The following is a 247,160-nucleotide window of genomic DNA, read 5'->3' on the forward strand; positions in this document are numbered from 1 at the left end:
GTCTCTCAGGCTGTTCTAGGCTCCTTGGACAGAAACAGTGCTGATCACATTTCCTTGAGGACTTTCTCTTGTGCTGCATAACAGGACAGCTCTGCACCGAGCCCTCCCAGCACCGCTGCTCCTCATAGCTGATGCCTAACTAGCCTCAGTTCTGAGCAAAGCTATGACTACCAGTCCACACAGCCCCTCACACTCTCCTTGCCCTCCCCATTGCCGAGAGGGACAGCCCCAGCCCCTGGGGACAACCCTGCCTGGTCACACCAGAGATAGAAAACATTTCCTGACCTGTACGAGGGAAAAACTGGGAAATTCCACTGTCCCTGATGACCTATGGGGACTCTCACGTGAGTGGCACACGTCCAGTAAGGACCAGACACAGCAGGCCACTGCTGCAGGGCGGAAAAGGCACAGGCACCTGGAACTACAGCTGCTGGCCTGCCACAGAGCACAACGCGGAGGGCTGCTGGGAATCCTGCTGACAGAGACCTGCACCTCCTGTCACCTCGAGAGGCGCAACGTGGTCTCCCAGAAGGCCAATATAGGAAGACTACACCTCCCGGCATGCCCTACAGAGTAAAATGGCCACCGGGAAAACCATTGTTAAAAGACTATGCCTCCCAGCATGCCGTGCAGGCTAAAATGGCCTCCCGGAAGCCCCGTGCCGGAAGACTATTGCTCCCGGCATGCCGCGCAAAGCAACATGGCCGCCCGGAAGTCCAGTGCCGGAGGACTACTGCTCCCGGCATGCCGCGCAAAACAACATGGCCTCCCGGAAGCCCCGTGACGGAAGACTACACCTCCCGGCATGCCGCGCAAACCAACATGGCCGCCCGGAAGCCCCGTGCCGGAAGACTACTGCTCCCGGCATGCCGCGCAAACCAACATGGCCGCCCGGAAGCACCGTGCCGGAAGACTACTGCTCCCGGCATGCCGCGCAAACCAACATGGCCGCCCGGAAGCACCGTGCCGGAAGACTACTGCTCCCGGCATGCCACGCAAACCAACATGGCCGCCCGGAAGCCCCGTGCCGGAAGACTACTGCTCCCGGCATGCCGCACAAAACAACATGGCCGCCCGGAAGCCCCGTGACGGAAGACTACTGCTCCCGGCATGCTGTGGGGGGGGGGTGTTTATGCAGCGCTTCGTGAGGTTTGACCGTCTGGCGATTCCGTTCCGATCCGCCCCTATTCCCCCCCCCCCCCCCCCCGGGACCCGGATACCACCGCAAAGCCGGGACCGCGGCCCCGCGATCCCCTGCACCGGCCCCGGACTCCCACGACACCGCCGCGACCGGCCCCGGTTCAGCTCCGACACTGCCTCTCCCCCCCCTCCCCGACACGCTCCCGGTCTGACCCAGAACCCCCCCCCCCCCCGCTCCTCCGACCGCGCAATAAACCTCACCACAGCCCCGGCGCACCCCCTTCCTCTCTCCCTCCCCCCCCCGGCACCAGCACAGCCCCGGCGCTCCCCCTTCCTTCCCCCCCACCCCACCACAGCCCCAGCGCACCCCCTTCCTACCCCCCGCACTACCAAAGCCCTGGTGTACATCCTCCCTCCCCACTCTCCATGGCCCCAGTGCACTGCTCTTCCCCACCACGTCCTCGGCCGGCCCCCAGTGCCCCGGTGCACCGCCATCCCCAGCCCCGGTGCGCCCTGGTTGTGCCACATTGCCCGGGACGCTCCCATCCGTCGGGACCCTCAGCACGTGGGGGACCCGCAGCCCCGAGTGTGGACACCCTCACCCTGCTCACCTCCTCCATGGCGCAGCCGCCGTGCTGGTCCCAGCGGGCGGTGCTCAGCAGCAGCTCCATTGTCCCAGACTGGCCCCAGCACAGGCTTCCCCCAACTGCAGCCCCAACCCTGGTGCATACCCACTGTTGCCATCAGCCCCACCTGGGGCTCATCCTGCCCCCCAGCCCCACCTGGGGCTCATCCCAGCCCTAGGGCCCACAGCTGCACCCATCAGGAACTGGAGAGGGGGAATGGCTATCAGCCCCATCACGGACAGCTGGGGCTCCCAGGGTAGCAGAGGCACCCCCACTCCTGAGAGCAGCTTGCTGAAAGCTGAAGGGAGACCCCTGGGGTGTACAGAGAGGAAAAGGGAGTATTCAGGGGACAAGAGAACAAATCCAGAGCTGTGGGTGCAACAAAAGTTAAAAAAGGCAATGATCGAGCAAACAGTGACTCTGGGCGCACCAAAAAACAAAGGGAGGGCCCTGGGGCACACCAAGAAGCACTGCAGAAAACTCTGGGACAGGGGAGAAAGCTAAATGAAGAACTTTGGGGTGTGCTGCAAAGCAAACACAGGGCCCTGGGGCACACCAAAAGACACACAGGGGGCTTGAGGGCAACCCAAAATGTGAATTGAGGGCTCCTGAGGGCATCAGAGGGCAAACACAGGGCTCTGGGGCAAACCAAAATACAAACGAAGGGCCTTGGTGCATACAAAAGGGGCCATAAGGCACATCACACGGCTCGAAGTGGCTGACGGGACAGTGCCTGCAGGCTCCCCCCTTCCCCACAGAAACTATCTCCCAGCTCCAGGCACACAGGCCTCATCCCAGACACACGAGGGACATGGTAAAGTGCTGAAAGCAAATCCGGAAGCAGCCTGGGGACCTCACACAGCCCTGGAGGGGCCCTGGCTGCCCCCAGGATGATGAGAAACGCCACCGACACCGCCCCAAGGTCCAGGCAATGCAAGGGAAATTCCCCACAGCCCTGCGAACAGCACTGGGTTCCCTGGGAACCGCAGGGACACCAAAGTACGAGGGACTTGGGGACCAGCTCCCAGCACCACACGCAATGTGTAACCTCCTCCCCTGGGCATCATCTTCAGGCAAAGCGATGGCAGGAACCACAGACATGAGTGCAAAGAATAAAGCAACTGTTTATTGTTTTACTGAACAGAAACAACACCTGGGCGCGAGTCTGCCATGCTTCCCCTTATCCTGTGACACCTGCAGAGTCATGACCACACCAGTGTTCATCCATCCGTCGGGGAAGGGTCAGCTCCTGCTGCTGCCCCTGACGTGGCAGGTTTCTGAGTAGTCAACAACCTACCCCCTCTGCTTTTTCCTTCAGGGATAGGATCCAGCTCTGAGAGTTGAGAGGAAAATGCCTGATGTCGCCTGCCTGTGCTTCTGCCCTACCCCAGACTAGAGCCCTGCAGGACACTTTCACAGCGCTCAGCTCGCCCGTCACATCGCCAGTCTCGGTGTGATGGGCCTGCGCCGCATGAAACCCGGACCTCAGGTCAGCGCACAGAGCTGAACGCTGGGTACAGGGGAAGGTTACAAACCTCAGAGGAGGGTTTGCAGCCTGCTGCTTAGGCTTCAGGGCTTACAGTTTATTATCCGAGGATTTAGCCCTTTTTGTTTATCAGTAAGCTGTAAACCCTGCACCCTAAGTGACAAACTGAAAATCTTGGAATGCAAATGGTTGCCAAAGCTTTAAAATTTATGAATGAGGTTGGATTTTAAATTCTGCGCCCTGATCGCTAAATGAACAAACTGTAAACTCTGACTGATAAAGACGGAGCCCCACAAAATAAAGTAATACACCATAACCCCTGAGTGACAAACCCTCAACAACAAACTAAGCAATAAACCTTAAGTGAAAAACTTCAAACCCTCCACTTTAAGCAAGAAACACCAAAGCACCCATGAGCATGAGAACAGTACAGAGAAGCCATGGGGTTTTGCCCACAGCTTAAGAAGTTTCCCCTTCATTTAGAAGGAAGACACGCACCAGAATCATATTACAGTTGCTGTTTATAGGCTTGGTTTTAGCCATCATTCAAACGCGAGCACTTGCAAGAATCACGCCACAGGACTGCACTAAGCTGCACTTCCACTGAACCTACCTGAAACACCGCAAGCACTAATTCATCTCTGTTACAGACAATTAATATTTTTGGTCCTCTCAGCTCCATGGGCAAACATCCACAGCCAATGACACCAGTAACCACCGAGGGCAAAACCACCTTCCACCTCCCAGCCCTGCTCACATACAATGCAGCCCCAGGACTTAGCTGTGTCCATGCTGCAAGTCAGAGCTCGTCCTCCATGGATGACCGCAGATCTCCACAGAGCTCCCAGCTGTGACAATGCTCATTTGACTGCTGGACTATGCTTCAGCCACCTGCAAAGCGGCCAGAACGGTTACTGAGCAGCCAGGCAACTGCACAGCCCTCCTAGAACTACTCCCTAGTCCAAGGCCCGGAATTGTTTCCGCAATTATGACTGACCCTCTGTGTTGCTTCAGTCACCCTCTCTGGCTCCATTTCATTGCAAGGATGTCACAGCAACCCTCGCGTACAGTCAGGCTCGCTCAGGCACCTGGCCACCTCCAGCCTTTGGTAGATGACCCTCTTCAGGGAAACTCCACAGCCAATCTGTCACTGACAGACACTCTCAGAAAGCACTGTCCAGCCAAGGCAGGATAAAAACTAAGGCCTCCAAAACCTCCAAACTCTGGAGAGACTGAGCTAATGGGAAACTGACTCTGGCCAGGACAGTGACAGGAGGAGGATTTTGCTTCACTCGCTCAGGCTGCCTAGTGGACAACAAAAGTGGCCCAAGTCAGACAGATACTGCTGGAAAGCCCTATGACATAACAGTGTGCCAGAAAGCAGAGTCGAGCACAGGCTCCTGGAAGAGGAGCAGAGCAAGGCTGATGTAGGGAAGATACCAGCTTGCATAAAGGCAGACCTGACAGAAAAGTGGGCCTGATGCCAGCACCACAACCACAACTTGAGCTGCACTGCGCGGCAGCCCTGTCTGCGCACAGGCAGACAAGATGCAGTAACTGCAGGCTGCGCTGATGAGTAGGACAGACGACAACAGCAGCTCCAAACAGCCCTACCATGAGCACCTGCCTTACCACCCGAGTACTCGGAGCCTCTGCTGCTCTCTGCCTCCGTGACACCTTCCTTCCCCAGGAGCCTCTTCACTGCCTACTACATCCCCCACCGCATCTCTGGCCCGTTAGCGCCCCCCCACTGCACATCCACAGCCCTCTGCACACAGAGTCCCTGCAGAGGTGTCTCACGTGACCCGAGCCAGGCAGATCGATGGGACCCACTGGTCGCTGCTGGCACTGGCCCGAGTGACAGGGAAAGAAAGAGAAGGGTGGCGAGCTGGACAGAGGGACAGGGACCGGAACTGGATGGATCCCGTCAGCCCGGAACAGCTCTCGCCACGCTCCAACCCCACTCGCCTGCCGAGCACGCAGAGCTCTCTGCACACCACTGTGCCCAAAGTCCACTTGTGGGCCTGCTTGCCTGTCTGCCTACGGCTCCAGGGTGCCTGCATCTGCCAGAGCGAGGGTGCGTGCACAGGTCTGGACTGGGGAGAAACCTTGTGTTCAGTGACAGTATTTTACTGCTCCTTGTGCCTTAGCCCCTTTCAGATGCTTAACCCCAATTTCTCTCAGCCCTTAACAACTTCAGTACGTTCATGGCACCTAGTTTTTCCACATGCTCCAATCTTCCTTGCTCTTTCCTGTCCTGCTCAAAAACCCTCCCAGACCCTGTCTGTACTTACGTGCTTCCTTAAAACAGTACCACCGAAATCAACAAAATGGGCTGAGCTGCTCCTCTTCAACTTGCCGGCCCTCAGAACGTTAGTCTGCAAATAAATCAAACCACCAAGGTCACTGCGAGAGTCTCGTTTTGGAGCTCCCCCCCCCCCCCCCAAAGCTTTCACAATGGTCCCCTAACCCAGGCAAACGCAGATCCTCCCTTAAGCACTGTAACAGTTTTTATTCTGGGGTCCTGAGTTGCTGTTACAGCATTAAGCAGCAAAGCAAGGCAAAGACAGCTGGGGTCACAGCTTACCCATCTAGCCACAAAAATTCTTATTTGAGGCCTCACTGCTTTTTCCAGGTAAACAGACCAAAACAAAGCTCCAAAGAGGCAGGCGAGGCTTCACACGGGCCTTGTGGCCCTGCTAGCAACAGCAATGCCGTAGCAACCGGGCTACCGGTCGCTGTTCCCCCCCTCCTTTGCCGGTCCGTGAATTGCGGCTTATTACTCACAAGTCCGGTAAGGACGTGGCCGACCCTCCTACGGCTGAAGGCTCCTTGTCAGGACCAGGTGGAGAACCTTTCTGCTGGCGTTTCGATTCTCCTGGCTGCTCTTGACATGTGATAACTTACAAAGGGCTGAGGGCGGTAGCCTGTAGTTCTTCACGGCAGCATACAGTTGTTCCCCAATGTTCTAAACGCCTAGGATTAACACAGTTTATAAATACAAAAATACTACTGCTATAGGGTGTAAAGCCAAGCTGAAATTTCCGCAACCAAAGAAAACCTCTTCGTGTCTGACAGAACGAGCCGTGTGCATCAGCGCCTATAGCTCAAGGCTAGCAACCCCTCCCAGGCGACATTCTTCTGGCAGGCTGCGTAGCTGAACTCCTCTGTCTTGCCTAAGAGTCTCTGCTGGGACATAACAACTTTGTCAGCCAGTGCTTGTTGACGGAGGCATAGTAAAATCCATCGCCCTACAAAAGTATAAAGCAAAGCAAAAAAACAAACAAAAAAAACATTCAAAGCTCTGCAGAGAATCATAAGAATCCAAAGCTGTTTATAAGCACAAAAGCGGATCTAATACACACACAAGCAAGGTAAACGAGAATACGCAAGCCACAAATACCGCTTCCCCCAGTCTCTGTTTTGGAAGCTATGACAACAGTCGGGCTTGCTGTGAAAGGGAAGTTAGACTAAGTAGCCGCTAGAGATTAATCTTTCAGAAGCCTCCTGTGTCCACATTTTTGGCACAACCGTGCTCTGTCAATTCAGACACGCACAAGAAGAGCCACTTCTTGTAACACTTGCACAGTAAACCCCCTCACCCCACCGCGCCCCGCTCGTTAAGATTAGTGCCCGCTGTGCCACTTGGATAGATGATACTCTGCTGTCTATTCGCTTCCCTGACATTAGCTACTTCAGAGGGAATTGAGCAGATTGGATTGCCTCTGTCCTCTCAAAGGTGAAAGTCTCAAAGACAGTTACAGCCCAGACTGCCGCTAAACAGTCTTTCTCGCAGCGGGAGAATTTTTGTTCTGGCCCCAAAGGGGATGTAAGGATGATGCTACTGGCACCCACTTTCCCTTACCGCTGTTTTCTAACGGTGCTGCTCCCATGGACTCAGCAGATGTGGAAAGCATTACTGAAAAAGGCTGGCCTTGTCCTGGGAATTCGAGGGCAGCAGATTTTACAGCCACTTCTTCCAGTTCAGTGAAAGCAGCCTCACGTTCCTTGTTCCGTTCCTGACTCCTTTCCAGTCATTTCCACCACAGTCTGCTGATACCAGCAAAGCTATGTTAACACTACAGGAGGAAATTAAATCCTCCTAAAACTGCTCTAAGTTGGAACTGATGAGAAGGAGCCTTAACTCCGCAAGGCTTTAACCTTTCCTCTATCTACTCTCTTCCCATTTCTCCAAGTACCATTGCCAGGCAATTAACCTGGGGGTGCGCTAACCGAGCTTTCCTGAAAGCGATCTCTTAATTTTACTGTTCGGACACTTCTGTCTCTCTGTCTCTTCAGAGACTCTGGCCACTTGACCACCATTCCCCCAAGATAATAGTTTGCTGTCTTGTAGCTCTTAAAGCATGATGCCTCGCAGACACATAAAGTCACACACGGAGAAATATATGTACGTAGAATACTTTTTGTAATGCGTACAGACCTTCAGACCTTATATGTTGGTGATCTATTATTCCGATCGCTATTAGTGGTGATCCTTCCTTGCCAGGAGGAACGGGCTTTCCCTTTTTGGGCGATGCAGACAGCTCTCAGTTGGTTCCGTTTGATTTCATTACTTCAGCTTGCTTACGTTTTTCCGGTCTCTTCAACTTCAGCCATGGCAATTAATCTAAAAATTAAATATGACATCTTTCCCTTTCTACATATGCATGCATGATAACAAAACAAAACAGAAACAACCAAAGCAAAACTAAGGCAGATACAGTGAACGATATCCACAAGGTAGGAATGGCTTACTTAGTCCTCAGTGCTGCCTCTGGGAGGCCGAAATAACTAACAGTCATTATCAAGAGTTACCTTAGTTACCCATGCCAGAACACCTTCTGCTGCAGCAGTTTCTGGTGATATCATGGGTCTGCTGAACTGCATTTTTGCTTCCTTGTTTCATCCCGTCCTTTCGGTATTAATCACCAAAAAACTGCTTGTCCAGCTTTTCTCTTCATCAGCATTTGCAACTGTTGGTTCCATCTCTGTAACAAAGAGAGAACCTTGCATTTTATGTGCCGTGAAACACTTAGATTTATACATGTTCTTTTTCTCTTCACTGTGTTCTTTTATTTTCTTTTCTCTTTCTTTTTCCTTAAAGGAAAGGTCTTAATACAGCACCTTGCGTCATACTTTACAGGGTAAACAGTTTGGAAACATGACGTACAGCAATTCGGGCTAGGTTATTAGACAGGCAGGCACATCACCTAATACTTACCTACGCCATCTTCCATGAAACCTGATTTTTATTCTGCTTCAGTATTATTGTTCCTGTTCAGTATCCTTTCTCAAGCCCTCGTATACACACGCTTAACCGACAAGCCTCTCAGTCCTCAGCTATGCAGAAGAACGATAGCACTTGATTTGATTGTCGCTGCTTCAAACCTATTACCTTTTTGATATAGCTCCTAAATTCCTCTTCCGCTTGGATGCTGGCCTCACAGGTGATGACCAAAATCAACAACTGGATCACTAGGTCTAGCTGCTTCTCTTCAAGATGTCCCCCTTTGGTGGACTACCCTGCCAAACAGGGGTACAAAAACCCTGTATTTTTTTAAGGTTACTCCTTAGCCTGCAATTTTATGTTAACGTTCTCCTTAAGCATTGTGCACAGCACAGTTATCCCAGACCAGCCACATTAACAGAGTCCTCTTGCACGCACAGAGACTTCTAAGAGGTGTCTCAGAAAAAAAGAGAGAGAAGTCCGTTTGTCATCTGTGCACCCACCCGTCAACATTCTTCACCGAGAAGTGCTGTAAATTCCCTTTTCTCTAAAGCAGGACCGAGTCAAAGGGGAGACACAGATTTCCCTCCCCCCCATGTTTATTAGAACACATCACTGCTGTGGGCACTGGGTCTGGGAGTGGTTTTAGGATTGTTTGGGGCTAGGGAACATCAGGCTGCTGTGCCACTGCTGGAGACATCCAGACCCCTGTGCAGCATACGTGCAGCTCCCCTGTGCCTGGGGAGCCGTCAGAGGCAACGGAGGTCCCATCACCACGTACCACACTGGGGAAGCCCGTGGCTTTAGGGCAGCTGTACAGGAGGGAGCAGGGCTTAGCGGGGCTTTCAGTCAGTCGGTGCCCGCGTTGTCTGGCACCCACAGTCTGTGCCTGGGGGTGGGGGAGGCCTCCGGGTGCCTGGGAGTGTCGTTCTCCTATCCATCTTCTTGCTTGCCTAGCCACAAGTCTCAAGGAAATAACCTGGGGCTGCACTAATTGTACCTGACTCAAAGTGGCCTTCAACCTGCTGGGTCCAGAGGTTTTAAACCTCCTCGGGACTCACCAGCACTCTCAGGAGTGCCTGCCGCAATAGGAGCCGTCCTCCCGCGGACGCCGCGCCACAAGCCCGCTCCAGGGCCCGCCTGCCCCCCTCCCCCCCCACTCCTCCGGGCCGCGTCCGCAGGGGCGAGCGCACGCCCCGGCCCGCGATGGGGAGGAGCCGGCGCCCTAAAGGCGACACACGGAACAGGGAAAGTCCGACCCGCGTTCCAGCACACCCTGCCCCGCGCTCGCGGCGCGGCGCCGGGCCCCAGCCCCCCCCTCGCCCCGCACCGCCGCCGCCCCGTACCGACGGCCGCAGCGGGCAGGACACAGCCCGCCGCCACCCGCTCGCCTCACCGGGGCCCCCAGATCCTCGACTCCGGGCGGCCTCGGCCCTCACCCGCCGCCGCCGAGCGAAAACGCCCACCCTGCTCGCCGCCATGCTGCTCCCCGCTGCCGCGCATGTGCCGGCCGCCAACGGACCGCCGCCGCAGCGGCCGCCCGGCGCTCAAGCACCGCGCATGCGCCGACTACGGACCGGCTCGAGCGGGAGGGGCGGGGGGAGCGGTAGGGAGGCGAGACCCGCAATGGCGCCCTCGCGTGCTCGCGGCGCGGCGCTGCAGCCGGCCGGCTCACGCGTGCGAACCGCAGCCCGCCGCGGCCCCGCGGGGCTCCCACCGAGCAGCGAGCGCCCCGAGGCTGCCCGTGCCCGTGCCCGTGCCCGTGCCCGTGCCCGTGCCCGTGCCCGTGCCCGTGCCCGTGCCCGAGAGAGCGGCGGGGATCAGCGAGCAGGCTCTGGTGCTGCCCCGGTGAGAGGGCACCGTGGAGCGGCTCCGAGATGGCACTGCCCGTCCCCGCGACACCAGGAAGCACCGATAAGGAACAGCGTTCTGCGCTACCGGGCTACGAGCACCGGGGAGGGGCGACGAGCACGGCCCATTCGCGTACCCGTTGCCGGAGCACCGGAGAGTAGCGGCGAACACGGCGACCGGCAGCGCGCGTGCGTGCGCCGGCTGGCTGCGGTATTCTTTGTACGCGGGGGAGGGCAGTGGTGGCTGCAGTACTGGCGCGTCGACACCCGAGGGCAGCAGTGAGCCGGGAAAAACCAGTGCGCATGCGCTCGCCTTACGGGTGCAGAGCTGCGTATTCGACACTCGAGGGCAGCAGTGAGCGCGGCGGAAGCAGTGCGCATGCGCGCGCGTTTCGGGTGCAGTATTGTAATGGATTGTCATGACTCGAGGGCAGCAGTGAGCAGCTCGGCGTCAATGCGCATGCGCAATCCCGCTAGGTGCAGTACTGGCCCGTCACCTCCCGAGGGCCGCAGCGAGGACGGCGCCCTTTGTGCGCATGCGCAAGCCCGCTAGCGGTGGTGGCGGGGCCTCGTGTGCCTCCCTGTCTGCCCGACCCTTCCGTTTGTGCCTCCCCGGCCCTTTGGTACCTCCCCGCTGGGCTCTTCTGTCCTGCAGACGGAGACGATGGTGGGGACTTTACACACACCCCGTGTCCCAGAGGTGGTGGCAGCACCAGGCACAGCCACATCGAGGGGTGCTGGTGGGGTGCTGGCAGTGCCCAGACCCAGTGCTCTGGGTGAGCAGGTCGCAGGGATGGCGCAGCTGACCATTGCCTGCAGTCAGTGCCCAGGGGAAGATCCCCAGCCAGGGCTTGCCTGGTCCTCATTGTTTTATGGCAAGCATGCTTGCAGCTGCTTCCATCTGGTTAGAGAAAAGAGCATCATCATGTCCCTTGTTCCAGCTCTGCTCCTGACTCCTTTCCAGTAACTCCCATTGCAGTCTGCTGCTACCAGAAAAGTCATGGATAGGCTGCTATAAGAAATATAACCCTCTTACTCAGGACTGATGGGAAGGACCTTTATTTCACACAAAGCTTTAACCTTTCCTCTGCCAGCTTTCTGTTTCCCCAGATACAGTACCCATATAATCATCTTGGGGTTGCACTACTCCTCCCATCAGGATTCTCTTCCTCTTTCTCCACTCTCTAAGGAATCTCAGTAGCTAGTCCTCCTCTTCCTGTCTTGGCATGACTGGAACACTGGGCTATTGACTGCTCTCAGCTGCTTCCTGCAACACTACCTTAGCCTTAGAAGCACATCCACCATGCTCTTCAATATTGGGTCAGAAAGGTGTTTCTTTTCTTTTCTTTTTTTTTTTTTTTTTAAACAAAGTAGAGAGAGAGAGAGAGAGAAAAGAAAAAGGAGAAAAAAAAAAAGGTCATTCCTGGGAAGAGCATATGTATACTAACAAGCACCACACAAGGTAGGTCACGCACAATGAAAACACAATCTTTGTTTTACACTCGGTTATAAGACAGTTAAGACAAATGCCACAAACAAATGAAAAGTTTTTTTTCAAAGAGCACAAATGACAACTGGAAAATAGCAGCCTCTGAGACAGACAGAACCTGTAACCAGCCAGTACTTACATTTGGTTCACAAACCTGAACGATGCACAGCAGCACATCCAATAGGCTGAAACAGTACAAGGGGATTCCCCTCTCTTCTCCCTAGGCAAGGAAGCTAAATTAATATTAGTCTCATTCAAAAACCAGAAGAAGAATTTTGTAAAGTCCAGCTGTCTCCACCTTTCCACTTGGAGGCAAAATGGCCCTCAACTGTTTAATGATGTTGCCATGGAAGCAACTGCCCCAGCAGATTTTAGGATCTCTGTTACTGAACATTTTCAATAACCGACAACACCGATGGAGGGAATGGTTTTACTCCCCCACTTCAAGATGGGAAAATTTTTCAAGAAGACACCTACCCCATTTCCTTTTCCTCAGTGCTCCAGTTCTCTCAAACATCTAGTCCAACATCCTTGTTAGAAACTCATTAGCTATGCACAGCTTTTGTGGTATATTCACTTTATATTTGCACAAAAAGATAGTATTTCAATAACAGCTGTGATAATAATGACTTTGCATTCTATAACTGTGTGCCAAGGTACAACTTCAGCCCTGGAAATTGGAGACATTACTGCTCTTTACTTCTCTCAGGGAACTCTTTGGTGTCCCAATTATATGTTTTTAAGCATGGGAAAAAAGGAAAGGTGTGCTTGGCTGTGAAACTCAGCACACAAGCACTCTTTTTTGCTGCATTAAAATGTTTTGAAAAGCACTACTGGATACAGTTGGCAGCTAGTGGGGAGTCATAATACATTGTTTTGTGTAATCAGTACTACAAGCAGCCAATGCTTCCATCTTGTTTGTGGGGATCAGTGGGGACTAGTTTTAGGTGCTTCCTTCTCCCTTCTTTCCATCCTCCTCCCCCATTTTTCAAACACATATTTGCAAAGAAAAGAAACATACTAAGAAAGATACTATGAGACATACTATGAAACATAGAAAAGAAAACATACTAAGACTGGGCTCTAAGTGCTATAAGAATCATCATTCTAATCTATCATTCTAATAAAAAGAATCTATCAATCTATCACTCTCTCGGCACCGCCGGTGGCTCCTGCAGCCGTGGCAGTATGTGGCGCTGCACGCTCCCAAGTTGGGGCTCACTAGAGTGTCAGCCCAGCCAGGTCAACAGCGAGTGCGATTGGAGCTCTTTGGGTTATCTTTAAAGGCTCAGATCAGCTATCTAAACTACTTGTTGTGAAAGGGGGGTGTTAACACTTTCAGACAAAACTAACTTTTCAGAAGATGGACTGGATATAAGGGTACTGGAAAAATATAAAGATGAGCGCTCCAATTTTAGTTAATGCTAATATGAGTATTTTCTGACTTTTTTTTTTTTTAACTTCCCACTTACATCATCTTAATATACCAAATATAGTAAATATACTGAAAATTCAATTGGGGAAGTAAAAAAAAAAAAAGTGGGACAATACAAAGAGCATAAAATAGTTTTATTTAACCTAATATTCTGGGTAAACTTCACAGCAATACGTGACTCAAGTATTACTAAAGCAGTGAAGTTACAGAAGGAACTCAAGAGTAACACAAGATTAACACAAAAGTTAAAAAGCAGATACAAACTCAAATGCTAAGATGAGATATCCAAGTAATGTTAAAGGTAGAAAAAGACATTCCAGTATGTAGTGAGAACACCTGCAGAAGATCTGGCGAGGAGTCAGCAACTGGCAGAGTACATGATAGCAGCCCCAGCATGTGAAACTACACACTGACCAAATTCCTGTCAGGGCCAGGCATGCATGTTCTGTTTTGTCTACAATGTCTAGCTGCTTCCTGGGCAGCAGCTACCCAAGGTTAGCACAGCTCAGATAAGGAAATAGTTCTAGTAGATTGAAGGGGCCCTTAGGATAGAATGAGTCAAGTCCCACCTGGGCATCTCACCCATTTGTCTGACCCGTGCCTCCAGCAGCCTCCCATTGGCAACTCCTCCTCACAGTTCCCAGGGCTCCCCATACAGTCTGTAGTGTAAGCCCTTCATTAAATCTATCCTGTTTAACCCCTTATGAACCTTGAGTGTCTCTCTCCGCCAGTATCCAACCCTCTCTTGCCCGCCTTGCAGTCACACAGTAAAATGGCAAGATCAAGTTTTTAAAGATGTGGCCTTCCAAAAGTCACAGGGGAAGGAAGGAGAAAGCCCCCCCCTGCACACACTGAATACCTATGTTGTTCCATCCTAGCACCAAAAGAAAAAAACTAAAGCTCCATCAGTTCCCCTGCTTAGCTGTTTCCCAACCTTATATCCCACTAAGAATTTGATTTACTGAAATAAATGAGGACTGAAGGCAAAATAACTAAAACAGGATTCTAGTGCAGACTTCTAATAAAAGTTGATAGCTTGCTGTTTTGTCATGTGTTCACATTCATCGTGTGCTCTTTTGTGTTGCCTCAGGGAACTAAATGCGCTACCTCATTGAGCCAATCAAGTCAAACAGGTCATAGGAGCAATCGGCCGTTTCTCTCTCTCCAGAGGTTTCCAGAGCTCATAATCAGTGCTACTCATAGCCTTCCAAACCTGGAACTGACACTGCAGAAAAACACCTGTAGCTTCTTGCTAAAGCACCATGGATAATAAAGACAAGGGAAAAAGCCGTTCTCCTGGATCCATACAAGACTCAGGTACCACATAGTACTATATTCTTACTGACAAACCTGCCTGACAGATGGAAAGTGTGCCAGCCCTCCCTTATCCACCCTGCCCCATTTGCCTTTCACAGGACTTCAGTGCTATTCTAAAGCAGAGCTCTAAAAGTCAGGGCAAATTCATAATAGCATCTGAATTAAAGTTGCATCATTCCCAACTCTCCCTTTAGAACTCTAAGTCAGTCACCAAAGGATCTTAAAAAGAAATCCTTGGTACTGTTGCCTACATTAGCTCATACCTGTAAAGTAGTGCCTGGAGATCTGAACTAAACCCCAGGTTAGATGTAGCCACTAATCCTGCTTTTATCTTTTCATCAGTAGAGGAAAAGCCTTTTGGTGCTCTTCTCACTGCACTCTTCCCTCCTCATCCACCTATCTAAAGCATTCTTAAAATTGCTGTAACACCAAGTGATAGCCTAATCACCAACTAAATCATGCCACACTATCATGCAGATTCTGCAGAGCCCAGTCACTTCCTCCCCCCACTACTGAACTAATTCTACATGAACAAAGATGCTCACTTTCTACTGAATCCTATAACAGATCAGACTTTCACTTGACCTTCCACTTCAGAGGAAGAACATTTTTTAAATCATTTTTGAAACTAACACGGTGACATGTGATTTATATAAACACTACCCATCGCAACAGGCTGCAAGCTCACTACTATTTGAGATGAAGATTCAAGGGGCTATAATCAATTCTTTTGTACAAATGACAGCTACACAGGAATCAACAATCTGTCATTGAATACTAGGAATTACAATGGACAGAAGGGAGGAAAAAGCAGAAATAAAAATCAGAGTGCAGTTATGTTGCTCTCTTTAAATCTATAGACATCTGCATCTTGAATCCTGTCTGCAGTTCCAGAGTCTCCATGATAATAAGGCGGTATTAACAGAAACAGCTAGATGCCTTGCTGCAGGAAGGACCAGAGGCTAGGAATTTGCATGGTTTTAGCAGTGCTACACACCTGAATCAATGCTAGGCTTAGCCCCTGCAACTAGCCTGAGACAGACCTGTGGCACCAGCCAGGTGTTTTGTGGAATAGGAAAAGAGAGGGACTGACTTCAAAGTAGGATCTTAATGGAACTGAAGGAAAGGCAGGAGGAACCAGTTTTGACATTTTTAACACTAAAGCTGCTTTTCCATGTTTTCACCCCACATGGACCTATTCCATCCAAAGTCCCCTTAAGGCAATGGACAAAGAAAAGGGGAGCTGGAGAGGATGTGCATCAGAGCTGAATCCCAGCATTTCTTACTCATCTCCTCTCATATAGTTACCTCCTGAGGAAACCTCCCCCCCTTTACAACCTATGTAGAATAAAGCAACAAGGAGACAGCATGGACTAGTAAAAGGACTGAGTCAAGTACCAGATTAGCATGGGAACCGTAGGCTCATTGTGAACTGCGCAGGCTAACAAGCCCAGATGTAGGAATAAGTCATGAGCTCAGGGCATTTCTTTGTAATGCGTCTATTGCTGTAATGGATCGACTAGTCATACACCCTTATTGTTGGGTATATCGGTATTGAGGGTTTCTCTTCAAGTTTTCCATATCATCTGATATTCCCAGGGAAAGCTGTAGCCCACCCTTTTGCACAGCAGGCACAGGAAAGTTTTAGTGAACTAAATCATTATGCTATTTTCTATACTCACAGGAAGGTAGTGTCAAGCACCACAGGGGCTCCCGTATTCACCCGTAACTCCATAGAGGGAGGTGATGGAAGTCCCATGTGTGACATCTCCTGCTTGTGAGCAGGCCAATACATGTATCCTGGAGACTCAGTCAGCCATTTCAAGCCTACTTCCTAAGTTTTGTGGCCTGTTTTTTATTGCTCCCATGCTGCAGGCATGAAAGCTGTACCCCTTCCCTCACTTCTGCCTATGGTCAGCACAGCTCAGAGATACTGACAGTCTGAATGCAGTTTAAAAGCCTGCACATACTTCAGCTGTGCCCTAGGTTCCTGATGGAGTCACAGCATTCCCTGGCAAGTCTCACTTCCATATCTGAACAGCTGCTGATTTGTCTGAAGTCAGTGTCCCTCCTTCCCAAATGCCTGCAATTTGTAGGCTTTATGTCTTCATTGATGGCCTGGCCCACTCCTTCAGCGGCAAGCATACAGGGTTTAAAGACATTTTTGTAAAACTTTTTCACCCTGAAATTCAAGTATCTGAGATTAGGGAGTAGTGCTGCTGTGTTACTGCTCCAGAACATTCTCTGCAAGTTTTGTGTATGTTTCTGGGCAAAGGCTGGAGGAAGCTGTCAGAAGGGGAGTTGTTCTACAGCATGCCACATAACTAATCTCAGTTCCTGGAGAAGGAACACAAAGCTCTTCGGTGGGAGATAGTTCTGGGAGACTAGCTGTCCCAGGAAGGGGGCTCAGATCTTCCTTGTCCTCCCTTTCCTAGGGAGCTCAGATCATTCCCTTGGTGCTGTTCCCATGTTACTCTCTCTCATCCCCTCCTCTCCCAGCCTGCAAGAACTGTGCGTGGTAGGTATGCCATTCCTTTAATTCCCTGAAGGGCAGCTGTGAGTATTCACCACTGCCACACCTTCTCTGCCTGTGCAGGAGGGCAGCAGGATGTCCCCAGGGAGCATGTGGACAGTTAGAAGTTCTTGAGTACTATATGAAAAGTGTAAGTGGACCAAAAAGCCAAGGTCTCAAACTATAAGGAAAGGAAAGATTTGCTCCTGAACAACTGCTCATAGGGCCTCAAGGAAATGCACCCAGTTCTAAACACCCTGGGAGCTCTGTATGGGCTGCAGATTAGAGATATGGAAAGCATCACTCTTCCCCCCACCCCCAGCCCCAAAGAGAAAGATCATCTTCTCAGCCTGGCTCAGTAGCAGGGAATTTTAGTATCTATCCCAGATTGTGGAACTCATCAAGAATTAGTGAAAATTAAACTAACAAAATGGAGTATTTGCTGTATTACTACTCAGTAGAACCCCATGAACATCTCCCTTTGATGGCAAACTTGAACAGTTTTGACAAACTTTCCCATAAAAAGTCTGCTTTGATACTTCTGTCATTCAAAATCTAGCTCCACATATGGCCATCACTTCCCTCCAAATCTAGATTGTAGAATTAAAATATCCTTTGTCTGCCAGCACAGAAACACTGTAGCTTCAAAGTAGAAAATGTCATTTCAGAATTCATTATAACAGAGACAGTGACAATTCCTGATCTTGCAAACATGTTTGCCATGAGAACTGGCTGTACTAGTTTAGGGTTGTTCGAATCAGCCCTCCTCCCCCCCCAACCCCCCAAAAATTTTTGAACTACATGAAGTGCTAATCCCCCTTCAGCTGCTATCCCACCCTATTCCAATTTTCTCTCTGGATCAAGATCACAGCCTAGAACAGAGCATTAGTAGCCACAGTAAACTCTCAGCGTGCTCCAGACAGCTGTTCTACTTCTGGCTTCCCTTCTAGAGCCACATCCTGGTCCAAAGAAGAAACACTAAAATTAAGAGGAAGCTGTAAGGTATGGTTGCCTATATTAGTTCATACCTGTAATGTGCTGCTTGGGGACTAGGAAGCTATCACCTAAAGCACTTTCTATAACTGACAGCAGACCAAACAGTCAAGTGTTATCAGATGACACCAATAACATCTTTACAACACACATCACCAAAAATTCTTCAGATTCTAAAAAACAGGAAGTGTTTTTGTCTTTCCCCCAGCTTTTTTTTGTTTGTTTGTAAATGATGCATCCATGCTACATATTGTACAGTGGGGTTATGCATACCATAGTACTACCAAACCTTCTCAGCAAAGCTCAGGACTCTACACAGAGCTGTTATCACTTCAAGAGTTGCCCCCTTCACAGGCTACTATCTGCAAAACATGCAGTAAAACAGCTTCCTGAAATCCATTTATTTTTTCTTTAATCTTGCTGTGCTGCTACTACAGGAAGACCTGTTGTAACACCACAGGCAGAAATATTAGCTCCTTGGTTTGGACATCTTGTGACACAGCTCTAAAGCACCATGGCTGGCTTGCAGAAGATAAACTGTTATACAGAATTTTGTTTTGCAAGAGTAATTTACTTTAAATTGCTGAAAACTCAAACTTTAAAACACACAAATATCTTCTATGAATATGAAAGTAATGTATAACTTCAAATTAAAATTTGATTTAATGCAAAAAGATCTGTTTTTTTTTAACTAATTTCCACCTGGTAACAAAACTCTATCATTATATCCAAAACTATGGTTAATGTATATGTACAGTACAACATGGAAAAAAGTTTCTGTGAATGCCCTCATGTTTTCTCTATTGCGTGACAAACACCACACTTAAAGCAGTGGCTACTAGAGCTCCGTGCAGGACAAAGAAAAAGAAGCTGAAGGTTACCTAATTGCCTTCTTTTTCCATCTACTCGGCTAAAAAAAACCCCAAAAACATAGCTTTCAGATAAACATAAAGACTCTGAACACAATTTTTCTTCAAAACAACTCGACTTAAAATTATTTAGAATTGTCTGTGTTTAGTGAGCACAGGCATATATAGTTCACCATCCAGATATTCTGCCTGACACAGACCTGGTTATTAATTTATCCACTGCAAGTGTTTAAATCATCTAGCAGAAGGAATCCAGAGAAACCCAAGGTAAATTCTTAAGTGCTATGGATGAAATTCATATCCTATGACAAGAGCAGTGCTATTTTCACTTCATAACAATTTAAGTGATGTATAAGCTTCATGTCTTGTCCTCATCTTCCCCAGAAGAGATTCCATCATTAAAGATAAGCTCTCACTACCGGACAGCTAAACCATCTAGCAAAATTACTGGCACAACACAGAAAATTGTAGCAGAGGTGGTATGGTTATACAGTTTTCTGAAGTTTGGAGCAAATTAAAAACAGGGGTTTTTTTCCTAATGCAGAAATGCCTTCTGCAATCATAAAGTGTTATCTAATTCATATACTGTATTTTTTCCAGTTGTGTCCTTTAAACTGCATTTAGAAACCTAGCTAGCGCTCAGATTCTCACCTTTCTGGTATTGTATGGGAATTTGGCAGTCAAATAGTTTTCCATTATGCTCCCAAATACATAGATACAGCCAGGTCTGTTCACAAGTACTCACTGATGACAGAACACAGCCTCCTTTAAAGACAGCCTTTCTGATCCCAGTTTCTTCCCACTGGACTTCCTTCAGGTGTTGAAAAGACCTGTAAAAGGCCAGGTATTCCCAGAGGTATGGAGCAATCTTGACTCTCACAGATGCATGCAGGTGGTGCACACAAACATGCAGGCAAAGAAGCATTAAGAGCACTTTTTGTCCTACCTACTCCAGTGCACAGAGAAGGTTTAGTGTTTTTTTGTGCCTTCGCCAAATATTGGAGGCAGCTTGACTAGTACTCCTTAAAACCAGACTACAGAAGTGTGAAGTTTACACAGTGCCTTACAGTGCACTCTTCATTCTTCCCTTCTGGCTGTTGCCAACTGCCAGCAGGAATGAACCATGAAAAGCCATGTCAAAAATAGAAGTTATAAACTTCATATTTAAGTCATGTTCTTTATGTTATGCTTCAAAGATCTGCATTCCAGCATTTGTCTCCATGCACCCTGATCACCTATCCTGTGTAACAGCAGCTGTTTGTTAGTGCGATGATTAGCTAGACAGAACTCAAACCGATGCAAAGAAAGATGCATCCACACTTAAGAATGAGGTACTCTTAATTTCAGTGAAGAAGCCGTAGTGCAACAAAAGAGAACATCCTGGCAAAGGTGCTGTCAACAGCCTGGTGGCACACATGCTTAAGATGACACAGGTGAAGGAAAGTACTGACAGAGGTGCTGCAGCATCTCTGAACAGCTGAGGTCTCCCTCCATCTAGATGCCAAGGCTGGCATACACAGCACACATAACAGCATGTATTTTTTCCAAAGAGGTAGCATTTTGACAGATTCCTACTTAGCTGTCATGGATTAAGCACTGCCCACAGCTACAGGTATCAGAAGGGAGACAATCTAGAAACCACTGCTTATAGTGTTGAAGCCTTTGGCTCTTCTCTCAACTAACTGGTAATTTGCATTCACGTCAATTAACACTTGATGGAAGTTATGCCGTCTTCTCAGGCTCCCAAAAGGCTTTTATTGCAAGACTTGTTTTAACCCAAATGCAAGTAGCAGTAATGGGGAGGGGGGAGGGTAGAACTGTCCACATGACTCCCTCACTGTGTTGCTTGGTCACAGCCATCACAAACATCACTACCCATCACAAAAGTCACATTAGTTTAAATCTCAATTCCTGAATCCATGGAATTATGAAAGCATACCCACATTAACTAGAAAGTAAAACAAAAAAAAAAACAACAAAAAACCTTTCTAATCCTTGCGATTTCAGGGAGGAATTGGGAAGGAGAAAAAAAAACAAAAAAAACCAAAAAAAACACACACACCACACACACAAGAGCCTTAGCCTCAGATTCCAAAAGGAAAGTGAAGAAACCCGAACTGGGCAACTTTGAATGTCTTCTTTGAGCTTGACATGATTATTTTTATGCTCAAGAGTAGACATATTGTTACAAGGAAATTTAAGGACGAATAACATAGGCATTTCCAAACAAGAATAGCCAAGTTGTTTTTGTTTCTAAACATAAGGTGGCAGCATAGGGATACTAGTGTCTGAAGCCTATTAGCAGCATCTTTGAAAAAGCTGAACAGCTCTGTTGCAGGAACAAGAGGGTGACCCAACCAGCTCTCTCTGAAGTTTAGAAATTATTGGAAGTCTAAGGCCTACACAGAAGAATAGCTTTGAGCATAATTCTTTCATCTGTACCGCTCAACTATGACTGCTCTCAAAAGCCATCATAAGCTACCACCTTCCTAGAGGAAGGGCACACAATCCCTGTCATTTTCTGTCCTGCCACAGCAAAATGGGAAAGCGTGCAGCATCAGCTTTCCAGGCATTGCAATCAGATAGCTGCCTTTCGAGTCCAGATGAACAGATGGCATGGATTAGAGTGACTTTACCTCTCCTCTGCTTAGAGTTACAATAGTCCATGCTAGAAAAGACATAAAAGCAACCCTCCACCAAAAACAAACACACACACACAAACAAACAGGAAGACATTTCTTTACACCTAGCATTCCCACTTCAAAAAATGAAGCATGTTCCCTGCTTCTGAATGCTTGGCTCTTTCAGACAGAAAAGCTTATAAACCTCAACTTGCAAGAATATCGTGAGTTTTGATATTTCTAACGGAATTTATATGCATTTACACCTTGCCAAATTGTATTTAAGCAAGAGAACATTCTGTATTAGATCAAGAAAGATAATAGCAAAATCTGTAGCTAAGAGGAGGAGACATTTGGTTCTGAATATCTCTAACTTTACTCATTTTGGGAAGAACTAATTTTGTGACCAGCCCTCTCTCCTCTAAAGCTGATTTCTGCTTTAGAACTATTTTATAAACCTGTTCACCTTCTCTGATGATTAAGGCCAAAACCTTCACTGTGCTGAAGAACTTCAGTTATCACAGTTTGATTATCTAAATGACTTTGATGCAGGACTGACACGTGTGCAATGGGGAAATAAATGACGATGACAACTCTCTGAATCATCCCCATCACCAGTACCTGGCAGAGGGGTTCCCAACTATTGCACCAAGGGCAATTCAGTTACCAGCCCCAGGGGCACAGGTCACAGGCAGAGCAGGGTTCCCAGGAAAAAAAGTATCTCGGGGCCAAGAAACTCAGCGAGACCATTCGAACAACGATACCTTCAATGATAACAACTGGAGCTGGCAACCCCAGCGCTGTGAAAGAGAGGAAAGCCTCTGGTAAGAAAGCATTAGCCTGATGACAGAGAATGATTCTGGGGCAGATCCTCCCTGGGAAGCAAAAGCTTTGTCACAGAGGATACCACAGGAGGACAGGGATGCTGTCACAAGGGAGAGAGGTAAACTACAGTGATGTGCAATCTGATTTCAGCAATATGACTACCTAGGATTATGACTTGTCAGCCAAGTGCAGAAGAGAGGAACAGGAGGAGTTTGGGGAGATTTTTTTGGAAGTGCTAGGGAAGAAATATTAGTCTTCACTTGTGTGGATATCAAGGACACAGGGGAAAAAAGGTAGGGGAGAGTTTTTGGTGACAAAGCTTAGACTAAAATACAAAATTGAAGGCAAAGGTCTCCCTGACAGTTTTATTTTAAGTGTTCTCACTACCACACAAAGGACCAGACACACTGAGTGACCATGCACGCTTAAAAAAAAAAAAAAAAAGTGCAAGGAAGAGGGATTCCAAATCACTAGGAACTACAGAGACATTTAAAATAGAAGGAACCTATAGAGGAGGCATGGCCTTCATCATAAGCCACATGCAATCAGTCTGCTGACATTTACAAAACAAACAAAAAAACACCACACACAAGAGTTTAACCTAAGAATTACAGAAAAGCCAACAAGTGTGAAAAAGGGCATAGTCTGGGGTGACGCATACTGTAGAAGTAAAGATATAAAATCTTTGTATTCCTAAGTAAAGCCTAGGGTAGCAGTCATCAAAATGCAAGAACAGCTCAACATTCTTGCAAGAGCAGCAAAACCCCAATATCTACTACAATGGCTCCCAGCTTCAAAAAGGGATTTAAACTTTATTTTATGTAAAGAGAAACTAATGGGGCAGCTAGAAAAATAAAATTATTTTCAAGTTGCAGGGAGAACATTTAAAGACATTGTATCAGAGACCATATATTATCACCTATTAGGACAGGTTAAGAAGAGATCCAAAATAATTATTCTGATGGGAGGAATTAAGATATCCCTCAAAAAATGGAAGTTATGCTCAGAGGCAGAAAACAGAAGTGGCCACAAACTTTCACTTTAAAGCACAATACCACAGGCCAGAAAAATAGTTTGAGGAAAACAATTTGCAGACAGCATGAAAACTGATGAGTATTTTCTCAGCCATGTGAGGAACTGGAAGACTATTAAAGAGTTTGTAAGGCCAACTGATGGTCAAAACGTAAGGAGGCTACTGAAAGTGGATTTTTGCACCCATTTTACTTCAGGCAAATTTGGGAAAGTTCCTGTGCCAAAAAGCTTACTTCACAGGAGCTGCATCACAGAATATTTCAAACTGAAGTGTCTGTGGGAAAGATTACAGAAGGGATTAAGCCAGCAAAATGAATAGCAACCGGTCATGAGACCATATGGTAACCGCAAGTGTAATAGCTGTGGTGTTCCACCTCAGTACAGGGGACTGGAAGGTAGCATACATAACACTAGTTTTAAAAAGGTTTCAGAAAGCTTCAAGCTTATAAATCCTTAACTCATTCCAGGCCCACTGACAGAAGCTATTCCGAAGGTTAAAATTAGTGAGTACATGAATAAATAGTAAGTGCAGAGAAAGAGCTAGCACAGTTTTTGTAAAGGGAATTCATGCCTGAAAAATCTTTTAGAATTATTTGGAAGAATCAGTGAGCATACCGACACAAGAGATTCAGTTGATATACTGTATTTGGATTTCCAGAAGTTGTTCAGTACAGATGCTCAGCAAAGTCTCTTAATCTATGCTGCATGGGACAAGAGGAAAGGTTGTGCCACAGAAAAGCAATTAGTTAACAGATGGAAAGAACTGGGATAAATGGTTAGCTTTCACAATCAGGAGAAATCACCCACAGACTCATGCAGGGATCTCTGCTGAGCCCTGAGAAACTTACTGTATTTACAGTGGATTTGGAAAAGTCAGGCGAATAGCAAGGTGACAAAGAATTCTGACAAAATTATGTTCTGAGTGGTTAAAAAAAAAAAAACACTGTAAAGTTGCTGCAGGGGCTAACAATATTATGGGAACAGATAATAAAGCTGCAGATTAAATTCAGTGTGGATAATGTATGTAACAAACACGCAGGCACAGGGATGGGGGGATAACGATCCAAATTACACATTGCATGATGGTCCCTGAGAAGCCTGTTACCACCCAAAATAGATCTTGACATAATAATGGGTTTAAAAGGTAAGTTCCTTGATCAAAAGCCAAATAGAATGTTTGGAAGTACTTGGAAAAGAATAGAGAACATAGAAGGAAAAAAAAAAAAGCACACAATTACACGACTATTAATCCAAATTGTTGCTTCTTCATCCTGAATATAGTATGTAGTGCAGGCCTCTACCTCTCAGAAACCAGAGCAGAACTACACAAGGTAGAGAAAAGGATGATACGAGGTACAGAACACCCGCTGTACAAAACAGACTCTGCTTCTTCAGTCAGAAAGAGAGGAAGCAGGGGAAGGAGTGATGGAGGTCTGTAGGGGTTATAGAGATGGCATTGTTTGCTGTCTTCCAACAAAAGACTTAAGAGGCATCAAACGAAATTAGGAGGTAAAACTGGTTAATCTAGCAATTGTGTTCAACTGGTTAAGCCAAAATTTACTTTTCTGCTGAATGCTGTGGATGCTAAAACTTTCTAGAGGTTCAGAAATCACCCAGACAAAGTCACAGATGAAATCTGCAAAGACGCCGGCTCTGGCTAATTATAATTGTTAGTCACAGATCACAGTCACTGGAAACTGGGAGAATATTCCAGGACTACATAATCATCCTGGTCATATATTCTTCCCTAAGCATCCACTACTACCTCTGACAGTGTTCCAGAGACTGGACTTCTTTTGCTCTAGTATGGTAATTTTCCTAACAAGCATCAACAATATTTGCCTACTTAATAACTACTGTATTTTAATGTAGACAAACAAACAAACACCCCACGCACCACACCACACACATTGTATGTTCATTTCATGGCCCTAGAGAGCCCTGGCATACTACAACCAAAGTTACAACTCCTCAGGCAGCCTGGTTTTGCCCACAAAAGGTACTTCTCTTCCAGGCAATTGATCAGGAAATGAGAGATGTGTAGACTGTTTCTGCCATTAAATTCAATGCCTATAATAGTTGCTTCCCAGTGCATTTAAATATATCTTATAATCTTCAAATTTATTTATGTAAACAGGAGTTAAGAAGCACCGCTGAGACCCTTAATCACTAGAACCTTCCGTTCAAAATGCTGCTGCAGTAGATTTTCCTCAACTTTATGTCAGATTGCCAACTACATACAAAGATCTTTCCAGCCCAGTTCTCAGATTAATTAAGTAAAAACCTCTTAGATTGTTGTCTAAGAACCACTGTTAATGTTCTGTTCTAGGAAAGTTTTTAAACAAGACTTACTCATTGAGGGTCTGTTCCTTCATTTCTGTATGCTCCAGTGTATTTTCAGGTATTCCAAAGACTAACGTAGTCAGAACTGTTAAAAGCGGAAATAATCAAAATTAAACTCATTCAGTCCAGTGCCTTTGCTTTCCAGGATTTAGTCACGCCTTTTTCACTGCCATTTAGGCTTTACAAGTATTTTGAGGTATTCCCTGAGGCTGCCAGGACTAGAATTGCTAAACATGCGGCCAGGAAACACGGGAGCGCAATTCCAGTTCACTCTCTCGGCCCATAGGATACCACGTGCCTGAATACACCAGGCAGGTCGGTGACTCAGTACACAACCAGGCACGGTCACCTGAGGGCTATCCAGAGCTGTGTGCGCAAGGCAGTGCAGCAATTCAGATAGACTCAGTTTCATCGCTGATGATGTAACATGTTTTCAAGGGATTCTGAAGCCATCCCCTGAACTTACCAGACTGAAGAATAGCCACTGTCAGATAACGAATAATGCTCTGTCTGGTTAAGTTTTAAATTTTCCAGTTGCATCTTCACAAGAGGCTTAAAGTCTCCACTACCCTTTAAAGATCAGACCAAGCTTTTCTCTCCCTATGTCTCTAACTCTGATGTTGGCAACTCCATTTTTAATAATCAGCAGTTTGTTACAGGGGAATCCAGCTATCACAGTAGCCAGAGCAGAACAGAAATCAGGTCAAACTACTCAGGTCTGTCCTAGGGAGAGCACTGGATACAGAACTTAACCATTGATTGGCAGTGTTATTGTGTATCAATCATTTGTGGGCAGAGATTAAAAAAGTAGTATGAAAAGCCTACAAGTCAAGAAGATAAACCTATATATTCCAGGAGGGAGAGAGGGGGGGAAGTCTGAGAAGCACGTTTTAATAATGCATTTTATAATTAAGGAAGTTAAATGTGCATATTCAGACTATTACTCTGTAACCATCCTTCATTTTCATTACAGCCATGCCAATGAATGATCAGAAATTGGAGCCCACAATGTATACACATCAGCCTCTGTTATTAAAAAAAAAAAAAAGAGAGCGAGCGAGCTTCATTGATCAAGTCAAGACCATAAATCATTAAAGTCTATGAGTGAGGCTTGGATTTTTAAACATAAAGCCATTATTTTCACTATAACAGAACAGATAACCATTGAAAAAGTTGTTCTTCAGCTACAGATCAGATTTCATTCGAGTGCCTCAGAGCACTTTAAAGGATATAGCCTTTCTTCTAGGTGTCATTAGCACTTACTAAGGCTACCTTCAAAAAATGCATGCATTTAAATACATGGGAGGTTTAGTTCAAGGACCACACATCTAAACCCTCTCCATACATATATTACCTCCACTCTAATTCTCAAGAGTTCTAAGAGTGTACTAGACCACAAATAGAAAAATATTGAAAGAAACAGCCACTCATACCAAAAAAAAAAAAAAAACAACAGCCGACAAATACAGCCCTACTGCCCTTGTAAACAGCTTGCTTTACCAGGGGCCAAAAGCATTCCTCACGAGCCAACCACTCCAGCCCAGCCTCAGCCAAACTCAGCAGTGGTGAAGGTGTGCCAGGAGGCAGCTGAGACCCCTCCATCTTCTGAGGGTCCCTGGCGACCAGCTCAGGCTGCAAAGTTATGCTTCTCAGGGTTACTGGAGGTCTTCTTCAGGCCCACAGAACCAACCTCCCATAGTCCAAACATCAGTGAAAACCCCAGAAGAAAGGCAGGCCCACGATCACATACCTCTTTGCTCCAAAGCCTCTGTTTACATAGGGATGTCTGTTCTTCTTGGTAAGTGTGGTCTCTTCAGCCAGCCAGAGCCCGTGGCCTATTTAGCAAGAGCAATTCACAGTAACAACAGAAGTAGTATTAACACTTGCGTTCCACCAGTTTTATATGGATTCTTTAGTAGCATTTCCAGAATATTGCAGCAGAGCACAATGCGACAGGCCACACGGTATATGACAGGAGAGCCCGAGTTCTTTAGTTTGCCAGAGTTTTTATCCCCTTACATCTACAGCGAAAATGAAGAATCAGTTTTCCTCCTAGAAATGTTCTGAGGCAGGCAGTGTAATTAAAGCACACCACAGCCACCCAGCAAGCACTGCCCACGTCCCAGGCGAAGAGCAGCTCGCGGAAAGCTCTGCAGACAAGGCGCTGGCCGCCTCGGCGCTCCCCAGGCCAGGCGGCACCCACCACTTCCGAGGCGCGCAGATAAAGCCGCTCAGCCCCCGCCGAAGGGGCCGCGCCAGCCCCGGCAACGAGGACTGCCGCGACACGAGCGCTCCGGCAGCCTTTGGGCGCCCGGCGCTCAGGGGTGGAGCGGCGGCGGAACGACCCGGGCCCGGGCCTGCCGCGGCGCCGGCGGAGCAGGTGCGGCGCCGGCGTGGAGCCACCAGCCGAGCCCGAGCCCGAGCCCGAGCCCGAGCCCGGCCCCGGCCCCGGCGCGGGAGCAGGGGGCGGGGGGCGCGGGAGCTCCGCCCAGCGTGCCCGCCCCCCCGCGGCGGTGGCGGCTCCCGGGGGCGGCTCCGCGGCGCGGCCCCGGGCGGGCGCGGACAGGAAGCTCCTTTTTTGGGATCTCGGAAGCTCCGTAAAAGGAGCGAAGGAAACTCCATATATGGTCAGCGCGGTTCCGGCCGCCGCGGGAGCGGCGCTTCCGCTCGGCCTTGGCCGCCCCGCGGCCACGTGACGCGACCCCGCCCGCCGGCGCGCTCCCGCCGCGGGCGGGGGGGCTGTGGGGCAGCGCGGAGCGGCGGGGCCGGACCCGGCGGCGCGGCGCGGCGCGAGGAGGTGCGGGGCAGTGCGGGCCGGACCCGGCGGGGCGGCGCGGGGAGCTGCAGGACGGGCGGCCCCGGCGGCGGCCCGGCAGCGCGGGCGCCGCTCCGCCAGCGGCCGCAGCCGTCCCCGCGGTGCCTGCCCCTGGGAGCAGCTGGGCCGTCGCCAGCGGTGACGCACGGCTTTTCCTGTCGCTAATGGTCAGATCTGAAGTTTGGCTTTGAATCACAAACAGCTGCGGTTTAATTCAGCCAAACGGATCTTGGGCCACTGACTGGAAAGGCAAAAGGCCTCCGCTCCTCCCTGCTGTGCTCGCGTGTGCTCTGGCAAACCTGAGCCAGTACCAGCCAGCGGCAGCACCTGCCGCTTCCCCGGGAACAGCCTCCTTGCAGCTCTGCTCTAGCAGCAGTTGCCTCCTCAAAGGAAGTTTCTCCTTCTCAGCCTAGGGAGCAAACATTTTAAGAATCAAAAATTCTGTGCTCTTCAGACCAGCAACAAACAAAAAGCCTTAACCAAAAACGTACAGTCAGTGCACTTCTCAACGCTGAAATCTGTTTTCACATTAGAGGACAAAGGCCAGGGAACAAGCAGAAGTGAAAGACTGCACATTTTCTATGCTTTACTTTATAAACAGGGACAGCCAATGCAAAGCAAAAGTTGCAGCAGTGTTGACCAAATGCCAAAGTATGAAGTATGAGCACCTTCTAGGAAATTACACCAAAGGGCATTCCCAGGAAAGTGCCCCTCGTTGGCACATGTCAACACTTTTTACAAAATAAGTTTGTGTGTTTGTTCTCCCCAAAACAGGGGAAAACAGGGTTTTCCCATGGTATCAGGGAGCTTCCTGCAATGAGACTCGGCTCAGACCAGTCACCCCCAACTAGAAGGGAAGTGTCGTTTGCCAGCTTGCAGGCCTTACAGAGCAGCTGCAGTGCACTGGTGCCGAGCCCTCCATTTGCAACTTTTGCTGCCTTGCACTGATCAGCTCCACTGCCTTTCGGTCGGGGTTGCCGCAGGGCCAGCCTGGTTCAGTGCCTCGAGCCCCCGCAGTCGGACACTGCTCCGTGGGGGTGCCTGTGGCTGGTGCCCAGAGCTGTGGGAGGCCAGGTTTCTTCCAGCTGGGGGTGGGGGGTGGGGGTGGGGGGGCAGAGCATCCTTGAGAGGAGGCCTAAGGAGGTGACATGCTGGGAGGGAAGTGGGGCAGATTTCTGGAGGCCTCTGCAACTTGAAAGGATGTACCATCACAAACTGGAGAAACTATGGGGCAAAGGGGTCCAGCTTGGCTTTTAGCCAGAGAGAAGCCTTGCAGACCTCCCCCCATGCCCTGTCACTGCTGCCTTGGCACCCACAGGCCGTTCGTGTGTGCGAATGTCAGCCATATATGAGGAATGCGGGCTGCTGCTAGAAGGGTTGCTCTGACCTTCACTCCTGCATAGGCCCATGGTGCTGCCTGACTCAGTCCCCATTGCACATACCCCCAAGAGCAGCTACCCTCTTTTGCTGCCTCTCTAGACTCAGCAATTACAATCTCTGTTCATTTCTCTGTGATGTGCTCTGGCAAATCTGAGGCAGTCCAAGGCTCATTGGGTGCTGCACGAGAGCCTGCCTGGTCAGTCTTTAGTGCAATTGCAGTTCCAGTAGGCTAGACCAGGAGTCAGCCTCGACTAGATTAAACAACACAGCAACATCTGAGGCAGGCTGTGCCCACGGATCAGAAGAGGTTTGGGCTGGCTCCAACTGTTTGCTTTGCTGTTGACTTTGAGAACTGGAGTTAGGAGAAAGTTTTGTGGTTAGATTAACATAACATTGTTTGCTTCCTTCTTCAAGGCATTGCACTTGAAGGCCTTTATTCATAGTCTTCTCTCCCATAAGTGGATTTCTGTGGCATCTGACACAAGTTACATGGTCAGACAGTTACATGTTCAGCTTGCCCAGCCAATCTTCCTTGGCAGCAGCCTCTTGGTTTGAGAAGGACTAGCGCTTTCCTCTGGAAAGGCCCCGCAGCTCTTGTAACCTACAGAGCCAGCCAGCTGCAGAGTGGTGCTCAGCAGCTCCCAGCCCACACCCTGCGCTGTGGGCACAAGCCAGCACAGACAGAGCAGCACCAGCCCTTCCCCGTGCCTTGTCCCAACCCCCTGAGGATAGTCCTACCTGTCAGAAAAGGGACTGGGATTTACCAACCACTCCACTCTTACATAACCTCCAAATTGCTGCCATTTGCCAGGGGTGGGCAGCATTCCCAAGAAAAAGGACTAGCCCAGGTGCTCCAAAAGGTTGCAGTTTTTAGCCAGTGGCTCGCTGCCTCCTACAGAGACTGCTTGCCGGCTTACACTGTACCAGATGCATTCATCAAGGCTTATATTTGCATCCCAGCTCCTCACAACTCTGAACATCAGTGGTCTGTAGAGAGCCCTCCTGAAAGAACCAACACCAGGACCCCCCCCCCCCCCCGTACCTGCAGTGCCAGTTCTCTAGGCTGCAGTCTCCTCTGAATTTGCGCCATACAAATGGCATCAGCAAGGCTTCACAAAAAGGCACCAAGACTTGTAACTTTAAAAACAAAAACTTTTGCCACATGGGAGTGTCTCATCAGCCTATAAAGGCTGAAACAGCTGTTCTAAAGACTGTCAGTCACATGGGCTTCTATGCCCTGTGCTGTGTCAAGGAGGATCCTATCAAAGCCCTCAGCTGAGTGGGGCTATCTTCCATCCACCAGCCATTCAGATCAAGCGCATTGTATTTCCAAGCTCAAAACCACTCTATTATCTTGCCATCTCTCTCCTGGCACCCAGTTAGATTTCTGACTGCCTGTGAACACTCGATTGAGAGTCTAGTTTTCAAACCTTATTTTCAGCACTGAAACAGTTGTTTTTCTTTGGTTTTGCCCACATGCTTATGGAGAAGCTGGGGGGCTAGAAGAGAGGAATCATGGCTACTTCGCAAATAGCAGTTGATGCACCTAATGCAAGTGTGTGTCATCCATCCATACCTTTGCCAGCAACCGGACTCAGGAGTGCTTGGTCTCCTCTTTTTTTTTTTTTTTTTTTTTTAAGCAGGTATTTCTCCAAGAGGCAAGCAGTACCTGTTACTTCCCAGCCACTGAAGCCATCAGGGTTGCTGCAGCACAGTCTTTTTATGCAGCAGCTTAAAGAAAAATGTGAAAGTCTGCATGATTTGATATTTTATTTATTTTTTCTGAAGGGTATTGTACACCAAATAACCCATTGGCAGGAAAGCGCATTCAATGTGTTTAGAAGCCAAACAGTCACTTTCATTTAAACAAACACAATTACAAAGTAAAAATAAACCACAAAATAATGAACTGCATGTTCATAACATACAAAATTGCTGCCTACTCAGTAGGTAACTACAACATTCCAACTCCTGAATATATATATATATATATAAATTTACATTTTTTTGTAACAAAAATAGACTTTGAGAGTTTTTTTTTTTTTTTTTTTTTTTTGCTTACATTCTGTCCCCCAGGGCTTCCTCGTGCTCCCCTCCCCACCCATCCCATGTTCTCCCATACATTCTTTGAGTAACATCCCTTTCACTTTAAGGCAAGATGCAAAGCATCCATTCACATAAATGCATGATGTCAGCAAGGCTTCACAAAAAGGCACCAAGACTTGTAACTTTAAAAACAAAAACTTCTGCCACATGTGAGTGTCTTATCAGGTGATATTTACATAGCATCACTCTAACATGCTCAAATACAGTAAGTGCTGTTCCCAAAGAAGTTTGAAACTCATTACAGCATTGTCACTAAAATAGAATTAACATTTACAAAATATGGCCCTGCAAACTCCAAATAATACAATATGGATATGCAAAGATTTTTCACATCAATAGTACCTAAAGGAAAGCAAAACCATGGCACATGTACAATTTACATCAGCTATGTACTTAATCAAAGGTCCTTTCTCCCTAATAAAAGATCATTGTTTACGGGGAAAATTATACTGAACTTATATCCACAGTCCATGCAAGTCATTTGACAGAGATGGAAAACTTAAACGGTAGCTGTTTCAGGCAGCTGAAGTTTAAAAAAAAGTTAGGCAGCCTTGCTACGAATGGTGTTGGGGAGTAACCAGAGACTCCATGTCTGATAGTACCGACAGAAGAGGTGAACACTCCTGTTCCAGAAGGAGGGCTCAGCAAATCTCAATTGTCCTTGGAGAAAAGGTTGATGTCATTTCTGAAAGCGCTGAGGTCACTTGTGAGCTGAAACTGTTGGTGACCCCTGGCGATGGGAAGGAGGTGGCCACTTGGGTCTGAAAAGTGGCAGTGCCCGAGGGGTAGGTTGTTGCTATAGAGGGAGATGGGAAGGTAGTGTGTGCAGGGGAGGGATAGGAAGAGGGGGCAGGGGAAGAATACACTGCGCGTACCGATGAGGGGTAAGTGGTGGCAATGGAGGAAGGGTAGGATGTGGCCACAGAGGATGAGTAGGCAGGAATTGGGGAAGCGGTTGAGACCGGCGGTGTCTTTTCCACTTTCTTGTCCTTTTGCCTAAGGTGGATTTTAGTGTGTCTCTTCCTCTCATCACTCCTGGCAAACTTTCTGCCACAAATGTCACAGGCAAATGGCTTCTCCCCTGTGTGTGTGCGGATGTGTGTGGTCAAGTGGTCGCTCCTGCTGAAGTTCCGCATGCAAATGCGGCACTGGAAAGGTTTCTGTCCTGTGTGGATGCGGATGTGCCGAGTCAGCTCATCAGACCGTGAAAACCTCCGGTCACAGGACTCCACTGGGCAGGCATAGGGCCGCTCATGAGGAGGTGTCTTGCTGGGGCGGTTGGGGTATTTCCTCATCCTGCTGGGCTTGATCAGCTGGGACTGATAGTTAGTGTTGAGGGTCTTCAGCTCTTGGGAGCCAGTCTGGGTGGCAAATGCCTTGATAGTGGACAGTGGTGTGAGGGAAGGCTGCTGCGCTCTGGTCTCAAGGGTTGGGAAGGGCTTCTGATCAGCCGGGACAATGCTGAGCTCACTCTGTTGCTGAGGGAACAGGTAATCCGGGATCATTGGCACCTGAAAGTTGGTTTTAGCAGCTGGATAAGCTGGAGGCGGATACTGGATGGGGGCTCCAGAGGGGTTGGGAAAGGACTGGGTCTGCGGTTCAGGGAAAATGTCAGAACTGGAGTTGGGAAAAGTTGGTGCAGCTGAATAAATTGGACTGCTTTCGCTGGCTTGGGCAGAACAGCTCAGAGGAGGGCTCTGCGAGGAGGAGGATGGTGATGATGAAGAAGGCGCAGAGGTGGGAGGTGGGTTCGCCATGCCCACCAGCCCACTGACCAGGCTGAAGAGGGGCTCCGGCCACAGGGTGTTGCCACTGTTGGGGGCTGGCTCCAGGGAGAAGCGCCCTGTGTAGGTTATTGGCGGCAGCCGCGTTGTCTGGTTGGGATAGCTAGTTTCTGGCAGGGTTTTCTCATTATTCAAGGAGATGTCAGGAAAAGTGTCTGAAAAGAGAAGAGTAGTGATTACTTCCAAGAGCCGCTGCAGCTCCAGAGCTGCTGCCAGTGCTTCGCGAGCCTTCCCCATGCAGCGTAGCCCCAGATCCTCGCTTCTGGTTAATTAATAATTGAGTGTAACATATTGCAGCGCCGCTGGCAGGTCTCCAGCAGCAGCGAGCCCGGAGCCGCTGACGCAGGCAGGAGAATCCCCCCGCGCAGCCGCCGGGACGGAGCGCCGCTGCAGCGCCGAGCCCCGCGGGCGCCGCCGCCGCCGCGGCGCTCCCCGCCCGCCGCGGGGCCCGCGCTTACCTGCCGCGAGGTGCTCGAAGTGCTGCTCCCCGGGCTCCCCGGCGGCGCCGAAGCCGCCGCTCTCGGGCGCCCCGGGGGGGGCGAGGAACTGCGGGCCGCCGCCGCTGAGCAGCATCATCTCCTCCAGCTTGGGGTAGTGACTGTCCATAGCGGGGGGGGAGTGCGGGAAGGCGCTGAAGGGGTCGGAGATCTGCAGCGGGGGCAGAAGCTGCATCTCTGCCTTGGCCGCGGCCATGAGGGCGCCGGCCTGGGGCTCTGCCGGGTCGCGCCGCCGCCGCGGGCCCGGCGGACGGGCCGGCTGCGGCGAGGCGGCCGTCGCCTGCTGCCTGCCCCGCGCCGCGGTCGCCCCGGCGCTGCCCGCTGGAAGCGCTCGGCTCCCCGCCCGCCCGCCCGCCCGCCGGCCCGGGCTCCCCCGCCGCTGCCCGCTGGAAGCGCTCGGCTCCCCGCCCGCCCCGCGCCGCCCCTATATATCGGGTCCCACCGGCCGCGGCCCGCCCCGGCCCTGACGTACATGGCCATATATGGGAAGCAGGAAGCCCTAATATGGATGCGGGCTGGAGGACCCCGCCTGGCGTCAGCGCCTGGCACCGGGGGAAGCCGGGCGGTGGGGCCCCCGCCCGCCCCGCACCAGGGGCCCGGCGCCCGCCCCGAGCCTGGCCGCCGACGCGGACAGCGCGCCGCAGCAGCGCCCCCGGCCCCGGGGCGCGGGGTCCCCGGCCCCCGCCGCCGCCCGGCCCGCCGGAAGCCCCCGCCGCACTGTCCATATTAGGAAAGAGCCTTATAAGTCTCGGTTCCGGCGGAGCCCTCCCGCGCCTTATATGGCGATTCCGGCCCCGGGTGGGGGGGGCGGGGAGCCCGCGAGCCGGAGCCAGGAGCAGCCGGGCCGCGCCCGCCCCCGCGCCCGCCCCCGGCCGCGGGAGCGCGCGGCGGCTGCCGGCGCGGGGATCGCCGGGGAGGCCCCGCGCCGCTGCGGCGGGAGAGCCCCGCGCCCCCCGCCCCGCCCCGCCGGCGGCTCGCGTTCGCGGCCCCGCTGCGGAGGAGGCTCCCGCGTGCTGGCAGCACGCCGCCGGCGGGGCTGCCCGCTCCCGGCAGCGGGAATCCCTGGGAGCCCGCGGCTCTGCGGCGAGCCGCTGCGGCACCGCCGCTGCCCGAGCGGGAGGGCTCCGCCCGCGGCCCCACCGCGGCGGGCCGAGACTCTGCGCGCTTCCCGGGCACGGAGGGCGCAGTGCCGCACACAGGGGCCGGGCCGGGCCAGGCGGCGCAGCGCCGCGCCGCGGCAGCCGCTCAGAGCCCCGCGCTCGCGCCCCGGGGCCGCGGCTCCTTTCCGCCCCGTCCCCCGCGGGCGGGGGCTGCCTGCGCGGCCGCGCTCCGCGGCAGCCCGCGCTGTAAGTGGCGCTGGGCGCGCCCCGCCCGGGCCGCTCCGCGGCGCGAGGCTCCCCTGGCGCCGGGCCAGGCGGCACCGACGACGCAGTGCGGCCGCAGTGCGCCTGCGCGGCGGCGCCGGGGCTTCCCCGCAGTGCGCGGGGCTCCGCGGGCGGCGCCGGCGCAGCGGCCGTGGGGGCCGCAGCCGGGTCGGGCCGGGCCTGGAGCCCCCGCCCCGCGTGGCGCTGCGGGAGCCTCCGCGGGCCGCTCCCCCCCCCCGCCCCGAGGCCTTGGCCCTCACCGGCGGCGCAGGCCCCGGCGGGCCTCGACCCGGCCACGGGCCGGGCCGGGCCGGGCCGAGCCTCGGCGCCCCCCCCCCCCCCCCCCCCCCCCCCCCGCAGCTGCCGCCGGCCCTGCCGCGGGCGCCCGGCGAAGCCCGGCCCGGCGCTCGGGGCCCGGCCGCCCTCTGGCTTCCCAGGGGAGGGCAGGCGGTTGTGTGAACCACAGCGCCGGGTCCTGTTGATTTACGTCCAAGCTGCAAGCAGTGACAGGGCTCTGTCTGCTCACTTGTATAGCAGCTTCACACCTCCCCTGTGTACTGCGTTAGCTGCCTTGCTATCTTTAGGGCCATGTCATTTCAGTAACGTTGTGCAGTGCCTTTCGCGCTAACACATTTCCACCCTAAAACCAGGTGCGGGTCGTGGCTGCACAATGCCTGTAGGAAAGATGCAGAAAGCTCCTTCTCATCTGCAGCCTATATTACTCAATGTCAGTTTACATGCATTTGGTCTTCTGTTAGCTGGAGGGAAATCGTACCAGTTTTCACATATCAGTGTACTAGGCCAAAACGCTTCTATGAAAATGTGATTCGATACTTTTCCTTTTTAAACATTTTTCAAATATCTAGCACAGTTTTTGAGAAGTCCTGTAAAAATGATTACAGCTCTTCTCTGGTTTCCACTAGCCTATTGCAATCTGGAGCCCTCTTAGAGTAGATCACTCTAATGCAAAGGCCTGCTATAGAATCACAGGCTGGCTGAGGTTGGAAGATACCTCTGGAGATCATCTGGTCCAACCCCCTGCTCAAAACAGGGTCAACTAGAGCAGGCTGTCCAGGACCATGTCCAGCTGGGCTTTGAATAGCCCCAAGGATGGAGACTCCACAACCTCTCTGGGCAACCTGTTCCAGTGTTTAATCACCCTCACAATAAAAAAGTTATTTCTTATGTTTTGAAGGAATTTCTTGTATTTCAATCTGTGCCTATTGCCTCTTGTCCTTTCACTAGATACCACTGAGAAGAGTCTGGCTCCATTTCTTTATGCCCTCCCACTAGGTATTTATACACACTGATGAGCTCCCCACCTGAGCCTTCTCTTCTCCAGGCTGAACTGTCCAAGCTCTCTCAGCCTCTCCTCATATGAAAGATGTTACAGGCCCTTAATCAGCTTTGTCACCATTTGCTGGACTCAGTCCAGTATGTCCATGTCTTGTATGGGAGGAAGAGATCGGCTTGAGGGTTGCAGACAGACTGGTGTAACTAGCTTGAGCTCCACATAAATTGCAGTAGTAAAGACTATTTTGTGACACATCCTTCACCAGTCTGCTGAGGGTTCCTGGCTTTGGTGAAGTACTAGCGAGGCAGCTGCTTTTGGGGCAGTTATTGGGATGCACACATATGACCTATAAACTGGACACTAAGCTACTGAATCGCCTGTTGTCATTCACACACTGGAATAGATGACATTTGCTAGTTTTGTGAACTCATGTTCTGTATTCCTTTTTTTTTTTTTCCTGAATACAATGGCAGATCTGTAGGAACTGCATTACGAGAGAGATTTTTCAATACTGAAAAACAAAATCTGTTTAGTTCGGCCAGACAGACAGTTGTTAGATTGAGTGAGGTTGTGGTGAGATTGACTGGAGGTAGTGAATGAAAGCTTTTGTAATAAGTGGAACAGTTAACTATTAGAATAAGCTAATGTTTGTGCTTTGTTTCCTAGGTAGCATAATTTAAATGACCAAATGATTTGCTCCTATAGACCAGTATTTTAAAATGAGTATGTTTCCAAAATGGGAATATTTTAATAAATTTTTAACACTTCATGTTGCTCCTAGTAGAAACACAGAAGAGAATGAGTTTATCAATGAATCAGTCACAATTATATTTGAAATATTAATAATTTGGTTGTGATTTTCTAATGAACAAACACATTGATGCTCTGAGTCTCCTTGAAAAAATCCATCATCGTCAAATGTACATGTTGTCTTTCAAAAAATTTCAATGAGAGAAATGCTATTCTAAGGACACAGAGAGGAATGCTGTGGGGTCAGGGCAAGAGGAGAAGGAATGGGGTATTAAGCTCCATGAATAAGCCACCCATCTCCATTCACTGGCATATGCCAGTCTGCTTCAAGTGTACAGAACAGTACAAAAACCCTACACCAGTAGATTTCTCCATGTTTTCTTTTTATCTGATGTTCTAATATTAGAGTTCCTTTCTGTTTTCTGATTCATAGATAATTTATTTTAGCAGTGTTTCTTTTCTGTACTTAGACAAGACATTACTGTCTGTTTAATACAGGCATAAGAATACTGCTCTGGCAGTAGCAACAGCCAGTTTGACAGACTAAAATTCCACAGTTAATTAAAAAAAAAAAAAAAATTAAAGGCTCAGGTTATTTCCACATATTTGTTGAAACACTTTTTCTGTCTTCTGTCCATTTCCATTGCATTGAGTAGTAGAACTTAACCTTTTCTTCAAACACCGCTGTTTGTGCTGGCTCCTGAGCGTCTTACTGACGTTCCAGAATACTCTCTCCTTCTTCCCCACCTTTTCTTTTTTCCTTTCCTTTTCAAGACCAGAAAGAACTTTATTTCAGCTCGTATCTGGTTCCCAGTTACAGAATATCACTCATACACCCTGCATATGTCATGCCCAACACTCTGTTTAACTGAAGTACATCTTTCAGAAAAGCATGGGATTTTTTTCAAAATCTGACATCATGCAGAGATAGCAAATTCATTGCTTTCTTTTGTAGCTTATTTCAAAAGTCAGTCACCTTCATTTTTATCAATTTAATTCTAATTTAACAATTCCAATAAGTGGAAGCAACATCAAAAGAGAAATTCATTATTTCTAATTTACATAGTCCATCTTTAGATATCTTTTTTTTTTTTAATCTGCCCTTTTCTGCTAGAAAAGAGCCTATCAATCAGAACTATTCAGTATTTTCTCTAAAGCTGCTTTTACATTGTAATCAAGTTCTCTCAATTTTTTTTCCCTCTGTCCTTGATAAGGTAAACAGTCTGGGCTCATGAAGTCTTTTGCTGCAAGGCATTTTTCTCCAGATTTTTCTCCAGTTTATAAACAGTTTTTATGCCTTCACTGAAAACCTTTTTCAATTAGTCAACATTCTTCTGAAAGTGTGGAAACCACAAACACACACATTATTCCAGAACTGGTCTTACTACTATTAAGTAAGGAGGTAAAAACACCTCTCCGTTACAGTGACTACATTCCAGCACCTCGTTTGCTCCTGCTGCGCATAATTTCTTCCCCAGTATATTTGCTACATGCTTCAGGGCATCACTGTTGTGCAGGTTACAGTTCCTCATTTTGTAGCTGGATTCTTTATTCTTAGGTTTAGGCCTTTGCATTGTGTCATCCACAAACCCTATAAGCTGTGACTTTTAAAGTTTATTTCTGAAGAACTTTTTTATGACACTAAATAGTGTCATGCTTACTATTGATTTCTACAGAACCTTACTACAGTATAGTTATTATCACCTATACTTGTAAGTCCCTTCAAAAAAAGAAATCAGGTTGGTTTGACAAGACCCAATTTCTACTAAATCATGCTGATGGCATTCATTATAGTCCCATTATTTGATTCTTTACTGACTGAAACAGTGTTTTTCATTATCTTGCTGAGGATTTATGATGTGTTAGCTGGGTCATCTTACTTGCTCTTTGCTAATATTGAGTAACATTGGTATACTTCCTGACTGGAATTTCTCTTGAATTCTAAAATGTATTAAAATATAATACCAGTGGGAAAGATATCAACAGCCCGTTGTTTTAGGATTCTTGCATACAAGTTACATGTGACAGTTTGCTTAAAAATAGTTATTCATAACAGAGGTTTCCTATCATTTTCTGTACTTCCTAATAGCCTGGAAAGCACTACACGCTGCTCTGAAAAACACAAGTACTTCATCCTGCTTCTTTGAAAATTCACAGCAAACACATTTATTAAGTTTTTATGTCTTTTCTGCATTGTATTAATAATTTATTAACCTCAGGTAGTGATGGACCTATACCATGATTAGGATGTCTTTTCCATTGGTATGTTTAAAGTTGCTGTCCTAATCCACTCCTGCAGCCATAGTTTCCCAATATACTTTGTTTCCTTAGCTGTACTTTATACTTACATCTTTTAACATGAATGTGTTGCTTTGCTTTTAAATAATCTCTCTATTTCTTTTCACTGCTATTTTTAATTGTGACTTCATTTCACTTCTTAAGTGGGATGAGCATTTTTGCTATAGTGGTTCTTTTATGTCATTGACTAATTTTTGCCACCTGGTAACCATTTTTGAAATAACTTTTCATTTTCTTTCCCCCCCTTTTTTTTGTTTACACTTCACCTTATAAATTTTACAAACCGTTTCCTCTGGTTTCTCTAGGAAATCATTCCTTTTTTGAGGGTCCAGTCATACTGCTGAGTACATCTGATCTCTCCCAACTGTAGTCAGGTCTGATACCTAGGTAACCATGGAAGTCCAGATCCTGCAGGTAAATTACTTGTTTTCCTTATGGCAACAAGGTCATTTACTTATTGAGTACATTATCTTCTATGTTAAAAAAAAAAAAAGTTACACCTTTAAAATTTAAGAGTTTTAGGTACTGGCAGCATGAGACATCCAGAGCACCTCCTGAACTGTGTCTTAGTGATAATACCAGATGTGGATTTAGCAGAGAGACCAAATGAGCTGTGACCCTCCCAGCTGCAAACACTACCCCAAGCAAAATGTCCATTGCAATATCACACACAGCACCTGCATAACTGCACAGTACCCATGTCCAGATCAGAGCTATACTTGTCCATGATTAAACAATTTTCTATTTTTTATAAATATGAGATTAAGAGACAATTTTTTTTTTAACTTTGTTGCCTGTGATAGACCTTACATACTGCTCTTACCTTGTCCTAGCCTTTACTATGTAACATACTAATTCATAGGCAGTCAAGAGCATGCACCACAGTTACTAGTCATGCTACAGAGAGTAACCAGTATCACTTTCTTTGATAGGTTGAACATTTTAGGATCCAGCTCTTTTATCTACATTGCCATTCCTGAATAAGTGGTACCTGTGTGTTTTAAATCCTTAAGATACAGGAAGGATGTTTCCATTGAGAGTACTATGCAGAACTGAAGTTAGGAAGAAAATTACACTCCAGTTGATAACTGTCCTTAGTCAGTTCAATTATTATGGGATTTCAACATTGTTTCATCTTGTGCCTGATAGGAAGGAAAAAAAAAAAAAGCTTTTTAAAATTCCACTAGTAAGCGAATATGAGGGGTGGGGTGGGGGTGTCAGATCATCTGCATTTTCCTGACTGAAGGTTAGACATCTTGGCTAAGGTCATATCTGAGGTTCTCACTATTGTCAGTGGAGCAGGGCAGCACCTGCAGAAGCCAGTTCCTCCCCCCTTGTTTATATACCTGGCCCCTGAACAGGCTGGATCCCCCTCTGCAGACACGTCTCATGGGTGACTACAGAAAGAGTCCAGATAATTTTCTCTGATACATATATGAACTTTTTTGGAGGTTAAAAGTTGGCTGAGATGAATCCTGGGTTTTGTTTTGTTTTCTTTCTTAATAGAAGCTGACACAGATTACTTTGTATCCAGTTCCAGTGTAATTACCAATGTTTAATTTTTTTTACTGATTTTTTCATTCATACTGCTTTGTTGTGTTATTTTGCTTGTAAAAACATCACGGTGCCTTAAAAATGTGTTTCCACATGATGAAAGCTCTGTCATTCAGCTGTTTTTCGTAACTCCAGTTTAACTGCAGGTCTTACCAACCCATGCTGGATATAACTGAGTTTTACTTTTGTTGCAGAAAGATGTTAATAAACTTGCCTTTGTAATCTGTCTAGTGTTCCTAATAGGAATTTTACTTTAATTAGATACACTTTTCACTTTTACCCACAAACATAACTTTCATGTGTTTGAAATGACTATTGACTTTTGGCAAAGTTCAGTCATTTTTTTCAGAGACATTGGCTGCTTATGTAATTATAATAATAGTAACAATCATAATGTCTCTAGGTTTCTCACTAGTCATTCAAATACACGTCTGTGATTTTATCCATCTCAAACCTCTGATTACCTTATTCTGTCCCTTTTTCTATTTCTCTGGGTACTGTTTTTAATACTCCAGACTGCAAAACAAGTTTACACAGATTTAAAAAATTATGCTCTATTATTCTGTAAGCCTGAAGAGTTAGAAACAAGAGGGGAAACACCATTGTTTTAAAGAAATGATGTAGTGTTGTCTTCCCCCCTCCCAGGACCAAGCTATCTGACTTAAAAGTTATGACATTCTTATGTATTGGAAGTATTGACATTTTATTTGTTTATTATTTCATTATTAGTTTATTATTTATAAACATATCTGCATATTATTTACAGTATTACAAATATTTTAAAAATATTTTACAGATTTTTAAATGTATTTATCATAAATTTTGCTGTCTGTGCCGTTAAGTTAATTACAACAGAAGTCTGTGGCTTTTAGATGAGTTCTGGAGGGAAGGGTGCAAAAGCACTCATAATTTAAAAATACTTAAATTTAAGTAGCCTTTTCAGTCGCATAAACAGTGAGAAACAGACTTCACTGGCATTTTTTGAATGCATGGTTTTGCTCTAGCGACTGAGATGGACGTCCCTGTACACGCTGCAAAAGTCTTACCCCATTCCGGTATGTGACCTCCCTTACTTCTGTAAACGTCTGAAATGCAGAACACACCTTTTGTAGTGGTATTATTTAACCACAAGAGGGAACTCTACCCTGCGATGGCTGTAGGAGCAGGGAGTGGTCTACACGAATTAAATAAAACGCGAGTTGTATAAGCAGCAGTCAGTTTGCTTGATTTTTTTTTCTTGATCTCGGACATAATGTATCAGGAGAATGTTGACTTCACAGATTTTCTTCAAAAATCTAAGAAGGCTGAGAGTTTTTCCTCCAAGCTTTCATACTCCAATTTATACAAATCCTGAAAAATAATTCATTTGGGATGCATGACTTAATAGATTTTAAAAGACTGTAAAGGTTGTGTCATTGCAAAAAAAGAAAAAAAAAGAAAAAGAAGAGTTGCTAAACACTACTTTAAATATTCAAATGTTTCCCTTAGTGTCTAAGAGTACCTCTGTTCTGATAGATTCTCATCTGCAGCTTAGATAATTTGGCTGGGGTTGCTAAGAGACATGCTTTCCCTTGTTCACCGATAGCCCTGTGACAAATGGTATTAGGTCTTCTATAGTATCGGGATGAGTAAGACAATTGCCCACATATAAGGCCGTCCTCTATTGTCCCTGCAGAATTATTATAATCAGAAATATTACCAAAGTTAAAGGCAGAGAAAGGCAAAGCAGAGAGCAATTGTGAGCATTATAAGGTTCAACAGGTGTCACTAATGAACAAGGAAACCAGATGCCTCTGCCAGCCCTGGCACAAGCGCTCATTTTCCTGCTTCAGTAATGATTTCAAACTGATGCCATCCACGGTATGTGCATATGTCTTTAGAGGTGAAAGGCTGTTGAAGATGCCAAGCAGAATCTCTGTACTAAAGCTAAGAAGGTGCTTCTGGAAGCAGATAAATATTTCTTTTTTTTCAAAATGAAATGTAAATTATGAGTCAAAGAAGACTGAGGCCTAACGAGACTGTCAACACCTGTACAAAAACATCCTGAATGAATGTATGTGTGGAATTGCTATTCGCATGAAAGAAAAGACTATGAGGGGTTTTATTAGGCAGTAGAACTATAAACAACTTGCTTTCCAAGATGTTACAGTTACTTTATCAACTAATCCTGGCTCTGTAGTTTGACTTGGGAGAAAACAGTAAATCAAAAGGAAAAAAAATGTAGACTTCAAAGCCATATTTGACCGACTATTATGATTCTATAATTAGACCATCTTCATACCAGTAGCCAGAGATCCTTATGCAGTACATAAATAAGAAGTCTAAACTTCGTACATGAACATGAGCTGCACTATTAACTGAAAGAAATTTAAGGGATCAAAAAGAATACTGGATGTATTCTTTGGAAGCAAGGGAATGAGAAAATAAGCAAGACCACTGGTGCCTTTTCTTGAGATTTGTTGTCTTCATCAGGAAAATCAGCTAGGATAGCTAATATCAAGGTATGCGATACTGAAATCGGCTTCAATGGCAGAGGAAACTGATTTTCAGGGAGACCAATAGAAAGGAAGTCTCACTTGAATCTGAGCCATTCCAGACTAGCCCGGATACACAGATGATTTGTGTAGGTCAGTGTACACCAGCATTTTGTTACTAGCAAATAGCGCCCAGATGAAATTATGGTCTCTGATACAGGTCTCATATTCTGGGTGGGGAAAGCTGGGCTGGTTCTAGTGACAGAAAGACCCAATGCAGACTCGTGAAAGAGCAATTTCATTATACGTTCATAGCATAATGCTAGCAAAAATGATGAAATTACATAGACTGACCTTTTTGTATTGCACACAGCAGAAAATTTTATCTGCTAGGCCCAGCAACTTGTTTCACAGAAACATACATATTCAGCAAACGGAGCAGCCACATATCCCCGCAAAGACCCTATTCCTGTGACCGAGAAGCTATCCTGAAGATATGAAGGCAGCAGATATCTGCACAGCCATGCTCCCCGTTCTCTGCTCCCAGGTGCTTAACATCACACAGACCATTTCACTGGCAACGAATCTTTCATATGACACCTGTGTACTCAGGACTCCGTCCTGATGCACGTGGAAAAGCTCACACTTATTACTCTGGCTGACTCAAAACCAACACAGTATCTCTGTCCATACACATCTCATGTGTCTGTATGCGCCCAACGCACCCCTTTGACTTCAGCAATGCAACTCTACCTTACTGATCTGGCTCAGGCATGTTTGGTGGGAGATATTGGGAGTCTTCAGAGCCGCTCCCACACTCTTGAAAGATACGCCTATGCTGGTACATACCTGTAGGCAGGGCTCCAATCTGTGGGCCCTGTAAGTCCATGGTGTTGAAAAAGAAAATGGTAATTCTCCAGGTCCAAAATAACTTGTCCACACTTGTGCTGGACTCCTGTGTTTACTTAGGAGGTCCTCTTGTCTCTTTCCAAATTTCATTGCTCAGAGCATCGTCAGCTTGCTGAAGGCTGGCAGTCGGCAGTCGTGATCAAGGCCCAAGGGTCAGAAACGGCCAGGATATAGGGCTGTCCCTCAGATGGTTCTGTAGAATCCAAAGATTAAAATATCCCAAGCAATTTAAGTTCTGCCAGTGTCTCGAGATATGTAACAGAATAAAGTATTGGCCAGACTCAGCCTGCTGAGACACCTGGACCCTAATAACAGATTTCACAGGTTTTGTATGTAGATACAGGATCTGGAATCATTACTTTTCAGAGCATTTCCTGCAAATCACCTGTCCACAGACCATAAAAGAACAAAACATGACCAGTGCTTTGAGCGCACACTTCCAAGGAACAGAGGAGTGAGGGACATGAGTGGGATGGCAATATCCCTGTGACTCAACAAGTCTGTGACTAGCAAAAAAGGACAGGAGGACAAGAGACGCAACACAGGGGAAAACCAGGTGCAGGTTGGGGCAGTGAGAGGAGGGAAAGGTTCCTTCTCTCCACACAAGAAAAAGCGAAAGCAATCATGCCTAGCGTTTCCAGGACTCTACAACCAGTTTGTACTCAAAACATAAACACTGTACTGTTTTGAAAATGCTGCCATGGCAGATGGTCTGTCTAGTGGGGCAGGAGGTGTGGACTCTGTACATGAGCCATCTGTGAATGCCCAGGAAAGTGGCAATTCCTAGGAAATCCATGCACATGCTCCTGTGCTATGATCAGGGGGATGCCATTGGCCCAGACTGCCTGACCTCATTTCCCATGGAGCTGAGTGGAGACAGACAGCTTGTAAATATGTCAAGACAGAAACTGAGCCTGGGAGAAAGCCCCCTCCCCCCCCAGCACTCCCCAGGACCCTTCCCTGCCTCCCAGACAAAGGAGACCTATCTTACCAGCTCTGTAGCTAAGATACCAGGAGCAGACATATGCCACTTTAACATGCTTTAGCTCAAAACCAGTATTGTTCCCTGCTCTATGCATAAGCCCACTCATGGCAGCTCCTGCTCCTCTTGGCAAACCTTCCTGTTAGGGATGCTCAGAGCCCTCTCTCATTCCTTATATATTTTGACAATGAGCTGGGAGGCCTCTGCTTCTCTGCTGCTGCTTTTGGTGGCTTCTCACTGCTGCTGGCATCAGGTATGCACAAAGGAAAAAGGGGAGGATGCTCAGCAACCTTCCAGAGGCATTTTCGGTAAGGCGAAGGTGAGCCTTAAGGCACGAGAGACCGGTCAGGACACGTCCGGAGGACAAGCAGAGAGCCAGGGGTTACTGGCAGCAGCGTAACTGCATTCACGTTAATGTCAGACATAATCACTGACACATGGAGTCTCTCTTACAGGCTTTTTTAAACCAGTCTTTGTTTATTGAAAGCTAATCTGAGTAAGAGACTATTCACTCTGAGCTATGGACAAACATCAGCTATCCTTACAGCTAAACTCACCACACAGGCAGAAGGTCCAACGCTCACGTGATTAAAATGGAGCCTGTGCTCAGCGATACTGGTTCCAAATGTGCTGAACAGGTTGCTCAGAGAGGTTGTGGAGTCTCCTTCTCTGGAGATATTCAAAACCCACCTGGACGCAATCCTGTGCAATGTGCTCTAGGCGACCCTGCTTGAGCAGGGGGGTTGGACTAGATGATCTCCAAGAGACCCCTTCCAACCTCAACCGCTCTGTGATTCTGTGATTCCACTTGTCCACAGAAGTGCTGGTGTAGGTGGCAACAAGTACAGTGCTTCTCAGCCTCTCTACAGGCCCCAAATAGCTACATAATCTCCCTAAAATTACATCTGAACAGGAAAATTGTAAGCATCCATTTCTTGCTATACACACATCACTAGGACTGACAATATATGTTAGGAAAGTAAGGCGTTCAAAACAATATATATACAAAATAAAAAACACTCAGCTGTATGTGTAAATGCTTCCACTGAAATTATTGCAAATTTCTCCTTAAACCTTCTACAACAAATTTGTTTCCATATTGTTGCATCACTGCCAAAAATAAGCATTGTGGTTTCTCATTGCGTCTCAGCCAGTGTGGCACAGGAAATGTTTCTGTCACACTTTCCGTAAGTTAGAAGGACATAAAAGTTCAACACGATCAGCCCAACAGAGCATAAGATGAAAAGCATCACAAAAGATTATTGTTAAAAAAAAAGAAAGAAAGAAAAAAAAAGGGGGGGCTTTTGTTAGCCATTTTTCTTATCTGTCATCTTGTTTGGGCCTCTTACAGGTCATTTCAAGCCTTGCTTCCAACAGGAGTCTTTCTTCCTGGGGCTGCAGTGTACGGAGGCAGGAGCAGAGGTATGGAAGGGCCGCGAGAAATAGCTTTCTTGGAAAGCTGCGGCCCCAGAGTCCCCAGACGCTGCAGCCTCTGCCCCGACAGCTCTGCGGTGGCATCTGTGCCTCAAACACTGCCTGGAAATCGACAGTTACTGAGCTGCGGAAACGCCTTGCGGGATGGTGGCCAGGGAGGCAGTGCGGGGCACACAGCAGCAGGGAAAGCTCCCTGCAGGGAGGAGGGATGCAGGGCACGTGCCTGTGGCCAAAGCAGGTAGACAAGATGCCTGCTGGGACTCCCAGCGATGGCTGGCCGGAGCGGGATGAGGCCCTGAGGGGAAGGCTGTGTGCACCTCGAACCGCGGCGGAGCTGGTGGTGGCGTCCCAGCCTGCTGCAGCCGCACACCGTGCATCAGTGCACTCTGCCCGGCCTGCGTACGGGACACAGCCGAGGGCACGCTGGCAGCTTATCCTGTCCACGCCACCACGACAGACTCTGCATCACAACGACAGCAGGGAAAGCCTGCAAAGTTTCTCTGTATTTACTTACTAATCAGTGGGCTTGTGCCAACTGCTGCTCACAACAATCCTTAAAAACCTGTGACCAAACAGATATGGTTTTGCAAAGTTAGTGCCATAGACAAAGAGAACGAGACATGCTATCCGCTTGTCGGTGAACACGCTCAGCTTCAGTGTGCCCGCAGGCTACACACTGGTGCTGCGAGCTGCCGAAGCACCTGCTGCTGGGGCAGCGCTGGCTGATCCTGCTGCTCTGCAGCCTGGACGCTTCCCAGGGTACAGATTATAGCCAGTGTAGGTGCAGTTGCTTCTGCTGTTGATTTACCTATTTTAGGATCTCTTTCCTCGTGTTTCTTTTTTCTTAAGCAAGTGGGATTCACACAAAATCCCCCTCATAGTAGGCAATTTTAAACAAACACGCATATTTCGGGAGCTATTTTACTAAACTCCAAGGCTGAGTCAGTTTGTGGCCCACAGTAGATGTGAACTTGTTTTTCTGGATAAGAGCAGGGACCAAAAAAAAAGAAAAAAATCTCTTGATACTCATAGCTACTTATAGTTGCTTTAAAAATGTTTAGAAAAAAGAAGAGGAGGCCCCAGAGAAAACATTTGCATTGCTCTTATTTAACTGAGCCAGAGCATCTTCAATGTTAAAGAAGAAATCTCAATCACAAAGTTAAACTGTTGGTCTCACCACTGAGCTAAAGGTCGGAAGAGATCACTTTATGGTCACCTGTTCTGAAACTCCACACACAGCAAGGTCAGTGATTCTACATGCAGAACTAATTTCACCTCCTCCTTTCTTTTTTTCTAGTCTCCTACTTAAACAACCAAGAAATAAATTTGCTTCCATAATGACGGCATTGGCTAGTCAACCGTTTTTTCACTTTAATACTGATGCCTCTTTTAAACACCTCTTCCCCTAATGGTGCAGCTCTATCAAACAGAGTACCACCTTTCCTAAGCAAGTTATTTAAAAAGTGCCATTAGGCATGTCATTCACCTGGTGATTTGTTCAGCCTTACAATTTGCTGCTTTGACAGGTCAGCACTGTTATTGAGTTTACTTGCACTTTTTTTTTTAAATTATTTGTAAACTAAAAGATTTTTAAACCTGCAAAAGTCACTCATTACTTAAAGTTTATTTACTTAAATCATAAGAAGTGCCAAAGCCATAACAAGTTAGAAGTTTATGAAAAACCCTATTTTTCAGTAAGCATAGTACAGGAACTTCAAACTTATAACTGTTTACAGTTACACAAGTAAGGCTTATATTATGATTTGGATAACTAAAGCCAACTGTATTAGGTTTTATGAAACTGAAGACACAAAGAATTTATTTTCTTTCAAGGTGTTTTATGTTTCTGCAAATAAGATCTACGAGATTTTCTCTGCAGACCTATTAGTGCTATCATTAATACGACACCAGAGCGGCCCCTAGAGACTGCTGATAATTTCTTAGTTGTACGTTTCTCAGAGTAGAGACCGTCTTTCAGTGACTGGAAAACACTTGTGGTTACATAGTGGCTGTTACTGTAAACAACCAAACAACAAAATAAACAGTGTTGGGTGATAGCAGCTTATGGTAAATGTGAATGGTAAGCATCTGGTCAGCCTAAGAATCACCTTTATCATTTCCCTCTCTACCCACAATTCCTTCACATTAATTGTTATATCCAATAATTAAATCTTGTTTTAAGGTAAGTGGTGCAGAAACTCTTTTGTGCTCAATGGCTTCTAGATACTACTCTAGTAGAAATAAATGAAACAACAATGGGGATGATTGTTACAATTCTTTTCGACTAGTCAGTTTGTGGAACAAGTGTGGTAGATCGCAGCAGAATGTTTGAATGACCGAATGTGACACCTTTTGCTAAGCAGTTACCAAAAATCTGCAGCACGTGACTTGTCTTCTCTCTGTTCTCAGGTCTACCAAGAGAAATTGTTTAGCAGACTATTTAACAATGACTAATGTGCCTGGCCAACTACACCTGTAGTAAAGGGAAAGACTAATTTCTTCACTGTTAACTTCTTGGAAGTTAATACCCTCAGGACCCTATTACTTAAGACTGCAGGTAATACTACTTGCATGAGAACCTGTGCACCTTCCACTGCTTCCTTTGATCCTGTGAAACGGTCTCTCTCAACACCACATTCTTCTTTCCTTCTACTCCAGAATGCCCCTTCTAAACTCTGGAGGCTGCTCCATCATCAGCTTTAGCTTCTTTAGTAGAATAGCAGGATTTTTTTTTTTTTTCCCCTCAAAATTAAGCTTCTTCAGTTCATAATAAAACACCAAGAAAATTAGATTGCATAACAGAATACACATATTATCAGTGAATAACAAAGGTTTTACATTTGCTCATTGATGCCTGCAATGTCTCTCTCTCTTCCTCTCCCTCTCCGCCCCCGTCTCTGTGATACTTGGGCAATGCAACTTAAAGGTCCTTTTCAGGAGTTATTTGAACATGTGTTTCTTTCATTTGACTTAATATGAAGGGAATAAGTTCAATAAAGACCTGAAATGGCTAAAAGCAAGCACTTTAAGAAGGCCACTCTCTAAAAAGAGCAGCAAGCAAACAGCTTTACAGATGTCTTTGCTAGGCCTTGAAAGATAGACTGGAAATATGATGGTCCTTCATGCTAAGACTGTAATCAAAACATTAATACATTACAACCAAGTGTTAAAAATGTGTTGGTATGGAAAACATAGGCACGAATATTTCACACAAGAATTAGATAAACAAGAAAACATGGTATTAATTATTCATAAACTCAGCTGTTATCAGCAAAGGTGAAGATGTAATTATTTTGCAAGCTGATTATGTCTGAACTTTTAGCTAGGTGAGGGCTTCCCCTATTGCCAAGGGATTAGGTCCCCGTCACTGACTGTGAGAAGACCCCGATGAACAGTTGCATGGCTAAATTGCATATGTCCAAAGGTATATGAACTTAATCCTACCCTATCTATACTGTTTCATGGACAAGCACTGGTATAAGCCGACTTAATTAAATATCCTTTTCAAAAATCCTGTCTCATGTTGCCACATTTGGAAAGCATGATCCCAATATAAAAGAATCCTTAAACATTGTGTGCGATTTTAGGTACAAGATTAATGCTATTTTTTTTTTCCTTCATTTGGACATCATCTAGGCATGGGGTGATAACATATCAATTCACAAGCTCAAACTAAAGTATGTACTTGAGTGCTTTTCTAAATAACAGCCTGCATGAGACAGGTTTTGCAACATTTTTTTTTTTTAAATAACATAACAAAAAGGCGAACAGGAGCTGCAGTGAGAACAATTACTATCAGTCATGCAAACATCAAAGTGCTGCAATTCAACCAAAGATACAAAGCTGTACAAAAGGAGACCTCACTAGTTCTATTGCTTATAGGAGGACTTAATTAACCTAAAAAACCTTACTTTACAGAGTAGTTTTAACCAAGTACTGTCTGTGGACCATTTCTCTTTTGCACCAAGTCAGGTGTCTCTGGGAAATAGCAGCACATGAGCAGTAAAAATTTGTAGCTTGAAACTTATGGGATAAAAATGAATCGCACGCCTAATCCTGTTCTTCCCTAGGCTTCAGTATACCACTTGACAAATTCCGTGATTTGACAATGCAGTTTTAAATGACATAGCACAAACAGTGCTACAAGCTGTGTTTATTTGTAAGGCATCACTAGAACCCCAAAGCAAATCAGTCCAATAGCAAAAATTTTGAGATTTAGACAGCTAACCACTAGGATTTAATCATGGAAATGCCTAGGAACTCTCAGCTACAAAGCTTTTCTGCTTATCCTGGAGAATCTACGCAGAACACTCTCCCTCTCATCACAATGGTCACCAGCAGAACAAAAACAATCCACTGGTGTCCACCCAGGACGTCACAGCAAGGACGGCAGCTTATTGTGCTGATGCTTTGTCTCACAATGCTCAGCCCCAGCCCCCCAGTACAGCGCTGGCTAGGAAGTGTCTTGAGAAAAAATCACTGCACTCTATCTCATGTTGTCTCCAGTCTCAAACAGGAATTCAGGTGTTGGCAGTTTCTGCTTGGGTGACATTGGTTGATAATTAAATCACGGTACTGAAGGGAGATTCTGGCTCCTTCTGTGAGAGAAATTAATTGGCATTGCACTGTTCTTTGCAACACCCACACATGCATATTCCCCCCCCTCCCCGCACACACACTTGTGTTTGAAAATCCTCTTACTTGCACCTGTCTACAGGTATGTTCTCTTTTCCATTAGTCATCTTCCAGCCTCATGCTAGCACATGCTCACAAAGGCTGTAGATGTAGTCACACATGCAGGTACGTATTCCAGTATTTATTTAATTGACTAAACATGGCCAAAGATCACGAGCAGTCCAGAGGCAGACCTCTAAGCTACCTGGTCAGTCTGTGGTGGCAAAGAGCAGCAGAAAACCACAGGACGCCAGGCAGCGGCCAAGGCCCCTTTCCCAGCCCCCGTGCGAGGGGCATGACGCAGGCTGCAGCCGCGCGTACGTACGCCTCTCACCTCCGCCCTCCGTTCTCCCTCGAGGGGAGAGCCGGGTGGGCTTGTCCACGTGGTGGAGACCAGCCCCTGGGCTGCCCAGCTCATCTGCGCCACCTCTGGAAGGAGGCTCATAGGCAGAGCCCGTGGGCACCACAGCACCGTGCCGGCATGCGGCCTGGCCCAGGCGGTTTCCAGCAGGACCCCAGGTGCTCACCCAGGCGCACAGCCTGCAGCCTGCTGCTGCTTGCTTCAGGGCTCCCTTGCGCTGTTGGAGAAGCGCTGCAGATTAATGAACAGTCGTACCCAGAGCTATCCGCCTCTTATGACAGGTCCGAAATCCCCGAGGTGCGAGGCACTGTGGCATTTGGCGCATGGCCCCTTGCTAGCGGCAGCTTCCCGGCACAGGGCTGGCTCTGCCAAGGCCGCTTTTGCTCCCCGATCTCCAGCAAGATTCCTGGCAGCGGTCAGCTGAGATACCAGCTATACGATCTAGTCCCTTCTGTGTTATAGAAACAAGTGTGAAGATCATGGTAGCCTGAGGGGGGCACTTACAACCCAGTAGCTTAAGCATTTTATTAAGTTCTGCATGGGATTACTTGCTTCCACGGGAAGGGCAGTAAGAGCTGTATGCCTCTGCACCGTCCTTTGCTTTTTTTTTTTTTTTTTTTTTTTTTTTTTAAGTGGTAGTTTTTGTACTCCAGTGTTTCGTCCATGCTCACAATCACACTTGTGTCATGATAAGGAAGCATCAGAGACAGATTAGTCTGCGATTTTTTAAATTACTCTGGTTAGCAGATGAACTAGTCCGGTTCTGGGAGGCTGTTCTTAGTGCTGCAATTTATACTCATGGAGGCAGCTTGCAGAACTCCATTTGCTGGGTTTCTCCTAAGCTTTCACACTTGTCACTGTAATCAGCTCTTACCTTTGGCTCCAGACTTTACTTCTGTGTAGCAGTACGATTTGGATTATACTTTCAGCTAATAATTGTTATAACCATACTGGAGTACTATGTCTCTTTTGTAGTATCTTTAAGATGTGAAAAGTATAATTTTTTTAAGACTATCTAAAGCTCCTAGTTGCATTTCCTAAGAGTTGAAGTCTCTGTTATTTAGAGTATATTCATTTTCAATTCCTACAATAGCATTTTTACTTCATTTTGGAGTCTTTCTAAAACAAATATGATTTTTATTTTGCTGTGTTCACCTATGGAGCTGACCAGGAAGTACAAATATGATTTTTGAACAAGTCAGCATGATTAGGGTAACCCCTAGTATGAGAGGTTAATGAGATTTTAAATTAAAATCAGTAGGAACATAGGTTTTTGAAATTGGTTAACTAGGATGAGTAGATAACAGATGCAAGTATTGAAAAGGATCCTGTTAAGAAAGTATTTAAGTTCTACTGCCTTCATGGATGTTGTCAGTGTTTATCCTGTATTTGACAGAATGGTGCATGTACTTAATAAGGTCATGAGCTTTCCCAAATTTCTATTCTACAGCAATTCAAGATTCAGTGCTGGACGCCAATTTGAGTCAGAAGGTTTTTAAAATTGCACAAAATAGTCAAATATCTTTCTTCCTCTTACTAATCTTACATATTTTTAAAATGACAGTCCACCACCTGTCAGTATGTCTTGCAGTTAATTTCTGAGGAAAAAAAAACAACTATAATTGTTTTTTTTCTGTATTATATTTTTAATGGGTAGGGGTTTTTTTTAATTATTATTAAAGTTTGCTGTCATCCATGCTAATATATGCATTGCTGCAGTCTCCTGGGTGAACAACAGCTATGCTGAAGCTATCTACAGCCCTGCACTAGAATAGATGCTCTGCTTTTACTATGTCCTTGGTTATAAATTTGTCCTTCCAGAGGCCTCACTGTCATCCTTGGTGATGGTCAGAAGGCTAGGCTTAGAGCTCAACAGGCTATAGGTTTTTTTTCCTCTCTCCTCTCTGAGGACTATAGGAAATACAGATGACAACAACAAGAAAAAAAGGAAAAATAGGTTTTACATATTCTCTGTGTAATTAGTTTCAATATATTTTCTTTTATTCCTAATTGTAACTTAATATGTGCAAGTCACTTGCACTTCTCACAACATTTTCTAGGAAAGGAGGTTTTTTTTAATTATTATTTATTTATTCTCCACCCATTTCTCAGATGTCTTTCTGCCTCTTTCTTTAAAAAGACAGAATAGAGAATGCTGTGAGTACTCAGGGAGAGAGAGCAAGAAAGAAACCTACCCTTAGGAAGGAAGCTGTAGCAAAACTCAGCTTACATTTCCTAAGACCGTCAATACTGCTTCTGGCTCAGTATCCATGGAAACCTGCTCTCCCATCCTGCTGCAGGAATTAATTGAAGATCCCAACCCACTTGCTCAGGGAATCACTGTGGTATTAATTCACGTCAGGCTGGCTTTATCATCTCAGGTACTCTCTTCCTTATTTCATATCAGAACAAAAGGTTGAATTTGTTTTCACCAAGTTAAACACACACACACACGCGTGCACACAAAAGGCAATCTAACTCTTCCCTTCTCAAAATCAGGGCATAACAGAGAGAGGCTACATCTTGGCAAGCAGTGATTTCAAAAGCAGCTTGGCCTAAGTGTCGGCAACAGGAGACAGCTCACAGTGAGGAGTGCTCTGCGCAAAACTCCTTCCCCATCTGCATACGCAGCGCTGCTTTTCACTGATGCCACGAGCTGGTACTGGCTCTGGGCAAGGTGCTGACCGCCCCTCAGCACCAGGGCATATCCCCCTCTTGTTCTGCCCTAGCATGCAATGTGCAAAGCTTCAAAGAAAAGAAGCCAGAGAGGACTTTGGCAAGAGAACATCACTTCCAGACTTCTCTTTGAGGGCTTTTCACTAATTACAAACATTAGCATGTCATAATCCCAAGGCCTCTGCTCCTGGGTCACCCATCTCTAGGCATCTACCCTTGAACTTACTTTCTTCCTGCCTTTATTTCCTGCTTAAATTCCCAATTGCTCTCTCCTTCACCTCCTTCATTTCTCCCTGGCCTCCAAATCATCTTTTCCTCTCTACCTTTTGTTCTGCTTGGACATTGATTTTCCATTTTCATCTTTTGGATACTTTGTATTTAGCAGCTGTTCCTTTTGTAACCATGACAACTATATCATGATGTCAGCAAAGGGTCTCACTATGACCTGAAGAACTGGATCTCATTAAACACCAGTGATACCTCTTGAGCTGAAGTTTAGTGTCCTGTACACAAGGGTGGAGTTTTGTTTGGAGTCTCCTGGCTCACAGAAGAATCATAAGAAAAAGGTAGTTTGTCACATTAACTGGGATCCTTCAGAAAACTGCCTTTCTCCATCTCCAGTTCATGCTATTGAGATATGATCCCTCACCCAGCTGTGGACTGTTCGAGGAGCATTATTGCAAGAAGGAAGGCAAGACTGCTATCACAAACTAATTGTACGCTCCATGAGTTAGACCTAGGAAGTTATGCCTGCTCTGTTACAACATCTGAACCACTGACAGCTTATGAGAATAAACTGACTGGCCTCAAGCCATAGTCCTATGTGTTGCAAAAGCTGCACATATTTGTTACAAAATAGTTTTGAATTCATGGGCATTTTGAGAGCTAAGCAGCATTGTTTTCTCTGTAAATGCAGGCAGGAGAAAAGTGAAAATAACTTTTTGAACTGACTTAGTGACAATCAAAGCCATGTTAGACAAGTGCTTGAGAGGAAGAAGAAATACCATAGCCCAGTGAAAGACTGTACTGGGCACGTTCACTCATAGCATCTCTCTCTTTGTAGCTAACCCATGTGCCTACCTAACCAGAACACAGCTGATACTTATGCCCCGTTCAAAAAACGGACTCTGCTTCAGCAAACACTCCCACTGATGCTGTATCATGTTCATATACCAGGCTAACAGTAGTTTCTCTACAGGGGAAGAAAAAAAAAAGGGCGAGAAAGGGGACAGAACCTGCAGATACATACCAGTCAGTATGCAAGGAGAAGCTACAGGAACGTGCACATGCAAGGTATGTGTGAGAGAGAAACCGCAACCATTAAACATGGGATTAGTCCACTGATGGATATGCAAATAAATAATTGCAGATATCGGGGGGGGGGGTAGGAGAGGAGAGAGGGGAGAAGTTGCAGGTACTGTAACTATGTGATGACACTGCCCACCTGTGAAAGCGTGAGAAGTATATAACCTCTCCAAGAAGGCTACATGTGAAACGTCTCACAAGAGTGTGTGTGTGACAGGGACAGAACATTTACAGCCAGTTTATCCTATGCTGTAGTAGCAACTGGATTGAATAATACCAACCCCAACTTTCATTAACATTGGAGCTGGTTCTGTCACCTCTAGATCAGATAGGGCACAGAGTCAAATATTCAGATGACTCTGGGTGCACTAATTCAGTCAAAGATGCATAAATTTCTTTACAAACTCACCATGAGGTATGTCACAGATTGGAGCATCTAATCCTCATTCTAGGGACACCTTCCATTTGCCAAAGCTGACCTGTGTCCAGCTATCCCTGCTGGATAAAGTACAGTCCAAAATCTGCTACAATTTGATCAAAAGTAGTTCCAGCAATAGAAGAATTACATCCCAGCTTAGGGCAAGGTGCTGGTATCCTGTCTCCGAGAGCATGCAGTCCCAGCTTCTTTAATATGTTTGACTCATGCAACTTCTGCTGTCTCAAATCCCGTGACATACATCTATATCAAGAAACGTAAATCACTGTACATTTTCAGATCCAGAGGTTGCATATTACAAGGTTGGTACAGGGCAGCAGAGGACAATGATCACATGATCCAAGATAAAGACAGACTTTCTGGTAAGAAGAACAATTTCTTTGTGCATTTGGTCTAGACTTCTCTGCCTGTAGCTGCTGCAGGCATTTTCCTTGTACTTAGGGAATAAACTTAGTAAAAATTGTACCTACTTTCTATACAACAAATTCACCATAAGGGGGTCTGTCTTCACCAGTCCTGACTTCACCACCCACGCAATTAACTGCAAAAACAGGAAAAGCCTATAATTCCTTTTACTCCTTTGAGTAGTCAATTTAACATTAATTACAAGTACATGGTTTTCAGAGACTTTTAGAATCAATTATGCTCAGTTGCATATCAAATTGAAGCATGAAAGCAGCATATATTCTATATAGCTCCCCTCACTAATAATATATACAACACTTCACTCCTATATTTGAAGAACTTTATGGCTGACAGAGGTGTTATAGCTGAATTCAGTTCAGCTTTTCATCATCATGGATAAAAACCACATGAATTTCCTCACTGCCATTCAGAAAGGAACCTTCTGAGCTTGAGAGCCTCCGCAGCACTGTTCCTCCCAGTGGAGGAGTCTCTTCTCCCTTCTGGGAAGAAGAAGAAGAAAAAAAAAAAAAAAAAAAAAGAAAAGTCTAGGCCAAATCTGGAATCTGAAGGATACTACAGTCTCACAGCTGTACAGTTCCTTCAGATGGCAGTCATGGAGAGAAAGGTCATCACCAATCAGATGGAGCAGGTTTGGTTTTGGAGATAGGAGAGGGAGAAAACCTGAATGATTCACTATGAAGTTACAGGAGACAGAGGGACCCAGAACCAATGGGATTTTTCTTCAGCTTTCACTCAAATCCTTTAGATGCCCTATAGGGCAGAGAGAGTAGAAGATTTGACTCCAGTCTCATGAAAACCTCTCCAGTAATTTGAGGTAGGCCTAGAATTTACAGGGCATAATGGCAGGTTCAGAAAGAACTGCTAAATGGTTTAAAGTACACTGTGCTTGAACAGTTGTTTCCGGTTTCCTCTAATGGAAAAGGCAACAGGACCAACAAAAATATCCCCCAAATACTCAGAACAGTTAAAGTTTCCCTTGACTACCTTTTTAATGAGTTTAAATATTTCTGGATTTGATTTTTCAGCATAATTGCCTTGAAAGAGACACCTGATGGCTTAACTTGTCCTTGAGTCTGGATTATTTACATTGATTTTTTTTTTTTCCATCTGTGCATTTTATTTTATATGCTTATTATTTTGGTGTGATATTCACCTATAGATGGAAGGCTAAGACCCTAGCAGAACAGTGTGCATCTTCTATCCAGCTGCATTTCAACTATAGCAGAGTATACTTTATCTTAATGCTCATTTTATAACTAATAGAGAAATAATCTATCAACTTTCTATAGCAATATTTCTATTTTTCCTGAGGCATTTCATGAGAACCAGTGGTTGGAGTCTTAGGCTATGTCTTCTGTATGACAGAGCATGACTAGTTTCATTTTATTTATTGCTGCATTTTGCTTTAAATTTGCTGTTTTGTTGCTGGCAAAAAGCAAGTTGCTGGTGATTTAGATTGATCTTTTTAGATTCAAGCTAAAAAGCCTTTTATGCTGTTGCATGTTACAGGTCCAGCAAGTGCTCAAGAAGGTACAACATCATCTTTCACATCCTCAGAATTTGGAACAAGAGACTCTAGCAGGTAAATCTCTAGGCTTCACTAGGCTAAAGAAACACACGGAGGCACACAACTTTCCACCCAGATGAAAGAAGTTACAGTTCGGTTTGTTCCCTAAAATCCTGCTGCTGCTGGGGTTCTTCGGGGCTCTTCCTCTTATACAGTCTCTCTTTTGCTAGTCTGACAAAATCTTATCTGCGTTTTTCCCCTTAAGAACATAGGTCTTTAGCTGCAGTGTCACCAAGAGACAAATATATGGAGCACACGGGCAGGCACACACAAACAGCAAGAGCTTCATTCTTTTACACACATATGTGCTGGTTCAGAAGGGGCAAATCCGAACAAAAATGCAGATGCTACTACTAAAAACAGTTGAACTAGCAGGAGCAGTGAACATTTTTGGGTTCTCACTGATGTTAAAGTCCACAGACCTACTGTAAACAGGCTTGTTGCCTACGCTGGTTCCTCTCAGAGGATGAATGGCAAGCAACCTTGCTTGTCTCAAGACAGCAGCTTTGTTCTACAAACATTGTGATTGTAATCATTATCTTACTAGCTCACAAGGTCCACTGTTTTTGAGGGAAAATAACTTTTCCCTTCTAGCTGAAGTTAGGGATTACATGTTGTGTTACATCGTTACTCACCACCAAGTTTGGGACATCTGTGCCTCACTGCTCTTCAGTGCCAGAGACACTCAGGCTGCAATTTCCCAGCAGCAGGCTCTTCAGACATCCAGGGATTCAAATGTTGTCGGAGATGGGAGTTAGCCAAGCATATACTCCAAAGGAGAAGTGAAATTAGTAGGTAAGCACCTACACCCTCCAGCAAAGTTGGACCTTTTCTGCGTTCCTCTTCTCCCACTATAAAAACACCAGCCCTGTCATATTTCCTCTTTATCCTCATGTCATTAAAAAGCATCAGGTGCTGTGAATCTAAAGTCCTTGGATTAAGTAACAGCTCAATGAAAACACCTGCTTTATGTTCAGCTGCAGTAAAAACCCCAGACTTTTTACTCTAAGAAAGTGCTGTCAGGAACTATAACAAAAAATATACAAAAATCAGCATACAACCTCTCATGTATTCCTCTACTCAGTTCAGGCTACTTAGAATTCAAAAAGGACATAAAAAAGGGTGGGGCTAGAGAACATGATTTGATGTAAGCTTGGAATGTAAGGGAACAGGATGAAGCAATAGGGCAACAAGTCTAAAACAAATAAGAGAAAGTTATTTTCTGTAGTAATATTTATGCAATGGAACTCACTGCCAGATGATGCTGCATAGGCCAGAAATATAAATGTTTTAAAAACGGATTACACAAACTAATACAGATCCATCGGTGCCTATTAAACATAATGTCGAGATGCAGCCTCTGGCTCAGGAATCATCTAATGATATACTGTATAGTGGTGGGCAAGAGAAAGAAAAATCACTGTGTACTTAACTCTGTTACATATTATCATCACCACTACTGGAAAGTCAGAGCCAAGAATTAGATGGATTAAAGAGACCTGATCTGGCAGTTCTTCTCACGGCAAAGTTCACTATAAGCACAGAAATATTCTCATGAGATTAAAAAAAAAAAGTTTTGCATTTACAAAAGGGACAATTAAGATACAACACAGCAATTAAAAAAAAAAAAAAGAGTGTTACGAGAGGCAAATAAGAGGTCTAAATATACCATCTCTGAGAATATAAGAGTAGGAACACTGTGAAACTAAAAGGAAATACATTTTTGCACAGTACCTAATCTGTGGAACTCTCATAAAACACCACACGGACATACATTCAGCAGACGCAGAAAACACTGGTACTATATGTGATTAACAACACCTTTCAACTTGGATTTTATTTTGAAGAGAGATTCTTCCCCCTCCCCCTCATCACTTCGCAGCATAACCCAAATCACTAGTTACCTAGATTTAAACAGAAGCACCATGACCCAGGTCAACACCACTCCCTTGCAATCGCCTGCCCCTGAATCACTGAGTCCCACCAGTAATATGAACCTGGATTGGCTAGGGCAAAGATCTGAGCTAGTTCAGTAGTTCTGTGTCCTGGGCTTTGTGGGGAGGGTTTAAAGTTTGCCATGTGAATTACCGGAAATAGAAATTCTGTGTATTTACAGATCAAAGTGTAAGTTTAATCAGTTTTATTTGAGGGGCCTTAGGAAGAAGCAAAAAAGACAATCCTGCTCTATTATCATAGAAATTTCAAACCAGTATCTTCAGATCCGAAATGCCAATGCGAAATTCTTGTTGCTACTACATACTACACGTAGTATTCTGCCTTGCTCCCCCTGAGCAGTTACACGTGTACATGGACCAAGTATTGCCATACTCCCTTCTTCTTCTGCATTCATTTGCCTTTCTTTGCTGTCCTTAAGAAAACAAAATTGAGTGTTTCTCTACAAGCTATAAGCTAGTTCAAATTCAAGTGCTGTATTTACCTGTATTTATCTAATAGATCAGATAACATTATCAGTGAGGTCCCTTCTGGCCTTCAAACATTTCATAAACAATCTTTATCCTTTAGACTGCATCCTCCTTTTTTGCCCCATGGACTTGCTTTCTTTGCTTCTTTGCAACCTTTTAGCAGCTTCCACTGCTAATCAGATCAGTAACAACTTCCGCTACTAGCCAGACACACCATTTAATAATTTACTTTTGCTTGGAAATGTTTTGGTACAGCAAGGTATAATGTAACAGCTCTACAAAAGCTAAATAAATTTCCTCTATATCACTGCTGAGAGCTTTTTCCCCTCTTAAGCTTACTTCTCTCTACATTTGCAATGTTGCAAGTGAAAATTTCCTATACAAAGGGGAGCAATAGCTGAAAAGGGACAGGAGAAGTGATAATTCCTGGGCCACTAATCTAGTGACCAAAAACTAAATCTCAATGTTATTAAATCTTCTTTCTTCCTTGCTTTGGCAAATGAAATGCTAGTCTGAAGGGCATTTCTTAGCCTTATACTTTCAACTTCCTTTTTCTGAAGAATCAAACATTGAGTATTTTCAGTATTTTTCACAGGTTTTAATAAGAAACACTGGGACCTACAGTAGAGAAGGACCCAAGCTGCTGGAGAATCCCCGAAGAGCATCAGCAAGAGTGCTGCTGATTTTCTTCTGCTTGTAAACATGTTTTCTCCACAACAGAACTTTGGCAAAAGTCACTGAAGTGAGAAAAATCACATTTTCCAGTCTATGAAGCACAACATCTCTGTTTTTGTTTATGAGGCTTTTCTGAAGGGCATCTTAATTAGAGTTTAATGTACTGGAGTGGGGGGGGAGGGGAGGTCTTTTGGATGGGAAATCGGTTCTTGGGAATAGAAGTTTCCACTAATGAAGGGAATGGCACAACCCTTAAAAAAAGAAAATCCAGAGCAGCTCAGCTCTGGTTTCTTATAATGGTTTTATTTGGGATAATACCACACAATCCAATGAAGCTTGTTAAATTTCAGGTAATTCCTTAGATTTCCTCACAAAATAAGACTAGGATACAAGGAGTGTTTCAGAATATATGTGCTAGTATTTTCCTGCTTGCTTCAAACTGAAAAGTTTGCTCTCATCCATCCTTTAACAGGGTGAACTGTGATCATAAAACAATTGGCTGAAAATCAGCAGCTTCCATTTCAGCTTTCTTGTTGAGAAACTACCCGGTTTAGAGGATATGAAAATGCATCAATACTCAGCACTTCAAACTGTGGAAATGCAACACCTTTTTCCTCCCCTACTAAAGGGAAACAGTCAGGCCTAGGCCCTGCCATTTCAGTTCTTTCTATGCCACTGTTAGTTTTAATTTGGCAAAGTTCTGTCTAGCAAAGATTCAGTCAACCTGTATAAAAGAGAATAATACAGTGCAAGAATACGATCAACAGAAACAATGCCACAAATACACAGGAAACAGAAATATTTTCCTATCTTCTTAAAGCATTCATAAATGCCTTCAGCAATAGTTTCATATCTTTAATTAAATGTGACATTTAACTGATATTTATTTTCCAGTTGTTTTTCTTGCAAATCTTCAAAATACACCCCTCTTTGTATTTGCACTTGGCAATGTAAATACTTGTTCAGTTATCTCCAGCTCATTTCTCAGAACCAAACAACAGTTAGCTATGCTACAAAGCTACAGCTATGCTACTTTCAAGCATAGCTGCTCTGAGTTAGACTCGAACTTGTAATAGTCCCAAACGCTACTGTTAGTCTCCTGAGGCAGTTAGTACCTTCTGGTTTTAGCATGTTCTAAATTCTCTAGATATTTTACTTTGAAAAAAAATTAACTTACTAAATATTTCCAAAAGCTATTTCTCACTAATCAGATATGTTTCACTTCACATTCAGTATGGTTGAATTAAATTAATTCTAAGTGACTGACAGACAAGGTTTCATGTAAGCTTTCCAGCCTCCTCAGATACCAATATACTATTTTCGGACAGCACATGACTTCCAAATTCATCTGTTACCAGCTTTGGGTAATCTACAGAGAAGACCAGATGCAACATCTGTCTCCAACATATAATGATGTCGATATCGTTGCCCAGCGCTAAGTTTTTAAGGTGTACAGAAAGAGTCCATGTCCATACCTCTTAGTAGTGGAGATAATACTACTCAGTGCTTTATTAGATTAAAATAAGCCTTAAAGTTTAAAAAATGACATTTTCCCCATTTTATATGCAAGTCACAATATGGACTGAACACATGAAAGACACAGCATGGACAAACAGACTGCTTACATTTGCCCTGAAAGTTTTAAATTAATTTTGCCATTTTTCTCAGTAGGTAGGAAAACAGATGGGGAAAAAGAAATTCTTCTTTCTCATTAACATTGGCTCTTGTTCAAGCTTACCTTTGACACCAGAGTCTGTCTGTGTCATACATAAATAAAACAGAGAAGTTTTGCACTTTCTTCTTTAAGATCTACATGGCAAAGAGTTGGTTAAAAAAAATAACTAGAAGGTCTCTTCTATTAATGTATGTTCTTCCTTTGACTTAGCTTCAGTTTCTTCCAAAACTAAAGGTTCCTGGCTTTTTGATTCTGGAAGAGTAGCAAGGTGATGAGGCATTTTCCACATGGTAAACAGAAGGGTCTTTTGTGAACACCATTTCATGGGGAGGTTTTTTGTAGTTGTTGTCTTGTTCTCTTTCAAAAGTCAAAGTCGAGGAAAAATATTATTTTCAGTTACTTTAGCATATGAGGATGAGCCCACAGTCCTACTTTTTTTTATTTTCCCCCCAACTGCAATAAAAGTAGCATAGTTTAATACTATTGTAAGAACCAAGTGAAAGCCAGAAGATCCTGGCTGTCTCATTGTGGCACAAAGAGCTCCAGGTATCAAAGCAACAATGAAATTGTGGCTACGTAAGCAGTAGGAAGTAAAGAGTTTAATATTTGACTAAAATAGGTTTGGGCATTTTTTTGCCATGGTAAATGAGGTCCGGATAATCCTGCCCTGTCCACAGCAATTACAAAACTGGTGAAAGGAAAGTTCAAGACACTGCGATTGTGGAATAATCTGTTACAGAGTAAGTCTTTCTCATGCTTGTGATTATCAAATTATTGTCTGAGGCAAGAACAGTTCATAGCATAACATGTTGTAGTTGTATCTACACTGTATCAAAACTATCCTGAATATTTTTCCTCAATTTCCCACTCACCTTAGTTAGTACTGTACTATTTTTGGTTCCCAGGTGGCTGTGGGATAGAAAACGTTTTGCCCTCTGCAAGAGCCATCAGAAAATGGTCAGTCTGATGCCACTGGTGGTGATATCACTTTTTCTTCCCGGACTTGCTCTTGTTTTACACCATAAATGTGTTGGGGCAAATGCTAGGTTACGTATTTGTAGAGTACTAAAGGCACATTGGGCCTGGTCTATGGCCTACCGTGGGATTGTGGCAGCAATATAATGTTACTTCTGCAGGGGCTGGCAGGGGCAGGAGGAAGAGTTCTTGTTTCTGGGATTTTTTTTGCTGTATTACTTACTGTAATATTTTATCTTTGAATAACCATGTATGCCATATAACAAATCAAAAATTAATTGAAATCTGATAAACTTCTCACAATTGTAGATGTTTTGCAGCAATGAATTCCATGAGCTAGCAGTTATAATGTTAAAAACTCCTGTATATTAGAGGAAACCTTAGGTTGTTGCAATGAAAGCAGCGAAAATAATTTTTTTCTTGTTTCCACAGCAAGCCCAAGGAATTCATTTTCATATTATATAAGAGTTTAACAATATCTCCCTTTGTACTTTTAAGTAGTAGCACAGGATGTAATGCAATGTGGCTGTATCACACTCACTCTGGTAACCTTCACATTTGCATTTCCTGACTATTATTTTTAGCTGTGCAACTTTAATAGTACATTAACATGATTTTTTTCCATTACATTCAATAACATCTTAAGTACTTTGAAAAATAAATGTTACAAACATTTTAGTTAGTTGATCTCCTGTCCTGCTTCTCAGCAGCTTATTGTCCCTGAATGTATATTTCCCTTTCATTAGTTTCTTAAGATTAATCTGCTTACTGTGCCAAAAAATTCCAAAATAAAGCACAGATCTTCAAAAGAAAATCGGGAGGCAAAAATGATTTAAGAATACTAAAAGGAAAAACAATCTTTAAATCTACGGGAAGTTAAAAATCACCATCTCCTCAGAGAAAAACTCCTATAGTTGTTAGAAGAATGGTGGGTTTTGGGGTTTTACTGACTCCATCTTTTACAAACTGACGGAAGGAGTTTGTAACATAACTAAAACGCAGTACAGACAAGTCACTGGCAGCATGATTTGCCCTCCCCCCCAGCCAACACTGAAATAGCCCAAATCTGGATTGTATCCTTATCTCAATCTTGGGTTTGCTTAAACTGTTCCATTGCTGAATGGCAAGAGCTTTTATTCCAAGCAAAGCAAGAATTCTAGAAGAAACCTGACCGAAAGTGAGAGCTCATTGCTGCTTCCTGATTAATATGCCAGAAGGTCTGTGTGACATTTCTATGGAATGTCTCTGTGCTCTTGGGACTTGATGATTCAGTGCAGAGCTGCTTGGAATTTCTACAAAACTTCAGCCCTCCACACTTCTCAAATGGCTTCCTTTTACCAGCCTGTCAAGCTAAACTAAAAATAATTACTTTGGGTGCAATAACAAGGGGAAGGATGGAAATTTCACAGCACAATGTGTTAGGCAGCTCACTAGAAAGAGGAAATTCTGCATTTTCAAAATCAGTGTGAAGTGTATCTCCCATGTTTAATTCCTTCTTTTTTCTGCAGTCAGAAAAAAATAATGCCAAACTTTAAGTTGCAACCTTTACACATTTTAGAGAGTAATAATCAAGTTAAAGGAGTATGCGATTAGGAGCTCTGTAAGGTCAGTTTGATTAAATTTGTTCCTTGCTTGTCACAGCCCCATGAAAGAGCAGAGCCCAGTGCAAGAGCTGTATTTAGAACAGGCGAGTAACTGGCAAAGCAGATGTACAAAAGAACTGGAAGTCTCATTATTCAGTAGAGTAACACACAATAATTTTGTTTTTCAGACACTGCAGGGTTTGAAGACCAGCTTTAGACAATTGCCACAGACAAAGTAAACACGGTTCAATGGAAAAGATCCCTTTCAAGAAAACTTAATGCCTCATCTTCTCTCTCAAAGGCAGAAACTGTCCCCACACACCCACAGACAAAGTAGGTACTAATCTCTGTGTCCTCTACATGAATAAGTGATGCTGCTACAAGCCATCCTTCAAACCACAGCAAAATAGACCGGGGCAAAGATAAAAGAAATCAGGGGATCTACTGGTAAGCTGCAGGAAAGGACCTTAGAAGAGTTTTCCCCAAATGAGCTATTTCTTTTTAAAAAGGAGTTATAAACATATTTATGAAAGTAACTAGAGTGGGGGGGGGCAAAGGAAATGAGAACAGAAAGTGACAGAGCTCACTGCAGGAGAGAGGCCAGCAGCACCCTCACAGACACTGAGGAAGACATGGTATTGACTTCAAAGCTTTAGTCACAAAATAGGCACCTACTGCATAAAAGAAAATGATTTCTGGGAATACCAGGGTAAGTGGGTTGTATATATCTTAGATATGACATAAAATTACATACTTTAAGATCCCTCACGCACAATTTCAGAAGGAAAGGAACACATCAGTGCTTAATTTTATTAAGGACTACCACATTTAATTATATCTCAGAAAATTAAAAATCTGGATATAACACTTACATTGAGAAAGACCTACAAAGACAACAGAAATGTTATTGAAAAGAAGCTGAATATAATACTTGAAAACCTGATATGCTTCAGAGAGTCATTAGTGAGTCATATATTAAATCCACAAATAATGTAAGTTAAGATTCATTGTAAATGCTGTTGAATTGAGAGAGGAAAGCCAAAGGGATCTACTGCATTTGTCTAACAGCTAAATTCCCTTTGATTTCAAGGGTACAGGATCATACCATTAGAAGGTTAAAGTAAAATCAGTGTAAGAAATTAATTTAAAAAAAGGGGGGGAAAAAAATCAACCTGAAAGGACTATTCTTCCAAGAAGAAATAATGTCTTTATTCATCTGGAGAAAGAAACTAGAAAACAAGATACATGGAGCAGTAAGAAACTGTTAGATCAATATTTGATATGTATAATGGCAGCAAGAAAATGTCACTGTATGTGATTTTCATTCGCATAATCTCACATGCGGGAGAAGGTCCTTCTTCTTTTAAGGAGTCTATGTTCATTACTGTACATTTCTGCACAAAAAAAAGAATTCAGAAAACCAAAGGAAATTCAAACTCAGAGTGTATTTTATGCAAAAAGATTTAAGGAACTAGGTGTGCTAAGTTTATTAAAATAGCATCTTCTATATTCACAAATCCATTTGAGGTGCACAGCTGCCCAGCAAAAAAATATTTATAGGATAGGAAGGCTCTATAGGAATGGTGGTGTCAAACTAAGGCTAAATGAATAATTTAAATTAAACAATGTATTCATACTATTTTGAGTAGTTCTAAACAGACGAGGGTTTTCCAGACTTCACCATTTCTAACAGTTTGTGCTTAACATCTTCCTTTGAGTTGCTCCTTCAGGGTGGGTATTTTCTTCTACCACAGAAGTGTGCAGCGCTGTGTACAGTGACCTCATTCGACTGATATTTGTTCCTCTTAGTCACTTGCTTGGTTGCACCTACATGACGATTGGTCATGTTTTCTTTCCCTGCTTCTGGCTTTTGCCCTCTTGCTGCATGAGGAGCCAAAAATTTACCGTAAATCCTAGCTCAGGAGCTAGCTCACCTTCTGAAAAAGAACCTGAACTAGTTTGGTGGGACTGTTTCCCCTACCTTACTGCTAAAACATATATTTAATAAATTCTGTATAAATCAATTAAGGTTATGATTGTTTTTTTTCTGAAAGCTGAGTATGGGTAGCATTTGCAGTGTCTTTCATGATGATGATGGCAGAAGCTCCATAGCAACAGCATGTTTGCATTCCTACAAGAACTGCATTGCTCCTGTACTGTCATCTATCAGGAAAACGGATTGGAAATGGATTTGATACATATGATCACAGTCATTTAGCATGCCTGCTAAAGATTTTATTTTCATTAACAGAATAAAGTTTTACTGAAAAACAGTGTCATTCATCTGCAGTCAGCACAGGTTTCACTGTTCGAGCTTCCTTAGAGTTTAGAGTAACAGTATTTTTTTGGTGTGAAGGAACTGGAAGTTTTGGCCTCTTTCACCTATAATCCACTAATATACAAACACCTGCAAGAACTGCTTGGATGGTTTTAATGGACATTCCCTGAATGGTTTCTTCATTTCTTTTGCAGAGTCCTTGATCTCCCCACCCCCCTTTCCTTTTTTAACATGTACCCATTTCAAAAGGGTCTTTGCCCACTTAACACCTTTTAAGTAAAGCTCTTCACAAAATGCACAGAAGTGAACCAAAACAAATCGGAAAAAGCAGTCAAATGCCTGGGCTATATTATATGAAATAGAACAATTCATACACATTTTAAGGCTAAAAATGGAACATTGGAAATACCATTAGATCCCTGATATTACCACTTATAGCCAGTGGACTAAGAGTCTCTAAAATGAAACTGAATTAGTATTTCATTGATCTTCGCCTGTGGCATGGTCCAGCAGAAAGAATAGGAGGCCCGGTTTCACATGTCAGATCAAAGGCAGAACCAAAAAACAGATTGTTTAGTCACTTTACTGCTTTGTATCCCCATTTTCCCTTTGATCCCTGTCTTACTTAACCAATGATTTTATGATTTAGAAGCAATTCTAATGGTTTCTAGATGCTATGAAGAACACAGATTGTCCCCCTTCCAAAAGGTAGGAAAGAGTGTGCCAGCTCTGGAGAGGTATTTGTATCCTCATTACACAGGAAGTCAGGCTGGTAAGAATGCAGACACCTTCTCCAGAATGTGCAAAAAGGTCCCAAAGCCTCATAATTAGCCACATGATTAAAAAAGAGATAGCTGCATTGGGTCCACATCATAAATCAGAATCAATGCTCCTGACCAGATGATAATCTCTGGGATCCAAAAGGATTATCTCCACTGCTGTGCTAGCAGACTGAGCTGTTTGCTCATCATCTCTAGCCCAGTACCTTCAAACTCCCAAGTTCAGTAGTGCTTTACACTTGAGCCTGCTAGCCCAGGAGGAAAAGAGGTTGAAATTCAAGTGCTGCCAGTGTTCTAACAAATACAGTAGGAGGGACGCAACTCCAAGTCCAAATCCACGCAACTCCAATTGCTACTCTAATCACTCAGCATAAGACAAGTGTTGTTGTGCCATATTTGAGTCTACAATAAATACCTGAATATAGACTTGTTCCCTGGGAAAAGTGGGGACATAAAATGTAACAGACATATGCAGAGAGCAAAATAACCACATAATAATTTTGCATATGCCCAGAAACACAGACAAACATCTTCTATTTACTATGTACATGTCTCAGCCTCTCACTGCTGGGCGTGGGAATGTCATCTATGAGCTGGCTGAAACAGAAGCACCAGCAAACCTGCCTCCTTCATGAGGACATCCATGGAGGCGGAAGGCTGGCAGGTCTGACATTCATAGCATTGTCAGTGAAAACCAACAGCAAGGAGGAGGAGAGAAAGACTCCACCTACACAAGAGTCCCAGAGGAAAGCTACAGTCAAAAAGAACAAGCCAGACTGAATTTCGAAGCCAGAAAGGATTACAACTCAATCAAAAACAGAGACAGTCCATTACTGCTGTTATTAAGTTCAATCTGCAGAACATAGTCCATCAGCTTGAGACCCTGTACTTTCCAAAACACCAAGTACAGAGATGCCAGAACACAGCTAACCGAATTCCTCTCTTATCCCCATCACTACCCCTGCGAGCCCTGACTACACACTTTACTGACTAGCAAGGCCTGTGGAGGACCAGCTATTGAGGATAATCACAAGAAAACTCTTCTGACTACTTTGTTTTCTCTGTTAATTTCACATTCTCTCTGTGCCTGTTGTCTCTGCACCACAAGTATTTTAGCAGATTATCTGAGTTCTTGCTACCTGTCCTGCAGGACTGCAGTTATTTCCTCACCAGTCTAATATTTCATGCTTAGGCATTCTAGCAGTCTAATGTTGACTAACATGCACCCAGAACCACTGCTCTCCAACACTGTGCATATAGATTCTTTATACCCTCCCGCCTCCCAGAAGTTATTTGCAGTTACAATTTAGGTCTCTTAGATAAGTAATACTAATGGTACTTCAGTCGACAGTGATCTGTACCTGCAGGAGCAAAAGGGCAACCTAAGGATACACTAAAAATCTTATCCAGATTGCTTATTTGCACACCTCTGTGCATTCCATTCTGAGACGTGCCAAATACCCTTCTACGTGTTTTGAATCCCGGTTCTAGGTTAACAGCTGGGAAGTGGACACAACCTAATTACTGAGAGGCAACAACTAAATGAGGAAACAAAGCCAGGTCAAAGCAGATTCTTAAAAGTTGCCTTGATTTTCAAATGGCAGAAAAAGTAGGACTTTGCATCAATTTTTATCTCTTTAGTCAACAATGGAGAGGGAGAAAGGCGGAAGACTGTAAACACAAAAGAAAAACATAAATTAAAATAGATAAAATAATGTAGGATCACAGTTTGAAAAGATGATAAAACAGTAGCCTTTTCAAGAAAAATAGTCACAAGCATCAATAAGAAACTAGAGAACAGAGAGAAAAAAAAAAGTATGTAAACTCAACAGCAAAGAACAAAAAGCCATACCTACAACTCATAAGCCTATTCTAACAACACACGGAGATTTCAGTTTGAATAATCTGGGGAATTTATCTGTTAAAATACACTGGAAGTAAAAGCAGAATAAATAACTTCTATAAGCCAACAACAACAAAAAGAAAGCATCGATAGCTGAGCCTCTGTCACAGCAACATTTGCCTAGAGATGCCACTATATCCTATTGCTCAGTTATGCTTGGAGCACCCCTTTCAAAAGGGACCCACATAAAAACAGTAGGTAATAATATGCAATATTCTAAATTCAATCCTTGAATGATGTGTTCCTGTCTCATCATGACTACGACAATCTTTAGCAAATTGATACAGCCTGAATTGACACAATAAAATAAAAAGCTGTTCTCAATACTCTTTCAACCCAGCAAAAGGGCAGTATTTACAAGCTCATGCCCCTTATGAGTATGTCAGGGAGGGGAACTTGGCTGGGAAGGTGCTTCTGCCAGAAATGTCAAAAGAAAAGAGAGAGAAAGAGCGCGCAAAAGAGAGAGAGACGGAATTGAGGATTAGCTGCCACCCTGTGGATTGAAGGCACATCTGCACTGTAGAAACCTTTTGTATCATACTCCAAGGAGAAATAGGAGGGAAACAAGAGGTCCTTTGAAATAGGAAAAAATAAATATGGAAGCAAAAGAGCAAGATCTCAAAGAATTGATATATGACTTCCTTTAATGGGTCTACACAAAAGAGAATGGAAAAAAGGATACCTTGAAAGTGTCTGAGTAACAGAGCAAGCACAACATGAGATCAGGATGCCTTGAGGCTCCTATCTTTAAGTCATTAAACTGCAGCATGTGACCAAACCTTTATGACTCTACCAAAAAGTAACAAAAGAATTCAACCCCTCTCTCCCCCAAGCACTGAACACCACCAGGCTTCAGAGCATGGGTAAAAAGCTGACAGTGTCAGGAAGAGACTTCTCCAATACGTGTGTTAATTCCACATTGCCCACTGTTGATCATTATGAACTGAGTAGTATCAAAGGCAGGAGACTGGACTAGCTGGACCAGTTCAGTCTGGGCTGGCAGTTTCTCTGTTTTTTCCTTTTCTGAAGTAACGGCACCACAATTGCTCCACTGATCGGTATTACAGTATTACAGTATTCCTGTGGCAAATACAGAATGGTAACAAGAGTTGGCTTTTAAGTGAAGTTTAGATTCTATGTAATTCAAGATATTCACTGCCCTGAATTAGCAAATTATAGCAGCAATGAGACAGCCTTCTGCAATTTCTATTCTGTTCCTCAGAGTCCCAACAGGGCCAGGAAAAATAGAAAGCTTAGAAATTTCTGTGATTTAGCTTTGGCTCAATTCATATCCAGCACATATCCCCTGTAAAAGGAACATTGAGTGCAGCTAGTATAGAGACTTTTAATTTGCTCTATGCCAGTTTAGTCTTGAGGCTCACCTCCTTCTAGGATCTTCTTTAGATTTTAGGCCTCTGGATTTCTTACTAATATCACTCTTTAAATCATTACTAAGAAGTTTTTCCTGTAATGCAATACATGCTCCTGGGGTCTCAACTGCTTCAGGGCAAAGCACGGTATACAGTTAAGATTTAGCACCTGCATGTAAGCTCAATGTTGTTTATTTAACTGTTTGATCATATGGTGAAAAACAACAGAACAGAAACACATCAGATTTTTCTTAAAGTCCGACAGTAAAGAGTGTCTGACCCTCTTCTAAACTCTCTTGCTCTTTCCTACAGGAACCTCTTTGTACATCTTGGACCTATTTTTTGTCCATAAATTTCATCTATGATGCCCCAGATAAGAGGCCTCCTCTTTCTCAAAAATCACAAAGAATCTCAGACTGTCTCTCTGTGTGCCTACTAGGATTCCCATATTTTATGAGATGCAAGGTCAAACATTCATGTGCCTCCTGCTGCTTCCTGAAAAATGCAGCTAGAGGAAAGAATGTGTCCTAATGACAAGGGGGGAGAAAAAAAAAACAGTCAAGACTGACATTATCATCCAGAATTGTACAACTTCATGATCAGATTATTTGGTGTAATTGTAACAACAAAACCCAAATTTTGGTGACACTGAAGTCAGGATCTGGTATACTGCATGAAGTTCTCTGGAAAGCATGTGTCTCTCTGACCCTAAAAAAACTGAACTGTTAATGCAAGTACCTCAGTTTTCACCACAATAATAAATTCACTGGCCAGCTGAGCAATCAGAAGGCATCTAAGTCCCACCCCATGATCAGGTCGTAAGGCCACATTCCTCCAGTGGCCTGATAGGTGATAGTGTGAAGCTCCTCCAATGGCCAGATAGGTGATAGTGTGAAGCTCCTCAGCCAAAGAAATTTTCCCTTTGGAAAAGTGTGTCCAGAGGAAACCAGCTGCAGCCCTCTGACTCCACAGCAGTCACAGTTCCCTTCTGAGGATGTACTGAAACTTCCTGGGGAATTCCTATTTAAAAGTCAGCAATCATACCATGCCTCAAATCATCGCTTTCATTCTAGGCTATGAGTTTATGCCACTGGTACATTCCCAATGCGCTACCACTTCATTCAGGCTATTGCTATCCACTCTGCAACAAAGATCATCATTAAATAATTGAACTCAGATTCAAAGCTTTATTTTCTCAGCCCTTAATGAAGCCAATGAGAATTAAACACAAAACCCAGTAACAGGAATGTCTGGCATATTCCCTTTTCCTTCCAAAAATAGCTTCAAATTGCTTCAATGAAGCAATGAACTCTTGTTTTGCTTCTCAAAAAGCATGATGCACCTCCCTTGCTCTCGCTGGGAATTTAATAAGCCTAGGTACTGTCTGCCTTATTTTCCTCATTTGGAGATTCTGCTGCCTCTTGGGGGCCTGAGTCTCTCCACAGATAAACTCAAGAAAAGCCTGCATACTTCCTGCCCCTCTGATCCATCCTAAGAATTGTTTTCTCTACATCTTTCTCTCTCCCATTCCCCTAAAAGTTATTTCAGTAAGTGACTGGTATAATAAATGTGCACTAAGTATTTTTTGTTCAGGACAGTACAGAGTTTTCCTCAGCACAATACTGGATTTTTGGAAACACTCCCTCAGCCCATGACTTGAATCAAGAATTTTCATATTCCTTTAACAGAAAGTGGTTTAGGAAGGAAATTGGGTTTGCAGAATACCACATCTTGTATATGAGCTGTAAAGGCAATTTAAAATGACAGTACCAACAACACAAGGTTTGCATCTCCCACCTCTGTAATAAACTATCTACTCACAGTGCAGTGCTGAGATTAAGCCATTTGAGTCATTACAGACCACTTCAAGAAATCTTTGCAAGTAAACACCGAGTCATTAATTAACTTCCAGCTGACAACAAGGTGTCACTAAGTCAGTGTTGCCTAAACTACACAAACAGAAATAGTTTTCTGAGTCTGAGTTCCTGAACTTTACTTTTCAATGTGACTGTGTGCAGAATAAGCAGATAGAGGGAGGAAACTCATCTGAACAAGACACATTATTCCAGTTGCATCATTTGGAAATCAACTGCGGTCTATAATTTGGGGGGGGGGGGGGGGCGTTAGAAGGCAAACAGAGTAAGCAATGTTACTAAGATATGGGGCAGTAGAGAGTCAATACCTTAGTCTGGTGACTGTTCAAAACTCCTATATGAAATCAAGGATTTGGAATTTGATTTGAAACATCCTTCCATTAATAAAGGGCTAACAAATTACATATCTGAACCATGAACAGAAGTGTTCTTTCAGGAGCTACTCCACATCAGTGGATCAGCTCACACCAGCAAATAATTTAAAGCAGAGATAATCTCACTCTTTAAGTATCAAAGTACTCTTTATAGAAAAATCTCTTGTACCCATGTGATCCTGCATGGTTTAAAAAAAAATAATAAAAAAAAAAGTCAATGTTTCTCCTGAAATACTTGCACACCGTAAATTAGGCTGGTGACTTAACAACAACAAAAACACACACACACACACACACACACACACACACACACACACACCAACAATCCTCCATCAGTTCTTTATAAAGATAACTCTCTGCTGCTATGGTCACAAATTACCATAGTAACCATTAGATACATCTGTATTTTTAGATTAAAATTGCTTCTATTTTCACATAATACAGATCCAATTGAAAGAAACTACTCATTCTTACCAGGAAATTCTACTGGAAATAATAAAATTCCCAGGATAAATTAGAGTAACACTACTGAAGCACACATACACACAGAAACTGTTTAATTGCAAAAGGCAAATCACAAACATAGCCATTTACACAGCTGCCTCCAAGACCGTGATCTCAGCAAACCTCACTGGAAAGTAGTTCAACTAAGAAGCCTAGTAAGCTCAAAGGGCCTTTTCAGACAAGGGTAAACTGCAGTAGTACTTCATGTTTCTCCATTAAAATCCCATTTTTTTCACTCTCTCTTTCTAAGCAGGACCTAACTTCACCCTCAAACATAGAAGATACTGATGTTCAACCACTCATAATTCAGCTAACACTAGACAGGTCTCTGCTCTCCAATTTTCCATGATTGCATGTTGTGCTTATACCCTCTGGTGGACAAAAAGCAATTCACAACTCAGGAGCTTACTGACTTTAAATTAGCACTGTGCTAACAGAAACTTTGTCACAAAACTATGGAATCAAAGCTATGCATTGCTATGCAGTCTCTAAATTAGGCACTTCAAGGAAGGTCTTTCAGTCATCTTCAACTGGCTAAATCTGTCTCAGCCTCTCCACATTTTCACTGGGCTCTAATTCAACCGACCCTGTCTTCTCAGCATGCCTGAATTTAGACATGAATTCATGGCCACATGTCAAAATCAAAATTTCATTTATCTCTATGTGACATTCATAATATTTGAGAAATAAGACAAAGGAGTCCAAATTGAGGAATCCATCATCTCAGCGCCTTCCCCAAAAGGCAGCAGCATGAATACAAAATTAGGTTTGAAACCTGGATAATTTACCTCCAGATTTTACAAAGTCACCAAAAAAATTCAGCTTGCTCTCTTTTTGGTAAGTCACTACGCATTACTTGAGATAAAAGTGTAGTTTCCTTGTATGTAATTTTTTTTTAATCTAACCTCTAAAACAAAGAACTATGTGAAGCAAGTGATTGTATAGGTTATCCAACTGAGAGAATACACCAGTACCAAATTTGCCAGTTATCTTTTTCACTGAATCCCGCTATTTTTTGCTGTTGTTTTATTGATTGTGAACAGAAGCAGACTTAATTTCCTTTAAGTCCTTAATGGGGATTTTTGCCATCCTTCTTCAAGGTTAGCTGTTGCAGTTCTCTCAGTTGCATCTTCACACATCCACCTTCCCAGACTGTCATCAGAAGACATAATCTTCTATGACTACACTCTCTTACTGAGATAGAGTGACCAGTATTAACTCAATATTCCAATTAAGGCTCAGCATTAGAGCACTGTGGGTGCTGATCTGCACACTGAACAGAGGTTTTCCTTAAAGCACTGTGTGCACTGTTGCCTACACCCTGCTCCTGAAAGCTCTTAGAGTCAGTTGGGATTAACTAGTAAGTGTAAATAGTTATAAACATTCTTTCAAATGAGTCCTCTCTGATCTCCTTTGGTTGGGTTCCTCTGACATTCCATACTATTTTACCCATTTTTGACATATCTGCTCTGCTTTCACTGGGAATTTCTGAAAACTTACAGCCAGAAATTCATACTTGCACTCTAATGGAAACTACTCCAGTCTATTCAGGCTCTTAAGAAGCAAGTGCATATGCAGGAATATTACTCTAGGAAGAAAGGAGAAATTTGGTAAAAACAGTGACTTCAGATGGAAGGCACTGTTGAATAACTAACACCTTCTAGTGGGAATTTCAGTCTTTGTTACAGAGGCTGCTGTACTACCTTTCATTTGCTCCTGTTTCCTTTTTTAAGTCACTAATTTGTTAGGGAGTATTCATTCAGTTCTTACAGTCCTGACACACTTTCCTCACTAGAAAATTTTAATACTAGATTAAGATGTTCGTATTTTAATCTCACTCCCCTCTCCTGAAATGTGCCACCTGGGCAGCAGAAATCCTTTAGTGCTCATATATGCATTTCTGTTGCTTACTGCCACAAACACTGACACCACACACCAGTTACCCTCATCAATTCTGCTACACAGTGAAGCAAAAAAAAAACTCACGTCCTTGTAGAAATTATCACTAAACAAGATAAAATACTACACATCAGCAAAAGCACTTTTTACTCTCTTCTTGGGAACAGTTTTCAATACATTCTAACATACACCTACTGCATGCCACAGAGGCATTACCAACCAAGCTCCAAGAAAAAGGTAGTCAACACCTCCCACTTCCTGACAGTGCAGGGATGCTCTATACCCATCTCCTGTGTGGCAGTACAACATTTTGTCCAAAAGCTGAATAACAGGCAGAAAACTTTAATTTTACCCACTGTTGCCAAAAAAAATACAGGTTATAGGAAGTTTCTATTTTCCATTTGGCCAAATGGCTAGGAAAAAGGTGTCTGTACAGATGCTGAAATTGCCTGTCACAGCTGAATCAATGTAATGTAGATATCTATAGCCGGCATTTGCAGAAAACTGTCAGGCTGATCTGCCTTGCCAAGAAACAAGGTTAATTAGCAGGTTGAAGCTTGCTGTAGGTAGACTGCTTTGTACCAGTACTAATTCACATGAACCTAACCTGCTATTCCTACAATATGCAATGAAGACATCCTCTGACAGTACTGTTTATGGTTAAATGCTTGTCACTGAGCCTCTCCTCCCTGACCTGCTACAAAGAACACAACTCAGTTCCCTATCTTTGATGACTCAGTATGGCAATGCATTTTTACTGTTGCTGCAAACCCTTCAGGTACAGTCTGAAACAATTACATATTACAGAAGGCTCAGACTCTTGCTGCTTAAGAGTTCATTCAATTTGCAGCCCTCCCACAGACATTACTTCTAACAATATTTGGTTAAACATAGAATACTCCTGTCCAAAGGGTCAGCAGTAGGCAGACTGCAGCCAGAACCCACTTCAGGGAAAGGGATATAGCAAACTACGCTAATAGTAACATGCTCAGGTTCCACCTGGGTCCCAGCCTGAGGCCTTGTTATACAAGTCACTGTATGATGCTAGGTCATAAGATTGGATAATGAGATAATGGAAAAAGGCTAAATTTTGGCTTTTAAAGCAGGCATTTTTGTATCTCTACAGTCAGCAAAATGTAATCCGTTATCTAATGTAAGGAAACATGAGAACTGTGACTAGGTTGTGAGAGGATAGGAGCCGAGAAACAGAGCAGAGAAATAATGGTTTACTTGCAAGGGGTTTATGGAAATGTTTTGGGGAAAGCAGCAGCAAAGACCTAAATTTACCTGCAACACTGAAGAGAAACAGAAGCAGATGCACATTTTCTCTGCATTCTGTATTATTTTGATTCCAGCTCTTCACTGTAAATAGAAAAATGGCAGTTCTGGCATTGAGCTTCGAGATTCTGCAGATGCCTATGTATATGAGCACAGCAAAGTTCAGAGTTTAGTTCATCATTCTGGTCCAAAAATACAGCTGGGGGGACACACAAGTAATTTCCCAGATGAATGCTTCCTTTGGAGCTCCCTGCTGGTGCTTCCCCAGCATAATATATGTACAACAAAATGACGTAAGATACTCGATACTCATCCAGTCCTCCCTGCAGTCTATATGACTGCTGAGAAAGAATTCAAACTTTATTGTTCTGACACGATGAAAGGTTCAAGAGTTTAAATGCATGCTGTTCAAGTCCAGCTTAGAAAGGTAAGACACAGAGTCAGAGGTGCTGTGAGTGAGAAACCAGGCTCTAATCTGTATGGTGCCTGAGGCACAGAAAGAGTCAGCGATATTTCCTGGACAAATCTTTACTGTACATAGCCCCATTTTCTGTCCTAAACTGTAGCACAGGTTCTTAGTTGCTATGCAAGTTTACTGTTTTCAGTTACCATTCAAACCAATTGTTCTCACCAACTAGTTACTTTGGACACCTCTTAAGATCTCTCTTGAGGCCTCTAGGCTTGACTTAGCATGTTCATAACAATACCTAGAAATAACATAAGACTGAGTCATGTTTACAGCTTCTTGTAATAGTGCCAAATTCCAGAGGAAGGGTGATCAGACATCCTTTCTCCTCAGTAACACTAAAGCATATCCCCACATGGCATATGCATATACGCACATACAGCCTCTCAAACATTAAATTCAGTAGGTTTCAGAGCACATATAGAGCACACAAACTCATACAACTTCTGAATACTTTGCTGGTTTTCCATATATCTGACTTCAGAGGGCAACTCAGAGAGCAGCACCGCAAGATGCCTCAGCTAAGTGGCAGATTACAGATTCCTAGTGGGCTAAGCAAGAAAAACTAGAGTATTGACTAGTTACATACATCAGTGTGGTTCAGCATCTCCCCAGCGAGTTGCAGAGTAACATGATAATACAGTGTCCCCATCAGAAAGAAGGGTAAGAATATTCTTATTCAGATTTCTCTCTTCAGCAACAAGTTGCACTTTCCAGCATTATATGCAAGTTTGGAAAACAGTTAGGAAAACCCAGCTCAATTTAACAGCAGCTCTCAAACATACAGTGACATTTCACATTTAACATGCAAGCCTCCTTGGTACAATGCTCTGTGCAGATCTGAGAACCAGTAGTGTGTTCCATAATTATCTCACTTTCCTTCTAAGGCACTGTATGTCCTGCTGATTAAGATGGCAAATTAAATAAAACTCAAAAGCATCAGTTTCTGGAAAGTCAGGGTTCTCTGGAAATCTTGCTTTTCAAGGCAGAAATGGTACGGCCATATATTGTGAAGGAGTCATACTTCCAAGAGGGATGTATAATAAAGAAAGCCCACCACTGTGAAAGGACAATGAATGGAACACACTGCACTAAACTGGAGGAAGGTGTGATTTTCTGAGAACAAGCTTTCCAATTTTAAGAACTCTAGCATCTCCTTCTCTAATACTCCCTCTACTTATAATCTAGTCTAAAAGAAATTTCCCCCCTAGACCCTGGGAAACGTAAGGCTGGAGAATCAAAAACTCCCTGAAGAACAGTAAGAAATCAAGATATTTAGCTGGAATGGTGGGTTCAAGACCTTACCGTAGTCTCCTCTCTCTTTTCCTATTTCTTACCTACCCAGGAGGGCACTGCCAAGGGAGAAAACATTCTTCCCTTTTATGTAGCAAGTCATTATGTTTCTCAGAAGGGAAACCATGTTTCATGGTTTTCTTTTCCAACTGCAGAACACTGACTCATAGTATTATAAAGTGTGGAGGTATGACACTTCCTTCTGAAAGGAAGTCATGGCTTTACTTTGTATCTCGTGGTGCAGGTACTTTTGGATAATTTTTAGGCACACAACCCTAAAAACCTCAGGTATCATTTTCTCTTATTGTGTTTATCTCTGTGCCTAGGCATATTAGCAAAGGGGTATAAACACTGAACACCATGGGTTCTACTGTGAGGTGAAGATTTAACCATTTGCTTAACTGCACAATGAAGCCCACAGAAGATACTGAATAGGAACTACATTTTAGCATTTTCTGCTGAAAACACTGAACAACAGCTGCTAAAAGCATTTTATCAAAACAGCACATTCAGCATTCTCATTAACAAGAGAACTTCTATGCATGACCATGCCATCCAGTGCAGAATTATATCTAGAAACTCCCTAAACTATCACATAGGTGGTGGCAGATCTGCAGAGGCTTTGATCAAGCAGAGCGAAATCTAGCAGTCACTTACATTTATACTGGAAGAAGAACACAGTGGCCATGCTAAGACACTGTTCTTGCTCTGGGTAAGTTCTGCTGCCTGACATCATCAGCTTCATATCTCATACTAGATGTAGTCCCTGATTCCACTCCAGACTTATGACAAGAATTCATTTAATTTTTCCACACAACAAGTCAGAGTAAAACTGACCCATTCTCACCCACAGGCTAATGGCATTAAACATCAACGCTAAGTAAAAGATATTTAGTACACAATCTAGTTCAGGAAGACAGAGGTAAATCCAAACACCCAAATCAAGTCTTTAGAAATCCTTCCTGCATTTCAGAACAGGGAGAATTACTATAAATGAACTGATTCTAGAAAGTATTCTCGAAAGTCACTGTATGAAAACTGAGTAATCTGAGACTAGTGCAACACACGTACAAGGAATAGGCAGGAAAATCAGCACAAGGGCAGACTATCTAATCCCTTGCTTCCAAATCAAGTTCCTCACAATCATTTAGATAAAGAATTTGCTATGGACACTTTTATGTTAAAGAAAGTCAAGTAATGTGGTCATAGAGGTACTTGGTGGGTAGAGAATAATGGTTCTATCTTGCTCAATATAGTATAGTCTAGGACAGCAGTTCTTCACAACTGAATCTTCCATACATTCAATAAAGACTTCCTCTCCTACATTTTATCCCTCATATGGAAAGAGGGATTTCCACTGGAAATGGAAAGAATTTCTGCTTCAATACAAGCAATTGCATGTACAATACTAGTGATACATGGATACACTGTTTGGTAACAAACTAAAAAGAGCAAACGACAATTTTTTTTTAAACTCAAACCTAAAAGCCAAATCAAACAGATTTTCTACTGGGCCCTCAAAAGGCTTACGGATAATTTAGGACAAGCATTTCCTGACAAGATGCAGGTTTCTGACACAGCCTGTAAAGCTACAAATAAAAGCAAAAATAACTTTTTCCCTATTTTTCTTCCCCAAAATAGCTAGGCAATTCATAAAAATTTTCCACCAAGACAATGGAAAATGAGCAAAATTTCAGTCCCAATCTTAAAAGTTGCAAACTTTTGAAGGGATGTCCTTTAGGACAGAAATACATGTGCAGCCTTATCTGCAGAAGTGCTTCTATGCATTGTCAGCAGCAAAACACCAGGGTTCAGCAAAGAGTCCAGTTTCAGAAATATGACAGCAAGAGACATAGGCAAACAAGAATGCCTGCACCTAGAGTCAAGAGTGGTCTTCAGTTGGGAAGGAGGAGCCAGATTCCTTTGGTTGCTAGTTTCAATAATGATTAAGATCATGGAGTACTTGTTCAGCCAGTCACATTTATAACGGTGGTCCCCTATTATGTATCTCAACAACAGGAGCTCTACCCATCTCATAAATCCTCACTGAACCTGCTGGTATGTGTACAGGGGATCCCCCCTTAACAACTCTCAACAGATTAGAATCTAGAATGGCTTGGCATGACTCCAATTTTCTCTGCAGTACTGCAGTCTCACTCCCACAGAATATACCCTACTTTCAATGTAGTTCTGTCCCAAGTGTTGCATATTGCTCATGCCTCAAGACATTGATAAATGTGGCACATGGTCAGACAGAAAAAAATTGTCCAAGGGCTGGAGTAGGATGAAGTAAGAGGACTGATTAATCCCAACACTGTGCCCCACTCCCTTTTTTTTCCCCCCATAAATGGAACCCCGGGATTAGTGAACTTCATACTTCAACTGTTTTTTCACTTTTCATGCTCTGAAGACTAGCTCTCCTAAAGCTGAAAGACAAGGGCTTCTTGAATTTCTCTGGTATGTCTGAAGACTGTATTGAGCTAGGTTTTCCCCAGTCATCATCATAATGAAAGAATCTGTGGTAACAACCATCAGGATGATGCAGAGTTCAACCACTCCCTGCCCACATTCTCCCTGCCCATTTTTCCTTCTCTCCCTGATGTTCTTACAGGTATCAAAGTGAACAACAGAACTTGAAATAAAATTCAAGCAGCTTCAAGGAGCAAGCCAAAAACCTTATGGATGCCCCACTCTCCTTCTCAATAGTTAACTCTTACAAATACCTGTATCTGCTCCATCACATGTGCATATACTAGCACTTTTTCTTCATAACTCAGTTTTTCAATTCCCTCACTCAACCTTCTGGAAAAATAAAATAAAATAAAAATCAAACTCTTATCTTCCAGTACCAGGAACCGGAATCTGCCACATTCCTCCCAGGAGCCTGTCCTTTTTATGTTCAAAAGTACTCAGCACACATCATTTCAGTCCCCTTCTGAAAGGGGCTGGACATGACCGGTACTGGTCATTCTAAAGGAGAATCAATTATATTGGGCACTTCTTAACAACACACAGTTGCAGAAGGATACCCAGAGCAAGATAAGACATTTTGGGGAGCCACCCACCCTTGTGGAACTCCAGCGTCTACTATTTTTTCCAGCTTCTGTGCAATGGATGTCTCTAACCCTAGTCAGTTCTTCCAGCAAAGATTTTCCCCAACTAGGGTTATACAGAGGGAATCCCAAAGCAACAGGCTATGTACAGACATATTGGCATTCCCTCCAACAGAGGGATGAAAAGGAGAAAGTTCCAGAGGATGCGTATCCTCTACTTCATGTTCTAAATCTCAGCCTCCCCCTTGCCTTGGAATGAGCTCTACAAAGCAGTAGCTGTTATGTACATGAATCTCAGCTCCCTTCCTTTGGAGTTTCCCTTCGAAGGTGACAGGCAAATCCTGGGACAGAGACAGGTGCTGGGGAGGGGGAGGTCTCCTTAGGATGACTCGACAGAAGCAACAGGACCTGCAGCTTTCTTCTTGGGGCGAGCTTTCACACTTCTTACTGGAAGCTGAGGAGAAAGAAAAAGAGCCATCTTACATTAGTTTACTTTATACCTAAATGTTTAGCAGAACAAAGAAAGGATGCAGACATATATGACATATATGTTACACAGAGTGCCTAATTACATGTAATGGTGTCTTGTACACCGTAAATTCAGGGTCAACAGTACAACTTAACACGATGCTTTGCTGACTACTTGTCTCCAGATTATTTAATTATTACACTTAGCCTGAAAAGCTCTACAATGTGATCTAGTCATATACCACTCTTCAGCTTAAAAAAAAAAAAAAAAAAAAAAGCCTGAGTTAAGCCAAGCAAATAACATAAGATGACCCCAACTTAAAAGGGAGAAGTACTTTATCATGTATAAATCAAACCACAAAAAAAAATCCTCCAAGTAAGAGCAAAAACCTGGAAAGCATCAGCTTGAAGAGCATATTCCACAAATCACACCAGCTTCTGAATGAAAAGATAATTAAACTAAAATTGCTCCGAGACACAACTGCATTCATTTTTATGTATGGTGTGTTTCAATTATATGAATATAGGTAGCTCGTGCCCATCTGAATATGGCTGCAAATACCCAGGGAGCATCACATGGCCATAGGAAGCAACAGCTCAACAATGACTAGTTACCAAACTTCAAGAGGACAAAACCTATCTATACGGGCCCCAAATGATACTTCTGCCAAATCAGACATGCAGAAGTCCAGGAAGGCTTAAGAGGGTACAGAGTATTTGCATTTTATATGAGGAGAAAGTAGCTGTCCCAAGAATAAAGGAATAAAGGTCACAGCAGTACTATGCATTCAGACTGTCTGCAACAGACAGGAGAGAGTATAGTCAACAAAACATGCCAACAAAAAAATACCTAATGTCCTACCCTTAAACAGAACACATGAATGAAATAAAAGTTTGGGTCCTGGGTTATGACAGAGGTTTCCAGGCACCATAAGAATACAGAAGCTAGACACCTGTACAGTAAGTGCACCTGCAGACAGCAAGTGCTTTCATGTAGGACTCTACTAGCAAAGACTTAGTCCAGCAAAGTTTACATATAAACAGCTTTTAAACTCAGTGAGACTGTGAAGCCAGAGCCTCCCAACAGAGCTCACAAATCAATGTCTGTACTGGAAATAACTTACACAGTAGCTCACCTCAGCTTTTGTCATCTTCTTAGAAGCTTTGAGGCTCTGGGTACGTTTAGGCAGTTTGTCTCCTGCATCTTCATCTGATGGGTCTGTTCTAGTCTCAGATGGGGTTCCATTAGATCTCTGTGCCACACTGCTCTCCTCTCCTGAGGAATAACAGGAAGCTAAGGAAAAACAGAGAGAGTTTTATCAAAGACTTTCAAAAAACCACATGAAATCTCAAGTGGCAAGTCATTAGGACCACGTGGAGGAGAGATGTCAACAATCCTTATGAAAAATAACCCAAAAAGTAAAGAGATGTGTTAGAAGATGGGAAGGAACTAGGGAGGACAACACAACTTCCTCTAGATAATCTGCAATCCCGTAGTCCTTCCAGGACTCAAAGCATGAAGTCCAGGGATCCCCTCCCAGCTCACCATATGAGGCCTCACAGAACGGAACAGCGGTTGTGTTCTGTACCTGAATCCTCAATGGTTTCAAGGAGACTCCCACCAGAGGGGTGCAACTGTGGCTCGTGGCTTCGCAAATGCACAGTATCCTCATCCCGGATCAGAGTGAGGTCCTGCATGCTGAAACTTCGCAGCTTCTCAGACAAAACTCCCTGGCCCTAAGAGGACATGAAAATTAGTGTCAAGGACACTTTGCCTTCACCAAGATCATCTCACATGGGATCATTCAGAAGTGGGAAGGTGCCCCATTCCCCACTAGGGTACTCTGAAAAGAACAGAGAAGGGAAAAAGAGAGGTATGCTCCCATGACCAACAAGAAGGCGGCTACAGCAAACTCCATTCCTCCCCTCCCTTCGCTCCTTTTGTAAGTCAAGGGACAGAATTAACTGCAAGAAAAACTGGAGGAAAGGAAAAGTTGACTGGTCTGAACAAGTACCAGCATCATTAACAGACCCACAGCACTAGCTGCTGGGACACAAAGCTAAACTGCTGGGGGATTCGTGCATGTCACAGAAGCTTACATTGTGTTTGTAGTACACAGGGGTGGCATTACCTTTGCAGCTGCAGTAACTGCTGCATTGGCAGCCAGGTTTAACCCTCTCTTGCCAACTCGCATCATGGTTTCATAGCTCTTGTCACGAGCCTGAGTGATATATTCATCAATTTCCTAGGAAGGCAATGGGGAACACAGCATTTAGGTCCTGGTTATAAATATGAGCAAAGTCTCCCCCACCATCACCTTTAAAAACACAGAGCTCATTGGGATCCTTTTATCAAGGCTACCAGCATCAGCTGTCATTGATCAAGTACCTGTCTTTCCTTTTTATAGAAAGCTTGCAAATGCAACTCTGATTTACAGAAAGCTATCTCAAATTATAGCAACTGAAACAATGCACTTGCTTATACTGAGAACATGAAAGAACAGCCTGGCTACAGAACACGCTGCTTCTGTCATGATTCAGTGAGCTTAACTACTGATAGTGACTAGATGGGCTCATGGCATTGGATTAGTCAAACATGCTTTCTAAGCATTAGGGAAACAACTGGCTATATTGTCATCTTCAGTAAGCTGCAGCATGACATCTTTATGTCAGAGACAGGATCATTCTACATCCGCTAATGTCAGCACAACCACGACTCACGCGTTTCAATTTTTATTGTGGCATAACTGAATCAGAAGTCAGTCAACTTCCAGACAGGTCAAGATCTTCTGACAACAAGCAAGTACCTTCTCCTTATTGGAGAGCGTTGGGTGCACAAACTTCCTGTAGAGGACACTGGAGCCCTTGGTGTAAGGGGACAGCAGCCAAATCACAAATGCGATTTTCAACTCGAAATAAAAGGGAAACCTGAGAGAAAGAAAGGGAAGAGAAAAAAAAAAAGAGAGAAAGATGGAGAACTGGAATCAAGATCAGTACAGAGTCAGAGGGAGACAACTGGTAGAGAGCAGCATAGGCAGAAAGAACAAAGGAAAGAGTAAAGACTCAGAAAAAAAGAATCAGTATGTCATGTCAGAAGAGCAAAACCCTCTTTGAAACCTTAGGACATACCTTCTTCAAGTGTCATTTAGTCTTTCATCCATAGCCATGAAAACTTCATAAACAGGGCATCCCTCAGCCCTGCAAACACACCAAGTTACAATCTGATAGCCATTCTCACCATTATGAAGTTTGTTTAGAGACCGTTCACTGGAAGTTAATATTACAGTAGTTTCCCTCTCTTTTTCCAAGGTTTACAACTAGGTTTTCAAGAACTCTCAAGCTCTTGCTAAGGCTGATGGCTCAGTTTCTAAAACTTCCAGCAGGTGCTTCTCAGACGAGACACAAAAGGAGGATCAGTGTAAATGAAAAAGAGCTGGCAGCACGCAAGTCTTTCATCTTTAGCCTTCATTCAATAAAGTCTCTGGGAAAGACAGCAGAGATTCAAGTATTTGAATGCAAACTTTCTACTGCACATATTAGTAGTAAGAGACTTTTGTTTTTAGTGGGTCATTTTTAGCACGTGAACAAGACCAAGCTCTTGTATGGTTCAGATCTTCGTCTGCTTTTCAAAGTTCATGCAGGAAGAGGCAAAACTGCTGAGCACTTCTGTAAGACAGACGGAGCCATATCATGTTTCTTTAAAAGATGCAACTCAGACTAGGGTGGGTTGTTTCAGAGATATGTGCAAAGCACAAAATACTAAAGCAATGAAGAAATTGAAGACTTCCTGTTCCAAAGGTCGGTCCAGTTGAAGATGTGAAACAATGACTTGTCAGTTTTGGAAGCCTCCATACAGATATTGCCAAGCATGACACACACCACTGAAAAGCTTAAGAACCTGCTCTCTCCCCCACCCCTGAGAGTGGAAGAAATTCTCATATAAAACACCACTCAGAGCAGAGACATGCATCTGATCTGCTCCTCCATACAACAGACTTGCAAAGCAATACAGATCCCTTCCCTGTATTATTTTTTTTAATGTGTCTTTTATATCATCATTTCCTAAATTCTATTAGTTCACATAACAGCTTCTCAAAAGTATTTTGTGCAATGAATGGATGAAGACCATCTTATGGACCAATTTTAGCTGTTTGCAGCTGCAGGAGACAAAACAGCTAAGACAACAGCTGCTACCCACAATGTACTACAAACCTTCAAAATCTTCATGTGGGTTGAGAATGCCTAGAGGAGAGACAGAGTTTATTCTTAGCATCCTATCACTACTCCTCTCTTCTATAAAAAAAAAAAAAGATAAGCCACCAAGATACTCACCAAGAAAGAACAATGTCTGTAAGTGTTTCTGCTGTGGTGAAAAAGGCAAACACAATCCAGTACATCATCCACTTCACCTACAAAAGAGCAGTCACTCACTAGACATCCACCAGAACCCAGAGAGAAAGCAAAATGTCTTCTCAGTAAAAATGACTCATCACTTCCACAAATTAAGAGGAAGTCAACAGCAAGAAGGCATATATAATTGGTAACGGAGGGTCACATACCAGATGTTACATTATAGTCTGGGAAAACATGTAGGGTTAATGTGCTGTAAATAGATAAATCAGTACTGATATATTGAAAAATGCCTGTCCTGTAGCAATATCATGATGTAACAATAGTGCTGTGATCCCAAATAAAAAAATTTAAAAACACTTAGCAGTTCACATTAAAAAGTTATATTCTTTAATACATAATGACTACATTAATAAAAATATATGTGCAAATGTTTTAGTTCAGCTGTAGCCCTATGTTTTCTTGATTTTAAGTGTTTCCATGGGGAGAAACAAGACAGATGTAGTATTTTACTTTTACTTATTATTAAAAGTATTCTTAGCCATAACTATTGCTCCCAGAAATTACATGAGGGACTTTTTTCGTTTTCCTAAATAAAGTCTCAGCAAGAGGGGCAAGAAAACAAAGATCACACCACACCAGCGTTATCTTCTTGTTTAAGCTCCAGTCTAGTTTACCGGGTGTATTTAGTGCTATTATGACACACTTGTAGCAGAACATCCACCTCCCTACTTCCTCACACCTTTCTCTGGAGTAGAAGATATTTCTTTCAAAGTAAACACAAAATAACCCCTCCCCTTCCCCCCCCCCCCCCCGATCTACTGGTTTTGTAACAAATTTCTCAGTTACAGGCCAAATAACAATATTCCCTAAGAAGAACAAGCTAAATTATAAAACCTGCTACCCAAAAGTTTCCAGTAGCAGAGTCAGGATCTTATAAGGGAAGTGGACAGTCTTCTGTGCTGTCAAGAATTAAAAACAAATGTGAGTAGAGGATAAATGGAGACAGGAGGGCACCTTTGCTAAAAGCAAACTTGACTCTCATCGTCAAGAACGGGAGAAACAATCTGAATTAGGGAAATTCTGTATTGAATTTTCTTGGGGACTAAAAAAGAAACAAAACAAAACAGACTCTGTATCATTTTGCTTTTTTTCTCCTATCAGATGTTTAAAAGTATCTTGCATCTCATACAGTTAGAAAATTCTAGCATCAAGATCTTTTGGACAACAGTATTGCTAGAGTAGATTTTTAGCAATAATCCACATATTAAAATGACATTAACAGTTTAGTAACATTCTCAGTTACAGCAAATGAAGTTATAAAAGCCAATATTTCCCCAAACTTACATGTGTTGGTAAATTTGGTGATCTGTAATAGAAAGATGCTCAGGAACTTTCTTAAAAAAACAAAAAACAAAACCAAAAGAACTTACGCTGCCTCCAACCCTCTAACACAGTAGACTGTTTTATACATAGTCATTAGTAACCTAACTGATTTCCACTTTATCGTGCAACTTTTCAAAACACAATGTAGCAAAACTCTTATTCTATGGCTCTCCCGCTGCTTTTTTCCCCCTTGTATCATCAGTTTGGGCAGGACCAGGTATTATTCACTGGAGTTCTAAAGCAACCCTAAGAAACAAACCGTTAACTCTTGGATACAGCAACTTAAATCAGCCCCTGTACAGAAAAGGGTGTGAATAATGACAAATGAAAGGCAAACAGGATGCCAGTGGGTGAGAGATTTCTGGGAAGCTATGCACCAGCAAATCTAACTTTAGTATTAGGCAAAATGAAGGAAATCATAATAAAAGCAATTAGTAGATAAATAGATATATACAATATAATGAGGAGTATGTTTTTTGCTGAAAGAAATTAACTTTACAAATGTAGTAGAATTTTTTGAAGGAATCAATAAGCTCTTGCTACAGTGCTCCCTCTATATGGTATACAGAGTTCCCACAAAGTTTCCAACAGGCTGAAACACTCAAAGAACTAAACTGTCAAGGATAAAAGGGAAGGGACTCCTGAGGATTAACAACTGGTTAAAAGATAGAAACATGGGATAAAAAAAATGGTCACTTTTCACAATGAGGAAAGTAACCAGTGGAATCCCACAGGAATCGGTGTTGAGATCTGCACTGCTCATCTTCATGAAAGATCTGGAAAAGGCTGTGAGTAACAAGATGACAAAATTTGCAGAAGGTACTTTTCTACCCAGGGAATTAGGTGAGAGCTGGTGAAAGAGTTCAGAAAGGGGCATCTATACTGATTGCTCTTCAGCTGACCATTTTATCGCTCAATGTCATTAAATACAAAGTAATGACCGTGCAGTTTCTGCTTTTTCTTAGTGAGCACTATTGTGGTTACATAAATTAGCTCCTACCACTCAGGAGGGGTCACTGTAGCCAGCCTGATGAAACCACAAGCTCAGTGCTCATTAGACTTTTTAAGTGCTAACAGAATGTTCAGGAAAGAAGAACAGAAAACATCATTATGTTACTGTTTAAACACACAGCGTGTTCACGATTTCAATACTGGACACAGGTCTGGTTCTTGCCTTCTGTTGCCTCCTACCACATTTCATCCTATCCTCTATAGCCAAAGAAAAAAGAAATATAGCTGAACTAAAAAATGCACAGAAGCACAAACAGTATGGAACTATGTCTCCATAGAGAGACATTAAATAGACTAAGACTCTTCAGACTGCAAAAGAGAAAATGAAGAAAGAAGAGGATACAAAAGGAAAAATCAAAATACAAAAAAAAAAAATCAAAAGTTTCCTAGAGAAGTTCAGTAGGTGCTGAATATTCATTACTTTTTACAATAAGAGTTCAGGGGAGCCAAATTAAAAGTGCAGACATTTAAAAACATCTCCCCCCACCCACACGCACACTTGATCAAATCAGGATACCAGATGGCAAGAGTGAAGAAGGTTTGGGGCACGGTCATGGAAGATTAGTACAGGGAAAGCTGTTGAATAAACTAGAGGAATCCATCTAGCTCTGGAAGTCTCTGAACTGCAGATTATCAGAGCCGGAAGAATAGAAAGTGGGGGAAGAATCACTGTTTTCTTTCCTACAAAGTTTGTAATGCACAGATTATAAACATTGTCAAAAACTGAATCAATCCAAGTTGTATTTTTTTGCTATCCATTAAAAAGGAGTGAGATCTTTGCCACTCAGGTGATGACTGTCAGCTTCAGCTCATGGTCCATAGGGAGTCTCCCCAACTCGCACCAAGAACCTACATAATTTAGTGAATACAAAAGCATAGTTGGAATATAGATTTGACCAAAACTGCGGACCACATGCGAAGAGAAACAAGGTGCTTCTTTTAAAAGAGCCTGAAATACCAGAAGCAGTTTGTCACAGCTGCCCAAGAACTTACCATAAATGGATTTACATCATGGGGGGGGGGGGTAAGTTTGCACTGTGCTCTGTGGTGGTATAGCTGGACTATTTTTGATATCTTGATCTGCGACAATGTGGTCTTCAATACAACACAGTCTCTAGCACAGCTATTCCCCTGTAAGTCCTTTCTCCCCCACCTATGCTGGTTCTTAAGCACTATGAGGAAGCAACAATACATGGACAGAGCTGGCTTTGAAAATATGCAGCACAGCATTCCAATTTTCCACTGACTTTTCACATGAAGAACGGTTTGAACAGATATTACCCCCCTTCCTTGTATTTAACAAAACTGATCTTCTCTGTCTTTCCACTTTTGTTGAGAAATACAAATCTCTCCAAAGATTAATGAATTGGGCAGATGGAGTCCAACATCGAAATGTTTATTTCTAATGTAGCCCTCTAAAGCAGAAAGAATTTCTATATAAGATCAGTTTTAGCAGTTCAAATACAGTATCTTGAACCAACTCCAGTATTTTTACTTAAACCAAGAACAAGAGCAAATTCTTTGCTGCAGCAATCCAGAACTATCCATTTCAAGAAAACTCTATCAATAAAGCATGAATCCCACACTTCTCCACAAGGGCCCTAGAGGGGCTTACAGCCAGATGACTAGTCGACATTACCGTTAGGATAACTTTACAACACCCAAGTACTCTATCTCATTTCCTTTTTTACATCAAATTAGGGAAGTTTTTTGGCAATTTAGATACCAGCTACCAAAAGAAAATCATATCAATACAACATTTGCATTCTGCAAGATGCATAGCACTACGTGCCTCAAAAACTATCCTGCCCACAGAAAAAAAGCAAGTTTCCTGTAAAGAGTGCCTACAAACTCAAGGGCTCCATATTTACTAGGTCTCTAAACTCCAAAACAAGCATGCCAGAAGACATTTAAAAAACATATCTATATTTTTTTCCAAGTTCTCAACAGTGCAATTTCAAACTGTGAAATCCGAATCTGTCATAAAGTTAACACAGATCCTGTAACTGGAACACAATCATTCCATGACAGACACTCATGAGCCAGACTAAAATTCTGGGTAAAATCTGCATTTGATTAAACAAATGAAGGTCATAAACAACTGGGAGGAAAGAGAAGAAGAAGACCAAAGAAGGCGGTAATAGGATTACAGAGAGAATTATAAAACCATAGGATCATATAATTATTATGATAGTTTCTTCCATCCAGTTACCATGAATAAACTTAATAGTTTAGGAAGGATCATGGTATTTCTGACTGAGAGTAGCAAAACAAACAAACAAACCAAAAAAATCAGCTGAGTCAGATGTTATGCTTTGTAAATTTGTCCACTATGAGCTAGACTGTCGTCCTGGCCAGCGACAAAATTTAGCGGGCTAAATTTTAAGTTGATGTGCAGGACAAGTCTATGCAGTTCTAGCAGATGGAAGCAGTATGAGACATAATAAGACTAAACCCTGTAATATTTATTGTTAACATGTCATTCTGTATGTGGCAAACAGAGCCAGGTGGATGAAGAGTCATAGACTGCACCACAAACAGCAACAGTGACACAGCTGAGCAATACTGACCTGGGTGAATATCCTATTCACCCATGTTACCTCTTTGCTCCATCTGGCTACTCCTCCCACTAAACAGAAATACATCCCACTCATAAGCCAAATAGCTCTCGTCTCCACCGGCCACCTCAGAACACACTTCTGTAAGAACAAGGCGCATCGCATCACTGAAAAGCATGTGGTGCTGTATGTACTGCCATCATAGCAATGATGCAGACAGAGAGAGAAAACGATTTCAGGAAGGCAGAGGACGGAGTCCTGACCAACAGGAACCACCGATCACGAGCAAGGTTTATAGAAAGGCATAAGCCAAGGGAAATTACTCAGCTTTCTAAAAGAAAACAGGGGCAGCATTGAAAAGGCAGTAAAAGGAGTCAGGGCAAGGGCAGAGGTAGAGAAAAGAACTTGTCGCTGGACTTTGAAATGCTTCCAGACTGCACTGTTTTCTCCTACTTCCCCTCCCTCACCCAGTGTCGCTTGGAAAAACCGCATTTATGGTTTGAAACCTCCCGTTTCAGGAGGTGCCCCCCCTCCCGAGCCGCCTCTCGGGCGGCCGCAGCGACCGGCCCCGGGCCGGGCCGGGGCTGGCGGCGCGGCGCGCCCCTACTCACATATTCCTTCACGTTTTTCGTCTTCACGGCCTTGTAGGAGGAGTACGCGGGGTAGAGGGTGCCGAAAATCAGCCTGTGACAAGAACAGATCCCCTCAGGGCTGCCCGCCGCCGCCGCCCCGCCGCGATGCGGCCCGCACCGGAGGCGAGACGGCGGCCACCGCCCCGGCCGCGCCCCGCGGGTCCCCGGGGCGGAGCCCTGCGGCAGCGCCGCAGCCCCAACCGCGCCGCGGCCGCCGGCACCCGCCGTAGCGGCCTGTGAAGGGCCCCGCGCATCCCCCCGGCTCGGCCCGGCCCCGCTCCCGGCCCCGCGCATCCCCTCGGTTCGGCCCGGCCCGGCCCGGCCCCGCGCATCCCCTCCGCCCGGCCCGGCGCCCGCCGCACTCACACCACGAGGCGGGAGATGATCCAGGAGACCATGGCGGCGCCGCGCGAGCTGGGGCGGCGGCAGGGCCAGCGCGGGGCTCGGCGGCGGCGGCGGCGGGGGGCGGCTCCTGACGGGCAGGTTCCTGCAGCAGCGCAGCCCCGCCCGGCCCCTAAAGAGGAGGAGCCGGTGCGTCGGGGGCGAAGCACCGCAGAGCGCTCCGAGCATCGCCGGCCCCGCTCTCAGCCCGGCGCCCCCGGAGCCCGGGGCCGCGCCGAGGAGGGCGGTGGAGCCGCGGCGGGAACGGAGCGCCCGAGGCGCGGCGGGGGGAGGGCTGGGGCCGGGGCCGCCTGGCGGGTCACGGCGTTTCGGCGGCCCCGGCTCCGCGCCGGGCGGGGCGCCGAGGGCTGCTGCGGCCGCGGGAGGGGCCGGTGCTCGCCGCGGGCTGCGGCGTGAGGCGGCGCTGCGGCGGCCGAGCCGCCCTGCCGCTCCCCCCGCCCCGGGCAGAGGTCCGCCGAGCCCGGCCCCCCCGGGCAGGGGCCCGCTGCACGTAGCAGGCGCTGGCTGAGGGAGTCGTGCTCGTGCACAGCAGGACGCTTCAGCCGTTGCCAGCGCTAATTAATGCCGCCCTCTGCCCTCCTCCCCCTCCGTTGTCTGTGCATACACGAGAGCTGAGGACGGAGGCGGCTTAGTACACAGATCACTGAACCACATCAGCTAACAAAGATGACCGTTACATAAGCCGTTACTTAAAAACACTATTATTGTGCTAGAGAACTTAATGTGATTCTTTAGAGAAAAGAAAAAAAAAGAAAACTGAGGCAGCACTATGGTAAAACCTTGAGGCTTGCCAAATCTCCCTTCTGAAAAGCAAAGTGATCGAAGCAAGGCAGAGCGAAAACAATGAGCTGCTAGGGAAGAATTTTCTCATGGATGCATGAGCTTTAGTATAATGAGCTACAGTGAAAAATACAAAACATCAGCAACTTCCCATTAGTTCCCATTTCCAAAAGTGGAAAAACCAACTGTCTCTATAAATGGTAACAAAGAACATTTTATCATACTCTGCTTTTGGGTAGGAACAGCCACAAAACGATTGCATATGGGACTGCACATTTTTACCATTGACTGCATAAACAACCTACAAATAGGAAGAAAGGAGCCTGCCCGACACATCCAAGTTGTACAAACACGCACAACCCTCACCGTAGTGATTCTGGTTATAAACCCATCAACTTCATATGGGGGACCAGTATGGCAACAGCTTTGGTGCTTGAATAACGCATTCATACTTCGCAACTGGACGATGCAGACAGGTCAGATGGAATCCAGCGACCTGGAGCGTTTGATTTATGAAGAGGTTGGGAGTGCTAAACAGCTACAGCATGGGCAGAGCAGCACTTTAGTGTTTTGAACTGTATAACGAGCTGTCTGAGGAGCAATATGAACATTTATGGTGCATTACAAATAAGCGGTGATAAGAAAAACAGAACATGAACATTAACGTTAGTAAAGCAGATAGACTTTGCGAATGTCATAAGCAGGAGCTCATTGTTAAGTGGCAATGCTGAGCTTTAGAATGGGTACAGGAAAGATATTTTAAGCTAGCAATTTACAGGTAATGATAAGAAGCTCAATTTCTTTCCATGACATAAAGATGACTGAGAAATTAATTAATTAACCTATGTTCTCACAAGGAGAAACTCCTGGTACTGAAGGGCTGGTTAAAGGCATAACAAGAGCCAGCTGCAAGTCAGATTAAACTAGAATGCTTTATTATTACTAGTATTTTATTATTTTTGTCATTAATCTAAGTTATTAGTAATATTGTAAAGTGCTGTGAAATTAAGAGCTTAAGGCCCATCCAGGATAGCAATTAATTTGTTAATTTTTAAATTTAATTTCTAGCAGAGATGCTACTGCTGGAGTAGCTCATGACATACTTATTTGTGTGTTCTACAGATGGTTAAAGTAGGTGACTAATGATCCACTATGGCCTGAACAACGAGGCATGGAAATGAAGCTAACTGTTCCTTAAGAGCAGCTCCAGCAAAGCCACATTTAGAACAATACCTGGTCAGAGTTGGAGATCCTGCCACAGCTGAGGTCAAGCTGCTGTAATGGAGAGAAACAGCAGTTCAGTCAGGACTCAAGAACACAGAAGTGACTGGAAAAGCTTAGCAGGATAAGTAAGGGTCTATCAGAAGAAAGGTGAAGTGGAAGAACACAAGAACCCTCTCCCTGAAGCTTAAAGGTGCAGATTGCAATGGAAGAGTATCAAACTCTGAAAGCAGTGAGGAAAACACAGAAAATAAAATGTAAACTTACAGTACAAGCTGACATGGTGGAAGGTAAGGCCCTAGAATTGGACAAGAACTTTTCCCTTTTTTAACCTATTTCACTTTGTGATTGAGAGCTGTTTTGTTAGAGGTGACCTTCCCAGGGGAAGCAGTTGTACTTTGTTATATCCAGGTCTTGAAACTCACTTTACCATTTTTATATTAGCCTACCTGAAAGTATACAAATAAAATAAAAAGCTTTTGTAAGGCAGGAAGAAGAGGGAGAGAAGAGAGCAATGTTAAGATAAGCAGTATCTGGTTACTTTTCAAACGCCCGGTGGGAGTGGGCAGCTGGTATGCCAAGGTTAGAAGAGGGATCTAGAGACAAGGGACAATTAGGAGAAGAGGAAGCTGCAGAGATTTCAGACTGAGCAGAGATTTCAGGCTGAGATGCACTGAGAGCGACTGGCCTCAAGCACATCTGTGTGTGCATCCCAGATATAGGATTAGCTAGGGAAAACTCTAGAAAATAAGGTTACTTACCAGTAACCAGAGCCTGCAAGATGCATTGTCCACAGGTGCTTTCATGCTATGCTCCACTCATACGCTGTATAGTTTCACTCCAGTTTTCTACCAAAGCAATACTTACAAGATACACTTGGTGCATGAATAAGTAGATTAGCATGTCATGCAGCTCAGTTGATACCTCTTAACTGTAGGTATCAAAGGGCTATCAGAAGTGAGGAAGGAGAAGAGTCATATGTGCATTGGAGGAATACATTTTAAAGACTATCCATGCCTGATATCTTCTTTCATCTTATCTGTATTGCAGGTAAATGCAAGTTACTTTTCCACATCCAAGTTCTCTAAGTCCTGTTTGATGGCTTCAGGTTACCCAAGAGGCAGTCTCAAAATCTTTTGGAGGAACAACTGCATGTTGACCTTTGATGTACTGAGAAAACACTTTTTTTTTTTCTTCCATATTTAATGTTGACTGGTTTAGTTCCTTTAGTTTATGAACATAGAAAAGGTTAAGTGTTGTAAGATTAGCCCTTGCAGACTGTTTCATTTCTAATTAGTATCAGGTATGGGAAGTTATTCAGTTGAAAAAGATGAAAGCTTCAGACTGGGGACATCATCTCTTCCCCTTGATTTGAGACCAAGGGGAAGAGATGAGTGTGTCCTGTGTAATATATTGAAGGCTTTGTGAAACTGGTGAATGACAGTGCTAAATATGCCACAGTTCCACAGAACACTGGCTGAAAGAACCACCAGAGCTTAAAGCTCTTATGGATATTCAAAATATGGTGCCTGCCCAGTATCTTGTGCAGCTCCATTTAATGGAAAAAACACATTCAGTAGAAGAAATGTCATGACTCCAATGAACTAAAGGTAACAGCAATATGATTTTTAAGGCCTACAACTGAAGTTCTTTTGTCTTTGCTCTAAAATTTCTCATTTCTAATATATAAACCTTTAATTAGTTTATGTTCCAGGTTACATATCAGCTGCTCCTTAAAAGACTGTAACCAGAAAATACTGTGACAAAAACTACTGGTTGTACATCTTAAAACAATATTATCATCACTTCAGTTGGTTAGTTTTGCGATAAGCTCTATATGAAGATGATGTATGATGCAACTTATGCTCCATACTGGGAGGGTGAGTGCTTAGACTGACCCTCTCCAAAAAATCCTGTTGAGAGAGAGCCCTAACACATGCCCTTGAGATCACCCTAACTACATGTGCACAATGAATATACAGTAGGCTCCAAATTAGCTATCACTGCTCAGGAAAAATAGCACAATCATCTCTACTGCAAATCTCAATGCCTCCATTAGTAAGAAATGCAGCAATAGGAGTGTTTCAGAGATGAATAGTGAGCATCACTGCGTCACTGCAGAAATGCATGGTCAACCACCTTTAAAACCCTGCATTTTGACCTGTAATTTGAACCTGTAATTTGAATCTTCTTCCCTCAAAAAATGGAGTAGCTGAACTAATAAGAGGCACAAGAAGGTCAGCCAGAATGATCAGAGGTACTGAAGAGGTTCTATGCAAAGCAAGACACTACAGTCCAAGACTGTTTGCCACCTTGGAAGACAGATACTTAGGGGGAGAGGAATTGCACATGAGAGAACCATGAAGCTAAGAAAATGGTCAAAGGGGTAAACAAAGGACAACCACTTCCAGAAAAAAAGATTCTGGAGCTCAGTTAGATTACTGAGCAGCAAAATTTAAGCTAACAAAGGTAAATACTTTTCACACAATTAAATCACATAACTCTGTCAAAGAATGTAATTGAGGCTGTAAATATAATTAATTGTGGCATCAAGATTATACAGTTTCAGTAAGCTTCCCAGTCTACTTAGAAGTACCATAAGATATCCCTGACCATGTAAGGCTACAGTAGAGAGCAGAAACTAAACATGTTTAAAAAAACCAGACCCCTGCAGTTGTGTATGTGTGTATATATAGATATACACACACAAACACACATAGGAAAGGATATTAAGTGTTTACAGATACACAATAATGACAATTCTATTTCAGAAATTCTGAAATTGTTGTATATTAGCAGTTGCATTTTAGATTAGTTGAACAGACAGAGGTGACAATTACAACATTTAATTAACTGAAAATTTTATTTTGGTGGAAAACAAGCAAGAATTGGTGAGTGGATTCTCAATCTAGATAAGTGTAAATTTGTGCCTAATACTGAAAGTGTTAATGAATTACTCGGAATGACTTACCAAATGAAATGGTACAGTCTCCATCTCCTGATGTATTCAATTCAGGTAAGAGATATGCTGTGTTCAAATAAAAGTTACTGGAACTGATTTGCCAGATGAATTTACCAATTTTTCCTGTTCTCATCTGGTCTAAAAATCTGGATTGCTACATATTTCTTAGTTTTAACACACAATTTTTGTCCTAATCATTCCTTTGGTTTTGGCTGAATATTGCTTTAGGTTGATTGCACTGCATGGTTACTAACAGAGAAAATACAACAGACAGAAATATTGTTTGGTAGACCCAATCCAAACAGAAAGCTTCAGTGTGAGATGCGCAACTCTTGTGTAAATCACTACATTTGGAGTGATCCAAGCTACTGCATTACCCGTAGCCAAGTCTTCGTCCCCATGTCCAATTATGTCCTTATGCTCTTTTGTACAGTAATTGCTGATACAAAACAAAACAAGAAAACATCTCAGATAATTAACCACTCAGAATGGCTTGCATGCACAGAGTCCAGCAGGAATGCACAGGAGACTCCGCATAATAAAAATATGCTGAAATTGAATGGTTCATGGGCTAGGGTAATCCTTTCCACAGGACAGAATGGTTGAGGTTGGAAGAGACCTCTGGAGATCATCTAGTCCAATCCCCTGCTCAAGCAGGGTCACCTAGAGCATGTTGCCCAGGATCGTGTCCAGATGGCTTTTGAGTATCTTCAAGGATGGAGACTCCACAGGCTCCTCTGGACAACTTGTTCCAGTGCTCAGTCACCCTCACAGTAAACAAGTTTTTCCTTATGTTCAGACAGAACTTACTTTTCAACTGCAGTGACTGAATTAGCTCATATTCACAGGAGAGCTGCAAAAGCCAAGGCATGAACTACTTGCACCCAGCAATCTACCTGAATGACTGCCAGCCAACAGGTCAGTGAACAGAACTGTTGCTGCTATCACAACCTCCAAGGCCAAAAGCCTGGGAATCTTTGCCACCTCATCCATATCTCCAGTGCAGAGGGCAGCACTGACCCCCAGCCTGTTAGGAAGACTGTGAGAGGAGGGGAGCACATCATAAGACATATGCTTCACAGCAGGATGGATCTTCTACTCAAAGGATCTGATAATCAAGAATGCATAGGTGACTTGGTATGGCCCCAGTATATACTTGGGACTCCAGGCTTAAAAGCCTTCTGGTCAGACACAGGGCAAAAAGTTATCAGGTTGTCTACACTACCCAGAGGCAGAAACTGAGACAGCCTCAAGGCAGGAAGGTCAGAGTCCAGGTCTGAAAGAAACTACACAGACTGTTACAGTAAATGACTTTTATTTAAAAAAAATGAAATAACCGTGAACATATTAACAGGCCTGCAGGTGGCACTACAGTACAGCTGGATATAAGGTAGATACATTTCCCCATGTACCCGGACAATGAAATCCATTGCATCAATGCTGACATTAGTAAATTCTGAATACAGTTCTATCAAGCAGGAACGTTTTACTTAAAATAGTTCTGGACAAAGTTGATACTGAAAGTTAACTTTTCCTTCACTTTTGGAAAGGATAGATGTCTTGAACTAGCACTGGCATTGGGTGAACTATTGCCTACGGTTACCAGTGCAGGGAGAGATGCACAACATCTCCACATGAGAACAGAGTTCATATTCCTTCTTCCTTCTCATTTTGAGGAAGCAGGGGGACAGGGAGGGACAGGGTAGAAAAGATGGGTGAGGAATAAGGGCAAGGGAGGTGGGGTGTCAATTTCTATTCACTCTCCTTTGGCTGTTTTTGTGCTATTTTGGACTGCTTTCTAAAAATCACTTCTTGATTTTATTGAAAGGAAGACTAAATGTAATGTGCCTTTCCTTGAAAATCCAGGAACAGTTGTGGTATTTCAAAAATACTAAAAATATCTACTTTCATGAAATATTAACTGTTTCACTACAAACCTAGTTTTTCACTAAATACACAATTCTCCTATTTCTGGAGTCTCCTGGGAAAAAAAGTGGGTTCTCCCTTTATTTCTGCAACTCTACAGTGTATAGAGAAACGGCTACAAGAAGGGGAGTGCAGAGAATAGCTTTATCCTTTTCCTTGGCCTGTATTTCACATGGGAAGATTACTTAAATTTCTGCAATTTGGCTACTGCTGGTCACACTCCTTCAGCAGCTATCAACTAAGTCTGCAGTAGGACAACCCACCTCCAGCGCATTCCTTCTAACTCTGTGGAAACTAACTAGGCAAGAGGAAAAAAAACATCCACACTCTTTATACCATTTCTAATCATAATATGCAGGAACACCATGTGGCTTCCCTATTATTCCAATTTGCAAAAAGGCCACAGGAAAGGGACATGGCACCTTTCATTAGAATCTGGAATTCTGCATGTAACAGTGCGACCTTCCATTAGACCTTCAGTGTTGAGGCAGCATAGAAAACAGTGGCTGAAGAGTGTGTGTAATACTGACCACACCAGCTCTTAGTGAGAAGCCTCTGCTCCTGCAGAGGCAGTCATGTGCAGTCCCTGTATATACTGTGAGCAAAAGGCTTACTTCACAGGGGATTTGGAATTAGCAACTCCTACGATCTAGCTAGTTTGGATTCATGAGCTTTCAGTGTGCCAACAGCATCTTTCACTGCATGGTAGATAATATTCTTCACCTGTAACAGGAGAGAAAAAAAAATCAGCATCTCCAGACTAATAAGGAGAGTCTTGCATACCTATGCAATCAACTTTGGCAGTTGAATTCGTAATAGTTGGGAAGTATACACGAAGACGTACAACACTGAGTTGCACTAAAAATTCAGCAGAAGTTAGCACTACTACTGCTTCAGGGTATCAACAGCACAAATTTAAACTGTCACAGACTACACAAATATTTTGGAAAACTGCACTGCCCTATTAACTCATCTTCTGGTCAGTCAGCAGCTCATTTATTCATATTATTTTAGAGTAAAGCCTCTCTTCTATGAGACCCTAGGAGAAAGTACGCTATTAAGTCATTCATATAAATTTACTTTGAAAAAGTGTGTGATGAGTCACTTGGGCCTGATTCATATGAATCAAAAGGAGAAAGAAAATAATAGTTTAACCCTGTCTAAATTGAAAGAATGCAACAAATCATCCTGTTGTCTTTGTATGGAGTCTAAAGACTCTAATTTGTGCAAATCCATAAAGAACTTTGTTTACAGCAAATTTTCACTGAATTCTTTGAAATAATTAATATGGCAAGTTCTGACATTCTTGGGTGATATGCTGGAGGATGGTTATATATTGAATACTCACTTTTCCAAGAACAGCCATCCTTGCAGATGTCTGTCCCCCCATTTTACATGCATGCAGTTACTAATACACAAAAAATGCTGACAGGGAAGTTTGCAAGCTAAACAGATATTAACTCTTTAGAAGCATACATAAGTGAAATCAAGATCTCTTACAGTCTTCTCTTTGTAGAACTTACTGTCTTGTATACAACGCACTACTTCTATCCAGTGCACAATATGCTCTGTACATATTTGTTTAAACAATTGTATTTCTTCAAACTAAAACACATTTCTTGAGTTTTTGTTACTTGGGATTAATCAAAATTTAAATAAGCAAGTCTCCACTCCCAGAGCAATTCTCCTTTAGACAACTAATGAAGAAACAAATATAAATGACCTCAGTGAAATACACACTTCTCTTCAAAACAAAGCATTTCTTTTTCTTTTTAATATGGATTTTTTTGTCTGCTATGCTTCACTGTCAGTCAGGATTTGGCCATTTATAAACTAATTAATACTGATATGTGTGCTAGTCCAACGGTGGGAAATTTCTCTGGAAAGCCAGAAGGTTAATGCTGATTTTTGTTTACATAATATTGCAGATGCAAATGCATTAATTATTTTTTAAAGTATTTATCAAATGAGATAAACATCCAAAGTTGTGTGAAGTATTTTTCTTGTAAATCATAAACCATTTATTTCTTACACCGAACAAACCTGGCAAAACACAGGATATATTTAGTGACTACCCTCAAAATGGTTACCTGCAGTTTATCCTCATGGTTTGTATGAGTATTAGACAGGTGCCTGAACTCCTGGGTCAGACGGAAGCAGTGTTTCACATGCTCTGGAGATACAAAATCTTCTGCCACTTTGATGCAGCTGTACAAATTATGGACCTAAAAAAACCCCATACCAAATGATAGACACATCAAGACCGAGTGAACCATACAGAGTGTGCGTGTATATATAGATGTATAAAATATGCATGTATGTTAGGTTCTTCCACACTTATCAGAAATAAGAAATGAAGCATATTTAATTTCACACAGAACTGCGTGCCCAATCACAGCATCACAGAGTGGTTGAGGTTGGAAGTGACCTCTGGAGATCATCTAGTCCAATCCCCCTGCTCAAGCAGGGTCCCCTAGAGCACGTTGCACAGGATTGTGTCCAGGCAGGTTTTGAATTATCTCCAAGGATGGAGACTCCACAGTCTCTCTGGGCAACCTGCTCCAGTGCTCAGTCACCCTCACAGTACAGAAGTTCTCCTTATGTTCAGACGGAACTTCCTGTGCTTCAGTTTGTGCCCATTGCCTCTCATCCTATTACTGGGCAGCACCGAAGAGTATGATATTAAAAAGAAAAAAAAAAAGCCCCCCCCCTCAAAAAAAAAGCAGAACAAAGTACCCGACATCTCAGATGTCCCCTATCCTTCCACATATAATAATGCTTTCAAAAGTAGGTTCTCTACTGTTCTCCGTACTTTTCTGGAATTCTGTTCCCTAGGCTGAAGTTTCACTAGCAGGAATGTTTTCTCACTATTCACCCTAAATATTCTTTTTCTTAATTCTATCACGTTACACATTATTCAGATTTTGATATCATTTTCACTGACATAAGGATTAAGAGCCAATTCAAATAGTTCCTGTAAGAACTGCCTACATAGAAAAAAGAACCAAGGTCAGCAACAAATTAACAGTTATTTGGGAGTCACAGTTCTGTTGTGCTCCAGGTTTAATTCTATTTGTCAATATGGCCTGTAAGTGGCACACTTACCTGATGGGGAGCACCTGCAGGAATGAACACAGCATCTCCTAGGAACTGCACTATTGCCCAACCTTGTACACCATACTCATCATAGAGTCGCTTACGTAAGGTCTGGTCCAGGTACCAACTTTGGTCATGAATGGGGTCATGATCTGGTGGATTTTCTTGGCCTTGTTCTTCTCCAACCTAGCGCCAGGATAGGGAGGGAAAAAAAACCCATGACACCACAACTTGATACTGCTGGCCCACAAAACACACTGTACCAAAACACATAACAAGCATAACCTTAAACTACTTCAAAGTATGACACTACTTTCATTAAGATGATTCAGGTCTTAACTAATAACATCTGCATTAGCATGAAGTAGACCAGGCTCAAAAACTTGGGAAAAAATTAACCTCTGATGTCCTCAAAGAGAGCATGAGAAATACCTACGCACTTGATGACCACAGCAATTTACATCATTTAGCTGCTACAAGTAAGCTCTTCAAGGAATCTGCTAGGTCCAAACTTCCTTCGTCATAAACATACCTTCCTGAGAAGTTCCCGTATCTTTTCAGCATCCTTGGCAGCATAGATGTGCCACAATGCTCCAGGTTTTTCTTTTCCTTCGTGGATTCGCTGCTTTGTTACATCATCAGCATCTCCCTCATCAATTGTTTTCAGAACCTCTGAAAGGAAGATCCACATGAAAACAATATGATTACACAGCTTCCGATTTTTGACATACAGAACAGGAAGGACCCTTTTGATCCACTAAACCCAGTCACACTTCTATTACAACTGCTCTATCATATAATACTCTTAAGTGTATCAAGCTTCATCTTAACAAAATTCAGGAACTGTGTCAATCAACAGCTAATCAAAATAAAACCACAGAACTCAGTCATGAATTCAAATAGAACTAATGCAATTATTCAAATATAAGGAGGGGGAAGAGTAACATCACTGTTTTCCGTACTTTCTTGAAACAGATGTATCTAATTTACAGCAAAATGCCACTGCTTTCACAGCTGGGAACCAACAAAACATTACCGCACTTTTAAATATGTGCTGCAGACATAACCCAAATATCCAAGGCAGTTTATGTTTCATAGTTATGACGCACCTGAACAATAAAAGACCTCGGATACATTCTTCTTCCTAACACACATTATCAATTTTCAAAGAAAACAGCTTTCCTCAAACATTACCATCATCATGGGTCCCTTCCCCAATGGGAATGCCAACATACACCATGACATTAACAGCATCAGACACGTCCAAGTGCAGGTTGGTTGTACCAACTCGTCTGTCTTCTGCAGTGATCAAGCCTATTAAAAAAAAAAAAAGTGTAACATAAAACCCACCCTATTTAAGCTCCCACAAAAGTAGCCTCTCTGAAATTTTCTTTTTTTTTTCTAGAATGCTACTTTTATATAGAGACAAAAGTAGACGAAAGCATCTAAATAAAGATTGGTTGATATTTATTGGTCCTACATACACAAAACCTATTGAAGAGAATAGGCTTTCTTCACAGTCCACTCCTATAGACATGTCCTTTTATTTAGGCAACTAACTATCACTTGAAGAACCAGGCTTCAGTTACAGTTTTCCTATGTTAATGCTTTAAAATGCTAAGCACACGAAAGTCTTTACTATACAAGGTGAGAACTATTTTCCACCACATATTCACCAAACAAACCCATATATTTATAACTGAAATACGCTTCTTTCTTCCTTAATTCAAATTTGGGAAGGAGGCTGCCGGTTTAGAAAAGTTACTCTCATTCACCATACAGAATCGTCTCTATTTCTAGTTTCACCCTTTATTTTGTCTGTAACCAAGCTACAGGTAAAAAGATATAACACTGTTTTTGAAGACAGACCTAAACTTTTTCCTTGAAAGTAAATAAAGTGTAATACTTTCTCTCTTTGAACCAAAACCTATATATCTAAGGAGAATCAAATACTAGAGGATTAAATTCTACTGCTAAAAAATAACATCAGCACTCTCCCCACAAACTCAAAACAAAGAGAAGAAAGCTTTGACATTTAAGAAAAATCTAACAAAATGAATCCATTCCTTCCATTGCTAGGAACTAGCAGAATGCAAAGATAAGTTACCTTTCACAGATTACTTTGCTTCTTGCTGCACTCTAATCTGTATATTGCTCGATTAGATAAACTCTTTTGGTGTGGAGCCTTCTTCACTGAACTTGCACGTCAAGTAATATACAAGCCAAAACACTGGACAATACTTTTAAATATCAAAAACCCTCCTCCAATTTGCATATTTTCACAAATGTCTATATTTTTAAAAATTCCTTTATTTGTGATATCATACTGCTATGATAAAAAACAAAATAATCCCATTAAAACTATTTCTCAGAACTGCAAGAAGTTGGTTTACAGCTTTTAAGCCTAAAATCTACATCTAGTCACTGAGTTAAAATTTTTTTTTTAAGGAGATGAAACAATGAAAAATCTTTCATGTCCTCAGGTGAGTTGTTACTGCAGGTATATTAGTAGTTGGAATTCAAAGCCTAAAAAATCCTGCACCCCTGTATCGTAAGCATTTAAAGAGAACTACAGAGGTTACACTATGTTAATCTTCCTTCTACGTACCTGTTTTGTGACAGGTCTGCAATTTTTTTCCCCTCATCAGTATCAGGTGATATCTTTCAGTATATCCCAAGAGCGACTACTTTAAACATTAGTTTATCTTACTCTGAAGTTCCTAAGTACACGTTTCCAAATCAATAGGTGTTTAAAAGTATCTTGAAACTTTAACAACCAATTGTTTTAATTTAAAAGTTTCTGAACCCTACTTTTGGCAGTCATCTCAAACACAGTACATTCAGGAAATGAAGTAATTCCAAGATTATAAAACATGCATTAATTGTTTATATATCCCCAATCCTCTGCTGTACTAAATGTCATTTGAAAGTTTAATGCTGCACTGCCCTATGCAGCGTATGTGCTCAGGCAAAGGCTTCCTCTATTTGTATGTTATTTACCTACTACACAATTTCAGTATCAGAGAACAAAACTACCCATCTAATTCAGGCAGCTGAACATGGTGACAGTCTTGCATATTGTCAATGACCTGTATTGTTAGACATGCATGAAGAAAATCCCAGTCTTAGTTGGAAACATGAACATACAGACCCAAGTGCCCAGAAGTTGGTGCATTTTCCTCTCGACTGCATCAGTTGGTCTCAAAAAGATACTGTCCTCATCTTCAACCCTGCCTCAGTATTATTCTTATTGTGTATATTAAAGAGTAATTGTTTGCAAACTTAACTTGTCACATAAATATTTCTTGCGAACTACAAGGCAAGAAAAGGCACATCTGACAATAGCAAAAAGACTAGCACAGGAATAAGTTACAGGACTAACTCAGAAAAGTGAAAATGTGTCCTAGGTAAGTACTCTACACAGACTTTTGATTAACACAACAGCCTTGCATATGCTTGCAATATAATATGGAGTCACAAAAATGAACATCTGTAGAATTATTCTCACATACCATAGGCATTGTACATTTTAGGACCCAGGTCAGGACGGACAAAGTAGCTTGGCAGCCTAGAAGCCAGATTCAGTCTGCCATCCCTCTTGGTATACTCAGGAAGAGGAAGATTTTCCATCAAGTCCTCAAATCTAGAGGAGAAAGAACAAAGTCAGGTTTTCTTCTGCTCCATTTTCAATATGCCTGTATCTCTAAGCTGATTATAGCCCATGCAGCTGGAGTCCTGTAGGCACTGTTGCTAAGATTTACTTACCTTGTAGGCATCATATCTCTAAAGTCCTCCCCTGGAGGCCAATCCTTTAACTTCAGTACCATTGGCTGACCGTCATCTGACCTGAGCCGTTCTGCAAGAAACAAATTAAGATTATGTATGTCCTGTCTTTTACCACAACCCATTACCTTGTTTAAGCCATAAATTCTTTGTAGCAATACCTCTCTTCCATAACACAGCAAAACAGACACTGATTTTTTCTTTGGGCTGCCAAGCATTACAATACATGACCAAATAAGAGTGTAACAGTTAGATACAGGGTAGTATCATTGCCTACAGCAGAAGTTTAGAAGATCCTGCATAGCTGCTAAATCTTAGAGTTTTTATCCAACTCCAAAAACAAGAGTTTCCAGAACATTCTGCCTAACCACTTTCAGTCTAAAGGAGTTTTACATTTCATTTCAAGAGGAGTGGTGCCTCTATAAAACAAATGCTATCAGCGAATGCTTTGAGATCAACCGTAACTCTAGTATAAGGCAAGAAACCATGATATACCATGCTCAAAAATCTAAAGGACAGAGGGTTACCAAGGAAGACTACCATCCGGCACTGGGGACCAAACAGAACACGTCCCTCCTAATTCACAGGGTAGGATAGTTGAGAATTCCTGAAGATGACTGAATTGTAACATACTGTAACATACGCCATTTTGATTAGAGAGGGATGCCAAGGGAAGATCAGAACCATTCAGACAGACTGACCACATCTTAAGATGAATCATGTCAATTAGTTTGCTTTAAAACACAAACTTCATCTAAGAAATCATTTTTGAAAAATGCAGGGAGGAAGGCTTCTGGTTTTCAAAATTCTTCCTGTCAGGAGGCAAATTAGAGGGGTGCCAAATTCAAACATCTGTTCTTCACTTCAAGAGTCTTACCTGAGACCTGACTGTTAGCAGAGAGCTGGCAGCACAGAAAGATGACATTTTGTATGTAACAGGAAAGGTTTTCTTGAGTGGATATATGATATGACAGTATTGACCACAATATCAACTACTGTTTTTCCTCAAATATTAGAATGGCTAATAAAATATCTGGAAGTGAGTAAATGCAGCACCTTGGGAAACTCACGGCATTTAGAGAGAAATGAAGTTCACTCCTCTACCAGATACTTCACAGCTCTACATGAAGCCATCAGTTGGAAAACAGAAAGGACTGCAGCCGGACACCTCCACATCTCCTTTCCCCAAAATGTTACATCCTTCATCACTCCCTGCCACGCTAAGAATTATCAGCCAAACAAAAAGCAACTAGTTGTACCTAAGAATGTGTAACCTAGTAGAGATGCTGGCAGCACCTAACAAGAAAACATATCTAAGAAACTGGGACTTGAAGACCTGTGAGTCACCTTGCAGTACGTATCAACAAGCTATGGAAAACAGCCCTAGGTTACAATATTAAAAAAATGATTTGATTTAAATTAAAAGGAAGGAAGAACTGCAGATATGTAGAACAAAATGACTCATTTAAAGGAAATTAATTTTAATGAGCTACGGATTTTAGACTGGCAGGTGAACTGGATTCAAGTCCTCAAGGAGTTGAATTCAAAGATGTTTCAGAACTTCTCATATTCAACATTTAAAAATCACGAACCTTTGATCCAAACAAGGAGAAGCAGTTTTTAGGAAGGTATTCGGAAAGGACAGAGTGAACAGCTACTTGGAGACCGTAATGATCTGACAAATTACATGAAACAGGATGAAAAATAGAAAATTGATGAGCAAAGAAAAGCAGGTTTAAGAATGATCAAGATGAAGTAAGAACTGCAAGTTGTCCAGACAAAACTCGAAGATATCAAAAGCAAACAGCACAAGATTAAAATCAACTAAAATAAACAAAGTATCAGATAGCATAACTAAGGGATCATCTCAATACCACCTCCAAATTAAGTGGCTCTTCTGCTTCTCTTCAATAGCTAAATAACAGTCTGAAAATAAAAACAGCAACATATTTGAGAAATCTAAAATTGACCTATTGCAGAGAAGTCAGTCACCATATAATTTCCAATCCATTTTCACATCAGTTCGCATGTGAAATCACTGACTCATAGAGAATACTGATCTTCTAAACTGGGGATTGGCTGAAGAACACTAATTAAAATGTATTTAAAAGAAACTAGCAAAAATGATCAGGCTTTCCAGTCTAGATCACTAACATTTCTTATATAAAGTGTGGTAAAGGCACTATCCAAGAGGCAGGCAACAGTGGAGTTTGCTGAAAGGGAAGCATCCACAAATAACGTTTCTTGAAGATAACTTGATCCACATGCATTTACTCTTTTCATGAATGACCCTAGCACAAGAGTGAGGTGCTGGTGAAGTTTCCCAATTACCATCAATACCATTATATCCTTCCAGGCCATTCATTTCTCAGTAGTAACAGGAATAGAATGAAATTTAACAGCACAAAATACAAGATTTAACTTATATTGTTCCAAATATACAAAGTTGGGAACTCTTTGATTGGAAAACGACTAGGGGAATGAATATTTTCAGTCTACAAATATATCATCCTGTTTGCTGTTGAGTTGCTCATTTGTCCGCTATTTCTGCTATGTACACATAGCAACAAATACAGAAAACCATTTTACAGATACACTTTTAAAATCGGCAGCATTGCAATGAACCACTACAACTCTAACATTTATAAATCTTAGACTGCCCTGACCTAGATGCATATAATCTAAAATGGAGCTCCCTGCTTTTCTGAAGCTCATTAATCATGTAGATTTTCAGTCTGACCAACTCAAGACAGGAATTTTTTTCCCAGGAATTATATTCCCAGGATTTTTCACTGGTTAGTTCAAGTGTTAGGAGTGTGTTATCACGAGGTACACATACAGCATTGCTGTTCATAAGTCATATGAAAAATGTATTTGAACTCACAGATGATCTGCAATAAAAATAATTTATAAACTCAAGTTTATTTAGTTGGCATATTCCACTGAGTCTTAGTTTCCACAAGCTTCAATCTCATTTAGTTTTGTGAGTTCCCTTTAGTTTTACAATAAAGGTTGATGTTGAAAGGAGAGTAAGGGTAGTCAAATCTCATACTGTCTTAATAATGGTAACTGATTATGATTATCGTTTTCACTGAGAAAAGTTCAGAAAAAGTAGTTTCCCATGATACAGATTATCTTTTGATACATGAAAATAACACACCAACATGCTGTAGTACAGCCAAAATTTTGTATTTTGAAATACTTCAGCAGCTCAACCTTAATCTTCACCAGTAAAATGTTTTCTAGGGTGCCCTACATCTACGGAGCAATGGCTTCTTTGGACAAGACTGATAGCTATCAGGAACTTTTTTTTTTGCTCTGCCTTTCAAGAAAGCAGGTGGAAAAAGAGGAGGTGGTCAAGGTAATAAGACAGACTGCTCAACCAAACTAGTCAGCCATTAGGTATTACTTACTAGATATTATCTCAAAGCCATCCCAGAAGTCACGCACTTTCACATCTGAAATTATGGCACAGTTCCTGCAGTTCACCAAATCTACATCTTGATCTCCAAATTCCAAGCTGAAAGCTTCTGGTTTCCAGAGCTCTGGCTTCAACTTCTTATGGACACCAGATACCAGCACGGGCTGAGAATACAAAGAATAAATGCTTACTCTACCATAACCAAGTTTCTTACGTATGCAACCACACTAAGAGCTGAAACCCCTCACTACCATCACACCAAAGACGCTACAAATTATTTTCATCCACATGTCCAGCTTTTGTACATCAAAAAAATAACTAGAGTCAAAGCAAACTTCAGTTTCAGACCATGTGTGGTTACCTTAGTCTAATATATTACTTCTAAGACAAGACAGGATGTGGAAGTACTGCATGCATAAAGCCGCCTCCCACCCTGTTTTTAAGCACAAAAGTAATTACTACTAGAAACAATATTTGTATTAAAACTTGCTCATAAGAAAATGCCAACAAAAACTTTTTTTTTTTTTTTAGTTATTTCCCCGCGTTCTTTATGCACGATTATGGATCATCATTAACTCCCAAGTACAAAAGTAAGGGGTGGAGAGAAGCTGTCCACTTGCAAAAGGAGTTTTCTAAGATGTTTAGGCTAAACATACATACACATTCCAACTCAAGGTTTGAGTGGCCACAAAATAAATGCTCCATAAGAGCTCAAGGCTTTTCCTGAACTAACAATACTAGGAAAAGGTATACTAGACAATCCTCCCCACCACTGGCCAAAAACTTATAAGTTTAAGATGACTTGAGACTCAGTTCCTTTCACACTGCAATCTCTAAAGCGAGTTAGAAGACTTGAGAGAAGAGGGAAAGGGGGTATGAAGTGAACTTAGAAATGGATTACCAACCCTGAAGAACTTTAGTTTTAGTAACTACTATGTACAAGTAACAGTTCACATGCCTACACAAATTTGAAATGATTCCAAGTTGTGTCCTATACATTAAAAGTGATCTGAAGGTGGATCTTGGGTTTATTCACGTGAACAAACGGGTCAGTACAACCCTGAGGAGCACAGATGCTCCTAGATGTTCTGCTAGTATCACAACTCTTGGCAAAGATATGCACAGAGCCACAGACAAACATCTCTGAGAATGCATTGTTTAAGAACACTCCCAGTAACTACTGGATCATGAATGGTACATGAGCGTGACAGTTGTGGCCAGAGCCTTAGTCTGCACCAATTTGGAAGGTGATGAGCATTGACAGCTACACTTTGGACAGAAGATCAGTAATTGCATCTCTAGCATCCATGAAGAGAGTTTCAGGATTTGCTAAGTCACGTACCCCATTGCCACATGCAGCATCTTGTGCCCATCAGCCAGCCTTGACTGCAAAGAAGCTGACGAGCAAGTCTTTTGTTGGTAGCTCCTGAAATATTAGGATCCTTCTCAGAGAGGCAGCATTGTTTGCTGATGGAGCGGTTGAGAAAACTACCAAAGGATACTGACCAGACGCTTCAAGTGTTCTTAGCCATGACAGGAAAATTACATCGGACACCATGGGGGTGCAAAAGAATGATCTGAAATCCTTCATGAATAAGAGGAATCCAACAAGTTAAAAACAGGAGAGATCCCTGTACATTGCAAAAAATTCAGGAGGACAAGAAGATAACTTCAATTACAGGGAAAGCTGACAACAGCAGTAGCGAGCTAAGTTTCTAGTCAGACAAGTGAGTGTGCTGCACAGTAACCTCTTCCATCTGTTAAGAGTTGGCTAGGGGAGTATTGACTCCAACAGAAACAGGAACTAGAAACTCTGTGGCTGGTGGTGCCACAATCCTCTCTGCGGTTCTCATGGCCATGTGCTAGTCATGCTTGTGCCTAGGGGCCTCAGAGAATGCACAGTCCCAAGTGACAGGCTAAAGTTGACTGAAAAATACTCCACCTCTGGTGGGAAGAGATCCAGAGTTTCAGAAGAGGAATATGTAGCCTGATCTGTTCTTTCATCACAGCTGAGAAGCCCACAATGTCTTGCAAGGCAGCACCCCAAAAAAGGCAAGGAATATGAGTGCCAAGAGCATTAGCATAATAACAGAAGACAGAACAAGGACTTTTCCAGAAAACATGAGGGACAAAACTGTTTAGCTCCAATGGTCTTGGTTCTGAGTAGTTGGTGAAGGTGGCAGTGTCAGAGGTAGCTGAAGAATCAAGTCCCAAGGACGTAGTTTGAACACTGACAGCTCAGGACACCAAATTCTGTCAGAACTATGGGTGCATCTCCTCTGCAGCAAAAGGTACTCACCTATTTCTTAAGCTTCAGCTTGACTAACCAGGCCAATCTTAATGGTTCTCTAAAGACTAAAAGCTAGAGCACTATGGACTGAGATCTGAAAAGGTGACTATGCTGACAACAGGTCTAAGGTCCAGTCTTCTGACTGAAGATTTAACTGGTGGATGACCCCACAGAAAATCCAGGAGAGTGCTCAACACATGGGATGCTGAGTCCACAGCAATACTTGGGTTCATACAGGCTGTAGGCTCAGGATGAGACACTGTGCCAAGCACACCCCAAAATTTCTCCAGAAGTTACTACATGCAGTACTTGTATTCTTCTATGTACTGCAGCTGGAAGGAATGGACCTTCCTCTGAGGCTCTAAAGCATCAAGTATGGGGTAGATGTTAGGATGCATGCATGAATCACAGTGGATTCACAAATGGAACTCACTTCTCCCCGTGGCTGAACAGGTTCAGCACAAATCACACCACAACTAAAAAGACTGTCACAACATACACCCTCACACCAGTAAGCTGAGAAAAGGTCAGTGTGCAAGGGCACATAGGCTTGAGTCAGTACAGTGTGGAGTACACAGAGCTCCTGTGTCCCCCATTCATAGTGCTAAAGTTGAAATCTTTGTGCATCATATGCACTCAAGACCAACTGGCCAAAGTTCGAATGGACATGTTGATAAAGGAAGATCAGTTACAATTTCAAGAAACTTATAGCAGTAAGGCTTGGCTATTTTTCATCACTCACCTGGCCTTGTTTCCAGCACTCCCTAAAGATCTTCCAGTTGTTTTTGTTGCTAGGATCATGAAGGCAAAGGAGTCTACCATCACACAGCCAAGAGTGGGAGGTGTGTGGATCCAGCACATTTAATCCCATTACCATTTCCTTCACCTCTCTCTGCGTGTCAGCCAAATTACTAGCTCGTTTTGCAGCATCAGATGTCTTCTTATTTTCCACCACAGAAGCAATGATATGGTCTAAGAAATTAGGCAGGCTTGCTTTACCTTTGGCCCCCTGGAAGATGTAAATCCATAGGTAAGTTTAGTCTTATAACAGTATACATATTAATGCATATTTGCTCTCATTCATCTTTCAGTCAAGGACATTTTGCTATCAGAAAAACATCAACAGCTCACAAATCAGTAGAGAGAGGCATGTATTCAATAAAAACAAACAGACATGCCCCTGTTTTATAATGGGCAAACAAATAACCTGCTGCAGGTCACCTAGACAAAATACTACAACCGTCACGGAGTAGAATACATACATAATCTAACCTCTATCAACTTAATGGTGCAAATGAGTTGAGATATTAATGAAATTAAGAAAATCACAAACCTACTTCACTTTCCCAGTAAGGAAATGGAGAATTCAATCCTGGCACAGGTAAGCTGAGGAACATTAGAATGTTAAGTCATACAGACTGAGGGAGGAGAAAGTGCCTCCTCTATGTGTAACATTAGTAAAGCCATTAGTAGACAGTCTCTTTGGTTGTAGTGTCCACACTCCTAGAGGTATTTTTTAAAAATCAGAAGAGATTCAGGAAAAAAGCTAAGAACACAATTCAAGATTTAAAAACCTATAGCATATAGCAAGATACTTAAGACACTAAATACGTTTAGTTTATCCAACAAAAAATAAGCAGTAAGTGGATCACTAGTTACAAGGCACCTATGTTTTCTGGTAGCAAAGAGCTGCTCATTCAAGCTGTAAAAGACATGAGAAAACCCAGGGGCTGTATGCTGACTGAACACTAAGAGAAAAAAAAAAACTATCACTGGAACAACTTAGTCATCTTCTTTAAAACTAAGTTCAATAAATGGAGAAGTTGTATGTATGCAGAGTTATCAACATAAAACAAAACAATGTTCATAACTGAAGTTATGAATTCTGTATAAATGTTCAGAGAGTCATAGAAAAGTTCTACTGCAATCAGGTTAGGTTAGGTTGGGCCCTGTCAAGCCAAGTCTCAAATATTTCCAGCGAGGGAGATTCCATGACTTCTCTGGGCAACCAATTCTGGTGTTTAAATGTAAAATAAGATTTTTTTCTTATATCTGGAGGGAATTTCCCCTGAAGCAGTTTGCGCCCAATGCCTTTTGTCCTGTCACTATGCTGCCTTGTGAAGAGCGTACTTCCATCTTCTCTACAACTACCTTTTAGATGAGAAGACTGATTAGATCCCCAAAGCCTTCTCTTCTCTAGGTTGAACAAAACCAATTCCTCCAACACTTTAATCAATTGACACCCTTCATAAGACTCCCTCAATTTTCCAATGTCTATATTGAACTCAGGGGACCAAAACTGGAAACAGTATTCCAGGTGTGGCCTAACAAGTGCTGAGTGGAATAATCACATTCCTTGATCTGTTAGCTGTACTCTTCCTGATCCAGCCCAGGACCCACTTTGCCTTCACTGCTGCAAGAGTACAATACTGACTCAAGTTCAGCTTGCTGTCCTCCAGGACCCCAAGTCCTTTTCAGCAGACTACATCCCTACTAGTCAGAATCCAGCCTGTACTGCTGATGGAGATGATAGCCTGTTTTATGCAAGACTAGACGATAAGATCATCCTCTTCTGCTAGGCTTAAAAACATACCTTTGCACTGACTCTGAAGAGGCCGTGAAATAGATAACAAAAGAGTTTAACCATTACAGTCAATGCTAACTGCTCTTCCTAATAGAAGGTCAATGCTATGCAAACACTGAAATGATTCTCCTCTTCATGAGCAGCAGTCTATTATTCCTGTCAATGTGGCCAATGTAACTGCTGCCTCTCAGATGCATTTTAAGCATACATATTCTACAATAAGTGTCCAGACATTCAAGTGGAGGGTTAGACCAGATATCCTCAGAAGCTCTTTCAAACCTGAATTACTCTGTGGTTCTATGTTTTTGAGCTAGAAGACTTGTTATTCGTTCCCATCAAGCAAAACCAGGTAGTTGAAAAGAAAAATTGGACGTATATTCACAACACTCTTAACTGACTGCTCACTCAGTGAAAAGAGCAAACTGTTATTCAAATAAAGGCCTTTTCAATTAAAAGTAGGTTGAGCAGTTACCCTGAATCTGCTAATCTGTCTGTATTCAGGAAGGATATAGAGCATCAGGAGGAAAAGGTCCATTGCATTTATATAGACAAATGGTTAATAAAAGGATAATGATGAACCATGAGCATCTTGCATGAGATGACCTATTGTAGTGTGGAAAAGATAAAGAAAGAAGCCAAACACCATTGCTCTGCATCATTTTCAGAACTGAAATACCATCTGAAATCTCCATCTAGAGACACATATTTTTCTTAGCTTTAAAAACTGCCATACTCCTTTCAGCTCAAACAGCTCCTACAATCAGTTTGGTGCTTGCATGAATGCCTGTAGTAAGATGGTGATGGGATCACAATAGCTTCAACTTAAATGTCTTATGTTGATATGAACCACATCTTAACTATACCTCTTCCACGGAAGAGCAGAGGTAAAGGCGGGGCGGGGGGGGGGGAGGACAGTATACAATGGATCTGACTCAGTGTGGTAAGAGAACGCATACAGTTGCAGGAACACAGTTAAACTGACACAGGCTCTCTTGCCTGGAAACAATCACTTGCTTTAAACCATGTGACCACAACATCTTAGCCTGTACTCAGTGATGAGGAAAAAAAAAAAAAAAAGATTATTGGATTCACTTTCCTGTAGCAATGACCTATTTTCCCTTACAGCTTAAGTTCCCTCTACCAACAGAAAACAATCTGAACTATTGTTAAGGTTTCATCCTTCCAGACTAATGCAGAGATTAAAAAAAAAAAAAAAAAAAAAAAAAAAAAAAAACACCAAAAAACCCGAAACCCCCCCCCCAAAGAACCCCACTGTTATCAGATAAACCGTTTCACTGTCATCCTCATTCTACCTGTCCGAGTTTTTGGAGCAAGTATTCTCCAAAAATACCTAAATCCTTGATAAATTTTACAGCATCTAGCCTTCTCTAGAAGCAAGTGTTTTGGGTTTTTTTAACATTATTTTCTTCTAAACAGATTAAAGAGAAACAAAGTATTCATATTTGAGAATAAGCATCCACAAATAGCTACTATATCCTAGATTCCTGAATTCATATCCTATCTTAAAGACCTTTCAAATATACCTAAGGTTTTTTAGGAATTTCTTTGCTCACAAGCTTTTGTCTGTTTTAGGGTACACAACGTTTTTAAAGACATGGAATTTAAGTGAGTTTTTATAGGGATGCTGATTATCAATTAAGAGGTTATATAACTAATTTTTTTGGTCTCTTGGAAGGAAGAATATCTCCACAGCAGTAGCAAACCAAAACACAAAGTAAAAGTATCCTGTAACTTGGGGGGGGGGGGGGGGGGAAGGGGGCACAGCAGGTAGGGAGAGAGGATGCATGGCAGCTGGCTAAATATTGCATATTTCGCATTAATTAGCATATTTAGCTTTTAACATTTGAGAATAAAATACTATTAAAAACTTAGATGAAAACCATTAGATGATGAGATTCTTCCCTGAATAAATTTAATAAATTCAAAATTACTTACTGTGGAAGCTGCAGAAAAGACTGGAGGAAAGGGGATTCCTGTGTCTAATGGGACCTGAGGAAGCTTTCCCGGCCCAGTGTGTAGCAGATCTCTGAGGCTGGAGCCTTCAGCCTTGTTGCTAGATGTCACTGGACCCAACAATAAGCTATTAAACAGCTTTGGGGTTAGTGGGGAAACCTTTGTACTGGAGTTGAAGGAATCCAATCCAAAGGGTGAATGGGACTCTTTATTAAGCACTGACCTCAGTGATCCTGCTTCTGCAAGAAAGATATTGAAGTAAGTTGAGAAAAGCATGTTCAAATGATAAGAGTTCTGTAAAATCATTTGTTCTTGTATTAAATACGATACTGATAGAATCTTGTGGTAAAGGTAAGTTATCACTGCAACAGTAAATGGGGCATCTCAAAGAGAATGACAAACGCATCATATACTTCAGACAGATTTTACCCTTGCTATGCTGTTAAGGTTTTTTTAAACAGTACAGCAGATTATCTGAATTGCAAAGTGTTTGACACACAAACAAGTGTTTGAAACAGACTCAGTCAACAAATATTTCCTTTACTTTCTGAATTAATATTTCAGTATGAAATATTTCAGATAGTTTACATGCAATCAAAAAATTACAGTGGCTATGCCCTGTAAAACTAGTGAAAGCCACGAACACTTACATTGGCATGTAAAATAGTTCCTGCCATGTACAATTTAGACAGGAATAAATCCTGTGTTAGCTGTGCTGCCTCTGACAACAGAGAAGTGTATTCTGTAAACAGCTGTTTCATACTGGGAATCACTTTCTCAATCTACTGAGTACTAAAGAAGTTCTAAGCTTTCATTTGATTCTCCAGGTAGACTCTAATCTCCAAATTCTGAGGAAATGCACTCTTCATATTTTCACACAGGACAGCTTTATTAACTTGCTTAGTTCATAAAGTGACAAATCTGCATCTCAAATGAATATTCAGTATTTTACATCAGGGTACTAGCTGCTTATTACTTCGAAAATAAATACAAGAATAGGCACTGAAATAAACTGGAAGTGATACGACACTGTTTTGATCTTCAATTGTATGTTACTTCATCTTTCTGGTTCTCCGTATTTTTAGGCCTATTAAAGAAAACTGGTTTGAAGAGGCAAATGAAGAAAAGAGACCATGTGTTTTTCTGTTTAAGGCCAGACACTCTCACAAAATGTAGCAAACAAGCAGCAGAAGGCAGGTTTTCTGCTCACCTTTTGTCTCTTCTTTTGCTTTTTGTGTCGCTAAATCTGCAAGCCAGTGCAAGGCTGATGATGGGGCTGTTTCTGGACAGACTGGTCTGTTAGGCTTTGTTTCACCAGTGTTACTGGCTGGTAATGTCTCTGTTTTTGCAGACTCTTCTATCCTACTATCGGTTGCTTCAGATTTTGGAACAGTATCCGTTTCCAGCTGCCCCACTCCTGCTGTCCCTACTCCAGTGGAAAAGGTGCTCTCGTTTCCAGAGACTGACGCACTAGGATTTATACTTGGAAGCTAAAACAAAAATATAAATACCTGTTAAATGCTGAATAAAGGGACGAGTTCAACTAGAGAACATCTTATTTATCCAGTGCTCTTCCCCCACCCCCTTAAATTCACAGGACAGTCCCTTTGTGCTCATGTAGCAGCCGAGTACAGAAACTTCAGATCTTTATACCTTAGACCGTCCACTGTAGGGTTAATTTTTACCATGCGCTGCTTTGTCATTTCTTAAGACAAGTACAGGCTTTTCAATTCCTTTGTATAGGAGTGTTTGTTTTGTTTTTGTTTTTTTAAAAGATAATTTGTGAGCAGTAATAGAATCCCTGTAGATTCAGCTTAACATATCAAAGTAACAGCACATGTGGCAAGCTACTATCATAGTACTTTTTGTTAAGCTATGGCATAGAGATGAATGGTTTTATACCCAAACTTCTACATAAGAGTTTTAGCCCAAATATCCACTGGCAAGTAACAGTTACAGCATATAGTTCTGAAAAATTCCCATTGCTAGTCAAAAGTGTCCCAGAAGATTTTTGCTAAGCCAAAATACTCAGCAATACATACTGAGAAAAATAAAGTCTGTGTTTCACAATAGATTAGTATAGAAGATCTAACATTTTATTAGCTCTTAAAAACATAAGGTCAAACAAGGAAATTTCAGCCCTAGATTACATACCTGTGATATTCCATTAGTGACAGCAGGTCTCAACACCGATTTGTTCTGCCGGTTAATACAAGGACAATTAGCTTTAATACCCCATTTGCCACGTGCTGCATGAACCATGTCTCCAATATTGTAAAGGGCTAGAAATAAAGATAAAAATCTTTAGTATCACATGTAAAGAAATCTAAAAACAAGGTCTTAATTATAAAGTACAGAGATCTCTTTTCTAATTATTACCGCAAAGTACCTTTAAGATCAAGTCCTATAACAACGTACATTTATCCCTGAATGGTGCAAAACTGTGCAGTAGTTTTTAGGACCAACTGTGAGAACTCCCACCACTGACCATTTACTTTTCCCTCCTACAGGAAAATAAAAAGATCCTTCTTGAAAATTAACCAAATTTAATGAACACAATTAAAAACAGAGCACAAGCAGTCACTGCTAGTATCTGAAGGGCTGTTCGCTTTGAATCCACAGCTTGATCTCCTGTGGGCTACCCGCCCCTCAACCCTTCTGCTGTAGCAAAGGGAAGCCTCCTCTGCATCCTCTTCCACAGCCATGCTAGATAAAATAACAGCTAGAGCACCAACCATCGTATTATTTTTTTCACTTGCTTTCTCAAAATTGTGATGAAACTTAGAATTGTTCCCTTCAGGTTTCAAGCATTACCTGTGCCAGGAATGATCTGTGTTGGCATAAGATTCTCTGGTTCATGAGACTGCCCCTTCGCACATTTCAGCCAAGAGAACACTTCCTCATCACCAATCTCCTCTGTCTCTGGAATAAAGACAAAAAATTAAGTTTTGTATAAAGTCACTAAAGCTTTACAATTCAGAATAATGCTTCTACATCAATATTGTTTCTTCAGGTTCTTCACAGATCAGTTGAATCTACTCCTATTTTGGCAAGTTGAGAAATAAACCGTGACCATTACAACAGGATCTATAGCAATTTCCTTGCTGCTCCAGATTATAAACTCCTATAAGCATTTTGCCTTCATCACTAGTAGCTCCTTGTTTTCTACTGCCCAAAATCTTAGCTTCTAGCCCCTGTTTTTAAGATCATATTCTCATTCTCATACTGCTTTCCTAAGTTATAGGATAATTTTAGCCTAACTTGTCATCATCTTTCAAGCTTTTTCACAAAGAATATCTGCAGATCAGTTTAAGGAAGAAGCAACTAAACTCTCCTGCAATCGGCTCTACTTACAAAGAAAAAAGGAAAAAAAAAAAATCAACAAATGAATAGATTGAAAATCAATCTGACAGATTTAGAAGTCTTTAGATTTTTAAACCAAGCTGTGCCTACAACTATGAAACTGCATGAATTGCATGCTACACTCTTCCTGGAAAAGTAGAAGATGAGAAGGATCATATACAACTTTATTTCAGGTTCCTTTAGACAGGGTATCTTGCATAGGTTGTTTCTATAGCACAGTTCAGAAACGTCTTGAGGTGTAACTAATTGTATTTAAGTAACATCTTGGTTCTCAATTTAGGCCTATTCCAAGATTTCAGGCTTATTAATAAACCTTAATTATAATACTGATTTCAGGAAGACAGTATTGGCAAGCCAATATACATACATTTCACACTATGAAGTATTTATCTTTTCAGTACTGACCCTCCTCTGTATGACAATGAGTAAGAACTTCCCATGTGCCCAAGACCTCTCATTTTGATCTATCACAGAAAAGGATGTTGTATTTATTTACTTGACGTGGAAAAAAAGGGGGTAAGAGACCATTATGCTAGAATCATGGAAATTTTTGTATCATGTTCTGTTAGTCATATATTCAGTCCTAAATGCTTTTTCCAAACATGCACAATGCCAGATGTAAGGAACCCTATTCTGCTTTCTTTCAACTACTTCCGTTGTACCCTGGTTAACCACATCTTTCTGTTATGGTCATTTCCTTGGTATATTTTAGCAGCAAGTTCATAGGCTGCATTACATAAAAATAGGTGAAGTTTGATCTATTTTTAAAAATTCATTGCTTTTATAATTCATTCAATATCCCCTGGCACCTTTATTATGAGTAGACAGCTGTACCCACGTTTACAAACACCTCGTATTTTGTACATCTGTTCCATGTAATAGTGTATCTGTCACTAATAGTCTTATATATATCAGGACTGACCACTGTCAGCACCTACACTACCAAAGAATTCTTGAGACAGTCAGATAAGCACAAAAACACCAGTTCACAGTTGTAAACACAGTATGCCTCTTTTTGTTAGAAACTGAACTTTTGGGAATTTTCATGAATTATAAACCTGGGTGCATCAAGTGATCAAAAAAGAAAACTTCACAATCAGTAACTTCTTACAGAAAGCAGTTCTCTGCAGTCTCTGCTCATTAATCCATTTTGAGATAGTTCAGAATAGGTAAGGTATTACTTTTTTTTTTTTTTTTCTTATCCTCTTTGACTACAAGATGGAACTACACAGCAGTCTGTCACAGCACACACCCTATGCCTGCTGATGTTACAATTTTAATATACAGATTTTAACTACATAGATAAAATACAGTTATCTAAGGAACAGGAGAATGGAACAGCAACAGATAGGAGTGCTGACAAAATTCCAAACTACCAGCCTTCCATGCTAATACTCGCTAACTTTCCTACAAAAACTTCAGCAATTTCCCAGCAACTATCCCCACTGAAAGCTAGCCAGTTCAAAGATTACAGGGGGAAAACCCAGTACTCACCACTACGTGGACGATTCTTCCTCAGACGGTAACAGTCCAGACAGACCCCAAAGCCACACTTACGACAAACCCAATGAATATTGAAGAGTGTTGTCTCACATACATCACACATTTCCCTCACGCCACGTACTGCTCTCTTCCATGCCACTTTCTCTACAAATAGGAGGAACATTAGGAATTATTGCTTTGACATTTTGTCTTTCTCCCTTCTAATTTGGGAATAGCATAGTAACACCACTTAGGAAAAATTCATAGAAACATGGCTATCTGAAGGGGAAGTATAGAAACACACTTTTTACATCCAAAGACACATTCTTTGAGTTGCTAGTCTTGTGACACTACCAAAATCACCATTTCAAAGAGGGGGTGTAAAGTCAACTCTCAAAATGCACACACAACAAGGATATGGGATACCTAAGATAATTCCGTAGTAACCGAATTTTAAAGAGCACTTATGGAAACTACAATAAAATCATAAAACCTCTGCTAGTTTTATGTGAAGATATTATAAACTTACAGAACTATAAAGCATGAGTATATAGTTTTATTAATCAGAGCCCTGTTAATGCTATGAATTGCAAACTCTAACACATTGGGTGTGGAAGGGGAAGCCCTCTCCAACTGGCTGCCCTTGCACATTCCAGGAGTTAAAGGGGGAGGGGAAAAAAAAAAAAAATCAGATAATCAGAGCTATCTGTGTGATAGGCTGAACTGGCTACCTTGAGAAAATTTGTTCCAAACCCACTTCCCTTGTAGTGGCAACACTGTCAACTAGTTGCTCAGCTGAGTCCTTGCAGGCTGAAAGCAGGCTCTGTTCCCTCCCTAGAAAATCCTGTGTTTTTGACGTGATGTCCCTGGAGCATAACAGGATAGGAATATATAAGAAAAACCGCTCATTAAAGCAAAGCTGGTCAGTGTGATAAGTGTTCTGGACTCATTTTTGTTTTCTTAGGAACATGGGTCAGCTAATTTCTGCATTTTGTTATGGAAAAATAAATTAATGATGTCTGGGAAATTTATCATTAGCTCCCTTAGTAGAAATGTTGCACTGACCCAAATGAAATATCCCAAATGCTGGTCCCACAATTACACATATCCTAATGATAAATATAGCCTTCTCTTTGGAAAAAAAGAAGCAGTATTGTAACAGGAACTACATTACTCTTTCAACTCTATTCCACTGTATCATACACACATTATACAGAGAAGACAGACAAAAAAACCACATCAAAACCCAGCTTACGATGTGGCTCCACCATCATCATTGCCTCCTTCTCTGACATAACAAGCTGGCAGAACTGGTCCCCAACATTGGCCAGGATGTATTTTGAAGTCTCCAGATCGATCCCCTCTGCAGGGGAGGAAGAAGGAATCCATAGACTCATGGCATCAGGGTCACTCTGCTGTGGGTTCAAGAATCCCTCTACTCGCAGGATACCTTTCCGGGTAAATATCAGCCTGCAAATACCAGAATGAAGTAATGAGCAAGCTGTTCAACAGCCTTTAACTAATAATGCCATATATCAGGGTAAAAAAAAGTTTGAGCTATAGAGCTGTACTCTATAGCCAATACAATTAGTATATAAAGCCAAATAAAGCAGTGAATAAAGTTACACAAAGGCAATGGCAGCAAAAACTATGAGAATGAACACCCAGGTCCCAGGAAGCATTGGTGGGAAATTCTACAGACATGAAGTTGCTATAGTTTGGTAAATCATGTTTTTTATACTATTAATACGATAAGATGATAAAATTCAATTTATTTGGTCTGCTAAATGACACTGTTCATAAACTTGTGCACAGTTCATTCTCTGTTTTAACTCAGGAGAGGATCACTGCCCAGCTTCAGGGGACTAAATATTTCACTTCTCGCTACTGCTGCTGGCACTTGACAACTGTTCTAACAGTTCATGTTACAAGACATACAAAAATTTTTATCATACCTACTGTTCTTGCCACTGCTTTCCATGCAGATGACTCAACTGTTTTATCAGTAGTTGTTGACTTTCCTAGTCTTTGTGTGGTAAAAGGTGTAACAACATAGGTTACCAGACCCTGAATGTCTACTGCCACTATTAAAAGTAACTTCATTTTCCAACAGAAGCAATCTTGTCTTTAACCTCAATGCTAGATTATTTTTTTTTAACAGCAAGCTCAGATGGGGAAGCAGTTACAATCTTTACTGGATGGATGGCACATACTAAAGATTCACTTCCCCCTTTATGTGCCAAAAAGTGAGCCAGTATCTTTTTTTCACATGATGCATTGCACTTATTAGAATAGGCAGATAAAGAAGATCAAGAGGAACGCGACTGGTCAAAGAACTTTATGGTGTATATGCACCACAGAGAGAAACAGAGATAGTGTTCTATTCCTAGAAATGAGTTCTAAGCTCAAATTTCAAAACCTACTCAAACATTAGCCTCATGCTAGCAATGTTTAGTTACTTGGTAACCGAATTAAAATTTTATCTCTGTTCTGAACTTCCTATGAAGAAGGGAGAGAACAGTTACTGAAGTACAAACTGCTACCTAGCAGTAAAATTCTACTCAAAAAAGCACATTCAGTCTCCTAAGAGACCTGGAAGTTCCCTTAGCGTAACATAGCTGTACCTTCCAATAGCAGCTCTTCCGTCACCTCCCCCACCCAGCGAGGGAACTCTAGTCAGATGATGGAAAATGGAAGACACTCAAAAACTTCATTATTATACCAAAGCAAGTTAAATAAATAAAACATAATTACTTTGTGCTTGGACAAGGTCCAAGCTCTGCACATAGACTACATATGAAGGAAGGAAGGATTTGAGCACCTCCGGAAATGGAAGAAGCGACAGGCCACAGTTGAGTCATCCTGCTCTTGTTCCTTAAATTTGCGGTACCGCTCCAGACGGCACTCCCGGCACTTGTGCAGATGTGGGGCTACATTGATGCAAGAGCCATCCTGGAGGAAAGGTTCACCTGACTGCTTCAGCTTCCTCACCTTGCTCATATCTTTCAGCACAGACTGGCCCACTGTGTGGAACAAGATAGAAGAAGAAAGAACCCATTAGTTAATCGCAACAGCAAAAGGATACTAACCCCAAAAAACATTTTCAAAGATCTGTAAAAATATATTCCCATCAGAAAGATTAACGGCATGCTCATACCCCTGCCAGCCCATTAAGACTTCATTTGCACAAACGCTTTTACCAGTCTGCCACACACCATTGGAACAACGGTTATTTTAGAGAAAAAAGCTTTGTAAAATGAAGGGCCATCTTGTTAAATTAGGGCTATACAACAAAGTACTGAACAGCATTTATTTACAGAGAGACCAGTTTTTGTTTCTTCTCAATCTTCACACAGAAGTCTTCACACTGAACAACACCTACAGCCCACTCGCATCAAGTCAATGACTAGTAATTAGGTACTTTTAATTAAGACTTAGACAGCAGTAAAATTAACAAACCCACAAGAAAATTCTAATGTTTTCAAGTCCGTCACATACCAGCTTTGTCCTAATATACACACACACACACACAGAAGCTGTGTATGTAGTTTGCCACATAGGAAGTATCATCCAAGTATCCCACCCCTCCTTGTTTCCAAGACACCTGCCATTGAAGCCATCACCTTTTAGGGGAGCTGTGCGAGGCCGGCCCTTTGGGGCTTGCTTCCCTTTCCCTTTTCCCAGCAGCAATTCAGCATTGCGTTCTGCATTGGGGCCTAGTTTTGCCATCAAGTGCTCTGGGATTCCCTTCATACAAGCTTTGGACTGGAGCTGCTCTTCAGAGTCACTCAAATCTGACAGGTCACTATTGGTACTAGAGTCTGAGTCCTGTTTAGATGTCAAGCTCCGCTCATCTAGAGAGAACCTTTTCACAGCTTCAAATGGGGCTTTGTTCTCCTGTGGAAACTCCGTATGTGAAGAGAAAAAGCCAGGTGGGTGCCTGCCAAACACATTAGAAAAAGTTTTCAGAAGAGGATTGTCCTGCTGCCCAGGACCAACAGATGGTTTTTCTTCTGTTGGGCTGGAGGAAAGCGTAGGCATCTCGATAGGCTGTGTCAGGCTGCTGGTCGGTGAGCTGGAACGGCCATTCCCTACAGTGGAAGGGCTCTGAACACCAGCAGCAATTGTTGAACCTGGAGTACTGGAGACCATCTTTGAGGAATCAGTCGTTATAAACAATGTTTTCTTCTTAGCTAGAGAAGAGTCTGCAGAGGTGAGTGATTCTGGCCAGCCAGAAGTGGCCTTAGGACCCACGGGTGTAGAGGGAGTAGAAACTCCTGTCTGAGATGAAGATGCAAAGCTGCTGAAAGGACTAAGTTCTGCTTTCTCAGCAAATGCCAGGAAAGGGTTTGAGGGTTCCTCTCTTGATAGCTTTGGGGGCTGTAAAAACAGGTTTTCATGATTATCTGGGGGGCGAGTATTCAATAAGCTTCGTGAAAAGGCTGGGGTGAGAGTGGGCATAGATTCCACAGGCAACTTCCGCTCCACAGAACTGCCAGACTGGGCTCCCGGTTTAGTGTCCGTTGAAAGAACAACTTTACCTTTACAGATCCCAGCACCCACACTCTCTGTACACTGCTTGAATGAGTCCCGACTAGAGGCATCTTCGGCCAAACTCTCTGAAATGACTGTGAAGTAGTTACTGGAAGGTAGATTTTGGGACATGCATTGAAAAAACAAGTTCTTGGACAGATCAGAATCTTTCTGAGCCTCTTGTCCAGTGCTACAACCAAAGGCAAATCCAGAAGGCTTGTTTTCTGGAGTCACCACTCCATTCGATTGGCTTCTTCCACTCCCAAAGACCAAGGACTGGGAAGCACTTGGGAGAGAGACTCCAAACCCAGAAGAAGCCAAAAGTGAGTTTCGGGAATTCTGAAACAAAATTAAAAAGCATTAGCCAATTAAAGGATTCTTGTTTGATTCAGCAATACTCTGGTTCATCTAATTACACAATAGCATTACTTATCCACCTGTAATGGAAACTCTTAGCAGAAATATTTACACTGAAGAAACTTTCTGTAAAGGTTCTCTTAGACTAATTTCTTCTACTTACAAGTTATCAAAACTAATAAGTTAACAATGTCTCTTACACATTGAAGACACACGGAGTAGATAAACACTTGATGCCTTATCGCATTTGAGAGCAAAAATGCGATACAAGACAAGATAGACTGTCTCATAAACATGCCAATGATTTAATAAAGTACTGATTGCTTTAATTCAAATCAACAAGAAAGAAGCCTTAATTCAAACTGCTTTTCAATAATCTCCTTTCTTTCCCCCTCCCCCAACATCATTCTGATTATCTTCTCTTACCTAACTAGCATACTTAGGACAATTAACTTAGTTTGTAAAGTTAATTAAACAAAGAAAAGGTCTTACAGCACTTAGCAAACAGACTGTTACTGATCACCACAAACCACATCTGCTGACAGGTAGACGCCTATGAAGAGGTGCCTTTGAGGGGATTACTCAGTAGATGTTAAGCACAAAGGCCTTAATTGTTATGCTCTTTAAATATGGAAGACTTTTCTTATTTTCAGGTTTCCACTAGATCCATCACTATAACATGGAATATTTATTTGCTCTCTTCTCAGCTTATGTTTACTCAGATTTCACAAGTCTCACAATCAGTCAATTCTGTTGCAACTCATTATATTCTGTGACTAACTCATCAGTTCTATTCCTCTTCTTTGAGCTCCCACTTAGAAGTCTTCTCATGAGCACTACTCAGTTAATATGCTTTTATTCCATGGCCACGTTAAGTAGAATCACTACCTCTGCTTATGCATGCACGCATGCGCACACACACACACACACACACTCCTTACTGATCATTAGCTTCCCAGTAGATCTATTATATTGCAAACTGATGTTTACCATGTTTCTCATTATTGACTTACAGTTGTAATAACTTTAACAGTATATTAATGTCCTCCAGGATGGTTTTTCCATACATTAGAATTTGAAACTTTAAGCCAATAAGCCATTTCCAAAAACTGAACCCTTTTTACTTTTTGCAAATGCTGTCTCATACAAGTTTTTTGCCACTGTTTAATCTAGTATCTCCAACAGTTTTTAAATAGCAAATGAATGCAAGACAAGCTTATTACATTATCTCACGGATCAAAGCACACTGACAAAGTGCATAGCCTGAGACCAACTGTGAACTACTTTATTCTTTAAAAAAAAAAAAAAAAAGAGGGGGGGGAGGGGGGGAGAGAGAGGGGGGGGAGGGAGGGGGGGAGAGAGGGGGGGGGAGAGAGAGAGAGAGAGGGGGGGGGGAGAGAGAGAGAGAGAGAGAGAGAGAGAGAGAGATTTGCATCAGGTCCTCCCCCTCACTCCCAACCGTAGAAAATATTGTTTCAAATGGTGCTTAGTTTCTGGATCAGTGGTCTACCCACAAATTCTGAGACCAGAGTATTAATGTTTTAAAACAAATGATTTGGGGTTGGGGAGAGGGAGCAGAGGTAGTATCAAAGTTTCTCAGCACAATTAAAAAGTTCTTCCTTAGTACCACTGATAACAGATATAAGTTTGACCATTCACATATATAATTTGTAGCTGCTTTCTAACTCTGAACTCTGGTTCTTTCTGAGGTCTCAGTGACTATGCAGCCCTCCTGCTTTCTAAAATTTTATTTCTCCTTTACACATTACTATCTAGTAATTTTTCTCCCAAGGTAAACATCTCACCTTCTCCCCTATTCCATTAACTAAGGCAAAAAACAACGATGAAAATAATCCATTTAACATCCTGGCAATTTCCTTGCAATCTCTAATGTATCTCCCATTTTCATATTCATACAATAGATTATGAGTTTCTTGATTTCTGCTTTACTCCTCAGAGCAGTGGGGTGAGCATTTTTGATCTTTTATTAAACTAAGCCTTCATTTAGTTATTAAAAAGTCTTATATTTTGTTATTTAACCAGATTTCTCCTCTACATTTCTGTTTTTCCCCTTGAAAACACAGACATATAACTAAAAGATCTTCAATTAGCTTCTGGACATGGCTCTTTATTCAAGTTGCTTCTAAAGGTACCTCTCTCAAATATTTCAACGACTTCTCTTTGTTTTCAGCCCTAGATAGTAAATGATGCAATTGTTTTTCTAGTTGGCAGATATCACATAGTTGCAACAGATGAGTTGGGCATCTATAAAAGGTCCCCAAAATAGGTCCTCAGTTTTCTTTCGTTCCCCCCCCTTTTTTTTTTTTAACTTAAGTGTTCAACTCAGTGCATATTCTTATGTTTATCTCTTGACATAAAGCAAGAGATATTAAGTTGGTTATCTTCCATGTGACACTACCAAATTAATTACATTAATGCAGTGCTTAGTCACTTTAAGGCTGCACTGTGTAAGAAATTGCATTTCTCAGATTAAGGCTCAATAAAGATAAGAGTGCTAAAAAGCTGTCTCTAAGAATTCCTCTGTCAAATAGCATCCTTGTCTCTTGGGTCCTTCTTTGGATCAGGTAATAGAAGGGCTCTTTTCTTGGTGGGGTGGGGCAGAAGGGATACATCAGAGAAACAGTTTTCTTAGTTCCATGAACACACTTCATAACAGGAACATATCGCAAAAGATACGTTGCAAGTATGTATTTTTTTTTCTTGAATATGCTGGATTGCGAGCTACTCACCTCTCCCTGAGTTTGCGATCGGTTTGTTTTCAATTTCTCCTGTCCGGTAACTGCCGACATACTGGTATCGGAGATCCTCACAGTTGTCGGCGTCAAAGCAGTTGTTGTAACTGCTGTTGCAGAAGTCACGGTGCCTTGGCCCACCTGTTCCAGTGATTTTCCCGCCTCTTTACATCCAGATCCAACTAGTAATGCTGGCCCAGCCACAGAGGAAAACGGAGTGAAGGGTATTGGTGTGTCTCCACCAACTGGCTCATCTTGGACTACTAGTGTTCGGCCATTCTCTTTGGTGTAAGTGGCAAAGCGAATATTGCGATTAATCTGAGGAACGAATGAAGGCAACTGTTTGGCCCTCGGATCCAGTCCTGTTTCACTATTGGAGCCTCCTTTCCAAGGACCTCTGCTTGCCTCACCTCCATCACTACCATTGCTATCTGCCTCACCCCTCTCCTTTAGCTTCTTCATTGCAGGATCACATCCAGAATCTGAAGCATTTTTCCTCCTTCGTCCATCCTTTCCCTCCAGACTTTCTTTCTTCTTTTTCCCTTTAGATGATTTAGCTGCCTTGAGGCCCCCTCCCTAAAACAGACAAAACCATGCAATCACTACATAGAACAGACAGGTCTACCTCATTCCCACTTCAAACAACATTTTCTTCATTAGCACAATGAATACATCACACTACTCAAAGCTTAGAAACTTTTCTTTTAAACACAAATCGACAAATTTAACATAGGAAACTACATGAACACAGAACATAAGCATAAGTACAGTCTCGTCTTTTTGTACCAGGACAGGATCTCCACAGCGAGCTACTTAGCCAAGCTATTTTGCTACAGCATGTACCATATCATAGCAGATTTTGGGAAACGGGCAACACAACCATATTTCAAAGTAGTTCTTGCTAATGTATGAAAGCTATTTGCATACTACTTATACTACAAGTCTAATCTCCACAGTTCTTTTGAAGGGCAAACTTTTGGTCCACTACCTAGAATCTCCAATATTTAACTGCAGACAATAGCATATCTTTTAGGCTGGGGCAAAAAAACCCAGGTCCAAATGTTATCATAGGACCTCTCTTAAACGAGGCAATAAAATACCAGGATTTCATGCCACTAGTATACAGCCTGCTTCAGAGAGGCCAGGCAGCATTTTTTAGAAAGGCCTAAAAGGGTGAGTGGAGAAGCACAGAAGGATGATCCTGTAATAAGAATGCAACAAGCACAGAGACATCCTTATCAGAGCACTATCTCTTAAAATGGGGCACAACCACCTTGAATACCAGAAATCCACCAAGATCCATGCTGAACTTAGTAAGACAAGGTTCAGCTAACAGAAATTAGATTATTTAAAGAAAGCTACACCCATCTGTCATAGTGGAAAAGAAAAGTTTCCTTTTTCGATTTCAGCCAGTGAACACAGCAGGAATTTTCAGTTGTTTCTATCTAAAACACATAAATCTTTATGAAGCTCCACAATGTATGTACAGAGACTTGAACTGTTGTAGTACCTCGCTTGGAGAAGAGTTATCCATCACTACATGTATCAGTCGAGGATCCACCGACTTTATTTCACCACTCTGATTTTTATGCAGATTGGCATCGAGGAGGAAAGAGGAAGAAGAAAAAAAGTTTAAGTCAGCATGTACAGTACTGACAGAAACCTTAAACACAAGGTTACCCTGTAGCCCCTCTCCCATTTGGCTTTTCTTCCTCTGTCCCCAGTAATACTAAAGTCTTTCAGTTTACTTTTTACTCTTTTGCACATTCTCTATTTCAACAGCTTTCGGATTTGATTCCTTCTATTGTTTCATCATATATTTGTACTGTACCGACCATCTCTAAAGGCATTCATTATATTAAACGCAGTTCTACTTCAAATTCATTTGAGCTGTTTGAGCCTTCTGCATATTCACTCTGCTGGATGTAGAAAAGATTACTGAAAAGAAATGCATCAGTTTATGTTAACTATCCCTACTAGTATCCACCTAAAAGTAAGATTATAAACTAATGCTATAGCCCTCATCATGGATATTCAGGGAGACAATTAAAAACCACTTCTAATAAAACCTGTCTCAAATTGATCAGGTACTTGCATGCAGCAAGGAGCAATGAACACCCAATCTTTATGGCTGTGCATGGAGGCTACCTTTTTTATTTCACCATTGATACATATAGTAAATTGACTGCTTCCTGACATGCCTATGTTGAGAGCACATACTCCACAACTTCAGTGCCTCTCCAGAGTGCCAGGCTGACTTACCACACTTTGCACATGCAGTGCACTCATTCTGCACACATACTTTGCCAGACATGGAAAGGCTATGGTGGAACACTCCCTCTTCCCTCCCCCGCCCCCGACAGAATACTGCTACTGCCACAGTAATTTACACCTAGCCCCACCAGACCAGTTCCAAGTTGCTCCTAAAAAAGGGAGCCATTATAAGCAGGCTGCTGGTAAAACTGTCAGACTCCACAGAACCCCATAATGCAAACCAAATGACTCTAATAGTGTATAGATATTTTGTACTGTTTACCATGCCCACCAGATTTACTGACTGGAACTGGGGAAAAAAGCAAACAGCCTAAGCTAAAATACATCAATCTTTTCAATTTAGACTGAGATTGTGTCTTCTATGCTACATTTGTTTCAAACCATCTGTACAGCCCATCAGATAGAAGCTAAGAGAGAAGGTATATACAGACCAGAGCATAATAGACCCCAAAAGTAGCTTTCTGTATATCAGAACACTCTCCATCTAGAAAGCTACTTTCAGTATTTTTTCCTACACAGAGGTCATTTTCTAAGGCATTCTTATAGCCTCTTTTGTTGAAGTGAGCTGCGTATCATCATTTATTATGTAAAGTCATCATAATGGCAAAGATCTTTTTTTCAATCAAAACATAATGTGAATAATTACTCATCTTTTAAAGCAATGAACCAAGAACCAAAAGCTCAAGTTTTGATGAAGCTGATATTCTTCATGGGATATTGAGGAGCTGTATTTTAGAAAATCCACAGTAGTGCTGAACTTTTTTTTTTTTTTTTTTTACCTCAGTCACAGACACCTCCATAAGACGAGTTATTGGGTCTTGATGGCTCACAACACCACACAGCCAGCTATTTTCATCCTCTGGTTGGTAAACCTTAACCCTTTGGCCTTGAACACTGTAAGGACCTGGAAAAGAAGTGCTCTGAGTATATTTTCAGACAAGCTTTGTGTCATACCAATTGAGGGTCATATAATAAAAATAGTTCTGTGCATATAATTACGGCCTAAAGTGACAGCTTCCCAGTGAAACGTTATTGAAATGTTGTGGCATCTGCTGCAAATCTTGCATAAGCCAAATATTCTATTGTAAAAAGTTAATAAACCTTTATAGCTGTAACTCAAAGCTACTGCAAAAATGAAATTTACATTTTATTTGCAGACTGAATAAAAGATCAAAATAAACTCACTCCTTTTAGTTTGATTTTGTCAATGGGGGCTCCTTGCTAACTACCCTCCTTTGCTTTCTGACCTACAGATCAATAATTAAAGGACATCAATCCAGTGGATAGTCATAATTTTCTGACTCACCATAGACTCAGTCCAGATGCATCAAATTTCAGTAAAAACCTTTTGTAATTCAGAACAGAACCATACATTTGTATCTGTGAAGACTTTAATATAATTGGGCAAGTAGCTAAAGTCTCTAAACCAACCAGTCTTAGTTCTTCAACACATATATAACAGGTCATCTACCGAAAGGTTCCCTCCCCCCCCCCCGGTCTCCACATCAGCATGCAGAGTCTTCCTTCTGCCTTAAGTCCAGATAAAAAAAGTTAAACTGCTGAGATCCACATAATCCAATAACCATGTATCTGATACAATCAGTCCTAGGTGCTTCAGAAGGCTGCTTTATACTGGACAATTCTGAAGTTACTTGGTCACATAAGAAGTATTCTCCTCATATCATTTGTATCAATACATATTTTATTAAATCAAAAAGCACCAAGCCCTCATTAAGAATTACATCCTCTTCAAACGTAATACAGTGGCCTGCCTCTAGGGAGTTCATGAGACCCCTGAATCCAAATTCTGGAGAGCTAATCATTTTACCACAGGAACTAGAAGACCCCTATCTGACAACCAAAAGCTATAATCAGGCTTAAAACTATGCAATCCAGATAACAGTCTGGGTACTAATACTGTGCTCAGTAACCATGGTCCCACCAAATTTACAACTTAAATAATTATTGCATTAATTGTCAAAATACCAAAATTTAAATTTGTGGTAACAAAAGAAGTTTTTCTCTGGCTTTAAAGTTCAGTTCTAAATTTCCAGAATTATCCACCTTAGAACAGAACCAAAGCTTTAAAAAATTCAAAGCTGAGAGACTTAAAATAAAGAAAGTTACAAATACATGGACACTGCCAATAGTATGTTGTCCTCCTTTACCTACATCGTCAGGAATCATTCACAGTAATTACTTCTGGTTGTATCTCAGCAACCTACTTTTCAGTATCTGTTATGAAATAGTGCTTCTTGTAAAGAACTTCTGAAAGAACACAGAAAGCTGATCTTCCTAGGCAAACTGTAACACATACTATTACTGTTCTCCTTCACAAATCCCAGCATAATCCAGATGTTTCACAACAGTCAAAAGTTCTGGAACGGAAAAACAGTTACTCTTACCTCTACTAAATATCTCCTGAAGCTTCTGGTCACTGATCAAGGCATTGACAGATTCTCTCAGTGGAGGCTGTTCCTGCAGAATCTGATTTTGACTCTCTGTTCCCATCTGCCAACAAAAAACATTTTTAACATAAAAGTAGCATCTTTTAAAGTAACAGAATCATTAGTTTTTGAGCTACAGATCCTCCTGGACTGTTCTCAGAGAGTGACAAACCAAAGTAAGAAAAACACTAAGGAAACATTGCTAAACATGTCAAGAGAAAAAAGGGACTAGCGAGCTATGCAAAAGCTGTTGTGGAACTTTGACTGCAATTATTGGCTACACAATACTCAGCAGCTAGCTCTCCAACTGACTGATATGAAACAGGAGCTAGAACTTTTTAAATGCAGATGGAAGTTAGTGTAAGTACCTGTAAAAGCAAGAAAACAAACCCAAATACATAGAGCAGGGAAAGGAGAAAGGCAAGAATAGGGAAGTGGAACACTAAAATCTGACAAGCACAGCCTGAAGTCAAATTTGTGCTATACTTGAGCATATTTCAAATACCTGAAACAAACGTAATCCACTGGCATCAGACAGGAAACGTAGATGTCTGTCCAGGAGAAACTCCACCGGGACCACAGAGCCTAAACCCAGCTTATCTACTAGAGGAGTGAAGGTCTGTGATGAACAACCAAAAAAATGAAAGTTATAAAAAAATGATTGAGTACATATACAGACCAACAATAGTTGTTTTCACTTGCTATTCAAATATAACAAAGAATAAAAAGTTTAATTTCTCAACTCGAACTTCCCAGCACCTGAGTTTTAATGCAAATTGTGACTCATTATGTCTAAGTCAATACTTCTTGCAGGTGTGGCATATTATAATAGAAGAAGGAATTACAGAATATTGACTCCACACCTTCATTAGAACTTAAAGCAGAACTGAAAAATACCTTTTATGGTATTTGATTTGTCATAAAGTAAGCACCCTTTGATGCTCAGGTAAGAATAAAAGCTTTGGTTAACAGTTCAAACTATCCTACGGATTTCAGATATGACCTCCTGAAAGGACCACCTTTACACCTGAATTTTATACAGGAATAAACACCACTATAGACATGCTAATAAAGGGAAGCATTTTTTGTTACTACTGTTTTGTGCAAAACTGAAGTTCATACCAGCTGTACTATTGAGATCCAAACTGCAGGACAAATTACTCATGGAAAAATACCTAGCAGAGTCAGAATGATAATCTTAACTTGCTGATGGAAAAGAAAGTTACCAGCCACTAGAGTCTTTGAAATTTACTATCTGTATCTCATGCTCACACTAACAACATTTTAACACACAAGTATTTATGACATTTTTGCCCTAACAGCTTGCTCACACCCTATTCTCCTGTACCTGATTATATGAATATAAAAGGCAGTGCACATTTACGTTCTCGGTTCATCTAAAACTGTATCTCCTAGAATTGACTAGGACAACAAGAAAGAGGCAATGGAGGATGAACACATATGGAGGTGATATCTCAAAAGACATCTTCATGATGATAAGCAGCTGTTTTCTCAGAATTGTCCACATTGTATATATATATGCACTCTGCTTCTTTGGTCAAGCCCAGTCAGTATTCCCATGCAGTTATCTGAGTAGGGCTGCAGTACTTGAGTGCAAGTTTGAGCGCTCAGATGGCTGCTCAGAGTACTGGGGACGGAAACACTTTTCAGCAAGGCTACAGATATAGCTTGAGTTTTAGTGGAAATACTCTGGTCAGAATGGGCCCATATTTGCTTCTAACAGTCTTCCAATAGGTTCTGACATAACTCATAATCTTTCCAGGTATGTTTCACATTTTCTTCAGAGACCCAACACTGATAAGCAGTATCTCATTTCTGTGAGGTAACAGCTGGCAGCTTCTGGGGCAGGACCTTCTTTTTCAGACGCCTCTCCAAAGACACTACAACTCACAGCTACCTGCCTTCCTTTTTAACAATCAAAAAAGTCTATCCACAAACTATTTTCGGTATCTGCATAATGGTGGCCTTTTGGATTTCAAAGCCTTATTTTTCTCAGTAGAGCTGATGATGTGAATCGCAGAGCACATGAGGACTTTTGGCCAAATACTCACCAGCGCAGGCCATTGTGTTGGTGAGACTCGAGTCCCCTGAAGAATAACTGGTTCACTTCGAGGAGCCCAAACCAATGACCCTTCCAGCAACAACACTATAACTTCTTCAGCATGGACTTTCACCCAGGCATGTTGCTTCCAGTTACAGCCATCAAATTCCACAAAAATCTGATGATAAAAAAAAGGGGGGGGGGCATTTAAGCTCTTGTTTCAGACACTGAGTAGAAAAAAAAATAAATTCCGATAACCCCTATGGATAAAGAGAGAGCAGCTCTGGTCAGAAAATCAGGATTAGTATTTTAATAATAACATTAAGAGCATCACATCTACGTAGCTATCAGATATTACAAAAGAAACAGAAATAAAATTAATAGCAATCACTAAACTATGAAAAAATATTTATTTCCCAAATAAATACCACTAGCTCCGAATCCTGCATTTCCCATACAAAATTAAGGACACAAAACCCATTAATGCCAAAGTACAACTGATGACCCAAAGCAAACCTCTTACAGGGAATTTTAGAGATTTTAAACACTTCTACCTGCCGTTTCAACAGAAGGTTTGTCTCAGTATGGACAACATTATAACTGACATTCACAGAATTGAAGTCTTCAAGAAAGTTCTGTGTTTGTGAAATCTTCTCTAAATAGGAAGTTCTCTGTTGTCCTGTACATTATTAATTTGCATTTGGTTCAAGGAATTACTTCTGATGATATGTGACATCCAGAAATATCTACTCGCTAGATGTTTCATGACCTAACTTCACAGTGTGACAGTATAAACCACGTTACAATCCTAAATCGCAACTCTCAGATAGCATCCTCTTTTCTTCCTACCACAAAAGGACAGATGTTAAAGCCACTCAAAATTACACTACAAGAATGCTAAGAACAGGAACACAGGTTACAAAGTCTCATTCCACACTCCAACAATAAGGCGCTATTAAGTGTTAAAATGCAGCAACATTCCAAGCTTTTATTTATACAACTTGGGTATTACACAAACGTAATTAAAGATAAGTCAGATGAACCGCAAGAAATCCATAATCGATTAAGAATTGCTTTAAGCTGGATAGTTGAAACGTAGACCTTTACAGTAATTACAAGATCACCAAGAGTAGCAGCCAGACAGCTCTCTGCTTTATCAATAATCCTCATTAAAAGAGGTATTAGAGACCATTCGTACACCTCTTCACCATCCCTTCCCCCAGACTCAAAAGCTCAAACTCAGGGAGAGGGAGAAATTACGAAGCTACTCTCCTGCTGAATTCATCAACTCCACTACTGTTTAAGCTGTCCTGCAGAGAAAGACGACAGGGCTTTTCAAGATATCTTTCCTCAAATTCAACCTCAGCAACAGTGGAAATTGGACTGAATGCCTTCTCTCTCTTACTGGGCCTTATACCTTTCTTGATATTGTACTTACACTACTTTGGCAATAGAATGTGACACATAAACAGAGGACTATCGTGTACAAGTAGTGAAATGGAAATGTGTGTTTTTATATATGGCATTAGTGATACAATCCTACTGCTATGATGCTCATATTGTGAAATTCATATGGAAAATTGCCAACTTTGGAATATACACCTTTTTGTAAGATATTTAAGAATGGGATAAAAGGAGAGAAGATTTGATCAAATCAGAAAAGACTTCTCACTAGCATGTCCCTTGAACTAGTTGGCAAAGATCACTAAAGGCACATGAGTTCAAATTAGCAATGAAGTGCAGCTTTTCCTCCTCTCCCAAAGAAATAAGGACTCCTATTAGGTTTATTTTCAACTTATTACTTCATACAAGAATTAAACAAGTAAGTTTACCTTGTGACACACATGAAACGAGACCTACTGGAAATTTCTTCCAGTCTTAACCTATTAACGGACACCTCACATTTCTATGAATCACTGCAGCGGAAAAGCCATAGTTATAGTTGCAAAATTTAACAAGTTCACTCCTTGTTTAAAAAAAAAAAAGTTACAAGTCTATGATGGACTTCAAGACAGACCTTCCATGTTTCTGTAAGGTGCTCACTAGATACTGCGATAAATACTGTGATACCTGTCACATGCAAAGCAGTAGCAATACTTTGTTACTTAACTCAAAACAGACCTTGAAGTTTTCCTTTCTGAAACCACAGACCCACAACTGTGTCAAAAGGAGAGAAAAGGCTCTTTCAACATCATCATACGAAGCTCATCTCTCTCTGCTGCAAAACAGCAGAGAAGACATGGCAAGCTTATTTTCCACACAGACATTGGATACATTATGTCCAATACTCAAGTTTTCTTTCAGTTTTGCATATTCAGTATAAGCAACTGAGCCTTGCCAAACTTTCACTTACAACTATTAAAAAAGTGTTATTAATTCTAAACCAATACCAAGCAGAATATTTTTCCACATATAGATATGCAGGCCATGCAATATTATGTGTTACATTGGGAGAAATTACCTCAGTAGTTTCAAACAGACCACAGAGCGACAAAAAGGCAGAAAACCTCAAGACAAACAACTATGTTCTCAGTTTCTGTTTCCAGGATCTGCAATAGATAGCAATTTTTCTGTGTACTGGGTGTACAAGATGGAAGCAGAAGCTGACTTGCACAGAACAGTAGGAGTGTTTGTGCATATACTGCTTTGTATGATTACAGAAAATAATTACAGCTATATTAATGAACTGATGCCCAATACGCTTAGATTCTTGTGGGGGGCGGGGGGACACACTAAGGGATTCCTGACAGGAAAACAGAAAGTCAAAGAAAGTAAGGACAGACAAGACAGCTGTGAGAATGAATAAAACATTTGCTTTTGATATGTGAAGTGGTAAGCAGCAATATCATACCTTTGTTGAAAAGCCCAGAATTTTTGAACAAAACTGCTGCATTATAACCAAGTTTCTGCTCTTTCTCATCTTAATTTGAAAACTGTAATTCTGGGTCAAAAAGGAAAGGTCTGTATACTAAAGCCCTAGCTACATTAGAATAAGTTACCTCTCAAACGTATCAGTGGTCTTACAATTCATAGGATCACCTCTACAGACAACATCTTCTGTTGACCCTCTTAACTCTGCTCACAACCAATTTAGACAATCTGTTGATAAGAACAGCAATGGCGCTTTGTTAATACCAATGCTTCTAAACAGTAATATTGATGATGGCAACTAGATATGCAATTTGTGCAGACATGTCCTTATCAAGAGAAATAACCAATGCTGCTTAGACAAAACGCACCCACAAGACTTCCCAAGTCCTCCTATAGGGAAAAAGAAAGCATTCCTTAAGCAATATCCAACTACAACAAATAATGATTCTTAGTATTTTTTTAATCTACAATTTTCTTGCAATATAAAAATCAGAGGGTACATATGCACCTGTAATTCTCCCAACCCCCCCAACAACTTTGTTTTTTGGCCTCTTCTTCCCCCCTCCCCCCCAAAAAAAGACGACACTAGAAAGCAGAGCTATTGCTCTGCTTTATATCTGATATACAAAGACAGCCTGAAGCATCTGTCTAGAAAATGCTTTCTCGTCTATCCAGTTACACTAACATTCAGTCTGTAATACACCCTAGAAAACTACATAGCCTTCTTCAAACGGGAATTTCGCCCAAAGTTTTCCAAAATCAGTTCCACTACAAAAGTGGTAGCAATAGGAAGAACATAGTGTAGATAAGACAGGTATACCTGTCTTTTTCATCACATGACACTTGGGCTCCAAACATTATTTATAACAGAAAAACTGTTGGAGCATATTTCATTAAAATTTGCACAAAGATCTAATGTAGATGCCATCTAAGAAAAAACATAAGAAAGTCTTTACATTTTAGGATTTTATATATTAAAAAAGCAGAAGATGGCAAAAAATCCAAGTTTAAAAATAATCCCTTAAAATGGTCTTAAATTTTACCTAGTTTTGAAAGGAAGGATGGTCCATCAGTTGCTAGAGAGTAGCCAGAGACCCAGGTTCAATTCCCTGCTCCATCAGAGGCTTCCTGCATGACCTTGGTCAAGCCATTTAGTCTCACTGGCTGAGTTTCCCCATCTGTAAATTGGAATAATAGTACTTATGCCCAGAAAGGAGGCATTGGTAGGAATCTGTTGCAGACTACCAAATAAAACTAGGTAACAAGTTGGTCCATGACCACTTACTGATTAACAAGTAGAAAGAACTATGTTGTCAACACGTGAGAGAGGAAAAAAGGGAAGGTAGATGCTGAGATTTCAAACTGGGAGACACGTCTGAGATCTCATGCAGCTAGTAGTATCATTACATTAAAAAATTTAAACTACAGTAGTTTTCTAATATGTAATGCAACCATAGTATTATTTTGGAGTCTATTACGGCAGGCAAAGATGGATACCACACTTATGCCTAGAAAAGCACTAGCTCCCAAACCAATAATCATGCCTCAACTCTATTTCTTAGAAGCAAATAAGAAAAGTTCCTATCTGAAATACAAATATGATAGGTGCTTTAGAATGGTCGATTCCCAAAGCTAGGAAAATTATAAACAAAACTAAGGAGAAAAATCCTCATCTGAAATAAGTTACACCCAGCAACCCTCCTTCCCCCACCCCCCAAACCCCCACATATAGCCCAGAAAACACAATTATTAGAGGGAACAACTATACTATACTTAAAGGGTGATACTGATTAAGAGGTAAAGTGAAGACAGTAAATATTAATAAAATTAGAAAACATACATAGCTTCCCCCCCCCCATCCTTGGCACTCTCCTACGCTTGTAATGCATACTGATAACAAAGGAAAAAAGCCTTTGGGCCTTTGGCAGGATCAACGTCAGTAGAAGTATTTAAACATACCAGAAACAAGAGAAATCTTAACACTACTAGGGCCATTACCTAATGGGGGTAGTGAGCTGATTATCACAAATAGTTTCCGTAAACATTTCTGCTTTGCAATTAAAGATTAGCATCAGTATCATGTGAGTCAACACTTCAACACATGCACAGTAATCTACAACGATACTAAACAATTTCTAATAGAGAGGAATATGCTTATGAATCAATAGGATCCAGGTAACAAATTACTCTTTTTGAAACAGCATGACAAGATACCTGGCCTTCAAGCATTCAACGTTTTTAAAAAACCCTTTCAAAAGCTTGAAAGAAAGCTAAGAAGCCAACTGCAAAAAAGGGGCAAGAAATTAAATTTGTTAGCCTGACAGCAGTTCTGGTCAAAATAATAGAAAGCATAGCACGAGAATGAAAATAGAATTATAGAAGTGACAGGTCCGTCTCGAATCTGATTTGATAAAATTATTATTCTGTTGATTAATAAAACTTTGTATGTATTTTTACTTCTGTGAAATATTAGCGTTACACAGTACTGTACATATAACATACAGGATATGGGTTAAACACATTAAAACCTGTTAGGTTAACAGACCTCGAACACTGAGGGGGAACATTTTATGTGAATCTCAAAAGGAATTGGAATTTAGTCCAATATTACTTAGTTTTGATGCATCAATGACCTGGAAACACATCACCAGTGATAAAGCTGGCAGCCTATTTAAAAATCTCCAAAGTAAACAATGAGAATGACAATGCAGTCCTACCTGACTTTTTTTGGTAAGCTGACAGCTTCAAAAGATGCATTTCAGCACTGCCAGTCAGAAATGAGTAACGTATTTCTTTGGCATAAGATGCTGGACATATATCCAGCACAAAGCATTGCATTCCAAAAAGCAGTGCATCTGAAGTGTTCAAAGTACATGAGCAATTCACTTTTTTTAAAAATTAACAGCTTTTTTTTGGCAAAATATAGTTTGTACAATCTTCGGTTGCATACAAAACAAATAATAATTTTCCCTCACTAATATTATTTCAGTGAACTCCATTCTAAATCCCTGATTAAAGCTTTGATAACCTATAGTGACAAAGAGCAATATTTTTTCCATATACATACAGGCAAATCAATTACTATACTTAAGAACATTCATGGGTAGAACAGACTAGATACTTAAAGGCTCCATCAGTCTCTGTTTGAAGAATGACTACCAGGTCTTCCAAGTAGACAAAAAAAAGATGTCACTCCTTGATTTTAGATTTTGAGACTCTTTCATATAACTTCTCAAACTAGGAAAAGATAGCCTACATGCTGGACACAAAATCAACTGTTCTCTGATAAAATGGAAGCCTTTATCCGAGGGGTTTCCATAGGAATCTGTTCTAGCTCCAAAAATGAAGTGTTGGACAACAATCATTTGAATATTGTGACAGACATTAGGATTGCAAAGTTTGGTAGAAAGATCATAGGCTGGGAAGGTCTGCAAGTACATTTGAAGATGGAATTCAAAATGATCTCTTCCCGCCTGAAAGAACACGATGAAGTTATGAAAATGAGCATAAGGTGCTAAACAGAGGCAGAAATTACCAGTGATGGGACAGGTATCAGTTTTACAGAAAAAGTCATGTGATTACAGAGAATCATGAAGTGATGTATGTTCAGCTATGTCACGTCATTTCAAAAAAAGGATAGCCACATACCTAAACAGGAGTATGGCATGCAAGACACCTGAAGTGATCATTCTCTCTCAACAGATCCTCTGCTAAAATATTTAAGACCTGTTTGGTGCAGACAACTGGCAGGTTGCTTCATCAAGAAGAGAGAAAACTGTAAGAGGAAATGATAACACACTCTTCATGAAAGGGTTGCCAAAAAGAGAATGAATACTCTACTTGATCTGTCTACTGTAGATGTGAGACAATATTGGGATTAAGATGTAACTAGAAATACTTGAGTAAGAAAATTTTCTCCAGTGTCAGATGGTAAGAACAGAAGCAATTAAGAGACTGTGCAGGGTCACTGTACAGACCTCTAACAATGGAGATTAGAGAAAAGAGGCTACAGAAGCATATCACGAATGACACTGGTAGAATTAATGATGCTTTGATGCAACGGGATGGACTAAATGACAATGAAGTCCCTCCCAGAACTATTTCCTAGTATATTAAAAAAAGGGGGGGGGGGAGAATGTATCATTACTATTCGAAGATGACCACTTACAGAACAAGATTAAAAAGAGAAGACAATACAAGATGGAAAATCAAATCAATATTGGATGCCTTTCTGGAACATTCTTTATGCAAAGAAGTTGTTGGGCTCAATATAGAAATAACCAGTTGTAAAATTCTATAGCCCATTTCATACAACTATTGAATCAAAACAGCTTGTTAGATTTTAAATCTCTCTATGCTGACATTATGATCATATATTGACTTCACAGTGCTCTGATACCACAGTAATATATGGCATACTCTACAGTACAATTTAGATCTTAGAGTACCCACAAATATCACATCTGAAAAAAATGAGTTTATTCTGTTCATTTGACACTATTAGAACAATACAGTTTCCCTTTCTGTTTTTTTGGCTTTAGTATAAAAGAGAAGAAAAGAAACATTTCAAGATTTAAGAAGTGACAGAAATTTCAAGTGGAATCAGGAACAAATGAAAAAAGAGAAAGCCGCAGTTAAAGTTTGAAAAAAATCTAATAGACAATCCCAGGCAGCACCTGATTGAGTAAGCTTTTAAATAAAATACCACATTTCAGCAAAAGTATTATAGAAAACCATTCCTGAAAATACTGTATTTTCAGTATCTCTTTAATATGGCTTTAAAAGGTATGTATTTAAATGAGTTGGGATAAGTACATAGGAAGAAAGAATTACAAAGTAACAAAATAAAGGGAACCCACCATAGCACTGTCCGTATCCTAATTCATTCACTATTAAGGCATTTCCAGCTTGAGCATCACTACTAACCCTAACAGTGGCCACTCATATGGGGGGGAAAAAAAAAAAAAGAAAAGTAACATGAATCAGGTACAGCTCAAAATCAGTGCTGGAAATTACACAAAACCCACAACATACAAGGGAAGATACGTAGTCTTAAGAAAGGCCCCACCCTATTCTGAACCGACTTCGGCTCATAGACATTTTAGAGCACACCGCAGCTGCCACGTTTCTGCTGTATCAGGAACGAGTAACACTCAGAGCCTTGTACCCTAATTTCTAGTGTTCCAAAAGAATTCAAATAGTTTTGATATAGCATCAGACCCCAGGAGGCTCTATACCTTAATGGTGCCCTGAGCAAAACCTGAAACTTTCCTCTGTAGTATTTTGCTGAGTACTCTAGAAAACTGTCACTGGTTCCTTCTTCCTGGTCCACAGATCCACCATTTCCATTTGCAGACACTGGACTGAGCATAAATTAATATAGAGCTACCTAGAGCTGCTCCATCTCTGCAAGGAACCACAGTGGTTTATTAGCTTGTACCTTAACCACTTCCAGACTTAAGAGCTGTATTTGGAAGCAAAATAGTCACAGTTATGCAGCACTGTGTCTAAGGCAATATCTGTGACACAGGTGGTCCACAACATTGATTGTCCTACAGTTATGAGTTTAAGATGAACTAGTTTAGCCTCAATCCATGCTACCTCACTCTTATTATAAGACACTAACAAAACAAACAGCTTTGTTTATATCACAAGGTGAAGTACAAACAGGAGATCTATATTGAGACTGGACTCCAAGGATTCCACGTAATACAATCTAAATGCAAAAGGTAAATTGAGAGGGTGGCCAATACCTCTGCCACCTCCCCATGTGAGATTTAGCTACCACGTAGATTGGATCATTAGTCAAAGCAAAGAAGTTGTCCAAAATGCGAAGTTTAAAAAGTCTTCTAGTAGCTTAATGCATTATTCTTCTTATGCACAGTAAGTTATAAACACATGCATTTATGATTCTGTATGCAAAATATCTCAAAGATGTTGCTTTACAAAACAGCATTTTGAGAAAATGCTGGAGGTTCTTGGAAGTTAACTTACGTAGCTAGTTATTTTAGAAATTTAGATGATTAAAAAAAAAACCCACACCTTAGATCAGCTTAGATGAAGCACTCTCTCTCACTCTAGCAGCTTGCTGCTATTAAGAGTCAGGACATTCCCTCAACACTATCACTGCACATTCCCATTGCTTCCCCTTGAACTAGCAACTCAGCTGACCCCACGGTGTGCACGTTTAAGGAACTAAAGCGGAAAGAAACTAAGCATATACAAAGAATTGTTAGCTTTCTGCCAATTTTGTTATCTAAGCAAGTTCACCAGAGTCCAGTGAAGCATCATGCACAAGAGATAGGAAGGGTGATTACCTCTTTTGATAGTAGCTGGCTACTATAGTGAATTAACATCAAACTGAACTCTTGCACTGAAGTCTGATAAGTTATTTTCTTACACATTATGGGTAGGAACATAAACACTGGACTATTCTCTCTCCCATATGCTGCAGTGCACACTTTATCCAGTAAGATTTATGACAGCTGTCAAGCAACTGAAGACTCTTCCAAATATGAACTGATTTGGACAGTTTTGGTTCATGCCAAACCAGAAAATACTGTGTCTGGTTCTTGGTAACAAACGTCAACCCAGCCAAATTCAGTATATTGAACAGTAACCTCATAGCCCTGCAGCTGCATGGTTAACACAGGCTTACAAAACCGATTGCTTCAAAAGCTGTAATGCCCCACCTGCTAGACACAGAACCGCTTTAAGTAAGCTCTGTCTCAAGCCAGTTATTTAACATCCCTCCCACTCTGAAATGAATCCACTAATTGTGATGTATTTTACACCAGGCAGGGCCAAATATGTTAATCGCTATGCTTTGCTTTTTAAAAACTTTTTTCAGAATATGTTTGCATTCCTGTAGGAACTTCCTGCAATAAGAGATCTCCTTGCAGCACAGCCAGAAAAGGACTACCTTTTGAAGCAGCACTATTTTCACAGAATCACAGAATGGTTGAGATTGGAAGGTGTCTCTTGGAGATCATCTAGTCCAACTCCCCTGCTCAAGCAGGGTCTCCTAGAGCACATTGTACAGGATTGCGTCCAGGCGGGTTTTGAATATCTCCAGAGAAGGAGACTCCACAACCTCTCTGGGCAACCTGTTCCAGGGCTCTGTCACCCTCACAGTGAAGAAGTTTTTCCTCACGTTCAGCCAGACCTTCCTGTGTTTCAGTTTCTGCCCGTTGCCTCTTGTCCTGTCGCTGGGCACCACTGAGAAGAGTCTGGCCCCATCCTCTTAAAACCTCCCTTTAGATATCTGTATACATTGACAAGATCCCCCCTCAGTCTTCTCTTCTCCAGGCTAAACAGGCCCAGCTCTTGCAGCCTTTCCTCATAACAGAGATGCTCCAGTTCCCTCATCATCTTTGTAGCCCTCCGCTGGACTCTCTCCAGTAGTGCCACATCCCTCTTGTACTGGCGAGTCCAGAACTGGACGCAGTACTCCAGATGTGGCCTCACCAGGGCTGAGGAGAGGAGGAGGATCACCTCCTTGACCTCCTGGCAACACTCTTCCTCATGCACCCCAGGATACCATTGGCCTTCTTGGCCACAAGGCCACATTGCTGGCTCTTGGTTAACTTGTTGTCCACCAGCACTCCCAGGTCCTTCTCCGCAGAGCTGCTTTCCAGCAGGTCAAACCCCAACCCGTACTGGTGCAAGGGGTTATTCCTCCCTAGGTGCAGGACCCTGCACTTGCCTTTGTTGAACTTCAGGAGGTTCCTCTCTGCCCACCTCTCCAGCCTGTCCAGGTCTCTCTGAATGGCAGCACAGCCCTCTGGGGTATCAGCCACTCCCCCCAGTTTGGTATCATCAGTAAACTTGCTGAGGGTGCACTCTGTGCCTTCATCCAGGTCACTGATGAAGGAGTTGAACAATACTGGATCCAGTATTGACCTCTGGGGGACACCGCTAGCTATAGGCCTCCAACTAGACTCTGTGCTGCTGATCACAAGCCTCTGAGCTCTGCCAATCAGCCAGTTCTCAAACCACCTCACTGTCCACTCATCTAGCCCACACTTCCTGAGCTTCCCTATGAGGATGTTATGGGAGACAGTGTCAAAAGCCTTGCTGAAGTCAAGGTAGACAACATCCACTGCTCTCCCCTCATCTACCCAGCCAGTCATTCCATCAGAGAAGGCTATCAGATTGGTTAAGCATGATTTCCCCTTGGTGAAGCCATGCTGACTACTCCTGATCACCTTCTTTTCCTCCACATGCTTAGAGATGGCATCCAGGATGAGCTGCTCCATCACCTTTCCAGGGATGGAGGTGAGGCTGACTGGCCTGTAGTTGCCTGGGTCCTCCTTCTTGCCCCTTTTGAAGACTGGGGTGACATTTTGAACACTAGGAGCTCATTTACCATTCCCCAGGCCTATCCTTAAAAAGTCACACCTCTTTTCTTTACTAATTTATGCTACAATTAACAGCTCTGAATTTTCTCTGCTACTAGTAACTTGAAATACTTGAGCTGTTGGAAGATGCGTGGTCCATAGAATAAATCTGGTTTGGAACCAGGTATATATTTTTGTCAAATACTTTACTTTCGGTTGCTATTTCTTTTAAAATGCATCCTTACCTGATGTCTACTTGGATCCTAACCAAAGCATCATAAAACTGGCTTCAGCCAAACTACAGAAAGACACAATCTTTTTTGATCACTGCTCTTTCCACAGCTATCTGGACTATAGAGGTGGATGGCATCCTCTCTTTTACAAAACTAATCACCTAGAACTCCAAACAGGCTACTCCTAATCCCAAATATGCTATAACCCAATTACCAGCTAGAAAGGATGAGAATCTCCAGGTCAGAACTCTGAAGGAAAAACAACACCTTAAACTGCAGGTTTGATAACAAGCTTTTTTTTTTTTTTTTTTTTTAAACAAACTAACATTGATAGCTGTATAATTAGCAAATGGCAAATATAGCTTGGATATTTTAAAAAAGGAAGAGAAAGACAGATAACTACAGGTCTACTAAAATGGTATCAATGGTTTGCCTAACATAAGAATTAGTTTGTGGTGAGGGCAAGGGGAAAAGGACAAAAGAAGAATGGCAATAAATAGAAAGAGATAGAAGTGAAAGAATGGTTTTAATAAAAATAGCTGGCATATGATATGGTGGACTTTGTTCTGCTGCATCTAGTCTGAAATTGAGCATCCAAAACATTAAACGACTGCTTACATAGCACTGCACTGAAACTAAGGAAGGCTGACCGGCATTTACAGAAGAGATCTAAGGGGAGTGGTTAGAAGGAAGATGAAAACAATTGGTTTTAAAACGGTAAATATTGGAGCAGTAAGATTATTATCGCAACTTATTTAATAACGGCATTGATAAAAGTTGGCGCAAAAGGTAACAAATTTATTTAGACACATTTTTGGCCTCAAGTCTAACAGTACCTTCTGAAGACCAGAGAAGAGCCTGAGGAGCTGTTAAAAGTTCTTAAAAAAAAAAATCACAAGCTCTGCAAAATCTGCTATTTCAATTGCTATTTCTGGATTGTCTCACTCTTTTCCTCTGCTTTCCAAGTTCGGCCTCATCCTTGAAAAAACATTAGGGAGAGAGTAGTAGTAAACTCATTTCCACTGCGTTTGAGGGTTTAAATTGAAGAATGATTAATAAAAAACCTCCAGATATTTGTTTTAGGTTATTATATGATAATCCACATGACTATAATGAAAAGAATCCCAACCTCAAAGAAAAGTCTTTGTCTCAGTCTTGGTCTTGCCATGGTCTCAGCAATCAAAAAGGGGGGGGGGGGAAGAGTGAGCAATTGAAAAACTATTCTTCTGAAGCAGAAATTGATTGTGTTCTTTAGGAACATTTCTAAGAAACTGTCAGTCTCTCTCCAGAATCATGCACCTCAATCTCACTTAGCATACTAAGCAACTGTAACAAATGAAACATCTCTGAATACAGCGATGAAAGTCAAAACGAACAAGACAGACATCAACAAAAGCATGGCTTTTCAGAGAGAATTCACAAAGACAGCCAAAGGTCTGTCAAACATCTAGAAATGGCAAAGAAAAAAAATGACTATACGAGGAACTCCCCCCACACACCTTTCCTTGTGTTTTGTAAAGTATTATAATCCAGTGTAGGCGAGATGCTAGAAAAGGACTCTTAGCAGTAAGTACTGACGAGGAGGCAGTCACCATTAAGCAGCGCTACCTCAGAAAAGCATGACCAGTTAATTAATGACAACAAGAGGGAAGTAGCAAGAATTCTTCCAACTACACATAAATTTGCAATAAGAACAATTTCAAAATAAAACATGTACAAATTACAGAAAAATGTCAATAATTCTGCCACTGATTTAATAGTTCAATGCCTTAAGTAGAGCACCTAATCAGAAAGAGGTAGCACAATCTATTAGATGCAGAGACTGACAGCTTGACAGCAAAAGCATAAAACAAATTATGCAAGTGACTGGAGTCACATGCACAATGACTTCAAGACAGTAACTATGCAGAGGTAAAACTGAGTTTTGCTTTGGTTTCTTAATCAGCAGTTGAAACTGGAAGCATTAGGACTACTTAAGAGAGTACTCTGTAATACTATCAAGAGAATTTACTGTATTAGCAAATGTATTTTATGACTATGTTAAAAAAATATTCAACAACCAATGAAGCTATTTCAAGCAAGATAATCACACTGATGATACAAACTTACATTACACTGGCTAAGTCTTCTTGGAAAGAAATTTCTTCAAGTATTTCTACCAGAACATGATGTGGTTACATAGAAGTATTTTTGAAACCACCAGCTTGGAAGCAGGTTAAAGACATGAGAGGTCTGTAAAAAAACTCAAGTACCTAGTAGCAGCATGAAGCAATCGAAGTATGCACTTGGAAATAAATTCTAGAAACGTGAACGATTGTGATATAGACCTTGAAGAAAAAAAAGGAATGGTCAGTCTAATTAATAATCAAGGAATTCACTGAAGCAAGGAAGAAGATCAGCCAAAATAAAACAGGTACTGAGTACTCATAACACTCCAAAGGGATATGTATATACATATCACATGCAGAATATAGTTACTTTTACTACAGAAAAAAAATGAAGGCCTTGTACCTTAAGAAGTAAAAATACAAAACAGATTTCTTGAAGCTGTTGTTTGGTTAAAATACTGGCCAACCTCTCCTTCATCCAAAGCATTTAGGAACGGACCATCATCTAAGCAGAGAGAAACGCAAGACAGTAGTAACTCAGGAAAAACAAACAAACAAAAAACCCCCCCACAACTTTCTGCCATAATTGCTTGCTTTTAAAGTAGAAGTTGTTCCATATAATGAAGTCCACATGTTTTCACCTGGTACCAAATAAACAGTTTCTACTTTAAACCTGACAGAAAAAGCATGCAAATACCAGTATTCCATAGGAATTCTTGGAGCACACACTGTACTGCAGTCCTGGCCAGAAGCCTAAAAAAATATTTTCAAGCTTCTGATATCTCAATTGAAAACTGAGGAAAAAAAAAATCTTAGTACAGCCGTTACAGAAACCTGACTTTCTGCTACCACTTGAATGATGAAATAAGTCCAAGCTTCTAGTCTGTAGCTCAAAAAGCTTCTCATTAATTACAGCACTGAACTATTGCCATTACAAATGAATGATTTGGTCTTTTGTTTATATTTGAAGTGTGACACATACAACTGCCTTAAAAAATATATCAACAAATGTGTTGAGACAGACATCTAAATTATGATTATATATATATTTGTATTCTGCTTGCTAAATTTTACTCTTTTTATACAGCCTTTACAGAGTCTATTGCTTTCTGTAGCCATAATTAAAAATCAGCTAAAGGAAGTGGCTATATATTTATCAAACAGACCATAAAACATATGGTTTCTACTTTGGCAGCTTATGGCATTTTATTTGGTAAAAAGCAAACCTAGTACATACGTCAACACTGTCCACCCAAGAAGATAAACTGCCAAAGGAAAAATATGCTATGTTTTGACAATAACGGGAAAAAACTAAGGTTTTGCCAAAGTATGTTTTATTTTTCTAGCCTTTTTCTCTTATTGCTGGCATTGCACTTCAACACCACAAACAATATTCAAAAATGACCAAAACAATTTTGGTGAAACCTCTAAATCTCTTCCACCTATAACTGAAATCAAAAGTCTGACACTTCCTGAGGTATCAGAAGTACTGCCTATATGCCATGTAAGTACAGTGAGCACTGAAAGTGGACGTTTCCATAATCCCCAGGAACAAAGCAGTTAAACTGAAACTCCTGCACACATGCAGTAATTGCTAACAGGTGTCAAGAAATAACAAGTATCCTCAAGTAAAAAAAGAAAACAACAACAAAACAAAACAGAAAAAAAATTCAATTTTTCCTTAGGTGAGGTAACAGGAACCTGGAATGCCTTGATTAATAGAAACATGAAAGACAGCAGAATGAGAAAGCATCCAATGGACACAGTGTTGTGTAAGGATGACTCTGCAAAGCATTTAATCAGCTCTGCACAGGCTAACAAGAGTCCACTGTACACTGCCACACAAACTTTGTTACTCCTACTTCTCCACAACCCATGTTGTGGATGAGCACCCCTTCGTGTCCCAGTCCCATTGCCAGCTCCAACAATGTCACTGCTGAGACCAGCCTGTCAACTCCTGCTGCAACCACGGAGTGCCACCTGCCCTGCCCCTCACTGCTCGGTGAACAGGAAACAGGCACACATCTTGCACCAGAGATGACACTGGACTGGGAAGGCTGATTAGCTTGGTCTCCATACCATTCCTTGTCTATAATGTGCTAACCACTTCAGATCCACCAAGAATCCTTTTGAAATCCGTGCTAAGTTTCCTCTATTGCAGCTACATTGCCAAAGCCGCCAAAGTTTCTTTTTGTTTTTTTTTTAAATAAATCATGTAAACATATACTTACATAAGCTACAACTGCAGAAGTATTCAATTCATTTGCATGATCCCTGTTCCCTGCATTACAGTAATATAAACAAGTAGTTACAGGATCCCTCCTGTCCTTTTTAAGCCCTGAGAAAAGTAATGAATGACAAAAAGACACTGCTCATCAAAAGACACTGCTCATCAGAAAAATGCAAATCTTTCAAGGTTGGCATCTTTCACACTTGGGAAGACAGAAAGGCCGTCAGGAAAAACTGTGACATAACAAGCATTCACTACTTTCTACTTAGGCCACCACAAAAAAAGTATCGTAAAATAAGTGGAGCAAATGTACATTTGCTGCTTTGTAGTCAACTTTCCTTCAAAGAGCTTTATTTTACTTGCAAAGCAAGTAAAAGCTTATTACAAAAAACAATGCTCAACATCCTGTTTGTTCTAAAACATTTATTTTATAATAACAAATATTAAAGAAACGTCCTATGGACCTGACCAAATCCATCTAGCCTAGCATTTGGCCTTCAACAGTAACAACAGGAGTTGTTGCTTATGAAGGGAGAGAGAGACTGAACCACTTTCTGTGGTCCATTCCCCTCATATTCCCTCCCAAAACACAAGACCATGGAAGTGTCTTGCTGACAGGAGGAATGATCCCAGAGTAGGATCATCTCTGAAGGACAGAAGGAAGTGAAGGTGGAAGCAGTGGCAAAGGAAGCAATCTGGATATCCCAGACTCATACAATCCTAGCTCTTTGTGAGTGTTCCCTTCACTTCCAGAATGTCCCAGTTTCAGCTCCCTATTTGCAAACTCCACTTTCAACATCTACTGCAGTTGGGAAGCCTCTGCAGCCTCACTCCCCCCTAAGTCCCAATCAGAGAGCACTGAAATTCAGCAGCAGGCACGTGCCTACAGCTCATGAGAATTCGCAGACACCCTACCCCATACAGATAGTACATGCATGTCTTCCCTCATTCTTCTCTATTGTTGAGATGATTTTCAAGTAGCATCTCAAAGCCACTTGAGAGCACATGCAACCCTAGACAATTTCAGAATCACTCATCTGTATACATACATTCTTCAGAGAGTATGATATGATTTTCCAGTGTGACCTAATTAGAGAAGTTAGTTGAAATACCCTGATATCTATGGTCTAACTCAAACAGTTCTGGCATTTGTAAAGTGAATTTGCAATCAGAATTGAGCTTACCCCATAATTCAAGCAACTGCTAATAAGAAATTTTACTGAAGAAAAAGATACAGCTTCAGCAAAAACATGCAGTAATCTAAAGTATGATCTACATACCATGTACAACTGAAAACGTCTTTGGAGTATATTGAATTCTAGGTGCAGAGTACTGCGTGAAGTACATAAAACTCAGATGTAAAAAAAAACTTATGACAGACATGACTTACAGTCTGCAAAGGGGGGAAAATATCTATCTGCTGCAATAAATATATTTTGGTTATTCCAAAAAACCAACCAACCAAACAAAAAGAAATCCCATTCAAAACTTACAGTAGATTTAGGAGGTCTGGGGCACAAGGTATTTGTACAGCCTGTCTACTCATTAAAATAATCATCTCACATCTCACATACTTGATTTGGACATAAGCAAAAGTGGTACTGTCCTGCATGTTGAGCTATTTTGCCATTAATGCGTAACACATCTTTTTACAATATTATGACGATACCAAGCTTTAAATCTCAATGGGTCTTTTATAGTTCTGTCCCAATAGTCATACGGGAGAAGGAGTAGGATCTGTTTCTATTTAGAAGAGGCAAGGTTGTTTTCTAATAGCAGGACAGATTTTCCTCTGGATTTCCAGGTGCTCTGAAGATGGAACAAATAGGGCTGATCATTATATTTTTGTGGACTAACCATAATTAGGTTATTCCATGTTTTCTCAAAGTGAGAATACTTGAGAGTTACTTTCTAAAATCAAATTTACACTGAGAAAAGCAAATCCTGCTCTGAAAGGCTTTAGCCCACCAGAAAAAGTAATAGTTACTTACCTAGAACTGAAAAAAAGAAGAAAAAAAACCCAGACTGTTTTAGCTGCTTTTTAAAGTGTTTTAAGTTCTGTATCTATTACCTGCCCTTCAGCATTCTCCCTTGGAAAGGTGTAGATTCCCAGTTAGTTTTGCACTGCTAAAGGCCAACATCAATCAGGCTATGGGGTACATAGTGAAACCATCTCTACAGAATACTATGAGAAAGCACAGACTTAAGTAACCAGAAGAGTAGAATAAACTATTTCTAGCCTTCTTCAGACACAGCCCACATTATCTTTATCTTAGATCAGTAATTCCTAAACTGTGGTTGACTGCCTGGTGCCAAATCCTCACTTCTTCTGACTGAATGAATTTGAAAAGAAGATGAATTTTTCTGACAGTACATCGTTATCATTGTCAAACCAGTGTTCATTATGCATGGAAGGTACCACGACAACACTAAATATTCCCCATTACAGAACTCTGGAAATTCTGCATTGGGTTTTTTTTTTTGTTTTTTTTTTTTAAAACACAGTTCACATTCAAGAATCCCTGCACAGGGATTACATAGTGTTAGAGACAGCTGCAACACAAACTGTGCTAAGAAGAAGATTATTAGATGAAAGGAATTAGGATAAGAAGTGCAGTGCTGCTAATGAAAGTTATGAATTCTCAAAATATATATTTCCCATACCATCAAGTACAGAAGGCGATTTTTGCTTCGTTAGGGTAATCTCACAGCTGTCAAATGCCTGAACAGCAATGACAAACCAGGAAACAAATGACTACCTTTTTGTTGGACAGAAATCCACAAATAAAGGCAACACTCCACCAGTTCTTCCACCAAAATAGTAGTAAGATCAGGCATACCAAAAATTTATTACAACATACTCATATTTAGGAGATGCAAGGATACCAACACACATGTCTAATGTAGTCTGCTACAGGAGTAGCTCTCCAGATCGGTTCTTAGCTTGAATAAACTTTCATCCTTCAAACAGAGCCTCAAACATATCTCCCAGTTTCTGTTTGTAGATCCCCTTTTTGTATGTTTTATTCTCCCCCTTAAACCAACAGGGGAGCAGCTAAAGTGCATCACCACTCCCCAGCCACAGATATGGGGTACCAGGCCACCAGGGTTTGCAAAGCTAAGACCAGTATACTACTTCCTACTGATAGCTTTAGTTGTCTGGGTCTAGCCTGACCTCTTTCTAAAAAGCCAAGGACTTCCCTGAATTCATTCTTGTGTGAACTAAAGCACCTGAAAACAAAAAAACAAACAAACAAAACACACGCTCTTGATTTAAAATAAGACCAAAAAAAGCAGCACCACTTTAAGAAGTCAAGGAAACTTTTTAGAGCTAGAACTCCACAAATAGCCTGAAAAACTTGTAATAACAATAATAAAAAAAACTCTTCAAAAAGCTAATCATAAAGAGCTAATAAAATGCTTCACAAATACAGAACTGTATCCCCCTACTATGAGTCAATATTTCATTTTAACAGCCAAGGTTCTCAAACACCCCCAGAGCGGACTTTCACTACGAATACTTGAAAAACAGACGTGTGCAAAGAGAAACAGCAGAGATGTCTTTTAAGAGCCCTTTTGAAGGCCTCCACCCAGAACTCTCACTGAGCTCTATCAGAAGTCAGCCAAACAAAACCAAAGAGAGCATGTAAATACGTTACACAACGTACAAGCTGCCATGGCTGAAAACGAGATCTAGGACAGAACGAAATGGCTAACACAGGTTCAGGTCTATGCCTCTAGGCGAGGGGAAACTCGCTTTCTGCATCGTTTATGGTAGCCAACAATAATGACCCCTCCCCCCCCCTCCGAAAAAGCACTCACAAGTTACACCCAGAGCCCGTCGGGCGCCCCGGCCGCGCCTGTGCCCGCTCCAGCCCCCACGCGCAGCAGCTGGGGCCGCGGCCCCGCTCTGCCGGCCCCGCCGCTCCCGCCCGCAGCGCGCCCCGGCGGGCAGGCCCCGCGGAGGCCGCGGCCCGCCCAGGGGAGGCGGCGCCCCGCGGCCGCGGCCCCGGCGCCGCCGCCGCCCTGCCTGGAGCGACCGGCGGCGGGAGGCCGCGGCCCACGCGGGCGACCTGGCCCCAGCCGCGGCCCGACCCCGGTCCGACCCCGCCCGCGGCCCCGCGCCCGCCCGCGCCTCACCGCCAGGTCCTGGGGCACGGCTCCGCTCATGGCCCGCACCGTGCCGCTCCGCCAGGCCCGGGAGGGCAGCGCAGGCCCCGGCTCCGGCCCCACCGCCTCGCTCTCGCCCGGCCCCGCCGCCAGCAGCAGCAGGAGCCGCTTCCCCACGGGGGAGGCCGCCGCGTCCGCCATCCCCGCCGGGCAGGAGCCTCCGGAGCCGGCCCGAGCCCAACGGTCGCCGCCGCCCCGAGACACCGAGCGAGCGCCTGCCCCGCGCTGGGCCTCCAAGCGCCGCCCGCCCCCGCCCCAGCATGCACCGCGGCCGCGCAGCCTCCCCCTCCTTCCTCTGCCCCACAATGCCCCGCGCCAGCGCCCGCCCCGCCCGGCGCCGGCGCCGGCGCCGGCACCAGCACCAGCACCAGGGCCAACGCGCGGCCGCCGCTTCCCGCTCGCGCCCGGCCCGGGCCTGGAGCCGCGCTGAGGCGAGGGCCCCGCGGCCTCGGGCCGGGAAGAGGAGCGCGCGGCCCTGCGGGACCGAGGGGGAGCGCCGGGGCGGGGGCGGCGCGGCCCGCGGCAGAGCGCAGCGGCCCGGCTCCGCCTCGGGTTAGCGTCGAGTTCAAAGCCCGAACTGATCACAGAAGGCAGGAGCGGGAAGCACTAACCCAACGCACAGACAGTGCTAGAGCAGTTTCAAACCCGGGATCTAAGCGGCAGTTCTGAATGTTTCAGGTTGACACGAGTGACCTCGGTGTCTGACTGCCGCAAGCCCAGCTGCTTCCCTCCAAGGTGAGACAGACTTTGAAAGGCCACGTTTTCAGGAGGTGATTAAGAAACAAAGTCACTGCGCACTAGGATGCTGCTGCCGTGGCCAGCGGATACGTCTGAACTGTCCTCACCTGGAATAAGTAAAACACCCCAACCCCTCTCCTTTTCAGCATACTTAAACACAAAATACTATAGAATCCTATGCTACTAGCGGGATGGCATGGTTGTACAGCTCTGCTTCTGCAATTACTCAGTGCAAAGATAAAATAGCGCTGATAGAACTGGAATGAGGAGCAGATTCTACACTTAATATCAGAGGATATTCTTGTGAAAATAAGTTTTTTTTTTTCCTTCTTGTGCACGTACTGCTTAACTCTGTCAAAGACAAATTATGATGCCTAGAGAAGGCTCAAAATTTTGGGGTTTTTTGGAGACTGGCTCTGCTTTTGGTAGTTTGACCAGCTACACAGAACAAATACATTTCTGAGATGGAACACCAAAAAACATACCTGTTTAAAAGAGGAATCAGTGATTTCTCAACCTTCTTGAAACATTGTTACATTTGTTCAATCTAATAACTTGTGAAAAAAAGACAAAAAGCTTCTCTTAAAGACTAGCTGTGCCTATGCTTATTAGGGGAGAGAAATATTCAAGTTAATCTAATCTTTTGGTGTTAATATTTTTATAAAAAATACATATTTCCAGATTTTTAATACATCAGAAAACAGCAAGAAGTTGCACAAGCCTTGATATATTTTCCCTTTACAAGTCATCCTTACAGTCTGGACCAGAAATAGCCGTAGCTATTCTCAAAACAGATTCAAAGGCATGCTGTTAGGTGGATGACAAGATGAAGTCTTCAAGAGTAGGTCTATTGGAAAGGCCTGGCAATGGCCTACTTCTGTTTTATTTTAGAACTCCTCCCTCCAGTAACAAAGGCCAAAAAAAGACCAATGTCTGTGTGTTTATATATATTTTTTAACCTTTTTTCTTCCATAATATGAATAGCAACTGATAGAAGGAATCAAAGTAGAGAAGTGGAATCCTTTAAAGAAAACTAGCAAAGTTATAAAAAGTAGATAGATAGATAGTACATAGATACCTGGGAGTCAGGATGACATGCTTCAAGTGAGGGAGCTAAAAATTAATCTTACCTCAACAAAGTCAAATTTTCAGCATGACCACATAAATACTTACTCAAGAAAGAATATTCTGTATAAGTGAGTGTTAATCCAGCTGAGAAAGGTATCTCTAATGGCTTAGTATACAAAGCTAGAAAAATTTTAACTGAGCATAACAAAGCTTGTATTTTGGGAAAGACAGCTACATGCATTCCCAAAAGTTATGCACATAATTAATTTTCCATCTTCAAATACCTAGTAATTGTTTTTGCTTCAACAACTGTAAGGGTTTTCTTCAATTGTCTTTGAAGCATTAAATTCTGCAAGACAACACAAAACATTCACAGGCAGTTCCATTTAGTCTGCGTTCTGTCTTTGTTGACATGTCAGTCAGATTAACCCCATCTCTTTAATGAAAGTTTTTTCTTAGTGACCAACTAAAATTTGCATTTGTTTGCATGTGGTTTTTGTAGTTCATGACATCTTGGCAAAACACATTCTATTCCTAGCTGCCTATGTGCTTTATTTGAATAACCTTCATGAAAAGGTTTGATACTAAATAACATAAAGAACTTTCAGCTGGGACAGGTCATCTAGTCAGAGGGATGCTTTCTTGGTCTCAGCATTCAGGTATAACATCAACTTTTAGAGGCACAGCATTTTTTTGTTGTTGTTGTTAATGTTCAAAGCCTAATACTTATGCAAATACAAACATCAGTGGTACAAGAACTCAGCACTGTCTTCCTCTGCTGTAGAGCATCTGTGAGCTTTGATTTACTACACTTTACTTGTTTTACTATGGCTTTTTTTTTTTTTTAAACAAGTACAGGAGCTGACATAAAAGAAACACTACTGAAGGATAACAGAGCCATTGTCTTGTGTTTAGTGGAAAGAGAATTGCCGTAGTAGTCCAAGATCAGAGTACTACATTCTTTGAAGACCAAGACAGGCTTTGCCCTCATGTCTTAATTTCTCTACTGAAACAATTAGTTACTAGTTACACATTAAAAAAAACAGAACCACCATGCAAGAGATTCTAAGTGGTTCTATGTCCCCTTCCCATTCCACTAGCTCCAAGAAAAGCTGAAATTACCATGATAAACCAGGCCAGCAGTTCCAATATTCCATCTCCTGAACATGGTGCTGGATGTTCCAAAAGTGAGCAACACCAGCTAGACAAATAGTGGTATAATCTACGAAGAATGGGAGAGGTTTCCGAACTTACATTAATGATTGACACGTGGCGTGTAGGCCATATAACATGAACTAAATTAAATTTATATTCTCTTAACTACATAAGTGTTAACCCTTTTTAAATTCTACTGCATTGGCTTTTACTATACCTTAGAGCAGCAAGTTTCCCAGGCTAATTTTGCTATGTATTAATTTCAAGTATTATTTTACTGTAAAAAGGTAAAGACAAGTAGTGCTGTTACAGGCTTAACAGGCTGCAAAAACACTCACCACAATATCAACTTGTCATAAGTCATGTGATAAGACAAGCTCCAGGCTACATCCAAAGCTGCCCTTAATCAGTAAGGTGTCTGCTTCTCCATTCAGCCCCCTCCAGTCTCAAATGATGGTCAATCCTCCAGAATTCGAAGGAAGTCACTTGCCAGAGTGATGGGTCTAGAGAGTAACAGTGGGGAAGATCTGACTCACCTAATTTGAGAAGGAAATTGGGACTGATGCAGCCCCTTACCTGTACAGGTTTTCCACCCTCCCCTTCAAAATAAATTGTATCTCAGGCTACCCCTCCACAAACAGCAGCCATGTTCTTTGGAGAACTTTATTAAAATATATCCAAGAAATAATCAAACATTTTCTAATGAGTCAGGAGAGAACTGAAGTGAGAAAAACATCTGTACAGGGGACAATGCTGTAAGTTTTTGTTTACATGCTTTATTTTTTAAACGTTTCACAGTTTAGTCATTGTCTACAAAAATATATTTCTGAAACTCTGAGTCCTCTATAAAAAAGCTGGTCAGCAGCAGTGACCCTGACAAACAGAATGTACCTTAGGACAGTGTGAGCACCTCCTGTAAGCAGATTAGTGCAGATAGGGCACTTCTGCGTCACCCTGGGAGACTTCTGTTCTTTGGGATTAAAGCTCCACACTACTTCTGAAGGATGGTGTTTTAAGGAAAAAAAAAAAAAAAAATCCTTCCACTTCTCTATACTGCACTAAACCTGGGAGAGGGAGCTGCAAACCAGTGTATCAACACAGGAGAGGGTGCTATCAAAGAAGGATTTGGCACTCAGGGGATGGGGAAGACCACACAGTACTTTAGTATTGGTAAATTTTTCTCTGAGCAATCTGTTCAGAACAGCCTTGCTCTTTGTGATAGTAGGTTCAGTCCACAACATTAATCAGAGGTATTAATGCCATAAGAATGGAGTAGTTTTACAAGCAGAAAGAGAGCCCTTCTTTGAGGTGGGGATAAGGGTTCAACTCAATTTTACCTCAGTATCTTCTGCTGTGGCTTTAATCATGTGGTAAGGTGCTTTCATGTCCAATCAGAAGCCTACATGGTATTGGATAAAACAGAGCCACCATCAGTGCTGTCAGGCTGAATTCCTCCATATCCATAGTTAGAAATATTTCTTATGACACTATTTACTTAGTCCTACTCTTACCAGTCACCAGTATATCTAGGCACCAAATATAAGAATTGAGAAACTCAGTGTCCCCCAGATGAGATCTTCTCCACTTCTCCTCTGCTCAGAGAAGTTATTTGACAGGTCTTCAGAGATACTTACAGTTGGGGGAAAAAAAAAAAAAGCTGCCTCTTAAAATGTATCTTGCTTTCTGTTCTAGAAGAGACAAGACTCTGAGCCCCTGTATTTGCAAAGTTCATAACTAGAAGCCCCTTACCACAAAATAATCTGCAGGCCTGAACCTCTAAGCAGGACAGAAATTTTCATCAGCAAATAAGAAAACAGCAGTTATTGACAGACTGCTTCCCTACTACAGCAGTAGAAAGAAAATCAGCTCTCAGTTCCTAAAGAAATCTTCTTCTCATTAGCCTATCAGAAGAACACCTTTCTGAGCCAGTAGCTTGTTAAATTTAGATTTCTTAGAGATAGAGAACTAAGACAAAATGCTGCTGATTATTTCAGGTACAGCTCCAAATGAAGTGCTTCTGAGCTTTAGGCTTCTGCTCAAAAAGTTCTCCTCTAACTTGTGCCTATCATGAAGTCCCAGTCTGGCCTGCTAAACCTGAGCAGCCAAGGAGGTACACGAATTTTAAATAGAATCAGCATCATTCAGGAAAACAGAACCCAAAAGCCTGTACCAATGCAGATACCTTATCAAAAAAGACACTCAGCACTACAGAACTATCATCATCTCATTAGGGCTAAACAGTTAAAGTGGAAAATCCATAAGAAAGAAACACCTGAAGTTTACTTCCTGCCTATTTTCTTTCCTTGAATTGCCAATTGGGTAGGGGAGAAGGAATGAATCACCTCACCATATCAGCAGTAAGTTACACAGTAAGCCAGTATACGAAGGCAGGATTGGAGAATAATTTACAACCAGAAAAAGAAAAAAAGCCTGAAAACTTACAGTCTGAAAGCTTTGTTCAGTTTCCCAAACTGTGAACAGCCTAAACAGATGATTTTGTCCACTCCTCACTGAACCGTATGCAATTCTATCATTAGACACTTCCAATACTAGAATTGTTCATCCATCAAGTTGTATTCCCACTCTGTTCCCAGCTGTTCAGCTCCCAGAGACACACAAAAAGAGAGGGAGAAAGGGCAGACAGGCCCACACATAGCACATGCCTCCAAAACAGCACCTATTTTAATATACCTGAGCAACAGAAATCATTCAGGAGTTGCTGCATCTCAAGAGAGCTGTCAGTTCTGTGTGCATGGAAAGGCCATAACTAAAGCATAAGAAGATGAAATTAAAAGAAGATTTAGAATTAAGAAAAATCTTCTCCCGTGGAACCTGTTATGCCAAAGACTCCTCCTCCCTCAAAGAAGTGGTGCACAATCATTTGGGACAGAGAAGCGGAAAAAGCCTTGAAAGAAACAATCCTGCCTTGCCCTCAGGTGATAAGCTAATTGCGTTCTCTTTCTCCCTTTGTATCGCAGGGCTTACCCATAGCTCTGTCTTGCTCCTGTGGCACAGCCCATTACTGGAGATGCAGTATATGCTAGCAGAGCTACACTAACTAGAGTAATTTGGTCAACTGTTAAAAGCTGCCTTCTCCATCAGCACAGATGCAAGCATCACCAGCACTGGTGTGTTACTTCTAGTTGACGCAGTTATGCCAGTGAAATTCTGTAGCACAGACAAAGCTTAGAATTCTAACATAATAGTTATCTTGTGGATAAACAACATCATTAGACTGTGAGGTACATGCGTGCGAGGAACCAGTGATTGCAGTTGCAAATTATTGCTACTTGCTGTCCTTCTGGTGCAAGTTTCTCCTATTTCTGCATTCTCTTGCTCTCTCTGAGGTACACAGACTCCAGGGCAAACTCTTCTGAAGCCTCACGAACACACTGGCCACCAGAACACATTTGATGACACTGTAATCATTTCCAAATCATTTACAAGACTGAATCTGAGGCTGTCACTATTTCTGCTTTTACTTTCGGGCCTAATACTGCATAGACAAAACTTCATATGATCAAGAACTAGGAATGCCTGCACCATGCCTGTTCTCACAGAAACCTTACTGAGGTTAATGAGCAAGGTAACACAGAGAGCTGAGCCTAAGCTGCCTTCTGCCTAGGGCATAATACAGACAATAGTCATAACCTCTCCAGTTCACTAATCTTGTCTTAATGTTCCCCGTGCCTATACTTCAAGAGGTTCAGCCAAATGAAACTTAAGCTGCTACATGTCACAGCTGAAAAATGTGCACTGAAGTCTGGTTGTTAGGAGCACTGGGGGACCTCCATGATCAGGCAGCTCCGCCTCTCCTATGTTCAAGTGCACAAGGACAGTTCCCTGTTACAGACAACCGAGGCAGATATATGGGAAACCACATTGGCTAAACCAAGTATTTCCAAAAGGAAGCAAGGTCACTGCTGCCCTGCCCCAGAGAAGGAGAAAGATTCATCAAGAGATTAAAACTAAATGGGTTACAAAATAAAGGCAAGAGCTAAAGTTTGCCAGTAATGAAATGCATTCTCCTGTCCCGTATGAACAGGAAACGGTCTCTGCAGGGTGTTAAAGAAGGTCCTAGGAGGACATACCCTCCTATTTTTTTCTGTTGCCAGAAAAAAGGAGAGAAAGATGCTGCTACTGGTCAGCAGGAATCTCTCTGTCTGCATCCAGTTTGCTCGTCTCTCCTGGGGAAGGGGTACGTGGAGCAGAGTGAGAAACAGAAGGGATCCCATGAGCTACAATCCCCTCCACTACTGGTGGTTCCGGTAGCCCAGGGGTTGCTACTCCCACTACTCCTGGAGGAAACCTGAAACCAACAGAAACATGGAAATTACATGCTTGTCCAAAAGAGTTATGCAAGGGGAAAGGAGTTGTGCCCTCACCCACCTGCTGAATACAAATCCCTCTTTCTAGCAAAACTGCTCAGAGATAGAACACAGGAAATATCTACAGGGCTGAAGAGTGTCAATTATTTCCTAATATCAGACAGGCAGAGATAAGGTCAGGTTACATACTAAGCATTTACAAAACAGGTACAAAATTTGTCTCCAATGGAAAACAGTGTAAGACACTGCATGGAGGTACCCTGAAGGGCTGCAAATTCCCTCCCCACCAGCAGAAGTGCAAGCTGCCTGCTATCCCTCACTAGGCTATAAGATAGAAAAAATTAAGGAGCTAAATTAAGAAAACAGCCAGATATAAGATGAAAAATAGGAGAGACTAATAAATGTCTAATAAACCCTTTACTTCCATTCTGCCTCCCTCTGTCTTCTCTGTGAATATATCTGGAGCTGTGTAGATCTCAGAGAATGTATTTCCTACTTTACTGATGGGAGAAAAACAGAAAGGAAGCAACGTGCCCACAACGACTTGGCAGGTCTCTAACAGATGAATAACCTGAAATACACCTTGTTTAGGCCAATGCCCCATCCACTGAACAATGTATTTTGTAACCCAGTCTCTTATTTATAGCCCAAGCTTGTGGTATAGATAAGAAATAACTGTTCTTTGCTTATACAGCCATAATGATATGAACAACTTTTGAATGTTAAGATCCAGATCCCTTTTCAGGCACCTAGCAGGTTTTCATATACTCAGAAGTCTCTTGGGCCTATCTTGCAAGGATTTGGAAAAATTAACTGCTATCCAGTTGGTAATAAACACAATCAAGAAAACACTAAATCCTGGTACAGTTTCAGAAGGGCAGCTTTGTGTCTCTAGGCCAATTGATGACGTGCTGCTGTTAGAATTTTGGAAAGAGCCTATACCACAGATCATATAGGAATACATCTGCTTTCAGGCATAAGCAATTCTCAGACCCAAAGAGAGATGTTGGCCTACTTCAGCATGAAGATATCTGTTCATAAAAGCAGTAATTCAGACAACCTACTTATCTCACCTGTAAGCTGCAGCTCCATTGAGTTCAGGGTGGACAGTTGCAGGATCAATACCAGACCACTGAGCTGCTAACAGCAAATACTCCTTATTAACACAATTCCTCAAAGCATCGGGTATGTGACCTGCAGGAGCACCACAAATGACAAACAAAAAACCAAAACAAAAAAAAACAAAAACCAAAGAGACAAATAAGAGGGACTTATTTCCAGAAGTATTTGCAAAGGAAAGCAGAAAGGAAATGCTCAACATCCCTTCTCATCTACTTTCCACAGGATAACACTGGGCAGGGGAGATTCTTCTTATGAACAACTGATCTCTAGAGAATACAAGAAACTGAGCCTTCCTTCCCACTTCTGGGATCTTGGAGAAATTAATAGCCATGTAAACTGCAATTGCCAGGCCGCACCTTCCCCAGGAGACAGTGTGCACTATTCCAGAATAAGGTGTACAGTATAACTGTCTGAGGAATTATTGCAAAGAATTTAGAAGATGTAAAAGGTGAGAGGTACAAAGCCTTCCCAAGGAAGCGCCACTCCAGCATTAGCTACAAGATTCTTACAAGACAAAGAGCCAATTATCAACTCATACTCTAGTTCGAGAGACAAATCACTGAGTCTAAGTTTTAGGAACAGTCAGCAGTTCCCATTCCATAATCCTTGCAGTGAACTAACAAAAGAATCCTAATCCAGCAGCAGCTGCAGAGCACACAACCTTCCTCATTACCTGTAATAGCTCTGCGGATCTCTTTAGCTGCATCTTCTCTGGATTCAATGGAAGCCTGCTCACTGTACCAGGCTGTGTGAGGGGTGCAGATCACATTGGGTGCATCTTTTAAGGGCCCCTGAGCAAAGCTGTGATGAAAAAAAACAAATGTGGTTTCTCCCCGAAAGTGATCACCCCATCTGTCCTCCCAGGTATCACCGTAACTCAAATGAAATGGAAGAATCATCCAGCGCAGGGGAGTCCCAGAATAGCAGTAGGCACACAGATGCAGTGTTACCTGAAAGGCTCAGACTCATGCACATCCAACGCTGTTCCTCTGATTCTCCCCTCCTTCAAGGCTTGTGCTAAGGCTTTCTCATCTACCAGCCCTCCTCGGGCTGTGTTCACCAAGAAGCAGCCCTGGCGCATCTGGAAAAAGAAAAAAATTAAGTGGGTTGAGAATGAGACTTTTTCATGGAAGCAAAGTGAATCTTGGGAAGTCTACTGGAAATGAGCAGGAGCCTGCAGTGATTAGAAGAGGTCTGGACAGTCAGAGAACAGACTAGGAATGCTCTCACTGCAAAGCTAACCACAGGGGAAACGCCTGCAAGCAATGCTTGAGAAATTTGCTTTAAAAACAAATAAAACCACAAGACAACAAGGGTAGAAGTGGAGCTCAAGTTTTGCACTCCATAGTCATCCTATTACTTTAAAAAAAGAAAGAGGACATGAATCAAGTATCCAGTTATACAAAGCTGGACTTTGATGTTCAGGTGTCTCTCATGAAAGCACTGAAAAGCATTCACAGACTACTGGAGTAGAGCCCGAGACTGGCTTTGCAGTGGGCTTGGGCAGAGAGGCTTTGGCCGAGCTGTATAAAGAAGCTTAGTCCCAGCCGCACCACACCTGGCTCTAACCAGCAGTTACTCATTTTAAAGGTAATTTGAAACTATTTGATCACCTAAAACATTCTTTATAAGTGAAATTACTCGGCAAAAAGAGCCAGTCCTATTCTTCTCTTAACAAGAAATTCTATACAGCACAAAGCACAGGCACCCGGATCCACACGCTCCCAGCCCCCGAAGGCAGCAGGAGGCACACAGCAGAGGCAGCAGGATTCACACGCTCTCAGCCTCTGGGGAAGCAGCAGTTTGCGTTCGCATTCATTTCCACAGTGTTCTGTGGGGGAAACCAAGCTCCTGCTGCACCTGTTTAATAGTGAAGTCATTGATGAGGTGATGGTTATGTTCATTCAGGCTGCAGTGCAATGTGATGCAATCGCTGTGCATTAGTAGATCCTGCAGGGTTCCTACTCGTTGTAAACCCAAGGATCGCTCCACTCCATCCGGCAGATATGGATCATAGAAAATCACGTTGAAGCCAAAGGACTTGGCTCGCAGAGCCACTGCCTGTCCAACTCGGCCTTCACAAAAGAAAACCCACAATCATCAAGGAAAAGTAAAACAAACTTTAAAGACAAGATACTGGGGGAGACTGGGAGCCTAGACTGAGTTTATTGCCAGGGCCCAAGATATTGCAGCCCTGGAAACCCCTAGGATTGCCACAGGGATCCAGAGGAGGTTATTCAGTGCTGATCCCATGCTGCTAACGCTAGTCTTTCCCCATGCAATAGCCTGCACTTAGCGTAAAAGGAAGTGTTTTTCAAGTCAAATCTGTACTCTGAGGCAGTAAGGCAGTAATAACCTGATTACAAGAGCTTGAGGAAGGAACTGGTAGTTTTCAGGTGGCTTTGTTAATGATACAGAGCTTATCACACAAGGAAACAGTCACTAAGAAGAGCTGTCTGAATGTTCCAATTTTTCTAACCATTTGAATAAGGAAGAAAAGCCCCAATCCCATGACATATACCCAACTCTTGAAGATGTCCAGCATCACAGAATAGGGCACTAGCATTCCATATGAGTTAGTGTGTTTCACAATGAACAGCTGTAAAATTATCCATTTTTTAGTCAGTGACTCCTAAGTTCCCCAAAACATTCACAGTTCACTTTTTAGTTTAACAATCCCCATCACTTACCAAGTCCAATGATGCCCAAAGTCTCCCCACGGATACGCACAGCGCCTCCAGCCACCTCTCGAATCTGTTCTACACTTGAGGCTCGATTCCCTTCCCGCATAGCCTGATGTAGCCACGTAACACGGCGATAGAGATTCAAGATGTGACAGAGGGTGGAGTCAGCAGTCTCCTCTACTGAGGAGGAAGGGATGTTGCAAACTGCAATGCCTACAAAGCCATAGAGTTCAAATGAGATTTTTAGCATCACAACACTAAACCAACATACAGCTCCTTAGGCACAAGGACTAGAAGATAATTCTGTGCTTCAGAACTACTGCCAAGAAAACACACAGGATACATTTCAGGAGCTGATTCTATAGCAACATGGATGGGACCAGCCAGCATTTTAACCTCCAGAAAATACCTTTCCTTGCTTATAAACATCCATTAGATTGTCACCATCACCAGAAAAACAGGCTGAAATGAGAAAACTGGGTCATACAAGTGACAAAAGAAACTGACTATTTTAAAAGGTCTGCATCCAAAAGAGGCACTTACACCAGAGGCATTCCTGACAGATTAACTGACAGATTGTAGAAGAATTAAGAAGACAGATGGTTGAGCTCTTTCAGGCCTCACACTCCAGATGCTCATTGCAAGCATCAGCTTCCCCAGGAGTGACAGTAAGTAACTCATTAAATGCAGACAGAAGCCATAGGTGCCTCTCAAAATCCATTTGAAATTACATTTAAAAATAGCAACACATAATGCTCCCACTCTAGAATCAACATACAGCCACAAGGGACCATAAAAGCCATGGCTAGAACCATCAGGTAAATTACTAATGCCAGAGTTAAGGTCCTGAAAGCACACATTACTGACAGGAAATAGAGAGATGTCAGAGCACTACAGCAAAACCTGGTCATTCCTGAGCAGTCTACCAGAATAACAGGCTGATAACATCACTTCACTGCTACTATCCTTTATTCAAGGATCTTCTGCTCCTGAATGGGCACATCTTCAGAAGAGAAAAAGCTTTTTGGAAACAACTAGTTAGATCAAAAATGGGTCTCTTCCCCAGTGTAACCCTAGCCACTTGCCAAACCAAGGCAACTCCTCCTCCTCCTCAGAAGTCCACCAGCTACCTGAAAACTAGGAATGAAATCTGGGTGATGGTTGAAGGCACATACAATTCAGCAATGTATCAATCTCTTGAAAGCCTATGACAGAGCAGACATTCAAATAAACTCAGACCACGCTCTCCCAAGGGAACGAGGAGAGCAATATGCATATACAATCCCAGATACCAGACCCCTTTTCTCTATCCAGTCCTTTCGTAATTGTGCCATAATGCCACACAGAAAACACAGAGGAGATGAAGAAGAGAGATGGAAACCTAACTTCTTCTAATCTCATTCACTGGTTACATCTCATTTGACTTCCAAAAACTACATATGTTCATCTGTTACGTAACTAGGTAAGATACAAACGTGTTCACATGAAATACGACGTATAAAAACACAAACACACACCACAGCCCTTCAGTCTGATTTGAATATTTAGAACTCGTAAGGAATGGTGTCATGCCTCAAAATGAATTAAAGGGCCTGGTTAAGCATGGAGGACATCCATGAGAAGACAGATATGGCCATGCCTAAGGGACACCACACTGTCCCTCCAAAGTGAAAGTGGGAAGCAGCAGTTTGATGGCAAAAGAACTCTGACCTGTTGTTAAAGATTGTGGCAGGGAGGAAAAAGGAAAACTTTGAATCTGAATGAGTCAAAAATATGAATTAGGACTATAAAAAGTAGAGAGCCCCTAGGCATGGACTAGCTTCTGTGAACTCAACCTGAAAATGTAATGGCTGGATGAGAGCCAAAGACCTTGCCAGGAACTCTTGAGAATATTCAGTTGAATCATTCAGATGCAAAGACTCTTTACACCTAATTCAAGTGCTACACAAACATGTGATCTTCATTTATTTGCAACTTACCTGTTCTTACAGTCTTGAAATTTTGTTGCCTGTTTGAATTTTATAAATATATGCTTGCGTTTGCTTTAAGCTTAAACCTATTCTGCATTAGGAAAGGTTTCAAATCATGGACACAACCCTAAAAAAGAAGGCACAGGGCATTCAAATGATGGGCCTCCCCAAGGAGACTACAAGGTCCAAATGACTCACTGCCATGTGTTTAATAAACAGCAGCTTTTTGTCATCTGACCCAGAGACTCTTCGCATGCCTGAACTCCAAGCTTCTAAAAGGATCTATAATAAGGTGTTGAATCAGAACCTACCTGCATATAAAAACCAACAGGAAAAAATCAATAATCGAGTATTTACAGTGAGTTTACCCTACATCGACATTTGCAGGTTTTCAGACATTACAGTTTGCTCAATGCTTTCCCCACAAACAACCTCAAATTACCTCACCAAGAAGAAATTATCTAGACATTGTATTTAGGTTTCTGAATCCCAGACAATAGCAAAGGCTCTGTGACATCTATAGCAGAGTAATCTGAGAACCCAAAATCTTCCTTCCAAGCCACCTACCAGCTCGGTCATTTATCTTCTTCCTAAAGATGCCTGATACTAAGCAGCTCCAAATCTTTCTACTTAAAGGTTTTAAATGCACTCAGTTAAAAAGCAGAAAAACATGTGTGGTGTTCCTCTTCACATTCAGTCATAGTTGCAACAGAGCCCTAATGGTGTTGCCATACCTAACTCTGCAGCCGACTTTATGTCCACGTTGTCATAGCCACTGCCAATGCGCACAATGACCCTGAGGGCTTTGAATTTCTCTAGATCCTGACGAGATAGGGTAATGGTGTGATACATCAGAGCGCCTACTGCCTCATTCAGCACCTACAAATAAAAAACAGTCTCAAACAATCAATCAATCTCTACTTTGACTACTCTCACAGAGTTAACTAGCTCCATGCCCAAATGCTTGCATGCTTTCATTCCCACCTTTTCATGGATTTCCTGAGTTGACTGAGCATCACAAAATGCCACTGTAGCAACATCCTTCAAGATGGGCATCTCCACAGTGCAATCTCTTCCATCCAAGAGTGCAACCAGAGGACGAGCTGGCATTGGACCATTCACAATAGGAGGTCGTATGCCTATTAAAAAAAGTTGGCACGAGTGACTACGTGAAAGACAGGAATTCTGCAGCCATCATTTGCATGAATCTATACGTATGTTTACAGTGGTCCAACGGGCCACTAGTTCTTTTAAACTTCTGTAGTATTTAGGAAGGGATTAGTCAAAACAAAAGAAATAAATAGCAAACAATTTTCAGGACAAAGAAACTAGAAAAAAAGAAACCTCTGTTGCTAGTACTTTAATACATAAAGAAAAACATGTTTTATCAATAATGGGATAACAGAGACGGTCTACTGATGAGCATGCCACTTTATTCTAGGCTCCTGAAATTACTGACGAAGCTGACTTCGGCCTGCACCCCCCGCACACGCATCTCGGCACCGGCGCGTACTGACTCCAACTCCCTCCCGAGCGGCCCGTGAAGCCCTGGCTCGTCTCCCCGCGCGTGGGACGGAATCCCGCTCGTGCTCCTGGGAGGAAGCGGCGCCGGCCCCCGCCGCAGGGCCTGCGCGGAGGCGCACGGGCGGCCAGCGGGACGCGGCGCACCTCCGTCCCGCCCCGCCGCCGCGGGGCCAGGCCGGGCCGGGCCGCGGGGGGGCGCCCGCCCCGCCTCACCTTCGCAAATCCGGTCCAGCCGCTGCCGCTTCACTTTGTGCCGGTCCATGGGCCGCGCCGGGCCAGGCCGCGCCGCCGCGCGGCGCTGCGAAGGGACACACCGTTACCCGCCGCCGCCGCCGCCCCGCGCCCCGCTCGCCGCCGCGCTCCGGCTCCCGGCAGGAAGCGGAAGGGCCGGGCCGGGCCGAGGCCCGGACAGCGCCGCGCCGCGCCCCGCCCGCCAGCCATAGAGCCGCCGCAGCACAGAGTGTCGCTCGCTTCCGCTTCCGGCCCCGGGGCCCCCCGCTGCAGTCCGCCCACAAACCTCTGCGGCCAGGCAGCGCGAGGGCGGGCGGCCCCGGGCGGGCGTTGGTGCCGCGGGCCTCCCCCGAGGCCTAGCTCTGCTCGGGCGCCGCCAGGCCCGAGCTCCGGCAGGAACAGCGCCCCACGCCGCCGGCTGCGGGCCTGGGCCCGGCCGGGGCCGCCCTCCCCGCGCGGGCCGCCGCCGCCGCCGCCGCGCAGGGAGCGCGGAGCAGGGCCCAGGGTGGCGGGCCGTTCGCCCCGCGGCCCCGCCTCGTCGCCGCACAGCGCCGCGCCGTCCGCCGGGCAGGAGGCGCGCCGGAGCGGGGCCGCCGCCGCCCGAGCCGGCCCCGGGGCGCTCGGCGAGCCTCCTGGCACCTCCCACCTTCCCGGCCGCTGAGGTTTACGCCAGTGCTTGACAGGGAGAGAGGTGCTGCCGCTGCGCAGAAACGCCGCCGCGACCTGGCTTCAGTGCACTGGCTGCTAGGAAAACCGGTCACGGTAGTCTGCAGATCTGAAGATCCCCACGAACAGGAGTGGAAGAAGCCACGTAGTTTCTTGTGCCTCTCTTCAAAATGTGGCTTTAGCAGTGGTGAGAATGACAAGTGGGAGTTACACGGCACGTAGCCTGCTCTACATTGGGGCAATCCTTTTCTCTGCGCTTCTGCTTTTAGAGGCAAGGCCCCAAATCCTTCAGCTCAGAAGATGGAAAGCGGGGCTACCCTCTTGCTCCTGCCCCTTTATTTGTCCCATTGCCACTCACCTGGTTCATCTCATAGAAGTTGAGCGGGGGCTTGTGCTATCTCATGTTCACCTTATGATGCTGCTTGAGGCCACCTTTCTTGAAGTCCCAGTCAGCAAGCTGTGAGCAGCTGAATGGGAGGCATTGCTGGTATCTTGGCAGTTCAGGCATAGAGGCACTCAAGCTCTGTGGGGAGGGCAAGGGGTACAGTGGGAAGCAGCACTGCAGTCTGTAAGGCTCAAAGGTGTCCCTAATTTCCAGGAGCTTGCTGATAGGATTCACAGGTGAGGCCCAGGCTAAAGAAAGGGGGATTCTGTCTATTACCGTCTTGTGCACGCAGGAGATAGATAGACAGCAGAGGCTTGGCCAAAACTGCAAACACAGGCTTCCTGGGCCTGGCTCTGCTCTGCCAGTGCAACTCCTCAGGAGGTCGTCAGGAACAGAGCAAACGGCAGTGCCTCTTGGGAGGGGGAACTGAAGTCTTTTCCAAAGTAAGAGAGTCCTCTGGGGATGTCTGAGATGCAGTTTGGCATTCAGAGAGGTGTCTTGGCTGCAAGGAGTCTGTCAGGAAGGATGGTTACCAAAGCCTGTGTTGCCTGGAGGGCTGATCCTAGGATATGGGGTCAGGACTTCCCAGGGAGCTCTCTCTGCATGAGACAAAACAGGGAGCCAGTCAAAACATCTCTACTTCTGCCATGCCACCTTTTCAGCCATATTCCGCACGTGTCCTGTGAGGGATCAGCACCACAATATCTAGCCCAGCATCTCCACATCCCATGTAGTAACCCCTTAGAGGTAAGGTCCCGCTTTTAGCGTTCCACTGGGTGAGGCATGCTCAGTGCCTTTCCTGGAGGAGGGTTTGACCCCAGTTGTGCGCTGGCTGAGATCACAGTCCAGTCTCTTAGCTGGTCACCACAATCGCTCATGCTCCCATATGCAAGGGAGCTGCACAATACCACAAAGAAGGCTGATTTTCTAGCTCACCCACGACTCTACGGCTGCTGTCCAGTTTCCATTACTAGTGTTACCTGATGGCTGTGAAGAGCTGGAGCTGCTTATTTCTGGACCGGGGTCCCAGAGTGCGTCATCTCGACCCAGATTTCCCTAAACAGACATTTTTCTTCCAACCAAGTGAGGAAGGATGCAAACATGGTGGGATAGGTGGGGTGGCAAAAGACATTATACAAATGGAGCAAGCCTTGGGGGGGGGGGGGGGCGGAACAGAGCAGGTGGGGACACAGAGCGATAAATCTTCCTCACCCCGGCCTATATTTTGGATATCCAAAACTTACTTGCTTTTCCCTTAGCAGAGCATTAAGATATCCCAGTTGGAGTCTAGATGTAAAGGAAGAGAGGTGATTGCCTCCTTCACCATCCGTGTTTCTCAAAAAGAAACAGCAGAAAAAAAATCTGCTGTGCAAGTGTGACAAGACACCACACAGAAGTGCAGCAGATGCCAGCCACAAAGGAGCACATAAAGCAAAGAGTGTGTTTACTTCCTGATTGCCAGTGGCCACTTCATTCCTGATTTGGGATCACAGGATGGAAAGGAAGGGACGCGGAGCAGGAAGCAAACAATGCTGGACCAGGCAAGGCCAGAGGGATGCGATCCGCCAGTGTCACCGGGCCCAGCTGTCCAGGCGCCCCGCGGCAGTGCAGGGGTCCGGCCGGGGCCGCGGAGAGCAGCGGCTGGGGCAGGAGCCGTGACCGCGCCGCCGCCGCCCCGCCGAGGCGGTCCAGGAGCGACCAGCGAGCGGGGACCGAGGCGCGGAAGCCGCCGCGCCGGGCACTCACCGGGCGGCGGCTCCTCCAGCGCCAGCTGCAGCTGCTCCGCGACCAGCCTGAACACGGCGGCGGCGGCCCCGGCCCGGTGCGGGCGAAAGGGGCCGGGGCCCGCCGCGGCCCGACTGCCGCCCCGGTGGGGTCGGGCCACCCCGGGGCCACTACGGCGCCGTCCAGCAGCAGCAAGGGCAGGTCGGTGCTTCTCCCGGGCGGTGCAGCCAGGTGGCGGGGTCGTCCCGGGGCAGCCACGGCCAGGCGGGTCCCGGAGGCGCCGGCTCGAGCTGCGGGCCGGGGCAAAGAGCCGCTGGTGAGGGCGCCGGGCCGCGGCGGGGCGGACACCGCGGGCTGGGCCGGGCCGGGCCGGGCCGGGCGGCGGGAGAGCCTGCACCTGGGCCGGCCGCCGCAGCGCCCCGGGGCTCACGCATACCTGTCCCTCCACTGCGCCTCCCGAAAGGGTTTCTTCGGACTGCGAGTCACCGGAGCACACTGCTGTGACTCCCAGGAGAGTGGCCAGCCCCTGCCTTGCAAACAAACAGCCGTCTCATTCACCGGTCCAGCAAAGAAACACCATCGAGTTATCTGATGCATTAAACACATTGCAAGCCAGGGCTGTTTCTCTGAAACAGGTTAAGTGGTCAGGTCCCCTCCCTCTATGCCACAGCAGAATGCCTGTTCGGCGAGCATTACAGTAACAGACCTAAGCCCACAGCCTAGATTCGCATGTCCCAGGGGGTGTCAGACTCCAGCCCTTGCAGCAATGATGGGACAGAGATGGGTGACAGCAAGCACAGGGTGCTCTGCACCTAGTCCTTCAGTGCTCACAAAGCAGCTGGAAGGACTGCAGCATGGGCGTTGAACACTGCAGACAGGGATGCAATGGCCACAAGAGCTGGCAGGCATCGAGAGCGTTAGTCTCTCCTCTAAGGAGAGATTCCACGTGCCATGGAGTACAAAATCTCACAGGATGCCTGCTATGCACACTAAGCCTATTACATTTAATAAGCCTGAGCTGCCCGAGAATGGAAGTGTGACAGACACTGGCAAGTGAGAGCACAGAGGAGGATCCACAGGTTTGAATATGTCTAAGATTAGCATGACGAGATTTCCCCCCTTTTTCCTTCCCTCAAAGGGCATCTTGTATATAACTGAGTAGGCACCTAGGGCAACAGACAGAAGCATCTTCCAGAAGTCCTTGTTCATCTTGAGCAGGATACCTGCTAGGAGGATCCCAGGCATGCAGAGCTCGTCTCCACAGCTTGATCTGCATGTCCCAAGAGCGGCGGCTATATTTCTTATACTTGTTTGGAGTTTGAGGGTGAATTCCTGGCTGCCGAGCAGCCCTAAGAGCAAAGCACAGTATCATCAGCAATTAGGAACCTTCTTAAAAACCTTTCATCTGGCAGCAAGTCTCCTCATTCCCCCCAAATGCCAGAAAGTCATGGAGAAACACCCAGCTGCCCTTCTAACAGGAGACTGGTAGAGCACTGGGATTATACCCTGAGATCTCAAGATATGGAAAGGTAGTGAAGTAGTTTGTTCAAAGGCAAAGGGCTGTCACACTGACATTTCAAGCATTTCTCCCCAGTAATATTTATGGCTGGCCAGAATCAGGGTTGTGGGAAATTTAGTAGACCCAGGAACTGTCTCACTTGGGGACTTGCTGAAGGAAAAGCTGGTAGCCCACAGTGTTCTTCCCATAATCAATCTGCTTCTGCCTCCTTTGCAGGACGATCTCGTCTCTCTCAACATCTGACCTGGATAAGGAACAGCCAGCACTAAGACAGGGCAGGACAGACCCTGGCACTGCAGCTCCATGGTGTGAGCACTGACCTGGACGCTGAGCAGGATCCTCGCGGGATGCCTGTCCTTGTCCCAACGCCAACACTGATCATGTTTACACCAGAGGAAAAAGGCTCTGACAACAAGACCTGCCCCAAGTAAGAGGAAATTATTCGGCTGAAGAGGCTCTTCAAATGAAGTCGTTTATTACTAGAAGCACCGCTGCCCTACGCGGTGGTTAGGGCCGCTCTGGCTCTTACAGCGCCTGAAGAGCCGCTTCGCCGCGGTCGAGCGCGACTCGAGCACGCGGAAAACCGTACGGCCCCCGGGAGAGCCCCAGGCAGGCCAGCCCCGCGCATGGGAGCCACTGCCGCTGCCCCGCCGGCGGAAGCCGGGGCTCGGCCCGCGCCGCCGGGGGGGGGGGGGAAGGGCTGTGCCGCCGCCACGACGGCGGCGGCCGAGGGCGGGCAGCGCGGCCGCGGGGGCAGCGACCGAGCCCCGGCACCGCCCGCTCGCACCGCCCCAGCCCGCCGGGGGCTGCGAGGCAGGCCTAGGGCCGGCTGCACCGCCCCGAGGACCAGCCCAGCGGGTAGGGACGCAGGGCCGCCCCGCAGCGACCGCCCGCCCTCAGGCCGGGGCGGCGCGGCGCGGCGCGGCGCGGTCCGGTCCCATTCGGCCCCCCCAGGCGCCGCGCAGTCGCCACCAGCACCCACCCACCTGCCACCGCCCCCTGCCGTGCGGGCGGAGCCTCGCTTTAATCTCCGTGGGGGGGGGGGCCACACCTTTCCGCCAGCTAGGCCGTGATTGGTCGAGCCTCCTGTGCCCGTCCAATGCCTGGCAAGCGCGAGGGCCCGCCCACCAGGCCCGTCTCCTCTTTCAGGACTCGCTGTGCTCGAGCCCCGGGTGCCCCGTCCGCTGTCCCGATTGGCCGCTGTTGGCGGCGGACGCTGTGATTGGCCGGCGCGGGACGGCGGCTGGGCGCCTCCACGTTCTATTTACATTCAAGCGCGGCGGCGGCAGGCGGCATGGCCGGGTCGCCGCGCCCCCCGGGCGGGCAGGGTCCCCGCTCGCGTCGCGGCCCGCGCGCCGGCGGCGGGCTGGTGCCCAGCCTCAGCCTGCTGCCGGAGGCCGACCGCTCGCCGCCCGGCAGCCCCGACCGCCCGCGCACGCCCCTCGCTGACCTGGCGCGCGGCTTCCGCCGGCTCAGTACGGTGCCCGGGTGAGGGCCGGCCGGGGCCAAGGGGTCCCGGGGCTCGGCGGGGGCGGAGCCCCGGGGGGGGCGGCGGGGGCGGGCCCGGGGCCCGGGGCGGTGGGAGGTGCCGGGGGCGGCGGGGGCAGGTGACGGGGTCCGCAGCCGCGCTGACCGGGCCGTGCCTTGCAGGTTCTCCCCCACGCGCCGCCTGGAGCTGTCGGGTCTCAGCGCCGCCGACTCGCCCGCCTTCGGTGCCGCCGCGTCCCCCGGCGGCGGTAAGCGCGGAGCCCGGGGCTCGGCGGCGGCCCGGCGGGGCCGGCCCGGCGCGGGGCCGGCCCGGCGCGGGGCCGCCTCGCCGGGCCGCCGCCTCACCGCGCTTTCTCTCCTGCAGGCTGGGCGAACTCCCCGGGGGCGCGGGACGGCCCGTAAGTCGCGGCGCGGGGGGAGGCGGCGGGCGGCCCCTGCCGCCGTCCCGGGGCCGCCCCGCCGCGGGGCAGCTCGGCTCGGGCCCGCCCGTCACCCACCTTCAGCCCGGCTTGCTGACGAGCCTGACAGTTATTCTGGGGAGCGGCAGCATCGCGCTCTTCCAATAAATTATTTCTGAGCCTGACGAGCGCGGGTCGACTGTCAGTAGGATTTCTTCTCCCCCCCCCTTTTTTTGTGATAATTATTTGCTATGCTGATTAGGAGGAACTGGAAGGGTGTATGTACCTCTGGAAGGTTTGCTTTCTACACTGTTTCTTCTGTGCTTCTGTAAAAAATGGTTGTTAACATGTGGCTGTTTGAGTGGACTCTATAAGACAGTTTAACGAGCAACCCTTCCAAACTTATTCTTCTAAGCAGATGGCTTGTTTTCTCAGGATTTTAGTCATTGATATATGCATCTTTCTGGCCCCAACACTAGCCAGAAATAATTTCTACTGTGTCTCAAGTGATACGCTGCTGTTGCTTTTTAAGAAACTCATGGCACTTCTTAGATGACTGGCTTACATTTTGTAAAAAAGAAACCACTGCTTCTACAGCAGCTTCAGGGAAAAGACTGAGATTTAAATGGGACACAGAAATTGCATTTATTCTAGTTAGGGCAGTACTCCACATGAACAGGTGAAATGAAATTACCTACTATATGCAGCTGCCTGTTGAAAATCTGACTAGCAATTTTCCTCCCTGCAGAGTGTCACAGAAGCAGCATGTGAGACCTTTCCTGGTAAGCAGTTCCCCTTCACTGGAAGAAGGGCTACACCTGTCAGGGAACAGCCAAAAGGAAGATAATGTTTGAGGCGCTCGAGTACTGGGCTGTTGGCTGCGGTTCTCAGGATTCACAGTGAATGTTTCTTGTCCATTTTAGCCACAGGTGCTGTGCTCTACACCAGGTTTCAAAGATGCCGTGCAGCAAGACAGCAGGGAGATTGATAGTCCCACAGAGGTGAGTTTGTTTTCAGGCAGGTAAAAGTCATGGTGGATATTTAGTGGTAGCTTGAAACTGTGCTCAGTACAGGAACCAGAATCTGTGAGGGGGCAAATCTGCAGAATCTGGGTTCCGCAAATCCCTTTAGCGGTTTGGGAGGGGCATCCCTTATGCAGGGATTTGTGCCTGCTTACTGCCATGGTGATTTCCCTTATATAGGCATTGGGGCTGAGGGATGCTGGCTTTCAGCATTACTGAAATGCTTCAGGTCTTTCTCCTCATCCTTTTCAGGAGAGTAGCTGGTTTAAGTACTCAGGCTGGCATGTACCTCAGGCCCTGCTGTTTCAGAAGAAAGGCCCAGACCCTCTGACCCACCTCACTCCTCCACTTGTGAGTTCATGCTTCAGTCTCTCAGTAGGGTGCTGAGGCAATAGTATCATGGTAGCCCAAGCCTGGGTCAGGAAGGTCTGACCTTGCCTCTGTGGGTAGAGAACAGGGCACTGTCTGCTATTTGTCTGAAGAAATTTCCAGTAGGAAACTGGAAACTGCAGAGATGTCTGTGTACATGTATATCAATGTACGGTGGTTTTGTGATGGAGCAGCTAGTGAATTTTGCTATGGACCAGCCATAGCTAATGCTCAGAGGGATTAACCTGTTCAGCCATGCCAAGAAAGCTTCACTGTCTGCAATTACTTTTGCTCAGCAATAGAAGAACAAGTGTAAGTTGAGCAGTGCTATAGGGCTATATAGGGCATAACCATTTTCTATTTCCCTGGAAGGACACAGGGAGCTTGCAGTTTGAGATGAAAGATCTGGGCAGCCCGATTGCTGTCACAGGATCTCATGCACAGAGAATATCGGGGAGCCTCAGTGGTTTTGCAGAGCTGTTCCCTGATGAACAAGAAGAGATGGAGGTAAGCAAGGAGGTAAGCACAGTAGCTTATGCTTCATGGTGTGACTTGCTGGGTGGGGAAGTAAGCATTGCACAGTTTTTGCTGGGCTGAATTGCCAGGTTACCATGAGCCCATATGCATTAGAGAGCATTTCTGTTGTTCTGCTCAGGTTGTTACCGGGCAGCTTTGATAGCTGTTATTTAGAGGAAGTTTTGGGACCCTGTGTAGCAGATAGAAGGTGTAGACCTACCTCTCTTCCATGTCTGGGGAAATGCAGTTGACTGAGACATGTAGAACAACCTTCCTGGATATATGACAAATTTTTTCAAGTGTATTCTGCTTTCTCACTTGAACATAATCTCCACATCAGCCATGGATGCAAATGCTCACAGGTTACCCTTGGTTGTGGCAATTGCCCGTGAGCTCTGCTGGTGTTTAATGCTCCCTGTGCTTTTCACCTTTCCTTCATCTCCCATTCCTTCCCCATTCATCAGAAGCTGGTAGCTGGGGATCTGTCTTCCAGCATGGCTGTCTTGCTCTCTGGACCCCTTCTCACCCAGGACATCAATATCAGTGAGGTGAGTGCATTACCTTACAAATGTGTTATGGGGAAGGGCCTAGACAGGGCCCAGGATTTGAGGCAACAGCTTTTGCTTCTAGTCAGTTGTTTGGATTTGCATCATTTGGCATCCACTCATTGTCATGGCAAGGGCAGCTATTTTACCTCTAGCTTGACAGGACTCTGTAGGAGGGGACCTGCATAATCCCCCTGCAGGGTTGACAGTGCTGCTCTCCCAATGCAGTGTCCTCTGTGACTTGTTTTTCTACTCTGGGCCAGGTCTCCATGAACAGAAGCTGTCTGTACCGCTCTCCTTCAATGCCAGAGAATTTGAACAGGCCAGTACTGAAACGAATAGTAAAGTGCCAGGATAATGAAACTCCTATAAAGGTGAAACGGAGGTGCAGCCGAGCCCGTAATGAGCCAGAGGGGGTAAGGGAGCTGGCCATGAACATCAACCTTCTCCATTTATACTGTGGCATTTGAGTCTGGTCCCTCCCCTTACATTTCTCTGCAACTAGAAGCAGCACCATCTGGGTCTGCACAAAGAAAAACCATCTCAGGCAGCATGTTCTGGGGATAGCCCAGCCTGCAGGTGAAAAAGCCTGAGACTCTGCAAGGGCTGCCCATCAGATGCTGTAGAGCTGCAGTACTCGCATACTGTGGACAATTGCTGATGGTTGTTTTGTTGCAGGATGTGACCCTGAAGAAGACAGCTTCGCTCTCCAACATGGACATCATCAAAATCCTAGATCAGGACAATGGCCTCAGACAGCTCATTGGGGACTTCTCCAAAGTAAGTGTCTGTTCTAGCCCCCTGCTCTCAGACAGGGCAACTGAGAGGAAGAACTGGCAGAGGTTTCAGAGCTGAATGATTTTCCCAGTTGCACAGCATCAGGATGAAAAAGGAATTCATTTGGTCCCTCTGTGAAACAAATTTGTATTCAAATGAAGTACCTGTCACCATATGGGGGCATAAGGAAGAAGACAGTGATGATTCCAAGCAACCTCAAATTACATGTTCAGATATACATTTATGGGTCTTTTGGGAGGAAGAGAGGGAACAGCTGCTCTAGATATGAGTGCTGATGCCCTATGGGGCTTTAAGAACAAGGAGCCTGGCAGTAATTGCTCTTCTGAGCTGTTATTGCTGTCTTCTCAGGTGTATGCGCTACCAACAGTGACAGGACAGCATCAAGATCTGCGCTACATCACTCCAGAGACTGTGAGCAATGGTCTTTCCTCCTGTCCACTCCCTGTGAGACTGGGTGTCCTTCTTGCCATACATAAACATGCTGTCCAATTGCTTCTTCGCCTTCCTCACTAATATGCTTCAATATCCAGGGAGTTTAGTGAGGCCTGGCGCTCTCTGTCACTTGCGTAGCCCCTCTGCTATTTCTGGATGCAGGCTAAGGTCATGGGTGTATTTATATTAAACCTAGTGAAACAGCCCCTTCCCAAACAGCTCATACTCTGCAGCCAGAGCACTCTGTCTTGGCCATGCCCCCCCCCCCATTTTTCTTTTCCACCATCACAATTCTATGAAAAAATATATTCTATGTTTTACAGGTGGCTGCTCTGCTCTCTGGGCAATTTCAAAGCCTGATTGACAAGTTCTACATCCTTGACTGCCGTTACCCTTATGAGTACAAGGGAGGGCACATCAAGGTGAGGGAGCTGGGTAAGCCATGGTGGAAGGGGGCTGAGAGGGAGGGGAAGGAGAATGGGTGGAGAGCCTTAAAGAGATGAAGCAAGATCATGGGAGGCAGCAGCATGATTGGGGTATTAAATGTGTTTGTCATAGCAGGCTGTTGGATAAGGTGATATTGCTGAGGGCTGATGGCTGTTTTCCCCATGCAGGGAGCTGTTAACTTTCACAGGCAGGAAGACATCTTTGAATTCTTCCTGAAGAAGCCTCTCCTCCCTTCTGTGCCACAGAAACGCCTGATCCTTGTGTTCCACTGTGAATTCTCCTCTGAGAGGGGCCCCAAGATGTGAGCTCTAACCTTGACTATTTCTGGTGGGTGGGAAGAAAGTGCCTGTAGCAAAAATAATGGTTCATGCTGAGAGGTAAGTCCTTCCCTGGCTGACTGCTCCCTTCTTGTCATTCAAAGGTGCCGCTATCTTAGGGAAGAAGATCGTGCCATGAATGAGTACCCTGCACTGCATTATCCAGAGCTGTATGTCCTGAAGGGAGGCTATAAGGAATTTTTCCCTGAGTACAAGGTAATGGCAGGACCTCTGGGCAAGAGGTAGAGATTGGAGAAAATACCATGAGGATACCCTGGCACGGTATAGCCATCTACCCAGTGTCTATCTGTTACGGAAGGGTATAGAAAGGTGGCAAACATGGACTGATATTTCCCTGGAGTCTAGCAGCTTGTGGCATCTTTGTATCTAATAGTCCTCAGTAGGATTTTCTTCCATAAATGTTTCCGTCTTATTTTTTTCAAACCAATGTAAACTTCCAGCATTCATACTGCTCCATAACTGACTTCCTGAGCTTAACTGTACCTTGTGTGTTCTGAACACCTGCTTTCTTTTGGTGTCTACAGTATTGTACTGAGGGTCTGCATAGTTTTCCTGTTCATGCTCTCCAAGCCACTTGGGGGTCTTCTAGACCTCTGACAGGTCTTCCTCAAACATTTCTTCTTGACTGAAGAATCTCAGCATATTCAACTCTTCCTCACCAGGAAACCATTTCCTGCTTTTGATCACCTGTGTCACCTTCTCTGTACCTTTTCCAACTCTGTTACATTCTTGGAGGGCCCAGAAGGACTTTATACAGTTGCATAACGATCTTCTCTGTTTTGTTGTTTATTCTTCATATTTGATTAGGTTTTAGTTTTGGTTTTGGCCATTACTGCGCTTATGAGAACTGATATCATAATAGGCAGTTTTGTGAAACTCCCAAGACCTTCCCTGTGAATAGTCTGTGCAAAACTGATCATTGTTTATGCAAAGCTAGAATTGTTTTCACCCTATAAGAGTTGAGGTAGCTAAAGGTACTCATGGAGTTCCTAGTTTGTTTCACAGAATAGTTGAGGTTGGAAGAGACATCTAGTCCAACCCTCCTGCTCAAGGCAGGATCAGCTACAGCAGGTTGCCCAGGACTGTGTCTGGTCAAGTTTTGAATATCTCCAAGGTTGGTGACTCCACAGCCTCTCTGGGCAACCTGCTGCAGCGTTCAACCACCCTCACCATTTAAAAAAAAAAAAAAAAAAAAAAAAAAAAGCTTCCACCCCCCCCCCCCATATGCTCAGATGAAATTTCCTGTGTTTCAATTTGTGCTCATTGCCTCTTGTCCATTCACTGGATACAACTGAGAAGAGTCTGCCTCAATCTTCTTTACATCCTCCCATCAGATATTTAAATGCATTGATAAGATCTGCCCTCAGTCTTCTCTTCCCCAGGCTAAACAACCCCAGCTCTCTAAGCCTCTCCTCATATGAGAGATGCTCCAGTCCCTTAATTATCATTGTGGTCCTTCACTGGGCTTGCCCCAGTAAGTCCACGTCTCTCTTGTACTGGAGAGCCCAGCACTGGACCCAGCACTCCAGTCTGAGTCTGGTCTCACCATTGCTGAGTATGGGGGGAAGGATCACCTTCCTCCACCTGCTTGCAACGCTCTTCCTAGTGCAGCCCAGGATACTGCTGGCCTTCTTCACTGCAAGGGCACATTTCTGGTCCATGTTCAACTTGTGTCCATCAGAATCTGCAGGACTGTCTCTGCAAGGCTGCTCTCCAGCTGGTCATCCAGCCTGTATTGGTGCATGGGGTTATTCCTCCCCAGGTGCAGGGATTGGCACTTCCCTTTGTTGAACTTTGAGGTTCCTCTCCGCCCATTTCTCCAGTCTGTAGAGGTCCCTCTGAATAGCAGTGTAACCAATTTGGTGTGTCAGCCACTACTCCCACTTCTGTAACATCTACAAACTTGTTGAGGGTGCGCTTTGCCCCATTGTCCAGGTCGTTAACAAAGATGTTAAACAGTATTGGACACAATATTGACCCCTGAAGTACACCACTAGTGACTGGTGTCAAGCTGGACTTCATGCTGCTGATCACAACTCTCTGAGCCCGGCAGCTCAGTCAGTTTTCAGTCCACCTCACTGTCTACTTATCTAGCCTGTACCTCATCAGCTTGTCCGTGAGGATGTTATGGGAGGCAGTGTTGAAAGCCTTTCTAAAGTGGAGATAAACATCATCCACTGCTCTCCCCTCATTCACTAAGCCAGTCATTTCATCACAAAAAGCCATCATGTTGGTTAAATACAATTTCCCCTTTTTAAATCCATGCTTACTACTCTAGATCACCTTCATGCATCTGAAAATGGTTTCAAGGATCAGTTGCTCCATTACCTTCCCAGGGATTGAGGTTAGGCTGACCAGCCAGTTGGTCTCCAGATTGTCCTTGAAGATGACTGACACTTGTTTTCTTCTGGTCCTGAGGAACTTCTCCCAGTCACCGCAACCTTTTAAAGATAATTAAGAGTGGTGTTGCAATGACATCAGCCAACTCCCTCAGCACTCTGGGTGTATCCCATCAGACCCTATGAATTTGTGTGCATCCAATTTAACTGTTTTGTAACCTGATCCTCCTCCCGTATCAGACAGTGGACTGTGCCCCTGTCTCACCCGTAGGTCCTGGCTATTGGACAAATCATGATTCTGCCCACAGTGAGAACATACTGGCTGCTGTGATAAAACCTCTGATTATCTGCCCAGCATCCCCTAATGCTAACCACTGAACATTATGTGTTTTCCCTTCATTTCTCAGGACCTATGTGAACCCCAGAGCTACTGCCCAATGCACCATCAGGATTTCAAAGCAGAGCTGATGAAATTCCGCACCAAGAGCAAGTCATGGAATATGGAGCGGAGGAAGCGTGACCAGATCACTCGCCTCATGAAACTGTGAGCACCAAAGCAATACCTGGAGTGGAAGCTTCTTAAAAGGGCTCTGTCTTCCAGAACAAAGCTATGGTCTTTGAAGACAGTCAGACTATAAAGGTGAAAGAAAGGAGCCTTGTCCTGTTGAGACTGCTAGGACAAATAAGATCTGTTTAAAAAATCTTGACATTCTCTCTGAGAGACACTGGCTGAACATAACGCCACAAATAAGGGTGTAGCACAGCTGCCTGGAGAAGAACAGGCTTTGTTCACTGAAGACTGAGCCAACTGCTAGGCTGTCTTGCTTAAAGGCTGCAAGACAGTGTATGTCATGGGTTGGGCTCTCACCCCTCCTGCTCCAGACAGGAGTCTCCATGTTCCTGTTTAATGTGGATTTTTGTTGTTAGTTGTCACTTATGACTGGAATAATAAACAGCTAGAACAGACCAAAGTGTTTTAGCACTGGTCCTTCCTCCCTGTGGCAATTCAGTGTTAAGAAAGCAAAGCATTCAGGTGCTTCTGGTTATCTAAAATGCTGATTTCTCAGCCCATCATCAGCCAGGATCAGGTATGCCCAGCAAGCAAGTCTCCAGCAACTCCCTCTATTAAAGATCAACAGTGAGAGCTAGAAAAATGCTAACTTCTCTATTATGTTTTATTGATAGGTCAGCCATAGTCTTCCCAAGCAGCAGCTATTAAACCACAATTACAAGTACTGTAATTCTTGAATATTGGCTCACTGTAATTGAATTGCTGGTATCTCCATTTAGACTCTTTCGGGTGGGGATGACAAGGCTGAAACTCCGATAGCTTTACATATATAGCACCAGCCAGTAGATGAAGGTAGCAGATAGCTTTCTGTAGGGGAAAGCTGCTCAAATTGTCCATGTAGATGTTTTTACAGCCTCCTATGGAGCAGCTAAGGGTGGCTGCTTTCAGAGACAGACCAAGGCTAGATGAAGCTCTATCTTGCCTCTTCTAACATCCTAAAGGTTTGCAATGGGCACTGAGAATGTGTGTAGTAAGAGAACAGACTTAGCTTTGTGACCCCTGAAGTTAAAATATTACCAAGCTAAAGAAATATTGATGCTAACTGAGGGTTAATCATCATACAGTAGCAGCTTGTATGTTCTGCTTTATAGCCAAGTTACCTCTCACCACAGAGCTCGCAAATACAATTAAAAAAGGCACAAAATGGAGGCAATGATAGCAGAGGATAAAAAGAAGCAAATACTGCTCTTCTGTTAGAATTCGGTTAGGTGCCAAAGGAAAAAGAATTGTAATCTACCAGCCATTTGTTCTACTGGTATCTTTTAACTTTCTCCTACCCCAAGAAGAAACATTTTTTGAGACCCATGAATCTCAGAAGATAGGCCATATTCACTTATCAGCTCTTACCTAGCAGAACCCATCTGAGAGGAAAAGAACAATAAGATCTTGTTCAATAGTGAGAGAATCACCTTTTCCATGCATATGCTGGAGATGGTAGGAATAAACACAGCACTGTCCCTAGCAGTATTTTCTTCACACCACTTTGTGCATGCTTGTCTTTAAGGGGTGAGGTGATTGACAGAGCTGCCTTTCTCTGGCTATGCACCCAGAGGGGCTCTGCACAGGGCTCCTAGGCACAGTATGGGGAAGGGACCCACAAGATGGCACTCCTGCAGCACTGCCGGGGACCATGGCCATGCTCTGGCGCAGCAACTGCTCTTCCAGCACATCTCACTCCTAGGAAAAAGGGAGAGGAAATTAGGACAGGTGCCTCCTGAGAGATGGTACAAACAAACTGCAGAGCCCAGCAGAATATCTAATGTTCCTGAGCCTTACCCCCCACCACCACCAGGGCATTATGTGAGCTGCAGTCTCCAGTACAGGAACTGTACCCTGTATATATGTGATCAAGCAGAGATAGCTCTGTACTCCTTTGTGGTACTGCTTTGTGTTACTCCTAGCTATCCTGCCTTTCCAACTCTGTGACCACCCAGTGAGCAGGGCCCTGATCCGGGGCTCTAGCTGGGACATCATCTTCCATTTTACTACAAATTACCTAGGTCTTTGGGGTAAAAGAGATGCATGAGCATACTAGTGATAGAGCTCCTTTAAAGCCTCTCTGAATGGAGCACAGTGAGGTAACTTCCCAGGCTGCCAACAGTATCCCACTGATAGTTTTTAGGGCTAGTAATTAGCTGGATGCTTAAAAAAAAAATGGGAAGGAAGAATTAAAGGAGAGGTTTTTTTTGGAGGGAAAGCAAAGAAATTGGAAATCCTAGAAACCTTGTTGCCAGGGGCAGGACTAGTAGAAAAAGCCTTGTCCATCTGGACACAGCAGCTCTATGTTGTGGTTCAAAGTCCTGCCATGTGGGAGCGGCTCGTACCTGGGTCTTTCCTGGTAGTCTCTAAAGCACCTAATGCTGCTGATAAGATGCAAAGTAAACATCAGCCCCTGTGCTGCTGCCCTGCCATGTGCCCATCTCTGTTATGGCCAAAGAGGTGAAAATGTGCAGGAGTGATTAAAATAAAACCCTGCTGCAAGCAGCTGGAGCCTGCTGCCTCCAGTGCTGTCCTCCACCTGGGGTGAGGGTGGCAGCAGGGAGAGACTGATCTTTACTGGCTAACATGCCTGGGGGTCTTCTGTCTCATGGCTCTGAATGAACAGAAACCCAGTCCATTTCACTACTGAAAGCAGCTTGTAGGGCTGCTACTGAATCAAGGGGAAATAGCCTAATACATGTTCTGTCAGTTCATTTCTCTTGTGTCTGTTTAGGTACCTTGCCAGCCTACGGAAACAGTAAAATCTTGTTCTCAGTGCCATTATTTTTCTGTCTGTTATCATGTTCAGTACAGCCTGTGCCTCTGAACAGCTGCTGCCCCTAAAGCACTGCAGCATGTGCCTGGGTCTGTCTTGCCACTGCCACATCCACTGTCCTGCATGCTAATTTAGCTTCACTTCAGGCAAGGAGAGAGCAAGTAGCTGCTTTGACAATATGCATCCTCAATATACCAAGATCAAAACAACAATACAGTATTTGCAGGGCTCATAGTGCATCACTTAAATGTCTTTGAATCAAAATCTAGTGGAATGTGTTATTAAGACTAAAACTGGGCTGAGGTTGCTACTTGTTCTATGTTTTTGTCTCTGAAAAAATAAGGCTTAAGGTAGTACAACAGTGTTGTTAGAAGGAACTTGTGCTTTCCTCTCTTTAAGGAAGATTTTGGGATTCCCCTTACAAATAGTTTTCCTTCTGAGCTGCTCATCACTTAGGTTGCTCCAGAATCTCTCAGACAAGCATGTGCACACTAACCATGCCATTAGACAAGTAGGTGGGAAGGGACTTACGGAGTCTCTAGTTCAAAGCCTGCTCTAGGTGGTACTATCATCAACACTAGAGCAGGTCAGCTGTGGCTTTTCCTACAAGTCTTGAAAAATGCTAAAGGATGCAGACTCCAACATTTCTCTGGATAACCTATTCTAGCATTGCACCAACTTCTTAGTGAAAAAGCTTTTCCCAGTGTCCTGTCTGAATCACTCAAGCTACCTCTTGTGGCCATTGCCGCTTGTTATGTCACCTGCCATTACCAGCAAGAGTTTGGCTTTTTCATCTTTATAAATCACCTTCAAGTAGTTGTAGGCTGCTAATAGATGGCCTCTAAGCCTCCTCTTTGCCATCCAAACATGCCCAGCTCCCTTAACCTCTCTTTGCAGGGTCATATGCTACCATCTTGGTAGCCCTTCACTGGACCCTCCCTAGTTCCTCCACATCCCTCTTGAACCTGGTGGGTAAGAAACTGCACACAGTATTTCCAGGTGTGGCTTTGCCAGCGCAAAGTAGAAAGGAGTAACTTTCCTCAGTTCTCTGGCCATGCTCTTCCTAGTGTAGTGTAGTACGTGGTTTGTCTTATTCAGGATGAGAGCACACTGGTGCAACCTCCAAGTCCTTTTCAGTAGGGCTGCTTCTCAGCCAGTCAGTTCTCAGCCAGTATGGATGCATGGGATCATTCTGCCCTGTTGCAGAATTTCAAGCTGCTTCCTGAAATTCACAAGTCTCTGTTGGCCCAGCGCTCAAATTTCTCAAGGTCCCTCTGCACTGAAGGTCTGTTATTCAGCACATCAATCACTCCCCGCTAAATTAATATCATGGTAAATTTGCTAGTTCCTGTTTCCTGTGGGATGACTTAAGGAGAGTTATTCTCACCAAAGATGTAGTCTGTCCATTGAGATATATGACTTTGTAGCTATCCAGACAGGCACCTAAATGTCTCACTCTTCCTGTTGTGAACTACATTGAGGCTAAAATACAGGACCAGCTTTGAATGCTTTAATTATAGGAACAAAATAATAGAACTACTGGAGCCAAAAGTGGCCAAATACCACAGGTACTGAAGCAAAAAAGAAAACTGTGGCTAGCCGCTTTGGATGGCAAGTCCCTGAACTTTCTTTGGCAATGAGCAGCCGGAGCTGTTCAGGGCACTAGCAATCATGTTAGGAAATGAAAAAGGTTTTGTTTGGTTTTCTGTGAATATAGACATTAACTTCTGCTGCCCTGTTTGCTTTAGGTTAATGTTTCCATAGTGTACAGGTGTTAATGTGAGTTGTGAGTGTCTGTTGTCTGTCTCTAGCCCTGTAAAGAGCAGAGTGTTGTGCTGTAAATATTAGCCCAGGCAGAGAAGTGTTTGCACAGCCTTCCTCTATGCTGCCTCCTGCAGTAGTACTCTGTTAGTACTCCTTACAAACAGCCCAGGCCCAGCTGTCTGAGTCTCAGCATCTTCTGCTCACTGATGAGCAGAGACTGCATTGCTCAGTGACAAGCTCTGGTTTTGACTCAAAAAGGGTTGTAGTGATCAAATCCTATAAAATACAGCAAAAGTGCCAATATGCTATAATCTTCAGAAGATGAGTATTATACTAAATAAAAAAAGGTACAACTAAGCAATTTAGTACATATTGCAAACAAAATGCTTGTTTGGTCAAACACATTCTTCCCTGACTGTGGCAGTCCCAGATGTAAAGAAGAAATGCCTGGTACATCACTGAAATTGCTGCATGCTTTAATACAGTGGTATACAGTCATTTCAGAGGGAGACTAAAGATCTGTGTTCTCATTTCATCCAAATGAACTCCCCAGTGTTCATTGCTGTTGAGCTGAACAGAAGAGAAAAGTGAAACAATATCCTCCTGCAGATTTTGTGGGGATCTTCCACCACTGCAGAGAGGAGCAACTAATGAGAAGACAGCACGGGCATGTTGAATGGACTTGGTCCACAGAGGAGCCTGCCTGCACCTCACACATAGTCTAAAATAAGATGTAACATAGATATGGACTGCCATGTGTCCAAACCTGCTGAATGAGTTCTTACTATAATATATGACAAACTTTCACGCACTGTATCAAGTCCTTCATAGCCTGGAAACAATCTGAGGAAGATAAACTGTGATAGCTCCAATGAACTTCAAGAACAACACAAAGGCCTGTCTGGAATTCTCTTGGTAAAAGTCTGGAGCAGCACAGAAACTGACTTGTACTCACCATTTAGTGTCCTGTTAACCAGACATCCATCTGGGCTACTCCGTTGAACCCAAAGAACGCCATCAGTGACACTAGGACCCTCGTGAAGATTCCTGTTGCCACAGCAAGGCCAATGGAAGGCCTTTGTACATGTTGTGGTCCCAAATTCTTGCAAGGTGTGGATCTTTTTGATGAACTATTCTGGTAAGGAAGCAAAAGGTAGGCAAACTGTATGTCAGAGTTGCAAATTAATCCTCATAATGGTCAACAACATTGGAGTTGTCAGCCATCCTCTTAACTTTGCACATGAAGGCATTTGGCTGCCTTAGACTGAAAGTGGATCAACATCATCTTTTCCTTTTTGAGTCCAAAAATACACAGTGCAAAGCCCCTTCTCCCCAAGGTGAGACAGACCAGCCTTTATCTTCTCTCACCAAGCCAACAAAACATGTCATGGGAGAGGGGACTCTGAAAAGGCATGGGGCAGGAGGATTGGAAAGCAGAAAGGTTCCAGTATCAATAGCCAAGAGCCAACTAAGTTGCACTAGCCAGTGATGGAAGCCAAGACATGACAGGAATTAACTAATCTGTCTACAAAAGAAAGTGAAAGTGAAGAAAAATGAGAGACTGAATCCAGAAGAGGAAGGTCAAGATTTTTAGCCACATTTTTGGAGGTGCTATTTGTAGGAAGAGGAAAACAAATGCAGTATTAAAGACAATATAAGGGAAAAAGTCTTTTGGTTTAAGTGCCTGCGGTATCCACATACTTACAGGTAGTGTATGGACAAGCGCTCAAAGTGGTATTAAGGCTAGGAAGATCAACTGCTGGTTTGCAGGGTGTGATGGTGTGCTCCTTTCCCCCCCGATGTGCTCTCTCCCCCTCAACCTGACCTCCCTGTAAACAGCACGTATGCAGGGGCTAATTGAGCATGCGCCAACTAAGGCCCGTCTAGCATGCAAACATGACTATGAGTCAATCATCTCCCCCCCCATAAATAGGGGGCAGCCCAGCGCCCATTGAGCTCTCCTGCACGGCAGTGGGCTGCACTGCAGAACCTCCCCTTGAGCAGGGACACCTCTCAAGGTTACTCCTCGAGGTTGAGAGAGATTCCTTACTTGCGACAGATCCTCGGTAAGTGATTAATAGCATGCTGAACTTTTGAGAACTTCGCAAAACTTTCCTGAGTTATAGCTCTGACTAATTGCGCGCATAAGGCTCCTTTCAGAAGGAGTTTAGAAAGCAAGGGGGTCCTTTCCGAACCTCGTGACTCAATGGGAGTGTCTCCTTCACGCACACTCCTTTAGACTTGAACCATTGACCAAGTCTGGGACTAAGATTGGATCCAGCTGCACCCAGGCTCCTCTCAGAAGTAGTTCAGAAAGCAAGGGGGTCCAGTCTGAACCTACTGACTCAACAGGAGGGTCTCTGTTGTGTGTGCATCTGACCCTGTCCTTCAGGCAGTAAATAACTGAGTGAACCTTGCCAATCGAACCTCATTAAATCATTCTTATTTACAACTGAACTTTGTTAAGTCGCTATCTTACCGCAATAAACATAGTGCTGCTTCCCTCTTACGAGTGAAGTGCATCACTCCTTCGTGACATAGGGTTAGTAATCAAATATCCTCCTTTACTCCAAAGCTTGGATATGTAATAATATGACGTGTATGTCAATGGAGTATCTACTGCCCTGGAGTGAATAACAACCTGAGGACTAGGATCCAGAATTTGTGGCTTTTACAGTTAACTTTACTATCAGAGATTCACTGAATGACCTTGGACCAGTCATTGCTCTGTGTCCCCATTTAGCCAACTGTAAAACAAAGAGCATATTGATCTCTCAGTGGTTACATAACACTTAATTAGCAATATTAACCCCTTTTATTATGGAGCTGTGGACATACAGAGTTAATTTTATGCTAATGAATTTATTCTAATAGGTGCTATCTAAAATATCAGGAGAGTCATTAGTACTTCCCACCAGTAAGTCAGCTGGCTGATAGAAAAAAGCAGCAGGTATGCTGTGGGTTCATGTCCATACAGAGAATAAAATTATTTTTATTGGAATGCTTTGGGAGGCCTTGTACACGGGGTAGGCGCTACCATTTTCCATTAGAGGCTTTTGGATTGTAATCTGCATTACAAGGATCTGAGGATCCAGAATCATGAATAATTAAACAAAAATGAGAGGCAAACCAAGGCAGTAGCAGGAGGGGTGAGGGGAAGAATTGTACAAGGTTGCACTGGTTGTGCTGCCTGTAGTGTACAGGGGTGAAAAGATAGGAACTATGACTGCTATAAAAGCAGTTAGTTCTCTTTGGCTTATGATTCTCAGCAGCAACAGTTAAAACCAGACAACCTCCCTGAGGATGAAATAATTATGAAACAGGCAATGCAAACCTGATGCCTGGTCAGCCTGCATACAGCTGTCCTCTTCAGTCTCAATGTACATCGAGCAGGGAAGCATTTACCTGAGAGAATAAAAGCAGAAGATGGTTTGCTCCAGGAGTCAAAGAAGAACAAGTTCTGTCTTCAAGGGGTTTGAAGTTCAGTAGAAGGGAACTGTGCAGCTCTGTATTAATGCTGGCTCTGGTTCTGTGAGATAACTGGTTGCCTGCCTGACCAGGACAGACTACAGAATGCTTCCCTCAGCTCTGCAGAAAGGACAGCCCATCATACAAATATGTGCAGAAAGGGCACCCTCCAACAGCAAGTTGCTCAAGAGCAAACTCTGCTTAGACTCTATGGAAAGGAAGATGAATGTGACCACCTGGCTATGCATTCGGAGAATCTGCATGCAAATTGACTTCCTTTATGAGTTCAGCCAAGTCTGTGCTTCAAGGTGACATCTCTACATGGATAACAGTTTGAATGAGCTGGTGTGTAACTGCGCGTGTTTAAATAACTAAGTGATGATATAGTGCCCATATATGCAAAATATTGGCAAATATGACAAGAATTTCATTACTATGCTCCATAGTCATGCGTCTGTTTCATTGCAGGACCTACTAACATCAGTAACCCCAAATCAGCCAGAACCTATTTGAACCTGCGAAGAGCAAAAAAGAGAAGATAAACCATCGAACTGAAGCTAAAAGCTGAGGAAATCAGATCACAGTTGATCACAGTTTCTGCAGCTGCTTGAGTAGGTCAAAGGCCTGGACCTTGCAGGGAATTAGAGAAACTGATCCCTGAGATATTCCGCATTAAAGTGGTAGATGACCCCCACAGGTCAGAGTTGGCCTATACAATTTCAAATGGAAAGAGTGATGAAAGCTCTTGTCATAAGGGGCTGGTAATTATCCAACTCTCTGAGATCTGTAATGAGGTTAAAGTGCTGCCTACAGAGAGAGAGAGAGAGAGAGAGAGAGTGTGTGTGTGTGTGTGTGTGTGTGTGTGTGTGTGTTGGGGAGGGGGGAAATAAACAAATAATATTGTATGCCACTGGCTCCTAGGCAAAGATACATGGAAGTTTTCAAAAGCTGAAAATGGGTCTGCTCCCCTGCAGTCCTGGGCCATGGTGACTAGCGAAGTGGCCAGCCCATAACCACACATCAAGCTACAGTTCCTTTACTTGGACACTTGCCAAGGCAACCTGAAAACACTGCTACAGCATCCAGTTTTAATATGGAAGAATTTTCCCTTCCCTTTCAATCTGTTACAGAGCATAACTCAAAACTGAGTTAATGAATTACTTTAGTGGGCTTTGGGTCAAGATTTGTAATCACAGAATCAGGAAAACAGGCTAGAAAGGACCTTGAAAGGTCCTCTAATCTAAGCCTCTTGAACCAAGCTGGACTGACCTATCCAGAGCTGCTCTTAAAAGATCTCCAGGACAGATGATCTCTTCTCTTTCTCCCCTACCTACAAGCAGTTGTTAAACTGTTGTAGAGGAAGTTGTATTGGTCCTTGACAAGTCAATTTTTGAAATAAGTTGCAAGGTTGTTATCTTCCATAGGCTAACAAGTTGTTTATGCATTCTAGAATTTTTCTAGAGCTTGAAGTTAAGATTAATGGTTTATATTCTTTCCTTTCTCAAGGCAGACACTATGTTTTCCATTCTCCAGTCTTCTCTCCCATGAGGTGATGGCTATCAATTCACCGAGTTTACTGAAATCTGTCTTTACTTAGTCTACTGTTTCTGTTTTGCTGTTCTTTCACTTTTCCTCCCAAGGATCGCAAGCGGACAATCACTGTCATCCAAATTGCCCTCTACATTTGTATTCTCAACAGGCTACGCCTGTTAGCTACAATCAGCTCTAGGCTCCCCTCCCCTCCAGTGGCCGTCATCACCTTCTGTACCAAAAAAGTCAGTAACACATTCCAAAAACTTCCTAACAACTGGCACTCCTGTACTGACAGATGCCTGGGCTCTCCAACTGCTGTGCACTGGACGATTCTGCTTGGTTTTATCAGTAGGTAGCCTGGAACATGAATTATAGTGCCTCATTCTCTTCCCTTTCAACAATCACTCGGATTGCCTAGAAAAAATTCTCCTACTTCTCAAAGCAAGCATATGCATGCATGACATAGAAGTCAACACCTCCTCTTCCCCTGCCTGTTATTCCTCACATGTTGTACACTACTGTATTAATAGTCCAACCACAGTAATTATCCAAACAGCTCTCCATTGCACAACAGTTATAATTTTGACTTCCAGCTCCACCCGTTTATTCTTCCCATTTCTCACAAAAACGTTGAGGAGTTCACAGGACCAGCCCACTCCCTCTTCCTTGTTTTTTCCCTTGTCTTTGTTTTAAGTAAGCCTCTTTGCCCCTAGCTTTTCTTCAGTCTGACTGCTTTGTTTCCTCCCCTGAATGGTAACTGCAAGCAATTTACTACAAAGTTAAAGGGCTCAGTTCCATCCACCATTTTCATTAAGCTCCTCTAACTGTCTGATTAGCCTTTGAGGCACAGTAAGAATGCTTTTCTCTCCTCCTTGGGGAGGGAGTAAGAGCCTTCAGTTTCTGTGGACAACTTGTTCACATCCAGAATTCTCTCACACCAGCTCCCTGCAGTAAGCAGGACTAATCTTTTTCAAAGAGGACAGCACTGAATTGGATTATGAATACTTAATTTGTTTGCACAATTATTACCCTTTCTGTTGGGCTCTTTGGGTACACGGGGTAGGTCTCTAGTTGTGCAAACAACCGATCTACAAAAGGTTTACCTCATTTTCATATACTAATGTTTGATGGGCATGTGTTGGAGGAGTATTTTTTCCACATTAGTTAATTTGATTGCAAATTAAAAAGAAGGACCTGTTCAACAAGAAGCACAGCTGTCTAAACACCAGGTAGACTCTCAGATATGCTGTCCTTAGTGCGGATACTGAAAAATAGCTCAGCAGGGGTATAGCTGGCAACAGGTAAGATCCTGAAATAAAACCCTTCACAGCGAAGCCTATGGGAAGGAGCCAGAAGCTCACAACAACCCTTCCGCAGACCAAAGCGGCACCAAGGGGATTACTCAAGAGCCAGTCAGCACCTGTCCCCTCCAAGGCCAACCTTCTGTTTCACGGGTACTCTCTTTTGCCGCAGCACAGCCCCGTGGGTGCTCCTCACTGAGCTACCAGCAATCACAGCTTTACCCCTCAGTGCTAGGAAACAGCTTTACTGCTTCAGTGAGCCAATAAACAGGAAACACTTTCCACAGAACTGTTTAAAACATCCTTGAAATCCTGCCTGGGAAGCACTTCGCTGTGCTGCCTGCGCCCCTGGGGCCCAGCAGCTCTGCTGGATCCTCTGGGGCAGCCGCAGCGGGCAGGTGCCCAGCCCCGTCCCCGGCCCCAGGCTCCGCCGCCGCCGCCCCCCGGCCCTGTCCGGGCCCCGGCCCGGCCCCGCGCTCGCTCACCCCTCTCCTCTCCTCTCCTCTCCTCTCCTCTCCTCTCCTCTCCTCTCCCCTCCGCTCCGCCGCGGCTCCGGGCGCTCCGCGCTGCCCCGTGGGACGGAGCTCGGCCGTGAGCGCGCCCGCCCCGCCGGGGCCGCCCGCCGCGCCCGGCGCTGCCGCTTCCCGGGGCCGGGCCGGGGCAGGGGCCGGGGCAGGGGCCGGGGCAGGGGCCGGGGCCGGGGGCGGGCCGGGGCCGGGGGCGGGCCGCGGGGCGGTGCCCGCCGGCAGCACCCCGACGGGGCGGCAGGCGCCGCGCCGAGCCGGGCGGGCTGTGCCGAGGCGAGGCGAGGCGGGGCGCGGCGGCGGCCGCTCACACGCCGGCAAGCTGCGCGCAGCATGTGAGCTGCGGCCCCGGAGCGCGGAGCGAGCGACCGCCGGCGCCGGGCTCCAGCATGGGGCTCGCCCTGCTCCTGGGGCTGCTCCTCTCCCGAGCCGGTAACACCGCGGCGCCGCGGACACGGCGGGAGCCGAGCGCGGGCCGGGTCCCGGGGGCGGGCTGGGGGCCGCGGCGGGGCGTCCCCGTCCCTCTCCCGCTGGCGGCGGGGGGCTTCGCGCAGCCGCCCCGGCGCCGCCCGCGTCCCGCGCTCGCAGCGCGGCGGCTGCGCCCGGGGCCGGGCGCCCCTCGCCGCTCCCGTCGGGGCACCTGCGGCCGGGCCGCGCTGGCAGCATCCTTGGGCGAGGGTCCTTGCGGCCGGGCAGAGCTGGCAGCATCCCGGGTCGGGGGTCCCTGTGGCCGGGACGAACTGGCAGCATCCCGGGTCGGGGGTCCCCGCGGCCGGGCAGAGCTGGCAGCATCCCGGGTCCGGGGGTCCCTGCGGCTAGGCAGAGCTGGCAGCACATCCCGGGTCGGGGGTCCCTGTGGCCGGGACGAGCTGGCAGCATCCCGGGTCGGGGGTCCCCGCGGCCGGGCAGAGCTGGCAGCATCCCGGGTCCGGGGGTCCCTGCGGCTAGGCAGAGCTGGCAGCACATCCCGGGTCGGGGGTCCCTGTGGCCGGGACGAGCTGGCAGCATCCCGGGTCGGGGGTCCCTGTGGCTGGGACGAGCTGGCAGCATCCTTGGGCGGGGGTCCTTGCGGCTGGGCCACACTGGCAGCACATCCCGGGTCGGGGGTCCCTGTGGCTGGGACGAGCTTGCAGCATCCCGGGTCAGGGGTCCCCACGGCCGGGCAGAGCTGACAGCATCCCAGGTCGGGGGTCCATGCGGCTAGGCCGCACTGGCAGCGCATCCCGGGTCGGGGGGCCCTGTGGCCGGGACAAGCTTGCAGCATCCTTGGGCAGGGGTTCCCCATAGCTGGGATGAGCTGGCAGCATTTCCCAGGGTGGGGATCCCAGGTACTGCCCACCTGGCTCTGGCTGTGGCCACCCCGCAACCCTAGGGTGCACGCAGCAGTGCAAGAACCTGCTTTTCCAAACAGGGAACCCATGCTGCTTCTCTGATCCAAAACATGAGTTGCAAATATGGACGTGATCAAAGTGAAGCGATGCTCTGGGGCGTGGAAATGCTTTTCCTCCAGACAAGAGCTGTTCTAGTTCTTGGAGGAGACACTAGACTTTTCTGAGCAGATCCCTACCATACTTCTTTTGCCGATGACTTTGCTGAGAGCTTGTGTTTTGCTACCCACCTTCCCTGCAGTCCCTTGGGCTTCTGTGATGCTTCAGGCTAGTAGTTTTCTGAGCTGAGGCTCGGTCTGCAAAGACCAATCCAAGGGGCTCCTGTGCAAAGACGCAGCTGTGCATTTAAGCTGTTTGTCCTGCTTATGGCATCTACTATTGCTAAGTCACAAGAGCTGAGGATAGAAATGATTCCTCTTTTCATCTTTTGTGCAGTCTTTGTAGTAAGTGTAACTGGAACTACATAAGTTATGAAACTGCTCTGAAGCGCCCCTAGGCCCTGGCTATGGGATATCAGTGCTTTACATTCAGAGGAAGCTGCAATTGCTGGGTATCACAATGACTGCTACAGAGATGGGCTATTGCATTGATGTCACAGTAGTATTTGCAGCCATGTGATTACCATAGATTTCCCCAAATTTTCTATTTCCAAATACTGATGCTTTTTAGTTAATCTGTGTTTAATAAAGGAAACGTTTCCCCTCTGCAATTGTCCTCTCTTTCAACAGCATAATGCACCAGGGGCATCAAAATAAGTAACCATAACTTCATAAATATATGACAAGAGGTAAAATGAAACTGGAAAATAAACAGGTATTGTGTTACCTATCCCTTTGTCCCAAGGTATAAATAACCATAGTTAGTGCATGTATTATTACCTTTTAATTTTTTTTTCTATTTTTTAACTACAGAAGGACTCTTACACACACACACACACACACACCTTTAATACTTTCTGCAGCCTAGACTGTAGGACATTCATTCTTTCACATGATTATCTGGAGTTATAAATACTAAGAAAATGTTTTAAAAAATGAAATAAAATGTCATGTATTAGGATTTAAGAGAATGCATAAGTATTAGAAGATGAAGTTCCTAGAGGAGGATTGTTCTAAATTTTTCTGCTTTGAGGTTTCCTATAGCTTTACCCAAAGGAACTGTTATAGGCCTGTGGTGGAAACACAGTCTGTCCACTACCACCTAGGTCTAATCTAGTCTGGCAATTATCATATCACTTTAAAGTTTCTAAAATGTCACTTCAAGCTCAGGTGCTTGTTGAGCAGAATTCTTAAGGCTAGAAAAGTATGCCTTGTTCTTTTATAAACTTACTACAGCAGCTGCTGCAGGCCACTGTTGGAGATGGAATACTGGTAGAGATGGTACTTTGACCTTGCCTGGTAGGGTAGAGCAGTTTGCTCAGCTTAGAATTCCAACCTACTGGAAATAATGGACCCATTAGTATTGGGAATTTGCGCTGTTTGCAACCTCACAGGATGTAATCACACTCAGCGTGGTTATTAAGGTAGTGACTAGATGTAATGACTAACCAAAACCCATGGTGCTGGGTACAAAACACTTCTGGTGAGAGATTTTTTTTTTTTCCCCAGAGCACTTACAAAGTCATACAGTCTCTACATCATAGCCAGACTGACAACAAAGTAGAATCAGTGGCTAGAGAAGCCAAGAAACACGTACAGGCGGGAGAAAGACACCTAGATAACATTACTGGGCCGCAGGAAAAGTAGAAGGTTTGAGGAGCAGACAAGCATGGAATTGCATGGGCCACTGCTTACAGCAAATAAACTATTGAAGCCAGCAATAGAGAAGAAAGTGAGAAAACAAACTGGATAGTGAAGACAGTATACCAGATAATGAGAGCTACATCAAGATTTTTTTCTAACGTCTAGAGTAGGCAGATTGAAAAAGTAGTACTGCACCTGCTGAACAAGGGAATGACAGGCGAGTACATATATCCAAAGAACATCCAAGGTAGAGATTAGGCTCAGAGCAGTCATTTCCTAAAACCAGCTAAGCAATATTGTCCTAAAGGGAAGCATCCTATCCTGCATATAAATTCTATTAGCAAACATTGTACTTGTACTGTAAACACAGATTCATATGCTACAGAAATGAAGAATGATTATGGAGTTAATTCACCTACTACTGACTTCTGCCAGAGACAAAATAATATCAGAGCACCCTTCTTCTCCCCCACCCCCAAATATTATTATTAAGAGAGAGCAGAGTCCATATAACAAAAAAACAAAAAAGGAACCAAATAAGTTGTCAAGTTTTAAAGATTATATTGTTAAATTGAGATTATTTAATACCTTCATAGGGAAGAATTATGTTATAGGCTTTCTATAATAAAAAGGTAGAGGTATGTGTGTGCAAATATATATATGTATATAAGCATGTGTGTGCATGTTACAAAATATACATAAACAGACACAGTCAGAGTTCAGAAGGGACCAACAGATGAAGGCAGGCAGACCAAGCATGCATCCCAGCATTTTTGGCAGGAATTTCTGGGACTGGGTTCTATATACTGTAAATTGATTATGTATTGGCACCTCTTTGATATGAAACTACTTGCATCTAATATTAAGGGTTTCTTCTATTATGCAAATAATACATATTGTTATTCATAAGTTTCCAAGTTGCTGTTACACCCTTCAAATGGCTTTCTCAGTGCATCTCTTGGCAATGCCAGCAGCACTGACTCACAACACACAGTATGGGATTAGTACTTCCTTATTTCACTAAGGTTCTAAGTGACCCAGATGGGAAAGCTCCTTCAAAGCAGCCCTCAGCAACACCGAGGTTTCCAGAGGGATTTACTGCTCCAGGCAAATACAGAGCACTCCTGACCCTGACCAGGTTGAAAAAGTTAAGGCTGATAAAAAAGGTTTTATTATATAAAATCATTTTTAAATTTTTTCCTTGGTCATTTTTTCCCCTTTTCACCCATTAATACTCATCCTTTTGCTTCTAAAAGATTAGCATGCTTGTTCCCTATACTCTGTACAAGGACCCCAACCAGTTCTGCCTCTTGAGAAGGGTCTGCTGAATATAGGATCCCAACAGTAACAATGACAAGGTGCTTATGTGGCATTCACCATGACTGAAATCCTAACCATCCTTTCCCTGTTTGACCAGGAGACCTCCTGGCTCTGCCAAGGAGTGATTGCATAGCAGCAGAACAGCTGTGCCTCTCAGACTCCACCTGCAATGCCACCTACAGGATCCTGGAAAACTGTGTCCTTGCTAAGACTCGCTTCCTTCCACTGGATCACGATAGCAGGGACAGATGTCTGAATGCAGAGCTAGTCCTTGGAAACAGCTCTTTACTGCACTGCAAGTGTCACCGGCGCATGAGAAGACAGGAGCATTGCTTACGCATTTTCTGGACCATTCACTCCAGCATGACAGATGGTGAGATGAAATAATTATAAATTTTACAAGGTGTTAGTAAGCCCCCCCACCTGAAAACAATTGTCAGAGGCCACTTCCCAACACTACAGGTATCACTTAGGAACCACATCTCCTAGTGAAGAGGAGTTGTTATTGCTCTGTTTGATAAGCATAGAAAACTGCTCTGGTCTGGGACTGGCCCTTCAAATATACCAGGGATCCTAATAAACAAAGATAGCTACTTAGAGACTTAAATTCAGTGCTGTGAGGGGAGACTCCTGTGAAAATCACCTCAGTCACTTCTTTCCATCCCTGGAAATGGACATGGGATGATGACACACAGTGTAACGGCATCCCTAAAGCTGCTGCATTTCTCCGGCTTCACTGGGATGCTTCCACTTGGATTCCCACTAGGGACTACCTATGCTGCTAATCCTCACTAGCACTGAGATAGACCACACAGACCAAATCCCAGATAGAGGAAATCTAATGACAACATGTAATGCTGCTGCTGTGCAATAACACCTTTGCATCTCCAACAGAACCGTGTTTGGCATTTAGCTTTGAGCAAGGCAGAGCATCTCTGAACTTCAGCCTGAGGAACTCCAGCCCAAAAGCATATGCTGGTCACAGAACATTTCTCCCACTGCATAAAATATTTTGTGTCTTGCCTAGGTTATTTCAATTTGGAGACCTCCCCATATGAGAATCCGGCAAATGAAGAACACTGGAAGACAGATTACAATAAACTGGCAGCTCTGGTATCAGGTAGGGATTGTAACGGGCTACATGATATAATGCTGCCTTTTCTTAACTTTTTAGGGGCTGAAGTTTATTATCAGAGAAAAATGTTTTGGGTAATGACACCTTTAATCAGAGGAATGCTTTTTCTGGATACTTGCCTATATATGGCCCCTCCCAAGTGTAAATACTGCCACAGATCCAGGCTCCATGAAACAAGGAGTAACCCACAATGCTGCATTCTCTGAAAGAAACACCCTAACATCACCAATAAAAAAGGTGATTTATCACTTCAATGTCATGCTACAGGCACATGGCAGAACTAAGTTGCTTTGTTTTCTCTGATGTTCCCAATTTGAACACCTAGTAAGTAAGGGCTTCCCTCCCCTTCTTTTCTGAGACTTGCTTCATTGTTTCTGGGTTTCTTTTGGCTTTGTAGGCTCACAGTTAGCAGGAGATGCAACAAATCCATGCCTGAAAGCAACTCATGTTTGTAATCTGAGCAAAAAGTGTGTTCGTCTGCGGACAGACTATGCCTCTATCTGCACCAAGGGAGCAGGAAGCGACGACATGTGTGATCGTCGCAAATGCCACAGAGGGCTAAGAAATTTCTTTGAGAAAGTCCCTGAGGATTTCACCAAAAGGATCCTGTTCTGTCCATGTCAAGATGAACTCTGTGGGGAACGACGCCGGAAAACTATTGTCCCCGATTGTTCCTTCCAGTATAACACCAAACCCAATTGCCTCTGGCTTTTGGACTCATGTTTAGAGGACCACATTTGCAAGTAGGTCTGGCAGCAGAGGACATTAGCCAAAAGAAGAAAACAACATAGACACTGATGGTCTTGTTTTCCTTCCTACAGATCCCGACTGGCTGATTTCCAACAAAACTGCCAACCTACAGACATGTCCCCAGATGGTTGCTCTCAGCACAACCATGCTGCATGCCTGCAGGCTTACATGGGGATGATTGGTAAGTGATACCCACAGGAAAATATAGGGTGGATGCTTACAGGCAGTAAACTTGCAGGCACACTTCTCCTTATGTTGTGGACGACTGTCTTGCTTTGATGCAGATGATAATACTCAGTGTGCCAATGAATATGCCTTAGCCTGATCGATGCCAGTGCTCCTTCTTGTTTGTGATGTAAATGCAGCCCAGAGCTCCTTCATGAGGTTTGTCACTCTACTTAGACCCATCCTCTGCTATCAGAGCAGCAGCACTTGCCCAGGACTCTTGCACTCCTGTATGCATCAGCTGGTGCAAACTGTGTAAACGCTTGACCTCCAGAGCCCTCTCTGGCTGTATGAACAAGCCATTCCTGCAGCAGGAGCTATATCACAAAGCTTTGCCATCACAGCAGAATCCAGCTGTAGGATCCTTGTTAAACCTGACATTCCCTCATTGTTCGATTTTTAGACTCCTGTGGTTTGTTGAAGTTGTACACACTAGCTTCTCAGAGCCAACAAGAACAACAGGCATACAGGGCACTGCCAATTGTTAGCGGGAAGGTTGTCTTGGTTCAGACATTCACTGCCAACCTGCTAATACTTCTTGGGAATAGCTTCCTGTGGATCTTTACCACATGCATCTTGTTAAAAGGGGAGTTGTGGAGAGCATGAACAGCTCAGGATCTAGACAGTACCTTTTGGTTTTTCAGATCTCTTTGCCGTTCTTATGCTAAATGAACTCTGGCTAAATGGCACAATACAGCTGTGCAGCATTCATCTGGCAAAAGGCATTTGGCCACACAGTGTTGACAGCTACCTGAGAAGTAGGAGAACCTTTTGCTGCCATATACAGTACTGCAGCTGAGTCTCTGCAGATGTTTCACATCCTCCAATCCAAAGTTTTCACCAGTTCAGTTATCAACATACCTCACCATCAGATTGCCTGAATTGGAGGCACACTCTCCACACACTCTCACAGAGCAGCAGACTGCATGTAGGTGCATCATCATGGAAGGCTTACAGCTCCAGGCCAGCTTTCCCTTAAGTATAACAAGACTAATCATACTTCTTTTATTTGGTAAAGTAAAAACTGATTCCACTTTCTGGGGGTTTGGGACAGGCACGCCTATGACACCCAACTATGTCAGTAACTTCAGTGTGGAGGTCTCCCTGTGGTGTACATGTGAGAGCAGTGGCAACCAGAAGGAAAAGTGTGACCAGATACTCAGCATGTTTGAAAGCAACAAATGCCTTGGTAAGTGTCACATAACAAGGAATCAAGGAATAACAGCTCAGCACAGGGAAGTTCAAATCCTGTTGATTTCAAGATCCTACATTGCACTTCTACATATAGTTCACCTGTTCCTCTTAAGTGTTTCCATGCTCTCCTACCCAATCTATCAGACCAGCCTGGATCTGCTCTCAGAAGTGTTTCTGTATCTTTTACCAAAACATCTGTTCATCTCAAACACTTGTCCCTGAAGCTATTTCCACACAATACTCAAATGAAGGGGTTGGGGAAAAAAAAATATATATATATTTATATATATCAGTAGAGGGGTTCAGATGTGCTGTATCCATAGGCTGCTGAGTAGCAACATCAATGCACCAAGATTGAGAGGTTTTTATTTTTTTTTCCTCCTTTCTCCTTTCCTATGCTTGCCTTTGACCCTCACTTATTAGGACAAGACAAGCAACTCCTGACACAGCCCCTGTGTTTAGATTCAGCATCATAGCAGTAGATCCCAAATCCTGTTACATACAACTGTGCAATCCTAAGTCTGCATTTCTTTTATCTCCCTGGCATTTTAGCAAAAGACTTTAATAAGATTTAAATATTTTATGTTTGTAAAAGCTTCCAAAGGACATCAAATAAAGAAACCAGCATCATTAGATAAATAATTAATTTTTAAATCTATTTATTGCTATAAAGAAAAGCCTTACACCCAGCACCACAGATACACCTACAGCATAAACAGCTAACCTGAGATATTACATATCTGCCCCTTAGGAAACAGACAGCTGGCAAAGTTCCATAGGGACCCAAAAGTCCTCAGGTACAGTGCAAGTCCGCTTTGCAGTCTGTTCTAGGTCTCACAAGTAAACCCACACAGTAACAGGCCATTCACTGAACAAAGAATAAGCATTCTCTATATCAAAAGGCAGCCATACAGACTGTGACTACATTTCCTAAAATAGCTTCCTTAGTTCTGTATGCTAGACTCCAAGGTGTGCACAAGAAAAGCACGTAAGACTCTTGCTTTACTTTTGTTTGCAGAAAATGCAATTTGGTCTCAAATGCGCCTGAAGCAGACAGCTCTGGAGAGACAGGAAGAATTGTTTTATTCTTCTTCCCTAAGCTTCCAAGGGGACAGTGCCAGCACATCTCTTGCTTCAGAAATGTCCCAGGTATGCATTGCTTTGTGGCCTGCACAAAGCACTGAGTAAAGTGGTCTAGACAGAGTATTTGCAAAAAACAGCATCTGGAAATGCGTCACTTTGGACACCAAAGGGAGGGAGCATGTGTGCGCAGAACCTTGGGCCACCTCAGCTCAAGCTATTCTTTCCACAGACGAGCAAAAATAGGAGGCCATACTGCCTGGCCACAGAAGTTTCCTATAGTCTCATGTCAGTGCTCAGAACTAGAGGCTGTGGAGCCACAGGATTGAGCACAAATGGGTCTAACTGGGATTTATTCCTCCTTTACATTTCCTAGGTGACTGAAGTGAAGACACAGCGAGACATCTCTGAACACAGCAGTATGCCTATGGCCTCTTCTGTATATTCTGGAGCTGCTATTTCCTGGCCATCTCTGGCTCTGCTCCTGCCCCTGCTGCTCAGCCCACCTTAACTTGATGCAAATGGCATTTTCCTTCCCATGTTATTAATCTTATTCCATGTCCAGGCATCTCCCCCTATTAATTTACTCTTGGCAAACAGCCTCCAGAAAATAGGAATGGAACAGCCTTAACCCAGAACAGCAGTCACTGAAAACTTCTCCCCAACTTACACCTCATTTTCCTCCTGATGCGTTTGTATTGAGAGCTGCAGATTTGCTGCCCACCGATGCTTCTGCCATGTCAGCATTTTGAGGAACAATCAGTCAGGCTAATATTCAAGGGCAATATTTTAAAACAAAAGTCTGAATTCTTTCAGAGCTTGTACAGAGTTTGCTTTCTGACTGCAGGGAGGAACCTGACACAGTGTGTCCTACTGTCCCATCTTCTGGAACTCTTCCTCGGGCACAGAGTACAGCATACCATCCTAAAAACTAAAAGTCCTCATACTCCAGGATGGGCTTCAACTAGGTAAACATACACAAAGTTCCTGTTAAACACCAGTTCTGTATTACTTTCAGTTCCTTTCAGAATTTTCAATTCCATTTTTAAGCATATGAGAAATACCACCCCAGATCAAGGACGCTGTGCCCCAGCTTAAATTCTTGCTGTCTGTTTTGCCCCTTGCAACCATATATTATCCACTACCATGGCTAGCAATAGACTTGGGTTTTGTGGGTTAGCATGGATTTCTGTACTCAACCCACTAAATTTAGCCTTATCCAGCCAACCATGACCTTTTGTCTGGCCTAAGGATGTGCCTTCTTAGGAATGCTTTGAGAAAGTATATAGGCTTGCTGAAGCTATATTCACCACAAATCCCCTGGGACATTCAGTGCAAAGACCTCTGGGAGCTGAAATTACCTTGCACCTCCCCACATATTCAGCTATCACTGGCCCACCCCCCCAATCTCCTCCTCCTCTGCCAGGTTCTATTTCATGACCTGTTTATTCTGAGTGTAAAAGTGTGCACTGTGTAACTGCTGTTATTTTCTGCTGCATTGGCCTGTTAAAATGTGGTGTTAAAGTGAATATTGATTTCTGAGCAGAGGTTAATAGTCCACAATCAATTGTGTGTAAGAGTTGCCTCATCAGTCAACTTACGCTTTCAGGAGAGCTAGGAAATCAGCTCCAAGCAGCTTCTGTGCATATAGATAGGGTCCCTCTTGCACATCCTGTGAGATACAACAAATATGAACAATAATATGCACAGCTGAGCAATATTACAATCCTGGAATAGATGCAGAGCAGGTGGGTCTCTCTCTTCCGTCTGTGCTTTATCTGTGCCCAGAAAGGTACCAACCAGGTAATGTGCTGTGGTTCCCAGTCACTCTCAGATACCTTTTTACTAGAGAATCTCCCACTGTTGCATGCATAGGAGCCATTGTCCTTCTGCAGTGATATTTCAGTTTCAAATTCCAGCCTTCTCTTTACTTCCTGGGCAGCTACAGCAGGAAAATCATTGCATGGAGCAGAACCACCTCCTCTGTCCGACAGAGGAGTAACAACTTCTTTCCATGCAGTCGGAACAAACATAGTGTCTTCTTAATTCAAAGGAATATGAATTCTGATATTTCCCATTACCCACTGAAATGTGACTATTTGGATCAAGAGACAGCACGTGCCCACATTTTTGCTATCCCTCTTTAATGAGAGCAGAGTCCATGTTACCATAGGACTTTGAGATCTACATTTGGCCATCCTCCATATGGTGGGGCTAGAAACCTGTGTGAAGGCTCTTGATTGTAATGTAGCAGGCTCTGCCATCTTCAGAGTTTACAGGAGAGTGACAGGAAAGAAGAAAGTGTTTTTCTTCCCAATATCCCATGCACCAGTGAGGACATTTGCAAGAATGACGGAATAGCTTTCACTGAGCAATCTGTGCTACTTACACAATGTATGGCATTCATCTCCCCCTGCACTGAACTTTCCTTGCCCCCCCCTCCGCATGTTCCTCCACCAGTGCTCTCACACAGGTTGGTATGGGAAAAGGTATTAGCATTTTGTGAAACAAACAAACAAAAAAACCCTAATATCTTTTGCCATATCAGCTTGTGTGAAGTGTAGCCTCTTACTCCTAGTAATAAGGTGATGAATTGCAATTGCAGCTTCCTGTCATGTCCTGGAGTACACAGGAAGATGCTTTACAGTTAAACAAATTCTGCTCTAGACAGAAATTAAAGCAAAACACAACATTTCAGATTTTTCTCCAAATGTCCTATAACCTTTTCCATGTAGATATGTACCTTTATATACACAGCTGCTTCTTATGATTGTTCCATCAATAACTGCAAACAAAATCCGCCTCTAAATACACTTGCATTCACAGATGCTCGCACTAATGTGTACAAATCCATTTTCACTTAGGCTTTTGTAACACCTCATCTCCAAATATCACAGTTCAGCCACACAGCATACATGCATGCACAAGTGTAACTGCAAAAATTGTCTTGCAATATCAGTATCAGTCCAATTCTGCCAACATCACCAATGATGAAAGACTGGCACACTTACCCAAACCCATTCAGAACAGTTTTTTCTATCTCTACTACAAGGGAATTTACAGGAGGAAAAAAAAAAAAAGCTCAGCTTCAGTTCCCCAGAAACTGGAATACAACAACCTGCAGAGTATCTTTCGTCTAAAAACAAAAATCTAATAGAAATTCTCTACCCTGACATTCTTAACATTGAGCTCCCAGCAAGCATACAGAAAGGAGGGAACCTTCTAACTATTGTAATGTAAGTTATTTTTAAGAGTGTAAAATAATGCCAAAACTCACTAATAAAACTTATCTTGCAGCTCTGGAAGTCTCCTGCCTTTCTTTGCATTCAATGGAAGCTACACTCCCTGTATCCTCCTATCAAAGGCATTGCGAGAAAGGAATTCAAGGAACAGAATTAGACAGGAGCTCTTACAAGGCAGTCTCAGAACAACAACTTTCACAGACACCACTCACTGTCAGGGACTTCGAACATGGTTTCTAGAAATCTGTCACAGCTTTAAGTCCCTTAATGTGGTCTAATGTAGCCTTTACGAAGGGCGTTCATATAGTTCTTCTCCAGCAGTAAGCTTCATAGTCACCATGTTAGATAAGTTTTTTTTTTTACTAGCTTGACAGGTGAGAGAACCAATACCAATTTCTTGTCCAAGGTCATAAGCAAGCTGATGCCATAGATAAGCCTTGAATTTGGAAGCTCAAGATTACTGTGCCCACACTTCCTTAAAATCATTCCCACTTCCTCCAACAATTGCATAAGTTTAAGTAAGGATCAAGTGACTGCAGTTTTTCTTTTCAAGGGAGGCGCAACCTGTATCTTAGATATGGAAAAACTAACCTTTGCTTCAGACAATTCCCAGCTACAAATCCCTGTCACAACTCCTAAAAATCTGCAGACAGTAAAAAGTAACTTCAGACTGATGGGGCAACACCGCAAGTTCAGCACCCATAAAGAATGAAGGTATCTTTTCAATACACCATAAAAATTACAAGTCATCATATTTGCTAAAACAGAAGCCAACTTTACACAAGAACACATGAGGGAAAACTCAGAGTAATCACCGAGGAGTCTGTGCACCAGCCAAAGCTTTGGGGGATGACAGTGGAGAAGCATGAAACCCACCAGCACTGCTGTGGAATCACAACCAACTGCTATTCTACAGTTGCTTCTCCCATCAAAACAGATAATGGTAAACAAGATCAGTAGCTAATCACTTCTACCTCAGGGATTTTGTGGCTGAACCCTTTTCAGGATGAGGGAGGTTCTGTTGAGGCTGAGCTTGGTCTCTAATGGAAGTTCTTCTTATAGGTGATTAACTCTCCTCCAGGAAGTGATTTGCTGTTTGGGTTTCTTGCAAAACCCAGGGTTAGAAGGGGTCATAGGATACAGCACTTTCTCCAAGTGCCTTCATGAAAATAGCCCCACATCCTTTCCATTTACAGCTGATCACCTCCATTATCCACAGGCTAGGAGGAGATGATCAGTAATTGTTAAGTGCTTGAATCAGACTAATAGCTCACTGCTAATTCCCCCAGTAATGTGAATCCAAATTCCTGGTAAACAAACTGACTGCTTTTCACACACAGGGACGAATGCCAAGAGTCTAATATTAGAGCTCTGGAGCTAAAGCTTTTAGAGCAATCCTATCCACTCAAAGATGTTTAATGACATTATATGAGGTACTAAATAATTAGAAAATGAAGGCCCACTTGGAATCAATGAGTTACTGCCTAATTAAGATGAAAAAGAGGCTCTACCCGGTTTTAAACAAGTTTAGACTAAAATGGCATACCTGATAAATGGTGCAGATAACTAGGTCTTTACCTTTGGGCAGAACAAGGCAACCACTAAGTTAGTACAAAATAATTCCTTGTGTGATTTTTGGCTCATCTTTCCTCTTACAGGAAAACAGGTGGGACCAGTAAGACATGAGATTCAGCAGTTCTTCCCCCCTGCCCTCCCCAATTAATTAGTAGTAAATTAGTCTTCAGCTGATTTATATACCTCAGCAACCTCTGATCAAAATAAAGAGCAAAATTCTAGGAAAGCACTAGACACTGAGAGCTGGAGCAACTGCAACTCTTTCTCTAAAAGTTTTCTACTCTGCTTTCACTACACAACACATGTACATATACTCTATTGTATATATTATCCTCTTAAAACAGTTACATGAGACTTCAGTTTTCTTTCCACTGCAAGAACCATCTAGGATTTCACACTGTACCATGGGATGTATATTCTCATCCAGAACTAAATTAAAGACTTTGGAATGTTCCAATCTTCCTCTTTCCAGCATACTGCTCAGATAAGAAAGGCAGGAGTGTTTTCTATAATGCTGCTTCTTGTTCTAAATTATGTCCTTTCCTATTCCCAAACTTTCCTTTTCTCAAGCTTTTGGCATTTGGTCAGTGTGGAACATTACATGGAAACACCTGGCATTGCAAGACTTGCAGAGAGCCAGAATTAAAATTTTGTTGTTTTACAGTGACATATTCATCAAGAAAGAGCTGCAGGCTGTTTTATAATGCTGGAATTGTTGTTGCAGATAAATTGCCCTGGTGTCCACAAATGACTAATTTAAACCCCACTGAAATAAAAACAATTATTCAGTTATTGTGAGACATATGAATCATAACACATTTACTCTCAGAAAAACAAGTATTATAGATAGTATGTATGAGGTTGATTGCGACAGCAGGAGACTGGACTTGATGACACAAGAGGTTCCTTGCAGTCTTAAGTCCCTAATCAGAGAGAGTGGAAACTTTTTTCAAAACTATTTTCATCAACATTTGTCCTATTTTAGTTATTTTGGTTTTGTTCTTATAATATTGGGCATTCAAGTGGAACGATACAAAGGATGATTTTTTCCCATGGTTTATATTAAAACATCTGGCACTCAACAGTTATAAACAGAGCAAAATACAACACATTTTCCCCTAAGAAAAGGGCACTTTAACAGACCAAGCTGACTTCACACCTACATGCCAGTTTAGAATCCTCTATCAGAGATTTCTCCATGGGCTCTTCAAAAAATTTCAAGAACTTCCAAGAACTGTGGATCATCAGTTATGAATGAGTGCTTCCTTTTACCTAGGATTAAGGGAAAATGACTTCAAAGTCCCTGGCACATGAGTCAGAACTATGGCAAATACTTCCTCATAATGGAGCATGTTAATATTCCAGATCATGCACCCTGGATAATTCTGTTCTCTTTGCAGCTATTAGTGCTGTAGTCTCTTATGTGCTTGCGGATTCATTTACAGTATGCTCAAGAATTGTTTTTAATAAAGGGTGAGCAAGGTGCCATTGTGCTTGCCATGCTCTATTCCCCTCCATTTCACTTCTTTCCACCAGTCTAGCACTTAAATTATTTTCCCTTTTATCTGAGTTTGCCCCTTATAAACTGGCATTACAGGTCACTGAGCCCCACTTCAAGAAACTGAAATTTCCTTAACCGTCTACACGCCATTACTTGTTCTGCAGCTTTCCAAACCAGCACAGCAGCTTTTTTAAAGAATATTTTGATTAACTGAAGTCAATTCTGCTAAGTGCCAGAGGCTCTCAGAAGCTGGTTGTGTCAGCGATCCCCAGGGCTCCATTATGTTTTCAGGGCAATAAAGCAGAAATTGCTCAGTCTTTTTGTAGAAATGTGAGATTAGCAGCTAATTCTTCCAACCTCAAGCTCTCTGGATTTCACTTCTGTCTTTGGAAAAACATTCATTCCAAATCAGAGGACATTTGTGTTTTGTATGAGAGAACTAGCAGAAACAATTAAGCGGATTTCTCTTCTTTACCCTTCTCACATTTTTTAATCTAGATTGTACATAATCTTTAACATACAAGTCTGGGTCATTGACATTACTACACAACTGCTTGTTATTCTACATCCAACCTGGAGCTGCAGTGGTATCACACTAGAAGCATATTTTTAGTGCACTGAACACTTCATGCTTAATATTCATATTTCTGAAAGAACTGCAAATCACAATGCAAATGCAAGCTGTATGTTTGTTTGTTTATTTGTATGTATGTATGTATGTATGTTTTAAACACAGGAAGGCCCTGAGGCATAGAGAGGTTATGACTTGTCACAAAGGGACGTACTGAAAAGTTGGGAATAAAATCTCAGCTGCTTTATTATTCATACTATATAGGACATACATTCCCTCCATAGGACACACAATCCCTCCATGGAGCTGAAATGCTAACACCAGAAGATCAAGATTGGCCCCTATTCTCAAGCATCACCAAATTACATCTCCAGTCCAGTAAATCAGGCAAGACAAAATTGTAAGGAAAGGGAAAAGATGATGGGTTGATCAATTTACTAGATCAATGAACGTTCATTTCTTTTAGATTGACCTCAATTCAGTTAACAGATTTCACCAGAAATCCAACTATCATTCACGTTAACAGTACTACTCCTGTATGCACTTGAGCTTGTATTTTAAGCAAGACTTATAACTATGAGCTTTTCAACTCAGAATCTGGTTGCCTATGGTAAGGCATAACACTTCCATGACCTAGCCTAACTCCCTGTTCAAGAATCAAATAATTTTTCTCCTGCAAACACATCTTGTATGTTTTACAATTCTGGTATGTCCTAACTCAACAATGCCACATAGACACAAGTAAAAATGTTCTGCACGTTTGCTCCTCTTAAGAATTCAGTTGTTCTACTTTTGAGATAAATAAAGCTTAGACAGTTTGATATTTTGTAAACAAATACAAATGTAACTTTTCAAACTAAGCTCAATCATATCATATCCCACCATCATGGAACTCAGCTAACTAAGGAACGTGTTCTATCATTGGTTACAAAACCTTCTGCAACAGAGTATGGCTAGCCTTCAGCATTCCTCAAGTACAAATTCCATTTAAGTACAAGCAGCAGCCACTGAGGTGCCTTTCATGTGCCAAGACTTTCTTGCACATTGGGTCACCTCCCTAGCAGAGGAGGCAAAGGTTCCTGAAGGAATAGAACAAAACCCCTTGCTAAGAAGGAGTTCTATAAAACAATTTTCTCGTATTTTTCTGTTCTCAGCTCTTGAACAAAGCCAGATGCTTGAGGGAAGAGAGGGGAATGAAAAAATCCCTCCATCTACATGTAAATTACAGAGTAATGATTCTGAGGGAAAAGAAACTCAAGTGCGGATTTGCATCAACTGTTCTGTAATTTGCTCTTGCCTTAGACAGCCAATGTTACTTCTACCCAGCCACTGTCACACACACACACGCGCACACACACGTGCACCCCTGCCCCCAGCAGAGGCTGGGCTTTCCAGCTAACAGGAGACTGCATAAATTCTCAGCAAGACTGTCTTTTCCTCTGAATTGCTCAGTGTCCTTGTGCTGGGTTAGTCTCAAGTATTGCAAGTTGGCTTTGGGAGTCAGTACACTGGTCTGTTCAGTATCAGGTCAGGAACACAAAGCCAGAACCCCCAACTAAAACACCTTCTTGGCCTGTGTCTTTTGCAATTTATCATTGATGTCAGATTTAAACTTTTGTCTTCACCTCCAAAACAGAATAGCTGATAGAAGAAAGTCAAAGGATACTTAACAAGACCAACTGTTGGGAGGCTCCAGAGTTTGGAGACTATCAGACAAACTTTTAAACTCAAAAGCTTAAGAGAAACCTTTTCCTTCTAACTGCTACTGTTGTTCACTGAGCAGAGATATTCACTATGTTGGCCTAGATGATTTTAAGTGGTTGAAGCAATCTAGAGACCAATAAGCATGAGTGTTCTGGTCATTCCTTATGCAATTCTCTAACATCTGTCAACACCAAATTTCATCTGTAATCATCCTGCCTACTCCTTCAGCTTCATCAGATCCCTTTGATGACCATGAATCTCAAGCACCCTATATATTTATGGGTACTGTTTATCTCCTTGCCAATTACTTTTTATTTCAAAATTGCTGATAAATATATTAGATACCTTTGGGACACACCTATGTTTCTGTCATTCTGAAAAACTAACATTTACTATTCCTCTGTATTCTAGACTGCGCTCTTTCCTCATTCCTTTGTTCACTGCTCATAGCTAATAGCTGGAAGGAGACCAGATTATGCAAAACCCATGCCATGACCTAGTAGAATATATCATCACTGCTACTAAGGCATGTACACAGATCATTTCTATTAACAGAAGGTGACAGCACTGATTATACATGCAAGTCCCTTCAAAAAAAATGAAGTGATGGATAAAGAATTAAATTGGGACTGGTTGCACTCCTTCGAGTAAAATTAATTACTGAATATGTACCCAAGAGAATAACTAGGAATCAATCGGACAAAATAAAAAGGTATAGGCTAGGTGTCACACACAGTTTCCCGAGTTCTCCTTGCCAGCAAACAAAAAGCAGCCATCTAGAAAATTCACTTCTGCCCTCTCTCACCAATACTTAAGCACATATTTAGCTATTAGTATGATTTAAAAGCTGTCTTAGTTGAGCTATTCCTGCCTCCTCCACACTGAACAATAACCAGAAACTTCATTGTGTTTTAATTCTGTCAGCAATGAAGCATTGTTCCATTAATGTTTCAAGGGAAAGAACACCTCTTCTTAGAAAGGAAGATTCCTGCTTTCCACTTGTACAATTCCAGTTCTCAGACAAGATGGTGACCTTCAGATGCTCAGATACTCATAAAGTACAAACCACTCAGCTTTTGTTGAGATTTTTATGGATGACAAATCAACACTGAAGCTGGAACGAGATACTGTTATATCCAGTCATTCTCAGTGTTTGTAAAGTGAAAATACAGTAGCAAGACCAATGTATTACATTCTACTTAACCTGAATTTTCTGCTTGTTACATTATCAATATATTGGACTGTAGCAACCAATTGCATTTTTGCTCTAGCAACTTTGTGAAAGGCCATGTGTACTGTGCAATAAGGTAGGTAGTTAGTAAAGAGGAAGTAAAGATAATGGAAGGAAAGGCCTTGGACACTGTAGAGCACTGAAGGGTGAAAAGAAATGATTGCTTTCATCACCTAATTACCCATCTAAGTAAGAATGTTCCAAGAGGCATGCTAGGAAAACAATATTAAAACTGTTTTATCTTTTATTAGTGCTATCAAACATGGTACAATAAGGAAAAAAGAGGTTCTACTCCTGTCAATAAAAACATCAGTTACAATGGAAAGCTGTGCATTTTCTTAGCAGAAACTGGAATGTGATCATTATTTTAGTATATCTAAACCAGAACTAGAACTATTTTGTTACACACAGATTAGAATAAGAAATAAAATTAATCAGTATAGGACTAGAATAACACAGGGAACAACTAGCTCCCTAAGCAAGGGAACTAACAAAGCCTGGTTTCACAAATCTGTTATCTTTGAACAGCATACACACCACAATAAGCCCATGTTCCTAATATCCCCATCAGACAAGAGACAGAAAATGCTACAGCCAGTCCAGGATTGTGTAGATGCTGACTGTTAAGTGACTCATACTCACATACTGACTGAAGAAGCTGCTTTCTGCCAAACTAAATGAAAAGCTGAGTTCTGTCAGACTTTTCTCTCTGAGGACAAATTTTAGTTTCTCCTCCTCACAGCTACTAGCTTCAGAAGTGCATAGGAACAGAGAAATCTTAAAAGTTAGTAGCTGTCAAGTTTGACTGAACAGCAACCACATGACCAATGGAACCTTAATTTCTTAGGAGATGGTCAACACCACAAATAACACAGAAAAACAAGTGCCTTGAATTGCATTCAAAGAAAAAACCCTATAACAGCTCATACACGGAGAAGAGAAAGCTTCAACTTCTTAATCTTCCAGAGGTGAAAACATAAGAGAATCCTGATTTAACATTACCTTTACTAAGGACAGACTCACAACTTTCTCCCAATGCAAACAAGTGTAAACACATACACAGCAGCAGGACACAGAACAAAACAAAATAGCTGCTTGTAATGAACCTCTACAAACAAATGGCCTTTAACCTGTTAAGTGCTGCAATAAGTGTCTTGAAATTAAAAACAGACTCTATTTTTTTCAGAAGCCAAATTCAAAATTTCCCATTCTTTTAACTAAAAAAAACAAAACAAACAAAAAAAAACAAACTGAGAACTGGCAGATTCTGGATTTGGTAATAAATCATGTGTGAATTCACATGCAGATTACCCCTCCCATCCTAACAAAATTTTGAGCTAAATATCATTTACATCTGATGGTTGCTTGATGCCCCAAGACATACAAAATGACCCATTTATCCTCAGGTGTTCATATTCTATCTCTATCTGAATTTATACCTTTCTTGGAAGTCTTATATTAGTCAAAGGAGCAAGTAATCCATGGAGAAGGATCCAGTCAGCAAACCAGCTCTGGCCAGACTCACCAGCAACATCAGTCCTAGGCACATAGGCGGGAATGCGGGCAACAAAAAGACAAACTTCCTTTACGAGTTATTTTAGAAAAAGTCAATCCTCTATACAATCTATTTTTCAGGAATGAGCTAACCTGGACAAAACCTAACATAAAAGGAGGACATATCTCACAACACAACCAAGTGGACAGCTCCTAGCAGGGGAGCTCTTGTTCAGCCTAATGCAGACGTCAGTTAATTAGAGGAGAAGGTTATATCATTAGTAGCCAAATCGATATAAAATGAATTAAGAGCTTGGATAGCAAGCTCCCCTGTTTTCCAGTACAGCACCCGGGGCTGTATTTAGCTAAAATTCAATATGCATTAGCGGACAATCAATGTAGTCTTGTATTGGGATGTCTTCTTGAAATACTTTAATTGGACTCTCCAGTGTTATCATTGCTAAACAAGATGTCAGATTAAGGTAGACGCCCTCCCAAATGGGATTGGCAGTCCACAGTCTGGGGAAGCCACATTTATTTCTGTTAAAACCTTACTGCCTTTCTGATGCATATTAATGGTACTATTTTCAGTTACCTTAAGCAAGAGTGACTGAAAAGCATCCTTAAATACAGGTGCTCTATCCTGTGAAGCCCAGTCACCTCCATATCCTCAACTGCAGGTCCATCCCCTTTTGCAATTTCAGTCCTAGGCTTTGTTATACAAGAACCTGCCAGTCACACTAGACTGTAAATGTCTACCTTAAATTTATAATCTCTGGAGAGATTATAAAACAAACATGAAATCAGCAAGTCAATAACTGGAAAATACCGCATCAAAAACACCTGTAACTGGTTTAAAATTTGACGCTGCAATATTTTATGAAGCAGCATAAGCACCGTTGATGACAAAAATTTAAAACATTTTCCGTTGTGTGCATTCCTTAAGTAAAACTGTAATACTGTCTGTCACCTAACCAGGATGTTATCTTTATCCTTAGCTTTGTTTCACATGTAGCACAGCAGTTACATTATAGACTTCATGCTCAGTTGGGAAACTACAAAGAGGAAGACGAATCTTTCCTCTGAAAAATCTTACCTAATTTAAGACAAGAAACGAGTAGATTTATGAGAGGACAGTGGTATGAAAAGAAACAAGGATAATATTCACATTAGTCAGACATGTACAACTTAAGGTTTTTGACATTTCAAAAGGAATAGAAGCAAACATTTACTGTATCTAAAAATGCCACAGAACTGACAGAAATTCAAGTTCCATACCCAACCAGGAATGGGCAGTACTGTGGCTAGTACTGACTAACACTGTAATCTGACAAGAATGGTTACAACATCTACAAAGTGTTAGGGAAGACGTGTCTGTAAGGCAGAAGACAGTAATAATAGGGAATTTCCATTATTTCCATTCACATGGGTAAGCATGATAACATGGGACATTACAGCAGACTGAGACACTATCAAGGATATTATACAATATAAAAAACGGAAAAGTGCACTCAGGAACTATAAGGACACACTAGAAATAAAAGTGCATTCAAAGCAGAAGTGCACAAGTTCACACAGAATAGGTCCATCAGAGGCTACTAAACAGATCAACTTCTGATCATCTCAGAAGCAGAGATTCCTTCAGAAAGAAGGGAGTCTTGGCAGGTGTTGCTTTCAGTATAGGGAGCAAACTGTTCTTGACAGTATGGCTTCTACCACCCAGTTATAACTTTTCTAAGGGAGACAAAGATATGAACACGGATCTTGTGTCCTATATCACTTCCTTCTGTCCATGACACTGCACAACAGCAGGACAGCTTACAGAGGAGAAGAGTGCTTTAATTGCAACAGGTCTAAATATAAGAATTTCACTGGGCTAGCTCACTTACACACTACCATTTAGCCAAAAGAAATGATCACGAAACATTCTGATGCTTTAGAACAAAGTAACAATCTGTCCCCCTGGCTTGAATTTTTCTTCTTTCTGGATGAAAGTTTCTCTGCTCCATTTTGTGTACCTTGAACAGCTCAAGTGTCACAAAGGAAATGGATGCTTGCCAGCAAATACTTCCACTGTAAAAGACGTGAGAATAAATTTAAGTGAACAGGACATTCATTCACTGCACAGAGGCACTTTATTACCGTGTAAACTGGAAGGTATTGCTCAATTAACCCTCAGCTGGTACTGTCTTTAAAAAATGATGCCCCTGAAAAAATGCATGGCAAAGATCAGTTTCCCTTTATGCAATTTCTCTAGAATACAAAATGCAGAATTGCCCAACAGAATAAATATGCAGCACTAAGTCTCTAGCAAACAAGCAGCACATTCACCCAAGTCCTCTCCATTAGAAAGAGAGAGAGAGAGAGAGAGAGAGAGAATATGACAAGTTTACCTAAAGAACAATAATAACATTTTAACAGACAACAGGCTTTGACACCACAGAATACATTAAGTAAGTGCCATGCCTATCAAGAACTGGCTGACATCCACAAAACATGCACTGACAGAAGGAATTGGATCATACGCTCTGGCTTCACTACTGACTTTTTGTATTACTTGTTAAATGTACTCTTTAAACAACAGTATCCAAAACTCTTCACACATGCCACCAGAACTTGTGGCTTTTGGATGTACAGTCCAAGAACTAACTTAGCATAAGAAAAATTCTGAAGGTTATATCAATGTAATCCATGTAGCTTTCAAAAATGTTATATAGTACTTTCATATTGTGTCCTGGAAAACATGAGGCCATTATTTTCCCCCAGCAATAACTCATCTAAGCCATGCAGTACTTTCTGTAATGGAAGAGCTACACACTGTATCTTCCATTACCCATTACCTTCCAGTTTAATTAAATGCTCCTTGGATAAATCTTGTGTTTACATTCTTGTGACATGCTACCAGTGCCGACTGCTCCATTTATAAACTGACTGGATTCAGTCCAATCATCTCCGCTTATTGTACCTGTCACTCACAGAAAACTCAGACTCTTGGAAGCATTGCTCTTTGGTCCTTGTTTGTTAGTTATTAATTGGATATGTCTGTAGAACTGAATTATTTAGATGAGCTAGGTACCAACAGAGCTCTTTTAGCCTGCTTATCTAGAGCAGCCAAGAGGTTGAGGGAGGACAGGACACCAACATTCCTTGAACTTGAACTGCTAGAAAAATTTCAAGTTATATAAACAAGAATAAATGCATCTGATCTACTTTCAGTATTCAATTAGAGTCAGAAAGCATTGATTCAGGGAATAAAAAAAAGCCTCCTCTTTGCCTTTGAATATAGAATCTTGTTACCTATCTAATCTGACAGTATAACAGCAGTATGGTGAGACCACTTCAGACAAGTCAGAACAATTTTAAGACAGGACCATCCTTCAAATGATTGCTACACATTTCTAGTCCACTGAAACACCATGGCGATTTAAGCTAACCTGTTTTACTTTCAATTACAACAGATGAGAAGAGAACAATACATCCTTCATAAGTCATCCTTCAGCAGATGAAGGGATAACTTCCAGAAAAGAGGCAGTAATTGCTTAAATCACTATGAGCTTAATCACTAACAGCCACCTGACCAAACCCAACTATGCAACCTGGGAAGAGAATTCATCAAGTGACACACAAGTTTTTCCAGAACAAGTCAGCACCTAATAAAACAGAATGATGATAAGCAGCAAGCTATATACCACTAGCAGTAGACCTATATGGTGTGATATTTGTCTTTCCAGCACCAAGACTATTACCAGGAATTTCTATACTGATGTATTTTAATACACACTCCATGATGATTTGGAGTCATCCTGACTCTGAATGATGGTAAGAAAAAACAAAGTCCATCCACTCCATTAAAACCATCCCTACAAATTGGAAATTCCCCTATGCTGCATTTCTGGTGTATTAACATAGTAGGGTTTGTGAGGCGTTTATACTTCTTGCTCTTAAAAGGTAGAAGAGACATACTCTGCATATGTATTTAAAAATACTTTAAGGGCCTGGGCATCTAGATGAATGTCATGAATGTCTGTCAGAAACAGTTTAAAAACTTATTGAAACTATTAAAGGAACTATTTCAATGGCTGCAGCTAGCATTCAACACATCAGGGTTGGAGCTAACTCACCAGTTAAACTGAAAGCTCTTAATACACCAATTTCTGGTGATTACTGGGAAAATTAGTTGGAAAAAAGCTATTTCATAAAAGTCACTACTGGGTTTCTTACACTTTCTAATGCAGCAAAACATGGCCAGCACCAGACAATTTAATTGTACTAAATTCTGTTTCAGAACAGCATCACCCTTGATTACAGAAAACACAGTCAATTACATGCAGAACATGGTTTAGTAATATTTAACTTCATTTTCCTCAGGATATCTAATATGATATAATACACTGTTACATTAAGGAAATAAATTTTACATTTTATCAGATACAGTGACAGCAGAAACCATTTTTGCAGCAATTAATGTGGCAGAAGCCTACATGTGTGCTACTTTATCTTTAATTTGAATCAGTATAGGTCAGTTAAAAAGACAGGAATTTTAATATAATTAGCTCAGGTAAAAAACAAAACAAAACAAAAAAACCTGTAATCCAGAGTTGCCGTTTACTTGGATAGTCACAGCGTCCCCAGAAATTCAGCACTCCAGCAAGGCTTATAAACCATTACATTTCAAAAGAACCAGTGAAATTTGAGGAGTAATCACAACTATACTGGGCAGCTAATCAAAATTCATTTCATCACCACCAGTGCAAAACCTAACCTGTTCAAAAACACTTTGAATTTTGTTCTAAAGGAGAGGCCTATGAAGCACACAAAAAAAAAATATTACTTTCTTCATTTTGCAGATCTATAACTAAGACACAGAAATTAAGCAACTTACCCAAATCCAAATAGATCATGCACAGAATCAGTAGCCAAACCCATGTGTTCTGTGTTCCAGTTCAATGTCTGAAGCTCATGAGGGATCGTACAGCTTTACTGCTTCAGACTACAAGAATTTGTCTATCTCGAAAAAGTCAGAGGCTACCAAAATATCACACAATGACATTTCAGAGTGTTTTCCTTAGCACTTTTTACTGACCAGTATGACTTATATGTACCAAGGTACTATATATATATATATATATATATATATATATACACCCAAGAGAAAAGTCCACATAGCAAACATGTTATACTTCTGACCAGTAGAAGCTGATTTTTCTAAAAGCAGAACCAAGGCCATACGGTACACAATATGCCTGCTAGAGAAATTTGTGCAGACTTTTTTTTTTGGAACATATATCATCTGCTTATGAGCAGCAAGATCACTCAAAATCACTTTGTGTTTTTTTTTTTTCCTCATAGTAAGACATGACAGTTTGAGGAAAAGGTTTATTATTGAAGTGTTCTCTGAACTGCTCCACACATAAGAGGCTTACTATTACACTTGAGCTATGCTTAGAAGTTACAGCTGAAGCAATCACTGACTTCTTTGCCTCCTTGCAGTACATGCACAACCCATTCTGCTTAGATCATAATGCCTAACTATTATTTGCCTTTTTCAGAACTAGAAAAAACCTCACAAATCAAGAAGGCTCTGCCAAAGAGTCTTCTAAGGTACCTTTTTTTTTTTTTTTTTTGCAAGTTTTTTCCTGTCACCTCCTTCTTTACTCCCCCCCCCCGCCAGGGTAAGAACAACACGCAACCCAAAAGCTCTACTTTGCAAACTCCTCATTTATTCCACATTTACTTAGCTGCTGGACTTTTGCTTATTCTGAATACTTAAAAAATTTGACTTAGATGAGTGTGTTCATTCTATCTTCTTGCCCGGACACTGCAGTTAAATTTCTGCTTTTGAACACCAGTGATGCTCAGCAACTACAAGCTGTCTGTAGTTGCTGAGACTAGCTAATTTTTTAATACAACTTCTACAAGGGTACCTATAGTGCGAGCACCTTCAGCATCTTGGGAATCACGGATCCTTTCAAGAAATATCCACTTCTATTTTATTTTTGTTTTCAAATATATACAGCCCTACTTTTCACTATGCCTTTACTCGCCTCAAGGAAACACTGCCATGCAGAAGATGCTCACAACAGATTCTATTGCTGAAGAGAAGGACCTCCAGTTTGTTTTACAGCAGTTAAAGAATTTTTTCTATTCTTGATGAAGCATGCAGAAAACATTAAAATATTAGAAAACTAGGCTTAAAAGAATATTAGAGAAATACTGTGTTTTACTTGAAAAGGTCAAGTTGAAGCTATCATCTTTCCTGTTAAATACATTCTCTCAGTAACACAGATACAAAGACAGAAATGGTACTAAGCATCTTGATTCTATGATGCGTTGAACAACCACAACTTCCTCTTATAATCAAGAGGAGCTGTTGGTGCCGGTCATTTATTTATTTTGTAAGGTCAAAATTAGTCCTCTAATTTGTGTAAAATGACTGCTGCCTTAAAACACAGTAATGGGTCACCATGAAACATCCTGCTCCTTTCTCAAATGGAGAGGCAATGCTGTAGAGGAAAAGGAAAAAAAATGCCTAGACAGACCAAATACAAATAATGATTTACACTAAGAATTTTTAAAAGTTTCCTACGTTAGAAATCTGCACTGATTTGCTCACAGTAGCAAAGCTCTGATGCATAAGGAAACTATTAGCAGCTTCAGCCACTATTTTACTTCTATGATCATATTCTATGGGGAAGGGAGAAAAATCACTGCATATCAATAGCTTCTACTTCTTCCATCATAAATCTTTGCTGCTAATGAAAAGGGTGGTTTTGTCCTCCCACATTCACTTCTCTAACTCTTATGTTGGCTCTAGTGGCCATATAACAAGAAAAAACTGCGATTGACTTTAAGTCTGTTCAGTTCTTTGATCAGTGCACCATCTAGGTATACAGTCATTACCACTAAAACAAGGATGGAAGGTATAAAACTGAGCTTTTTTCAGTTTGATTTGAACTTGTGTCAGATGAAAGCAACAGCAGAACCACAGATTACAGTATCTCAGTACTGAGTGGGCCAGTATTCATCCATCAGTGACAGCTTCCTACTGCTCATCTACAGGATGAGGATGACCACTCAATCTACTGCCTCCAGTCTGTTTTCTTCCCCCTGCCTTCCAGGATGCATAGCAGCACACTAAACAATTCAGTCAAACTACTCTAGTCCTTACAATTCAGCCCAACCATAATTTTTGAAGATTGTTCAAAACAACTGTCTTGGTCTCTTTAAAAGAAAGAAGGAAAAAAATCTAGAACTTGGACCAAGTCTTGTCTATGTTAAAGCAGGAACCGGAGCTTAGCAACCGATCTGAAGGGTCCTGAATGACAGAATCACTAAGATCCTATGTGGTTCTTAACAGTTTCACTGTGATATCTCTGGGTCTTGGTGGGCAAAATGCTAAGTAAATGGTGCATGCTAAAGGTTCCTCACAGTGCTTGGGCTAGTTATGCACGCATAGGCTGATACTACATTCAGGCTCATCAGAAGCTGCAATTCTAAAAACGTCTTCAAAATCGAAAACATATGGCATGAGTCAATGGATTTCTCAGATATAAAGAAGTGATTCAGGCACAGTAAACACTTTCGCTGCATGACTTGAGGATCCTCAGAAGCATTTTATGTCATTCCATCTCAATTAACCTCACAAAAGAGCAATTCAGATCTGAGCAGGAAAGAAAAAAAAAAAGACATTACTGACAACACACAAAAGCCTACTCTGATGTCATAATGATGTATTACTTGAGTCACAGGCAGATTTCCTGGAATTCAGTTTTGAAATAGGAAAACAGATATTAGAGAGAGTACAGAAAGAACAGGTACCTGCTGTGAATCAGAAGAGAAATGATTTCAGCTACTGATTAGACTCCCATGAAGTTATTACTGCTGAAAGTTAAAGAAGCTTTCTGAACTGCATCTTGATACATTATTCAGCTTTGAAATATTCCCCATGTCCTTTTTGCACATGCTGCAAATGAAGAATAAAAATAATTCTAACTCTCTCACAGTATTTTCTGGGTAATGATGCTCTTCTATCTCCTTACTTCCAAAAAATGCAAGTTATTGTAACTGAGAGCTGTCACTACCTTTTCTGACATTGCTGGAGCAGCACCACCCTTTACGTAGCAGCACCATCAGAAACAAGTCAGTACTCTTTTATATTAAGACTTTTTTTCATTATACTGGAATGCATTACACACGAGAAAATTCAGTGCTTCCTTTGGAGGTGGAATACTTGCTGCCTGCATGAAGTCAGCAGTCTGTGATAACGGATGGAACAGACAGATCACAAGGATTGCTGTAGCTAAGTGCAAAGGCCTGTAGAGTACTAGCAATGCCAAGAAATTATCAGTCAGACTACCTTACACACAAAATACCTTAGTCATAAAGTGAGTAAGTTTAACAAAACTATGGCCATAGCGCTGTTTGGATCAGATGCTCAAAATGTGAAATTGTCTATAGCAATCCAAACCACACCAGTGCTTTAAGAATATAAAAAACCTTTTGTGTTCAGAATACATGTATTTCTGCAGTTCTCATACAGATCTTTACAAATAGTAATGCCAGGGGAAAAATACAGTTTTCCATATTAAATCACTGGGTCAATTCCAGCAAGCAGTTGTTTCAGCTTAGGTCCATAAGCTCCTAGCACAGAGATGGTCACAATACACAACTCCTTTCCCCCTCTGGCTTCCTCACTAGTGGATGAAGCATACGGATTCCAAATCACTTGAATGGAAACCAAGCCCAAGCTGCTGCTGAAAAAGACGGTCCCATCTTTCTCATAGCCTTTTTGGCAACTATGTGAACAGTCCCATGGTCTCCTCACAAGTTGGGTAAAGCTATTGATTCAGCTGAAAGCTGAATCACACACTCTCATTCAAAATTTGTTAAAGATAGACCGGTTTCCCAATCCAGGCGATTCTGAGGCTGCACAATTGCTACCACCACGACAGAGGCATTAGGAAAAAGCAGCCTGGGACGTGTAAGGAAGAATCATGAAACTGCAGCCTGAGTCTGAATCATGAAACTGCTATAATTTTGAGGATGAGGATTACTTGCTTTCTAGGACCCTGCACCATACCTGTCATTTAAATTTTTATGAAAAAGAGTAAACAATCAGTGCAGTGAATGGTTTGCTTCTATCATGTCTGTAATAAGGAAAGGTCTGCTTTCAATCAGGGCAGTTCTAAGCTTCACCCACAGTGTACTCCATCACTGTTTGTCCCCTAAGGGCTGAAGGCTAGATAGCACAGCATCAAACAACTGGGAAAAAGAATCATGTTCTATGCTCCATTACTCACATTAACACGCTCTCTGGATATCAGATGTTTTAGATTGTGCTCGTCATCACCAAGACTATGGACTGTAATGCCCCTTGGTCACACGAGATATTCTCCAGTTGATTTCCAATAATTAATGACAATGACTCCCTGTTTTTGTTATGCAGCATATATGATTTATAAGATTAACAACTGGCATGCACACGGAGGAGAAGAAATAATGGAACTGGGAATGAATCACAAATTGAAGATGTAAAAGCAATACTAAAAACACCCCTTCCGCTCTGCCTGAAGATTGCAAACCCTAACATCTCATTTTTCAGTGCATTTCAAGTGTGCCACAGCATGGATTGTCTATTTCTGCCCCAACATGACTACTGCCCACACTAATGCACCTCACTAGGAAGTGAGTCTTTGTTCTGCTTTTTTTTTTTGTAACATTCTTAATTTTGTATCACTTGTCAGACCTCCAGTTTACACTAAACAATTCTTCCTCTTGTGGGTTTGCACTCTTTTCACATTTACTTTATTCACAGCTTGACATCTTGCTACCCATGCTATAATTTTGTGGATGAGGACTACTTGCTTTCCAGGACTCTGCACTGTACCTGTCACTTAAATTCTTATGAAAAAGAGTAAACAACCACTGCAGTGAATGGTTCGCTTCTATTATGCCTATAATGAGGAAAGGTCTGCTTTCAATCAAGGCAGTTCTAAGCTCTCTTCACTTACAAATATTCATCTCCCAGTTTAGCAACCTCCTCTTTTAGTAATAGATTGAAAAGCATCTCATCTTTCCATAATATTTTCCATAATGTTTTTCCAAATATTTGCCATTTTATTCCAGAATTTCTGTTCACAAAGTTCTGTAATACTAGTACACTAAGAACAAAAATGTGACACTAGAGCAGACTGAAGTTATATCAAAGCCCCTAAAAACAAGGATAGACACTATAAAGGAATGGAAGCTTTGCTGCCTATCTGAGGATTTTGCTGTGTAATAAATAAAAAAAGAAATAAAGCTCAAATGCAGCTTATGGACAAGTATTTGGCAGCTTTGTATCTGTTACAAGCAGTTGTGCTGATTATCTGGCTATGCAGTTCAATTACATCTAAAGGCCTCCCACTAACATCAAAGATCTATACACCTCTAACCTCTTCAGGCTAGGAATATATCTGCAATGAAGGTTCTCTTAGAAATGCAGAGTTAAAGTCAGAATAAAATAGGTACTTGGGTCACTGTCTAATGAAGCTGCATACACTTTTCCAGTTATTATTTTGATTAGTGGACTTTTGCAAGCTTCTACATATTAATAATGTACTTGCAGCATCTATAGATTGTATGTATTTGTGCCATCTCACAGAAAAATCATATGAGGATGATGCAGTTTAAACAGTTCATTGAACATGCTGTTGGGAATACATCCTAGAAGATCAGATCAAACCAACTCTTTCACAATTCTTTTCAAAACACTTACAAAAATATGGCAAACACCTACTAAGTACATTTTTAATAGCAGAGAAAGAGGTTTCTTTAAAAACATGTGCTGCTGTTATCACCGAGACCTTCTGAGGCAACAATTTTCAAGAGGAAGAAATTTTTCCATAATCCTCCACCAGGGTTAGTAAAAGTCTATATAGTAATCAGTCTTTGAAAAGCTATGTCCTGGCCTTGAAGAACGAGAAAAATCTTGAGTGTTACATGGACAGAAATATTTGTATACATACACACGCATGGGTGTAGGTTAAAGTTTGTTGTTCTAGCAAAGTTACTGTCAGATTTCACTTGAAACAGTACAGTTCAAGCATCCGTAAAACAGGTTATAGGATAGCCTTTGAAAAGAGAATGCCATACTGTTTTGTTGTTGTTTTTTTTTTAAAACAAAGCTCACTTAAAAGAGGTCTAACATAGCATACATGTATAACGCAGATAGAAATAAAACTCTCACTCATCTCCAAAAGCAAGAACGCTACTGGGGGGGGAGGGAAGAGATATGAAGGATTTTGAAAAGAAAAGCTTGTCTCCCTGTGATTAGAAGTTTGATAAGAGTCCTCCTAAAAAACAAAAGTAATTCCACTTTCAAGAACTCAGTAACTGTCACAGTGCTGATACAAATTTCCATGTAACGTTTCTCACTTCTGACAGGCAATCTCCTGTCTTTTGCAACTATCCACAGCTTCAGAGGATTTATTCTTCACTCTCAATGTAAATCAAGCATAAATGGTTTCCCTTACATTTTAGGGTCACGTGGTTTCCAAGCTCTAATCTTAATGATGTCCTGGCAGACTGTATAACAAACAAAGGTAGGAGTCACATAACTCCAGATAGAGAACAACCACTACTGGATCAGAAGTTCTTATTATATCAAGTTTCTCAGTCTAAAATTAGACAAGAACCTGTAGCCACAGCTGATTTTTAAACAGATTAAAAAGCACAGTTTGATAGCATCTTAATAAAGAAGCTGATTCAGATCATGTAGAAGTCAGCTACATTTCCAGCTCTGAATGTTAGAATGTCTGTCAACAGATGACGTTCTCCGTATTTGAAAGACAATTCAATATTTGTAAAGACCATTTACATTGGATTTCATTGAGCAACAGCTGTAGATTTGAAGATTTTAACTTTGAAAAATTAATCCTTTTAATGTAACTGCATCTACACAACCCATCTGTATGACAGGCATAATTTTCTTTTTTCCACTGGACTTCAATAGTTCTGTTACCATGTTTCTATGGAGGACTAGAGACAGATAGCTGTGCAATGACATGGTGAACAAACTTCTGCTCTTCTAACAGTCTCCAGTGAGTACATAATCTGTAACTCCCTGAGATATTATCAGTTTCATGCACATAGTATTTAATTAGTCTCCTGCTCTAAAAGCCAGCCCTGGGTGTCACTTAAAAGATGCATCTATTAAACAATGGAATGACAGGAAGAATTATGAGTTCTCATTATGAAGCAAGCCTTGAGAAATTAAATTACTGAACTCTTTGCCATCAGTAAGTACCCTTTCGCCCTTTTTCTGCTGCTTCAAGGAAGAGCCCAAAGCGCCACCTTCTGTTTAATAACTGAAACCACAAATAGTAATGCGAGCAGCAGGTGAACTACTGGGGTGAGTCATTCGCACATTCAAATCTCTCTGGTTGGGTACCAAAAAATAAACATGTTTTCCTATTAAACAGCTCACTGTATGTCATACCTGACAGAGCTGCTGCTCTTCTAGAGCAGCACCAAATGAACAGCTAGACCATAGCTGCCCAAGCGGCATACATCCAGATCCAGACATCAAGGATATTTTGCCTAGATTTCAGCAAGCATCCACATGAGTAACACTTCATGCATTTTGCAGAAGATTCCATCTTTCCTATTGAAATCTCATAGAGCACTTCAAGCATATTATCACAATTTCCAGCCAGGAATACAGAATGCAACATCCAGTGGGCCCAAAGCTGAAGTGAAGATAAACAGATTTTGACAAAATTACACCACAGACCTCACTAACGTTACTCATTGGACTCTTATAAAAACTGAACAGCCTTATATTAGGACAATTTAATTAATAAATGCAAGTACAAAATTTGGGAGTATAGAAGAACAGTCCACTCTAACAGCTGATCCCCAAACACAGAGTACATGAGAGACTATAAGGACAACAAAATTAATCTTCATAAAAAAAAAACATGTTCTCTTATCATTGCTTTTTGGGGGGGAGGTCAAATGAGGAATGAATCAGACAGGTACGTTGTGCATTGATCAGACCCATCCTTGTAATAACTAGAGTAATAAAGAAGTTTTTATTCACATCATCAATTTACAGTCTGGCAGTGTAACAGATGTATTTACTGTCAAAGCTACAACAGAATTTGCAACATATTTGGCTAAAATTAGAAGAGAAAAAAAAGTATGTAATATTAAATCAGACTTCAACCAACAGACTAATTTGTTTTGTCTATTTGAAAGACCAAGAAAAACTATAAATAATCCATCATTTCCCACATCTAACAATAAATTGAGCTATCCATTTCCATCAACCTCTGTAAAACAACCTTTATTTCAGCAGGCAGCTCCAGAGTAAATGGGTCCTGATCAATGTACAGTCACAACTGAGAAACTGCTCATCAACAAACAGAAAGTAGGTGGTCTTAGAAGTCAAACTGGATTCAGTGCAGTAAGGAAAAGACGACACCCAGTGGCTCACAAAAAATTTCATTATGATAATTCTGAATTAAGTGTGGTGACATCATGCTAATCAGTTATACTCCTTTTATTATAACCCAGTGACCTCTTGGCCAATTTACACACTGGGTCCTCAGATTCAACTCACTTTTGTAATAAAAGAAGTGACTATGAAGGGCGTTTTCATGATACCCAGAATACAGTGCCTTTATGATCAGAAAAAGAGCCAGAAAAAAACATATAGCCTGCAAACTACATGGAAAATGAATTTCCACAGTATTCTTTCTTAATTTCTCTTTTAAAGAGTCCAAGTTGCCATTCCAGATACTGTAATGAGTACAAGTTGAACTATTACTGCCTTTCTGGAAAAGCTTAAGTAGTTATGGGGCAGAATGATCCCAAAACAAGTGCTTAAGTTTCTGTACTGTTAGATCTAAACACCATGAAAAAGAGACAGAGCCAAATTACATTCTAGTGTAACTTTGGCAAAGTTGTCAGAGCATCTGTAGGATAAATGCAAGGGGAAAATAAAAACAGACTGAAATGAAGAGGAAAATCTTGGACTGAGTACAGCCCTGAGAGACCAGAATTAGGACTGATTTACTCAATATTTTTAAATCATGATTTGGGCACAGAAAGTAAAAGTATATAAATTTGATTTTGTGATGATACTAACCTGGGAGGCATTGTCAACACAGAGGCAAATTGAAGTATCATTAAGAAACAATCAGATGACCTTGAAGATTGGAACTCAAGGGCAAGGCAGCACACAGAGATTAAATAGTAAGTATCTGTATTATAAGCTAGGAACTAATCAACCAGAAACATGGGAGAAAGACTGGTGTTTTTTGATCTCAGAACAATTACAAAGCTTCAGTGTTATTGGACTTGTCTCTCTATCTTGCATCCAAGCTAAACAACTACCACAGTCAGTCTAAAACTCAGACCAGCTACATTTTAATTAAACAAAGAAGGCAAAATTCAAAATACATGAAACAGTCAGAAATGAATGAGATTTTCAGCTGCTGCTAATTTGGGAAGGACCCTCCAAAAGTCTGCTGACTATACTAACCTTTCCTCAGTTGTCTCCAAAACAGCTTTTTCTTCTGGTTTTCTCTCACTCTGTAGCCTCAAAAAACATTAGCCTCTGTGCCTTAGTGCATATATCTGTTAAAAAAAGATATTTACCTACCTTAGTAAAAAGACACAAAAAATTTTTTTCTTTCCAGACAGTATGCAAAAAACAGGTGTAAACACATTTGAGAATGAAAATAAAGAAAAAGAAGGCAAAACCCTGTTCCCTGTGTGCAAAAAAAAGTGAGAGAAGGATGGCTCTAAGATAGACAACTCTACCGCTCCAGAAAGGGGAGGCGCATTACAACCCTTGCACTGAGCTTACAGTCCTCCCCAAAGCATCTCATTTCGCTGTACTCCTCACAGAGAGGAGCTGCTTCCAGCAAGGGCCCCGGCCCCAGACAGCCGGGCTGGCGAGCAGGGCCGAAGGCGCCCAGGAGCGCCGCTCCCACCGCCCAGGCCGCAAGCTGGGCTCGGCCGGGGCCACCTCAACCTCCCCCGGCGCCGCAGCAGGGCCCAAGGAGCGCCGAGAGCCCGGGGGCTGCGCTGCGCGGCGCGGCGGGGCGACCCCAGGGGCGGCCCCGGTCCCCGCGCGCCGGGGCCGAAGCCGCCGCGCCGCCGCCAGCCGCCGCGCTGCGCTACGCGGCCAGAGCGCGCCCTCGCGCCAAGCAGCCAATCGGACGCCCCGGGTTCAGCGCGCCTGTTTTGATTGGGAGCGAGGCTTCGCGAGACCGCCCAATGAGGAGGCCGCGTGTACAGCGCGAGGCTGCGCTCAGTGTGCGGGGCTGCCATTGGGCGGGGCGCGCGGCAGGATGGCGGCGGCGGCGGGGCTGAGCGGCGGCGACTTCTCCGACCTGCGGGAGATCAAGAAGCAGCTGCTGAGCGTGGCGGAGCGGAGCCGCGAGCGCGGGCTGCAGCACAGCGGGAAGTGGTGAGCGCGGCGGGTGGGCGAGCGAGCGAGCGAGCGAGCGGGCGGGCGGGCGGGCGGGCTGCCGGCGGGCTCTGTGCTGATGGCGACTCTCTCCTTGCAGGGCCTCCGAGCTGGCCTTCGCCCTGGACCCGCTGCCGCTGAGCGAGCTGCCGCCGCCGCTCGCGCTCACGGAGGTACGGCCCGGCCCTCCCGGCCGTGCCGGGGGCGGTGCCTGTTGCCGGCCGGGCCGTGCCGGGTCGGTTCGGTTCGGTTGCCGCCGCCGCCTCGCGGTTCGTTGGGCGCTCGGGGAGGAACTGCCGCTCCCCCGATGACAGGGATCTCCGGCCGTTTCTTAAACCTACCTAAAACTAAGCAAAGCGTGCGAGTAATCTTTTTAAAAGCTTCTGTGAAGGAGGCTGTTCAAAGTGCAGTTTCTTTCGTAACGGTCTTAAATCCTTTCCATTATATACACTTTTTAATAGGGTGGACAGAATTGAGCACATTTTCCCAGGTGACAGCACTCCATTTTGCATATTGCTGTGGTGCCCTAAGTGAGATATTCTGCAAGCCAAACTTTTGAAGTTATGCTGCTTAATTTTTATTTGTTCATCTTTAATAAAGATTAAAAATCATTGTAATACAAATTAGATCATACTGTTAAACTTTGATCCTTAAAACATGTGAGAAATCAGTTTTGTCTCCATCCACATATCCATAGAAGGGCTATAGGACTTTCAGGCATACTCCTGCTTTGTTATATTACAGTAATGTAACTTGTCATAAATGCATCGCAAAGCATGGTTATGAATATATTTATGCCTATAAATTAGCAGGCTAATGTTGTTTGCTATGGAATTCCTGATTACGTTTCTTACTTGTGGTCATTCAGGCTCACTGAACAGCCATTTCATGCCTTCTGGTGGCTTGCCATTTTGGAGTGCCATGGTCTACTTTAAATGTTTCTGACCAGTCTGTACTTTTTATTTGAGAACTAGGAATTTGATTGCATGAGGGAATGGAGAGACTATCAAATGGTACTCAAACTATCTTTGAGTGTGAATAAGCTGTATTTTTACCTTTCTAAACAGTTTATTTGATATATTCCTAACTAGATGATTTACCTAAAGCATGCCAGATTCTGAGGTCTTGAACTTGTCTTTGTCTCTGCAGGAGGATGCTCGTGATTTGGATGCCTATACGTTAGCCAAGTCTTACTTCGATCTAAAGGAATATGACAGGGCCGCATATTTTCTGCGGGGCTGCAAGAGTCAGAAGGCTTACTTCTTGTATATGTACTCTAGATACCTGGTAAGACAGATGGAAAAACTCCCTTTACCGCAGAACTCATCTGCTTCCCTCCCCTCCCTTGTCTAAAACCTGGCATACCTTAGTCTTCTATCCTGTTCCAAATGACAGTATAGAAAGCCAAATTATATGGGGGGAGTTTTGTGGGGGTTTTTTGGTTTTCTAACTGAGCCAAGTAGAATCGTCTGTGGCGCTCTTGAAAACTCAGTTTAAATGCTGCTACCAGAATTGCAGGAAACCTAAGGAATATACTACTGTAAAGTAAGCTTGTTTTTCTTCTGTTTTCCACAGTCAGGAGAAAAGAAGAAGGATGATGAAACAGTGGATAGTTTGGGTAAGGCTCTGGTGTCAAGGAACACAAGACAATTTAATGAAGCTTCCGGTAATGCCTCTTCATGCAAATCATTTCAGTTTTATGGCTTGCACCTTGATTTTTGGATAGTGCACTTTAACATAGTTTGCTTTCACTCTCAATTCATTGGCTTGACACAGGTTACAGATTTTCATCCTGTAGTTCTTTTTTTAAAGCAGGCGATTAGACTTAAAGATTTTCTTTTAAAAAGAGAAAAAAAATCAGAGGGTGGTAAGCTTTCAGGTCATGCCAGTGATGGACTCTGAATGAACCCTTGACTTCACAATTATTGTGATAAGAATCTTGGTTGAAAGTTAGCTATTTGACTTTCTCTTCATGCAGGACCTCTGGAAAAAGGGCAGGTAAAAAACGAAGCTCTTCGAGAATTAAGAGTAGAGCTTAGTAAGAAACACAAAGCACGAGAACTGGATGGATTTGGCCTTTATTTGTAAGTGTCTGCATATATTTCTAATGTATTCATGTATACTTATATGGGTGCACAGAGTATATGCCTCTGATAACTTGGTAGCTTTTCTACTTGGTAACTTTTTCTGCAGGTATGGTGTTGTGCTGCGGAAGCTGGACCTGGTGAAAGAAGCCATAGATGTATTTGTTGAAGCTGCTCATGTCTTACCTTTGCACTGGGGAGCCTGGCTGGAACTTTGCAACTTGATCACAGATAAAGAGATGGTAAAAACTGGGAAATATCAAGATGTGATAATAAATTCCAGGGTCTAACCAGATTCAGTAACTGATGGATTAGTTGCCATAAGACTGGTGTCACCCACTGCTTTATTCTCCTGTGAGACTCTGTCAGGCAAGGCAACCCAAGACTGTAAATTGTGTTGTTGAAGTGTCTTTTTCTGCAATTGCTTGCCATGCTGTAGTCCAAGAATCTTTATTACAGCCAGGGCTAACTTCTCCTCATTCACCCATCTAATGGTTTAAGAAATGGCTAATTCACACATTCTGAAATAGTTGTCAGCTGGGTTATTGCCCCGTAAGGAAGATCCTCCTTATTTTTTTTTCTTTTCTAAGTATCTGGTTCTGGTTTCACAGTTGCTAAGCACTTTTGGTGGTGGCCTGAAAGTATGTATGAAATCACTATGGATAGCATTTTTGAATGACCGAAAGTTTGTGCTTTTCTTGTCACTCTTGTGCCAATTATATGTAATGATACAAATCCTTTGGTAAACAGCCATTCAACCAAATAAGCCTTTAATAAGGCTGTTCCTACATTATTAGCAAGTACAGTATAGTAGGCTTGAATCTATAGTGAGAAACAGTTGTATCTGGAGACCTGATATTCACACTGTACATGATTTGGGGAGCTTACTTTGAACTAGCTGTAATCTGTTTTTGTCGCTTAGACACCTATTAGTAATGGGAGTGCATCTCTGAGTTTAGTTTCATCCTCAGAGAATGTAGTTTACATCCTCTGATACAGCTCCATGATGTGAAACAAAGTATGATAGTGGGGATGGTTGAGAAATTCACTTCAGAAGTGCAGTTCTCATCCAAACTAAAAAAATTACATAGATGTGTCCTTTGTCAAATACAAAGCCACACATATGAAATGAAGGAGTGTATCAAATAACTGAACTCAGATATAGAAATAGAAAATTTTGTCTTTATGCGTGGGATTTATGCAACCACTCCTGGAATTCTTGCTCAATTCTGGCTGGTAGAATACTTTAAAAAGTAGAGGGGGAACAGAAGAGAGCCTTATGGATTTGTGGAAAAAGGTGAATGTATTTCTGGTGAGATTATTTAAAGCTGTGTTCATTTGGCTCATCAAAAATAGTGATTTGATTTTTTTTGATGTTCAAATATGGGAGAAAAATACTGTCTTCCGAAGGACATTTGAATTTAGTGAAGTAAGGCCAGTAGCTGAAGCAGAAGCCGGGTGCTGTCAGGTTTGAAATAAGACAATCATTTTTTCAGTTATTATTGAAATCGCAGAAGAATTGGAGTCATTTCATTTGGTCAGTCATGGGAGTACATAGGGAGTGACTAAATGTGATTCTGTGATTCATATTGTACCGTTCTTTAGACCAGATGTCTTAGTGCTCCTTTCTTGTTTCAATATTCTTAATTTATAGGCATCATTTAGTCTTTCCTGTGGAAGAACCTGATATTAATTCTTGGTCCTAATACAGCTCTTTCATAGCTGTTGTTATGGCCTAAGAAAAAGATTATGGGAAAGTCTCTTACCTCAAGACCATCTGCTAGATCATGGGAGGGAAGATAATGGATTCTGTGCCACGGGTGGCTCTTAGAATACTACTGATTGTCATCTCTTCCTCCTCTTCTTTGGTTCTTGCTAGTTGAAGTTCCTGTCCTTACCAGATACATGGATGAAAGAGTTCTTTCTTGCACACATTTATACAGAGCTGCAGCTGATAGAGGAGGCTCTGCAGAAGTATCAGAGTCTCATTGATGCAGGATTTTCCAAAAGCACTTACATCATCTCTCAGATTGCAGTTGCCTACCACAACATCCGAGGTCAGTGATACTTACTAGTAGGAGTGAGCCTCTTGATGCAAACTTAGCATTTGTAGTTCTTGTTCTCACATCTGCTGTTCCTTGTTCAGATATTGACAAAGCTTTATCCATCTTTAACGAGCTAAGAAAACAAGACCCTTACAGAATAGAAAACATGGACACTTTCTCCAACTTGCTGTATGTTAGGGTAAGCACCTTTTGTGTTGCCTATGCTATGTTATATATCATGCTAATATTTATCAGAGGTATCATACCTATTGGCAAAGCAGCTGTTGTTAACTAGCCTTTCTGAAGATAGTCTTTCAGCCTTTTTCTGCCTCCTACCACTCCATGAAATAGATGCCAGGTATGCATTGCTGACCCCCTAGGTTTTCTTCCATCAGAAAGTGTAATGTGCTCCTTTCCTCACCAGTTTCATTTCTCTGTTTCACCAGTTTCATTTCTCTGTTTCACTAGAGCATGAAGCCTGAGTTGAGCTACCTGGCTCACAATCTCTGTGAGATAGACAAGTATCGTGTGGAGACCTGCTGCGTAATTGGTGAGAGCCAGCTCTGTTACTTGTTCTTATTATGCTGTCTGCAGACTGTGGGAGGACATCTTAATAACCCTTATGAAAAGGATCTACCAGCAAGGCTGTCAAGACCACTTTGAGCGTGGTCTCACACAGCCTAAAAACGCAGGCAAAATGACGGAGTACCCCTTTCCATCATCTCTCTCTGAAAAAGCTACTGTAATATTGTCAGTGCAAAGAGGAGTTGAAGAAAGCCTTATGAAGACCCATGTAGTGCATAATCCCTTTAGTTATAGTCCTGAAACTCCAAAAGAAATAGTTCTGCCTCAGGTCTGGGAAATTCATTCATTAGATCATGAAATAAGCTTTCAAGGCAGAGGGATGGGATCTTAATTGATTGGTGCAACTAAAAAGGATTTGACGAGAGCACTGGAGAACAGGCTCCTGTTAGGTCTCTTGAGGCTTGAATCATACCTGCCTTTAATAGGTCTCTTTATAAAATTTTAAGTTAAAAGGTAGTAGATAATATGTCTTCCATCTGTTTTCTACTTCTCTGCTGGTTTTTGTCATTTATTTGTTTAAATTTTATGGTTTTTTTTTTTTTTTTTTGCTTTAGGAAATTATTATAGTTTACGCTCCCAACATGAAAAAGCAGCACTTTATTTCCAGAGAGCCTTGAAACTAAATCCTCGGTATCTGGGAGCCTGGACACTTATGGGACATGAGTATATGGAAATGAAGAACACATCTGCAGCTATTCAAGCTTATAGGTATCACTCATGCACTGCACAAAATAGTGTTGAGGTCTACATGCACAAGGATTGGAGTAATATCTTCTGTATTTCCTTGTTAGTCTTTTGCTGAATTTTGTCTTGATCCTGACTGCTTCCTGGTTAGTGCATTTCCTTTTCTTTGACAGACATGCGATAGAGGTGAACAAAAGGGACTACAGAGCCTGGTATGGCTTGGGGCAAACCTATGAAATCCTCAAAATGCCATTTTACTGTCTCTATTACTACCGACGGGCCCACCAGCTCAGGTAGAGTCGAGAACATGGCCGTGTTTCTTGGTGTTCATTCTGAACTGCTTGCTGCCTGCTAAGGAAGTTAAATGCAGGAAATAAGTTGGGGAAAAGGGACAAAAGCATCAACCCCATGATTTGTGCAGTCTCACTATGCTGATTCCTTTCAGTTGTATTTGTTAACCCTTAGCAAAGGCTTTGTCAGTTATATGCCAAAGAGTGCTGTTCAGGAGTCTAAGTGACATTTCATGTAAAAGAGAGGATGAAGGACTCTGCCAGATACAGTCTCGATTGCCTGTTCGTTAAACTACATTTAGGAATTGCTTTTTTACAGACCCAATGATTCCCGTATGCTGGTTGCTCTAGGAGAATGCTATGAGAAGCTCAACCAGTTGGTGGAAGCTAAAAAGGTAAGTGAGGACTAAAATAGAGAGTAGGACAGGCTGTACGTTAGAATGTCTTCTAAGACGCTAGGTGGAGTTGCAGTAAAATTGTGTGGCTAGCGCTACCAGAACTCTCCCTTAGAGAGGGAGAGAGATGAGCACTTGTAGTAGCTGCTGCTATTTATTGCAGTCCTGAACCTAGCCTCAGAATGTAAGGAAGTGCACACAGCATGTTATTAGGGGCTTATTTAAACTGCTTCTGTTGTAATTATGATTGGGAAGTTCTGCTTCAATGTAACTGGAGCAGCTGACAAAAAGAGTTGTCTACAGGTTATATATGCCCCTTTCCTGGAGAGCTGTATAGTTTTCTGTTTCTAACTTGCTTGTGTGAGAGTTATGAGCTGCAGTCAGTTTTGTTCTGTGCTTGACTGACTTTTTTTTTTCCTTGGCAGTGCTATTGGAGAGCCTATGCTGTTGGAGATGTGGAGAAAATGGCATTGGTAAAACTGGCAAAGTGAGTATGTAGTAGCATTGAATCGTCAAGATTGTATTAAGTGGAATTAAAGCACTCTGATACCTATTGATGAAATAAATGGAAAACAAGTGGAATTGCTTTTAGGAAGTATTACTTTTGGAGCTATGTAATAAGTGGTATTCTTAGAAGGCCCTCAGTAACCACAAATCCTAGTGTCTAGCCTTAGCTTTAGGTTTCCCTCAGGACAATTACAGAGGGAGTCATAAGACAGTGTAGATTGGAAGGAACCTCTGAAACCTGGAATGATCTGGGCAGGCAGTGCCAGTACTTGTGTGAGTTATAGTGGAGCTTAAAGAAGTACATGCTCAATATTATATGAAGTAATAGATTGACTTTGTCCAATGTATGGATGCAACATGGGAGAAGGGTCTAACTTGCAATAGATGTGAACACTGATTTTAGCACCAATTTTTGTTGAGGAAGAAGTAATATAAAGGGAAGAAAGTGAAAGAGAAGGAAATGGGCAGGTGAAAGGTGAAGCTGCTGTACAAAGATTTTGGGGTGTAAGAGGGGAAGAAGGAGCACTGGAGGAAATAGCCAGTTAGAATAGGTTGGAAAAGGTCTTTTTTAAAAAAAATTAAAATGTAATAGAATAGGTGAAGGTCTCTGTTTTGACTGTATTTGTAGCTGCTTCTAGCAGTTAGCATCTGGCTGGCCTCATGCTGGTAATCTATTCCGTGAAGGGCAGGACATTGTACATCTTGCAAATTCTAAAGGGAAAGGCCTGCCTAGTTCAGGTCAGGTTTAATAGGTACCTTCTCGTAGACCAAGAAGGTCTAGGAGTTCCTGCTCTGGGAGTCTTCCACAATGTACTTTTATTTCAATGGCTCATTTTTCTCCTTTTCTAGGCTGCATGAACAGCTGAATGAATCTGAACAAGCTGCTCAGTGCTATATCAAATACATCCAGGATATCTATTCCTGTGGGGTAAGGCTGTATCTTGGGAATAAGAGGGAGAAATAAACATGATGTAGAACTACCTTGGAAGGCACTCAGAGATGGTATTTTCCCCCTGGTCTTGTAGGAGATAGTGGAGCACCTGGAGGTCAGTACTGCCTTCCGTTACCTGGCCCAATACTACTTCAAGTGTAAGCTCTGGGATGAAGCCTCAGCCTGTGCTCAGAAATGCTGTGCATTCAATGATGTGAGTAGTCACACAATCCCCAGTGCTCCCTTCTTAGGGGATCTCTGACATTGATCTTGGCTCCTCTCAGAGTAGGAGGAATCTTTTATTGAAGGAATGAGAGCTGTTTGCCATCCAGGTGAAGAATCATATCTTGAATGTTGTTGTGTACCTGATTTCTACTGCTGTTTGTGATTGACTAAAGTTGGGGAATACAGTATAGGTAGTAAAACTGAACCATATCATACTGGATTCATGTTCACTAAGTAAAAGAATTTGAGACTGTTTGTGGAAGTCTCAAGATTGCAGAAAATCTTGGAGATGAAGAAGGGCCTAATGGTCACAAGGCACCCTGTGTAGTACTGGTATTTACATGACCTCATGTTTCTGATCTTGTTTGTATGTAGACAATGCAGAGAATATAATAGTATTTGTTTTCTGTATATGACTCAATATCATGAGATTTTCTGAAGCTGTAAGTGAACAACTTGGATTTTTAACTTCAGCCTAGAAGTAGACTCTATAGCCATGAGTGCAGGGTGTTTGGCTTATCCTTAACAAAGCTGTCTGGAACTTGAAAGAGAAGAACCAGAATTTAGTTCATTTGAAATTTCTCCAGTCTACTTTTTGATGGAATATTTGGACACTGTTGGTGGTTGATAGTACCACTTTGGCCTGAAATATCAAAGTAACGTGAGAATGAGATGAGTAAAAGTAGTAAGGACTATTTAAAAAAAAGCTTGACATACCTTACCATTCTTGTTAAATAGCAGAAAACAAAAAAAGAGAGTACTTTTCATATCTTGCAGTCTTACAGAATGCCGAACTACTGTAACTTACATTGCTTACATATGGAATTTGACTCAGAAATCACCCATTCATAGGGATTTAGGCTTGTACATCAACTCATGCAACATAATGCGGGGTTTTTGTTGTTTTTTTAATATATATATATATATATATATATATATATATAAAAATATTTTTTTATAAATTATTTTCAGACTAGAGAAGAAGGGAAGGCCCTGCTGCGGCAGATCTTGCAGCTTCGCAACCAAGGAGAAACTTCGTCCACAGAAATTGCTGCTCCCTTTTTCCTCCCTGCATCACTGTCAGCCAACAACACTCCCACACGTCGTGTGTCTCCACTCAATCTGTCTTCTGTTACACCATGAACAATGCTGATACCTCTAAACTAACCTGTGCACTGAATGTGACATTGCAAATGAGGCTTGTTCCTGTTACTGCAACTAATTTCTTTCCAGTGAAATTTTTTCATTCAGTGCTGCCTTCACTTGGAGGGTAGGAATTATTAGAGCCTGCACTGAAGGCAGGTGTGCCCAAACAGGCAAAAAAGGTGCAGCCTACATGAAAGTGCCTATGCTGAGACGTCAGAATCTGCTGTACTTCTCACCAGATCATTCCAGTCAGAGGGCAGACCTGTTTCAATACACGTGATTACTCATAACTGAGAGTGGGGGAAGAGCTTGTCTGCTTAAGTTAAAACATATTTGAAGTTTGCTGATTCTACCATGTTACCTCTGGCTTTACTGAACTTCTTTGGAGGACCTCTTAGTGGTATTATTGCTGCCCACATTAGAAACTGTTACCTGCCTTGGCTGCTTATGGACTTTTACCTATATCCAACTACATGGAAGATGTTCCACTAAAACAGTATGGGGCACTTAGATCTGCCCAGTGCTGTGTTGAGGGGAAAACAGAATTTAGAGCTGGAAAGTGTCAGAAGAATTTCAAGTAGCCACAGATGACAGCTGGTTGTTGTTCAGTCTGTGGTTCTGACAGATATTTTGACTTTGGGTAGAAAAGCAGCCAGTAGGATAGTATAATTAAAAAAAAAAAAAAAAAAAGATGATTAAGTTACTGTCCTTGGGCTTCTTCATGGTGCAACTTTCATGTGTACTGTAGCAAATGAAATTGGGTGAACTGGGATGGATTGTTTTGTTATGGATTGTTAGATCTGGTGGACTGTAGAATGCAGGGGATTTCTCCCCTCTGAGTCCGCTGGGTGCAAGATGTTCCCACGTCCGGCCAATACTGAGGCTGAGTGTGAGTTCCAAAGATGTACGCATGCACCCATGCACTACAGACATGGCCATAAACAGGTTAACACAGACAAGAGGACAGTGCCTTTACAGCACTCAGTTAAAACATGAACTGCAGAAATGGCCTGATCCTGTTCCTGCTTGCTGACTAATCAGGCTTAAAGTTTGCTAGTGGAACATGGATATGCTCTCATTGACTTAGTTCTCATGCGTGCTCATGTTTACAGGTCTCTCCAGTCTCTGGCTGAGACCTGAAGTCTTTCCAGCATCCATGTGTGGACTTTAGGCATTCATGTGAAAGAAATACATTCAGAGTAGGGAGCACACACATACAGGAAATAGAAGTCGAGTTTAACAGAGGTATGGAACATGCTGTGGTGATTAAGCACGCTGCTCGGCCAGGCAGAGGCTACTGACCAGCAGCCTGCTTACTCACAATTGTCTGCTTTTATTCTCCCTGTCACTTCCATTTTCCCATGCTTGTTTCCCCCTGATCCACCTGCAGCACTTTCTTGATCTTTGATCCTTCCAATAAACATTCTATGACAGATTTTATTTGGTCCCACAATCCCCTTCAGACTTCTTAGAGCAAATTTGCTCTTCCTTTAAGACCCTTTCTAATAACCTGTGACAGCCTTACTGGTTACAAAGTTTCTGCTTAAGTCTCTTCAAAGTTACACTTGAGTCCTTCCTTTAATGGCCCATGGACCCATGTCTCAAGGCTTCTAGTGTCTGGTACTGTCTCAGTTACCTGCTGTTATCTGTGTGCTTAATTTATCACCTTGTCTTTTATGTTGAATAGCAGTTAACCAGATATCCTTACACATATGTGTAGTCTGTTCACAGTTCCACTAAGCTAATGAAGAATAGAGGTCAACAGCTTTGCTGACTTTGACTTGAATTATCTTGCTCATTGACAGGTAGGGCCTTTCAAACAAAGACAGCATCATGTTTGGGCTTTGCTTGCCTGGGAGGAATATGATTTTGTTTGTTTTGAGCAGTGACTTGTGAAGAAACACCAACAGTTTGGGATAGTATCAGTTTGATTTATGACCTGCAGTCTGACTTCAACCAAATTCTCTCAGTTCTATTCAGTTTCATCTTGTAAGCTGGATACAACTTGAAGCTATTTCTAGAAGTACTTGAGATTCCTGTAAATGTTTGGGAATGAGCAGTTATGAATAATCTGCAGATGTTTCTTTCTAAACAAATTCCAGTTTTCTCGGGCCTAATAGCTGAATCTCCCATTTAGTTCTGAAATTGTCTGAAGATTTCCTCAGGAGGAAATGTTCCAAATTTCAGCTGGACATCTTTTAAAGAAGATTATCCAAACTGTAGTGTTTGTAAAGGTCCTGCATTAAATTTGATATCTGGATATTACTGTGGGAGGCTGTCTATAAGAACTGTGTTCACCAGGTCTAAATACTGTAGCAGGACTGCTTTCAGCTGATGCAACGTACCTTGCCTGCTGAGTTTCTAAAAGGCCTTCATCGTCAGGAAAATCAGTGGAATTTGGAAGGCACCTCTTCCAAATACATCTACTTTAAATACCTATCTGTAAAAGATGCTGTAGGGTTGAACAATTATGACTAAGTTGGGTTGTCAGGATGCACTAAAGCCCAAGAAGGATTGCGAGTTCATTTCTTCTCTTACCCTGGCAGTTAATGCTGAGTTCAGAAACTTGTGTTTAGTGAAGGTGTGCTGACTGACGTGTTGCTGCTTTGTGTGTCTGCTATAGTATGCCAGCTCTGGAAGTGTGAAAATCCCTGCTTGTAATGACATCTGTCCCTCAAGATGGGAATGATTTATTAAGAATAAGGAGGAATTACACAGAAGTAGAGGTTACCTACTGTTTTAAGACTGAAGATGGAATGGGTTCTTGTTTTGGAATGTGGCCTATTAGTATATTTAGAACCACAAACCAGCCTACCAGTTTTTTGAATGTTCTAGTACGTACACTAAATAAGATTGTCACATCTTGTTACAAACATCAGTGACCTATAAAAACATCAGTAGTTTGTAATAACAGTTGGTGCAGTTCTTATGCCATCCACAGAGCAAGTTCTAATGTAAATTACACAATTAATGCAGCAAAACAAATCTGTTAGTTCTGTCTTTCCTTTCTGGTGAACTTACAAGCTTTATACTTACTATAAGTAATCCTTAAATTTATGGAAGCATTCTAATGGAGGAGGCACAGAAAAACTGGTCAAAATCTTAGTATTTTCTAGGAACGGTCAGTCTTACTGCAGAGAACTGTTAACATTGGTCCCTTAATGCTTTGTTAGAGCTTGCATGGAAAAAAAAATTTCAAAGTTCTATTTTGTTGCTATATTCATAGATCTCTTTAAAGGTGATACTGGTTTTAACATGAATCTCATTTACCAATTAATATTGCGCATCACAGTTAAATTTTAGAAACAACTAAGCTTTGGTTTCTAGACAGGTATAAGTATCCTTCAGTACTTACTTATACAGTTTTTCTTCTATGTTATTTCTGTCCTGATTCAGTCATAATACTTTATTATTCATTTTTCACCTCTCCTAGAGTCCTTCTGTACTTGCATACTTGCTTGAAAGGATGTTGCTGAAATCAGCGATACTATCAATAGGTCTAGCTACTTCTCCTCAAGCTGTTGTCCTTTGGAGGATCACCTTGTAAAACAATGCATCAGTTACTGTATTTTTTGAAACACTTTTACAAATCTTTAACTGCAATTAAAGATTGCTTTAGTCTTTGTTTTAGTGTTTCTAGCTCATATGCTGTTGCACTAGTTTTTTCCACAATTACAACTGGCCCACGTTATTTCCTGGACAGTCTGTGTGAGGTTTCGCTGATATCTTGGTATGTAACTTGATCTCTTGCATTCCATTCTGTGCAGATTAGGAGCTTTTCAAATCTTCTGTCTCTGAAGTTGTGGCCTAGTTGGATAGTTGTCTGTATTTATTTCTGCCCTTTGATTTATTAGTGTATGTAGCCACTGATCAGATAATACTTTTTGCTACCATTCACCTGGTGCTTTACTGTCAGTCCACCATTGCTACAGTGTTCTTGTTTCTCAGCCAGCAATTATCATGCGAGGAGACAATTCACAAGGAAGGAGCAGAACAGAGAATGAACATGGGATATGCGGGAGCTAGGGCAAGATCTTCCTTCAGCTGTCAGAACTTTGGACTCTTCTGTTCACACTCCCATATTCTCTTTTGCTTGAGTAACGTAGTAACCAAAGCTCGACTGTTATTTAGGCCATCTTCCTCGTGTTTTAATATTCTTGACTGTGAGTCAGAGCCCCTTTTCTGCTGCTTTGGGATATTTATATTGCCTTTGTGGTGGCAGATATTGACCTGTTACCACTACTTGAATTTGTCCACATTCCAAATTATCTTTGCTCAAACCTTTAAGTTATGAATCCACTTGTCTGCCCTCCTAATGTTTCAGTGGTACCTGGATACCTAAAACAGGGGTGTTTCAATGGAATCCTCTGTTTCTCTCCCGTACAGCCAGGCTGCTGCCAAACACAACCGTTTGCTGAATCCAGAGTTAAACTATTTTTCCTGAAGAAACTAATCTCTAAAATACCATTCTCCTGTTCAGAATTCTGTGCTTGTTGAACACAGTAAATCTCCATAGTTACCAATTGCACTATATGATACATGAAATAGTTCTAAAATCTTCATTTCTTCTCAGTGTCAGATATATGATACAAGCTGCGTTGTTTGGTGATTTTAGAGGTCCTATCCAGGGCCCAGGGCTCTTAGAGTACACTGAGACTCCTGTATCTATAACCATTTTGGGGCAGTGTGTATTCCCGTTTTCCCCAGCTAAAGCTCTAATTGCTGGTTGCCCCCATAAATCATACACCAGTCTAGTCGGTAGCCCATGAGGGTCTTGGAGAGTCAGGCATGTCTATTGTGCAGAATCAAACATAGATCTGTCTGAACCAGCCTTTGCTCCTTTCTCTTTTGGCAGCTGCTGTTTAGCAGTTGTTCTGCAAGGGGTATGTGCTCAACTTCAGATATTCATGTTCTCTTCAGTTCATTCCATATTGGACTCCAATTCTTAGATTATTGCTTGCCTGATCCATTTCAAATTCCTCCAAGAAACCCCTTGCCTTTTCCTTGATCTTGAGAATAGTGGCTTTCCTCAGTTACCTTGTTTATTCCAGGCAGGTGGCCTGTTATTAGCAAAGGTGATTGGACTAGTTTACAGACTTTCCTCCTCTCTCTTTAAGTCTTTCTGTATCTATCTGTACTGTATAAAGCTGTTCTGCTTGAATGATTTTTACTGACTAATTTTTTCCATCTGTTACCAAGATAGTTCACTCAACTAAAGGGGTCAAAAAATGCCATAATGTAGCTGGAATCTACCTTGTGGCCTGTCTCTTATTTTAAGTACAAATGGCTGGAGTCCAGCTATACATGCCTGTTAACTGTGACTCCTGACTTGTTGCAGGACTGGATGTGACCTTGCTCTGTGTTTTTTTTTTTTTCTCCTCCCCCCCCCCCCCCCCCCAGCTTGGGCATTCAGTGTAGTATAGTGTGTCTTACTATGGTTCCTATGTATTAATTTACTTTTAATCTTTAAAAATAGTGGAGGAAAAATTCCATAGTCACATGATATATTTTTACAACTCTTCTGGTGCTGAGCTTCATATAGTAAATGAATACTGATATTTACATCTTAATAAGGAGATGCTGGGTTTTCTTTGGAATCTAGCTAGTAATTATG

General features: G+C 43.0%; 7 protein-coding genes and 1 long non-coding RNA gene across 23 annotated transcripts; 3 read left to right on the forward strand and 5 right to left on the reverse strand.

Annotated features, from left to right (window-relative positions):
• Positions 1-31,717: 31,717 nt before the first annotated feature.
• On the reverse strand, positions 31,718-34,632 carry EGR1 (early growth response 1). The gene is made up of 2 exons (XM_067304917.1): positions 34,309-34,632; positions 31,718-34,005 (listed from the first exon to the last, which is right to left on the reverse strand). The coding sequence occupies exons 1-2, from the start codon at positions 34,541-34,543 to the stop codon at positions 32,708-32,710; spliced, it is 1,533 nt and encodes a 510-aa protein (XP_067161018.1). The 5' UTR covers positions 34,544-34,632; the 3' UTR covers positions 31,718-32,707.
• Positions 34,633-78,750: 44,118 nt separating this feature from the next.
• REEP2 (receptor accessory protein 2) lies at positions 78,751-94,105 on the reverse strand. Its single transcript, XM_067304746.1, has 8 exons — positions 94,025-94,105; positions 93,638-93,710; positions 88,054-88,130; positions 86,529-86,649; positions 85,854-85,967; positions 85,311-85,458; positions 84,858-85,015; positions 78,751-83,707 (listed from the first exon to the last, which is right to left on the reverse strand). Exons 1-8 carry the CDS (start codon positions 94,054-94,056, stop codon positions 83,633-83,635), a joined length of 798 nt encoding a protein of 265 aa, XP_067160847.1. The 5' UTR covers positions 94,057-94,105; the 3' UTR covers positions 78,751-83,632.
• Positions 94,106-100,321: 6,216 nt separating this feature from the next.
• KDM3B (lysine demethylase 3B) lies at positions 100,322-160,278 on the reverse strand. Of its 2 annotated transcripts, none has more exons than XM_067305026.1 (24): positions 160,248-160,278; positions 137,379-137,546; positions 135,812-135,925; positions 135,265-135,370; positions 133,639-133,763; positions 132,096-132,164; positions 130,583-131,161; positions 126,566-127,814; positions 125,764-125,965; positions 124,198-124,412; positions 122,955-123,107; positions 120,912-121,019; positions 120,252-120,379; positions 119,308-119,587; positions 118,080-118,336; positions 114,282-114,548; positions 111,242-111,413; positions 107,811-107,901; positions 107,558-107,688; positions 105,240-105,359; positions 104,578-104,717; positions 104,055-104,231; positions 103,040-103,174; positions 100,322-101,672 (listed from the first exon to the last, which is right to left on the reverse strand). In XM_067305026.1, exons 1-24 carry the CDS (start codon positions 160,248-160,250, stop codon positions 101,592-101,594), a joined length of 5,070 nt encoding a protein of 1,689 aa, XP_067161127.1. In that variant the 5' UTR covers positions 160,251-160,278; the 3' UTR covers positions 100,322-101,591. The 2 variants fall into 2 exon arrangements, with proteins under 2 accessions (XP_067161127.1, XP_067161126.1); XM_067305025.1 differs by lacking the exon at positions 160,248-160,278 and adding an exon at positions 157,290-157,482.
• Positions 160,279-160,701: 423 nt separating this feature from the next.
• On the reverse strand, positions 160,702-172,248 carry LOC106487161 (C-terminal-binding protein 2). Of its 5 annotated transcripts, none has more exons than XM_067305033.1 (10): positions 172,122-172,248; positions 171,369-171,523; positions 171,119-171,263; positions 168,421-168,627; positions 167,591-167,805; positions 166,681-166,811; positions 166,404-166,531; positions 165,682-165,802; positions 161,618-161,679; positions 160,702-160,783 (listed from the first exon to the last, which is right to left on the reverse strand). In XM_067305033.1, the coding sequence occupies exons 1-9, from the start codon at positions 172,168-172,170 to the stop codon at positions 161,640-161,642; spliced, it is 1,191 nt and encodes a 396-aa protein (XP_067161134.1). In that variant the 5' UTR covers positions 172,171-172,248; the 3' UTR covers positions 160,702-160,783; positions 161,618-161,639. The 5 variants fall into 5 exon arrangements, with proteins under 5 accessions (XP_067161134.1, XP_067161132.1, XP_067161135.1 ...); XM_067305034.1 differs by having other exon boundaries at positions 160,736-160,816; XM_067305031.1 differs by lacking the exon at positions 161,618-161,679 and having other exon boundaries at positions 160,711-160,783.
• A 4,362-nt stretch (positions 172,249-176,610) lies between these two features.
• Positions 176,611-186,085, forward strand: CDC25C (cell division cycle 25C). Of its 5 annotated transcripts, none has more exons than XM_067305027.1 (13): positions 176,611-176,861; positions 179,069-179,102; positions 179,244-179,321; positions 179,595-179,693; positions 180,084-180,230; positions 180,692-180,775; positions 181,036-181,188; positions 181,451-181,552; positions 181,919-181,981; positions 182,326-182,424; positions 182,617-182,750; positions 182,871-182,982; positions 185,534-186,085. In XM_067305027.1, exons 1-13 carry the CDS (start codon positions 176,782-176,784, stop codon positions 185,672-185,674), a joined length of 1,326 nt encoding a protein of 441 aa, XP_067161128.1. In that variant the 5' UTR covers positions 176,611-176,781; the 3' UTR covers positions 185,675-186,085. The 5 variants fall into 5 exon arrangements, with proteins under 5 accessions (XP_067161128.1, XP_013801395.2, XP_067161130.1 ...); XM_013945941.2 differs by having other exon boundaries at positions 180,084-180,218; XM_067305029.1 differs by lacking the exon at positions 181,919-181,981.
• Positions 181,567-231,788, reverse strand: LOC106487225 (uncharacterized). Of its 3 annotated transcripts, XR_010885658.1 has the most exons (6): positions 197,004-197,130; positions 193,551-193,621; positions 191,172-191,351; positions 187,107-187,374; positions 185,116-185,228; positions 181,567-181,681 (listed from the first exon to the last, which is right to left on the reverse strand). It is a non-coding gene; the product is annotated as an uncharacterized lncRNA (long non-coding RNA). The 3 variants fall into 3 exon arrangements; XR_010885657.1 differs by lacking the exons at positions 181,567-181,681; positions 197,004-197,130 and adding an exon at positions 231,722-231,788 and having other exon boundaries at positions 184,021-185,228; XR_010885656.1 differs by lacking the exon at positions 181,567-181,681 and having other exon boundaries at positions 184,021-185,228.
• Positions 197,432-206,672, forward strand: GFRA3 (GDNF family receptor alpha 3). The gene is made up of 8 exons (XM_067304937.1): positions 197,432-197,474; positions 201,590-201,865; positions 202,520-202,612; positions 203,025-203,370; positions 203,449-203,558; positions 204,657-204,791; positions 205,815-205,945; positions 206,253-206,672. The coding sequence occupies exons 1-8, from the start codon at positions 197,432-197,434 to the stop codon at positions 206,385-206,387; spliced, it is 1,269 nt and encodes a 422-aa protein (XP_067161038.1). The 3' UTR covers positions 206,388-206,672.
• A 705-nt stretch (positions 231,789-232,493) lies between the features above and the next one.
• CDC23 (cell division cycle 23) lies at positions 232,494-242,986 on the forward strand. Of its 5 annotated transcripts, none has more exons than XR_010885610.1 (16): positions 232,494-232,654; positions 232,755-232,827; positions 233,804-233,941; positions 234,230-234,272; positions 234,633-234,738; positions 234,848-234,980; positions 236,618-236,795; positions 236,885-236,982; positions 237,252-237,333; positions 237,923-238,076; positions 238,226-238,345; positions 238,662-238,737; positions 239,163-239,224; positions 240,094-240,172; positions 240,242-240,389; positions 241,373-241,454. XR_010885610.1 is itself a non-coding variant. In XM_067304578.1 (16 exons), exons 1-16 carry the CDS (start codon positions 232,536-232,538, stop codon positions 241,541-241,543), a joined length of 1,752 nt encoding a protein of 583 aa, XP_067160679.1. In that variant the 5' UTR covers positions 232,502-232,535; the 3' UTR covers positions 241,544-242,986. The 5 variants fall into 5 exon arrangements, 4 of the variants coding, with proteins under 4 accessions (XP_067160681.1, XP_067160682.1, XP_067160680.1 ...); XM_067304578.1 differs by having other exon boundaries at positions 232,502-232,654; positions 240,270-240,389; positions 241,373-242,986; XM_067304580.1 differs by lacking the exon at positions 240,242-240,389 and having other exon boundaries at positions 232,498-232,654; positions 241,373-242,986.
• The last annotated feature ends 4,174 nt before the right edge of the window (positions 242,987-247,160 follow it).

The sequence above is a fragment of the Apteryx mantelli genome, chromosome 14 (genome assembly GCF_036417845.1).
Source record: "Apteryx mantelli isolate bAptMan1 chromosome 14, bAptMan1.hap1, whole genome shotgun sequence".
Taxonomy (NCBI): domain Eukaryota; kingdom Metazoa; phylum Chordata; class Aves; order Apterygiformes; family Apterygidae; genus Apteryx; species Apteryx mantelli.

Excerpts from the sequence above, each read along its gene's own strand:
- EGR1 (XM_067304917.1), bottom strand. The coding sequence starts at position 34,543 with ATGGCCGCGGCCAAGGCAGAGATGCAGCTTCTGCCCCCGCTGCAGATC. Across the intron at positions 34,006-34,308 it reads CTTCGAGCACCTCGCGGCAG|ACACTTTTCCTGACATCTCC; the intron begins GTAAGCGCGGGC and ends TTCTCTTTTCAG.
- REEP2 (XM_067304746.1), bottom strand. The coding sequence starts at position 94,056 with ATGGTCTCCTGGATCATCTCCCGCCTCGTGGT. Across the intron at positions 88,131-93,637 it reads CGAAAAACGTGAAGGAATAT|GTGAAGTGGATGATGTACTG; the intron begins GTGAGTAGGGGC and ends GCTCTTTTGTAG. Across the intron at positions 85,016-85,310 it reads TGAAACCATTGAGGATTCAG|CTTCCTGTTATTCCTCAGGA; the intron begins GTACAGAACACA and ends GTTTTTCCTTAG.
- KDM3B (XM_067305025.1), bottom strand. The coding sequence starts at position 157,460 with ATGGCGGACGCGGCGGCCTCCCCCGTGGGGAAGCGGCTCCTGCTGCTG. Across the intron at positions 133,764-135,264 it reads TCAGGAGATATTTAGTAGAG|GTCCTTACAGTGTTCAAGGC; the intron begins GTAAGAGTAACT and ends CTTCTTTTCCAG. Across the intron at positions 124,413-125,763 it reads CGCTTCTTCCATTTCCGGAG|GCTGATATTTACCCGGAAAG; the intron begins GTGCTCAAATCC and ends TGGTATTTGCAG.
- LOC106487161 (XM_067305030.1), bottom strand. The coding sequence starts at position 172,170 with ATGGACCGGCACAAAGTGAAGCGGCAGCGGCTGGACCGGATTTGCGAA. Across the intron at positions 166,812-167,590 it reads ATGACTTCACTATTAAACAG|ATGCGCCAGGGCTGCTTCTT; the intron begins GTGCAGCAGGAG and ends TTCTTTTTCCAG. Across the intron at positions 166,532-166,680 it reads CATGAGTCTGAGCCTTTCAG|CTTTGCTCAGGGGCCCTTAA; the intron begins GTAACACTGCAT and ends TTTTCATCACAG.
- CDC25C (XM_067305027.1), top strand. The coding sequence starts at position 176,782 with ATGCCTGTCCTTGTCCCAACGCCAACACTGATCATGTTTACACCAGAG. Across the intron at positions 179,103-179,243 it reads AGCATGTGAGACCTTTCCTG|CCACAGGTGCTGTGCTCTAC; the intron begins GTAAGCAGTTCC and ends TGTCCATTTTAG. Across the intron at positions 181,553-181,918 it reads TCATTGGGGACTTCTCCAAA|GTGTATGCGCTACCAACAGT; the intron begins GTAAGTGTCTGT and ends CTGTCTTCTCAG.
- GFRA3 (XM_067304937.1), top strand. The coding sequence starts at position 197,432 with ATGGGGCTCGCCCTGCTCCTGGGGCTGCTCCTCTCCCGAGCCG. Across the intron at positions 203,371-203,448 it reads TTAGAGGACCACATTTGCAA|ATCCCGACTGGCTGATTTCC; the intron begins GTAGGTCTGGCA and ends TCCTTCCTACAG. Across the intron at positions 205,946-206,252 it reads TTGCTTCAGAAATGTCCCAG|GTGACTGAAGTGAAGACACA; the intron begins GTATGCATTGCT and ends TACATTTCCTAG.
- CDC23 (XM_067304578.1), top strand. The coding sequence starts at position 232,536 with ATGGCGGCGGCGGCGGGGCTGAGCGGCGGCGACTTCTCCGACCTGCGG. Across the intron at positions 238,346-238,661 it reads CGACGGGCCCACCAGCTCAG|ACCCAATGATTCCCGTATGC; the intron begins GTAGAGTCGAGA and ends GCTTTTTTACAG. Across the intron at positions 240,173-240,269 it reads AGGATATCTATTCCTGTGGG|GAGATAGTGGAGCACCTGGA; the intron begins GTAAGGCTGTAT and ends CTGGTCTTGTAG.